This window comes from Callithrix jacchus, chromosome 8 (genome assembly GCF_049354715.1).
Source record: "Callithrix jacchus isolate 240 chromosome 8, calJac240_pri, whole genome shotgun sequence".
NCBI lineage: Eukaryota > Metazoa > Chordata > Mammalia > Primates > Cebidae > Callithrix > Callithrix jacchus.
Window position 1 is genome coordinate 85,552,643 of NC_133509.1, and position 288,358 is coordinate 85,841,000.

General features: G+C 39.4%; 3 protein-coding genes and 1 non-coding gene across 21 annotated transcripts; 3 read left to right on the forward strand and 1 right to left on the reverse strand.

Annotated features, from left to right (window-relative positions):
- Positions 1–2,062: 2,062 nt before the first annotated feature.
- On the reverse strand, positions 2,063–127,339 carry TRIM9 (tripartite motif containing 9). 15 transcript variants are annotated; one of them, XM_078334905.1, is made up of 13 exons: positions 126,327–127,339; positions 57,308–57,403; positions 54,899–55,021; positions 37,279–37,389; positions 35,720–35,873; positions 27,646–27,791; positions 25,020–25,158; positions 13,095–13,283; positions 10,495–10,536; positions 10,053–10,076; positions 8,963–9,212; positions 6,517–6,679; positions 2,063–4,130 (listed from the first exon to the last, which is right to left on the reverse strand). In XM_078334905.1, the coding sequence occupies exons 1-13, from the start codon at positions 127,146–127,148 to the stop codon at positions 4,068–4,070; spliced, it is 2,322 nt and encodes a 773-aa protein (XP_078191031.1). In that variant the 5' UTR covers positions 127,149–127,339; the 3' UTR covers positions 2,063–4,067. The 15 variants fall into 15 exon arrangements, with proteins under 15 accessions (XP_078191031.1, XP_035116389.1, XP_035116391.1 ...); XM_035260498.3 differs by having other exon boundaries at positions 8,909–9,212; XM_035260500.3 differs by having other exon boundaries at positions 27,646–27,803.
- LOC144577408 (uncharacterized) lies at positions 122,980–230,524 on the forward strand. 4 transcript variants are annotated; one of them, XR_013521210.1, is made up of 4 exons: positions 122,980–125,864; positions 136,327–136,432; positions 226,977–227,145; positions 230,392–230,524. XR_013521210.1 is itself a non-coding variant. In XM_078334912.1 (4 exons), exons 1-3 carry the CDS (start codon positions 125,596–125,598, stop codon positions 161,919–161,921), a joined length of 417 nt encoding a protein of 138 aa, XP_078191038.1. In that variant the 5' UTR covers positions 122,980–125,595; the 3' UTR covers positions 161,922–161,946; positions 169,483–169,628. The 4 variants fall into 4 exon arrangements, 3 of the variants coding, with proteins under 3 accessions (XP_078191038.1, XP_078191037.1, XP_078191039.1); XM_078334912.1 differs by lacking the exons at positions 226,977–227,145; positions 230,392–230,524 and adding exons at positions 161,880–161,946; positions 169,483–169,628; XM_078334911.1 differs by lacking the exons at positions 226,977–227,145; positions 230,392–230,524 and adding exons at positions 161,880–161,946; positions 167,822–167,992.
- A 41,810-nt stretch (positions 230,525–272,334) lies between these two features.
- Positions 272,335–287,495, forward strand: TMX1 (thioredoxin related transmembrane protein 1). Its single transcript, XM_002753899.7, has 8 exons — positions 272,335–272,580; positions 276,069–276,184; positions 277,502–277,547; positions 279,254–279,382; positions 281,158–281,203; positions 281,299–281,400; positions 281,524–281,590; positions 285,808–287,495. The coding sequence occupies exons 1-8, from the start codon at positions 272,429–272,431 to the stop codon at positions 285,981–285,983; spliced, it is 834 nt and encodes a 277-aa protein (XP_002753945.3). The 5' UTR covers positions 272,335–272,428; the 3' UTR covers positions 285,984–287,495.
- Positions 276,305–276,442, forward strand: LOC118145329 (small nucleolar RNA SNORA70). Its single transcript, XR_004730451.1, has one exon. It is a non-coding gene; the product is annotated as a small nucleolar RNA SNORA70 (small nucleolar RNA).
- Positions 287,496–288,358: the final 863 nt, after the last annotated feature.

Consider the following 288,358-nt stretch of genomic DNA (forward strand, 5'->3'; position numbering starts at 1 on the left):
GCCTGATGGAGCCAGTAGGGGCTGGGGACAGGCGAGAGCCCTGTTCCGCACCGAGTGGACTGGGCGAAAACCCCACGATCCTAGGCGCAGCTGCAGCAGCCCGACTGTAACTCTGGACTTGCGCATCCCTGCACTCTCGGGGGTCCGGGAAGCTCCCCTGCCCCTGCAGGCTCAGAAGCGCCTGCTCCTGCTCCCTGGCCTCTCCCTGCTCCTGGTGCCCACTCCAGAATGGAGCAAAGTTGTGGCTGAACCTGGATGCTGTCAGAACCCCCCCACCCCCCAACCTGGTGTGTGTGTGCTCGGACAGTGTTGTCACAACAGCCTTCTTCCACCTTGGCCTCCTCTGGACTTTGGGTATTAATGAGCACAGGAGGGAGGCCGAGGTGGAGCTTAAGACAGCTCAGTGCAGGCCTGCAGGCACCCCTCAGCACAAACATCCTGGGTACTGTGGAAGGCATGTTGATGGCGGCAGGAGGCAGACATGCTCCTGGATGGGAATGGGCAGGTCGCTGGTGAAACTCACCTTTCAAGACGGGTACAGCCTGAAGCCTGGGGGCCAGGCTGCTGGTTCTGGGGGGAGTCCACGGCCCAGAGTGAGAACTGATGGTGCTTTTTCCAGGCTTGACTGTGGCTGCCCATGGACCAATCAGTATACCTTCCTCACTTCTGAGCCCATGAAAACCCTGGACTCAGCCAGTCTCAGATAGATGTCAACACTACCAGCTGCAGAAAGGAGTTACCCACTCTAGGTCTCTTCTCTGCTGGGTTCTGCACAGACATCAAGATGAGCTGCCCTTGGAGGGTGCTACCCACTTTAGGTCTTCTGTCACTCAATGAACCTCCTCTCCACCTTGCTCACCCTCCAATGGTCCATGTATCTCATTCTTCCTGGACGCAGGACAACAACTTGGGACCTGCTGAATGGCAGGACTGATAGAGTTGTAACAGAAACAGGGCTGAAACCCTCAGCCACCACTTTCAGCTTGCCATGTTGCAGGTAATGAGAAGGAGAGAACAGCTGTGGCCCTTCTGGGAGCTTATTCCTATGGGTTCATGGAGCCGGGGCTGTGACATCCTCTTTGGGGCTCTGCGGTTCCTGGTATCTCCAAGCTTCTGGGTGCCACCACATCCCCTTCAGCTAGATGCATGTGCCTGTAGTGGAAGCTGTGTGCAGTACATTTGGTCCAGCCGCAGGCTCTTAAGAGCCAACACCTGTGCTGGTGCCTGGAGCTGCCTGCTGTGCCGCAGCAGCCAGCATGCCTGGCTGTGTGCAGTGGCCAGACACAGTGCTCATTTGCCCACACACCCCTTCTTACTTCGTGCCTGGCTCACCCTTGACAGGTGTGGGATCCAGGCCTGTAGTGTGAGCCAATGCAGCCTGCCAGACCAAGTGGGCGAAACGAGCCCAGTGGGCGCCAGCAGTACTCAGGCGGAAGGCACTACTAGCCCAGAGGTTTTTGGCTAGAGAAGTGACACCCCAAGGATCCCATGACACGAAGAGGAATGTGCAGAAACTGGAATGAACAGAGAGCATCAGCGGCTACCAACTGTGTACTATTCCATTCTGTGAGGTTATAACTCAGGCCATATATTTTTAGGTAATGTTTTTCCTTTAATCAAGAAAGAAAGAATTCTTGTTAGTGGCTAATGACAATGCTAGGTAGATGAATAATGTTGTAATTATTTAAAAACAGTGGTATTGTTTCGCCATTCAAAGAAATGTTAAAGGAGCTAGGTTTGAAATGTCAGTGACACTCCGTTTTGCAGTAGTATAAAACTGCAAGCCAAATTTGTGGGCTTTTAAAAATAAAGTTTGTTAAAGTAAATCCCCAGTGCTTGAAGGCAGACCCCAAAGCATAGCCACAGAACATTTCACATCAGGTTCAATTTCAGATGAGCAGAACCAAAAGGCAATGCCACATGCCCAAGGAAATGGAAGAAAGAACACATGCCCTCCAGAGCTGTGGGGGCCTTTCCAGTGACACTGTGCTGAAGAAACAGTGCTCTGACAAAGGTCAACTGTCATCCCAAATAGAAAAAACTAAGAAATTCTAAAGAGACATTTTGTTCTCTCATAAAAATCATTTATTGGCACACCAGAAATGACCATTTTTTCTAGTATAGTAGTTGTACGCATCTATAATTGCAATTCAGTGTAAACTACATGTTACAGGTCACTGGAAATCTAATTAGTAGGATGAATTTAATAAAGAACAAGAGGAACTATGAGTCTACTGCGGCCCAGCCATCGAGTCTCACTGGAGAGTAAATCAAATATCAAACTAGTGTTGCCCTGCAACAGTTCTTCTGTAGCCAAGAAAAACCAAGACGCACATAAACAGGATAGCACCCATTCCATAAGTTAGATACATGAGACTAGAAAAAGATAGTAATCGATGGAAAGAATCTGAATAAAGTAAGCACAGAAGTAAATAATCAGCTATGTACATATATTACTTTTTGCCAAAACTTTGTTAGCTTTCCCATCCTAGCTCTTCCCTTCTATTTGTTATTCTTGTTTTTTCATGGTGAATTGCTTGGCTCACTGAAAAATATTTAGACAACTAACCAGAACTTCTTTCTGGGTCCTACTTTTCCTAAAACTTCGTGCCAAACTAACGAATTTCGAGGGTAGCTTATGTAAGTCTATCTCTATATAGAAGTAAGATGCATTATTATTCTGCTATCAGTCATAGTAATGACCAGATAATCCCATGTTTTTCCAAACATTATTTGGATTACTCCAGAAAATTAGGCTGTGAATGGCAGCAGAGTGGATCGATTTTTCATTCATAACAGGCACAGATAGTCTATTATGGAGACAAGCATGGTTATCCTGAGAATGCGAATGCTGTGGACTGCAACTCGAGATCCCCATTACTGAGAATGGGTTCTTTCCCTCTGGTCACTCTTGTTTTGTTTTTTACTATCAATTTTTAAGGCATGGTATCATAGCAGCATTAGCAAATAAGAATGCTGACATCATTTCTACCAAGAAGGGCTCTGCGATGAGTGGCAGCAGGTACCATAATTAAATAGCGCAGCTAAAAAGGCATTGAGTTGGTACATTTCTGGTGCTATGGCCAGAATGTGTGGATTTTAGCATCATTCTAGGAAGCCTGAAAGATCTTGCCCATGAGCCTCTTTGACCTTTGCCTATTTCCTTTCTAGTACATATGACAATTTTAGTTATTTTATTTTTGCTTTTTCTCCTGCTGGAATATAAGCTCTGAAGGGCAGAGACTATGCCTGTCTGTTCACCACTGTGTCCCCACAGTGTCTAGAACAGTGCCTGGTCGACAGTAGCTTCTCAATTAAAAGCTTGTATTAAATAAATGAACCAAATCATTAAGTCCCCTGGTTTGCCTATGTCTTAGAGACTTACCAATTTTATACAATGGCCAGAGTTGCTGGCCTATCCTAATTATACGGCCATCCTAATGCTCCTACCCTGATGTGAACCTGTGTAGCGGATATTTTTGTGCTTCAATGAGTAGTAAACCTTCTCAGTGATAGGTTCACCCTCCCAAAGCTTAGCTCTGCAGAACTAATGCTACAGGAGAGGTAACAGGGCAAGAACATTCTAGGAGGTAAGCTGTATGCTAAAAATTTAGCTCATTCTTCCCTACCTCCCCCTATAACCTCATTGTTTGACAGAAAGCTTAAGAAAGAAAGTTAGCAGGAGAATTTTCTTTTGGCAGTGCCAGTCCAGTAAGTCACCAATAACCTGATCAGAAAAGAAAGAAAATATAATTCACCTACATAAAAAAATTAAGTTAAATAAAAGCAAAATCTGGGTGTGGGAACCAAGTGACATGGTGGGCTGTCTAGGTCCTTTGTTGGTTAGAACTGTTGGACATGGAAGCGGAAACAGGCATGACCGCAGAGGAGAGGTTGGAAGGGAAAAGGGCAGAGCTGTAGGTGTGAAGACTGCAGAGGACCAGCTTTTCTCTCCTCCTTCTCCCACTTCTGCCAACTCTGCACCGCACCACGGCTGGCTGAGCTCCTTGCTGTGGCTCTCGCAGGCGGAGGTAAGAACGGGCAGCTGGCACCTCCACGGCACATTCTTAGGCTATGGATGCTCTGCTGGAGTAGAAGTCAGGGACTGCGAGGCCGGTGTGCAGCGTGACCTGGGGAATGAGACTGTGAGTCCTGAGAGGCACTGTGCATACCCTATCCCTTTACACAGTGTACCTGGGTGTATCCCTAGCTCAAAAAGTGTTCTGTTTGCTTCTCTTTAAACATCTAGGCTAGTAAGCATTAAGGGGTATTTAAGAAGAATCCTGCCTATGGTGAGAGCCTGCTCACCACAGTGGGCTCTCAAATCCTGGTGACATTTGATTATACGGTTCTCAGTCACCTGCCTCTTTTAAAGGATTCTGGGAAGACTGTGTTCCTTACAACTGAAGACACAGGCCTTGGTTTTCAGGTAGTGGCACCTGCTGGCCACACCAGTGACCACTGCCAAATCCACAGGTAGAGGACAAATTTGCAGAGACAGACCATCCCTTATTACCTGTCCACTAGTTATTCCAATTAGGGCAAACATTTCTTTCTGGGATTGCAAAGATGATTGATGTGTGTGAAAAAAACATGGAATTATACTATTTCACCAATTATTTTGAATTCCTAAATACTATTTCATCAATTTCTGTGTATCCCCAAACCTCAACGGGTAGCTATGGATAAGCCCAGAACAGTTTCATCCAGTTCTTGTCCCTGTCTTCTCCACCCTAGGAGTCTTTATCGATAGATAATCAGAAGGTGTTGGAAACCCCTGAAGAGCATCTAATAAAATAACCTTTGAAAGGGAAATGGCTAAAAATGTGAAACACCTTGAATGAGGTTTTTCTGAGACTTGCTTCTAGGGTAATTATCATTTTCTTTCTTCCAGTGTAGAGGCTGAACTCTGAAAGATTAGATTCCAGCCTTCCAGGAAACCCTACATCCTTGCCAGGAAAGAGAAGGTCAGGGGCCACTAGTTTGCAATCAATGTTACTGCACATACTGAAAGACAATAATTAATTTTTATAAATAGTTTCAAAGACTGGTTCTGGATAGGGCAAAAATAATCTGTAGTATTGTGACTCTCAAGCCCTAACTTAAGATAACCATAGGCCGGGCACAGTGGCTCACACCTGTAATCCCAGCACTTTGGGAAGCTAAGGCAGGTGAATCATGAGGTCAGGAGTTCCAGACCAGCCTGGCCAAGATGATGAAACCCTGTCTCTACTAAAAAATACAAAAATTAGCTGAGCATGGTTGCACATGCCTGTAATCCCAGCTACTTGGGAGGCTGAGGCAGAGAATTGCTTGACTCCAGGAGGCAGAGTTGCAGTGAGCTGAGATCGCATTCCAGCCTGGGCAACAGAGTGAGACTCTGTCTCAAAAAAAAAAAACAAAAAAAACCATTTGTGGAATGAGGCTTATAGTTGCTAATGAGAGGCTCAGCTCAGGAGGGAAGTGAAACCCTAAGTCCTGACAGCGGCTGGCAGGGCACAGCTCTTCCCCCATGGCTCTGGTCTTCCTGACAGGCCCCAGCCCACCAGCCTTTCCACCCGTCCTTGCCCATGCAAGGCCCCTCATGCCTTAGAAACTGTGCACAGGCTGTTCCCTCTGTCTGGAAGGCTCCACACAACTCCCTCCCTCACTCCTTTAAGTCTCAGCTCTCCCGTAACTGCAGTAAGCCCTACCTACACTGACCATCCTATTCAAGACTGCAGCTGCCCTCCCCAACCCCAGCACCCATGGACTTCTCTCCATTGCGCCCTTTACCCTCCCATTGGTCTTTTCTCCATTGCACTCATCACCTTCTGACACACCAGCTAATTAACATTGTAATTATGGTCAGTATTTATTGTCTGTCTCCTATCACAAAGATGTAAGTTCTATGAAGGCAAGATTTTTATCTGTTTTTTTTTTTTCTTTTAACTGATGTATCCCAAACACTTACGACTGGGCCTGGCACACTAAAGGCATTCTATAGATATTTGCTGAATAAATAAATGAGAAGAAGCTGTTGTTTTATTCTATAATAAATTATAATTAACTAACTTATAGGCAGGGACTATGCTTTCTACCCTTAGGACCTAACAGAGCCAAACAAGAGTGCAGGGAAAATGATTAGATTTTCTGGTAAAGATACTAACGCTTCAGTCTTAAACCCTCACCTCTTCTCAGGAACTCCTAGAGCTTTAAGTCATTGCATTTGTTTTCATACCAGTTGGTCAAAGGCTTTCATTTCTACTTAGAGATGAAACTAGAGCTAGAGGGATGATCATCAGACAACCATGAAGAGAATTCTAGTTTCCAACATGCTGTTAATAGACTGTGTCCAAGTATAAAGAAGGTGCTTATGCTTGGCATGGAATAGTAGCAGCTGTCAACGTTGATCCCTTTCTCTCCTCCTTTCCTCCATTTCTTGGTCTGGGCCTTACGCTGTCAGCTTCCCTCTCTCCAGTTAGATTGAACGGCCTGCCAGCAATAGCTGTTCAACCTCTGGGGTAGGATGCTTACCTGCACGTTCCTGTTCAGGCTGACCGCAGGGAAGAACAGGCCCTCCACATTATCAAATGCTATAGGACCTTGCTGTTCATCGTTGATAAAAAATGTCAAGTTTTTTCTATTTAAGTCGAGGAGGACCCCAATTGTGGCCCCTTTTGTGATCCCTCCCTCAGTTCTGTAGGAAGAGAAAGAAAAAATTAGGGTTTACTTGCTTGTGGTCACTCTAGAAGCTCCCCCCAATTGTGTGGTTAAACCAGTGTCTTGTAACCTGTTTATATAAATCATCACTACCCCAAAACCCTTTCCCTAATCATCCCTTGTACATAAAATTTTTACCATAGATATACTGTATACCTGTTGTTACTATGTGTATATCTGTGTTTTATACATAAAAAGAATATGATTTTTTGCTCCCTCCCCACTGCCATCAATGTTTATTTCCTGGAGGAATATATCAGCCCTTGTGAGTTGCTCTGCTGTTGTTGAGAACGAACTCATTCTTTAGGGTCTCTACCACTGAGACACAGCAGTGGAAAGCAAAACAAAAGACTAGGAGGAATTTGCCTTTGGGCTATCAGAGCTCTGACTCTAGGAATGTTGCACACTTTGTATAAATGGTGTGAATTAAATATCATTAAATACAAAGTGACTTAATTTGAGTCAAAATAAAGAAGCACTTTGTTGCAACTAAAACACATGCATGAGAAATTGGATTTGGAGCCTATGTTATCCGTTAAATAGAAAAACTCATTCCAGAAGGATGGTAATTCTTTGGCTTGTTGCATTTGAATTAAGATCTTAGAGGCTCTCTGTAAAATGACAGCACTGAAGAAGAGCTTTCTTCCCTGTACAGTGAAATAATTATACTCTGAGATGTAGGGATTTTCAGGAACCTGCATACAAATGCCATTTTATAAAGAATTGTGTCTTAGGTTTCAATTGATGGTTTCACAAAATGCCATTAAACATGGATGATCAGATTTGTCTTTCCCATCTTTTTGAGATCTAGCAATACTGAATTTCATCCTCATCTCAGCAGAGCAAAAGAATTTGTGTCATTCATTTCCTCTTGCATGCAGGATACAGACTGTACATATTCATTAGAAGACAGGTTTACAAATGGCCTCTTGTTAATTCACAGGGTTAACAACTCAAGCACAAGTGACATGCAGTTTGCATGCAAGCAGACGTGTTCAGCATTAGGAATGTGTTTCTCTGTGTAGTGTGATGATTATGTCATTATTCACTCCTGCACTTCAAAATAAAGATGCTAAAAGGGAAAAAGTAAGTGTGGCATTTGGGTGACAGCATTGGGAATCTAGTGACAGAGAGCTCCCCAAAATGCTAATCAGTGAAGATAACCACTTATCTACATCCTGTAGGATTTGCTATCATGGTGAAATGGTGTGTGTGTTCACTTCAAGTGATAGCGAGTAATACACACTTGAATGCTATAGAAACTACACAAGGGGAAAGGAGGCTTTAGGAGGCAACAGGCTGGATAAGGGTCAGTGATGAGCATACAGAAAAAGATAAAACAGTGGAGTCCAATTATGCTGCCACGGCCTGACTTGCTTTCTCTTTGATCTGATGGAACACTACCGTATTTTCCTTTTCAGAGACACTAATGAGAATGTATCCTGGGGAAATCTTGGAGCGTAAGGTGGACCAGGGTCCACAGTAGACATTTCTCTGCCTAGGAAATTTGTGAAAAATATATTTGAAGAACACAATCAAATGAAAAAGGAAATCCATTACAGCATGTGTTCAATTATAATTATCTATATTTGGTGGTAGAAGAAAGCCTCAAGGAGATTGCTGTATTTCCTTTCCTTAGCAAACTGGGTGCTCTGAATTACAGTGGTAATAAGAGCGTTCTCTTTAAGTAAAAAGCCATCCAAATTGGCATTCATAAGCTTTAGTTTAATGAATTGTAATAAGAACAATGGCTTCTATTTTCAGGTACTTCCAATGTAAGGCATTTTCATATATCTCATTTAATCTTCAGAACATTCTCACATGGAAAAAATTTATTACACTAATTTGATGGATTTGGAAACTGAGGTTCAAAAAAACGAAGTAATTTGTGTTTTTTTGATCAGTTGTAGGTCCGGGTGTTTCAGCATCTTAGATTGTTATTTATAATGGATATCATTGGGATTCTGACTTTCCTGCTGTGGGTGTAATACAGCAATGAAGGGAGCAGGAAAGCATTCAAGTCTCTATCATACAAAAAGTAAACCACCAGCGTCGACTCAGCTGAGGCTCACAGAGTGTCTGTGCCACTTAATGTAGACCACCTGACTTCCTTACTATGGTCTAGGTAATAGGTTTTTGAAATAGGGCTCTCACTCCTGATCAGCAGCCAACGTGAAGAAGGCTTGGTTTGGGGGCTGCAGGGTACCTGTTGGTGTGCGAGTTGTTGTGCATGAACCAGCTCCGGTTATTGTCCACATACATTGCCCAAGCTTTGTCGTCCTTTCCTAACATCACATCCTTCATCACGTCCATGCGAGCCACGCCAAAGGCAGGATCAGGGTGGTTGTCATAGCGATCTACCGTTAGCTCCCAGTAGTGGACTCCCTTGGAGAAGCCAGTCTTCCCTAGCACCACCCGGTCGTCATAGCTACTGCAGGTCACTGTCAGGTTGTCATTGGAGAGGATGATGTCTGAGTGCGCCGAGCCAGGATCGAAAGCAAACCAGGCCACTGGGAACAACAGAAGGGAATCAGGTTATTAAGACAGACCCAACAAGCTCAGCACCATAACATACTCCTGGGCGGGTGAGGAGCGTTGTGTAGCGTTTTCATGCTGCCATGCAGGAAGGAGGCGTCCAGGACCAAGGCAGACAGGGGCATGTCCTGGGAGTTGGTACTCTCTGCACCAGAAGCAGACGGAGGACACACGACCGATTCAGCAGGGGTTACCTGGCTCAGACTGCACTCCCAACCAGGTGATCCGGGAGTGAAGTGGCATCGATTTTGGAAGGTGCAAGTCCCTTCACCTGGTGACTGGCTGAACAGTGCACCAGAGACATAAAGGGAGAGGGGATGCGCTAAGATGCCTGTGTAACCCCTTAGGCGGGGAGGCTAGGAGCTAGAGTCCTAGATGGAGGAGGGATAAAACACATGGAGTGAAATCAGGAAATATCCCTTTGGCAGAAGTGCTAACATCTAGTCGCTTTGAAGTTTTCCTCAGCTCTAGTGAAAGCTCACAAGCTGCGAAGCTATAAGCAACATAAACGAATTTTCATGAGTGATTGTGACTTGGATGTTGGACAGGTTGCTGTCTGCATAACTTAAGAAAAACACAGTTTGCATGCTACTCCTGAAACTAACACGTCAGAAATTTTGCTGGAGCAGTAGGTATTTTGGACAGTAGGTGCAGATAGAATGATGTGTTTGTACACATTGTTACGCCCCAAGTTCTAAATGCCACCTATAAATATCACACTCAAAAGATGTAATTGCTGATTTATTGAACCTGTGAGACACCTCACATGCACTTTGGTCTTTGCTATTAGGTAAGAGAATAAGGTTATTCCATACCTGCCAAGAGCTTTTTAATGTCAACTGTTGTCATTCCAAGTGAAAGGCATGGGGGAGAGAGATAGGAAGCAAAATTGACATGGATAAGAAAACGTGTCTCTCTTTGATAGACTAGTCCCCAAAAGGACTCAATTTAAAATGCCACATATACTAAACAGGAGCTCTCTGACCTGTACCTTTACCCACATTTAGTGCTCATAAAGAGTGCTTTGCATTGATGTATAAGAAAACTGGGGGGAAAGTAAGCTTTAAGGCATAACACTGAAAACTACAGGCATCTTTTCCATTTTTTTAAGAGTTTGAGAAACTGCTATAATAGGGTTAGAATGACAATTAGACAATTTTATTGACATAAGACAAGCTGCTGCCATTTATTTTGTGAAAAAAATTGAGCACATCAATCACGTAAGTAAAAGATAACAATTACAATAAGTATACTTGCCTAATTGAGAGTAAGGTGCAGATTGTGTCTCAAAATTGCATCCTATAAAGAGATACTACACATCAACACTATGAAACAATCAGGTTGATAAAAATTACTTGTATATACACTTAAAAAGCACCAGCTGAATACTGATACCAGAGGCCTGATCCATGAAAAAACAAAGCCCTTTTTATATTAGTTTACTTTGCTGGGTGAAAAACTGCCTTTCTGCTCTTTGAAAATGAAAAGTACGTCCTTTTACCATTAATAAATCATCTCCCAATTGATCCTAAACTCTGTAGCTGAATTTTTCATCTTCCGAGCTCAATCTTTTCCTCTAAAGTTTCTACAGAAAGAAGGCGAGCTCCTGTAAAAATGAGGAAAATGTACTTAATTGAAATGGAGAAGTCACTGGATTTTGATAAAACTCTGCTCTATCTCACTATTCTATGCACTTCGGAGTCTGGTTTTGCCAAAAGGTCTTCATTGTGACTTGAGCCCAAATTAAATAATACATCTCTAACTAAATGTGTAATGTAATGCATCTGATAATTATTAATAATAACATGGCGAATGTGTTAAAATCGCCTCCTCTCCTTCTTAGGAGAGATCCTCCTCACCTGAGGGAGGAGGAGGGCTGGTAGGAGTGGGTGTGGTCTCAGAGATATACTGGAATCGCCTGTGAAACTTTTTCAACTGTTTGCATTCCCTAAGATTTGGATACCTATACCTCATGAGAAACTACACTGGAGTGGAGGAAGACTGTCTAGTCTTAAAATGTTCAAAGGTGCGTGACCTACAATTTCCAGTGGTGTCAGGGACTGATCTAGAAAATGTGGGTTTGATGAGCACTGGGGGATAAAGAAAGGATCATTTAATTTGTTTTCTATTTAGTAAGGCCTTTATATGCTAATTCCTAAAACATTTGGAGGATAATGTGCGGACTTAAAAGATTTCACAAGAATTAAAGCAATTTACTATAAACAAGGACTAATGACTGAGTTAAAAACAAAATATAAAAATTATGATCTTACTTTTGGTTAGTTTGTTTTACGCTGGGATGAATTCGCATGCAAAAGAATCATTTTCTCCCAGTTCATGGCTGATTTTTATGTTTAGTTTCTATCAATTATCACTTTAATTCCTATTCATGTGTTAGAGCATAGTGAGTATGGGACACCCAGAGTTTTAAAACTGACTCTCATATTCAGCTTTGGAAATAAGTTTGTAGAATCTGAACAGGGCTTTAAAGACTTTTCAATGAATCATGCCTTGTGCAACTCTTTTGCAAAACAAATATTCTGAAATCTTTTTACACTACTTCAAATACATCATCATACATTTAAGATTCAACAATACAACTAGAGTAATGCTCTTAAGTACACCCATCAAATATCCCAAAACTCACATTTCATTTTTATTCTTGAGACAATATACATTACAAAGACTGTAACAATATTTCAGTACATTAGACACAAGGGAAAAGAGTTTCATAACAAAGCATGTTGGGAAGCCATAGTGCACAGAAAAACAATAAGAAACATAAAAGCACAAAGAAAAATGTCATTTTAAAGAGAGCTTGAAGTCCCTGCATCCTTTTTGCACTGTCATGCTGTGGCCTTCTTCATTCCAGAATGTGGGATGAGCAAAAAGAACAAAATAAAAAGCAAAAGAAACCTTTGGAAATGTGAAATGTGCATCATGTGTATCCACGATTACAATATAGTCCTGAAGAGATCAAATAGGTCTGCATCTTAGATATTTTAAGATTCTATTTGCTAGGCAGTGTTCACTACAAAGGAACACAAGTCTAGCTTCGCTGAAATCAGCTGTAGGCTCTGTCACAACCGGCTTGGCTGTGGGAAACTTTGAGGAGGGCAGACTTTGATTACTCAGATCTTTGGTCACTAGGCATTAGCAGCTGAAGGTTTCGAATTCAGCTAGCAGTGGTCCCACCCCGTTGCTAGGAGAACACTCAGCCATGAGCCCCACTGGCCTAGCAGTGAGAACAGGCTTTTGCAGAAAACGCTTTCACTTTCTGCTTTCTGGATCGCCCGCTTTGTAGAATGCTTTCTGCTATTGGTGTGTTTTTACTTTTATTTTACTTTGTCAATAAAATGTTGGTGTGTTTTTACTTTTGTTTTACTTTGTCAATAAAGATCTCTTGAGTCTATGTTTAATCAGACCACTCCAGGCTGGATGCACTGATCCAGTCTCCCAGACACAGCTGGTTTCCTGGATACAGAAGGGCTGCAAACCTCCACATTGCTGCCACGGCCTCCACTCAGCCAGAGCCTGTGCCGTGCTGTGCCACTGCATGTGATGACAGAGCGGGTTATCCATGGTGGTCCAGCTTGTGCAAAAAGAATAACTTCACTCATCACTTTCTGATGCTGTTATACAAAGACCATAGCTCCATGGTTGCTCCTTACACCACACAAACAAGAACACCACAAAGCTCCACCATCCAGATGCTCCTCATACCGGAAGCAGGCCACAGACACAGAGACTAGCTTGTCCCCATCACCACGCACATGAATGGCAAGAACAAAACACGGTTTCAGAGATGCCTTCAAGGCACAGAGATCAAGGGGAAAGGTCTGAGGAGCTCAGCTCACCCGGTGCATTGAGAGACTGTAAAGAGGAATGCAAGCTCAGCTGGTGGGGTGAGGATCGGAAATCAAAGTAGGATCTCCCGGGGAAGCTGGGTTGTAGATTAAGGGTGGAGGAGAAAGGACTCATTCTACGGAGCGGCAATCTTTCCGAAGGCACTGGAAAAGGGAGGGTCTGTTCTTCTGAATCTGTGTCTAAATGTAAGATCAATGCAAACTAGAGATCAGAAATCTGCTATCTCCCCGTGCACAGTTCCCCAAGACCTGCCTTAACGATGCATTCATACAAAGCATCATCTTTCCCACAGGGTGCCACACTCAGGCATTTACAAAACCAATGTGCCTGGGGGTGGGGAGGGAATTTTCGGCAGATCGGGACCCAAGACCAGAGGACAGCTCCAACATCATAGGTAACTGTTTTCATTCCCTCCCACCCAGCTCCCCCCAATTTTCAGTGGTAGAAAATTGGAAGGTTTCCTAAAATAGGAAATCTTTTAATTAAAAGGTTTTCTTTTACCCCTTCAGTTGTCCTTGGAGTTACTACCTATTCAACAATTCAGCCTCTTAAACGGTTTCTATTTAGGAGTTGGTGACTTTTAACAAACTGTTTCCTGTTCCATATTTTCCCCTAACATATATTTTTCTATTAGGTGGATGAGATGATTTCCTACGCTAGCACACTCCAGACTCTATCTTTGATTAGGAGAGGAAATGTGGGGTGGGCTAAGGAAGACAGAGCTGGACAAGGAAACAGGGAAGGAGCCTTACCTTTGTTTCTGAATTATGATCAGACTCTAGGGATGTCACTTGACCATCTTTGGTTCTCTAATGATAAACAGACTGTGGGCATTGGTGAGGTGCATTTGTGGCAAAATGCCTGTTTCTGTTCAGATAGTCAGGTTTGGCATGAAGATCATTATTATATCAGAGCAAAGACTTAACCATTGTTTGATCTGGTATTAGAAGAGCATTAGTCAGTTTCTCTAAATTACTAAAATTGCTCCTTTCTATTTTGTGAAACGCTAGCAGGTTCTATGCATGGTGTGGTCTAGTCAGAAGTGGATCTTTCACCAATTGAAACCTTCTTCACATTCAGTCTAACAGCAATAATTTAGGAAATACAGATGGTAGGAAGGTAATATTCCATGTCCAAAATCACAAAGAAACTTTCTTCTCATTGAAAAAATAATTTTGTTTTTATGACCAGAGGGTATTTCTGTGAATGCTTTTCTGGTTTGAATCAGTTAGCAGCAATTCTTTGCTGGACATAATGCTTTTCCTATCAAAATGCTACTCTGCATGTTTAAGCAATGCGTGTGTATAGAACATGACCCTGTGTGAAGAGCTCAGGACAAGGGCACTGGCAAGTTTGAATTTAATACCTCCAAGAGTCAGCCTCTGAACTTACAATATTAAAGTTAGCTTTTTAGGCTTTAGACTTATCTGTGGGGGGATGACTTTTAAAAAATAAAAGTATAAATCGGATCTCAGAGAAAAGGAATTGCTATTTATGGAGTTAAGACTTTGTGTTCCCACTAACAATACATTTAAGTTTTCTTTTATCTTTTCTTCGTATGGTTTGAATGACTTAATATCATGTATTATCATTTCTTTCTTCAGATATGATAAATCAAAAATTATTTGTTACAATCATCTTAAGGGGAAATTACCAGAGCACCACAAACTGACATGAGTTTCTTTTAAGGAGAGAAGGCATTTACAACCATATTTATGTCAGTAAAAGATCTTATTTATTTATTATGTATTATTTATTATTTTTTGAGACAGAGTCTCACTCTGTTGCCCAGGCTGGTATACAATGGCATAATCTCAGCTCACTGCAAACTCTGCTTCCTGGATCAAGTGATTCTTCAGTCTCAGCCTCCAGAGTAGCTGGGAATACAGGCGTGAGCCATCATGCCCAGCGAATTTTTCTAATTTTTGTAGAAATGGGGTTTTGCCATGTTGTCCAGGCTGGTCTTGAACTCCTGAGCTCAAAGCGATCTGCCTGCCTTGACCTCCCAAAGTGCTGAGATTACAGGCGTGAGCCATCGCACCTGGCCTAAAAGCTTTTTTAATTAACAAGAATTTGCCTGGAAATGTATTTTTCACTAGGTTTGACAATCATTCATTATATTGAAAATATTTGTTGCTTTAAAATTTAATGAAAAGGACATATATAATAAGATGAATTTCAGAATGTACTGAATTCCCAAGTAGTTATCTGAAAACCAGTGAAGAGATATGTACTTAACGCAGACCTTGGGGAGCGTATCCAATCCCATCGTAAATTGTACTCACCTTTTCTGTTTTCAGCACCAAGAACTTAGAGTAGGTGATGGGGACTGAGGGTAGCTATGGTTATTCATGGGATTAGTAACTTGACACTAAGATGTATCCTTCCTATCCTTCCATGTGGATCCACTGTTTACTGATGACCCAATTTTCCTTGACTCCTCTCACTCTTGAACTTAGGTAAGTTTATTTAACATCCATATTGCATAACCATTTCATTTTTGTTTTTGAGTTTTTTCCCCATCTATGACCTCCCATTCCCTACCAGATGGGCTTTTACCATATTTTCCCTAAGTAGCTCTTAACAACAACAACAAGAAAAAAATCCTACCTGCAATGAGAACTTTACAAATGAATTACAAGAGCGAAACACTTGCTAACTGATCCCATCTTGACTAAACAAGCAATTCTCCCTTTATACCCTTCCCCATAGGCGTGTAGTGCACATGCTTGGTCAGTTGCCTCTAAGTCATCTATGCCACGTCACATTATACCTTGGATTTCAGGAGTCTTAGAAGGAAGACACTTAATATCATCAGAGGAGCTGCCAACAAGCTTCCCCTTGAAGTCCCCTGGGATGAGGAAACTCATTGCTTCCAGCCAGCTCCCTCTAGTTGGCAGTTATTTCTTATATTGGTCTAGACATACCTCTTTGGGGGCTCCACTCTCCAACTGTAGCGTTACTATCTGGGGCCACATGGAACAGATCACTAGTTCTTCAAGTATTTGAGGCCAGTCACCAATCCTCTTTAAATCTTCCCTTTTCTGGGCTAAATAGAGTCAATGTCCAACCATTTCACTATGTATGGGTTTCAAATCCTTTACTCTCCTGGTCATGCCCTCTGGACATGTTCAAAGGCATGAATCAAAGACAATATGACAACATTGAGAAGAGTATTGCCACTCCCTGGTTTAGCCAAATGACACTTAACTCACATTGAATGTGCACACACCTACTTAAGTGTGTGTATCCTGCGTTATGCCCATGGGATGCAGGAAGAATGCACACACCACTTCCTCATCTCTCCTTCAAAATGCAACTATCATAATACAGAGAAGACTTCTCAGCCATTCATATTCTATTAGTAAAGGCAAACAGGAATGAGGTTGTCATTTTTTTCACAATGCATGATACAAAGCTAGGTTTCAGGTCACAGCTAATATGCAGGATAATTATTATTAATTTTTAATATTATAGATCACTAGAGAAAGGTAAGGAGCTCCTGAAGAGACTTTTAACATTACATCATGTTTCATCACATGCAGTGAATCCTGTGTGGTTTCAGGCTTTGCTGAGTGAAAGCATTGTAGCAGGAAAAAGCAATGGAAAACAGTAGGTCAGTGGCTGAATGTGGTGACTCTAGGCATAACTATAACTCTAGGATGGGACTGTGTTCAGAACAAATATGTGTCAAGATATGCTTTCCATCAACTCTGTCAATGACCATCATTTTCCTCTTGCTCTTTCTTGGACTTCTTTCCCTTTCCAGGGTTAGATTGGCTGGAGTTAGAATCTAGATAAGGACAGAGACCTTTGCTTAAAAAAAGCAATCATGAATCAATGAAGCAAAGATTGGCTGGGGACTACTTGTAATATTGAGAATATCTAGGTGGTATCCTCCTGTTTGGCCACCATATACTTCTTTTACTTCTTTATTTCTTTTTTAGAGACAGGGTCTCACTTGGTCACCCAGGCTAGAGTGTAGTGGTGTTGATCATAGCTCACTGCAGCCTTGAACTCCTGGGATCAAGGGATTTTCCTCCCTTAGCTTCCTGAGTAGCTGGAACTATAGGGGCATGCCACTGCACCTGGCCAATTTTAAAATTTTTTATAAAGACAGAGTCTTTTTATGTTGCCCAGGCTGGTCTCAAACAACAGGCCTCAAGCAGTCCTTCCACTTCAGCCTTCCTAAAGTGTTGAGATTACAGGCATGAGCCATGGCACCCAGCCCATATATTTATTTTATTTGTTAGTAGCTAACACTATTGAACACTTATCATGTGACAGACCTTGTAGTAGAATTGAGCAGTTGGGAGACATAAAGTTGGCAGGAGACTCAATCATAAAAAAATAATAATTTAGAGAAAATCGGTGTCATATATTACTGATTGGTTTTTGGACTTCTGGGGGTAGAATTTCTTGACTAACTCCAAGTACAGAATACTAAAGGTTTTTGCAGATGTTGTAGAATTTGAAAAGGTAGTCTTGGGGTATTATTTTTGGAATCTAAAGAGGGAAAGCAAACAGACTGTGGTTGTTTATGACAGCGTATACTAATCCAGCATCCTCTGTGTCCTGGTAGAAGTCTGGGTTGTCCTCCTGTCTGGTATTGAACAACTTCATACCTTAAGCAGCCCTTGAGCCCAGGTCCAATAAGATGGTTGTATTTTGGAGCACGGTAAGGCAAGACATGTCACTAAGAATTGCACAGTGTTAGGATGAGTTTCAACTCAATTATAATCCAGCTGTAAAATAATTTGCTTTTGTTGGGAAGACTTTAAAAGAGACAAATGAAGGAAGAATGAGGCTGTTTTTGTATATGGTCTTATAAGCAGCCAAAGTCACAATTATGTCCAACTGGTACATAATTTATAATAAAAGGTGGTATTTTAAGCTTTCTTAAGTGTGGTATTAATTTTAATTGAGAAGTGAGAAACAAATATGTTTTGAAAACCTTCTTTTAGAGAATGAAAGAGCCTTTGACACCACAATGACAGCTGCATACTTCATCACCAAGTTCTCCACTCCAATTTAGAATATGATGGTATTATTTGTAAGGAGCTATCATCAGAAGAACTGAACAATTTTATATTTCAATTAGATACAGAGGATTCCAAAGGACTAAACTACTTTCCAGAGTGTCAGTTGCAAAAACAGGGTTCTGAACCAAAAACAGGGTTCTGAATCCAATTCGGTCCTATGAAAAAATGCAAGAAATTCCCTGGGATATCATGCGTGTTGTCCAAATTAAAAAGAACAAAGTATCTATCTTTTCTGGGCTCTGAACCTATCATCATGCCTCTCACCTTGGATTTTGTAAAATTTACCCAAATATGGTCAGGTATGATTACCTACCTTGAGAACTTTGTCCTGGAAATGCATACTCTTTTAACTATTTTTGGAGAGGCCCAGAGGCCCTGGGTCAGGAAAAGCAGAGATAGAAAAACCATCTTTCAGTGGACCATAAACATTTCCTTTTATGGGCCTTTGTCAATCATTTTCTGTTAGTGTTGAATTTTCAGTATCATAAGCAGAACTTTAAGACTCATTATGACCCTTGGAGGAGGCAGGAAGTATCTAATGGTGCTTCACAGCATTTTCTGAAACATCTTTCAACACTAATTTGAGAGAGAGATGCCACAAAGGTACTAATTATAAAGACTCAGAGGCCCTCAGCTCTACCTCCGTGGTTTTAGAGATGAGAAAACTGAAGTCCAGAAAGGCTAAGGGACACATCCAAGTTACACTACTGCTGTGGAGGGATACAACAGAAACTCAGGTAGGATCAATTCCCGGTGTTTAAAATTTTGGGGTGACAAGACTATTGCTGCTCCTTTGTGACCCAGAAATATACAAAAGGTAAAGTTTATGCCACTGCCCCCAGGGCACATTCCAATGGTCTAAGTGGGGACCAACGTTTATGTAGAGGATCTAATAAACCTCCACTGTGTTAAGGATAAATCTTTTCTTTTCTAAATAGAGTGGTTAGTTTATGTAGTGGTTAGGGATTGGAAAGGCACACACATCACTGTCCCCCTTGAGAATTTTGGCTACAGGGATTAGATGAGCTGAGGTATTCCCTGTAGTTGTTCTTTGGACAGGTTCTTTGTCCCTCACAAGGTTACAGGATTTCTGGAGGTCTCAGTACAATAGGGTGCAGTACTTATGTTGGACCAAAATCACTATTAAATATGGGCAAAGAAGCTGGGCATGGTGGCTCATGTTTGTAATCCCAGGACTATGGGAGGCTAAGGCAGGAGGATCACTTGGGACCAGGAGTTTGAGACCAGGCTGGGCAACATAGTGAGACTTTGTCTCTATGGAAAAAAAAAGCCAGGTGTGGTGGCATGCCTATAAAGCCAGTTACTTGGGAGGCGGAGGCGGGAGGATCACTTGAGCCCAGGAGGTAGAAGTTACAATGAGCTATGATCGTGACACTGCATTCCAACTGGGTGACAGAGTGAGACCCTGTCTCTGGAAAGATAAATGAATGAATGAATGAATGAATGAACAAATAAATAAATAATTGCAAAAAGATTCTGGACAGATGCATCTGAGGCCAATCTGCAGTCAGACAAATGGAGGCATAAGTCTATATTCTGCCTGCACCATTAAATCTTTTCTGGGTGGTTTCCTTCGATGCACAGAAGATGGAGCCACCACACTGAAAGGGGCAGTGTGATGCTGAGAGTCTAATTAGGGAGAAAGACATTTTAATCTTTATGAGTAACAATGTCTAGGCCCACTTTTTAGAAAGCAATTTCTAAAATGTAGTTTCAAGAATCCAAACCTATTTGTCATTAGATAAAACAATCCTGAAAAATGCTGGGTAGGTGGCTTGAGAGCCAGCTCTCTTTTCTCTAACCATTGCTGACTACCTTCTCCTCACTTTTCCTCCCAGTTGGGATAGGGAGGGCTGGAAAGCTTCTATGAATAAATGGCTCTGTGATGTCAGCCCAAGCAGGGCTCTGAGTGGCAGACCTCATATGGTAGTAACTTTCAAAGGCCTCAGAGATGTAGCTCTGATATTCCCTTTTCTTCCTAGGCAAATCTGGACACTGCCAGCCAAGAGCATCCACTGGTACTAGTGGGGGAAGGACCTCTCTAGGTGAGCTGCTTACCTGGGATGGGAGGGAGCTGGCGGAAATTTCTGCAAAGGCATGAAAATAGGCATAGGATCTGATAAAGAGCATGGATATTATACGGGAAATGATGACCACTCCCACATCTTAAAGCAGGAATGCTATTCTTTTCAATAAAACAACTTTTTTTTTTTTTTTGATACAGAATTTCACTCTTGTGACCCAGGCTGGAGTGTGATGACATGTTCTTGGCTCACTGCAACCTCTGCCTCCTAGGGTCAAGCAAGTCTCCTGCCTCAGCCCCCTGAGTAGCTGGGATTACAGGTGCACACAACCACACCTGGCTAATTTTGTATTTTTAGTAGAGACCGGGTTTCTCCATGTTGGTCAGGCTGGTCTCAAACTCCTGACCTCAGGTGATTCACCTTAACATAACTGCAAGTAGTAAAGTGCTGTTTCTGGCTGGGATTTCTGGATGGGCACATGAGGCAGCTACAGAGCGCTGCTTCATTTTGACAAGATGTTTTCAGATATCTTGAAGACTGACTTTGGATAGTTTTCTCTCTCTTTCTTTCCATTTGGTTGAGTGCAAATAGCACTTTTCTAATGTTAGCACCATAGCAGACTGTGCTGGGCATTAGAGGTTTAAAGTCCTTGATTTGACATATTATACTTAACCTCTCAGCAGCTCAGTTTCCCATAAGTAGAGAAAGATGACAATAATAATACCTTCCTCATATACAGTACTCAGAAAAATGGGCCATCTAAAAATGTCCACATCCAAATCCACAGAACCTGTGATTATGTTATTATCCATGGCAAAAGGGACATTGCAGAGGTGATTAAATTAAGCATCTTGAGATGGGGGATTATACTGGATTATCCAGGTGGGCACAAGTGTCCTTACCAAAGGCAGGTAAGGGCTGGACATGGTGGCTCATGCCTGTCATCCCATTACTTTGGGAGGCCAAGGCAGGAGGATCGCTTGAGCCCAGGAGTTTGAGACCAACTTGGGCAACGCAGCAAAACCCTACCTCTAAAAATTTTTTTAGAAATCAGTTGGGCATGGTGGCACATATCTGTAGTCCTAGCTATTCAGAAGGCTGAGGTGGGAGGATCCCTTGAGCCCAGGAGTAGGAGGCTGCAGTGAGCTATGATTGTGCCACTGCACTGCAGTTTGGGTGACAGAGTGTGACTTTGTCTCAAAAATAAAGGAGGGTAGAAAGGCCAGGAAGAGATTGGAAGATGCTACATGTCTGGCTTTGTAGCCACAAAGTTTATCTAAATAGATAAATAGACTAAATAGATAGACTTTGTTCTAGAAAGTCAGATGTGTAACCCCTACCTAAACAGACTTTGTAGGCAGAGTCTATTTAGATAGGAAGAGGGAAAGAAGAGAAAAATAAACTAAAAATTTCCTATTCTGTTCCCAAACTTGTACGATTTTTTTTTTAAATAGGAGTATAGCCTGTCTCACCCATGGCATGAACCTTAGAACTCTGTATTAAGATGGCTTTGTTATATAATGTTTCCAACAGATACTCATTTGCAGATGGTTTCAAAGACCGTCACAGCCATGATGGTTATTAGATGAATTAATTTAAAGATATGCATGGCCAAGTTTTGGGGCTCGGGGGCCTTATTTTAAAATTTCATTAAAATTCTTAATTGCTTACAGTTATATTTCATCTTAAGTCAGTGTAATTTGGTTTAGATGTGCAACTGGCATTTTTTCCATAGATGTCTTTGATACATCTCCAGGGACTTAGCTTTCAGAGAACTAACCAAATTTGAACTCATATAATAATGCATTCTCCTTTCCTTCTCTCTCTCTCTCTCTCTTTCTCTTTTTTTAAGATGGGGTTTCACTATGTTGCCAAGGTGGGATTCAAACTCCTGGGCTCACAGTATCCTCCTGCTTCAACCTCCCAAGTAGCTGGGTTAGGGGCATGAGCTACAGCCCCTGGCTCCTTTCCTTTTCTCTTAATAGCACATTCTTCAATTTTCATTGTTTTCCTGATTCTCCTATAAACATTTTAACTTCCTGCTAATCCGTTTTCCCTTTTTTCAGTGTTTATCACAATGTGTAAGAATGGAACTATTTATATGTTTATTTCTCTAAGGTTTGTCTCTTTTTCTAGCTTGTAAACTCCAGGACAGCAGGGATAATGTCTGTTCAACACTCTATACCCACAGCCTGGCACAGAGTAGTCACCTATCAAGCACTGCCCAAGAAATAGATAAATTTTCTTTCGAAGAAAAAAACCAATCAGAATTCATAATAATGTAGACATTTGATCTCCCCTGCATAATGTTACCTTTAGATCAGCAGAAGGTTTTGTGAAAGCTCACGGAGTACAGAGTATAAATGATGAGCACTTTAAACCGCAGGCTAAATGCATGTGATTACAAGTGAGACTCGTTATTGCATATGACATTTTACCTTTCTGTGATACAGAATTTTTGTTTTGAAGTTTGAAAAGGGGTTAACTCTTGCTAAGAAAAATGTGAAAGATATTGTTATACTAGAAAGCCAGAATGCACCACCCTACCACCCCCAATACCAGCAAAGGAAAAAAAAACACTAAAGCAAACCTTTCTGGAAACTGTAGGAAATAAGATTAATAAAATAGAAGTTCAGTAAATGTACCAAAACTCTGTTAATAGCATTTTTATCATTGATCTCTAAAAAACAAACAAAAAGAGAGATAATTATTTAATCCTATAGGATTTCTCTATTACAGATCAATCAAATCTTTTTTTTTAAATAAGCTATTCGCTATATATTTTTTTGCTTTCTAAATCCTGTCTCACTGAATGAATTAGAATAAGGGAGAAACAAATAGAACAAACCAAAGTTATGGAGAAAGTATGTGTGTGAACTTTATTTCATCATGAGAAAATTACTTCTGTGCAGTAACAGAGAATACTGATATCTACATGGTGATAGGTTTTTCTTTGTATTCAGATACATACCTTATATTTGTACACAATATATAAAATTCATGGAGGAAATTAATTTCTACAGTACAGTTTCTTTGTTGGAAGAGAACGTGTTCCGTTTGTTTCATCTAGAAAATGACCCCCAGTTCTGTGATTGTGGTACCAAGGATCGCAGTTCCAATCCTGTAATTTATTAAATTAGACACCATAATCTTATGAACATTAAAAGAAACTGAGGCGCTACATCCTCCTGCAGGATGAAATGAGAGACGTAAGTGCTCAGGCTGTTATGCTAATAACTGAATTTTAGCAGAATAGTATGATTCCCATGATGTATTATGAATAGAAATAGTTTTCCCGCAGATCTGGTAACACATATTAGCAACATTGCTGCAAATTTCTCTCTGCTCTGCAGGCATGCACTTCACTCTTCAATCAAACCACCTTGTACACACATGGGAAATGAGGTCATCACCAGCAAGGGCCTTCTGCATTGCATCTAGGAAAGACTCTTGGAGGCCTCTAGCAGTTATAATAGTATTCTGAGAAAAAAGGCAACTGCTCTCAAACTGATAGGTCATCCCAGAGAAAAGTTGCTAAAATGATAATTCTGGGGGAAACTCCAGCTACCACATCACTGTACTCCAAATGGGAACAGGTCATGGGCATTTTCCCTTAGCATATCCTTCTCTTGGAATAGCATCACTCAGAGACTGACAACTCCTCCCCAAAGCACTGTTTTAATGGCTAGGGACCATTCATCCTTGCTGTGGGATTCAAAATTGTGCTTGTTTTTAACCATGTGAAGCATTTTAGGGTGACTAGCACATGCTGAGGTTTGTGGAAAGTGGGGAAAAATATACCATCATAGTTCTTTTAACTAATGTCTTGAACAAAATCGACATAATTAATTCTGCAGAGGGAAGTTACAGAGCATCCTGGTGAGGTGGGGGGTGACTTCTCCAATTAAATGACACCCCAAGGTGTCACAATGCTTTGGCACCAGCCACAAATACCTCTTTGTACGTTTAATTTCATGTGTCTTGCTTGCTCTTAAAATGAAAATGTGAAAAGCCTCAGAGGTTATATCTGGCCATCAAATTCAAGCCTCTCATCTGAGACACATTACTTGTCTTTGATGACCAAAATATTTAAAGTATAGCTAAGAAGAAAACGTTCTCTAGAGATGAACCTATACGGTAGCCTTAGGCAGCCTAGCCAAGACTGGAGGGACTGACAAAGGTGAAAATAGTGGGTAATGTGAAGTTGCTGGTCTCTTCCTGTTTGGTGCCCACAGGAAGTCTCAATCCTGGTGCTGACCGCTTCATCTTTGGGTATGAAACGGAGGCGGTCTGAGTGGGTAAGCCGGGAGTGGCCAACAGGCCCTCTCTGAACAGCGCTAGCGCCCCACACTCATTTGAAACACATTCAGTCATACAAATCTGCAGCTGGAAAGAACCTAGCCCCACCCTCAGAACAAGCAAGTACTACAGAGCAATCTAGAATCACCTGGGCAAAACTGGCACATGATGTGTATCGGTGGAGAATGGGAGCCTGCTCTAGAGCCTAGATACATTTGTCTTACACACCAGGGGCACAGTCAGGCCTTCATTTCTCAGATTCTTCAACTGCAGCTTATTTAGAGTGTTATCAAAGGAAGCCGCCGGCCCGAGCCATTTGAATTGCCGATGTGGAATCTTTGGTTTGATCACATCCACATACCATAGGCTCTCTAAAGGCAGGAGAGGAACAGCGGCTCTGTGTAGAATGCAGAGCAAGTCATGGAAACACTTCAGGAATGTGGGCAGTGGTGGGGTTACCTCCGGGCTTGCCAGCCACTTTAGATGCCACGCAGTTCTCGCTCTGAGGGATACTGCTGAAGGGCCTTACCCTCGGACGTTTGGAGGACCAGGGTCTTGCTGTATGGGCTGACTCCTGTTTTGTTGAAGGCCTTGACACGAGCGTTGTATGTGCTGTTGAAGTGAAGGCCATCCACGGTGCACATTGTCTCCTTCCCCACATACACCTCCTGAGAGTCAGCAAACAACAGGAATGCACTTAGCATGTACCCTTGTGAGGGGTGAGGCAGGCAGTGCCACTCAATGGCTAGGATCAAGAGTCCTGGGCTCATTCTGATCTAGAATTGAATCCTGCCAGATATTGGGCCATTTAATTTACCTTTTTAGCTTCAGTTTCCTAATCTGTAAAATGGGATAATAATATCCACCATATGTGGTTGGTGTGAGGATTACTTAATGTCGTATAAGCAGATTAGCATTATGCCTTGTGTTCAGCATGGGCCAGGCAGCCTAATGAATGGTAGTTATTAGCAGCAAGGGCTTAAAAAAATAAAACTGAGTGTTTATAGTTAATAGATTACACCTATTAACTTGGCATTGATACAGTATATGACCCCTACTAAGTTCCTTATCCATCAATATGGTTTGTAAAAAACATGTTTGAAACCATGACAACAGGAAGGTAGTCTCTATCCTGTGTTTAGAACTCCACCGAAAACTTCAGGAACTGTCACAAAGATTACATGCGAAGCCACAGGGGGATAGGCTTTCATTGCTGTACAGAGGGAAGGGGGAGGAAACAGGGAAAGGAGGAAGAATGACATTTCAAAGGCTTAAAATAAATCCTAGCATAATGCATCTTTAGCTTAGGTTAGGCATTTGCCACCCTCTTCAGCTGTACACATGGCAAAATTATGCTGATGTAATGAATAAAAATAATTTGCATTCAAAGCATAGCCTTAAAATGATAACTCTCTGGTAGGATACCAAGAAGATTGGGGTCTTGGATTGCCCATCAGTTTCTTACTCCTGCTGGAATAACAAAAATTGGAATCTTATGCCCTCTCATTCAGTGCTTCTCAAACTTTACATGCGTCTGAATCACCCGAGGATCTTGTGAAATTGCAGTTGCTGATCCAGCAGGTATCTGGGGTGGAGTCTGGGATTTTGCATTTTTAACAAGTTCCCAGGTGAAGCCAGTGCTGCTGGGGGAGGACTGCACTTTGAGTAGAAGAAAAAGTCAAGACAAAATAAGAGAATTAATTTATCTAAAGAATTCAGAAAAACAGGAGAGTTTCTTTCCCAGGAGAAAAATAAGACAATAAACGGAAAAGAAAGGCCCCGAAAATGACACAGGAACTGAAGAGACAAAGTCAGGAATGAGAAACTGACAAATAGGATTTTACACACACACACACACACACACACACACACACACACACACACACACACAGCAAAATACATGAAATGGAACCTGAGGCTCTTATCTCGGAAAGAAAGAAATGAGATTTTATCATGCCAATAAATCAACATATATGTAAATAAGGCTTTTCTATCAAAAGAGAGAACCTTTGTTCTTAGGGAGAATTGTAGAAGACACAGTCCCCGCTCTCAGGTACTTAAACCTAGTCGGGGATCAAAAACACATTCGGGAAAAGGGGGCCTTAAGAGTCTTTGCTCTTGAAAGCTAGTGGCCCAGGTTTGGCCATTGATGGCCAGAAAAAAGCTTCATTTTCACGGGCCCGAAATTTTTTTAGACAGTGGTCTCCTCTTCATCAGTGAAGGAACTGGCCTCAGTCCCCTGAAGGGCTACTCCCTTGGGAAGCTCCAAGCATCAGAACTCCCAGGCAAAATGAGGATGGAAAGTAGGGTATCAGGGAGAGGATGGCTGAGAATGAAGTTCTGTATAAGAGAGAAACAGACACATGCTAACAGGCAGTGGCATATGGGAAGTACCACGGCCATGTCTTACCAAGAGGCCATCCTGTCCTACCTTCAGGGGGCAGCATGCACTTCTCAATGGGGTTAGGGCTTCCTTGCCTTGGGGAGGTAACAATCTTCTGGCACCAGTTCTATCTGGTGAAAGGCCCAGAAAAAAATCATAGAACTGCGGAAACCTTTGCTAGAAAGACTTCTTAGACTAGGGCAGCTATAACAGGAGATCATTTCCATTAACAGGAATGCCAATCAAAGACATCAGAAGCTGTGGATTGCAGAAAAAAATCTTGGACAATGGTTAATTATATTATTAACAATAGGCAATGATGGTAATAATAATAGCTAATAATGCATGCTGGCCATGTTCTAGGCAGCATGCTAAAAATTTTGTATGGATTATCTAATGGACTCTTAGCAACAAGGCATGAGATTCACACCATTGTTATCATCCCTCTCATTAGTAAATGAGGACCTGAAGACTCAAAGGGGTGATAATTAGGCACTGTCCACACAGCTAAGGTAGAGACTAACTTGAATGCAGACAGTCTGACTCTAGTACAGCATGTACTGTCTCTTAAGAAAAGTAGGGCAGTTTCAGAGACTGCTCCATCCACCTTCATGGTACAGGGAAAAGGCAGGTTTCTGTGAAGGGCAGGCAGGCCTTGCCAGGATGGCCTGTCGTCAGGAGAGAAGGGAAGCCAGCCCTAAGACTCCTTGGCAGGACCTTTGAGAGAGTCACTGGTTTGGGTTAAGAAGTAAGTAGTGGGCTCTCTACTGACCCGGAACTGACCACCGTTGCCATCATCCAGCTCCAGAATGTATCCATCGGCGGGCACCGTGGACAGAGGTGGCTGTTTCCAGGACAACGTAGCGCTGTTGTTGTGGGTACAACATTCCTCCAGCTGTAGGATAGGGGTTGCTGGGACTGGAGAGGAAGCTAAACAGAAATTAGTGTAACTCTGGCTTCTGTTAAGCTGCAGATATTCCAGTACCTTAGAATGACAAACATCCCCCTGATAAACACGTGGTTAGAAGTAGCTAGCCCGGGGTGCACAGGAGAACTGAACAGGATCCTTCACAGAGTCCCCGGGAATCAGACTGGCTCCTGAACTGCTGTGAGGCCTTTTTCTAAGCATCCTGTGGCCCTTCCCACCTTCGCTGTTGCTGTTGGAGGAGAGACAGGCATATTCACAGAATTGCTCTGTTTTCACCCCCTTGAGCACTGAAGACATCATCCTTAAAGGAAATGTTTTACATGGTTCCAAGTGAGATCAAACTTCTGAGGTACCTGAAATCATTTTCTCAAGGTAGCTATACCTCAAAAACAGCACTAGGTCAAGCCTACTCATTTTCGGGTTTACAACACCCAACTGTGAGCCTGGGAATCATGAGGGACGTGGCCTGGGGGCCTGAAGCATGACAAGGAGGCCCAAGATGTCTTTGCAGCCACGTGAGAGTATGTCATGCTGTTACGAGTCACAACACCCCCTTGCACATTTTATACTGTGACTCTTTTCTAGTACTTAAAACTGCAAATTAGTTCAGCCCTCAGACATATTAGTTATATCAGTGCTACTGAATATTAGTAATAATATTATTTAGTTACTGAATAATTAGTTACTGAAAAATCCCAGTTCTTCATATGTCAACTCAATATATGTAGCTGGGAAACATGTTTTAGTTACTGAGTAATCCCAGAAATATTAATTACTGAATAATCCAGTTCTTCATATTTAAACTCAATATAAGTAGCTTGGAACCATGATTTTAACAACTGTTTAAAAGATTTTTTCAGCACCAAAACATTGATTTGTTATTACTATTACTTTAGCACTTTAATAACAGGAAAGAACAGCTTGGACCACATCCAGGGCATTGATTTAATTCAGTGCCCAAATTGTTCATCATGGAAAACCTGGTATGCTGTACCAAAATTGGACTCTGTGTCTTGTGCACTGAATTAAATCAATGCCTTGTCAGTCATCCCAACCAAAACAGTGTTTAATTTTGCAGCAGTTTAGAAAACAGGTTCTATGGTGGATAACCTAGAAAACAAAAGCAGTGACTGTAATATAAGAAATGAGAAGGTGAGGCTGGGCAACTGTCTTATACTTAAGAAAAAACTGTGAGATATTATAATAAAGTCATGTCTGAGCTACTCAATCGAACATAGCTAAATCAAAATTAGTGTCTGTTAAAATTGGAGGCAATCGGTTTAGGAGAATAAATCGTGTTTTAAGTTTCAATGGCACAGGGTTTAGATGAAATCTTATCAAAGAGCTATGGCTACTGTAGTGTCAGAAGCCCAAGAAATCCAGATTTGGAGGAAAGGAAATAAATTCATTGTCTTGCTCAGTAAATAAACTACAGGACTGGTTGGAAAAGAAGGACACAGAACACAACTCCTTCTAATGAGAATATCTAGACATAAATAAGCATTACTCAGGAGGTATAACTGGAGGATTAACTTTAGGTCATATAACTACTCGGGACTTATCTTTTAATTTAAAATTTGTTTTCTTTATTAAAATACATTTTAAACATATTTACTGTGGAAGAAAAATACAGCAGGTTTAGACAAACCATTCTTTAAAGGGCTTGTAGAGACATGAATGATTCCCCCTGGGGGATATTTATTCTTAACTGTCCTTATTAGTTAGCACCTACCATGAAACAATTCCTTAGACTCTTATATTTCATTAGCTCCATATTAGTCTTTCTTTTTCCCTTTGTCCATGTTTCAGGCAAGTCTATATTTCATCAATTACAAAAATCAAAGAATACTATCACAGATGGTTTCAACTTAAATCATGCAAATGCTTACAATGCCTCTGATAAGAAACTCAAATGTACCTGTGTAGACATAGGGATAATTAAAAGAGTAACTGAAATACAGGATGTCACGGGTAATTAAAACATCAGAACTTAATTTATAAGTCCTTGGTGGATACAGTTTTAAAGACCAAAAGGATTTAAAAAAAAACGTCTAGATTCTCAATAATCTTCAGATCTTGATATTGTCCCCGATTTAGACAAATTAGCAAATGGACAAAAAAGCAAAGGGAGTGGAGAGGAAAAAAAACACAGAACTAACCCAGAGATACTTGCATCTGCCTAAATCTATTCCTCCGTGTGCTGAGAATTCGTTTTCCTTATTTATCCCCAGTGATGTATACAAAAGGCATATATGACAAAATTACAGCCTCATTAGCAGAGACTCAGGCTGACATTCTAGAAAAAGAGATTTTATGGGCGTGTTATGTTATCCTATTTAACTTCATTAGGCACAAAATACATGGCTTACTAGAAATGCAAAGTATTTTCCAATTGATGTATCTTTTATCGTTTGGAAAAGGATAGCATTAGAGTTCCTGGACTGAAATCTAAGGAAGGGCATTGTATTTCATTGAAACTCCTGTTACTGGGCTGTCATAGCTAACTGGATCTTTACCCTTTCGTGATTATTCTGGGGCAGCTTTTGTTTTTTCCTTAAGAACGAATTTTTCCTGACCTGATCAGGGTTTTAGCATTTATGTTTCTTTTAGTCTATAAAATCAACTTTTAGGCTAAAAATTCTCCTCTTAAAATACAAGGGGGCAGTTATTCTTACTGACTTCCTTAAAGAGGTCTGGCGGAGCTGTGGCTCAAAATTAAAATTTTTAGTAGCAGCTTCTTATACCAATGTTTTCAAATGTCTTCCCTTTTTAAGGCCACTCAATTTCAAATTTGATCTCACATTTTCTTTGTTTGTTTAATTTTTTTCTCTAATCTTTCAGATTGTGAACACTCACAATCCTCTAGAATTCCTCTGTGAAAGTGCACAGGTGGGTGGCAGGGACAAGTGAGAAGAGAAGCTGGGCTCCCAACCTCAAAAGGGAACACTAATCATAAGCAATGCTTTCAAGCACTTTACTGAATGCCAGGCAGTGTGGTGAGAGGTTTACAGATATTCACTCATTTAATTTTTATGACAATCTTATAGAGAGGGTATTGTTATTATCTTTATTTTGCAGCTGAGGAAATGGAAATAGTTTCCATTGTAAGGTTTTACAGCTCGTAAGTGGCAGGACTGGCATCTGATGCCAAGCAGCCTAGCTCCAGGGCTGTGTGCTTAGCATGGCATCACACTACCCCTCTCCAGTCTGGTGTTTAGCAACAGTGTACTGGAGTAAAGTCTCCATGTCTAATTCCCCAAGTTTCTGTTTCCTACAATGTGAACAATAAAGATTCCCCAAATGAAGATTTCATCTTCACAACTATGGTCGTCAGGAAGGCAATTTTACTGCATTATCTTCTCTGAAGGTTCATTTGTTGGCTGTCATTCCCCTTCACGGTGGCTGAACAATACAAATGGCATCTGAGGAAAGTTTAGGCTTCAGCAGAACTACAAGCTGTTTCTGGAAAGCTATTACCGGTACACTATTGAAGATAACCCTGAATGCATGTTTTGAGTCCATGCATTTCAGGCTAACTATCAGCATGAACAGATTACATGCAAGTGTGTGTGCTCATTCTATCCTGGCTAACCCTCTGGCAGCTTTCCCCCTATGATTTATAGGAGATTCTATTCAGATCACACTGTCCTTGCCCATGACCTTGGTGCATACACAGGGCTCTTACATTTAACTTGAGTCAATAAAAATAAATACACCCTTAGGTGAGTAGAGGCACTTAAAGGGATTAACAGCGAATGGTCTAAGAGCTAAAAAGGCTTGGTGGACTATTAGGTCATTGTTTTGTCCTGGTTCAGAATGAACAAACTGGCATTTCATTTCAGTACCATCTTGGGATTCTCTGTGTACTTAGACAATTCTGGGTTAATATTTATTGGTGGATGAAGTAGGTATCTGAAATCTCTGCTCAACCAAACAGTAAAGCCCTTGGCTGACTATGAAAAGATTTAAAATTTCCTTCCTGTGACCTGGAAAATAGCTGATTATACAACCTTAGAATTAAGTGGAAAATGTTTTTTAATTACTCTCTAATAAAAATAGAAGACAAAGCTTAATATGTTGTTTTCTATAAAAGAAAGGTCTGAAAGATCAAATGCCACTCCCTGTACTCTGGAAAGACAGAGATGATTTTCTAATCAAAATACAACCAGAAAACGTGCCATTACAATTTAGGGATATTTGAAAAAAGGTACCAGCTTTCTCCAAATAGATCTCTATTGCTTGAGGGTGGTGTAGAATCAGAACAGGCCAGTTAAATCCTTAGCTAATACGAGAATAAAACTTTAGATAGCGCATTCTCACTGAGTAGTAGCTATTCTGAGTGTAAATATGCAAAAGCCAAATGCAGACCTACTTCCTTTGGTATCAGCGACAACAACGCCATCTATGATGAGCTTTTGAAACCAGAGATGTTTGATAAAATTCTGAGTCAAGAAGTAAACCAATATATTAGTTATCATTTTGAGTCAGAACTTGAAATGCATACTTTAAATATATTTGGAAATATTTTAACTTCCTCCTGTAACTAACTTAGCACAATTAGAAAATATATGTTGAGGCTGGACACAGTGGCTCAGGCCTGTAATCCCAGCACTTTGGGAGGCTGAGGTGGGCAGATCATGAATTTGAGACCAGCCTTGACCAACATGGTGAAACCCCCATCTCTAATAAAAATACAAAAATTAGCCAGGTTTGATGGCGCACACCTGTAATTCCAGCTACTCAGGAGGCAGGAGAATCGTTTAAACTGGGAAGGCAGAGGTTGCAGTGAGCCGAGATTGTACCACTGCATGCATTCCAGCCTGGTGACAGAGCGAGACTCTGTCTCAAAAAAAAAGAAAGGAGGAAGGAAGGAAGAGAGGGAAAAAGGAAGGGAGGGTGGGAGGCAGGGAGGGAAGGAAGGAAGGAAGGAAGGAAGGAAGGAAGGAAGGAAGGAAGGAAGGAAGGAAGGGAAAAAAAGAAAATATATATTGAATTACATGCATGTATTGTTAGTTTCACAATGGATGGATTACTTTAGCACCACTCCAAATGCTACTTCTTTTTTTGAGGTGCAGTTTTTTGACATATTTTTTACTGACAAGTTGTTAAAGTGCAGTTTATTAAACTGACTAAGAATATCTTTAAAAAATGAAAAGATTAACACTACCACAGGAAAAGTTGTATATATATTAATAGATATTACAGAGGCCAATAGAAGTCAGCTACAGCCAGTCAAGTTCTATTGTGTCAGGACCTTTGGCTTTTTCTTTCCATCACAAGCATCTGACAGATGAAAATTATTCAGATTCTAAAGAAGACTGGGCTCTCACTGAATTAATTAAACTCAATGAGCACAAAGCAAAGCATATAAATTAGTCAGGCAGAGTGATAATAATCAGAAGTAAATTAGATTAGACAAAGTGTTAAAAAGAAAATGAAAATGAAATCCAGTATTATACCAAATGGCCTGTTAGGTTAACTTCATGAATAGTTGTTCTGGTTTTGTGTGGTTTCAGATGGATTTATGCTGGGAGACATTCTGTTTTGGTCCTGAGAATACTTGGTATTCTCTGCTGTATGTGCAGACTTGAACAGACTGGACAAACAGCCTTGTCCCTCTTACTTTTGTGTGCAGTCCTAAGTGGCTAAGTGACAGTGCTTTAGAAATGTGGTCTGTGATGCAGAGAGCATGAACTCGCAGTTCCCATACCCAGTGAAGGGCCTGTTCACTTCAGCTCAGTCTTCACCATCCTGCCAACTGGCCTGGACTCCACTATGGGCAGATGGACATGACTCAGAAGGCCAATGAATTGGGGAGGAGAGGGTTCTCACAGCTGATTAAAGCATTTCAAAGCCCTGAGGCTTTTACCCTCTAACTGCCCCCTCCTCCTGCTCCCTCACCAAGGCTAATTGGGTTAGCTTATTTTTTCCTCTTCCACCAAAAGCCTTTCTTTGCTCTTTTGTGACATATTTTTTCCTCCAAGCTACTTGTGACATACCTTTCAGTGATTTTTATGTCATTGAAAGAACTGGGAACAGAGAGAGGCTGATCCAGGGGGATTTATCTGGGGCTCTATATTTTGTTTAGGAGGGGTTTATTTTATAGGCTACCACATTGGTATTAAAAATATTTTTTTAAAGAAAGAATTGCTACAACAAAAATGTAGATTTGTTAATAATAAGAGATGAATTCACTTATCCATTTAAGAAGCCTCTCAGTGTGGCACTAGCTTTATAGCACCAACTAGAAGTCGGAGTTGGTTCTCTAGCCACGTTCCCTGACTTTGAATCCTGACCTTGCCACTCAATAGCTGTGTGAGCTCAGGAAAGTAACCCAGTCTTCGTGTGCCTCAGTTTCTTCAGTTGTTTACTAGGGTTACAAGAATAAAATGAGTTACATGTATAACACTTGGGAGAATGTTTGGTTTGTTAGCACTCAATAAATGCTAAATATGTTTCTTACTGTAACAAAGCATGCTTATTTCCAATCTATACACAACTTAAAATTTATGAAGCCTTCTTCCCAAAGGAACACATATTAAACCAAAAAAAAAAAAAAAAAAAGGAGAGAGAGAAAGTTGAAAATAAAAGAGAGCAAAAATCCATTAAAAAGTTGAGAGATGTACTGGTACCAAGTACTGGAATGCATGTAACTGCATGATGTGGACCCTAAGTAGACAGCCCTAAAGCTTGCTGGTTTATATAATTCTCTTTGATAAAAGGATGCAGGTAGCTTTTTCTTAAGAAACAAAACTTTTAAAGCACTGAATGCTAAGAGTCATTTACTATGTGGATGCTTAAATTAGGAGCTGCAAAGAACAAATCAATTTCAATCTAAAAAAATATGCAAATGACAAAATTATAGGGATACAGAAAAGATTAGGGGTTTCCAGAGATTAGAGGTGGTGGAGGGGAGGGTATGACTTTAAAAGGGTGGCAGAAGGGAGATCTTTGTAGTGATTAAACAATTCTGTATCCCGATGCAGTGCTGATTATATGAATTCGCACATAGGATAAGATGGCATAGAATCATATACACACACTGCTCAGTGTCAGCTTCTTGGTTTTGGTATATTATAGCTACAAGATGTAACCATCAAGGAAAGCTGGGTAAAGGGTGGAAAAAATTCTTACTATTTTCCTAACTTCTTGTGTATTTCAAAACAAAAAGTTAAAAAGAAATATTCTTCAAATGGGTATTACTTACACTGCCATAAAAATGTTGTTATGTTGTTGCATGGTTGGCTTGAGTTGTATTTTTCTTTGAAAGAGTCATTTTCCTTAAAATATTTTCAGTCCCTACCCAAAATCTCAGAGAGACCTTGCCATATCCCTTAATCACATAATCCAATTTTAAAGTTTATATCAAATGTCCATTTTCCTTCCAGGCTTGCATTTTCCTGCCAGTATTGGCAGGCCAACTGTGATCCTCTCAAATTCCCACTGAAACTGTGATCCTCTCAAATTCCCACTGAAACTGTGATCCTCTCAAATTCCCACCGATCCATGCTCATCCATTTGCTCACTATCTCTACCCATGTGGAAGCAGTCATTTCAATTCTGGACTCCCCTGATTTATATCAATATTTCTGGATTACTTTCTATGCCAAGATTTCATTTATGTATTGTAATGATCTTTTGCTCTCTCTGCCTTCCTCTTTTCAGGTCAGCTGTTCTCTGGTCCTTAGCACTTGAAGTCTCTAAGACTCTCAAAGAGGCAAGCATTGAGTTGATCTGAACTTATCCAGCTTGCTGAAAGGTATAGGTCACACATTTATAAGGGGACATTTTCATTACATGATAAGTTAGGAGCCACTCCAGATTATCGTCACATTAGCCAAAGGGGTACTGATCCTGTTTCAAGCACCAGCATCCACTCAGGATGTTGCTCTCTGACTCGGAAGATGCAAGGACATACCTTTCACCTGCACAAAGTCGAGCTGGTGGATGGATTGCAGCAGAGGGCTGTTGTCCAGACTCAAGTCAAAGTCCGTGGTCATCCTTGGAGTGAGTGTGCCTTTACCCCACTGATCCTCAGTGAGGTGCACTCTCCTTATGAGGGCGTCAGAAATCTAATCAGATCAAAAAGACAACAGCCTAAGAAATACACCACCACACTCGAAACACAGAACTGCTCCTTGGCTGTCCAGGAGCATTACTCCCAAACTGCCTTGGGACTCATACCCTGACTGCCTCAGTGCAGTTGGTGAGGAAGAACCCACTGAGACTAGGGTGACCCATGATTTCAAGCAAATCTGAACACTTTTGTGAGTTAGGGGGCACTATAAATAATTAGCAGGTGAGCCGGGTGTGGTGGCTCACGCCTGTAATCCCAGCACTTTGGGAGGCTGAGGCAGGTGGATCACGAGGTCAAGAGATTGAGACCATCCTGGTCACCATGGTGAAACCCCACCTCTACTAAAAATACAAAAAATTAGCTGGGCATGGTGGCGCGCGCCTGTAATCCCAGCTACTCAGGAGGCTGAGGCAGGAGAATTGCTTGAACCCAGGAGGCAGAGGTTGCAGTGAGCCGAGATCATGCCATTGCACTCCAGCCTGGGCAACAAGAGCAAAACTCCATCTAAAAAAAAAAATTAGCAGGTGTTAACTGATCTAAAAGACAAATATGAATATATGATCATGCTATTTATGACAAATTTACTAAATGTCAACAACTTTAAAGGGCGATATGTTGGAAACTAGTTCATTTCTATTAGGATCAATAGCTCAACCCTTCTAATTTAAAGTGTGGGCATCCTATCAAAACTTGGAAATGAGTTTCATAACATAGTTTAGTGAGGGTGCATATGGAATTTCTCACATTTTAAGCACATCATCTTCATGTGATTATCATTGTATTCTTTGAGAGAAAGCTCTTTCATTTTTTGTATTCAATCTCCCTCTGTCACTTGTGACTAGTTTAGTAGAATGTGACTTGGAAGAAATCTACGTGTTCCTCAACAAAAGATTCCTTATCATTGGGATCAAAACTTAAGTAAAATCCAGCTTATACAGCATCTCACTAAAACAATTGACACTCAAGAATGAGAAATCTCTGTATTTGAGAAATCACTGACTTTCTGGCCAGTAGGAGGTGTCAAGAAGGTAAACATCTTACGCACTTAGACATTTAGACATCTGACAACTGTCCAAGAGACATTAATAAATGACTGAATTCTTGGGCAAGGCAATAACTCCACTTTGAAAGAACTTACAGACAATTATGTTTTCATGATTAAACACAAGAATAAAAAGAAGCAAAACAAACAAAAAAAGTCCATGCATCTCCTGACTACTCCAGGAAGTAGTCAGTGGAGTTTACTTAGCAGGCGCTCCCACGTACACTGCAGTATGAAGGTAGGTTCTGTTATCGAGGGATCCAGGCCCAGCCAGGGCTGTTGGAAATCTGACTTAAGCATCCTAGACTATGTCCTATGGGACATTTAGAATCTGAAGAAGAAACTAGTTAACTCTTACCTGCAAAAAGCCACTAGGATCATTTTCCTTAATCACCTCCAAGCAGTACTCCATGAGACCTGTGGTCTGGCGCAATTTCACTGTGCAGTGAGAGATCTGATCTCGAACCACCTAGGATTAAAAAGAGAACAGGATGGTCCAAAATGGCAGAGGGTAGAAGAGAAGCAAATTGGACCATTGGAAAGCTTCTTCAAACCAGAATCCATTCCATCCTGGAATGGAACTAAATTTATGAGACTATTTTGTAGCAATGTCTGCTGTGGATAAGGGCTCTGGAAGACAGATGGGATAAGATTCACAGAGGAAACTGGCAACAACAGGACCCATCAGAAGGGAAGGCAGATCGATTTTGGAACCCTAGATCTGGTGACTTTGGAGCATCAAGGAATACCTTCCAAAGCTCCTCCTTGTCCTGCTCTTTTCTGTGAAGCTGACTCTGCTGTGCGAAGTTTTCTGGGTGTCTGTAGAGGAGCTGTAGCTCCCCAAGGTTTGGCTGCAGCTGTGCTTCTAACACTGTCTACCTTCAGCACCCTCAACCTTAAAGAGCAGATACCACCATCTGAACCCAGTTCCTGTCCTTTCCTGCCCCTCCCCACAGCCCCATGGTCAATTGTTCTGTATCTTTTTCCTTGTGTGGGTGATGGGGGACCTGGAGGGCCAAGGTGGAGCTTGGGAGAGACAATGAGCTAATGACAAGCTGGAGAAAGAAGACAGATACAGAATTAAGTTTTAAGAATAACCCAGCGAAGCCACTGCCTCATTTGGAGAACAGTTGTAAAGACTGCTCATTTGCCAAGCTGTGAGTCTGCTTTAACCTACATAGGCATCTCTTTGAGCAAGTGGTTTCTGTCTCCAAGAAGCTGTCTGTGTTTAGTGATGAATACATGACATTCCTTGAAAAGTTTTTTCTTCAGAGGTATTTATCATGTGTCCTCTGCTCAGTAACCCAAATCTTGAATGCCCATATATTTCCAAAGATGGGGTCCTGCCATATTGCCCAAGCTGGTCTTGAATTGCTGGGCTCAAGCAATCCTCCTGCCTCAGTTTCCAAGTAGCTGGGACTACATTGCACCTGTCTTTGAATGGTTTTTGAAGGGTCAAATTGAAGAAGGGTTTTCCAGGAACCATAATTACTCACATCCTCAATATTTATACTACTTTGCAAAAGCCTAAAAAATATCTAGTATTTTGGATTTTATGGATAATAACCAAAAGAGATTCTAATAATTATTTTAAAATGCTCCTTGTTCCTTCTTTTCATTTTTGGTTATAAATTTATTTTCCATTAAAATTATTTCATCCACTTTCTAAAACAAGCAGGAGATAGATGAAAAAAGCAAATACTCTTATCATTCTAATGTAAATTTTTAAAGTATTTTGACATTTCTTTTTGGTTTTTCTCTAGAACCAGGCCTATTTATTGTTGCAGTCATTGTGTATGGCAATTTTACCTTCCCTTTCCCTCAACTTAATACTGTAACACAGGCATTTTTCATGTTGCCACCATCAATGGTTACAAAAATATCCTATTGAATGGGTAATCTTAATTTGTTTAATCATTCCTGTTCTCTTATTATTGGACATTTAATTTCTATCTAATATTTTGACAACTCATTCATTCATTATTTCTGATTTTTTGCTCCTAATGTTTTATTGTGGCAAAATATACGCAACATGACATTTTCCATTTTAACCATCTTTAAGTGTATAATTCCATGGCATTAAGTACTTTCACATTATTGCGCAACTATCACTACCATCCATCTCCAGAACATTTTCATCTTCCCAAATTGACTCCGAACCCATTAAACGTCTCCATTTCCCCTTCCTCCCAGCCCCTGGCAACCACCATTCTACTTTCTTTTTCTATGAATTTCACTATGCTAAGAACCTCTTACATAAGTGGAATCATATAACATTTGTCCTTTTGTGATCAGCTTATTTCACTTAGCGTAATGCCTCTGAGATTCAACCATGTTGTAGCGTGTGTCAAAATTTTCATCTTAAGAGCAAATAATACTCTGACCTATTTTGTTTATCCACTCATCCACTGATGAATATTTTCAACTACAATGAATAAAACTATTATAAACACGAGAGTACAAATATCTATGTAAGTCTCTGCTTTCACTTCTTTGAGGTACTACACCCTGAGGTGGAATTGCTGGATCATGTGGTAATTCTACATTTAATTTTTTCAGGAATCACCATACTGTTTTCCATGGCAGCTGTACCATTTTACATTCCCACAGCAATGCACAAGGGTTCCAATTTCTCCACATCCTCACCCACACTTATTACTTTCTCATTTTTAAAAATATAGCCATTGTGAAGGTATAAAGTGGTGTCTCGTTGTGTTTTGATTTGCATTTCCCTAATGGCTGGTGATGCTGAGCATATTTTCATATATTTATTGGCCATTTGTGTAGCCTCACTGGTAATCAGGTCTTTGCCTATTTTTAAAACGGGTTTGTTGTTGTTGTTGAGTTGTAGGAGTTCTTTATATATTCTGGATATCAATCTCTTATCAGATATATGATTTTCAAATATTTCACACTGTTGTGTGGGTTGCCTTTTCACTCCTTGTGTCCTTTGAGACATAAATATTTTAACTTATTGATATTTTCTTTTGTTTCCTTTGCTTTTGGTGTCATATCTGCGAAATCATTGACAAACTCAATATCCCAAAGCTTTTCCCCTGTGTTTTCTACTAAGATTTTGCAGTTTTAGGTTTTATATTTAGATATTTGATCTATTACAAGGTAATTTTTGGATATGAAGTTGGGTAAGTGTCTAACTTTATTTTTTTTTTTGCATGTGGATATCCAGTTTTCCCCACACCATTTATTAAAAATACTGCCTTTTCCCCATTGGATAGTCTTGGCAGCCTTGTGGAAAATCATCTGAGCATGTAAAAGTTTATTTTTGGATTCTATTCTGTTACAGTGGTCTTCATGCCAGTATCCACTATTTTGATGACTGCAGCTTTGTAATAAGTTTTGAAGGTAGCAAATATAAGAACTTCAACTTTGTCCTTCTTTTTCAAGATTGTTTTGGCTATTTAGGTCGCCCAATTTTCTGACAGATGATTTGTTATTGCTTTTTAAATTTTAATAATAATTAAGTAAAATAAAATGTAGGATTAAAAATCTCTTTGTTGTCATTGGTGAAAGGAAACAGCTCTGATGGAAAGATTACTTGTGTGAATTTTGGGAGCAATGAATTAAGTTCGCAGGTTGATTTATTTTCTTCTCACATCCAGTACGCCTGACAACCACCATCACCATATGTTCGTCTGGGCTCAATGAGTGCAAATTATTTTATTTTTTATTCAGAAAATAACGGGAAGGTTAGGCTTCTGTCTCTTGGGGAGAAAAAACCCCACATGTGAAACATCTAAAAATTAAAGAGTGGTGGCCTACAGCTAATATGCTATTCCCCTTTGTGGTATGAGGCTGAACTAACTTGTTATCAGGATGACATTTTTTATATTTTGGTAGCCAGTGTATTGGTGCTGCTAGGTAGCAGACACCTCCACAGTCATCATTTCATTATCTAAATGACACTTGCCCTTTGACTATGGGTACTGGAAGTCTGAATAGCAAGGACAGATAGAATCTGAGCACTATAACCCAGAGTCCGTCTGCTTTTGATATAAAATAGACTGAATGATTGTATTTCCTTTCCAGAGGATTCAGTTCAATGATGCATTAATGTACTGAAATAAATACATTACTCAGTCCTCATAAAATTCCATGTTTGCTTCTATAAATTTCCTTATCAAGCATGGTTTACTGGGTGCTGAAGGAGCTGTCTGAGTGTGGGGCTCTCTGCTGACTGTAAAGAAGCTTAATTGTTGCACTGCCAAATTACCAGGGAGTTTCAGCAGGGGTTTGCTGTTGGCTCCTGTATTCTATGAGTCAGGCTTCTTGGAAGGACTCAGTATTCCTGAGTTCCTGGCCCTCACTGTTGATACAGTTGATTTCAGTCCACCTTTTTACATTTTAATCAATCATTCACAATGATCACAACAGCCTGTGATAAAATCACTGCTTAAAATTAAACTACAGGGTTCCCAGAGAAGCATTTTTGGTGCCCTGTAATTAACTTATATTTTCTGAATTAATTTAGCAAGATTTCCCACATTATAGAAATCAGCCAGATTATCTTGAATCAGATCTTTAAAGAGCATAAATACTTTCACTCTACTTGTCTTTATCAACTCTTACTTGCTACTTTCTTCAACCTGTGTTACTCATACCACATTTTGTGGTGATTTATTTCTACATTGAGTTTTTCATGGAAAATGATTCCCAGAAGCCAGGCCACCTCACTGTTGTCTTTGAATGACACATTTCTGTGCTTTGGCTCTGATGTGCCAGAGGACCCTGTGGCATCACGTTTGCAGTGGGCTGGATTCAAGAGGTCCTCTTCTCAGGGAGAGTGCAAGTTGCAGAATGACACAAATAGAGCCTGAGAGACAGTCTTCCTGCTTTCATCTGCACTGAAGCCTAAACCACCTCCCACCAGACAGTGAATTAATCCGTAGTCCACAGTTTCAGAGAAGGCTTTTTAAGTTTTATCAGCAGAGCCACCATCTGTTCTGGATGGCAAGTGCCTATCGATCATTGGAACAGTTTTATTTTGTTAAGTGGAAGATTTATAAAAGTCATTTATTGGGTCAGGATATAACACTGACACCTATTTGTTAAAAGAGAGTCTGAAGGACTGTTGTGTCCCTTTGAATTCTCAGACACTGTCAGTAGCACAGAGCAACCCAGGAGAGAGTACACAATACACAGGTAAAATTTTGTCCTGCTTGTCCACAATTACATTCCCATCACTAACAGGCCAATCTCCTTTCTCCAGTCAGTTCTAGTGATACAACCAGCAGCAAGATTTGAGGCTCATTAAAGGGAATTTCATTCCTAATACAACCATGACCTTGACACCTTCCCCCACCTTCACTTACCTCTACATTTTACATGTGGTTCTTTCAAAATTTTTCTTTACGCTTTTTAAATAAATGCCTTTTTCTTTCTTTCTTTCTTTTTCTCTCTTTCTTTTTTTTCTTTTTTTCTTTTTCCTCTCTCTCTCTCTCTCCCTTTCTTTCTTTTTGGACAGGGTCTCTGTCACCCAGGCTGGAGTGACGTGGCACACTCACAATTCACTGCAGCCTCAACCTCCTGGGCTCAAGTGATCCTTCCACCTCAGTCTCCTTGGTAGCTGGGACTACAGGCACATGCCACCACACCTGGTGAATTTGTATATTTTTGGTAGAGATGGGGCTTCTCCAGGTCATCCAGACTGCTCTTGGGCTCAAGTGATTCTCCTGCCTCGGCCCCCCAGAGTGTTGGGATTACAGGTGTGAGCCACCATACCTTGCCAATGTCTTTTCCTATAGTTCTCTCATTATAGATTTTGACAAGATATCACTAATGAACTACCGCCTAAGTGAACACTAACTTTCTTTCTCTACTATTTCAAAAAGTTCTTTCTTAAATATAAGCTACGTCTTTCCATTATAGTTTAAAACAATTTCCCCTAAGCATAAGGTCATCCTTTAATCCTTTTTGTTTAAGGTCCAGTGCAGTTATCTCCTCAGTATCTGTGGGGGATTGATTCCATGATTCCCTGCAGAAGCCAAAATCTGCAGATGCTCAAGCCCCTGATATAAAATGGCACACTATTGGCATATAGCCTATGCATATTCTCCTATATCCTTTAAATCATCTCTAGATTATTTGTAATACTTAATTACAATATAAAAGGTATTATAGTATATTGTTTAGGGCAGGGGTGCCTAACCCCTGGGCCGTGGAGTAGCACTGGTCTGTGGCCTGATAGGAACTGGGCTGCACAGCAGGAGGTGAGGGGTGGGCCACCTCCTTTCAGATCAGCAGTGGCATGGGAGCAGGAACCCTATTGTGAACTGTGCAGGCAAGGGATCTAGGTTATGAGCTCCTTATGAGAATCTAATACCTGATGATCTGAGGTGCAACAGTTTCATTCTGAAACCATCCCCCACCCTGCCCCACCACCCCCTGCAGCTCTCTCTAATAATGATATTAACATTATATTATTAATAACACAATAACATTATATTATCAATACAATATTAATTATATTATTTTTAATAACACAACATAAATTATTCTTATTAACATAATAACATTAATGAAACTATACCATTTTATGTCAGGGACTTGCACATCTGCGGATTTTGGTATCCACAGGGAATCGTGGAATCAATCCCCCACAGATACTGAGGAGACAACTGTACTCCATGGAAGACAACTCCATGGAAGAAACTGGTCCCTGGTGCTGAAAAGGGACCAGTTAGGGTTGGGGACTGCTGGTTTAAGGAATAATAAGAAGATAGTCTGTACGTGTTCCAGGAGAGACTTTGTTTTCAAATATTTTCAATCCATTGTTGGTTGTATTCATGGATGCAAAACCCATGGATATGGAGGACTGATTGTACTTTTCAGATGCAAGCTTGAGGAATTTGTTCTCCATGGGTCCTTTAAATCAGGAGGGGGTTTCTATGTGTCCTGCCATGTCCTAAAGCATGATGACCAACTGATGCTTTGAATTAACTGTGTGAATTAAAGGTGAAGTGCTTTGGCTGTTAGATCTTTCTGGTATTAAAGAAATCTCCTGTTTTTTCCAAGAGTAAAATGTTATCTACCATATCATTGTCACATTCACTAAAACTTAGAGCATTTAACTTAAAGAGCATTTTAAATTCTCAAATGCCACCATTCTCCTCCATAGTTTAAGGCAAATATTTTCCCTATTCTCTTGATACCACCCTCTGTACTAATGTTATTAATTTACCCATACTGGCAACTAATCATTTCAAAGGAAAGTCTGACGCTTTGAGTTTTTAATCAAGAGAAGGATCATTTAAACATATTAAATAAGCCACACACCTGTTTTTAGGATGTCTTGAGATTTTTAACAGTAAAGCTGTGAAATTTCTATTCTACAAGTGTGAATATCACCAATGCCTTATCAATAAACATTGAGTGGAATATGCAAAGCATGCTCTTAGTGTATAGAATACTGTATCCTTGTATAGAGAAGTAAATGAAAGAAGATATTCAAGACATTGAGAGAGAGAGAAGCATATTGGGCAGCCCCAACCATACAGGAAAACATTGACCACTGAAGGTGGCTGCAGTAAGAGTGAAGCAGTATGTTGTTTCATAGGATGTGAAGTGTAGTAAGAAACAGTGGATTATTCCATCCTCCTCAAAGTATGAGTGAGGTGCCTTTTGGACGTGAGAAGTGTTACCCATATCTGGGCTGAGGCAAAAAGTATGAAGGAAGTTCTGAGACTGACTTTCGTTGACCTTGCCAAAGTGAGTAGGGGGCCGTTCAGTGGTGTATCCCCTAACCTAGTCCTCCAGCTGTGTATGGCGCTTCCTGGTAATTCCATGGGTGGCCTGGGCACCTTATCCCATACAGACACTCTTGGGATTTTTGCTCCTACATGGTGGGAAGCAGAGGACTGCAAAATATGCCAAATGAAACTCTGAAAGGAACTCATCATTAATCATGGGCTTGTAATCAATCAGAATTGTGGTTAAATGATTAGAATTGATTTCTACAGACTTCTGCTGAGGGCAACTGAACACTTCAAGTTGTTCTAGAGTGCCTAATTTTTCCAAATGTCTTCATTGTAATGGAATAACTGAGTCCTTTGCTGTTAGTTTTACAGGGATTGAGGTGGTTCTTGGCTTAAATTAGTTGTTTGTTCTTCCTAGTAATGGCTGTAGCCAGTCAAATAATATATCATTATTTTTAATTTTTTTGTGAGCTGGTATTGCCTGCCTGCCTGCCTTCCTGCCTTCCTGCCTTCCTTCCTTCCTTCCTTCCTCCCCTTCCTTCCCTCCCTCCCTCCCTTCCTTTTTTCTTTCCTTCTTTCTTCCCTTTTTCCCTTCCTCCCTCTCTCCCACTTTCTTTCTTTCCTCTCTCTCATCTGAATCAAAGGATTATTTTCCTGTAATAAAACGATGGCAAAATAGCGGCAATATGCAGTTCATATGCCAATAATATCCACAATTTAAATTTGTGTTCTTAATTACATGTGATATAATTAATTTTTGGCAAACATAATGGGATTATAACACACAATACATGTTAAATAATAACAAATATAATGATGAAAATTACTATAATTATTCTAACAAAACTCAAATGTTACACTAGGTCTCAAAATCAAGCATTCTACAGATAACTACAACTGGCACACAGAAGCCCTCAGTAAATATTAATGTGAAGACTGTGTAACATGGTAAGCTTCATCACCAGCCCTTAGCATCCTTGCTGAGTAATTATGTGGGTATGTTAAATTTACCCACCATACATGGAAACTGAAAACTAGACTTTCTCTCCAGAATCATTTGGAATAACTGTAACATTTTTTTCTTTCAGAGGATCTTAGAGTTCAAAGGTAACCAAGAAAATACATATCACCTCTTGCTATTCAATGTGTGAATTTATTCTAAAATATTAGAGAGAGCATATTTAAGACAATTTCAGAGTTATTTCAAATTGTGAATGTTACATAAACAAAAATAACTTTCAGATATTCTTTGGGCTTATCAAGAGAAAGTGGCATATGTAAAGTTTCTGAAGAAAGCACAGATCTCAGTAATGGCACAATTTAGTTTAAGTGTCATCACAATTTCCTGGTGAGAAGCACAGATAGTGAGGAAATTTCAGGCTGTCTTCAGCTAAAGCAGACCTGGGAAGGATGTTAACACAATGGACAGATCAAGACAAAACACCTGGGGGTCCAGTGTGCTCTGCTGATTGTTGGAATATTGCCCAAGTAGTTCCAAATATGAGTTAGTCACATTTTACTTGGAAGCTCAAAAACACTTCTTCCCTCAGTAGCTATCTGACATTCGCTTTAGTTCACTACATTCTGAAAATAGATATTTGGCTCCCAGCATTTTTTCAAACCACAGAGTAGTATTAACTATAATTTACATTTCAAACAGTTTTCCTCAAACATGACCACATCTGCATATGTCTCGAAAGCTTTTTTTAGCTTTTAAAAATAGCTCACCCGGCCAGGCGTGGTGGCTCACGCCTGTAATCACAGCACTTTGGGAGGCTAAGGCGGGCGGATCAGAGGTTGGGAGTTCAAGACCAGCCTGACCAACATGGAGAAACCCTGTTTCTACTAAAAAAATACAAAATTAGCCAGGTGTGGTGGCACATGCCTGTAATCCCAGCTACTCAGGAGGCTCAGGCAGGAGAATCACTTTAACCCGGGAGGCGGAGGTTGCAGTGAGCCGAGATTGCACCATTACACTCCAGCCTGGGCAACAATAGCAAAACTCCAACTCAAAAAAAAAAAAAAAAAAAGCTCACCAAACTTTGTGAACTGTTTTATACAATGATCAATTATGAACTCATGCCACTAACAAATTTCACAGGTTCATGAATAATAACACCAGTGTATGGACTAATTGTACACTATGAACTCTGGTATCATAGAAAACAAGCCCCTGGAAACTCTTCTTCAGTGTGTTAAATGAAACATATTTCCAGTCGTTCTCTCTCAATGATCTCAACAATAATAGTAATATACACTGACGATCATGCTAAGTGCTTTGCAATGCCCTATGAGGTACCACTTTTAGCCTTATTTTACACACGGATGAAATAAACTTTTGAGCAGCACACTTGCCTAAGGTGAGAAACCTAGTAAGTGAGAAAGTATGTCCTCTCACCCCAGCCTCTGTTACTCAGAACGTGGGCTCTTTACCACTCAATTCCATCTTACCTCAGAACCAGAACTATTAAATCTGTTCAGGCAATCAGTGCTTTCAGAGATGGACATGAAGGATTATAGACTGTGTAAATACACACTCACTTTCCAGCATCCCTAGTTTTTTGGATGGCTCAAGGAGCCAGAGTTGCCAGAAAAATACACATACAACTCCTCTCTTTGTCAGTAAAAAGCAGGGCCTCATACAACTCAGCCAAAGGGAAGCGGAAGAACATAAGATTATCCCTGCAGGACAGTGAGTGATGGGTTAGCCAACAAAGATAGAAAGAAGCACTGTGCTTGGCAAGTGATGTCTATAAAAGGCCAGTCTTTTCTCACAAATCTGAGTAGCAGTGAAAGTGACAAGAAAGGGAAAAGGCAGGGGGAGAGAAGGAGAGTGAGTGAGCCGTGGAGGCCTGTATCAATGGTCATGATGGTGTGAGTGGCACTGGTGGCTGTTTTTGGAAGCAATGACAGATATAATCATCTGAAAACAGCAGAGAAACAAATCACTTGAGACAGAAGACAGAACAGCTCCGCTGCTGTGGTGGACAGCCAGCCACCTGTCTCTGGTTTCTGCAGTCCTTTAAGGTCTGGGCAGGAAACTCCAGGCTGGGCAGGGTGGAATGAGGGCAGGCAGCTGCCTCTGCTCAGCAGCCCCCAAATGCATCCGCATGCCCCGCTGGGGCAGCCCAGCCAGCACAGATGGACCCTCAGAGGAGGGACGAGGACACAGTCATGCGATGTGGCATCCCAGCAATGTGTGAAAGCCATTCCTGAACAATGACATCTGCAGCCACAGCACAGTCCTTAACTGATTTTCACGCAATCCTGTTCTGCAGAGGCAGCATAAAGCAGGAGAGCAAGGGGGCTTCTCATGCCTTCTGGCATTCTTTGATGGGAATAAATGATGCATTTGCAATTGTCAAAAATGTCTCTCTTCCCTCCAGATTGCTGTCTTTATGTCTCTCCCATATAGAAAACCTGGAGTTGGCTGCATGCAGTAGCTCACATCTGTAATCCCAGCACTTTCGGAGGCCAACGTGGGCAGATCATGAGGTCAGGAGATCAAGACCATCTTGGCCAACATGGTGAAACCCTGTCTCTGTTAATATACAAAAAATCAGCTGAGTGTGGTGGCACACACCTGTAGTTCTAGCTACTCGGGAGGCTGAGGCAGGGGAATCACTTGAACCCAGGTGGCAGAGGTTGTAGTGAGCCGAGATTGTGCCACTGTACTCCAGCCTGGGCAATATAGCAAGACTCCATCTCAAAAAATAGAAAAGAAAAAAAAAAGAAGAAAATCTGGAGTTGCCCTACCATTACCATGTGACTATTGCAAACTGTTCACCATATTCTGTTTTAAAATGCCAGGATAGTATTTGCAATGTTTCAAAAAAGATATTTCCATTAAGGAAAAAAAAATTTTGAGGAGATGATCCAAGATGGCCAAATAGGAACAGCTCTAGAGTGCAGTTCCCAGTGAGAATGCAGAGGGTGAGTGATCACCGCCATTTCCAAACGAGTTTTTACTGCTCACAGAACAGGAGATTCCTGGGCAGAAAAGTGCCATAAGCCTCCAGCAAGGCTGTTTCAGCTGGTGCAGTGGGTCTCTGCACAAAAACTCACACAAATCTGGGTAGCCGTTTCAACTGGTGCTTGGAATGCCTGGAAGACAGAGTCACCCATTCAACTGAAAAAAAGGGGGCTGAAACAAGGAGCCAGGTGATCTGGCTTGGCAGGTCCCACCCCAACAAAGACCAGCAATTTGAAATGCTCTGTATTGAGAGTTTCACAGCAAGCACAGCTGGACCCAGGATGGTCTAGCTCTGTGGGGGGAAGGATGTCAGCCATTACTGAGGCAGTCCACCACTACTGAGGCAGTCTGCCATTACCGAGTCAGCCCACAACTATGGAGGCATTCCACCATTACTGAGGTAGCCCACCACTACGGAGGCAATCTGCCATTACTGAAGCAGTCCACCATTACCGAGGCAGTCCACCATTACTTGAGGCAGACTGCCATTACCGAGGCAGTTCTAACTATACCTCTATAAACAAAATGGCAAGGAAGTTCACACAGCAGCTGGGCAGAGCCCATGGCAGCTCAGCAATGCCTCTGCTGGCAGACTGTGACTAGGCTACCTCCTTGCTGGCAGGGCAGCTCTGAAAAGAGGCAGCAGCACATCAAGAACTTATAAATAAAGCCCTACCTTCCCAGGACAGAGCACCTGTGAAAAAAAGGCAATTACGAGTTCCACTGCAGCAAACTAAATGTGCCAGCCCAGCAGCTCTGAACAGAACAATGGAGCTCACAGCTCAGCACTTGAGCTCCTATAAGGGACAGACTGTCTCCTCAAGAAGGTACCTGACCCCTGTATATCCAAAGAGACACCTCAAAAAGGAGAGTTCAGGCTGACATTTTGTGCGTATCCTTCTGGGACAAAGATAACAGAAGAAGAAACTGGCAGCAACCCTTACTGTTCTGCAGCTGCCACAGGTGATCCCCAGGCAAGCAGGGTCTGGAGTGGACCTCCAGCAGTCCTACAGCTGAGGGGTCTGACTGTTAGAAGGAAAACTAAAAAACAGAAAGAAATAACTTCATCATCAACAAAAAGGATGTCCACTCAGAGACCCCATCCAAAAGTCACCAACTACAAAGACAACAGGTAGATAAATCCACAAAGATGAGAAGAAACCAGCACAAAAATGATGAAAACACCCAAAACCAGAACACCTCTCCTCTTCCAAGGGATCACAACTCCTTACCAGCAAGGGAACAAGGCTGGATGGAGAATGAGTCTGATGAATTGACAGAAACAGGCTTCAGAAAGTGGGTAATAACAAACTTCTCTGAACTAAAAGAACATGTTCTAACCCAATGTAAAGAAGCTAAGAACCTTGAAAAAAGGTTTGACAAGATGCTAATGAGAATTAACAGCTTAGAGACAAATATAAATGAATTGAGAGTTGAAAAACACAACATGAGAACTTTATGAAGCATACACTAGTTTCAACAGCCAATAGCCAAATGGACCAAGCAGAAGAAAGGATATCAGAGATTGAAGATTAACTCAATGAAATAAAATGAGAAGGCAAGATTAGAGAAAAAAGGAGTTAAAAGAAATGAACAAAGCCTCCAAGAAATAGGGATTATGTGAAAAGACCTAATCTACGTTGATTGGTGTGCCTGAATGTGACAGAGAGTATGAATCCAAGCTGGAAAATACTCTTCCGGATATTATCCAGGAGAACCTCCCCAACCTAGCAAGGCAGGCCAATATTCAAGTCCAGGAAATACAGAGAACACCACAAAGATATTCTGCAAGAAGAGTAACCCCAAGGCACATAATCCTCAGATTCACCAGGGTTTAAATGAAGGAAAAAATGGTAAGGGCAGCCAGAGAGAAAGGTCGAGTCACTCACAAAGGGAAGCCCATCAGACTCACAGTGGATCTCTCAGCAGAAAGCCAGAAGAAAGTGGGGACCAATATTCGACATCATTAAGAAAAGAACTTTAAACCTAGAATTTCATATCCAGCCAAACTAAGCTTCATAAGTGAAGGAGAAATAAAATCCTTTATGAACAAGCAATTGCTGAGAGACTTTATCGCCACCAGGCCTGCCTTACAAGAGCTCACGAAAGAAGCACTAAACATAGAAAGGAACAACCAGTACCAGCCACTCCAAAAACTACCAAATGGTAAAGAATGTTGACACAAGGAAGAAACTGCCTCAACTAATGGGCAAAAAAACCAGCTAGCATCAAAATGGCAGGATAAAATTCATACATTATAATATTAACCTTAAATGTAAATGGGCTAAATGCCCCAATCAAGACATAGACTGGCAGATTGGATAAAAAGTCAAACATTGGGTGCTGTATTCAGGAAACCCATTTCATGTGCAAGGATACACACAGGCTCAAAATAAAGGAATGGAGGAAGATTTACCAAGCAAATGGAGAGCAAAAAAAAAAAAAAAAAAAAGCAAGAGTTGCAATCCTAGTCTCTGATAAAGACAAAGAAGAGCATTACATAATGGCAAAAGGATCAATGCAACGAGAAGAGCTAACGATCCTAAATACATATGCACCCAATACAGGAGCACCAAGATATATAAAGCAAGTTCTTAATGACCTACAAAGAGACTTAAGACTCCCACAAAATAATAATGGGAGACTTTAACATTCCACTGTCAATATTAGACAGATCAATGACACAGAAAATTCACAAAGATATCCAGGACTTTAACTCAGATCTGGACCAAGCAAATCTAATACACATTTACAGAACTCTCCACCCCAAACCCACAGAATATACATTCTTCTCAGCACCACAACACACCTACTCTAAAATTGACCACATAATTGGAAGTAAATCACTCCTCACCAAATGCAAAACAACTGAAATCATAACAGTCTCTCAGACCATAGTGCAATCAAATTAGAACTCAGAATTCAGAAACTAACTCAGAACTGCACAACTTCATGGAAACTGAACAACTGGCTCTTGAATGTTGACTGGATAAACAGTGAAATGAAGGCAGAAATAAAGATCTTCTTCGAAACCAACAAGAACAAAGACACAACAAACTAGAATCTCTAGGACACGTTTAAAGCAGTGTCCAGAGGGAAGTTTATAGCAGTAAATGCCCACATGAGAAGCAAGGAAAGATCTAAAATTGACACCCTATCATCAAAATGGAAAGAGCTAGAGGAACAAGATAAAAAAAACTCAAAAGCTAGCAGAAGACAAATAACTAAGATCAGAGCAGAACTGAAGGAGATAGAGACACAAAAAAACCTTCAAAAAATCAATAAATCCAGGAGCTGGTTTTTTGAAAAGATCAACAAAATATACCACTAGCCAGATTAATAAAAAACAAAAGAGAATAATCAAATAGATGCAATAAAAAACAATAAAGGGGATATCACCACAGATTCCCACAGAAATACAAACTACCATCAGAGATTACTACAAACAACTCTATGCACACAAACCAGTAAACATGAAAGAAATGGATAGATACCTGGACACTTGCACCCTCCCAAGCCTAAACCAGGAAGAAGTCAAAACACTGAATAGACCAATAACAAGGGCTGAATTTGAGGCAGCAATTAATAAGCCTACCAACCAAGAAAAGCCCAGGTCCAGATGGGTTCACAGCTGAATTCTACCAGACATACAAAGAGGAACTGGTACCACTCCATCTGAAACTATTCCAAATAATCCAAAAAGAGAGAATCCTTCCCAAATCATTTTATGAGACCAACATCATCCTGATACCAAAACTGGGCAGAGACTCAACAAGAAAAGAAAACTTCGGGCCAACACTCATGATGAACATAGATGCAAAAATCTTCAATAAAATACTGGCAAACTAATTGTGACAGCACATCAAAAAGCTTATCCACCATGATCAAGTAGGCTTCATCCTGGGGATGCAAGGCTGGTTCAAGATATGCAAGTCTATAAACGTAATTCACCACATAAACAGAACCAAAAACAAAAACCACATGATTATCTCAATAGATGCAGAGAAGGCCTTTGACAAAATTCAACAGCCCTTTATGCTAAAAACTCTCAATAAACTAGGTATCAATGGAACGTATCTCAAAATAATAAAAGCTATTTATGACAAACCAACAGCCAATATCATACTGAATGGGCAAAAACTGGAAGCATTCCCTTTGAAATCTGGCACTAGACAAGGATGTCCTCTCTCACCACTCCTATTCAATACAGTATTGGAAGTTCTAGCCAGAGCGATCAGGCAAGCAAAAGAAATAAAGTGTATTCAATTAGGAAAGGAGGAGGTCAAATTGTCTCTATTTGCAGACAACATGATTGTCTGCAGCCCATCGTCTCAGCCCAAAGTCTCCTGAAACTGATAAGCAACTTCAGCAAAGTCTTAGGATACAAAATCAATGTGCAGAAATCACAAGCATTCCTATACACCAATAACAGACTTAAAGAGAGCCAAATCAAGAATGAACTGCCATTCACAATTGCTATAAAGAGAATAAAATACCTAGGAATACAACTAACAAAGGATGTAAAGAACCTCTTCAAGGAGAACTACAAACCACTGCTCAACAAAATAAGAGAGGACAAACAGATGGAGAAACATTCCATGTTCATGGTTAGGAATAATCAATATTGTGAAAATGGCCATACTGTCCAAAGTAATTTATAGATTCATTGCTATCCCCATCAAGCTACCAATGACCTTCTTCACAGAACTGGAAAAAACCACCTTAAACTTCATAGGGAACCAAAAGAAAGACCACGTATGTGCTAATCACCCTCTCCTTCCCTGACAGCTTTGCCGAATCCTGTAGGCAGGAATGTAAGTGGTCATTAACACACACTTCCTCCAATTTGGACTACTCAGTTGCCAGCTCTTGAGGTACTCCATGACCATTTTAGCTGCAAGTAATCTTTCCCTGTCACAACTTCTATGACATTGGGCACCGCTCTCCTGGAAGCCCACTCTCTATCTGTGTTGGAGTCAGCTGTGGGTATAGCTTATCTCTTCCATTGAACTGTAAACTCCACAAGGGCAGGACTCCTTCTGAGCCACCTTTTATGTCCCTCTCTCCTCTTGTCCTTTGCCCAGCACCATGAGAATATGGTCAGACCTCATTTCTCCCTTCATCTTAATCCCATGCCAACACTGCACACCACCTACCCACTACCTGCCACTCTGAGGCCTGATGGCCGCATGTGTGAGCCCTAGCTAAGTGTGTACTGCTGGACCCCTTCTGGTTTGCTCTGCCCATCCACTCATCCTTCCTCTCACATTTTGTTGCCCTGCACCAATGGGGTGATAGGTGGAATAGCAGATGTCTCCTGGAGGGCCAGTCCTGCCAATAGGGTCCCATTATTATAGCCAATTGATTCTACTGTGTCATGACAAACTTCTGTACAGTTTCCCACTGTAAAGTTCAGTTGAGGAGTTAAGACAAACCATGTTTGTTTTCTAGAAAGCACAAATTCTATTTCTCAATTCAAAAACACATTTTTGCCTCTTTATGGCCATCCTATGTAAAATTTCAACCCCCATCCCCAGTACTCACTATCCTCTTTTCCTACTGTTAACATTTTTCTTAACACTTTTTACTAATATGCTCCAAATTTTCTTATTTATTGCTATGGTTTAAATATCTCCTCTAAAATCCATGTTGAAATTTAATTGCCATTATAAAAGTATTAAGAGGTAGAGCCTTTAAGGAGTGATTAGGATGAATGCTATTATCTTGGGAGTGGGTTAATTATCATGGGAGTGGGCTCCCAATAAAAGGTGGAAGTTTGGGCCTATCCTCTCTGTTTCTGATGCTCGCTATCCTTCTGCCTTCTGCCACGGGATGATGCAACATGAAGGCCCACCAGAAGCCAACAGCATGCTTTTGGACTTTCTAGCCTCTAGAACTATGAGCTAAAGACAATTCTATTGTTTATAATCACCCAGTCTCTGGTATTCTGTTATATCAACATAAAATGGAGGAAGACACTTATCTTGCTTATTATTTATCCCTCTTGATAGAATATAAGTCCCATGAAGGCAATAATTTTGATTTATTATTCCTGTGTCCATAGCAGTTCCTGGCCCAGAAAAGTCACTCAACAAACATAATTTAGGTAAATGAAGGAGTACATAGTGAATGGAGGGATGTGTATGCTCCTTTCTGGTCAGACCACTGGCTGCCCAAGGCTGTGGACATCCTCTCTTCCTGTCCAGGGGAAGGAATTCTCCCAGCCTGTCCATCATGCCCCCCAGAAGCCTGGCTTGTTGGCTTTCTGTTTTTTCCCATGATGCAGCACTCACCTTCAGCTTGTGCTCATGCTCCTTGTTGACACGGGCCAGCAGCTGGGCTTTTCTTCTGTTGAGGGCATCGATGAGGGCATCACACTGGGCCACCAGACAGGCTTCAAACTCCACACTGTTCTCCTGTGTAATAGAGCACATTTCTCAACTGCAAGGTGCTGGGTGCCTTAGGCTGCCAGAGAAAACAGAGCTCCCCCATCCTCCTGAAGGGAATGAAAAGGAACTCTGCCCACAATGCACATTTGGTAATTTAAAAAAAAAACTGGATAAACTTTATTCTACAGTGGTCATGTTCCACCTTAAATTTAGATTGAAAAGGATAAATATTTATTGCTTAAATTTATCAAAAGGAAATCATTTCCACAATTTGAATTAAATTAAATAAAACAAAGCTTTAGCTTATAGAGTTGGGCATGAATGCTTTTGAGGGCCATATACGTCTAGCTATATATGGTGGAAGCTGGCGTTCAAAAAGCCAATGAGGAGTGAGCAGGGCATTGCCGAGGCACAAGAAATCATTAAAATCAAAGGAATGAAGAAGAAAGAAAATGGCACTGGTCTTCAGTATTAACAACAATCCAATGAGAACAGAAGTTTATAAGATACAACAGTAATGGGCAAAAGTATTTGCCTCTTTCATTAAGAAGAGCAAATAGTAGGTGGTTAAAAACAATCAATGTATGTAATAGCGATCACCCTGGCATAAAAGTCAGACATGACCCAACACCTTGCAGCAGAAAGGCAGCTACATACTAAATGAATTATAACTTTCCCATGATGTTTAAATTAAATGCTGGATATAACATTTTTATTTTATTTAAATCTATACATGCCATAAACATTTCTTTTAAGCAATTCTTTCAATGAGTTATATGCATTTATTAAGGATAATCGTTTCAATGAGTTACATATACAATTTTGATTCCTAAGCCATAATCTGAAAAAAAGTAATGCACAGTGAATGAAAGCTAAATACTCACATAGTACTTACAAAGCACTACCCAGTTTATAGTAAACTATAAAGCTTTGGGGGCTGGCAAGGAAGAAATAATTTAACCCAACAAATTTTAATTTATTACTAAAGCCATAAAGAACTGTGTTTCTTTATATAATAATCAACTGATAGGCATTTAATAACTGTTTTCATATGCAAGGTCTTCATATAAGGAATGCATTAATAATTGCTTGAGCAATGCTAAATTTTGGATTTCAAGGCAATTGCTTTTGGGCTCTCAGAGAAGGCCCTTGGAAAACATCATTTAAGAGCTTTCTATGCCACATGCAGGGTAATATTGGAGTGTGGGGTGAGGGGAGACCTTCTCCTTGTAAGCTCGGTCATTGATTTAGAGCACAAAGAAAGCTTTGCTCTGATGAAGAGGCCCGGGCAGAGGCAAGCCTGGGGCTGCACATTTTATGCCAGTAGAGTAAAGAAAGAACTGATTGATAAACTAATTGCTTTGGAAAACAGAAGGAAGTATACAAAACTGCTAGGTTGTTAGGGAATCAAAAGTTTAACATGGGCCTGTGTGCCAAAAAAAGGCAAAGAAATCAGTGTGTAATTCTTTGAAAGGCTGGCTTCCATTTAATAATCCATACCTGCCTTGACATGGCGAAATATGAACTTAGTCAATTTACTGGAGGCCAGCAAAAAACAAGCTAAGGTTATTTCTGTGAGGCAAACTTCAAAACATAAGAGGGTCATTATTTTGGTGTCTCATATAGTTTATGGTTTTTCCCCTTCAGCTCTAGTGGAGAATTTATGAGCTCTTAAATGCTGCTTGAATTGCTTGCTGGTCATTGTGTCTAGATAAAGCAATCTGAAATTACAGTTGCCAGGGGATCACGGTGGAAAAATATTTAAATGTCTAAGTGGAGGAGAAGCATTATTGTGGGTCAGGGAGGAAGAAAAGAAGAACGAAAGGAAGGAAGAAAAAAAGAAAGAAGGAAGAAGGGAGGAATACAAAAGAAAAAAATGAAAGGCAGGAAGGAAATAAAGGAAGGATGAAAAAAAGAGAAAACTATGACCTGTTACCATTAAATAATACAATTATTACAAGGTGTTTTGAGAACCTACAGGGTCTTACAAACTCAGCAATAAGAACCCTGAATTTACAGAGAAATAGGCCTCTTTCTGCATATTTAGTAGTAGAGAATTAGGACCTCAGTGTGGAAGCCAGGAACCAGTTGGAAAATCAGGCTGTGTTTCTGGCTTGTTGGCAAAAAGAAACTACCTTAAGAAGGGGTATGTTTGAAGTTGATCTCTATGTGTGTTTGAATGTAAAGAACAACAACAACAACAAAAAGGAATTTTCCCATAACACATAAAAATAAAAGGAGAAAAAAACTCTCCTGCCGCACAATTATATATCAGCCCATGGGGTTTCCTTGTGTCCCAGGTAATGCCCATACCTGGATCTGCTGGACCATGTTGCGGAGCTGTACCAGAAACTCCTTGGCTTCCTTAGCCCTGTCTGACAGTCCGTTCAGCGCCTGGGAGAGCTGGCTCTGCAAAGACAAAGAAGGAAACCATGGAGCTATAATCACAGGATGCAGCAACAAGGCCACAGAGGTGTTTTCAGTGAGATTCAAAACTGGAAAATCATCAAGCTCCCCAGATTCCTCTCATCTGAGGTTGAACCTCTTTGCTGGCCTTTGTATGGGTAGATTCCAGTGTCCAGACTCCCTGGGCCCCTGAGTAGCTTCTCCTTGGAAGTAGTGAACACCTCTGGCCACAGCAGTCAAAGGCCCTTGCCAGCTGATATCAACCGAGAATTTCTTCATCTCCTTCATTGATTAATTAAGCAATCATTTATTGAATAACTATTATTTGCTAAGGACTAAAAAAGCAAAACAAAACAGTGAGTCAGATGATCTAATTCTTTTTTTTTTTTTTTGAGACGGAGTTTCGCTCTTGCTACCCAGGCTGGAGTGCCATGGCACGATCTCGGCTCACCGCAACCTCCGCCTCCTGGGTTCAGGCAATTCTCCTGCCTCAGCCTCCTGAGTAGCTGGGATTACAGACACGCACCACCATGCCCAGCTAATTTTTTGTATCTTTAGTAGAGACGGGGTTTCACTATGTTGACCAGGATGGTCTCGATATCTTGACCTCGTGATCCACCCGCCGCGGCCTCCCAAGATCTAATTCTTATCATGTTGCTTAGCACAAAGGGCTGTTGGTCTGGGATTGGGGCAGAAAGAATAGAGTGTCAAGAATAGGATGTAGGAAGGAGTAGGTACTGGTGTGGTCCTCTGCGGCCACTTAAATATCACAAATTCAAAGGGCAGGACAACATTCCACTCCCGCCTCATCCATGCCCTCTTCCTTCTCCCAAGTACAGCCCTGCTGCCCTAGCACATTTGTGTCCCCTCCACACTAGCCTCGTACACCAGGGCTTGCTCTCTCTCTTCCCACACCACCCCATCCATAAGAGGGCACAATTTTGCTGGGTTGGCAAGGTGTCCTGATAGGTACTTGCTCTTTTAGCCTCCTCATCTGCTGGAGTGGCATGGTACATAATCCTGTTGGATGAGACCTAAGTGGAAGTCTGCTGGGGACTGGAGGGGTCTGACAAAGCTTTTGCTTTTCTGCTGATATGGAAACATTTGGTTGATGCAGCCTCTCCCCTTTGGTTCCTGACTTTAGGATGGATGCAATGTCTTCTGTCTCACATGAGGAGAAGGCCAATAGGGTATGGGTGGAGGGATGGGAGGGGAAGAAGCTAGGTTCTGACGGCATCTTTGAGCAGCTGAGCCAGCACCTGAAGCCTTCACCACTAGCTTTCTTGTTATGCAGGAAAAATTAACTCCTATTTAAGTCACTGTTCTGGAGTTTTCTATTGCTAGTAGGAATTTATATCAAGTATCACTGTACTTGATATAAATTCCTTCTTCTAGCAGTCTGGGTATATCCTTCAGTACCTCAGGTACAGAGACAGACTCCCTTTCCTGCACTGTCTTCCCTGCAAACTAAAGCCTATTCTCCTTGCCAGCACAATGTTTCCTCTACCCTTTCCTTTCTGTAAAAGGACAGAACCTTAAAATTATATCTCTTGGTGCTGTGAATGCTTTTCTCTTATATTTGTCTTTTAAATACAAAGTTGGACATGGACTCTCTAAAAATATGTACACCAAATGCTTGATGGAGGCAATGTGGGATGGTAGAAAGAATATAGGCTTTGAAAGTGTGCAAATTCTCACTCTATCACTTACTAACTGTGGCCTTGAGAAAGTCACCTCTGTCTGAATTACTCCAATGGAAAAGGTGGGAAGAATAATAGTACTTTGTAGTTGGGTTATGGTGATGGTTGAATGCATTAATCAATGTGAAAGCTCCTGCTAGTTAAGGGAATGACTCTGAATTCAGAAAAGCCGCCAGTTACTGGCTGTTCACTCCTTTATACATAGTTTTACCTCATTCATAAAATGAGAAGGATACTTTTCTTGGGTTTTGTGGGTATTGCATGAAATATGATATCTAAAGCCTAGAACCCTACTACCTTACTGGTGCACAGTGCATAATGTGTGATTAATAAATGCTTGTTAACTTTTTTTTTCTGAGACAGAGTCTTACTCTGCCGCCCAGGCTGAAGTGCAATGGTATGATCTTGGCTCACTGCAATGTCCGCCTCCTGGGTTCAAGCGATACTCCTGCCTCAGCCACTCAAGTAGCTGAGATTACAGGAATGCACCACCACACTAAGCGAATTTTTGTATTTTTAGTAGAGATGGGGTTTTGCCATGTTGGCCAGGCTGGTCTTGAACTCCTGACCTCAGGTGATCTGCCCACCTCGGCCTCACAAAGTGCTGGGATTACAGGTGTGAGTCACTGCTCCCGACCAGCTGTTAACTCTCATTTGCTTTCTTCATTCTTGCTCACACAAACACCTGCTGACTGGAGGGATTCACAGGACAGTTTCCTGGAATGGGATCTATGGGAGAACATTCTGATCACCTGTACTTTGCTCTATGTATTGAGGCTTCAGGAGGCAAAACCAACGTAATTGAGTTAGATAAAGCACAAAGTGAGCCTACAGTTGCAAAATTCTTTATGATTGGGTCTCAGCCACAACATTATTTGGGGTAAAAATTTCTCCTCAATAACCGTTAATATTTCCAGGAGCCCAAAGGATAAAGGAGGGAAAAAGGGCCTCATTTAGAAGAGCAGGCAATAACATGAGTGACATACTTTTAAGAAGATATTTGATTTTTTTCATTGCTACTTTAGAATTCATATCTTTTTTTTCTGAATGAGCAAAAGTGTGCTGGACTATCATAGTTTTCTTCCTCTTTTTATTATAACCTATGCTTAGTAACCACATTTAGATGTTTCAGTACAGAAGCCAAACTGATTTGGTTACACAGAAGTGAAGCTGCCTGGTTTCTTGTATTCCAACCTTGCAATTAATTGTGTCTGTATAAGTCAGACTTGACACCCATAAAGATTTTTTGACCAGGTGCTGCTGTATACTTAGAAATACAATTATTCATTAGTAGACAAAGAGTTCTGGCCCCATCTATTCCCAGGATTTTATATGACAAAGCAATAAGTGAACTGGAAAAATTAATTTATTTTCAATTTCCTCTTTGCATTTATGCTCAGTCCCAAGCATGCCTTCTATCTGGCTGAGGATTGTTTTGGTATTTGATAAACAATTACATTGTAAGATAAAGATCTAGAAATCATTCTCTTAAGCTTTGTCCACTTGTAGAAATTGAGCAGGAGACAATGAAAAATCCTGGAAAAACTATCACTAGAAAGAGCTCTTACTGTAAGGATTTATATGCACACTGATTTTACAGGATGGTATTTTGATCACATTTATAAGCTCCATCTGGTGTAGAATAACATTATTATTGACTGATTTTGTTTCCCAGATGCATTTAAATTCCTGCTCTGTGCTAACAGAGGTGTTCTGTATTCAGGACTACAGAGCAGTCCTGGAAATTCATGAGTGGAACACCGAAGATGCAAATATGTAGTGTGTGTTTTCATCATGGCATCTTTGGCTGTACAAGGAGTCATTCAAGGGAGAAAGGTACAGTTCTAAAGCTGTTTTTAAAACCTGAAACTGACATTCAGGTTTCTTGGATATTTGTTTTCTAGGTTACTGAAAAGGTGTCAGAATCTGAAGGTGAATGAGAGGAGAAAAATTATGCCGCTGAAGCTCTGATCTCCGGTTAAGTTGTTCTCGGTTGGGAGCATGCTGACAGTCGCAGAGGTCTCCCACAAAGATGACAAGTTGTTCAAGCCTGAAGGAAAGAAACAAAGAACTCTGCCTCCTCCTTCCCTCCTAGCGTGGCTTTCATTTTCAGCTTCCCCCTGACCCTGCTCCCCTTGCCTCCCCAGGAGGGAGAGATCAGGCGCTTACCCTGGGAGGGACTGTGGAGGATGTTTCAGGACCTAATTCTCACGCTCAGCAAACAGGCAACGCCTCACTTGCCCAAGCTGCTGAGGGTGCCCAGGAAGAAGACAGTGTCTTCTTTTCATTTCCTGCTGTAAACATTCTTCACGTGGCCTCTTTCCCTCAATTCACCACGAATATTGGAGAGAGATAAACTGGGACAAATGTAAAGAAGCTTTCTGGCTGTCTGGGATCTGAAGTTACAGGCACAGGATGGGTCAAAAGGGTCACTCGAAGAGTTTGTACAAAACAGATGAGTCGGCAAACAAGCACCAGCAGCCTGACAGCCCAGAAAACGACCCAGCTGCCTCTTGGGGTACGGGCCACTGTCTGGTGCTGTATCAAAGTGCATGCCATTCAGGCACCGCAACATTGCTGCACCCAGGAGCCCAAGCCCACACCGGCTCCTTCCCAGATGCAAAGGTAAACATAACCCTCAGGAAAAAAGTGACCATTGAGGCAGTGGGACTTTGAGGGAAGGCTGCCCAGGACAGTAACAGTTTTTCTAATGAAATATTAATCTCTGAGTCACATTAGTCAGTGATTACTCATTGCTGGTTACTCAGTACATTACTGACATTGTACAATTAAAAAGTGTAAGTAAGAAATTATAATAATTATAATACATTACTCATTTCTTATGAGCCAGGAACTCTCATGGATGCTTTCAGTGCAATCCCAATCACCTCTCTGCCATTTTGCAGAGGTGCCGATAGGATACCCCTGTGGGAAGGTTTCACCACTCACGTATGGAACAGCCACAACATAAACCCTCATCTGATGGCAAACTCATGCCCTTTGCTCCAGCTTCCCAAAGAAGGAGAATCTTCTCTCACCCTCACAGGCTGAAAAATTGTTTAATTAACTGTTTAATCCACGGTGAGAGCATTTAAAACCAGAGAAGGTGAGTGGATGACTATGATTGACTATGAGGGTCTGATTATACTTTGCAGCCAGATAATATGTAAATTACAGCATGACTAGTTAACCTATGAAATGTGCAACTTTTTCCTGCATGAAGTTTTTTGGTGAATTTGAAAAAGTCCCCTAAGAGAGGAGTATCATGGAGGAGGGGAAGAAGCTATGGATTCAGGCCCACTGCCAACTTTATCAACTACTGGCCTAAGATCTTGGGCAGTGATTGGATGAAATGGGAATGAAGTAAAGGAAGGAGACCCCACAGAGTGACTGGTACTTGGGGAACCATCAAGCTGAGCTGCCCAAGGGGCCTGATTCCCCTTCTAGGAAAAATGTCTATTCCTCCTGCCTGCGCCTTTCCTGTCTGCAAGAATGGATCTCTTCAAGAATGGTTTCTCTGGTGCTGGAAGATCCTGGATATACCCCAAGCCCAGTTCACTATAGTCAGATGGTCAGGAATCCTCTAATACCAGCTGGTCTGGAGATGCCAACTTATCTCTAAGCCTAGCAAATAGCTGGGGCAGTGAACAGGCTGTGATCTGCAAAAGAGTTGCTGGGCCTGGGAATGGAAGCACACAGTATAGAGACAAGTGGTGTGTGTGTGCATGCGTGTGTGTATGAATGTGCATATGCATGTGAGTGTGTGAAGGTCTGTGTATGTGGGTAAGAATGTGAGTTTAAGAGTGTATATGTGTGTAAGAATGTGTATGTGTATGTATGTAATTGTATGTTAGATATGTCATCAGCGGAGTATGGTGAGGCTCTTGGCTTTGGGCAAGGCTGGTATCAGAGGAATCTTATGGGTAGGGATTTGGTCCATTAAACTGCTGTTTATTGTTAATTAGTTATAAGAAAGATTCAAGGCTGGGTGTGGTGGCTCACACTTGCAATCCCAGCACATTGGGCGTCGAGGCAAGCAGATCACTTGAGGCCAGGAGTTTGAGACCAGCCTGGCCAACATGGTGAAACTCCATCTCTACTAAAAATACAAAAAAAGTAGCCAGGTGTGGTGGTGAGCACCTGTAATCCTAGCTACTAAGGAGGCTGAGGCAGGAGAATCCCTTGAGCCCAGGAGGCAGGCGTTGTGGTAAGCTGAAACTGCACCATTGCACTATAGTCTGTTCAACTTGAGTGAAACTCCTTCAGAGAGAGAGAGAGAGAGAGAGAGAGAGAGAGAGAGAGAGAGAGAGAGAGAGAGAGAGAGAGAGAGAGAGAAAGAGAGAGAAAGGAAGGGTGGGAGAGAAGGAAGGGAAAGGAAGGAAAGGAAAGGAAAGGAAAGGGAAGGGGAGGGGAGGGAGGGGAGGGAAGAGGAGGGGAGGGAAGGGGAGGGAAGGGAAGGGAGGGAAGGGAAGGAAAAGAAAGGGAAGGGGAGGGAAGGGAAGGAAAAGAAAGGGAAGGGGAGGGAAGGGAAGGAAAAGAAAGGGAAGGGAAGGGGAGGGAAGGGAAGGAAGAAAGATTGATTCTATCCTAGCCAGGGTCATTTGAGCCCTCTTCTCACCTAGGCCTCAACCTTGGCCTATAAAGACTTGAACAAACACTAACATACTTTCTAACAGCTCCAGGCTGAATTCCTAAGATGACTGCAGCCTCCCTAAAAGTACTTGTCTGGGGAAAATTCAAGGCTGCCAAAAGAATTTGCTGTTTGTTCCACTGAACACCTGAAGAAAGGGATTCTATCTGCCGGTCTCTGTGAGAGGGTAGGGGTCTAACTTCGATAAGCACAAGTTAGCAAACCCAGATGGGTTTCATATAGACCAATTTTCTCCTTCCTGATTTTTGGAATTTTTTCACTTCTGCAACTCTGAGGCCCTGCTCTCCCCCTTTCCCATTCCCTCATTCTCCCTGTAAAGTGCCTAGTCACTTCTGTTCAAATAGAAGCTGAGTTCAGTTCATGTACTCTTTTCCCTGTTGCAATAGTATATGATTAAAATCTGCCCTTTTTATGGATTAAAATCTGTCCTTACCACTTTAATTAGTAACCAGGTAGTTAGTGACAGTTGCTAGTTCTGCCTCTGACCCAGGGAGAGCAGGGCAATCTCTGGGTAATGAGCTGACCCTTCAGCAGGCAAAGTTGACCTTGAAGGGTAAGTCAGGAAGCACATCACTAAGCGTGCAAGTTCCTCTGCCTAATCCAGCACATCTCTCATATACTAAACAAATCTCACCATTTTTATTGTGAACCTGACTCTGTGAGCTGTGTGGAGGACAGAAAGGAGGAGGACTCTGCTTTTATTCTAACACGTTGAGTAAAATCCCCTTTCCCATTCTTCGTTGTTAGATTTGCATGCACAAGCACACAAATATTCACACCAAAAGCTAATGCACAGTGACATTTACCTCCTTTTAAATAACAATTTAAGTCTAAACATGCTGTTTCATTCCTTGAACCATAAAAAATGTATAAGACATGCCATTATTTCATCAGATAGCAGCAATTGAACCTGACAGAGCAATGGGGACCAACATGGCATTGGAGTTAAGAGGACAGACTTTAAAGTCAGATGGACTTGAGTTTCAATGGTGGCATTTTACTAGTTGTGTTATCATGGATCCATTACCTAACTGTGGTGAATACCGTGGTGCTCTACCCAGAATCTTCTCTCAAAGACTATGTGTCCTTCTCCCAGTTGCAGGGAATATTAGCTGCTGATAGATTACACTAGGAATTGCTCTTGGCCGCAGGGAACTAACTGCTTTACTGAAAGGTATGTCCCCTTCTGGAGATGTCCCATGGCCAGTGAATGGCTGGGGTCCCCTTGCCTCAATTTTGGGGCAACCCTGAAGAACCATCCCTTATCTAGAACTTCCAGTAGGATTCGTTGAGGCCACTGCAGGTTAGCTTCAGCCTCAATTCAAATCTGACTTCCTCACTTCCAGATGGATCTACCAAGAGCACTTAACAACTAACCATCCCTCAGAGTCTGTGTCCAGGGAGCCCAATCAAAATACTAGCCTTCAGTTTCCTCATCTGCAACATGGGGATAATAAGAGTACCTGCATCACAGGACTACCATGAGGATTAGATGAAATCACGTGTATAAAGTTCTACACAGTGCCTGGCATATTGTTAAAATTCAATAAGCAGTACAGGTTGAGTATCCCTGTTCTGAAAATCCAAAATCTGAAACATTTCAATGAACATTTCCTTTGAGTGTCTTGTCAGCACTCAAAAAGTTTTGAATGTTGGAGCACTTCAGATTTCAGATTTTTGGATTAATGATGCTCCACTGCTAATATAATGTAAAGATTCCAGAATCTGCAAAACTCAAAATCTGAAACACTTCTGGTCCTAATCATTTTAGGTAAGAGATACTCAACCAATGTTATTTTTCTCGTAAGAATAATGTTAAAATATACATACATAAATCACTAAAACACTTTTGTCATGCTACATCTTGACTTAGAGTTGGTCAATTATAATTATTCAAGCGGTGGAGTAGATTGTAGTATTGTTCAGAACAATTTGCTCTAGCCCCATTTCTGTCACATGACTGGCAGTACCTCCTGCAGGTGGCGGATGTGTTCCTACCCCCTTGTCATCCTTGGCTATATAACTTGCTCTTTAGCCTAAAGAGGCTCCGTGATTTTCTGCTAGCTCTTTTTTTGCTCTTCCTCTTTGTCACAAGAATAAGTGGTGTGCTGATGAACCAGCTCTCAAAAAAACAAAAACCAAAACAAATTTTTATTTGTAAAAATCACCTATTTATTTTAGAATATTATAGATCAAGCAGACAAATAATAAGCAAGAATACAGGTTATCTGAATAATCCAATTAACAAGTTCAGTTGTATTTATAAGAATGTATTCTGAAGGTTTATATTATGCATAGTCTCTTTATATTATGTATAGAAGAGAATATATCCATTGGATGTTTACCAAAAGCTATCATATACATGTATCTGTCCACAAATAACTATAAATGCTGAAGAATAGAGATTCTGTGAACCAGATGCTCTGGCCATAATCTATTAAAACCGGTAATCCATGACTTGTTACTTCCTCTTTAATAGGCCACCTGAATTTTCCGAATTGTTTTCCAGTTTTTGGCTTCTAGGGCTTTCTTTGTGGTAAAGCCCATCCTGATTACAAACAGTCATCAACAATGGGAAAAAAAACAAATTCGCTTAACACATACTTAAATAGCACTGGATGTGCCAGGACCACTTCTAAGTGCTTCACAAATAAACCCAAAGAGAATTTAGGCCTTAACTAGGAAAAGAGCAGTGAGAAGCTTTTGAAAAAGTGTCCCTTCTCCCCCACATACTGGTAATTTTAAGAAGTAAATTTTAAAAAATGAGATTCTATTCTTTGCTTATCAGATTACAAAAACAAAATACAAATGAGAGTATTTAGAGTGACATACAGGAAAGAAGTACTCTCGCCACCTTCAGCAGGAGTGTGCATTGGATTAACCATTCAGAGGGGCATTTTGGGAGTATGATTTTTTTAAATCCTCTAAATTTGAAAGTTTAATGTAGTTTCACCTCGGGAAACAGGAATAATCAAGAATGTGTTCAATTGTTTGCTACATGAATTTCACTTCAGCTCTTTGCAACAAGATGGAAACAAAGTAAATATTCTAAAATAGGAGATTAATTAAATATATTATAGAGACCAGAGACCTATACAGTGACTTACACTACAGTTTAGCAGGCCATCCCGACACACAGTAAGCGTTATCTGAGTATTATGCAGCTATTGAAAGGGGGTAGTAATGTATTTCGTCATATGGGAAAATATTTATAACACATTAAGTGATAAGCACAGATTTCAAGATAGCAATAGATATATGACATGACTCAAATTTTGTTGCCATACTTTATATGGAGACATGCATTATCTCCATATAAATGTATAAGATGTTTCAAAGGATACACATTAAGGGTTTATTATCAAGGCTATTCATAGTATATTTCTAGTGAAATTGAGGGCTTTTTTTCTTCTTTTAAAAGTTCTTTTGATTTTCTGATTTTTCTGAAATAAGAATGTTCTGCTTTTGAAATAGAGAATAAAAAGTCATTTCTTAAATTCACTGTAAAGATCTAAGTGAAAACAGAGGGGTGAATAAGAAGTCTATCCTTCCTTAGAACTAATATTTGAGTTTCTGAAAGAGCACAGTCATATCATTTTTATATGAAAAATATTTATCGATTTTTCACTTATTATTATTATTATTATTGAGACAGTCTAGCTCTGTTGCCTAGCCTGGAGTGCAGTGGCACAATCTTGGCTCACTGCAACCTCTACCTCCTGGGTTCAAGTGATTCTCCTGTCTGAACCTCCTGAGTAGCTGGAATTTCAGGTGCCTGCCACCACGCCCAGCTAATTTTTGTATTTTTAGTAGAGAGGGGTTTCACTGTGTTGCCCAAGCTGGTCTCGAATGCCTGACCTTGTGATCCACCTGCCTCACCTCCAAAAGTGCTAGGATTACAAGCATGATCTACCGCACATGGCCTGATTTTTTCACTTTAATATATACATTTCGAATAGCACATTTTACATTATTTAGTGAAAAACATTATTTGTAGAACTGAAAATTTCTATCTAGAGAACTGAAAATAATTGGATCTCAAAACTGTTTTGCTTATCTTAAAACCATTCCCTGGTAGTTTCAGATAAAGGAGAATGCTTTACCACCTGGAAGAACATGGTGACCCAGTGTGGATGTGAAGGCAGCCAGAGAGAAGTGTAGGGAAAACAGCTTTCTGGCAAAAGGACTCACAGACTGCTGGTTAGGGATCTTTGGAAAGAAGAGGGTAGCATGTGCAAAAAAGGGGATTTATTCTGTAGTCCAACTCTGGAATGTAAAATTCAATATTTACACAAAGGCTTGGCCCAAGGAAGGCATATTTTTGATCCTCAATTGTAAATACGTGGTAACTGCCTGACAATGCACATAATGGTTTAGAATACCCACAAAAAGGCATGCTCTCTGACAGAGCCTTGGGCAGAGTGGTAGTGACTTCACAGCCTGTATCTTTGCCACTGTATTAAAGTTTCATGCCTTCAATCACAATTGCTTCAGGAATTCTATTGCCTCCAGCACTAAGTAAAAGTCACAGAGACTTGGGAAATCAATTTCCCCCCAAGAAACTATGAATATTGTGTGAGGCAACAGTTTCTTTTTGTCATGCCCTAAGGCAAAAAGTGGCTCTTCCATCTCATTGCAGAAAAAACCTACCATGTTGATGAGCCACCCCTCAGCACAAAAGAGCCAACATCTCTTCCCAACTCCATGTTAGCATATGCTATGTTGGTAGCATAAAATCAACTATATATTTATACCATAGAAATTGGTGAATGCTACAAATAAATTTTTTTTTTTTTTTGAGAGCTGGTTTAACAGCACACCACTGTGTAATACTTCAAGCTTGTTTGACCTGCCTTATTTTGTTATTGCTCGTTTTGTTTTGTTTTAGGCTTTTAGCAGCTTGAAGCTATGGATTTTAGTTTCTGTCTCTAGTGATAAGTAGAAAAGAGGGATGGGGAAAGGCTTTACAGGCTCAACCAGAAACAGACACTAAGAACACATGCCTGTATTCCCTCTCTTGGACACCCTAAATCATCTCTAGATTACTTATAATACCTATTACAATGTAAGTTCTATGTAAATAATTGTTATACTATACTATTTATGGAATAATGTCAGGGAAAAAAGTCTTAACATAGTCAGTACAGGCTCAATTATTTTTTTTCTCAAGTACGTTTGATCCAGTGTTAGATGAATCCACTATGGAGAACCAATGCATACAGAAGGCTGACTGCATATCCTCTCTCTCATTCTCTGGTACGACTTTGCCCATTTTTTAATTTTTAAACTAGATCTTTTTTTTTAACTTAATCTGACAGTTTTCCCCCTTATCACAGAGAAATCTGGGTTATCTACATTTACTGTGTTAACTGATATAGTTGGCTTTATTTCATCCACATTGTATATATTCCTAGTAGTAATAAACCATTTTTTTCTTTTTTACCTTTTATAGATTTATCACATTTCTTTTAATAGCTTAATCCCAAATCACTGGTTAATTTGGATATTTTGCTACGCTTCTCCATTCAAACTGTTATCGATCTTTCATCCCATGTAAACCAAGATTTGTCCATGATTAAGTCAAAATTAAGTAACTGATCCCCCATCACCTCACTATATTCCTCAAAAATGCTTTCCTTACTATTTACTATCTCTTGGAAATTAGGAAACAACATTCTCAATAACTCTGAGATCAAATAGGAAATTAAATTTATAAATTATCTAGATGTGAGTACAGAGAGCCACTTTATAAAAACATATTGCGGCGGTGGCTCAAGCCTGTAATCCCAGCACTTTGGGAGGCCGAGGCGGGTGGATCACGAGGTCAACAGATCGAGACTATCTTGGTCAACATGGTGAAACCCCGTCTCTACTAAAATTACAAAAAATTAGCTGGGCACGGTGGTGCGTGCTCGGGAGGCTGAGGCAGGAGAATTGCCTGAACCCAGGAGGCGGAGATTGCGGTGAGTAGAGATCGCGCCATTGCACTCCAGCCTGGGTAGCAAGAGCGAAACTCCATCTCAAAAAAAAAAAAAATTGCATTTTAATATGATTGTGTAGGTTAGCTAGGAAACCCAAGCACTCTTTGTAACATGCTTTCCACTAGGAATACTATTCTTAGATGGAACTTGGAAAAACAGGAAAAATTATTTCCCTTTTCATTACCCTCATGAACCAGACCCCTGATTAAAAAAAAAATTCCCAACCTCTCATACATTTTCAAAGCTAACTCACAATGGTGATCAGATCAGAAAAGAAAGAGGGGGCTTTTTTTGCACATATGTGCGAACATCCAGGATGGCTCTAGTGGACTGTTCTTAAGTTCTGAACATCCAACAATTTTAGGGTGTCTTTATTCCAGTTTAAGTTAAAAATTTCATTTGAAAATTACTAATTGATAATGAAATTTATAACTTAATACTGGAATAAAGACACAGAGTCTCTTTGGATCTTAAAAATTTTTTTTTTCAGTAACATGAAAGCAATTCTTGTATCTAAGATTAAAGTCACAAGTTGCTTTTAAACTTTCCTGGAAGATAAATACAACCAGCGGCGTTATCATCTATTCCTTAGCTTACAGGATGCCTGGGGAGGGTAAAAGCCATACTTATTACATGCACACCACTAAGCAGCATTAGTACATGTCCACTTCAAGGGAGCACCTGTGGCTCAGCATCATCACTGAGAGTCAGGCTCAGCCAGTGGAATCAGGATGACCGGGTTCAATCACCTGCATGTGAATTTTGTTTCTTGATGCCATAGGCAAAATAGTGGTCCTCTAAAACGTCCATGCCCAAATCCCCGGAACTGGTGATTTTGCAGATGTGATCAAAGTTATAGACCTTGAGATGGAGAGATGATCCCAGATTATCTAGGTGGCCAATTTAATCACATGAGTCCTTAAAAGCAGAGGAGCTTTCCTGACTTTAATCACATTTCCAAGGGAGATGTGATGACAGAAGAATCAGAGAGCAATTGCTGGTTATGAAGATGGAGGAAGGAAATGGATTTTCCTTTAGAGCATCTGGAAAGGAACTCAACCCTGTTTGTTGGACTTCTAACTTACAGGAGTATAAGGCAAAAAAAAAAAAATGTACATTGTTTTAAGTAGCTAAGTTTTTGGTACTGTTTCATGGCAGCAATAGAAACCTAACACACCTGAGTAGGCAGTCGGTTAAGAGCTGGAGGGTTACCACCTTTGGTAGTGGTCGGATTGCTTCACCTTGTATTTTGAAAACCTGTTTACAATATGCATCTCCTGCTCTCCTTTTGAGTTGGAAAGAGGAAAAGCCTTAGAGGAAAGGCAAAATGGCCACAAAGAATAAAAGGAATCTGGCCCACTGCAACAATGTGAACACATTTCAAGTTTGAGTTGACGAACAAGAATGGGCTATTCAGCTCTTCTCATCCACTTGTTAAGTACGTAAAGCATCTGACCACCTGATAAACTAGAAATTCTGTGAGACTGAGCTGGTTCAACACCTCCTCCTGCCAATCACCAAGAATGAAGTTTCTCCATCAGTCTAGAATCAACTACTAAGTTTCAATAACGGCTTAAAAGTAGGGACAGAGAGGAGATTTTAGGTTTCTTCAGAGCAAGAGGCTATTGTTCAGTTCGGAAGCCTAAAGTGATGTATGTTTTGGATACTAAAGTGGTCCATTCCAGCTTAACTGTTATCATCATCAGCTAATGTCTTCCCTGAAATATATAAGCTTATTTAAACTTTTACTTTACCTTAGAAAATGATACAATTTTCTCAAAGGTATGGAGTCATTAGAAATGACTGGGAAATGTTAATCACGAGATCTGAATTTAGAAGGCCTTAAGAAGGCCTTTAAAACACCGGTGCAAAGATTAGCATGGCTTCTTTAAAAACAAAGGGGCACAAGTGAGAGACCACTACCCAGTAGTGGACTGACAATTTGGAGTGCTGATGAGGCCGTGGAGCATCTAGAGCCTCATACACTGTTAGTAAGAGCAATAAAATGTTAAAACCAATTGGGAAAACTGGCTCTTCCTAATAAAGATTAAACATATCCCAACTTTATATGATAACATATGTCCACAAAAGACTTGCATACAATGTTCGTAATAGCTTTATTTATAACAGCCCTAAGCTGGAAATGGCTCAGATGTCTACCAACAGTAACATGCATAAATAAACCATGTGTATTCATGCAATGGAATACTGCTCAGCAGCAAAAAAGCGCAAGCTAATGAAACATGCAAAACGTGAATGTTTTTTAAAACACTATGTTGAGCAAAAGAAACCACATGGACAAATAGCACATGCTGTATTTATATGAAGTTCAAGAACAGTTCTATGACCTTTGGAGGAAAGTGGTGACCTTTGGAGGCAGGCAGGTTGACTGAAAAGTGTCATGAGAGGATCCTCTGAGGTATGGAATAGTCTGTTTCTTGATTTGAGTGGTAGTTACGTGGACAAAATTTTTTAAAGTTTATGAAACTGTAAACCCCAGACTGGTGTATTTTATTATAAATTATATTTTAAATACTTTTAAAGCTATAAGAGGATATACTACATAAGAGGATAAATACTCCTCATATATTCTCTTTAGTAAGACCTCAACTGTGTAGGAAAAGATAAATATTGCTCAGATGGTCTTATGTTTTCAACTGGACCTCTGAATTTAAATAGATATCCATGAAATCCTCAAGCCATTTATAATTGACCAATAGAAAGAGTTGACTGAATTTTCTTTACTATTTGATACTGGGACCCCTCACTCAGAGGCTGTTGCTGGATTTGCTGAAGACTACCATCTCTCATGCCCTTCCTCTGGTTACGTTGTTGGCTTTCCTTCTGTTGCCTATACTTGGCAGCACCTGACATCTAGTCCCATGGTAACTTCTCACTCTGGTCTCTGTGCCCTCCCACAATGACATAATTTTATTTATGCCTACTTTACGAAGTGGCAATTCCTCAGAGGTAGTAGGAGTGATTGGAGCCATGGAGTGAGGGATTGGACATGTACCACCTCTGCTCATACTTTCACCCACCCTGAGAAGTGTCCTGCTTTTTAGAAAGGTTCAAAAGCCATAAGGCTTGTAGTACACGTCTCCCCTTGCTAGTCAACTCATGATGCCATAAGTTTGTAAGAATTTGTGCATAGATGTTCTTGGTTTCTTTACTTTGATTATGAGTTTAAGAAGCATGTGCTCTTTTCATATTAATGATGAACCACAGATGCCTTCTCTGATAGTACTAACATTACACTTACAATGCCTGAATTTAAATTCTCCTTAACTCTTACACTTACTACTACCACTCTCAATTATTCTGAAAACAAAATACAGTCTTATTCTAATAATTGGCCATTTTCACCGGCAAAAGAGAAACTCTCTGAGATACCTTAAATAGCTTCTATAATAGATTTAGGTTTTTTCATACCTAGTGTGGAAAGGCTTATTAGGATTCAGTATTTATAGGTTGATTTCCATCTACAATAAAATTAGTAGCGACTGTCAATATTATTCAGAAAAATGAATTGAAGCCACATTTGATTTCTTTTCACCCTTTCCCTCAGCATCTTTGTCAATCCATTTCCATGCAGTGAATTGCAGCTCCAGCCTAGTGAAAATAGGAATGGTTTCCATGACAACAGTTTTCCCTCTGCTAGTTAGAATCTAAGATTTAACTCCCATGAAAATAAATCTCACCATGGGAATTAGTAGATTTTGTAAACGACAAAATTACTGTGCAATCATTTCCAAAGAAAAGGCTGTGATAAGGTTGCACAAGCAAGGGCGGGTTACACAAGGTGACTGCTGAAGCTGCCGCTAACATCACACACCCAGAACAAAGTGCAGGGAAATGCCTGCTTTGAGCTGCAGCCCACTCTGCTCCTCGCCCAAGTGTGAGCCCACAGCCTGATCCTCTTATGAATGTCAATGATGTTTCAAGCCCAGGTGGAGGGAATAGGTTTTAAACCATCTCATAGCAAATGACAAGGATTAACCTCCAACTGTCTTTCTTCTGATTTCCAGCAGCATTAGTTCCTTGAAAAAATGAGATTCCCAGAGCAGTTCTTAAGGCAGCCAGTATGGCATGAATTTAATTTCTCATTATCTATTTCTCTGTTAAGATTAGGTGCTGCTATTGTACAATAGTACTCTTTTCTCTTTCCTATTATTTCTCCTTCTTAGAAATGTCTTATTTTATTACTTAAAAATACATAGAACTATTTTCTGTTTAAAAAATTGTAAAGCCTAATATGATGTTAAGTGTTTCAAATAATGTTTAGTAAACATGTTTTCCCAATAACATTTACATAAAGAATAATGCCTACTTCTAAGATAAAATTGCTATCAGTCTAGTGATATAAAATTAATAAACTGAATTCTATGTAAGCTTGTATTCCCGAATCTATTAAGCCAGAGTTTTCGTCTGAACAATGTGGCTTACTGCTGGAGCATGAAGCTCTGTCCAAGTGAGGTGGTGTCCTCAGCGCAGGGCTGAGAACAGGATGAGTGTACAGTTTTGAATAAAGATGTGAATATTCAAGACCATGATGCAGGCCCTCTGCAAAATGCAAACTTGATAGCTAAATCAACTCTCTCACTCCAGCATGATGATGCATTATGCTAAGTGAGCTGGTTTTTCAAAGCCATTGCAAGTACATGACAGAAATCCTGCAAGACCCAGCCTGCCATTGTCCCTACCCAGAGAAGACAGCTATGGACAAGTCTGGTAATGCCTGCATCTCCATGCTGTGGACTCCCCTTGTTCCCTCAGTCTGTCCTCTGGTGCTAGTCTCCTCTTCCTTCCTCCTCTCAGAGCTTAGGAAGGATCCGAAACCTGTCACTTAAGAATGATTGTCCAAATACCCCATTCTCCTTCCAGTGAAATTCATTCACATTAAAATTTTAGCCAAACCAAAGATTTCCCTTTTAAATCTTTTATTTCTAGTTGTAAAGTGAAAGATTTTGTCTGTAGTTAAAGAAGTAATTTTCATTAATGTTGAGAAGAGTGGGAACAGTTTTGGTCAGGAAAGGGGACCTTAAAATGGCATTAATTTTACCCTGCTGGTTACAAAGATGAACCCAATATTATCTTTTTAGGATGAAGTCTTTCTTTTCCCATCCTTTACACTGAACATCTTCCTCCTTGGGGGAAGAAAGTCCCTCTGAGGTCACTGCAGGCTTGCTTAGTCCTATTTGCTGGTGGGGATAGAGGAATTGGTGTCCCTTCTTCATAAGCTTTGCCCAGGACCCCAAGACTAACCTATTCTGTTACAGACCTGCCGCCTGGTAGTTCCTCTTATTCCAGATCCATTCTCAACCTTCTCTGGGTAAACAACTTCCTCTGCCTCCTTTAACCTTTGCTGTGCTCTATTCCAGGAATATAGGTACATAAATATATACATATACATACATGTCTCAATGAATCTATTTTTGGCATAAAATGTTATCCAAGCTGGTGGCTAATAATGTTAACAGTATAACCTGCTTACAAGAGGTCCTCAAATATGGCTAGGCATGGTGGCTCACGCTGTAATCCCAGCACTTTGGGAGGCTGAGGCAGGTGGATCACAAGGTCAGGAGTTTGAGAACAGCCTGGCTAATATGGTGAAACTCCGTTTCTACTAAAAATACAAAAATTAGCTGGGCATGGTGGCACATGCCTATAGTTCCAGCTACTCAGGAAGCTGAGACAGGAGAATTGCTTGAACCTGGGAGGCCGAGGTTGCAGTGAGCAGAGATGGCACCACTGACTCCAGCCTGGGCAACAGAGGGAGACTCCCATGTCAAAAAAAAAAAAAAAAAAGAGGTCTTCAAATGTATACATTATATATCTTATAGTGTCCCTTCCTCTGAATTTCTAAGAACATTGTTACTGGAGTACTTTGGTTTTGTGACATCTATCTTCCCAAAGATCTTATACTTAGAATATCACCGTTTACTCATTTCTATTATATATTTTGAATGATAGAACTCAGATATGCTAATGACTGATTAACTGGAGTTAAGTATAAAAAGAGGAGAGGAAGAAGGAAAAATGGGGAAGAAAAGAAAACCCAGAGTGTATAGAATCTATGGCCTCGTGAGCAGAGGGCAGATGAGACATGGAGCTGGAGAGAGGAGTTTCCAAAGAGGGCAGGCAGGGAATAGTGGGAACAATGGAGGGAAGAGAAAGGTCAAGAGATACACAGAAAATGGAGAATAAGTTGGAATCAAATATTAGGCCAGCTGGGGTAGTGCTGAAATACCCCGTTGGCCCTATAAACACACTTGAGCAGTTCTATCTACAGCCTATCTGTGGCCCAGAAAGCGAATTAGTGTGTCCTTAACTAGCGCCAACTCTGACAGAGAGGGATGCTGCAGGAGTTTATATGCAATTTGGACAGGAAATGAAACATTAGGATTCATGATCTGGAGAACTTTTATCCCTTTCTATGAGCTATGCACAGAGACAACAGAGCTATGCAGCTCACTAATTATATGAATATTTTTTAGTTCTCTAGAAGCAGAACGAAACTGAGAAGAGGTGGTAGCTCTGTGTCAATGTAGGAATTTTCCAGAATTTCCTTTCTGAAGGCATAGACCACTGTTCTAACTTTGGTCCTGTTTGGTTTAACATTTTTATTTCAATGCAGTATAGAAAGCTTAAAGCTCAAGAGGCCAAATATATGTGCATATATTTACATTATTATTATTACATTAAATCTGATCTTACTGAATCAATGCCTATATTTAAGTTAAATGACATATTTAGGATACAAAGAGATTCTGATAGATTAGAGCAATCGTCTAAATTGAACCAGGTTCCATGTTCTGTCCTTGATGAAATTTATTTTTAAAAAAATTTTTAAATTTGTTTTCAATGTTTTTAAAGATTAAAAAACTTTTAATCTTTAAAAAAATTTGCACACATACTAGATTGTAACATGTGATTTTACAGAAACACATAAGAAGATTTAGTGATTTCAGACAGCAGATTCAACAGGGGTCCACAGAGTGATAGAGATGCAGAAAAAAAATTGGGTTGCACTGATGAAGTAGATATCCTTTGGAAGGGTCAACAATTCAAATAGTTTCAGAGGCTACCAACTGCCTTCTAAATATCCAGGAAGAAAGCCTTCTCTTCTTCCATCCTAACCCATCCCTGTATTATTCTAAGCAGCAATGTACCTGGCTAAAAATAATTTCTGAACCTCCCCTACAGCTAGGATTAGCCACTGAGACGTCGCTGATGTTTTCGAGAGGGGTTTATGAGAAAGTTCTTTAAAGGGAACTGACTCAGATAGGTGGTATCAGTGCCATTTTTCCCTCCCCCTGGCCTCCCCCTTTGTTCTTTCTTCCATCTGGCCTTAACAGCTGGAACTCAAACAGCCATTTTGAACCATGAGGCAACTTAGAGAGTGGAAACTTCAGGCCAGGGATGGTAGAGAAGAAAGAAGGAATCTAAGTCCCTGATGACAGTGCAGCCACCATAAACTGGCTGCCTTTCTTTTTATTTATATATGTGAGTGAAGAATAAATCATGACTTTAAGCCAACCTTGTTTTGTTATGTGGCTAAACCTAATCTAACTTGTACAAGAGGCCAGTAAAAAAAATGAGTGAGATGGGCTAGATAAATAACTGCCACTCCCAGCACCCCCTACCATCTCCACTAAGTGAGAGTTTCTGTTGGCAGTAATTTTTGTTTTGTTTTTTCCTTTAAGAAAGAACAATCCAGGCTATCTTATAGCTGTAGTATACCTTAGGGTTGGTGAGGATGGTGTTGAACCAGATAATTTATTTGTCTAAGAGGGCATCTGCTTCTCAACTTCTGTTGATTGTCATGTGGAAATATGGAAAAAATTGTAAATACTGCATAGTCTGGCATTGTTGGGAGCTGTTCAAGACTCATCTGTGGGCTTTCTTCAGCCTGCAGGCCACCAGCAGCTCAGCTGATGAGGTGGCTTCTGTGATGAGAAATCAGAGACTCCTTCCCCTGTGAGCATCATGTCTGGTTCTGGAGATTCTGCTCTGAGAGGAACTGAGAGATACTGGACAGAATGAGATATCAGGGTCATCTCTAAATATCTGAAGAACACAAAATTTATTTTGTGTGTCCCTGGGAGGGTGACACTCAGACACAAAAATCAATCTTTCTTATGACAAGACAGATTTCATTTTAATATAAAATAGAACTTTCACCTTTTAGAGCTCTAGGATGGGCTGCCTGAAGAGGGGCTGAGTCACCTGACCCTGGAGGTTAGGGACAGGATGTCAAGTTTCATTTGGAGTATTGCAGAGGGCATTTAAGACCTTGCTGGTATGGGTTACCTGGAAGATCCCTTCCAACTAGATGTCCTATGATTTAAGGAAGAATGCAGCATAAATCCACACTGGTAAAGAGGAAATGTGAGCTTATTGTCATTATCTTGGCATTGTTTGCTTTATCTCTAATACTTTCATTAAAAGTGAAAGGGCAGATCTAGTAATCTGGATGTTTTTCAGAAAAAGGAAAGTGAATGGCCCAGATCAGACCCTTCTATGAGCTTGATTATAACAAATAGGCCCATTATCTGTAATAAATAACTGTTTTTTCATTCACCTTTCTTTGGTCATTAAAGGCAGACCCCAATTCAAGCGCAAAGAAGTAACTGTATGCACAAGGAGACACGTTCATGGATTGTTTGTAATGGTGAAGAAAATCCTAGAATCAACTTCAATTCCATCAATAGAAAAAAAAGATTAATTAATTGGAGAATACCCACACAGCCATTACAACAAATGAACCAGTGCAATACACATTGACATAATGTATAATACTTGAAAACATAATGTTCACTGGGGGAAAAAAAGCAAATTGCAATATGATAGAGAGATAAAAATGCAGGCTTTGGAATGACTGCATTTTAGAAATGGAGGACAGTTTGGTAGTAGCCAGGGATTAGGGATGGGGACGGGGTGATGGGGGTGGGGTTGACCCAGGTTGGGTGGGCTAGAGAGAAGTAGGTATGGTTACAATAGGACAATGCAAGGGATACTTGTGGGGTTGGGCCTAGTTATTATCTTGATTGTGTGATGGCTACACAAACTTACATAGGTGATAGAACTGTTTTGAACTCTTTCTCAATGCAAATGGGTACAAGGAAAATTGGAAAATGGGAATAAAATCAGTATACTTTACCACTGCTGGTGTCCGGCGATATTGTCATACTATATTATGGTTTTGCAAGATGCTACCACTGGGAGAAACTGGGAAAAGTGTTGAAGGCATTTCTGTATGTTAATTCTTACAATGACATATGAATCTACAGTCATCTGAATTCAAAAAGAAAGAAAGAAACACCACTTCAAGTGTGAAAAGATGGGAAATATTCCTGGTCTTCTGTTTTATAACACAGAATTTTAAACATTTCATTCTCACAGAAAAACAAGGTGAATTTCATTAATAAAATGACTTTAAAACCCAAGAATAAAGAATGTAGACTTTGGAACCAGACTCCTGAATACACGGGAAAGCCAGAATTTAGTTTCATGGGAAACCTTGGGCAAATTAAATGCTCTGTACCTTTGTATCTTTCTTAGTAAAGTAAAATAACAATAGGACCCACATCATGGAGTTGTGAGGATTAACTGGATCAATATGTGTACAATGTTTTCAACAGTGCACATCTTAAATGCCAGTGGCACATCTTAAATGCCAGGAAAACTGTTGGCTCTTATATGAACATTATAAAGTTTGAAACCGTGATACTAGAATATGGAAACATGTATGTATAGTAAGACTGTAAAGAAATGCATAGGAGTGAGTGATAAATATACACCCAACATAGAGTCACCTTTGAGGATGGGGAGGGAGACACAGGGAGTGTCATTTATCACATAGTGTGTTGTTTCTCAAGTCCTGTGGTGGTATCTGCCTCTGCTTAAGCTGGGGTTGACACCTGTGTTCACCCTGCAGGTCCTATGTGGCTTTAAATCTTTGGGTCTTTTCACATTCAGTCCCTTTTTCCTAGAATTCCCTTTCACTGTCTTCCCAGCAACTTCAATGTCGTATTTCAAGCCCTACCTCAAGCATCACTTCCTCTGAAACTCTGTTCTTGACCTGCCCCACCCCAGGTAAGACAGTTGGTCATCACTCTGACAGCATCTTTATCTACCTGGGCCAAGGCATTCCTCCCTCCATGGCTATTTCCCACTGGAGCTCCTTGAGGACAAGGAGAGGTGTGTGGACCCATAGGTGATTTTTGAGGCGCGAACACAGAGCTTAGAAAACCATTTGGACTGATTTGTTCCCAGAGGTATTATAAAGTTAGAAACCAAGAGAGGACTCTCTACATCAAGTTATTTGACTTATCTCTGATGTAAATGTTCATGATGCACCTAACACTTGCAAGGCAGTGGTCCAGACTCTGCCGTACAAAGATGAGTAGGATAAGGGCACATACTCAAGGGAGGTATGGCCTAGTACAGGAAGGAAATGCATATAACAATCTGTATGAGGTAAAAAAAAAAGGTACCAACTCAATGCTCTGGGCAACACATCTTAGAAAATAAGAACAAAGCTTTCAGTTGGAGGAATACACAGCTTTTTAACACAAATTTATGCTTCATTCACATTAAAAGAACAATCCATTTTTAGTGTATATATTGCAGATAGTTTATCTTTTTAGAAATCTCCTTAGCAGTGAGCCAAGATCATGGCACTGCACTCCAGCCTGGGTGATACTATGAGACCCTGTCTCAAAAAAAAAAAAAAAATCCCCTTACCAAATCAGTTAAGTGCATAGTAAATGCCCTTATTTAGGTACCTAAAAGCAATGTTTTTGTCTCATGAATAGCTTGCTCCAAGGCGCCATTTCTTAAATTTTACTCACACAAGACTGTTCTTAATGTTTGAAAAATGAATATGGTGCTACTCCAAGTTAATCCCCTCCCTGTCTGAAAATGCAGAAGTTTTCAGGGTTAAACGGTTTCCTAGAAGCTTAGGGAAAACTCACTGCATAGGCAATCTCTGCCTTGTGACTGCCTATCTGTACAGGCTTTAGAGGCTGTGCTGATACCACACAGCTCTGTTCCTGAGACCGGTCCTGACAGCTCTCAGCTTACAGACTTACAGGAGTCACACTCATTGTGATCATCTAGGAGAAGTCAGCGATTATGGTATCAGAATGTGGAGTAAGTGTTGCTTTATGCTTTCTTCTTGATGGAGCAGTTAAGAAAGTTCATGCATTTGTTTGTCTGCCTGTCTAGTCATCAAATCCTGAGTGTGTCCTAGTGAGTCATTGGTTAGTTACTAAGGATATAAAGGCCAATACACCCCAGACTCTGCCCTCAAGAAGCTGGAGATCCAGGAGAGGGGACAGGGAAATAAACAAGTGTTACTGTACTTTGACAGGTGTGTGTCTAGGGTGCCATGTAATCAATGAAAGGAAGCACCTGGTTCTACATTGGGTGAAGTGGTTTAAGAAAGGCCTGAGAGAGGAAGCCTCAGAGTTGTAGCATTTCTGGAAGAGGAAATCCAGCAAACAGAGGCATGGAAGTGTAAGATGGCCCAGGCTGTTGGGCACTGTGAGCCATGCAGCACAGCTGGAGCAAGGCCATAAGGACACATGGCTCCACAGGTGTTTGAATGCTAACTTTTTTAATTTTTAATTTTTTAGAGATAGGTTCTTGCTCTATCACCCAGGATAGGGTGCACTGATTTGATGATAGCTCACCATACCCTCGAACTCCTGGTCTAAAGGAATCTTCCCATCTCAGCCTCTTGAGTAGCTAGGAGTACAGACAGGTGCCATCACGCCTATTTGAAACAATTTTTTTGAAATAGGGTCTCACTATGTTGCCCAGGCTGGTCTCAGATTCCTGGCCTCAAGTGATCCTCTCACCTCAGCCTCCCAAGCAGTTGGAATTATAGGTGAACCTGTAGTTATAGGTCCACCCTGCCCACCTCTAACATTCTTAAGACAGCAAACATAGGCATTCTGGTTAGTTTTATTCTGCTGGCTTTCAGAAAAAGTAGGTCTGAACTATTATCTCATTAGCAATACAATTTATCTTGAATCCAGTAATGTGAAAGGCAAGCCTACCTTTAAAATTTATGATAGAGCCATATTACTCCTGAATTTTCAATCTTTTGATAATATCATCACTAAGATAGCCCTCCACTATTTTACAAGCCTTAAAAGATTTTTTAGTTTGGCATGAATAATCAACAAACTCCAAAGCAAATGGCTAGGTTAAATTCTGAATCCGCAGATGAAAACATCCCATCTTGACCTTATCATTTGCATGAACATAGTTTAGTATAAGGACCATTATGGGCATTTCTTGTTCTTTTTGAGATAGAGTCTTGCTCTGTCACCCAGGTTGGAGTGCAGAAGCACAATCCTGGCTCACTGCAGCCTCTATCTCCCAGGTTTAAGTAATTCTCCTGCCTCAACCTCCCAAGTAGCTGGGACTATAGGCATGAGCCACCACATCTGGCTAATTTTTTTTTTTTTTTTGGTATTTTTAGAAGAGATGGGGTTTCACCATGCTGACCAGGCTGGTCTTACTTTGTTTTCCAGATTGAAAAGATTACACCAAGTCTCACTGTGATGTGCAGCACTATGAATGCCTCTTAGCAGTCAGAGTCTGTGCATGCAGTGGAGTCTTGCCCTTCCCAATCCTTTCAGGCACATCTAATACAGGGCTGCCACAACTGCTCAGCACAACTCGGGAATGGCCTTCAGAAAGAGTTATCATCTATTTGTCTGTTCATTCATTCATTCAACAATCATATGTATGTGTAAGTGTAATGATATATAAAATAAATACACATTTATATTATTAATAATAATCTAGGCAGAGGGAATGGCTCTGGTATGTGTAAAAGGTGACAAAACTGTGTGGCTGGAGGGGTTGGGTGCATTAACAGTGGAAGGAAAGGAGTTCAGAGTGACAAGCTAAATCACATAGGGATTTGCAGACAAGAAATTTTAGAAGTAAATGATGCAGAGCCATGAGACAGTCTTTAATGGGGGATTGATAAGATCTGATTTACTACTTACATATAAAGAGTTATTACATGACCATATGGTCATAGGAAATCTTCTGACAAACGACTGTATTTTCCAAAGATGGCCATACCTATGTATTTATCCCTTTCTAAACATGCCTGATATGGTCTGGCTGTTTCCTCACCCAAATCTCATCTTGAATTGTAGCTCTCGACAATTCCCATGTCTTGTGGGAGGGACCTGGTGGGAAATAATTGAATCATGGGGGCAGTTTTTCCCATACTGTCTTGTGGTAGTGAGTAATCCCATGAGGTCTGATGGTTTTATAAGGAGAAACCTGTTTCACTTGGTTCTCATTCTCTCTTTGCCTGTCACCATGTAAGACATGCCTTTTGCCTTCCACCGTGATTGTGAGGCCTCCCCAGCCATGTGGAACTGTGAGTTCATTAAACCCCTTTTTCTTTATCAATTACCTAGTCTTGTGTATGTCTTTATCAGCAGCATGAGAACCCACTAATACAATGTCTTTAACAATGTGACCCTCCAACAGGAGAGGGTCTACATTCCTTCTTGTTGAAACTGGACAGGGGCATGGGACTGTCCCAACAAAAAGAGTATGACAGATATGATCTTATGTGCCTTCTGAAGCCAGGTCATAACAAGAATACAGCTTCTGGCTGACTTCTTCTCCCTCACTGTCTGTTTTTCCCTCCATCCCCTTCTCCACCCCTTTCCCTCTCCGTTTCTTTTCCTTGGAAGATTATTTCTCCTTGGATGCTCCACACTGGGATCTCAACCAGCACCAACCACCTAGCTAGCTATGTGAGTGAGCCACCTTAGAGAGGGATTCTCCAATCAACTCAAGCCTTCAGATAACCATAGTGGCAACAGATACCTGAATGCAATGTCAGTCTATGGCCACACCACCCTGAATGCGCCAGATCTCGTCTGAATGCAACGTCATGGGAAACTCTGAACAGAACACCAAGCCATGCCAAGCTCTGCTGGTTCCTGAGCACAGAAACTGTCAGAGATAATGAGTTGCCTTTAGTTATTAAGCGTCTGAGATCTAGATTTCAGGAAGGCTTTGTAGTTCAAGGTTAGGATCTTAGATTTAACTCCAAGCATGATGAAAAGTTATTGGAGAGTTTTAGTAAGGAATTCATATGTTCTAGTTCACCAGTTACAAAAAAAATTATCATACCCAGATAACTATAGGAAAACTTCATTGCTCCTGAAAATTCCATATACCTTTTGTCTCTACTCAAGTTTCTTTATCTCATCTCTTCCTTCTTTGCTCTCTTTTCAGTCTGTGTCTTTTGAGCTCTCTTCTTCTCCCCATTCTCTCACTGTTCCCTTCCTTTCTTGCACTTATTCTTCATTCCCTCTCTCTTTGGCCTGCCCAAGGACCCTCAGAGGACCTGTGATTCTCTTAGCCAAAACTACCACTTCGGAGAAAGGGTTGAAGAGGAATTTGGGCCAGGTTGGGTGAGGGCAGGCAGTCTTACCTGGTAGGCCTTTGCTATAGGTTAAAGACAGGAGATTTTTACACAAAGCACTCAGGAAGAGATACATTTCATGTAATTTGTTATTGCAGGTGTAATTAGCAGATGAGTATAATGCAATTAGCTATTAATAAATCACCCCAAACTGAGACTGATAGTGAGCTATACTATTGGATTGGATACTCCCAAAAAAAGATGGAATAGGCCAGGCACAGTGGCTCACGCCTATAATCCCAGCACTTTGGGAGGCTGAGGTGGGTGGATCACTTGAGGTCAGGAGTTTGGGGCCAGCCTGGCCAACATAGCGAAAACCCATTTATACTAAAAATACAAAAATTGTCAGGCATGGTGGTGTGTGCCTGTCATTCTAGCTACGTAGGAGGCTGAGGCAAGGGAATCACTTGAATCCAGGAGATGGAGGTTGCAGTGAGCCAAGTTCATGCTACTGCACTCCAGCCTGAGTGACAGAGATCCTGTCTCAAAAAAGAAAAGAAAAGAGAGGGAAGGGAAGGGAATGGAAGGGAAGGGAAGGGAAGGGAAGGGAAGGGAAGGGAAGGGAAGGGAAGGGAAGGGAAGGGATAGTCAAACCATCCAGACTTAGGGTCTTTTATATGACAGGCACAATGATCCAGCTACTGAATTCCATTAATATCATTATCTGGCTTGACATTAAATTAATTCTCTCAATGTATATTTTTCAAAAATCATTAATATGGGGAAAAAAGACCTATTAATAAATGTTATAAAGCAAACCACCAACTCTGTATCACTTGAGGGGACCCCTTAAAAATAACAAAAGAGTCAAAGTCTGTGAACATCATAAATTATTTTAGTAATAGTTCTTCAAAACATCTTTTCACCTCCTATTGTATGTCTGCAGGAATTCCTCTTCTCCTGGGAATTAAATTTGATCATCAACAATCGCAGTCCTTGGAGTTATTTATTTTTGGCTGTTGTTGCTACTAGCAACATTTATTTCATGTTTAATCCCTATGGATTTGATGTCAAGTGGGAAGGAGACAGTGATCCTGATTGTCTGAAGCAGCACAGTCTGTCTGACATTTCATCTCCTCAGTGATATGAGGCCCTGATTTAAAGCAGGAATTCTGATGCAGACAGAGGTGGCCAAGATTCTATAACATTCACTTTAGCTGCTGTCACTATGCATGCAGACCTCATTACTTACACAGGTTCCTCATTAGTCCCCCGTTTTTGACTCCAGATACAGATGTCATTGCCCATAAAACACTAGTTGTTGAGAGTTAGAGTTCAGTAGGTCTCCTCACTTTACTGGTGTAGTATACAAGCCCCATACCTCATTGATGGCACTGATGGAGAAAACTTGCCATTAGGCCAAGTGTGGTGGCTCACATCTGTAATACCAACATTTTGGGAGCCTATGGTGGGCAGATCACTTGAGTCCAGGAGTTTGAGATCAGCCTGGGCAACATGGCAAAACTCTATCTCTATAAAAACATAAAAGGAAAATAGACATGTGTCATGGGAGCCTATAGACCCCACTACTCTGGGGGGCTGAGGTGGGAAGATCATCTGAGCCCAGGAGGTGGACGTTACAGTGAGCTGAGACTGTGCCACTGCATTGCAGCCTGGGCAACAGAGCAAGAATCTGTCTCAAAAAAAAAAAAAAAAAAAAGAAAAAGAAAACTTGTCATTTTATTATCTGTAGAGTAAAAAAAAAGAAAAACTCAAAAATGATCTTTAAAAATGTCTTATACAGAGCACATATTTCATATTTATGAAATGTTTTATTAATGATAATAAAATGAGTTTTATTTTAGGACCTCTCACAGTATTAACAAATCTTAAGAGTCCTAAGATGAATCAGTGAGCACTCATGATAGATGGTTCAACTCAAATGCAGAAAAGTTCATTTAACACTCAGTTCATATCAGTTTGTAGTTCACACTCTGAGAATGTCTCAGACACACAAGCTCAACTATAAAACTGATCAGAACAGGTATTCTTATGGATGGGAAGAATGACAAATCATTGCTCAAAAGTACAGACGAATTGACTATTAAATGAAAGGAAATATATTATGGGAAAAAGTGAATCTACAATGGTTTTGCTGTCTTAAAATCACTAATAAAGTGTATTATCAGTTTAATCAGCTACAATCTCTAAAGACAGATGAGAGGCCAACATGAATTTTTAAAACTGATTGTCTTAAAACTTAGTAACTGAAGTCCAGTGGCTATCAGAGAATTCATCTTTCTCTAGAAATCATTTTGACATCATTAAAAAGTTAAAAAAATATTTTAGAGACAAGATCTCATCAGTCATGCCTGGAGCTCCTGGGCTCAAACAATCTTCCCACCTCAAGTCTCCCCAGGAGCTCAGACTGTAGGTGTATACCACCATGCCCAGCCACTGACATTGCTTGAGAGCGTGATTTATGACTTATACAGAAGAGAAAGAATTGGATCTCATTTATACTCATTTTGTTGTTCTTGTCCAGGCTGGAGTATAGTGGCTCCGTCTTGGCTCACTGCAATCTCTGCCTCTTGGGCTCAAGCCATACTCCCACCTCAGCCTCCTGAGCTGCTGGGACTACAGGCTTGCACCATCATGCCCAGCTATATTTTTTATTTTTTCGTTAGAGATGGGGTGTCATTATGTTGCCCAGGCTATTCTTAAACTCCTGGGCTCAAGCAGTCCTCCTCCCAAAGTGCTGAGATTACAGGCATGAGCCAGTGTGCCTGGTCTATATTCATTTTTATATTCATTTGGTTTATTACTTTGAAGTTATGATATTATTTCATTAAATCTTTAGCCATGAATTGTAAGACACATCATTATTTTATATTCCAATAAGAAATAAAAGCATGGCCAATTGAACCAGGAAATAATGTTTTCTTATCACACTGATTACAAGATACATCCTGATTGCAAAGATTATAAAATGTGTGTGGTAGGTAAAACAATGAAACCTCAAGCTTCATGTCCACACCCTAATCCCTGGAACCCATAAATAGTTTACATGGCAAAAGAGAATTAGGGCTGCAAGTGGAATTAAGGTTGCTAACCAGTAAACAGGGAGACTATCCTGTATTATAATCACAATGTAATCACAAAGGCTGTTAAAAGTGGTAGAGAGAGGCAGAAGAGAGTCAGGAGCAGATGCGACTATGGATGAATGGCCAGAAAGAAACAAGTTTGCTGGCTTTGAAGATGAAGGAAGAGGCTATGAGCCAAGGAATGTGGGTGCCTTCTAGAAGGTGGAAAAAGCAGGAAAATGGATTCTCTCCTACAGCATTCAGCTTTACTGACACCTCAATTTTAGACCAGCAAGACCCATGTCAGACTTCTAGCCTACAGAATTTAAAACAGAATAAATTTGTGTTTGTTCAAGCTACTATTTCTGTGATTTGTTATGACAGGGATAAGGAAACTCATACAATGTACATTTTAGAACCCATGAATACAATGTAACTTGCACAAATTTGAAGTTACAGTATTTATGTTTTACTAGATATATAAATTCATGAGCTTTATTAAGCTATTACTCATATAAATATTTTAGACAATCTTGAAAAGTGTAATAATGAAATCCTCTGCCATAGAAGACAACCTTTGTTACAATGTATAAATTCAGATAAGTATGTCCCAAAACTAACCTAACTACTTAACACTCTGCTCATGTCTCTGCTGTTTAGTTTACTTTTATTTATTACAGATGTACAAAAGCAAACTCTACAATGGTATGAAAATTATGCATATGTACTAATAATCTCTGATAAGAAATTAGAATATTCTAAAACTTTTAGAGCCTCTGTAACCAGACCAGAAATTAGTGTTTAATCAGCAATTCTTTATCCTGCAAGAGAATGAAAAATATTAACTGGTATTTGTTTTTCAAATTAAAAAAATAAATTCATTGTGTTAGCTTTGGGTCCAACCTACTAGACTATAAGTCTATACAAACATATAGTTTGCAACTATACTACTAAATACACAGGTGAATTTCCAAAAACAAAATAAAAGCAGCGAATTCATCATGAAATAATCCCCAGTGGCGATATGCTATACTCTAGATCCCAGATCTCATAATCTCAAATATAAAACCTGACATTCAACAAATGAGTCCAACATTTTTCCAGGCAGTTTGGAAATGTCACTTCACATGTGCACCATGAGCTATCCATCAGCGGGTACGCACTCTGAATGCAAAATGTATGACCCAGGCAGTTGGTTTGAATCAACGGCTCAGCAAATCAACTAAGAAAACTATTCTTTTGCTATCCTTGGTCCATTATCCTTGCTCCCAGTTTCATAATTCCAGGATCATAATTGCAACTGGCCCAAGATCTTGATTTTTCTGTCTAACAGTTTTTCTTCTAATATCTTTGTTTTTTCTATCATTGCCATCTTGTCACACAAATACAATTTGCTGGAACCTTTCCCTTATCTTCCCTCAAATCAAAGGTCACTGTTTCCAGCTTCTGGAATCATGAGGCAGATATTTATTAAGGCAAAACAGAGATTTCAGGCAATATCTTGTACCTGTTAATATTCATCTGATTTGGTCTAGTTTCTGCCCATCAGAAAAAAGAATGAATAAGTGAACCCATCTCCCATTCATTAATGAAATCATACTGGAGCCTTCTTTTTTGAAGTATTCATTGGGATAGCCAGCATAGGGCCTCAGCCATATTATATCTGCATAGCCACAGATGCTGTGTTCTCAGCTCTCCAATTCTTATTTTCCTCACCCTAAAGCCCCACAATCCTTTGGTAGACATTGATGCTGACTACTTTAATGAGAAGCAGATTGTCTGAGTGGCTATTGAAGCAAATGACTGAGCTAACAAATTGTTCTATCACTGCTATTAGCCTATTATGAGTGCTGCTGTTTTTACAGAATTAACATGTTGCTTTTGTCTTCTAAAATAATCCAAAGTAATTTACAGATATTTCCTTAAGTTTCTTCAAGAAGGTTATAATGGAAGTAATATCATGTCCTCTTGTATATGAAGGGATTTGTTTTCTGGAAGCCACCATAATTAGTATTATTAAAACTTGAGTTTCCTATCTTTTATAGTATATTGTATCTGCTAAAATAAAAGATACCAAATTCAAAATACTTTTTTGTCATTCAACAATTTTCTTAAATTTTTAATTTTTAAAGTCTGCTTGCCAACTACGATCCATTCAAAATATGAAACACGTGGGCAAAAATATTCCTGTATATTATAAATTTCAGAAGGTATGAAAACCATATTTTATTTTTTTCTCTATTTTTGTTGTAAAAATAAAAATCATGGCCATTTAATCTGAATGTATTCATCTTTCTCTAGTTATGTAGCCTATTGACTAGAAAGTAGGTCAAGCTTATAAAATCCCTATATTTTCATTTGTGAGACGAAAACATTCATATAAGAAATAGGAGGAAGTGGAAAAGATGTCTACAGAGCCAAGTCTATACAGAAGTTTATCCACTAAAAGATCAACTAAAGATAATTTATTGGAAGGACAGACTTTTTTGCTCTTATTCCAAGCCAGTTTACTCTGATTTTAAATTAAATTCTAACAAACCTGATTATTTAGTTTCTAAGTCTTCAACTGATTGAAAGTAGTGTTTCTATAAACAGATTACAGAAAGAGCAACAACTGACAGCCTACCAGTAAAGAGACTGAAAATCAAATGAAAAATTAAAAAGTCCCATGGTAATGTAGCAGCCTAAGCCAGTGCTAGTCAATCTCCCACAGTAGTCCTGAGAGCGTCCCTCCATTACAGGATGGCACAATCATGGAACTCAGAGCCAAAACCCAAGTTCATTCCAGATATGACCACTTATTATCTAAACGTCCTTGAGCTAGTTACTACTCAAGTGATGTGAGCCTCACATCTACAGAATGGAAAGAGGTATTTCTGCCTTGCCTACCCTAACAACATTCTTGGTTGGGAAACCTAAATGAGATCTAGTAGATATTAGCTAGGTTATTGACTCAGATACTTGTGAACTGTCTTCACCCAGAACAAAGACTGCATTCCTTAGTTCCTCTTCACCTGGGTGTGGCCCTGAAACTGACTTGTGGGCATTGAGATGTGGAGTGGGGACTGGCACGCACATCCTCCAGGCCATACCCTCCCGTCACCTGTTCCCACTGTGGTGGCAAGAAGGCCACTGGGGTGGTGTGGTGGTGAGCCACCCTGGGCCAGAGGATGGCCCCAAGACCACAGCTGCCTAGACCTCCAAGGATGGCTTCAACAGAACAGACATACTCAGCTGTCTTTTATGTGAAAGAAATAAATTTCTGTTATGTTTAAGCCCCTTCAATTCAGCTGCATATGGTGTGACTCACTCTATCACACTAATTCAAAATGACAAATGCTCTGCAGATTATGGATGGGATTTGTTATGAGCTTTTGGAAGAATAAGAAAAATATTGCTGATTCTTAAACTTAATGAGTTATATTCTTAGCTCTTCGCATACAAGCAATAATTCTCATGTAATGTTTTGCATTTGTCTTCAGAGACTATAGAAGGAAATAAGGGTTGTAAAATCTTGGACTGACTACACAGTTTCCCTAAGTTCTCTAGGGAAATTTAGAATTTGTTTGTAAAGGAAGAGCTAATGAAAGGGAGGCTTTTTTTTTTTCAAGTATTTTCATTTTTATTACTGAAAAAGTTTCATGTTTATTTAGCCACTCATCGGCACCCCAATATCGGCATGACCTTCCCTGCTTTGCCAACCTCCACAATGGTCCTGGGCTATCAGCTCTTTCCTCCAGGGAGGGAAACAGTGAAACACAGATCAGAAAACAGAGGAAGGGCAGAGATTTTTCATTCCCCCTAAACAGCACTTCGATAACTGTCCCTCATGTTACTATGGTTACCACAGGACTTCTGAATTAGTTTCTACAGAAACAGCAAATGTGGAAACAGATAGGCTAGCATTTACCCAGGTGCCTTCATTAATAATAGGAGATGCAGGCCATCTGTTAAAATATACAGATAATTGGGTAGTCTTTTCTTTCAACATTTACGTTTTTTTTTTCTATTTGTTCACTTATTTTCAAATTGGAAGCATAGCATTGGAAGCACAATGAAAAGAATGGAAAAAAAAACAAACAAACACCTGCTCTATTCTACTAGGAATATCTAACCATCAGTGAGACTTCATTAGAACATTGGCTACTACCAAGGCCCTAAAACCAGGTTCCAAATAATGTATTAAGTGGAAAATATGAGGGAAACTGTTTTTTTTTAAAAAAGTGTTTCATCCTAATTTTAAGGTTTTTATAGGTCATTCATTCCAAAAGTAGATCCCACCAAACCGGGAATCACAGATGAATCACCTCCTGCCTGGAATACTTCAGAATTTATAAAGGGCTTTCTAGCTTTCTGTTGTTTCCTTCCACAAATTGTAGTTGGTTTCTAGGATAATATTTCAGAAACAGCATTTTCATCATATTATTTATCTGGTGAGACTAAATATTCTTATTTTGTATTTGGCCAATTCTCACCACCTTAGCCTAGCTGTCAAAGTCTTACATCAGCCTATTTTCCTATGACCATTTAGCTAACCCTTTATTCCCTCAGTATTCCTTATGGCAGCACCCTAACATTCTCTGTGTATATATAATTTTCTTACGTTTATACAACCACACAATATGTATTTTTTGTCAGCTGCTGTCACTCCACATAATGTTTTTGAGATTCATTCTTTATTAACTCTCTTATATTCATTCTCTTACAAGAAGCAGATTCATTCTGATAAGATCACATATACCATGACAGCATTTGTATTGCTTAGTAGTATCCATTATGTGGACATTGTACACTTTGCTTATCCATGCTCCTATTCATAGACATTTGGGTTGTTTCTTGTGTTGGGCTATTATGAATATGACTCCTATAAACATTCTTCTACGAGTCTTTTGTGAGCGTATGTTTTCATTTCTTTGGATAAATTCCTAACAGTAGGCTGGGCGCGGTGGCTCAAGCCTGTAATCCCAGCACTTTGGGAGGCTGAGGCGGGTGGATCACGAGGTCAAGAGATCAAGACTATCCTGGTCAACATAGTGAAACCCCGTCTCTACTAAAAATACAAAAAATTAGCTGGGCATGGTGGCTCGTGCTTGTAATCCCAGCTACTCAGGAGGCTGAGGCGGGAGAATTGCTTGAACCCAGGAGGCGGAGGTTGTGGTGAGCCGAAATCGCGCCATTGCACTCCAGCCTGGGTAACAAGAGCGAAACTCCATCTCAAAACAAAAAATCCTAACAGTAGTATTGATTCATAGTATATAGATACATTTAACTTTATGAGAAATTGTCAGTTTTCCAAAAATCATTTTATTCTCGCACCAGCAATGGTAGAAAATTCTAGTTACTTCACATCCTTTCTAACATTTGCTATTGTTAAATCTTTTTCATTTTAATAAGCTATATAAAATGGCATCTTGTTATGGCTCTAATTCACATTTACTTGATAAGTAATGATGTTGAGTACCTGTTCATGTGCTTGATGTCATTTCTACATTTTTGTGAAGCTCAGGGGTTTTGTAATTTAAAAAACTGGATTGTTGACTTTTTATTATAAGAATATACATACTGAATTTAAGTCCTTTGATACATGTACAGTTTTTTTCCTAGTCTGTATCTTGATGCTTTTTGAGCTGTAATTTCTTTATATATTTTTTGTGGTTAACACTTTTTGTGTCTTGTAAGAAATTTTTGCTCATTCCAAACTGAAAATATAACCTCCTATATTTTCTTCTAGAAGCTTAATGGTTGTAACTTATACTTTTAGACCTATGATCCAATAAAAATTAATGTTTGTACATAAATTGGTATAGAAGTTGAGGTTCTTTTTTTGTTATGTTATTTATTTATTTTTGCATACACAATCCAGTTGTTTTAGTGACATTTATCCTATTCAGCATTCTGAAAGTTTTTTGAATCTGTGGGTTGAAGTAACTCTTCAACTTTGGAAAATTCTCAGGCATCATCTCTTCAAATATTTCTTCTGTCTCACACCCCCTCCCCCATTATTATGGGACTCCAGTGATATGTATGTTAGGCCATATATTATCCCACACATTTCACACCCTCTATTCTGTTTGTCTTCACTTTTTTTTCCTCTTAGTGGTTCAGATTATTTCTGAAGTGCTTTAGATTATTTCTTCTTCAAGTTCACTGATTCTTTCTACTACTATATCCAGTCTGTTACTAAGCACAATACATAAATTCTTTATTTATGATATTATGCTTTTCATTTATAGTATTTACATTGGTTATTTTTATGGTTTCCCTCTCTCTGCTGAAATCACTCATTTATGCACGCTATCCAACTTTTCTACTAAGTCCTTTAATATGCTTACTACATTTATTTTGAAATCCCTGTCTGATAATACCAACATCTAGGCCATCTTTGGGCATGCTATGTAGACTGCTTCTGTTTTGATGAGGTGGTCATATTTTTATGTCTCACAACTTTTTATTGTATACCAGAAATTGCACTGTAAAGAACAATAAAAGTGCTAGTTTGACTCATGGTGGAGAAGCCCTTATTGAAATAACCCTCATATAGCTATCAATTATAAACCCCTATATATTCAAATATATAGGCATTGGAGGGCAACTCGAATCAGGCATAAATGGAAGAAATTACACGTAGATCTATGTTTATAGGGAATTTTTTTTGGTGGGGGGGGAAGGGCAGATATCAAGGATGGCCAGGAAAACCTGAAGATTTATCGGCCAGTGATAAAGGAAGGCAGAATTTTAGCACCAAGAAAGGCTAGAAATTGAGAGAAGAATCCTTGAAATCGTATCTAAACTCCACCTGAAATGCTTGGCTAATCCCGGAACTGTGGATGCATGAAAGAGACTCCAAGGAGCTCAGAAGAAAGAAACAGCTGTTAACACTGTTAATAGTAAAATAAATAGGCAGAGTTACCTGCATCTGCCCAATGAAGAGAAGTTAGAGTTTGAGTCCTATCAGTATGGAGTACTTTATAAATATCTTGGAATTTCCAAAATTCACCTTTACAAAATAGAACACTAAACCACCACATGAGATATGTGGAGAAATAGAAGATGAAATCCATAGTTGAAAAGAAAAAAGGAAGAAAAATCAAGCAACAGAAACACCCTGAGATGAGCCAGATGTTGGAATTAGCAAGGAAAGACTTCAAAATCGCTGTGATAAAGATACTCAATGACTTAAAAAAATTATGATCATGTATGAATAGATGGGGAATTTCAATGAAGAAATAAAACCCATAAAAAAGCATCAAATAGAGATACTGGAACAGAAAAGTACATCTATAATAAACATCAGTTTAATGGGTTTAACAATATACTGGATTATGTGGAATAAAAGATTCTGAAGGCATCAGCAATAATTATTCAATCTGAAGGAAAGAGAAAAAAAGTTTAAAAATACACAGATTTAGTTGCCTGCAAGAAATAATTAATCAGCCTAAGATATATTTAATTAGAGTAGAACAAGGAAAGGAAAGAATCATGTAGAAAAAAATATTTGAAGAGATAGTAGTAAAAATGCTCCCAAATTTGGTTAAAAAATTATAAATCCAAAAAGTTCAGTGAACTCCAAGCAGAATAAAACTTTCCAAAGACAGCAGAACTACACATACTCCTAGGCAAATGACAGTCAAGAACCTAAAAACCAAAGATAAAGATGTCATAAAATTAGTCACAAAAGACACATATACAGGGGAGTGACACTATAAGTAACAGATGACTTCTCACTAAAAACAAAGAAGGAAAGATAGTAATGGAATTAAAATTTTTAAATAATAAAAAGAAAAATAAAACTCAGAATTTTACATCCAAAGAAAATATCCTTCAAAAATTAAGGGAAAAGAAAGACATTTCTAGATAAACAGAAGCGAAGACAATTTGTTTCCAGGAGATGTATGTTACAGGAAATGTTAACAGGAATATTTCTAGGGTCAAGCAAACTGAAACAAGATTGCAATTGAAAACCACAGAAAGGAATAAAGACCATCTGATATGGGCATATATGTGTAAGTGTCTGTGTGTGTGTGTGTGTGTGTGTGTGTGTAATATATAAAAGACTGTATGTTTTCCCTCCTTTATTTATTTTAAAGGCATATTATTATTAAAGGCAAAAATTGTAGCACTATATTATGGAACTTATATGCAGATTTAATATATATGACAATAACAATACAAAGTTAAAGGTGCAAGAAAGAACTGAATGGTTGCGAGGTTCTGATATTTGATGGGAATGTTAGCTGTAGGCAGACTGTGATCAATTAAGAACATATAATAGACTACGTATATTGCCTATGATCAATTAAGAGCATATAATCTCTAGAGCAGCTGCTAAAAATTGTAACTTAAAACTCAATAGAAAAATTATAATTAAGTATAAAAAATACCTGATGAACCCAAACAACAAAATGAGAGGACACAGAAGTAAACCATCACAAACAAGCAATAAGCAGGTGGAATAAATGGAAAAATGGTAGATTTAAATCCAACCATATCAATAATTATATTAAATTCAAAAGGCTAACTTCTGCAATTAAAAGTTAAAGACTACCAGACTAAATAAATGTAATACCTATAAAAAGACTATAATAAATATATTATTTATCTATATCTATAAAAATATAATATCTATAAATATAATTATCTATAAAAAGTGTATTTCAAATATAAATAATCAAAAGTTAAAAGGATGAAAAAGGAAAGGACATAATAAATACTAGAAATCAATGAAATTGAGAACAACAGAGAAATATTTCAAAGTCTGTAGTTGGTTCTCTGAAAAATACTAATCAAGGAATGAAAAGAAAATACACAAATTACAACAAGAATGGAAGAGAGGATATCACACCAAAAAATCCTATAGATATTAAAAGGATAATAAAATATTATTAATAGCTTTGTTACAATGAAAGCAACAAGAGCCTAGATTTTAAAAAGGCCACATTCTTGCAATATAATGAACCAAATGGAGACAAGATGCAATATAAGATCTGAATATCCCACAGCTATTAAAATATTGAAATCATTATAAAAAGGTTTCTCATAAATAAAGTTTAAGGCACAGATGATATTACTGGTGAACTCTGACTGGCCCCTCACTTTGGGCTACTGCAGCAGGCTTTATAATCCAGCCAGCTGGCTTTACAGTTCTTTGAAATCTACGGTATTAAGAAGTTAAGAAATTCTTCTCAATAATATTAACAATATAAAAAGCAGCTGAACATTTTGTGGACTAGTCCTCACAGCTTTGTGTTATAGTATGATCCATACATTAGGGATTATGTATATGAATGCCTATGTGTATATGTGCATGTGGGCACAGGCATGTTGCTTCATTCAATATGTGTGAAATGTTCTAGGAAAATGAAATCAGCCTCTTTAAGAAGTTCACTTTGAAACCGTTGAATGTCAACAAAGGTGAAAAAACTGGTGTTGAGTACATTTTACTGGCTGCTTGGTAATTGCAGTTGCTCTTTAGAGAGAAGGCTTTGGTAAAACCGATAGTCCAGAAAACCTTCCTTGATGGATAATGGATGCTTAACAGAGTGTATGGGGCAGTCACAGTGTGTCATCTCCCAGCCAAAATCTAGCTACATGGAACACAAAGTCAAGGTTCATTTCTGAAAAGGGACAGGGAAAAATAAAGACTGGGCTAAGTGGGAGTAGTAAGGACACACATTTTTGCCCTCTTAAACAAGTGTAGACAGTCTAACTGCTGAATTGAGATGAAGGTTAGATTTAAGCCGATGAGCGCTTTTAACACCAAAGCTGCTGTAGAGACCTGGAGGTGGGATTCACCTCATGAGCATCAGATTTTAAGACAGCATTCAAATAAGCTACATTGTCTTGGCAGGGAAAACAGTTTGACTAAATAGCAATCATTTCACATTAACTTGGCTCCTTTAAGGTGCTATGCCTATGCCTTTCAGAGTAACACATAGAGCCCACTTGAAGGGGGTGCTCTGACATTTACAAGTGAGTTCACACAACTGAAACAATCCAAAGAGTTTGTTAAAGTGAAGGGCAAAGAAATTTGAATCTTTCCTGATTTTCCTGAGCCGTTATCCCCAGCATCTAATACAAGGTCTGTGCCATTAACTTCTCTATCATGTACTGGTTCTTTTCATTGGCATGCAAGCAGGCCTGGGCATCTCTTTCCTCTAAAAGGAAGGAAAGAAGAAAGGAAGGAAGGAAGGGAGGGAGGGAGGGAGGGAGGGAGGGGAAGAGGGGGGAAGGAGGGAGGGAGACAAATTTTCCTTTTCACCACATCTACTCTAGTTACTCCTCAACCAATTCCCATCAGACTTTTCATCCCTGTTGCTTTACTGAACCACTCTTGGAAAGGTTCTCATTCATCTCCATCTTGGCAAACCCAAAGGTCAGTGCTTTATCTTTGTCTCATAGGACCTCTCAGCAGTCCTCGACACAGAACATTCTGCTCTTCTTAAAACTCCTTCACTAGGTTCTGGAACACCACATTCCAGATTTTCCATCCTGTGTCCCTGGCTGTCACTTCTCAGTATCTTTGCTGGTTTCTCACTTGGCTCAACCTTTACACTCTTTCCAACATGCTCTTATCCCATAGCTTCATATGTATATAAACTGTTAAAAGACCAAATTGCAAATCTAGTTTAAAGATCTTAACTGGCTTTTAGTCACGATTCTGGAATTGAACAGCTCTCCAAACCAGAGCACATTGAAAGCCCTCCAGTCTGCTGCGTGGTCAGACAGCATTTACGGACAGAAAATGGAAACGAGGTGCAGAAAACGGAAGTGAGGTATTGTGACAGCTCGACTGGTTGCAGCTCTGCATTTGCCTTATTTGAACAGTCTGAACAGGTGGCCACCTCCAATTGACTGAAGCTCAGCTGCTGTGATTGGCTGAGACTTAGCTATTTGTTACAAAAGTATACTCTTAAATTAGGCTTTCAGTTAGTTTACATACTAAATTAGGCTGCAGTTCCTTACATAAGGACTCATGTATGGAGGCGTCCTCAGGCCAAATTTAGTTTAACAGGACTGATGACTTCCAAATTTATCACTCACATGTGACTTTTTCCTTGAGCTGCAGACCAGGGCATTAGATTTTGTACTCCCCATCTTCACCTGTATGTCTACGAGCACCTCAAATTTAACTTGGACAAATAAATAAATGCTTCAGTGGAAAAAAAAAATTACTATTTTCCCCCTCACCCTGTTAAATCAGTTCCTTCCCCAATATTCTTCTTCTTAATACATAGTGCTATTATTTAGCTCATTTCTGAGGCCCCTTCCTAGTAGTTATCCTTGATTTCTCTCTTATACTGTAAGTGTCTTCCAAATGTAAGAGTTTCTTACCATCTCCACTTCTAAAATCCTAGTCCTAGCCATCATCACCTCTCTTGGACCACTGCAACACCTCCTAACTTCTACAGTCTGTCCTTGCCCTGGCAGCCAGAGTACTCTTTTAAAAATGCAAATCAGATTACATCATTCTCCTGCTTAAGACACTCCCATGGCCTCCTACTGCAATTAAAATAACATTCAAACCCTTTGCCAGGACACACGTAATTAGACTCCCATCCACCTCTCTGGCCTTATCTCTTATCATCTCTCCTACCTCCCACTTTACCATAACCCAGTGAGGGACTCCAGCTACACATGCCTAAGGATCTTTGCATGTGCTATTTCATCTGTTTGGCTGCCCCTTCTCATCACCATTTAGGTCTCAGTTCAGTGTTCCTTCTCAGAGAGGCTTCCCCTGACCACTTGAGACAAAGCCACTTCCTTACCACCTCCTTCCAACTACTCTCCGTTCCATTCTACCGTTTACTTTTCCTCACAGCACCAGCCCTTACCTGAGAATCTACCGTTTATTTTATTTTGTGTTATGTCCATTTCTTCCAACAGAATTAAGCCCCATGACAGCAGAGAAAGTCTTACGTATTGTTGAATGCCAAATTCCTAAAAAATTACTGACACATGGCAGGCATTCAATTCACACTTGCTGAACACATGAATTAAAGTTTTCAAACTTTAATGTGCATCAGAATCACCTAGAGGGCTTGTTAAAACACAGGTTGCTGGATCCTAAACCCAGAATTTCTGATTCATAGGTCTGGAGTGGCTCCCAAGACTTTGCATTTTTAATAAGTTCCCAGGAGATGGTCTGCTGACCACATCTTGAGAACCACTGAATAAGTATTTACTGATTGCCAAGTATCTTAGCACTATGCCAGGACCATAGGGATGAAAAAGAAGTAAACACCTGTGTCTGGCCCCCAATAAGCTCACACTCAAGGGAGAAAAATAAGTAGTATATATATATATGGTGTGCACCAAAAAACAAAAACAAAAAAACCCAAATCAATATATGTGAAGTCTCAAGAGGGCAGCACAGATAAGATCTGTAAGCTCTCACAAGGGGAAGGTACAATAAGAATAAATATCACATGATATTTAAGAGCTGCCTGCATGTCTGCAATGTGCCAAGTACTTTATGTGGAAAACATCATTTAATTTTCACCACGACTTTGTACATATTATTTTTATCCCCATTTTACAGATAACAAAAACGTTACTAAGAAAGGTTAAGGAACTTCTTAGGAATTTTAACATCTGTGTGCGTATCTTGGAGCCTAAGCTCTCGGCCAGACCCTGTTTTACCACCATGAGTGGGTTAGGAGTTGAGAAGAACAAAGATGGAAAGTTGGGTAGAATGGGAAGAGGAGATGTGACGAGGCCAGTTCATGTTGCAGAACCACGGTTTAAACCAGACACTCGGCATTCTAGAGCACCTGTTTTGTTCTACTGCCATGCTGGCTCTTCTGATAAGCTCCTGCATAAACTGTTGGATGCTTAGCAATGATTTGTTAAATGAAGCATTAACATTTTTGAAAGAGGATTGGAATGGTTTTTAAAAAGTGTCTGGAAATATCATTTGGCAGTGATGGTCTGATAGAATATGGAAGAGGGTGATGTGTGTGGGGTACCAATTAGGAGATTATTTCTATAGTCTAGGTGAGAAGACATAGGGGACTATGGTAAGGATTTTATTTTATTGTTTTATTTTTTGAGACAGAATCTTGCTCTGTTGCCCAGGCTGGAGTATGGTGGCATGATCTCACCTTACCATAACCTCCACCTCCTGAGTTAAAGAGATTCTCCTGCCTCAGCCTCCTGAGCAGCTGGAATTACAGGCATGCACCACCATGCCTGGCAAACTTTTGCATTTTTAGTAGAGACTGGCCAGGCTGGTCTTGAATTCCTGACCTCGTAATACACCCACCTTGGCCTGCCAAAGTGTTGAGATTACAGGTGTGAGCCACTGTGCCCGGCCTTATGGTAATCCTATATGGGACTACAGGTGTGAGCCACTGTGCCTGGCCTTTTAATAAGAATAAAGAAAGAACTGAATGTGAGAACTGATGGGCTCTAGAAATGGAGTCTATCTGAGAGAGTTGGGCCTTCTTCCAAGTACATGGATATTTCCCTTTCTCAGATTGCTTCCATTTCCAGAGCCCATGCAGCAGTCTCCAGCAATCTTGGGAACAGAGAAAGATGAGTCATAAGGTGCTGCTACGTGGTTCATCTGTGTTAATCTAGATCAGTGGTTCCAATTGGAGGTGATTTTCCTCCTAGAGGACATTGGCAATGTCTGGAGGCATTTTTAGTTGTCACAACTCAGAGGTAAGTGGTGTGGTAGAGGGATGGATACACAGGTATCTAGAGGCCAGGGATACAGTTCAACATCCTGCAATGCATAGTGTGGCCCCCTAGAATGAAGAATTGTCCATCCCCAAATGTCAGCAGTGCTGAGACTGAGAAACCCTACTCTAGGCTGCACTGAGAAACTGTAACCCGAGGCCCTCAGGACAAGCCAGGCATAGTGAAGACATGTATTTGGTTTGTTTCATGGTTTTGTTGGTGTTTTAAATTTAAAGCAACACTCAGAATCAGGAGAGGTCATATCAAAATGATCCAAATGCTGGAAGATCTGCCAACCCTGTGCCCATATTTCGCCAGGGCTACACTGAACTATAACTGACCCCATATTCGCTGGTTTGCCAGTCTATGCCATTTGCTGTCCAATTACTGAGAGCAAGCTTCAGCTGCCATTTATCTTTGTTCTTCTCTTTCTCAACATGGAAAAATACAGTCAATCTCTATTATTTGTGTATTCTATATTTGCAATTTGAAAACTTGCTAAAATTTATTTGTAGTTTCCAAATCAATACTCATAGTGCTTTCATGGTCATTCACAGAATGGCAAAAAGTTATCCAATGTGTAGATTCACAGCTGAGGTTGATCAAGGTGATGCTCCTTGTTTCAGCTCTCATACAATAAACAATTGTACTTTCAATGGTATATTTGGTGTCATGTTTTTGCATTTTGTTGGTGTGTTTGCTGTTTAAGTGGCCCCAAACACAGTCCTTAAATGCTCTCTAGCATTCCTAACTACAAGAAGGTTGCGATGTGCCTTGTGTGGAAAATATATGCATTAGATAAGCATCTTTCAAGCGTGAGTTATAGTGCTGATGGCTGTGAGTTCAATGGTAATGAACAATATATTTAAAAAAGGTATCTTTAAACAGAAACACACGTAAAGCAAGTTTATGCATCAATTGGTTGACAAAAATTTTGTGACCAGAGGCTCACAGGATCCTAATCCTCTGTTATCCCTAGAAGCAACAGTATTCATTAATTCAGGGTTATTGGTGACTTAATAGAACATAACTACAGGTTGAGTATTCATGATCTGAAATGCTTGGGACTGACTGGAAGTGTTTCAGATTTCCTTTTTTTTTTTTTGGATTTTGGAATATTTGCATTATACTGGTTCAGCATCTCTAATCCAAAAATCTGAACTCTGAAATGCTTCAGTGACATGAAGTCTGAGTGTCACGTTGATGCTCAAAAAGTTCCAGATTTTGGAGCATTTTGGATTAAGAATACTCAGCCTGCACTGGGAATAACAGGGATTGACTGCATGTCTTTTACAGCAGTGGCACAGTGTATTTGTTTCTGAAGGTAAAAACCATTCCTGTTATTCCTGTGGACCAAATACGCAAACCTTGCTTGTATCATCTGCCCCTGTAGGTATTTGACTTACATTCCTAGACTTTTTCTTTCTTTCTTTCTTTTTTTGGTGGAGATGGGAAGCATCCAGAACCAGAATAGAAAATGATGAGTCAGAGATTCAGAGACCAGGGACTACCATATAAGATAATGTAAATTATCCTGGAAAAAGGAATACATTTACATTTTGGGGCTTTGGTGGACTGATGCAGAAGACAGAATAAGAATTCTGTCACCTAAGAAAGAGGAGGTAGCCAGGCATGGTGGCTTACACCTGTAATCCTAGCACTTTGGGAGGCTGGGGCGGTTGAATCACCTGAGGTTAGGGATTTGAGACCATCCTGGACAACATGGCAAAACCCTGTCTCTACTAAAAATACAAAAATTAGCCAGGTATGGTGGTGGGCACCTATAATCACCTACTAAGGAGAATGAAGCAGAAGAATCACTTGAATCCACGGGGGCAGAGGTTGCAGTGAGCAAGATCGCACCAGTTCACTCCAGCCTGGGAGACAAGAGTGAAACACCATCTCAAAAAAAAAAAGGTGGAGGCAAATCAACTTCATTTGAAATGCTCAGTCTGATAGATAGGTACCAGTTGCTTAGTGTGCTGTGATAAAAGCTGCACCTGGGTACATTGGCTTGCACCTGTAATCTCACCACTTTGGGAGGCCAAGGTGGTAGGATCGCTTGAGCTCAGGAGTTCAGGACCAGCCTCAGCAACATGGCAAGACTTTGTCTTTACTAAAAAAAAAAAAAAAAATTAGCTAGGTCTGCCTATAGTCCTAGCTACTCAGGAGGCTGAGGTGGAAGGATTGCTTGAGAGCGGGAGGTCAAGGCTGTGATGAGCTGTGGTCACACCACTGCACTCGAGCCTTGGTGACAGAGTGGGCCCTGTCTCAATACATACATACATACATACATAATTTTTGAAAACAAATTCTGAGCTGTATTTGGGTCACGCCTGGAGTCAGTGGGAAAAGTGCCATCACTGACAGTGCTGTTTGCCATGGGCCCAGAAAAGAGGAATGGTGAGGTGCCATACATTTGACAACCCTGGACTTAGCAGCATGAGGGAGCAGCATGAAGGGGTGGCACGAGGGAAGCAGAAGGCAGGGAAGGGAAACTTTCCTTTCTTCCCAGTGTTCTCCGGGCTGCCCATGCTGCGTGCAGCAAAAAGGCACACGTGGCAGGACTGGGCCACCTGGGCTTTAGGGAAATCTGCCAGAGGCTTCAGGAGGTTCCAGGAACAGCCTCAGTTCTTTCTGGAACATTCCAGGAAATTTATTTCTTCTTTTTTTTCCATAGGGAGAATTAACTCTCTCTCCTGAAACAGTAGTCTTAATACTTTATCTTATTATTTTATTACATTAGAAAAAAAATATTGAAGGAAGGGAAAGCAATTATGCTCCTATGAAAATCCAGCCGTCCAATGAGAATTCCTAAACCTCTGAAAAGTGAACTATCCTGTAAAGTAGTCTATTTTCTTGCATAGAATCTGTTATGGATTAACAGAGTGTACCCAGATATCTAAATATAAATTTTTAAAATAAGATAACTCACACAATACATAGGAGGAATTCAATTTTTAGTGGATAAGGTTTTTAAAAAAGAGATTTGCCAGTAAGAAGGTTTTTCTATTGAGAAAATGGAAAGAAAAAAGAATAATCACTCCTGGAAACTTTCTAAAATTCATTTTTAATATGAAATCACAAAAAAACAACAAAAAACAAAAAAGATATATTACAGAAATTTTTAGTGAAGAAATCATGAATGTACATTTCAATGAGTTTCCGAGATGAGATCCAAGATGGCTGATCGCTAACAGCTCGGGATTGTAGCTTCCAGTGAAAGTGCAGAGAACAAGAGAACGCCACACTTTCAGACGAATTTTCGTCGCTCACGGACCAGAAGATTCCCAGTGGAGGGGCCCTATGGGTCGTCAGCGCGACTCTTGTGGCTGGTGCAGCGATTTTGCTGGTGCCTTGGCACGGCAGCTTTTCGGTGCAGAGTAAATGGGAGGAGATTCCGGGGCAGAAGAGCACCATCAGTCTTATCACTGCTGTTTTGGCCGGAGCAGTGGGTTGCTCGGATTCCAGCGCTGGGAATCAATAAACTGGGCGTCCACTCAGAAACCCAACTAGAAAGGCGGTAATCATAAAGACGACAGATGGATAAATTTATAACAAAGGGAAGAAACCAGCCTAAAAAGGCTGAGAATACCCAAAATCAGAACCCCTCTCCCTCTACAAGGGATTACAGTTCCTCATCAGCAAAGGAACAAGCCCTGATGGAAAAGGACTGTGTGCCATTAACAGAGGTAGGCTTCAGAGGTGGATGATAAGAAACTTCTGGGAGTTAAAAGAACTTGTTCTAACCCAATGTAAAGAAACTAAGAACTTTGAAAAAAGGTTTGACGAAATGCTAACAAGAATAGACAATATAGAGAGGAATATAAATGAACTAACAGAGTTGAAAAACAACACGAAAACTTAGCAAAATATGCACAAGTTTGAATAGCCGAATTGATCAAGCAGAAGAAAGGATATCAGAGGTTGAAGACCTACTTAATGAAATAAAACGAGAAGACAAGAATAGAGAAAAAAGGATAAAAAGGAATGAGCAAAGTCTCCAAGAAATATGGGACTATGTGAAAAGACCTAATTTACGTTTGATAGGTGTACCTGAATATGACGAAGAGAATGAATCCGAGCTGGAAAATACTCTTCAGGATATTATTCAGGAAAACTTTCCGAATCTAGCAAAGCAGGACAATATTCAACCCCAGGTAATAGGGAGAACACAACAAAATTATTCCTCAGGAAGAGCAACCCCAAGGCACATAAGATTAGTTAGATTCACCAGGGTTGAAATGAAGGAGAAAATACTAAGGGCAGCCAGAGAGAAAGGTCAGGTTATCCACAAAGGGAAGCTTATCAGACTTACAGCAGATCTCTCAGCAGACACCCTACAAGCCAGAAGAGAGTGGGGGCCGATATTCAACATCCTTAAAGAACAGAACTTTCAGCCCAGAATTTCATATCCTGCCAAACTAAGCTTCACAATTGGAGGAAAAATAAAATCTTTATGAACAAGCAAGAACTCAGAGATTTTATTACCACCAGGCCAGCTTTACAAGAGCTTCTGAAAGAAGCATTATACATAGAAAGGAAAAACCAGTATTAGCTTTTCTAAAAATGTACCAAAAAGTAAAGAGCATCAACATAAAGAAGAATTTACATCAATGAATGGATAAAATAGCTAGTTAACATCAAATGGCAGTAACCCTAAATTTAAGTTGACTAAATCCCCAATCAAAAGATACAGCCAAAACCTAAAGATATGCTACATCCAGACCCATTTCGCATCCAAAGATACACAAAGACTTAAAACAAAGGGACGAAGAAAGATTTATCAACCAAATGAAGAGCAAAAATAAATAAATAAATAAAAAGTAGGAGTTGCAATTCTCACATCTGATAAAATGGATTTCAAAGCAACAAAGATATAGTGGTAAAAGGATCAATGCAACAATAAGAGCTAACGATCCTAACACCCAGATGCATAAGACTCATAAAGAGATTTAGACTCAATGAGACAGAAAATTAATAAGGATATCCAGGACTTGAACTCAGATCCAGAACAAGTAAACTCAATAAATATTTATAGAGATCTCCTTTTAAATACACAAAATATACATTCTCCACCTTAAATATACAAAATCTTTATTGGCCATTATTAATACCCATTTTTTAGAATAAAGCTACATTCCCATTCTCTCTCCCTCTTTTTCTTCCTCTTCTTCACTCCTTTTTTTTTCTTTCTTTCAAAAAAAAAAAAAAATTTCCCGGTCACTCTCCTTGGGTCATGTGCCTACCTATAAGCTAATCACTGTGGTACAGGACAGGCTAGTCTGGCCGGTTTGCATCACATGGTGACTCAAGGGGTAGGGGCTGAGGTGGGGCAAGGTGACACAATAATTAACAAAACTTTCAGAACTATAGATTGGCACAGAGGTAGTACCCTAAGAAAAGTGATGCTATATAAAAGAGTATGTTCAATGCAAGCCCAATGCTGACTTAGATCTTTTTTGGGGAACATTTATTGAATTCTATCTTAAATTATAGTTACTTCTGACTTCATTTATCTCACTTGCCAGATTGAAAGCTTTTGCAAAAAACAAAAAAAAGAAAAAAGAAATCACAATTAGTTTCTTGAGGTTATTGAGTTTCAATTGCTTTTTTTTTTTTTACTTAGAAACTATTTGAATAGCTCTTACTTTCATTTAAGAAAGAAATGTTCTCTTTTGAAAATCTATTTGCATTTGTACTGTTTGCACTTAACAACCTCTCTCCCTAAATTACTTTATAATATTTCTAAGTGAAGCTCTGAAATATGCACAAAATCTGATAATGATTTGATAGACAGCAGTGTACGGTGTAGGAGATGATTTGTACTGAGAGAAAAATTATAAGAGAAAGCAGAAGTGATAAACTGTTCCGATTAGTACCTCTGGCTCTCAAGACAAAACCACAAGGAAAAGGCAGCGTATTTCAGAATTAAGGTTGTGGTTGTCGTTGTTTTGTATTTGTGGATAAAGAAGAAATATAAAAAGACAGTGAGTTTAAAATGGCAGGCAACTCAATGGAAAAAGTGGGTAAAAGACTTTGCAGACACCACACAAAAGATGATATTCAAATGACCAGAAAATATAAGCACATGCTTAATGCCATTAGTTATTATAACATTGTGATACCACTGCACGCCCCTCAGGATAGTTAAAATGACAAGACAAAATAGCAAGTGCTGGTGAGAATGAGGAGTACTGCTGGGAGAGATGAACCATGGCGCCACCATTATGTGGTAACTGTTTTGCAGGATATACTAACACAGAGCATTTGTGTACCCAAGCACCCAGTGATTGCCCTCCTAGGGATACACCCAACAGAAATGCTTACATTTATGCACCAATATACAGGTGCTATAATCTTTATAGCTGCACTACTCTTAGTAGCTCAAACCTGGAAACTATCAAAAGGCTCACCAATGACAGGAAGGATAAACTGTGAAACATTCATAAAAATGGAATACTATACAACAGTCAGAATGATCTAAAGCTACATGCAACAATATGAGTGGATCCAAAAAACACATAGTTGAGCAAGAGAAGCCATGCATAAGAGTGCATACTATATGATAACATTTATATGAAATAGAAACACAGGCAAAGTTAACCCTGTTGCTAGAAGGTTATCCTTGGCAGGGGTGTGTTGGAGGCGCTCTGGACTGGAAGGGAGCATGCAGGGGTCTTCTGGAAGCTGATGATATTCTGATATTCTATTTTTCTGATTTATTGCTAACTACACAGGTGTGATCAGTTTGTGGAAACTCAATGAAATGTACATTCATGATTTCTTCACTAAAAATTTCTGTAATATATCTTTTTTGTTGTTTTTGTGCAGCTGCAGGATTACATCATTTTAGAAATAATTTTAGAAAACTTGCAATTTGGCAGTTCCTCCCATCGGATATAAAGCCAAAGAACTGACAACAAGCAGTGGCTTCTGGGGCGGGCTTGTACTGACTTCCAAACTTCAAGGTCAGCAACCTCAGGCAGGCAGCCTTAAGACAGCCATGGAAAATGCTATAAATCAGAGCTTTTTATCTGCCAGCACACCACTGAATATCAACAGAGACAACAACGAAACAACCACCACTAAATAACAGTAATGACCACAGCAACAAAACCAAACATCTTCATTAAAAAATCTAATAGCCAGGTCCTGTGGCTCACGCCTGATCCCAGCACTTTGGGAGGCTAAGGCAGGGTGATTACTTGAGCCCAGGAGTTCAAGACCAGCCTAGGCAACATAGCAAGACCCCATCTCTACCAAAAAAAAAAAAAAAAAAAAAAAAAGGAATAGAAAAAAATTCAAATCCAAATAATAACAATGAAAATAACAGTATATAAATAATGATATGTAAAAAAAATCTAACAATCACTTGAAATGGAAAAACTTGGCATCTCAAATGAATAATACTTTCCTCTCCCAAGTTTAGCACCAAACTGGCTCTGGCCCTGAGATAAGGAATTCAGGCTAGGCTTACATCCCAACTCAGTCCTCAAAATCCCTGTCTTTCGGAATGAGAAGGCACAAGCATATTTACTCAAATTTGCCCATTTTGTTTTCACCTTTCATCTCTCTCAATCAAATCTTACTTCTCATTTTAGGAAGTAAATAGACCAAAACGACCTTTTAATTACTCCTTGACCCTTCCACCCCACCCTGCCCTTTTCTTTCCCAGCAAGGAAATGACAATGAGTGTGGCCTGTAGATGAGGGTTATTACAGGGAGCTGTTCAACTGTGGGCTGTTCGACCCAGGATGGGGAGGCAGAGCTCAAAGCTGGTCAGTGTGTACGCTCCTCTCTCCACTTAGCTGTCATGCCGCCCTGTGATTTTCTGCCTCCCTCTTACAAGGACCCAACAGGGCTGTGGAGCCCCCAGGGCACTTCCAAGGCCCAGGTAAAATAAGGGGAATGAAAGATGCTGCAGCTACATGGTTCATCTCCTTTTGATCTCACAATGTTGAAGCCCCAGCTGAGAAGCTTGAAACAAGACGGAATTTAAAGTGTCTCTTCACAAAGGCACAAGTAACAGGCAGCAGACATTTTTATCCAAAGAGACTCTTGTCAGGAACTGAGTCAGAGAAACATCAGTAAGTCTAGATCCCAATTAAATTTGCCGCTAACTGGGACCTTAGCTCTCAAATGTAATCCTGGATTCTTATTTTATAGACAAGAAACTGGAGGTGTAGAGGAGTTAAGTGGGTCACCCCAGGAGGTAGGCACAGGATCCAAATGGGCTTCACACTCTGCATCTCCAAGTTTGTCTACCCATTTAGCCACTGCTATTCTAGGTTCCTCGATGGAGCCCTACCCCCATTCCTACTGCACATTAATGTTTCTGAAATTGGGATGCACCTTACAATTATTACATGTAATTCTTTTTCTTGTTTATTGTTTTTTTTCTTAAAACCGTGTTTTAAATCCTGTTAGTAACTTGTCTGTGTACTGGACTCTAGGCAATGTGGATTTGCAACATGTAATTACATGTGAGAAATATATAACAAAGATTTTTTTTAAAATAAAAAATATCTCAGCCCAGCAAGGTGGCTCACGCCTGTAATCCCAGCACTTTGGAAGGCTGAGGTGGGTGGATCACGAGGTCAAGAGATCAAGACCATCCTGGCTAACATGATGAAACCCTTTCTCTACTAAAAATACAGAAAAATTTGCTGGGTGTGGTAGAACATGCCTGTAGTCCCAGCTACTCGGGAGGCTGAGGCAGGAGAATTGCTTGAACTGAGGAAGTGGAGATTACAGTGAGCCGAGATCAGTATCCTGAACTTGAATCAACAACAGTAAAGGCCTCACTCAGCCTATGTCAGGCCTTGAGGTAGTTACAGTGAGAATGGAGCACTGAATACAGATCTAAATTCTTTAACATGGCTGGGAAGATAAAAGAACAGTAGGACAGGAAGGAATGCAGTAGGTATACTGTGCCACTGATAAATATGATTTAATCCCTGAAAAAAATATAAAATTAATTTTCAAATCCAATATTTATACAAATTTTACAGCAATCTTTTCATATATACTAATTAAATAATTTCTCTAAAAACACTCTAGGATTCACAATAGCCATGATGTGGAAACAACCTAAGTGTCCATCAACAGACAAAGAAAATATGACATGTATACATAAATATATACATATATACACAATGGAATGTCCTGCCACTTGCCACAACATGGTTTAAGCTAAGTGAATGAGGAAATTATGCTATGTGAAGTAAGCCAGATACAGAAAAAAATTTATTGTATGATCTCCCTTATGTGGAATCTAAAAAAACAAAAAGTCTAATATATACAGATAGAGAATAAAAGAGTGGTTACCATGTGGGAGAGAAAATGGAGGAGATGTAGGTCAAATAATTCAAAGGAGTAGATATGCAGGATAAACAGGCCTAGAGATTGAATGTACAACATTAGGGCTATAGTTAATACTGTATTGTACTAGGGATTTTTGTCAAATAAGTAGATTTTTAGCTGCTCTTGTAACACACAAAAAAGTAACTATGTGAGATGATAGACATGTTAGTCTGTTTTACTCTAGTAACCATTTTTCTATCTGTATCCCATAACATCATGTTGTAAACCTCAACTGTGCACAATACAATTTATTTTAAAGTAAAACAATATAAAAATGCTCTTGTTTAATTTTTGATGGCTATTTAACAACAATCTTTTGTACATATAGTTTCAGAAAACTTAATAATAGACAAAATCCAAAAGCCATCATAACATGCAAATTAAATAATGTGAATGGAAAATTGATGACTTTGTTCTCATAAAAGGGAATAGAAGACTTTAAAGAGTGAAACTATGAAAATAATTGAACTATTTGGCTCTACTCAGAAGAGAATAATTGGCCAATCTTTGACTAGCCTCCAAATTGAATAATAATCTCTGATCTATGAATTCACTCCTTCCCTGTTTTACAGATGGAATTTATAAATTATTCTTTATTTCCTGCCCTCAGTGTAAGCAGAACTTCCAGGTTCTACTAAGTATCTGTCCTATTTCATTTCCGTGGTGGCTGTATGTCAATGGATTCTATGTTTACATATAGTTTAATCATTTTATGGCATGTTTCAAAAGAAAAGAATTATGTGAGTACATTTTTTATATAGCCCAGATGTATACATTGTAATCTTATTTTAACATTACAGGTTATTGGCCAAGTGCGTTACAATAATTTGTTGTTAGGATCAGTGCCAGCCATAAAGCTGCTAAATATGAGGTATAATTCAAGGAGCTGTCAGCACTGGGCTCTTCACTGGGAATGACGCCAGGGCTGGGAAAGTCAATGTCAGGCTGGAGGTAAAGGATGCACATTCCAGGTGGGCTAGGCAGAGAGACTTCCTCAGTTTGTGGTCAACGATCTAGAGCTAGATGAAAAGACTGTACACAATGGTCAGAACAAGCCATACAGATGACCAGGAGGGTAGGCACACAGCTTAGATCCAAAGCTGTGATTGCAGACAGGAAGGCAGAAACCGGAAGATACACAGGAGACTGTGGAGGTGGAAGGAAGGAGTGGAGAGTGCTAGTGGTAAGATGCCAAAAAAGCTAGCATGTAGTGCAAACGAATGAGGAGAGGAACATTTTGCCTCATCCCAGAAACTTCTTTTGTGCTTTCTTCTAGGGCAGGAGCCAACCAGACAGCCAATCCAAGGAGATGGTCATACTGCTATCTGTTTTCTGTGTGAGAGGCATAGCAAAACCTAACATCAAAAAATATTTTTTCTTTTCTAGACTCGTGGAAATTCCTACCAATAGACTGATCTTTGGGGCAAAGGTAATATCTGTTGAAAGCCAATGTTAAAAAAAGAATATATTACTTATAATGAGGGAACATTAATTTAATAGTATAGATATATATAATTTCCCCTTAGAAAGAGAAAATAAAGTTAATATAAACTGTGATAGTTATAATATGGGATATAGAAAAAAATGTGATTATGGGTGTCTGAGAGCATGAAGAGTCCCTAAAAGGGAGAACAGGGGTTTCAATTGAGCTTCACTGAACACACACACACACACACACACACACACACAGAGAGAGAGAGAAACAACTAAAAAATCTGTTTTCAGATGTTAAGAATTCTCAATCTAAATAATAAAAGAAAACAAAGGTGTTTTGGCAATATGCACTGTATCACTTGGGTGATTTAATGTTCTGGGATTTTTCTAACTTTGAAGACGGTTGAGCAAATGATCTTCAAGATCCAGTGTCTCAATGCTATCCATTTATACCTCTCAAATGTAGGGGAAGAACCCACCTTTTTGACACCCGAAAGTGACTTTTTAAAATATCGCCATGGTAACCCTTAGTAACACGAGCCACAGACCACAAGAACCTTGTAATATTATACTGAGATGGACTCCATTTCCAAAGCCAGGGAAGTGGAAGTTGGGTAAGGATGAGGGGGAACAGCTGCTATATCCAGGGACCCTGATAAAGAAATGATTTCCTCCTCCTGTTTTTGGACTTTTCCATGTTTCCTGGTTTTCAAAGCCAATCCAGATGGACTTTATCCAGGTTCTATCTCAGAATTGGCTTATTTTGAGATATCATGCAAAGAATTTGCAGTAGGTCCTGATAGGTCAGTCTTGATAAGATTTCTTCCCATGCAGGTCTGTGTCTGCTTCTTTCCTCCTGTGAGTGTCTCAGAATTGAGAGGCTTATATCTATGTCACTTCCATTTTAAAAGTGAATAAGTATCCTGCATAAAGAACTATTACAACTCAGCAATAAAAGATAGACAACCCCATTAAATGAGACAAAAGACTTTAAACAGACATTTCTCTTTAAAAAGAGATAAAATAGCCAATAAACACAGCAAAAGATTCTCAACATCACTAGTCATTAGGGAAATGCAAATCAAAGCTATAAGACTTCACCTCACATCCACTAGGACGGCTATAATAAAAAGGACAGACAATTACAAGTGTCGGTGAGGATGTGGAGAAAGTGGAATGCTCATACACTGCTGGTGGGAATGTAAGATGGTAGAGCTTCTTGGGAAAACAGTTGGACAGTTCCTGAAAATTTTAAATATGGAGTTAGCATATGACTCGACAATTCCACTCCTAGGTAGGTACTTCAGTGACCAATTCTCTGACACCAGTAGGCATTCTGCAAGTCAATCCTATTTGACACAAACTACCAGAGTTATACTCCACAGGTCTAAAGGATCAGTCCCACAAGACTGGCCTCACTTGAGATTCCAGTTGCCAAGTCTGGGTCCCCAGGCTACCTGAACTGCTTTCTGACTTGATTACAAACTTGGGAGATCCCCTTCTCAGGTTTGATAATTCACTGGAATGACTCACAGAACTCAGAAGAACACTACTTATATTTACTGGTTTATTATAGAGGATACAACTCAGAAATGGCCAAATGGCAGAGATGCATAAAGTAAGGTACTGGGGAAAGGGTGGCACTTCCATACCCTCTCTGTGTGCCACCTTCCCAGTACCGCCACCTGTTTTCTAACCTGGAAGTTTTCCAAATCTTGCTGCTCAAGAGTTTTTATAGAACTCAATCTCCAGCCACTCTCCTCTCCCTGGGGGTCAGAGGTCAGTGGGTGGCACTGCAAGTTCCCACCCCTAGAACTCACATTTGGTCTTTCCAGTGACCAAAAGATTCTCAACATCAGTAGTCATTAGGGAAATGCAAGGGCTTACATTTGGACTTTCTGGTGACCTGCCCCATCCTGAAGCTACCTGGGGCCCACCCTGAGTCACCTCTGGTTAAAAGATACTTCTAACTCAGGAAATCCCAAGGGTTTTAGGAGCTCTGAGCCAGGAACCAAGGACAAAGACCAGATATAATTTTTACTATATCATGATACTCAAGGTAACTGAAAACATGTCCACATAAAAACTTGTACATGAATGTTCATAGCAGCATTATTCATAACAGCCAAAGAGTGGAAGTAGCCCAAATGTCCATCAACTAATGAATGGATAAACAAAATGTGGTACATTCAATACAACAGGATATTATTATTGGATAATTAGTCATCAAAAAGAATGATGTGCTGATGTATTCTACAAGGTGAATGAACTTTAAAAACATTATGCAAAGTAAAAGAAGCCAGATGTAAAAGGCCACATATATTATGATTCCATTTATATGAAATATCCTGATTACACAAATCCACAGAGACAGAAAATACACTAGTGGTTTTCAGGAGTTGGGGATAGGGTTGAGTCGTGACTTAATAGTTGGGGTTTCTTTTTGGGGTGATAAAAATATTCTGGAATTGGCCAGGCGCGGTGGCTCACACCTGTAATCCCAGCACTTTGGGAGGCCGAGGCGGGTGGATCACGAGGTCATGAGATCGAGACCATCCCAGTCAAAATGGTGAAACCCCGTCTCTACTAAAGATACAAAAAAATTAGCTGGGCATGGTGGCACGTGCCTGTAATCCCAGCTACTTGGGAGGCTGAGGCAGGAGAATTGCCTGAACCCAGGAGGCGGAGGTTCCAGTGAGCCGAGATCACGCCATGGCACTCCAGCCTGGGTAACAAGAGTGAAACTCCATCTCAAAAAAAAAAAATTCTGGAATTATATTGTGTGCTGGTTGTACAACTCTGTGAATGAATCTAACAAAAACTATTGGATTACACACCTTATAAAGGTAAATTTTATGGTACGTGAGTTATATCTCAAAAAAAAGTGATTTGCTGTCCCCATATAAGAGCAAGCAACCTCAACTTTGTCAGAGGGAGTGTGACCAAAGCTCTGCGTAGGATCTCATCTGCGCAGTAATAGTGGGTATAGTGGGGTAAGGCCAGAATATGGAGTCTGGCTCTTTAAGGGGAAAGCTTGGTCCTGGCACTTGTTAACTGTGACTTTGGGTTTCTTAATTTCTTAGTCTCAGTTCCCTCATCTGTAAAATGAGAATAGTAATGGTTCTTGCCTCATAGAGGTGTGGGAGTTCCCTCAGTTAATGCACAGAAATTACTTAGATCAGTGTCTAGACCACTGTGTACTTAGAATATAACAGATACCTACATCTTGCTTCCTTCTTCGATAGACTAGAACTTTTTTTTAAAATTAATTAATTAATTAATTTAGGACAGGGTCTCACTTTGTCACCCAGGCTGCAGTATATTGGTGTGATCATGGCTCACTGTAATCTCAAACTCCTAGCCTCAAGTGATCCTTCTGCCTCAGGTGGATCCTAAGTAGCTGGGACTACAGTCATGCACCACCTCGCCCAGCCAATTAAAAAAAAATTTTTTTAGAGACCAGGTCTCAATATGTTGCCCCTTCTTCCTTGGCCTCCCAAAGCACTGTGATTACAGGCACTAGCCACCACACCCAGCCGAGATCCTTAGTTTTCAAATACTTTGCAGCAACAATTATTGCACATCTGTGGAGTTAAGATACTTGCATTCTTTGGTTCCTATTCAAAAAGTTAGAAAAGGAAATCTTTGAGTTACAAAACGGAAGATAATAAATTCAGATCTGGGCATCCTGAACGTGAGGGAGTTGAGATACATGTCCAACTTGAGATGCCAGTGACTTTAGGGTTCAATGCAAAATGTCTGATTAATGACTATGACCTTAAAAACAAAAAAATGTGAACTTTTGACATTTTGAGATACATTTTAACCAAAATACTATTTAGTGTGGTACAATGGACTTGAGAGTTAAACAGGGCCTAGGTTGACGCCCTGCCTTTGTCAAACTATATGATTCTAGGCCATCAATCAACCCCTCGAAAATAATAGTAGCAATCTCAAAATGTTATGTTAATATCACATCAAACAATGAATGATAAGTAAACAAGAATTGAGGATAGTCTAAATGCTAGAAGAGTTCATTTTCTTTTTAGCTTGATAGTATTCAAAAATATATGTGAAATACTTATGTACTGATTTGACAATTAATACCAACAGTTTTAGTAAGAGTCTTTATATCTAAATAGCAAGAGCTCACTATCAATTCAAAATTTTCCACACTTTAAAAAAATATGTAGTGACCAGAGCAACCAGAAATCCATGTCGCCATTTTTGAACCCTTGCTTATTGAGCTTGGTGAAGCCAGCCTGGAAATTCAGTGTTCACCCAAGTTTCTATATTCCACATTTCCTGATCCTATTCAATACTGAATAATGTTTTAGTTTCATCAATGATAGATTCAATTCCATAATGACACAAGGTAGTGTGTAAACATCATTCAGCTTCATACTGCATTGATTGTGTGCTGAAAGCTGTTTATCATATTTCCTAAGTCTTGGCTAGATGACTGATGGTCAATAAAATCAATAATAATTGCTTGTTAAAAGCACCATAGATTTACCTGTGCCATCTTAGACTTATTAGATTGGATGAAAGTCCAGTTTTACATTTGACTGTATGTGACTAATATTCTTGGGATAACATTATTCCAAGATAATGGGACAGCATAAGTGACACCATTTTATTAGCTTTACAAAATGATATGCCTTCATGATCACATTAATATCAGCAGTACTAGGTAATGGACTATGCATATCTTTAGTAAAATCAGCTGTTGGTTATTTGCACTAATGAAAAAAACTAAAGTACAGTCAATCAAAAGAGGTAGATTATGTCATAGAATCATTTGGAAGAGTTGGGCTTACAGTTGAGCCTGTATATATTTTACCAACCAAGATTGTGCTCCCTACAAAATCACAAAGCCTGTTATGAAGACCTGCTCTACAAAGAAAACGTTTAATTCCCCATATTGCCATTTACTCCTCTCTGCAACCCACTTTGTTCAGAGTTAATAATGCCTTAGACTGATGGTGCAGGTCAGAACGGTGTTATTCTCTCAGGCTGTCCTGGAGCATGGGAATGAGTAATGAATATTTGGTGTCAACAGTTACTTTTTAAAGTGCAGGCTGCAGGCAAAGTAAAAGTGAGAGGAGATGAGCAAAAACCTCAATAAAGCCGAACTGATGCTGTCCAGCTAGAAAGTCAGTGTCACAGGAATAAATCAGTGGTGGATGAGAATTAACCATCTATGTGTACTCCTGACAGAAGGAGGCTATTCCCACACCAAAGAACAATGTTTAGTATTCTATTTCCAAAGCCAACTCTTTCAAAGGAAGTTTCTTCTTTGATCAGAACTGTTAGCATTAAACACGCAGTTCTGCTTCTGTGCAAGGCTTATGAAAAACAACTTTACTTGGCAGTGTTTAAATCCATTCTTAAACAACATCCTCTTCTAGTTCACATATTCCTTTTTATACTTATGGTGAAAGGTGGGTCAGGTTTCTATTCTGAACTGGAATACACGTATTTTCTTTTAACCACATAGGCAAAAGGTACAAGAAAAAATGGAAAATAAACAGATACCTGCTTATAGATTTAACCATATTTTTTGTTTTCAAAAATTGACTTACAAATGTTTAGATCTGTAGAAATAAAGACACTTAAAATGCCTATGGACTTTTATTTTTAAAATCTATTACTTTATGGTTTTTTGGTGTATAAATTTTGAGATGCATTATTTTGTTAGAAGAGGGACGATGACTCCATGGCCAAGCTGGTAGAATCTTACTGCCTATTTGTTACTTAGTTCCGACAGAGAGGCAGGATGACCCCTACAAGGTAATCAGGCCTGTACCTCCAATGATCTGGTCTGTGGAATATTCAACATACTTGTCACCTTTTTCCTCCTGCACCATATTTTCTTCTCTAAATGTATTCTGGCACAAGGAAACTTAGAAGAAAAATGACTCAATTTCTCAGTAATTTTCATACATGAGAACTAAAGGAGTCCAGCTATTTGTTATGTCATTGACATAACAGTTTGTAAGTTCAAAAAGCCGTGCTTTTATAGGTCATATACTTCCTGGGCTTATCAGAAAGTAGAACAGAACAGCAGCTAAAGATGTGAGCTGTAGAGTCAGACAGCCAGAATTCAAACCCTGGCCCTGCCAATTACGACTGATATGACCTCAAAATCTTTCTATATCCCAGTTTTCTCACAGGAAGATGTGTGGATTATGAGGATTAAACGAGAAAATGCTGTAAAAATGTCAGAGCAGTGTCTGGCATGTAGTAAGTGCCCAGTACATTTTATCAAAAAGTATAAAATACAGGTTTTCAAATTTAATGATTACTGTCAGGCTAATTTGAGAAATTTAAAATACTGGGTTATATTGCTAGTTATTAATCTTCCTCTACTGATTATTTTCTTCATTGAACCAACTTTTATCTAACTTCTACTAAGTACAGAAAGAGTAAAAGAAGATAGATAAGAAGGCCAGGTGCAGTGGCTCATGCCTGTAATCCCAGCACTTTGGGAGGCCAAGGCAGGTGGATGACCTGAGGTCTAGAGTTCCAGACCAGCCTGGCTAAACATGGTGAAACCCTGTCTCTAAAAAAAATTACTTGGGCGTGGTGGCACATGCCTGCAATCCCAGCTACTTAGGAAGCTGAGGCAGGAGAACTGCTTGAACCCGGGGGGTGGAGATTTTGGTCAGCTGAGATCATGGCATTGCATTCCAGCCTGGGCAACAAAAGTGAAACTCCATCTCAAAAAAAAAAAAAAAGAAAAGAAAAGAAGATGGGTAAGAAACAATCTATGGCACTGAGTTAATAGGGTTCAGTGGAAGATTTCTCACAGAAACAATTATAATACAGTGGGAGGATGCTCAGGGTTAGAACACAGATATGGATGCTATGGAGGAGGGTGAGGTGAACAGGTGATAGGAGGGCTGGGAAGAGAGTCTGGGAACAAACTGTGAAAAGGAAGGGGATTGAGATGACCATATCTGTTTTAGACAATCAGGTATAAGCAGGAATTGAAATCACAGAGTGGATGAATTTCTTGAGACAGGCGTGTTGAGGAGGGGGGAAAAATAAATATTTATTCATGACTAGAAACTCAAAAAAAGTTTTCTTGCTTTTTCAGCTTAAAATGAATCAGCCAAAATGAAGAAAATTCCTTCTCTGCAGCTCTGTAATAAAAGAGTGTCTGCAATTAAACCCATCTGGGTTTGCAGGGAGGTTGCTGCTGGTGCAGGTGTAACTCTGGTGAGTAGGGCAGCAGCATCAGGTTCCTGGTTGGCAAGCTGGTCTTGTCCATGGCTGTGGAGGCTGGCTCATCTCAACTGGGTGTGGCCAGGTTAGTTGGTCTGGTGATCAGAAGGTCTGGTCTAAGAAACTAGGGGAGGGCAAGCCCAGTGGACAGGAAGGGAGGGGCTCTGCAGAGAAGATCAGAGGGTGTCAAGGAGAAAGTAGCTAGGCAGGCAGACAGGATTGTGACTAGATCCGTGGCTAACATGCTGCACTTTAAACCCTGATAGTTTAAAAAGAAGGCAAAACCAGGTAACAAAAGTGAACTGATGTCATGATGATTTCCCTGACAACAGATGTAGTTAAAAAAAGAAAACCTGCTGTTAAATATATTTTGCTTGGGTTTTCTTGGGTAATCTCACTTGGAGATAGGTCTCAGTTTAGGATAGGGGCCCAGTTTAGGGTTGTGAGAACACCCCAGGGGAGTGTTTTTGGCTTTGAGATGTCCTGTGAATTAGATATGCCGCTTGACAAAACCTAGATGGTCTCTGATAGTGTAGGGATAGGTACACTGTGGTGGCCATTTTATAGAAACTCTTGTTCTAAGATTAAAAATTGACCCCAAATGTCAACATAAAAATATTAGCAAAACTTGGAATGTATTAGACAAGGTACTACTTATTTTACCTTCAGAAGTTGTGCTGTGTTGTCCCCAGAGCAACGTTAAAGTTTTAAGCTTTTAATATTGTCTTTTTCTGCCTATTAAAAGTATCTTTAAAACAATCTATTTTTATTTACCAAAGATTAATGAAAAACTCAATTAGATCAGTCATTTGGTATCAAATAAATGAAACCTAAAAGTAGTTAAAAGTAGATTGAAGTGGGTTTTTTTAAATATTACATTAATATTTCTCATGCCTAAAATCGTTTGTTGAGTTATTTACAATAGAAAGGGGTGAACATCTTCCAGTCCATACATATAAATATTACAAAACTTGTGTTATTTTTACCTCTTTTAATTTTAATGTTTAAAAAATAAAATGAATTTAACATTTGCTTTGAGAATTAACAAGATCTAAGGATAGGTTTGCTGTAGACATTTATCCACAGGCTGGAGTTTTAGGTTATTCTAATCTACACAGACAAGAAATTAATAACAATCACCTCCTTATTAACTTATTTATTAATAACTGCCTGAACTAGAGTACTTCAAACTTGTGTGCCACTCTAAAAGAGTTTCCAAAGTTAGACAAATTTGGAAAATGCTACATTGAATCAAGTGGCTTTGTAGGCTGCAGGATGTAACTATATAGGTGTATTGATACAACGTACAATGTGAACTACCAGCAGCCTGTTCAGAATGGAGAGTCTCAAATTTATTTAACTAAAGAAAATTTGTGGGAGCATAGTTTGAGAAATGATGACCTAGAGTATAGGTAAAACAAAAAGAATTGTGGAGTGCTCATACATAGCCTTCAGAGGTTTTTTTTGCCTTTCAAAATAAACACATCTATTATTGGCAGAAGTTTGATTTCAGAACCTTCTTATCTGGACGAATGTTCTTAAAAGTGTCATCACTACATACATTGAGTAATTTTGACTTGGTTAAAAAAAAATTCTCTTAGCCCTCTTTGTGAACAACTTCACAATAAAAATAGCTGAAGAAAACAGCCAAAAGGCTAATAAAAGCTACCCAGTGGTTGATGGGTAGATAGATAGCATTGAATATGATATGATTTCTGCTTCACTGAATCCAAAACTGCCCCTCCATTTGTATTTATGGTATCAGAATGCAGCTTCCTAAGCATAATATTCTAAAGACAATATCTAGGATGAATAAAAATTAGAATCTTCAAATAAAGTGTTTACATGTGTTAATTCATACACTTTTATAAGTCAGGACTTCTCAGTTGCAAGTAGCAGAAAACCAACACAAACATGATAAAGTGAAAAAAAAAAAGACCCTCAGTGGATACTGACATGAATAAGTAAAAAATTAGATGCTGTTATAATTCACTGAGAGTTGTCACTGGAGCATAGTCCAACCTGATTGATACAGAGAGTGATCTTAGTTTCCAGCTTTCTAGTTCCATTCTCCTTGTGAGCTGATTTTATTTCACTTCCCATGAAATCCCCTGAGATAACCTAAATGGGTTTCTGATCCTTGCAATCAATAATCCTTGACAAAATTGATAAACAAATGAATTTATTTATAACTATTTGGTTCTTAAACATTTATCATGTAATAGGTTCTATCCTTCTGTATGCCAAAGTTAAGTTGTATGCATACTTTGAAAAGTCCATCAACTTGTTTAGGTGAGGGAAGTGCCATTTATTATACTAATGGTAAGGACAAGTGTTCCCTGTACATTATTCTCATACAAGAACAGATGGCTGTGATAATTGCCTCTTACTTTATGCAAACTGTGATTTGACCTGAAACTCCATTTAATAGCATCTTTTCATGGCATATACAGGAGAAACAATTTCTGCTACTTTAAACAATATCTTTATTGGAGTATCTGAAAAAAAACTGAGCCTTATGAGTTATTTTAGCTTTCTTACAGAAAACCAAAATACTTTGGTTTAATATATAAATCTTTGTGTAGTATTCTTATTTCTTGAGCTTCATTCAACTGAATATTCTCTCTGGACCCATGAGGAAGAGGCTTACTCTTTTACACCACCTTTCAGAGCAGCTTTGGACTGTACCCTATGCTCTGAAAGGATCCAGAAAAGGACCACAAGTTGGAGGATGAGATTTTTATGCAGTAATTGTTAACTGGTGAGACACTGACTTCTGTTTTGCATGGATAGTTTATGGTTGTGTTGAACTGAAATTGGTCAATTATAATCATTTAAATTACTTTATCAAAATCCTTTCATAAATATAGTTTTAACTTCCTTACATCTTTGTAGGTGGGAAGTACAGACAGATGATGAGACTTGCAAAAACTTCCGGCAAATAAGTGGCAGTATCGATTCTAGAACCTGAATCCCCCGTTATCTAGTTCTTTCCATTATGCCTGGGTACAGAGAGGAATAACTGTCTTCTCTGTAACAGTCTCCTTAACATCTGCAAAAATGTTTACATGGCACACTGAATGTTCTAATTGTACTAGAAGTAAATCAAAGGAAATGTAAAACCATGAACATATGCTGCCTGTTATGTCTACCACAGGAATATATAGACTATACTGTGTTTACTGCTGACATATAGTTAACAGAATATCATTATTAGTGGCATTATATAATACATTTTGCTACCTAAACATTTAATGAGATGCCCCCATAAAGCTAAGCAGATATTTTTTCTGGGATATTTTGGAAATGAAGGCATATTAACAGACAGTTTATTTTAAAATATTGTTTAAATTGCAAATTTTCACATAAAAACAAAGGTAAGAGAAATCTTGTCTCATTTGAGACAAGATTAAGAATGAATAGTGATTAGAAAAGAAAGGAAAAGAAAATCTTTGCTCAGTAGCATGAACACAAAAGAATCATTACAAATGTATTACTGATTCAGTGACTTCTTTTTTTATTTTGAGATAGAGTCTCGCTCTGTCACCCAGACTGCAGTGCAGTGGTGAAATCTTGGCTCACTTCAACCTCTGCCTCCCAGGTTCAAGTGATTCTCCTGCCTCAGCTACCCAAGTAGCTGGGATTACAGGCATATGCCACCACGCCCAGCTAATTTTTGTATTTTCAGTAGAGATGGGGTCTCAACATGTAGGCGAGGCTGGTCTTAAACTCCTGGCATCAAGAGAGCTGCCCGCCTCAGCCTCCCAAAGTGCCGGGATTACAGGCATGATCCACTGTGCCCAGCCCTGATTCGGTGACTATTGAAACACCAGGAATTCAAGGATAACATCAGGATTTAGGAATGAGAACTGCTTAAAATCACAAAGTAATAATAGTGGTTTCAATTGCCCATTTTAAAGTGTCTGCAAAATCACTTTTTTTTTTTTTGAGACGGAGTTTCGCTCTTGTTACCCAGGCTGGAGTGCAATGGTGCGATCTCGGCTCACCATGACCTCTGCTTCCTGGGTTCAGGCAATTCTCCTGCCTCAGCCTCCTGAGTAGCTGGGATTACAGGCATGAGCCACCATGCCCAGCTAATTTTTTGTTTTTTGTTTTTTAGTAGAGACGGGGTTTCACCATGGTGACCAGGATGGTCTCAATTTCTTGACCTTGTGATCCACCCGCCTCTGCCTCCCAAAGTGCTGGGATTACAGGCCTGAGCCACCGCGCCTGGCTGCAAAATCACTTTTTGGTGTTATAATTCTTTTAACAAGTTGAATAAAGGAATATGGCAAGTACTGATACTAAATAAAAACTGCTACCAGATATTTGACTTATAAGACCAGTATTTATTATTATTTTTAATGCATTATTATTTTTCATGGATTTCTGAGGGCCACAAATATCTGAAACATATTTTAATCTGGCCAGTTGAAAACTATTTTATTTTGAGACAGAGTTTTGTCTGTCACCCAGTGATATTTTTAATGCCACTTAAAAAACAACCCAGCCATTTTATATCTTGAATGTAGAAGATGATGATTTAAGGTATCTTGAATGTGATGTGTGATGATTTATTATATCTTGAATGTGTAAGATGTGGGAAATACTTACCTGCAGGACTTACTTTATCAGTAGAAATGACTAATATGGTAGACTACGAATGAAAACTTTTCAGGTCTAGTAATAATCTGTGTTGATACTTTGGAAACCTAGTTATTATGATTATTTGCTGTCCTATTTTTGCAGGGCTCAGAAATTCTGGCCCATGAGCTTTTGTGGAGATAGAAGTACCATTAACTAAAACATAAACTACATGAGGAAACTGACTGCTAACACATTAACTTCCTTATTAATTCAATAAGGTGGGGGAGTAATGTTTGTTGTTCATCTAACAGATGACAAGTGAATGTTAAAATCTGTCATCCTTCTGTCTTATGTTTTTCTTGGCAGTTTAGTAATCCTTATATTGACTGAACAAAAATTATGCCTACTTACTGCTTTGGAAAAAATGTGCAAAAGATCAGAGAATAAAATAGTCCTCCAGCCTACTTATGTCTATCTCAAAGGTTTTAACACTCTTTTATTTTGGCAGATAGACATCTAAATTTCAACCCAGTCAGCACCAGTGTCTGTCCACTCATAATTTCTAATGCCAATAAAACAAATGGTTTAACATTTCAAATTGACAAGGGGCTTGACAGAGATTTAAAGGTTTCTTTTGGTCTTAATGGATCAAGGAAAGGCTCTCCATCATAAAAAAAGTAATGTTGTGGTTTAACCATCCTAATTGGCTGTGACTCTAAGTTCTTTTTCCAGACAATGATTAATTTTTTAGTCAAGGATACATTGTAGGGCAATTCAACATAGACTATATAGTTAGCAGTTTAAAAGTGAAATCTAAATATGAATAAAAAACTGGCTGTGAACTAAAGCTTTGAAAACTTTTAAGACTAAATGTCAATTTCAAAAATTTAAATTCAACTGTTCTGAAAACAGTGGTGTGTGCCCAGTTAGGCTTAAATTTGTGCTAAATGAAATCTCCATCAGTACTAATATGATTTAATAGGTTATATGTGAGAATAGAATGACTGTAAACATGGATCACATTCAACTGGGATAAAGAGTTGAGAAAACTTTCACTGATTGCTGAAAATTATGACTTTTTTTCTTGCTATAAATAAAATATCAATGTTCCAGCCTTAACTCCGGGGTTGGCCACTTGCAAAAGCTACCCTTTCTAATCTCCAAGGAATGCTGGGAGACTCTGAGTGAGACCACAGCTGAGGCCTGAACACCATCTTCACTGCTCTATCTCATCCTTGGGTATGCAACTCAGTGATGTAAAGAAAAGCTCCTTCCAGTCATCTTGAATCCCTACCCTGCCCTCCACAGCCCCAACTAAATGAATCATTTAAAAAGTGAAAATCAAATTCATGCACATCTCCTTAAGAGTGGTTCCCTTCCTTCTAAGCAGTGTGGGCATATTATAAGGATCTTCTTTTTCATGAGGCTCATTTCATTTATGTCTGTGTGTGTGTACAGAGAACAACAGATAAATACAAAAATAACATGATAATTAAAATATATAGCATGCTACACAGGGATAAATACTACTGAGGAAAATAAAGCTGAGAAGGAACTAGAGGGTGTCTTGGTGGGTGGCACTGCAAAGGCGATAACTGAGCAAAGAGCTGAAGGATGCAGCTAAGTGAACCATTCAGATCTCAGGTAACTGGGGAAGAGAGCTTCAGGCTGAGTGAACACCTAATGCAAAGGACCTGGAGTGGGGAGGTGCCTGATGTCACATGAGGAACAGCAAGAAGCAGTGTAGCTGGAGCAGAGGGAGTAAGTGGAAGGCAATGAGGTCGAGGGGGCCAAAATGGAAGAGGTCATGTAGGTCCTCATAGACCATTCCAAGGACGGGCTGAGAAGCGTGGAGGGTTTTGAGCAGAGGAGGGGCAGGACCTAACATGTTGCTAAAGCCTCTTTGTGTCCAGCCATGGTGGAAACATCATCAAAAGAGACCAGAAAGATAAATCTGGTAACAGGTGTCCCAAAGTTTGCACATATAACTACTGAAAGAGAAAGGGGTTGAATCCTGGAGAAGTGGGTGTGTGGGTAGTTGGGAGGAGGAGGTTTCCCTAGGAGATGCACCTGCCTGGCTTCCAGGCCGCGACTGTGCAAACTCCGGTCCTGTCACTCCAGTCCCAGGTCCCAACTCCGGAAGGGTACGGCCCCAAGCCTGCACCTCCCTTTGCCATGGCAACCGCTGGCTGCCCCTCCCTTCTGCCTTTTGAGCACGTGGCACCAGGACCCCGCGTTCTCTCCAGCTCGAAAGCCAGGTCTGGCCCAGAGCCGGGCTCATCAGTATTCCGCCCGCGGCGCCCGCCCCCCTACCCTTCACCGTGCCTCACCAGGTACGTCTAACCAGTAGCTACAGACTCCTGCCGTCCGCGCGATCCTAGACCCTCCCTGGGGCTTCGCAGCCTGCCCTGCCCTCGAGTGTGTCTAACGGCCCTGGGCACTGGCGCTGATCTGCCCAGCTACGCAGCGCTTTCCCAAACACTGGCCACGGCCACTGGCTGCAGAACCACCGAGGAGAGGGGGCGCCCTGCGTCCCACTCGCAGGCAGCGCGCCCCGAGAGACCCGTTCTAAGACATCCATGCAATAACTCTCTAGGGGGGATTCAACTCCCCCGTGCGCTGGTTAAGATTCCCCCATGCCTCCTGCAATGCACCAGACCGGGGAGGTAAACATCTGAGGCACCTGCATTGCGCCCCCGCTGGGATGCGCTGTGCGGAAGAGACGGGGACCGTCTGCTGCAAAACCGGATGATCGGAGGCGCAGGGAGTTAGGACTGGGTTTTCTTAGGACTCACCTTATGTAGTTTCCACATGGCACCCAGAGCCTTGACTTCGTGGCTGGAGTGTTTGCCCTCCTCCAAGCATTGGTAGCACACAGGCATCTTGCACTGCACGCAGTACATGCTGTGGTTCTCCAGCTCGTGGTCTGTGCAGGTGGAGACCTTGCGCGGGCTCAGCCGCCGGCTCACACGGCCCTGGGCCGGGGGCACCAGGCGATGCTTGGCTAGGGGCCCCCGGGGCGGATGGCAGCGCAGGCGGCACGGATCGCAGTAGAAGACGTCGCACTGTTCGCACATGACGGTGGCCTCCTTGGGTGCCTTCTCGCAGAGCTGGCACTTGAGGGCCGCGGCTTTGCTCTGCTGGTAGCGGTCAATTACCCCTTCCAGTACGCGATTCTTGGGGAAGCCGCGGAGCCCCCGGTCATCCAGGATGAGGCTGCGGTGACACTGGGGACAGGTGATACAGGAGTTGCGGGGCACCGGGGCCAGGGCCGGTGACAGGTGGGTGGCCGGTGGCGGCATAGCCGGGGGAAACACGCGGACGCCGTTAGGGGACTTCTGGCACGGGGTAGTGGGGGCGCTGGCGAAACCCCCGTAGGAGCCATAGCCGCTGTCCGCCTCGCTGTACAGGCTCATCTTGTCCAGGTCCAGATAGTCATAGTCGGAAACCCCGGAGCCCGAGGCCCGACGGCTCTGGGGGGACTCAGACTCCGGGGTCTGCACCAGGATGTTGCGGGCGCACGCTTGACACAAATTGTGAGAGCAGGGCAGGATGATGGGTTCCCGATAGAAGGAGCCGCACACGGGGCATTTCAACTCCTCTTCCATCTCCTCCATGGGGTCGGGTCTGGGAGGAGGCAGCGGCGGCTGCAGAGGGTGCCTGAGCTGGCGAGGTGGCCGAGGGGCCCGTCTTGTCCAGCACCCTGGCCAGCGGCGGCGGCGGCGCCTTCTCGGGTAGTGCTGGCGTGGACACCCGGAGAAGCGCTAGCTCTGTGAGCCGCAGCCGCTGAGCCGCCGCGCCGCGCGCCAGCCCAGACCGCCCCCTCCTGCCCTACTAGTCCCGCCCTGGCCCAGGAGCCGCGGCCCATTGGGCAGCGGGCAAGAGATAGAAGCTCTCATTGGCCACCGGACCCGTCCGTCTCCTCGTCTCCGCAGGCCACAGGGGGTTCGGTGGAGTCTGAGGATAGGGGTGTCTTCGCTCGCGGCTGCATGATCTCTGGAGGGGGCCGGCGTGCGGAGGGTAGGGGACGGGGAAGGAGGAATTAGGCGGGATGACTCATCCTCGCCCCGCTTCCTTCCGACCTCCGGTGCAGTCTCCCAGGAGCCGGGGGCGTGAGAAACCCCTCCCCGCAGCGAGTGGGCTGGCGGAGGGGGCTGGGGCTTGTCGCCAGTGTTAGCGTTTGGCTCTGAGCTCCGCGCCCACCTACCGCGGGCGAGCGCTGCGCACCTCCGAAGACGCCCCTTCTCTTCCGCTACTGGCAGCCTTCGCAGGGGCCTCACTCGGGCCTAGGCTTCTGCACAGCAGTGGGGCTTTTCTCCCTCCCCGTGAAGCCGCTGACGCCAAGCCCTGGCGCTCCTCTATCGCGGGAGTCTGACGGCGCTGGCGCGAGCCCGGACAACACTCTTGACTTGTTTCACCCTGCGTCCCTTGTTTCCTAAAGAGCATGTATAAAGTCAATTTCCGGGTGTCGCCATGAGATTCCACCGGGTAACCCATGGAAAGGCTCAGCATTAGTCAGAATCTATGACCCCTTCGTTTCATGCTTTAAATTATAGCTCGGCCCAAAGGCCTCAGTGCCATGGTGTGAACGTGCTTCTTCCCACGGATCCCTCTTTCTCCTCCCAGCCTCCCAAAGCACCTGGCTGAGCTTTCACGAGGCCCGCCGGGCCTTTGGTTCGGTTGAGGCAAGAATAGTTTGTCTGTTTCTGAGTGCCCTGTAGTTTAGTAAAGCTCTGTAAATGAATCACTATGTGAATGCGGAGTCTGAATGTTTGACTCCAAACACCATTATTCAACCCCACGTGCCCTGAGCATCTGCCACAGCTTACAGCATGGTGTGCCTTCCTGTTTCTTCCAACGAGGGGCGTGGTGAGGCTGTGGTCGTAGTGTTAGTCCCTGTAAAAGGAAAGAGGGAGGAAGGAAAGACAGGAAAGAGGGAGAGAGGGAGGGAGGAAGGAAGGGGGGAAGCAAAGAAGGGAAGAAGGGAGGGAGGAAGAAGGAAAGGAAAATCTTTTAGTCAAGTGACATTCTGAGGTAGTAACATTTGAAATAGTACATAGCTGGCTTTTGCTGAGTGATTCATGAAATAAAGGACAAAAACTCTTTGCAGATTCTAGAAATCTTCCCATTTCCTCCTTCCAGGCAGGAGATAACTTGATTATATATGCAGCTATGTTAATAACTTAAAACTACTTTATTGTCCAGAAAAAAATGGACATTTTATAACCCTGCCTTTGTAGAAATTGTCCAGTAAACTAGGTTATCTTTTCAATACCTTCAGTTGCAATGAGAACAGTAGTTGATCATTGTGTGGGGGAATAAAGTTCCCATTGTTATTTAAAGCCATTTTAATCATAAATGCGATGTGATTTTTTAAAGCTGGCTTTTAACTAGTTGAGACCAGAGCATTCAAAGATATATGTACTCTGTTACAGGCATAGATAAAATTTCTTCAGGTGTGGTTGGGACATTAGCTGCACTTGCAGGGTATGCTTAATTTGTAGGTTCCAGGAGAAATTACTTATAATTAATTTAATATAGTATAATTTAATTTAATTGTATTGAAAGTTAATTATTGAGAAAATATTAGAAAGGAGGGTCCTTTTCTGGTTTTTGTGTGCATTTGACCACAAGTCACAATACCCTGGACAGACAAGGTGAGCAGCTATTACACTTTGTATGAGTTTGAACTCTGCTTATCGTCGTATATCCTCTAAGAGATCTTCTAATTAGCAGAAAGTTTATGATTAGTTCAGAGTAAAGGATAATCTGAGAGGATGTCTCATGGTGTAATGCAGTGCTGGGTTCACAAAAAGAACAACACAGATTTATAATATAGTCAATATAGAAAGATTTGGTCTATTATGAAGTCGTTTGAGATGATTTCATTGTTAGATCTGTTTGGTTAGGAATCAGCCAAATCAGTCAATCCTAGGAGAGCTCTTAAAATGACTGTCATTTGTTGAGAGTTCACCCTGTTCCAAACAGGGGGTTTATTTATTTGTATGTATTACTTGGTTAAATTCCTACAATTACAAGAAGAGGTAGGCACAAATATTCCCATTTTACAGTTGAGTAAACTGAGGATAAGCAAAGACACTTAAGAACTCAAGGTCAAATATGGTGAAGCTGGGACTGAAATCCAGGCACATATAAATTTGTTCCTTTGTTCATTCATTCATTCATTCATTCAACAAGTGCTAAGTTCTACTCTCTTCAAGCTCTGCATGTGGAAAGTACCCAAAATGTTCTTTGTTAACTTCTATGATATTCTGCTTATCTTCCCTGAAAGTTTACTTTTTTTCCCTTTTTTGGGGGGATGGGGGAGGGACTAGAGTCTTGCTTTGTTGCCCAGGCTGAAGTACAGTAGCAGAATCTTGCTTACTGCAACCTCTGCTTCCCAGATTTAAGCGTTTCTTATGCCTCAGCCCCCCAAGTAGCTGGGACTACAGGCATGCACCACCATTCCTAGGTAATTTTTTTTTTCTTTTTTTAAGTAGAGAAAGGGTTTTACAATGTTGGCCAGGCTGGTCTCAAACTCCTGAACTCAAGTCATCCGCCTGCTTCAGCCTCCTGAAGTGCTGGGATTACAGGCATAAGTCACCATGCCTAGCCAAAAGTTTACTGTTTTTCTTGAATTCATTTCTTTCTTTCTTTTTTTTTTTGAGACGGGGTTTCAGAATTCATTTCTTTAAAATATTTTTGAAAGCCTTTGAAGATTTCCCTTCACGTTGAACTATTTGGCCATAATATACTTTATAGCCCCCCAATGACATATTTAAAGGGGAATAAAAATTGAAATGTAATTGATAATATTATAGAAATATTATACCATTGGGGGAATATCTTCTGTCTTCCAGCTGGTGATCAGTCCATGCCCTGAAGCACAAGGATTGATAGCCCTGTAATTTCATCATTCCTGGGATGACTGCAGATGTTCTCTTTTGTGTAAAGTGCCTAATTGTCCTCTGAAACTTACTATTCACCCAAATTATGTTCTTTAGCAATGAGAGGAATTAAATTTAAAATGCAATAACAGCCTTGCATTTTTTGAAAAAGATAAATGTTTTTCTTTTTTTGATAAATGTTTTTCAATGAAGAATTGAGTTGCTTTCCTATTTGCTTTTGACTATAATGCTTGATTATTAACAAAACAGTCTCTGTGAGTCTAAAGAATGAACACAGAGAAGAAAGGTTTTTCTTTCCACATTCTCTCCTACAGCAGTCTGTCCTTAGTTGGAGGGGGCAAAAATCAGTGAGAGGAGCTGATCTTAGGCTCTAACATTTTAAGATTATCTGATCTGTATATAAAAATATTTTATTAAGATATTTGAATAAGGGTCTGCTGCATGTGATTTATGAAGTCCCTCATTTGAAAAGTGATAGATGTGATGTTTCTATTTTCAATAGAAATTCTGAAGAAACTTCTTTTTATGGAATAATTCACCCCATTTAGTCCACTAATATTCAATTTTATACTTGTAATATTTTGTACTATCCTTTAATAACATACATTTATTTATTGTTGATATCCTTGGGCAATTTTAATTACATGATTATTATAGTGAATTATGAGCTTTTTCCCATTTACTACTACTGGAAGATGGCCATATTCACATGCTGTAGTATTTATGATTGTAAGTAATATATTACCTATACTTTGGGAAGGGTAGACTGGAGAATCAGAGAAAATGAAAGATTTAGTGAATACTATATGGAGGTAAGAGAGTTGGAGGATAAATCCGGAAGAACTAACTTGTGAATAATAGGAATCTCAGAATGAGGAAATAATACAGGTGAAAGAAAAACCATAGTTGGAAAACATTTCCATGAACCAAAAAAAGATATAAAATTACAGATCGAAAGGATTTTAGAATTATAGATGACACTAATGAAAAAACACCCAGTCATACACAGGCACAATTCTTAACTCAGAAAAAAAAAAGATCATTTCACAATCTCCCAGACAGAAAGAACAACTTAATTGTAAAGAAAAAAGAATCAGATTGGCATTGAACTTCTGCTACCTTACAAGTGAAATTATGTGAAACAAATTCTACAGCCTACTAAAAGTAGAAGTCACCCTGTTGTAGTCCATTTTTGCTGCTATAACAGAACACCACAGACCAGATAATTTATAAGAAACAGAAATATATTGGCTTATGGATCTGGAGGCTGGGAAGGCCCAGATCAAGACACTGGCATCTGGTGAGTGCCTTCTTGTTGCACCATCCCATGGTAGAAGGGCAGAGAGAGGGCAAAATAGAGAGCAAGACGGGGGCTGAACTTGTCCTTTTATATGGAAGCCACTCTGGCAATAAGAATGATAATGGCATTAATTCCCATTGATAATGGCATTAATCCATCCATGAGGGTGGTGCCCTCCCCTCCCCACCCCCCAACCCCAGTGACCCAAACACTTCTTAAAGGTTCCAATTCCTAACACCTTCTCATTGGGGATCAAGTTTCCAACACATGACCTTTGAGGGACACAGTCAAACCATAGCACAGCCTATTGCCTGCCAAAAGATCATTTGCTTGTCGGGTCAAAGAAGAATATTTGCAAGAATTTAAAGAATAGAGCACTTACACATTCCATCTGTGAAAAACAATTGAGAAGAATTTTAAACTAAATTACAAATAAATCTTAACAGACTCCCCAGAATGGATTAGGAGCGATCGAGGACCTGAAAGCATCCTAAGGACCTGATACTGGGGAGAAAGAAGAAATGAGAAAGGAAAGGTGGGAAATAGAATGTCTCAGTTGGAGGGATTACTTGGTATCTGTTTTTCTCACATAATATTAAAACAACATCTATATTATGAGGCCTGGAAAAGGAGTATAACTATCAATGGAAAGCGAAATAGAACTTGCAAATTAACACACATAGAGAAAATATTCTGTGAAACTCTATAAGAGCAATTTTTAAAACCTAAATGAAAGGAATACTTTCTGGAAATATATATTAATTGAATTAATTCCTCAAAATAGAAAGATTGAATAGACCAACCTCCATAAAAGGGATTAGAAAGATAATTTCAGATATATCATTAAAAGGGAGAGGATGGTTGCACTGATCCGTTCTAGTTAAACTTTTTAACACAAGCAATTTTAACGCTATTGAAATAATTGAAATGAAAGAAAAATATGGACTATTTCCCAGTCTGCTTTATGAAGCCATCAAAACTTTAATAACAAAACATGATTATATAGTTAATAGAGAATACAATAAACAAAAATCTGTGGTCCAAAACCTAAGTGTTAGATGTAAAACTACTAAATAGCATGTCAGCAAATAGATTTCAGATTTATATAAAAAGATTAATAAACTATGACCAAGTAGGGTTTTTCCTAGTACTGCAAATATAGTTGAGTATCAGGAAAACTGTCCACACATTTTATTACATGAAAAATTAAAGAGGAAGAATTCCCTCTTTTGGCCTATGGGAGTAATATTCCTTCCATCAATGACTAAAAACCAGGAATAACTATAGGGAACAACCATTATCAGACACTGGCAGAAAATATAGGACTTTAATTCCTGAGAGAAGGCAACCAAGAGATGAGCCCTACCTTCATCCAAGATTTCTGCCAGTTGACAGTTTCCAGACTTTGGAACACAGAAGAGGAACCCAAACAAAGCTCCCCAGTCTCTCCGAGTTAAAGAGACAGAGAATTGTGAGAAGGCCATGAGAGCTAGAATTTGCAGAGAGGGAAAAGATAAACAGAGAGTTCTAGGTGTCTGTGTGGGAGTTTGCTTGGATTTTTGACTGAACACAAAATGTGCATGTAGAGGGTGAACCTTCAGCAGGTTGGACAACTGCCAAGGAAAGAGCATTTACTGGAATTGTAATACAAACAATTGTAAGAGCACACACAGAACCAGGAATAATTCATATTCCCTTCAGCCAGAATGAAGAGAACTCGTTGAATATACAAAAATCAACTGTATCTTTATAAACTAACCATGCACAGTTAGCAGTTGATATTAAACTGTACCATTTACAATAAGAAAATCAACTCCACAAAATATGTGCAAGATCAAGGCACTGAAAACTATAAAACATTCCAGAGAGAAATTAAAGATGACCTCAATAAGTGAAAAGATATACTATATTAAAAAAATGAAAAGATATATAAAAACAGAAAGATAAACACCCGAGCCCCTGTGGGGTCCGCAACCCAGCAGTGTGAACCTTCTCCAAAGGGGACCCTGAGGTAGGGGCCCGCAGCATTCCCAGACTGCAGAGTCCCACATGTGCCCTGGAGACAGCTGTAGCAAATGAGCTGCCCTCCCCCATCATGACAGCTTGGGTCTCAAGGGTGGCCAGGGGCAGATTTAGCTGTCACAGTTCTGCCAGTCCATGGCAGCTCCACATTGGAAACAAAACAGATGGAGGTGAAAGTGGACGTAAGAGGGGCTGTAGCTTACCCCTTCTTTTTCTCGTGGGATGGAGGCTGGTAGCGGGGGGAGCGGCCAGCCCTCCTCCTTGCCTCTCACCCACACAGGCCCCTACCTCTTCTTCAGTAAGCAAAAAAAAAAATGCTATATTCAGTAAATTGAAATATATACTTAGACTGAATATGGCTAAAATAGTAATTTCCTCTAAATTGATCTATGTGATTCAATGTGCTTCCAGTAGAAACTTCAGAAGGTTTTTTTGGTGGAAATTGATAAGGTGATTCTAAAATTTACATTAATATGCAAAGAAGCTAGAACAGCTAAAACTACTTTGAAAAAAAGATAGTACCTGAAACAGTCATACTAGCTGATTTTAAAACTTACTATGAAGCTGTAATAATTAAAGTATTGTGTTAATGATTTAAGGATTGACATATAGATCAGCGGGAAAGAATAGAATCCAGAAGTAGACTCACACATCTATAATAAATGAATTGTATATAAATACTCTAAATAGGCTGTATGAAAATATCTATTAAAGTAAAAAAATACCCACTTTCAACTCACCAATTCCATTGCTAGAAAACTACATTATAAAAAGCATCAACATGTGAGAATACTTGTAGAAAGATGTTTATATTGTCCCCAAACTAGAAAAAAAAAAAAACTTCCACTGATAGTATCATGGTTGAATAAATTATATTGCATCCATGAAATGTGATAAGTCCATTAACATAATGAATTCATTAGCATTTGATTTAGAGAGATTTCCATCATATATCGTTATTGGGAATATAAGATATATAGGAGGGTATATAAGATAATTTCACTTTTGGCAAGCTGACAGTGCCCCTCCTTAAAGCACCTCTATGTGCATATATTTACATATAATTATACGAAGATGTAGAAACTTCTTAAAGCATGCTCACCAGGTTGTAAACCATGGTTACCTGGAAAAATCAGGGGATTAATTATAGGTGGAGATGGAAGGGGTAGAGTATAAGCCATTAAAAAGGTACCAATTTTACTTCCCCAGCATATGGGTTATATTACTTATGTAAACTAAGTTTATAAGTGGCTATGTGCTCCTCTTTCTCTCTCTCTCTCTCTCTCTCTCTCTCTCTCTCTCTCACACACACACACACACACACGCACGCACGTATTTTAAAAGAAAAATGCCTAGATTTATAGATACTGACATAGATGATTATTATCCTATTAAATGAAAAAGACCAAGTTGTAGGCTAATGTGTGTATTATGATTCACTTTTGTTAAGAAGCCACCAACCAACCCATGCACCCCTAGATACAAATATATTAACTTAAATTTACACATATGAACAAGGAGAAGGAGGGTGTCACAATACTATGTTGTAAGCACTGCTATGGAGTTGGGGTTAGGGAAGCAGCAAAAAGGGAGATGATTTTATCTTTATACATCATTGTACTGGGTTATTTTACTTTTTATAACAAGTATATGTGATAAATGTGTTGTAAGTGAAAAACATCTAATACATAATTTTTAATAGATTTTCAAATTAATTTCTGGACGACTGTAAACAGTTCTACTTTGGGATTCCCATTCTTCTATCTAATCTTCATGGTTACATACTAGAATTCTGAAGCCACTCTTATGTTTCTAATCTTATATTTTGGAATTCTACTTTATATATGCTATTATAGTGTTAATCTGATTCATATCATTTGCTCTGTCCTTCTTAGAAATCATAGCTACTTTCTTCTTAAGCCTCCCACTACAGTCCCAATGCCATTGTTCCCTCTATTGTTCTCTGGATCTGTCTTCCCGGTCAGTTTCTCTATATTCTGTAAGTTTTTAAATATTTTTCCCTGCCTTTAAGATGAAGATAGTTTGCCAGAAAAATACATTTGTTGGTAGAATCTCTTTTCTTTAGGTGGTTAGTAAATGTTGTCCCAGGATCTTCTATAATGTTTAAGTCTTAAAGTGAGAAGTCATTCACACCACAATTTCTTTTAAATTTAATGGTTACTGCTTTGGGTAATGCTGAAGGACACCGAGTATAGGAATTCTACTCTTAGGATTCTGAAATTGGGAAATTGAAAGACCAAGTTACTTGGAGAGCTAGGCAAAAAGGTAATGACCTACTAGAGGCCAAATTAGCCAAGGTGGTTATATGGAAGCTAAAGTTCCAAGGTGTGGTAGAATTAGTAGTGTTTACTAATATCTCAGTGTCTTTTCCTTCCTGGACATGTGAGAGACTATACATCTTCACTCTTTGTTATTAGAAGACCTTGTGACCAGTTCTGGCCAAAAAATGTGTGCTGAAATGATAACTGTTACTTTTAAACCCAAGCAGAAAATAGCTCCTGCATAATGTTATGGAGAATGTATTGAGATTTTGTTTAACCACAGATCAAAACTGCCTGGACAGCTGAATCTCCACATGGAAAGCAGTTATCAGAATCATTGGGTCACTGCCTGGAGAACAACAAAGGAGAAATTAACTCTGGTTGTGAAGGTATGAGGGATCAGTAGTACCGTAACATAGCATAGCCTAATGTGACTAACACGGTAGTAAAGACATCAGGACTAAGTTCTGATTTTTTATCTTGCCCAAATTCCTATTTAAGGAGTCTGGGAAATCATGCCCTACTAACCATAATTCTCATCAGATGGGTTTTATTTAACTCTGTATACCGTGACTTACTTTCCAATCTGACTCTGGTATAACAAGGAAGAAAATAAAATGTTTTACCCCAAAATATATTTCCTTAACATACCTTCAAATTGCCCTGTAAAGTCTCTTGTGGGAAAAATCCATATTCTATAGAGAATCCCTTTTCCCCTTTGTTTTCCTTCCTTCCTTTCCAGATCCAGGAGATAATCAACTAATAATCTAATAAATGACTTACATCCAAAAATACAGACGGGACTCTTAAAACTAAAAAAATTAGAAAAATGAACCCCAACTCAATAAAAAAGGGCAAAAGATCTTAATGGAAATGTCACCAAAAATAATATATAAATGTGTAAAAATAATATATTTTCATATGCTTAGCAATATGTCATTAAGAAATTGCAAATTAAAACAACAGTGTGGTACCACTACACACCTATTAGAATGGTTAAAAATCCCAAATTGTCCATGTCTAGCTGGTCTAGCAATTATGCTCCTTGAAGTTTATTCAAATGAGTTGAAAACTTACATCCATACAAAAAGCTGCACATTAATTGTTCTTGTCTGTTTTGGGCTGCTGTAATCAAATACCAGAAACTGGGTAGCGTATGAACAAGCAAAAATCATTTCTCACAGTTCTTGAAGCTGGGAAGTCAAAGTCCAAGATCAGGGTGCCAGCAGATTTGGTGACTGGTGAAAGTCTCCTTTCTGGTTCACAGCATGTTTTAGCTGTGTTCTCACGTGGTAGAAGGGGCAAGCAAACTCTCTGGGGTCTCTTTTGTAAGGGCACTAATCCTATTCTTGAGGGCTTCTTCATTACCTACTCATCTCCCAAACACTTCACCTCCTAATGCCATCACCTTGGAGGTTAGGATTTCAACATATCAGTGGGCGGCGGGGGGAGAGAGAAACATTTAGACCATAGCATAAATGTTTATAGCAGTTTTATTTATAGTTTCCAAACCTAGATATTGCTCATTCCATAAATGGATAAACATATTGCGGTACATTCATACAATAAAACATTATTTATTGATGAAAAGAACTAGCAAGCCACAAGAAGATACAAAGGAATCTTAAATACATATTAAGTAAACACAGCCAGTCTAAAAAGGCTACATACTATACATACTCTATGATTACAACTACATGACACTTTGGTTACAAATCTACTTGCAGTAGAGAAATATAGTGGTTCAGAGGACAGGTTTTGTGATCAGGCAAACCTGGGATGCAGTCTTAGCTTTTCCTTTTTTTTTGAGACGGAGTTTAGCTCTTGTTGTCTAGGCTGGAGTGCAGTGACACAATCTCGGCTCACTGCAACATCCGCCTCCTGAGGTTAAGCGATTCTCCTGCTTCAGCCTCCTGAGTAGCTGGGATTATAGGCGCCCGCCAGCACACCTGGCTAATTTTTTGTATTTTTAATAGAGATGGGGTTTCGCCATGTTGGGCAGACTGGTCTCCAACTCCTGATATTAGGTGATCCGCCCACCTCGGCCTCCCAAAGTCCTGGGATTACACGTGTGAGCCACCATACCCAGCCCTAGCTTTTCCTTTTATGAGTTGTGTGAGGCACTAGGTAACTTGCCTTGCTTCTGTAAGCCTCAATTAATCCTTCTATAAGATGGGGATAAACATATGGTTTCAGTTTCTTGGATTTGTTAGGAAAAGCTGGGATTAATGCATATAAAGTCTTGTTAATATTGTAAATCTTGTTTCAAAATTCCAATTCTTAGTTTCGTTAATTTTTGTATTATTTTTCTAGTCTATATTGCTTATATGTGTTATAATATTTATTATTTCTTTCCTTCTGCTAACTTTGGGTTTAGTCTGCTCTAAATCCATTATAGTTCTTTGAGGTGTAATGTTAGGTTTTTGATTTGAGATCTTTTTTCTTTTTTAACGTAGGATTTTTCTGCTACTAATTTTCCTCTTAGTACAGCTTTGTTGAATCCAGTAAGTTTAGGCATGTTGTATTTTTAGTTTCATTTGTCTAAAATTATTTTCTAATTTTCTTTGAGATTTATTCTTTGACTCATTTGTTGTTTGAGTGTGTTGTTTAATTTCAAGCTATTTGTGAAACTTTCAGTTTTCCTTACACTATTATTTCTAGTTTAATGAAACTAGATATAGTGGTTGGAAAAGATACTTGGTATGATTTCAGTCTTCGAAAATTTAAGATTTGTTTTGTGATTTAACATGTGGTTTCCCCGGGAAATGTTCTGTATGTGCTTAAAAAGAATGAGTATGCTGCTGCTGTGTGCATAGTTCTGTATATCTGTTAGGTCTATTTGGTCTATAATGTTAAATTCACTATTTTCTAACTGATATTATTTCTGGGTATCCTAGTCGTCATTGATAGAGGAGTTATTGAAGTCCCCTGCTATTATTATTTTGCTATTTGTCCCTTCAGGACTGCCAGTGTTTACATTATGTATTTTGGTGCTGTAATGCTGTGTAAAGTGACCTTTTTACCCTTATAAAAATATTTGTCTATTGTGAGTTTGTTAATAAATATTGTGAATAACTATTTCTTTGTCTATTGTGAATTTTTGACTTAAAATCTATTTTGTGTCATGTAAGTATAGCCAACCTGCTTTTTTTGGTTTATGACTTGCATTGAATATATTTTTCCTTCTGTTCACTCTGTGTGTCTTTAAGTCCAAAATGGGTTTTGTATAGGCAATGTATAGTTGAGTCTTGATTTATATTCATTTGGCCACTGTTTTGATTGAGTTTTGTACATTTACATTTCAAGTAGTTATTGATAGGGAAGAACATACTATTGCCATTTTGTTAATACTTTTCTGAGTTGTAATTCTTTTCTCCTTTTGCTTTCTTGCTATTTTCTTTTTTTGTTTTATTGATTGTTTTGTAGTGATGTATTTTATTTCTCTTTTTCTTTTGTGTATTTTTTATAGGTATTTTCTTTGTGGTTACTATAGGCTTACATAAAACATCTTATACTTATAAAATATTCTTTTCTTTCTTTTTACTCTTCTGATTCAGTAATTTCAAATAACCTGTCTTTATGCTGATAATTTCTTCTGCTGGAGCCTGCTGTTGGACTGGTGTAGTGATTTTTTTCAACTTTGTTACTGTACTCTTCAACTCTAAAATTTCTGTTTCATTCATTTTTTTCTCTCTCTGCTGCGGTATAAATCAGCAAAAATTTATACCTCTTTGTTGATATTTTCATTTTGTTCATACATTGTTTACCTGATTTCATTCAATTGCCCATGTATTTAAGCTCACTGACCTTCTTTAATGTGGCTATTTTGAATTCTTTATCACATAATTTATAGATCTTTATTTTCCTATGGTCAGTTTCTGGAGGTTAATTTAGTTACTTTATTTGGGGCATGTTTCCCTGTTTATTCATATGCTTATGGTTTTTTTTTTTTTTTTTTTTTTTTTTTTTTTTTTTTTAGATAGAGTCTTGCTCTATCACCCAGGCTAGAGTGCTGTGGCGTGATTTTGGCTCACTGCACCTTCTGCCTCCCTGGTTCAAGCAATTCTCCTGCCTCAGCCTCCCGAGTAGCAGTGATTACAGGCACCTGCCAATACATCTGGCTAATTTTTGTATTTTTAGTAAAGACGGGGTTTCACCATATTGGCCAGGCTGGTCTCAAACTCCTGACCTCAAGTGCCCACCTCACCTCCCGAAGTGCTAGGATTACAAGCATGAGCCACTGTGCCTGGCTGCTTGTGTTTTGTTTTGTTTTTTCCCTGAGACTTGGGAATTTAAAAAAACAAGCCACTTTTCTGTATCTTTATTGAGTAGCTTTATTGAGTACCTTCAAGAGAAGGGGAAGATCTTCATCAGTCAGCCTGCATCAGAATTATGAGGGCCTCTCAAACTTTTTCTGGAGATGCGTCTTCTCTAGCCTTGTGCATGTAATTTCCCAGTTAGAGGTCTGTGAATTTCTTTTTCAGGAGCTTGTAATCTCTTGCCGTCTCTGGTGCCTGTCTGCTGTACTGAAGGTTGTTGGTGCTGCAACAAGTTGCTAAACTCTTCTTTGCTTTCTGTAGCTTCCAGGCATCCAAAGTATGCCATTTCTTTCACCACTCAGAGCCAGGTGAGACAGAAACCAGTCCCTCAGGCAGCCCCCACACCCTCTGCAAGCTGGAACATTAGATGCACATTGCACCCTACTCTTTCAAGCCAATAATTGAGCATCATCTCCTGATAGCTGTGCTGGCTTCTGACTGTGGTGCTGCAGATCTCTCATCCTTCAGTAAGGAAGCCATGAGTTCTTTTTTATTCTTGGAGCTCCTAGGTACCCAGAGTATGCAGGTTTCATCAGGACTGTTAGGCAAGAAAGAAACCAGTCCCTTGATCAGCTTCTGAAAAGCTGGAACATTATATGCATGTTCCACTCCCATATTCTCTTTCTCTCCTGAGGAGAAACCACAAATTGGGCATTTTCTCCCAGCTGTGCTGGGCTAAGTGAAATTGGGTGAGGGGCAATTGCAGGTAGGAAGCAATGGCTTGCCTTCATTTCAACGCAGCTGTTCTCAGCTTTGTGCTCACCTGGGGTATTGTCACTTCTTAACTAGTTCCTGGAGTTCCTGTAAAGACATTTTGGTCTGTACATTATGACTGGAGTGTCCTACTCCACTATCTTGCTGATAGCACTCTTCCATTTTTAAATAGAACTCAGTTTGTTTTATTTCTAGCATGTATAATATAATTTTCCCTTTTAAACTTTAAAAACATTTCTGGACATCACAGGATATATAACAAGAGTGCCTGTGTTCATTCAGGACTGTATAATATACAGAAAATATTCCTATTCATTATCTAACCTGTTGCAGTGTGGAGGTAATCAAGGCAGGCATCTTAGTTTTACAGGTGCAAGAATCTCATGACTTCTCTAAGGTTGCATAGTAATAAGCAGAGCCAGGTCCAAGCCAGGAGTTTTGAGGTGTAGTCCGGTTCTCTTACCATTACATTGAGCTAGCAGAAAAGCGAGAATAAAAATTATTATTTTTTAATGTTAAAAAATGTTCATGAGAGAAAGAATAAGGCAAAATAATTTGTACATATATTGGACTTGAATATAAAGATCTCTTTTTTTTTTTTTTTGAGATGGAGGTCTTGCTCTGTCACCTAGGCTGGAGTGCAGTGGCACAATCACAGCTCACTGCAGCCTCAACCTCCTAGGCTCAAGGGATCCCACCTCAGTCTCCCACTTAGCTGAGACTAAAGGAATGTGACACCAGGTCTGGGTAATTCTTTGTAACAGGAATTATGCACATTTTATGCTTCTAAAACTAGATTTCTCATAATTATATAAGCTGTATAATCTTGTGCAAGTCCTATACCTTTTGGGGCTAAAATTTCCAAGTCTTAAGAGTACCTAGATGGTTCCTCAGGTCCCTTGAAGCTTTTCCAATCTCTGACTTTAGTATACACATTACATTTCTGGGAATAAGGAGGAAGAGGAAGAGGAGAAGGAGGAAAATGAAGGAATGAAGAGGGAGGAGGAGGAGGAGAAGGAAGAAGAAGAGAAAGTAGTCTCCAAAGAAAAAATGTTCAGATCATTTTTCCTTCAGCCTGATGAGAATGAGGATGGGCTCTGGGGTCCACTTAGTGCTTGAAACATCTTGTGTATGTACTTGCATAGATGAACAGTCAGATTCACTTGCTAAGTGACATCTAAATAAGGTAAAATAGAGCTCAAGTTCATTCAGGAGAGGAAAATTGCTAAAATATGGCTATAGTATTACTAACCATTTTATTATTACTTTCTGTTCTTTGATATAAATTTTTATTCAATGTGTCAAGCAGTGAATATCTATTTATAGTTAAAAATGAAACCCAAGTTTGATGTAATAAAATATTAGCTTGATAATGCAAACAGATTTAAAAAATTAAAATAATTTTGGTATGGTACCTAATTTTTCACTAACACATATGCATTGTATCTCATGTGGTCCTCACTATCCTGGCAGTCAGTGACATTAAAGAAATGGAGGCTGTGACAAGTTACATAGTGTGTCCAGGGCCATGCAGACAACAGTGGAGTGGAACTCAGGTTCTTCATAGACACAGCCAAATAAAATTTGTAAGAGAATTTTTGTTGTCATAGTTTATAGAAGTAGCATTCTACTACATAACATTTTCTCAGCTTCAACAGTATTTATAGGGTAGTTATATAGTAAAATGAAATGCCAAATTTTATGAAATGGCTAATATTTACTGCTCCATAATTCTCTTCCATGATGCTATTAATGAACATTATACTAGAATGCCTTAATGTAAATTTTTGGTTAGTTTCATTTCATTGCTAGTTTTGGAACTCCTAGCTTTTAAAATTTTACTAACCTTCTAATTTTACTTCTGATGAGAACCTAAATGAGAATGATCATTTTTATTTCCCCAAATCCATAATTTAAATCTGAGTTGCTGACAACCATCTCTTAATTTGCTGTGGAATTGTTTTATACCACCTTGCAAATTTGACTGTACATTTGGTTTTTCACTGTGACCTTCAATTCTCCTTGAATAATTCCTTGCACGGTATAGGTGATAAATCATTATTTATGGGTCAAACTAACATCCTCTTTTATATTCCTACAGATTCAAATTAACTGCAACATGGGGCTTTTATGCAAGTTTCTTTGTGGTTTTGAAAATAGCTGGTTTTCTAAAAGAGCAGTTCAAAACACCCAAGTAAAGATAATTATGGGTTTACTTTTTTTAAATAACACAATTCAATTAAAAAATACTTACTGCTCACTTTTTGATTATGAGATACATAAGGAAGCCATTCTCGTCCTTTCAGAATTGCTTTATTAGAGAGTATAAGACAAGCCATTTATGATCAGAGTATAAGACCATGAGTGCCAGGAAAGGGGTCCGGAGCATGGCAGGGGTCGGAAGAGAGAAAGCAGCACATGTGGAGGAGGTTTGGAAGTCTTCGCGGGGAGGATTCAAAAGAAGGAGCAGGGGGGAAAGGGAAAAATGCTAAGTAGGGTATGCAGTAAGCAGAGAAACTACAGCTTGGGGCTTTTGACCATGTAATATAGTAAAGGGGCATCAGCCCTGAGTTATTATTTGGGTCATATATCACGAGAGTATAGGGATGGTAGAAGTAGCTGGACTTCATGTCTATGAGGTTTAGCATCCTCTGACAGACTTGGAGTAACTCCTTGCTAACTACTGAAAATATGATATTCTTCAAGATCTAAAGAGGGAAAAGGGGCTGGATGCAGCGGCTCACATATGTACTTCCAGCACTTTGGGAGGCCAACACAGGAGGATTACCTGAGGCCAAGAGTTCAAGATCAGCCTGGAAAACATAGGGAGACTCCATCTCTACAAAGAGTAATAATATCCAGGTATGGTGGCACAGGCTTGTGGTCCTAGCTACTTGGGAGGCTGAGGCAAGAGGAGCATCTGAGCTCAGGAGGTTGGGGCTACAATGAACTGTGATTGCACCACTGCACTCCAGCCTGGGTGACAGAGCAAGATCCTGTCTCAAACAAAATCCAACAAAAACTAACCACAAAAAAACATGAAAACCACAACAAAAATAAACAGGAAAAATGATCTTTAACAGTATGCTTTTTAATGACTAAAATAATACACATTCGTTGTTTAAAAAGACAATTTAGAATCAGGAACTGAAGTATTTTCACTTTTTTGGTACTATTCTCTTTTGGTGAAGAAGGCAGCTGAGGTGGGACCAGATAGCATCTATTTAGGTTACTCAAATATTGCAGTCATCTTTGATTGTGATCCTCCATTCCAGTTGCCACGTGTAGTGAACCAAGAATGAATACTGAGATCTGGTAGATATGGATGTAAATCCACTTACTAGCTACATGAACATGGGTATAAATTTCCTGAGGATTTTGTTTCATTTGCTGCTATATTCCCAGTAACTAGAACAGTGCCTGGAACTTAACAAGTGCTTCATAAATATTTGTTGAGTGAATTAATGGTGCTTTATGAACCTTAGTTTTATTATTAACAAGGTAGGAAATATCCCCAATTCAAAGATTTATATTGAGGAATTGAACAAGAAAATTATTGGGGAAAGCATCCAACACAGTTCATTTCACACACCAGGTTTCTAAAGACATGACTTTCTTTCCATCCTCAGATGAATATTACACTTAACTATATATTTCAGTAATCAACTGCTTTTTAAAATGATTATTCTGTTAGTCTGGGTTATTTATAAAGAAAAGGAGTTTACTTTGGCTCATTGTTCTGCAGGCTGTACAGGAAGCATGGCGCTAGCATCTGCTCCTGGTGAGGGCCTCAGGATGCTTCCAGTCATGGCAGAAGGTGAAGGCGGAGCAGGCACATCACATGGTGACAGTGGGAGCAACAGAGGGACAAGGAGGAGCAAGAGAGAGAGGATGGGGAGCCAGGCTCCTTGACCAACCAGCTCTTGCAAGAACTAACAGGGTGAGACAGAACTCATTACCATGGGGAGGGCACCAAGCCATTTGTGAGGGATCTACTCCCATCACCCAAACACCCCCCACCAGGCTCTACCTACAGCATTGGGGATCATATTTCAACATGAGATTTGGGGGAGACAAATATCCAAACCATAACAACTACATACTGGCTTTAAAAAAAATGTGCTTTAGTATCTACAGATCTAAGAACATGACATATTTACAATATGGCGTGGGAAAACAAACTGGTATTGGCTTTGGTGCTTTTTGCTAGCTCAGCTGAAGCCTGCCCTGTGTGAAATGGAGACAGGGCACAGAATGAATGGTGGGATGATGCAGTGACACACTCCTCGGTGTTTCTCTGGGAACACTAATGGGTTCACCTGTTTTCAGTGACTTGACCAACAAATTCAGTTTACAAAGTGAAAACAGAAGAGTTTAACAGGACCTTGTCCATAGATATAGCTCAAGTTAGAAATCTAAGTCACATAAAGGCTAGCTTCCTTTATTCAACAATAGGTAAATATCCCATACTGATAAATCCATAGAATTTCATAAAAATTCAATCCAGCCAGAATGATTGCTCATGCCTATAATCCCAGTGCTTTGAGAAGGCTGAGAAGGGAGAATCACTTGAGGCCAGGAATTTGAGACCAGTCTGGGCAACATAGGTTAGAGGTTTTCTCTACAAAAAAAAAAAAAAAAAAAGGAAGAAAAGTAAGAAAGAGAAAGAAAGAAAGAAGGAAACAAAAGAAAGAATGAAAGGAAAGAAAGAAAGAAAGGAATTAGCTGGGCATGGTGGCATATACCTGTAGTCCTACCTACTTGGGAAGCTAAGACAGGACAATCACTTGAGCCAAGGAATTTGAGGTTGCAGTAAGCTATGATCATGCTACTACACTCCAGCCTAAGTGACAAAGTGATGCCCTGTCTCTATATTTAAAAAATTCAATCCAATAAAACGTGTGCCAAGAACTATACTAGATGCTAGGGATGCAAAGTTGAATAAGAAATTGCGTTTCTTATTTCATTTCAGAAATTTCATTCTGTTTTTAGATTCAAAATAGGATTTGCAAGTGACAAAGAAGATAGTGCACTGCCTTGTGCAGGTCACTTGGCTTTGAGTATAGCTTAGATATGACATGCAAAGTGGTTACTCTTAGAGTTAAAACTAAATAAGCCTTTAAGTACTAGAGGCTGGTTCAACCTCAAAAAAATCAAATCTTGGCCAAAAAACTATTTGACCCAGCAATCCCATTACTGGGTATATATCCAAAGGATTATAAATTATTCTACTATTAAGATACATGCACACATATGTTTTATGTTTATTGCAGCACTATTTACAATAGCAAAGACTTGGAACCAACCCAAATACCCATCAATGATAGACTGGATAAGCAAAGTGTGGCACATATACACCATGGAATACTATGAGATTGACAGGGGGAACATCCATTCCTTTTAGCAGTAAGTCCACATCAGTCAGAGCTTTTAGACAGTCAAGATAGATAGTTGATGGTACCTTTCCTAAAGTCTGGTGTTACAGTTTTACAGTACTTTTCAAAGACAGTACAGACTAGAGCTAAACTTTGTTTAAAATTTTCTTCTACTTATAAGAGCAGACGAAGACCCAATACACTGTGGAACAGAACACTGAACATCTCAACTAGAAATTTGTGCATTGTAGTTAACAATGACCAGACACAGTTTTCCACCAAATAGGTGAGAATTTCTTCAGCCAGGTGATTTTCACTAAACAAAAGAAAGCTGATTTATTGATATTACCACTGCTAAGGACAAAAAAATACCTTTCCTTTTTAAATGACACTTACCCCTATGCAAGTTTCCCCATCAGCTGCAGCAGGGACTGGGGAAGCCTCACATCATGAGTATCTGTGATTTGTCAGTGACTGCACATCTCTGACAGTGTAGACCTGAGTCACATTTTGTTATCTTCTTTGTCTCTTGGTATGCTAATAAGTGTCTATCTACTAAATGCTTATGGGAAACAATGCTGCTTTTTATTTCATTTTTAATCTCTGCTTTTATTCTTTTGTTTATAATTCTTGGAGAATTATGTGATTAAGCTAATCATAAATGTATGGTCTAGTATGTTCTTTTGTATATACCATGTATAGATCTGCTTGTGAGAGCATATGAAGATTTTATCAGGTTCTGCAAGTGACATCAGAGAACATTAATGGAAGCTAGCACGCCAGTAGTATTAATCCAAATTCTTATTTGGACCACTAGAAAAAAAAAAAATGAGAGGATAAAACATTGTCAGCTTTTGTCAGTACAGAGTAAAATAATAACACACTGATTGTTTGATAAAATTGATTGACAAATTACAATGTGATGAAAGGAGAGACAGTCAGTATAGTTAAGTCAGTGATGCTGGGAATCACTGAATCAATGACTGTGGGTGTACGCTTGCAAACCAAGTTTACCTGTGAATAGCTAAGGAGGCTAGGGAGTGAAGTCATCTGAACAGTCAGGAAAGCCTCTTGGAGACTGAAGGATGTAATACAAAGGAACCAAGTGTGGTCCTGTCTTCCACTCCCATGATTTACCATGAGATGTGAATGTCAAGAGGCTCAGCTGAATGAAATGAATTGATTTGTCATTAGTTATGAAAATTGGAAAACCAATACCAACATCCTTGCTGGGTTCAGAGATTTTGTGAGCAAAAATATATATGCAACCAAGGTTTAGTTATATCACTTATAAAAACCACAAATCAGCTTTTACTCTCTCCTGCTGGACAATGGGGTGGTGTCAAGCTTACAGGAGCTAAGGGAACATGTTGTGGTGGTCATTCCTGTTCAGATGGAGATGTTGAGAAATGGTTTTCTGCAAGTCTCATGTAAATAACCATTTACTACAGGGAATTTCACTTCAAAGGCAATTTTCTTATTTATCTTATTTTTGAATACATCATTAATTACAAAATAAGTCTAGAAAAATTAAACCTTTGTCTAACTTTCTTTTGTTAGACTGTAAGGCTAATGATGTACTTTTTTAAAAGAGAGATGGTCTTGCTCTGTAGCCCGGGCTGGTATGGTATGCATCATGACTATAGGCACATGCCACCACATCCAGCTAATTTTGCTGATTTTTGTAAAAATGGGATAGCTATGTTGCCCAGGCTGGTCTTTAATACCTGAAACCAAGCAATCCTCCTGCCTCAGCATCCCAAACTGCTGGGATTAGAGGTATGAGCCACCGTGCCTGGCCTAATGATATACCCTTAATAGCTATGCTCCAGAAACTCCCAGAGGCCTGATAGGAGAATAGAAGCGTTTTTCCCTCCTCTAAGCCTCTGTGCTCAAGATTCCTTGATCTGTGGCACAATGCTAGCAGCTGCATTACAAAGGATATAGGCAAGGGGGAGTTCATAGTGGGCTCTGGGTACCAGAGAGAATGGAGGAGAGGGCCTGACAAGAGGAAAAACATGGGCAGAATAGAATGTACAGCCACAGAATGGGTAACGTTATAGACTCAAGATTAATGAATGGAGCCATCTCTTGCCAGAGTTGGGAGAGACAAAGAGACAACTCATTGTTGCTGGGAAGGAATGGCCAAGCATAGGCTGTCTATGCACATCAGCACTGTGACTCAGAAGGAAAGCTATATCCACTTTTATATTTTGATGTTGTATGCCTGGCTGGTTCAACCTCAGGTTTTTTTAAATTGCATTTCAGGTTTTGGGGTACATGTGCAGAACATGCAAGGTAGGTGCATAGGTACACACATGGCAGTGTGATTTGCTGCCTTCCTCCCCTTCACCCACATCTGGCATTTCTCCCCATGCTATCCCTCCCCAACTCCCCCCCTTCCCACTGTCCCTCCCCTATTCCCCCCAATAGACCCCAGTGTGTAGTGCTCCCCTCCCTGTGTCCATGTGTTCTCATTGTTCATCACCTGCCTATGAGTGGGAACATGCAGTATTTCATTTTCTGTTCTTGTGTCAGTTTGCTGAGAATGACGTTCTCCAGATTCATCCATGTCCCCACAAAGGACACGAACTCATCATTTTTGATTGCTGCATAGTATTCCATGGTGTATATGTGTCACATTTTCCCAGTCCAAGTCTATCATCAATGGGCATTTGGGTTGGTTCCAGGTCTTTGCTCTTGTAAACAGTGCTGCAATGAACATTTGTGTGCATGTGTCCTTATAGTAGAATGATTTATAGTCCTTTGGATATATATCCAGTAATGGGATTGCTGGGTCAAATGGAATTTCTATTTCTAGGTCCTTGAGGAATCGCCACACTGTCTTCCACAATGGTTGAACTAATTTACACTCCCACCAACAGTGTAAAAGTGTTCCTATTTCTCCACATCCTCTCCAGCATCTGCTGTCTCCAGATTTTTAAATGATCGCCATTCTAACTGGCGTAAGATGGTATCTCAATGTAGTTTTGATTTGCATTTCTCTGATGACCAGTGATGATGAGCAGTTTTTCATATGTTTGTTGGCCTCATATATGTCTTCTTTTGTAAAGTGTCTGTTCATATCTTTTGCCCATTTTTGAATGGGCTTGTTTGTTTTTTCTTGTAAATCTGTTTGAGTTCTTTGTAAATTCTGGATATCAGCCCTTTGTCAGATGGGTAAACTGCAAAAATTTTTTCCCATTCTGTTGGTTGCCGATTCACTCTAATGACTGTTTCTTTTGCTGTGCAGAAGCTGTGGAGTTTGATTAGGTCCCATTTGTCTATTTTGGCTTTTGTTGCCAATGCTTTTGGTGTTTTGGTCATGAAGTCCTTGCCTACTCCTATGTCCTGAATGGTTTTGCCTAGATTTTCTTCTAGGGGTTTTATGGTGCCAGGTCTTATGTTTAAGTCTGTAATCTATCTGGAATTAATTTTAGTGTAAGGTGTCAGGAAGGGGTCCAGTTTCTGCTTTCTGCACATGGCTAGCCAGTTTTCCCAACACCATTTATTAAACAAGGAATCCTTTCCCCATTGCTTGTTTTTGTCAGGTTTATCAAAGATTGTATGTTTGTAGATATGTTGCGTTGCCTCTGATGCCTCTGTTCTGTTCCATTGGTCTATATCTCTGTTTTGGTACCAGTACCATGCTGTTTTGATTACTGTAGCCTTGTAGTATAGTGTGAAGTCTGGTAGTGTGATGCCTCCTGCTGTGTTCCTTTTGCTTAGAATTGACTTGGCTATGTGGGCTCTCTTTTGGTTCCATATGAAGTTTAAAGTGGTTTTTTCCAGTTCTGTGAAGAAGGTCATTGGTAGCTTGATGGGGATACCATTGAACCTGTATATTACTTTGGGCAGTATGGCCATTTTCATGATATTGATTATTCCTAACCGTGAACATGGAATGTTTCTCCATCTGTTTGTGTCCTCTCTTATTTTGTTGAGCAGTGGTTTGTAGTTCTCCTTGAAGAGGTCCTTTATGTTCCTTGTTAGTTATATTCCTAGGTATTTTATTCTCTTTGTAGCAATTGTGAATGGCAGTTGGTTCTTGATTTGGTTCTCTTTAAGTCTGTTATTGGTGTATAGAAATGCTTGTGACTTTTGCACATTGATTTTGTATCCTCAGACTTTGCTGAAGTTGCTTATCAGTTTCAGGCACTTTTGGGCTGAGATGATAGAGTCTTCAAGATATACTATCATGTCATCTGAAAATAGAGACAATTTGGCTTCCTCCTTTCCTATTTGAATAACCTTTATTTCTTTTTCTTGCCTGATTGCTCTGGCTAGAACTTCCAGTACTATATTGAATAGGAGTGGTGAGAGAGGGCATCCTTGTCTAGTGCCAGATTTCAAAGGGAATGCTTCCAGTTTTTGCCCATTCAGTATGATATTGGCTGTTGGTTTGTCATAAATAGCTTTTATTGTTTTGAGATATGTTCCATCAATACCGAGTTTATTGAGGGTTTTTAGCATAAAGGGCTGTTGAATTTTGTCAAAGGCCTTCTCTGCTTCAATTGAGATAATCATGTGGTTTTTTGTTTTTGGTTCTGTTTATGTGGTGAATTACGTTTATAGACGTGCATATGTTGAACCAGCCTTGCATCCCCGGGATGAATCCTACTTGATCATGATGGATAAGCTTTTTGATGTGCTGTTGCAATTGACTTGCCAGTATTTTATTGAAGATTTTTGTGTCTATGTTCATCATGGATATTGGCCTGAAGTTTTCTTTTCTTGTTGAGTCTCTGCTGGGTTTTGTTATCAGGATGATGTTGGTTTCATAAAATGATTTGGGAAGGATTCCCTATTTTTGGATTATTTGGAATTGTTTCAGTAGGAATGGTACCAGTTCCTCTTTGTGTGTCTGGTAGAATTCGGCTGTGAACCCATCTGGACCTGGGCTTTTTTTGTGAGGTAGGCTCTTAATTGCTGCCTCGACTTCAGACCTTGTTATTAGTCTAGTCATAGTTTTGACTTCCTCATGGTTTAGGCTTAGGAGGAAACGAGTGTCCAGGAATTTAACCATTTCTTCTAGGTTTACTAGTTTATGTGCATAGAGTTGTTTGTAATATTCTCTGATGATAGTTTGAATTTCTGTGGAATCTGTGGTGATTTCCCCTTTATCGTTTTTTATTGCATCTATTTGGTTATTCTGTCTTTTCTTTTTTATTAATCTGGCTGGTGGTCTATTTTGTTGATCTTTTCAAAAAACCAGGTCCTGGATTTATTGATTTTTTGAAGGGTTTTTCTTGTCTCTATCTCCTTCAGTTCAGCTCTGATCTTAGTTATTTCTTGTCTTCTGCTAGGTTTTGAGTTTTTTTGATCTTGCTCCTCTAGCTCTTTCAATTTTGACGATAGGGTGTCAATTTTGGAACTCTCCACTCTTCTCATGTGGGCACTTATTGCTATATATTTTCCTCTAGAGACTGCTTTAAATGTGTCCCGGAGATTCTGGTATGTTGTGTCTTCATTCCCGTTGGTTTTGAAGAACTTCTTTATTTCTGCCTTCATTTCATTGTTTATCCAGTCAACATTCAAGAGCCAGTTGTTCAGTTTCCATGAAGCTGTGTGGTTCTGGGTTGATTTCTGAATTCTGAGTTCTAACTTGATTGCACTATGGTCTGAGAGACTGTTTGTTATGATTTCAGTTCTTTTGGATTTGCTGAGGAGTGATTTACTTCCAATTATGTGGTCAATTTTAGAGTAGGTGTGATGTGGTGCCGAGAAGAATGTACATTCTGTGGATTTGGGGTGGAGAGAACTGTAAATGTCTATCAGGTTTGCTTGTTGCAGGTCTGAGTTCAAGCCCTGGATATCCTTGTTGATTATCTGTCTGGTTGATCTGTCTAACATTGACAGTGGAGTGTTAAAGTCTCCCATTATTATTGTGTGGGAGTCTAAGTCTCTTCGTAAGTCATTAAGAACTTGCCTTATATATCTGGGTGCTCCTGTATTGGGTCCATATATATTTAGGATCATTAGCTCTTTTTGTTGTATCAATCCTTTTACCATTATGTAATGTCCTTCTTTGCCTCTTTTGATCTTTGTTGTTTTAAAGTCTATTTTATCAGAGATGAGAATTGCAACTCCTGCTTTTTTTTTTGCTCTCCATTTGCTTGATAAATCTTCCTCCATCCCTTTATTTTGAGCCTTTGTGTGTCCTTGCTTGTGAGTTGGGTTTCCTGGATACAGCACAACGATGGGTTTTGGCTTTTAATCCAATTTGCCAGTCTGTGTCTTTTGATTGGTGCATTTAGCCCATTTACATTTAGGGTTAATATTGTTATGTGTGAATTTGATACTGCCATTTTGATGCTAGCTGACTGTTTTGCCCATTAGTTGATGAAGATTCTTCTTTTTGTTGATGCTCTTTAGCATTTGGTATGTTTTTGGAATGGCTAGTACTGGTTGTTCCTTTCTGTGCCTCTTTCAGGAGCTCTTGTAAAGCAGGCCTGGTGGTGACAAAATCTCTGAGTACTTGCTTGTTCACAAAGGATTTTATTTTTCCTTCACTTATGAAGCTTAGTTTGGCTGAATATGAAATTTTGGGTTGAAAGTTCTTTTCTTTAAGGATGTTGAATATTGGCCCCCACTCTCTTCTCGCTTGTAAGGTTTCTGCCAAGAGGTCTGCTGTGAATCTGGTGGGCTTCCCTTTGTGGGTGACCTGACCTTTCTCTCTGGCTCCCCTTAGCATTTTCTCCTTCATTTCAACCCTGTTGAATCTGATGATTATGTGCCTTAGGGTTGCTCTTCTTGCAGAATATTTTTGTGGTGTTCTCTGTATTTCCTGGACTTGAGCATTGGCCTGGATTGCTAGGTTGGGGAAATTTTCCTGGATAATATCCTGAAGAGTATTTTCCAGCTTGGATTCATTCTCTTCATCACATTCAGGTAAAGCTATCAAATGTAGATTAGGTCTCTTCATTTAGTCCCACATTTCTCGGAGACTTTGTTCATTCCTTTTTGCACTTTTTTCTCTTATCTTGCTTTCTCGTTTATTTCATTAAGTTGACCTTCGACCTCTGATATCCTTTCTTCTGCTTGGTCAATTCAGCTGTTGAGACTTGTGCATGCTTTGCGAAGTTCTCGTGTTGTGTTTTTCAGTTCCATCAATTCACTCATATTCCTCTCTAAGTTGTCCATTCTTGTTATCATTTCCTCAAATCTTTATTCAAGGCTCTTAGTTTCTTTGCATTGAGTTAGAACATGTTCTTTTAGCTCAGAGAAGTTTCTCATTACTCACCTTCTGAAGTCTGATTCTGTCATTTCATCACAATCATTCTCCAACCAGCTTTGTTCCCTTGCTGGTGAGGAGTTGTGGACCCTTGTAGGAGGCAAGGTGTTCTGGTTTCGGGTGTTTTCCTCCATTTTGCGCTGGTTTCTTCCCATCTTTTTGGATTTATCCACCTGTCGTCTGAGTAGTTGCTGATTTTCCAATTGGGTCTCTGAGTGGACATCTGGATTGTTGATGATGAAGTATTTCTGTTTCTTAGTTTTCCTTCTAACAGTCTGGCCCCTCTGCTGTAGGACTGCTGAGGTCCACTCCAGGCCCTGCTTGCCTTGGGTACACCTGTAGCAGCTGCAGAACAGTAGGGGTTGCTACCAGTTTCTTCTTCTGCTATCTTTGTTCCAGAATGATGCCCGCCAAATGCCAGTCTGATCAGTCCTTTGTGAGGTGACTCTTTGGATATACAGGGGTCAGAGAGCTGCTTGAGGAGACAGTCTGTACTTGATAGGAGCTCAAGTGCTGAGCTGTGAGCTCCGTTGTTCATTCAGAGCTGCTAGGCAGGTACGTTTAAGTCTGCTGCAGCAGAACTCATAAAACCCCTTTTTTTCCTCAGATGCTCTCTCCCAGGGAGTTAGGGCTTTATTTATGAGTATCCCTTGCAATGTCCTGCCCAGCAAGGAGGCAGTCTAGTCACTGCCTGCCTGCTGAGGCTATACGGAGCTGCTCTGGGGTCCGCCCTGCTGCCGTGGGCTCTGCCCTGCTGCCATGTGTAATTCCCTGCAGTCCTGTTTATATGGGTGTGGTTAGAACTGCAGTGGCGATGGTGGCCCGCCTCTGTAATGGCGGACTCTCTCAGTTTTGGCAGGTTGCCTGGGCAATGGCAGGCTGCATCAGCAATGGCAAAGTACCTCCGTAGGAGTGGAGTGCCTTGGTAATGGCAGATGCACCTCTCCCACCGAGCTGCACCATCCTGGGTTCAGCTGTGCTTGCTGTGAAACTCTCAACCCTGAGCGTTTCCAATTGCAGTTTTTTTTATGTTTGTTTGTTTTTGTGGGGGGTGGGACCTGCCAAGCCTGATGACCTGGCTCCCTGCCAGAGCCCTTTTTTTTTTTAAGTTGAACGGTTGACTCTCTCCCAGGTGTTCCAGTTGCGTGCTGAAAGGGTGCCGGGATCTGTGTGATGTCCCATGTGGCACCCACTGCACCGGCTGAAACAACATTGCTGCTCGGGAATCTCCTGGCTTGGTTTTATGTTTAAGTCCTGTTTAATCAGATGAATGTGCTAATCTGCCTTCCCAGATCTTCAATTGCTGGTTTAACAGGGCAACCAAACCAGTGTATTTTGTACAGAGTGCCGCTGAGCTGCAGCGCCGGCCGAAACAACTGCGCTGGCCAAAACAGCCATGCTGGTGACCCATGGGGCTCCTACACCTGGGAATCTCCTGGTCTGTGGGTAATAAAGATCCATCTGGAAATGCAGCGTCCACTCATCCTCTGCGCTTTCACTGGGAGCTGCAATCGTGAGTTGTTCTTATAGCGCCATCTTCTCTTCTTCTCAACCTCAGCTTTATGTCCATTTGTTAATAAAACCATGAGAAAAGTCTTAAAGCATGCAGTGGATGTTAGTGTACTCACTTCTAAAATTCTAGAGTCCAGGGACCAAAGATGCTCTGTTCCTGCTTCCTGGGGGGGCGGGGAATAAGGGAACACGACATATTTATAATGATTGTGTGCAATGCCTGGTGGGTTGTTAGCTTTCAGTAATCCGTTTCATAATGTTTGTGTAAAACCGTGGGATGGGAGAAATAGTGTAAGTTTTAGTGATGTATTTCCTTCCCATGTGGAAAGTTTTGGTTGCTAGGGAAATTATTTGTTAGCAAAAGTAATTTAAATGTCAAAATTCAAAGTGTTTATTTGAAATTTAATGTACCTGACTTGAAGCCATAATTGTTAGACACCTTTTCTCCAAGTTAAGACATTTACCTGAGAACCTATGTTTAACAGCTTTTCCTAGAAAATTAATTAGAAACAAACTACTTCCTTATTAGTATTAATTGTTTAATAAGCTATTTTTAAACTATAATCATTCATATTTCAATAAGTTTAACATTTATTTGTTGGTGCAGGCATTTTCTCACAGATTAGACTCTTCTCTGCCTTTTTTATTGTATGATGGGCTTTGCTTCTTTCTGTTCTTTCACTATTCTTGTGTACATTTTGGATATCAAGACAATACCTGTAGTTTCTGATAGCACCTGTATAGGAACTAAGGGCCCCTTAGCAGTAAAAAGCCATCAACATATTGTAATTTGTTAAAAAATATCTTTTAGTTTCTACTGTGTGAAGATAAGTGATGGTGCAGAAGTACTGGTTTCATTCAATTTTATCCAGTAAAAATTCTAATATAATATTAATAGCAGTAGTAATGATGGGACGTTATGAAGTGCTAAGTGCCGGGTACCATGCTGGCGCTGTGCTAACCAATAACTTGTATTGTCTCATTTAATCTTTACAGCCACCTCACTAGGTAGACCTTATTGTTTCCATTTATAGTTCAGTAAACTCAAGTTCAGATAGTTAACTCCCTGAGATTTCACAGTTACTAAATGAAAGAGTTGAGATTCTAAGGTTAAGTTTAACTACTTGTTTTAGTTGGCTGAGGCTGCCATAACAAAGTACTGAAAACTGGTTCTTAAACAATAGAAACTTATTTCCTTGCAGTCCTAGAAACAAGAAGTTCAAGATGAAAGTATCAGCAGGGTGGGTTTCCTCTGAGGCCTCTCTCCTTGGCTTGTGCATGGCCATCTTCTCCCTGTGTCTTCACATGAGCTTTCTTTTGTGCCTGCATGTGTCCTGATCTGCTCTTCTTATGATGACACCACTCATTTTGGATCAGGACCCACCCTAGTGAACTCATTTAACTTTAATGACCTCTTTAAAGACTTTATTGCCAAACACAGTCACATTCTGCAGTACAGAGGGTTACAGCTTCACCATATGAATTTGGGGCAAACACAGTTCAACCCATAAAAGTCCTTAAACCATGAAGTATATTTATTACCAGCAAGAGGGACTATCAAGTCAGCTAGACATTTCCCCTCTGGTATAAATTAGTTTTTCCCCAACTAATTTCCTGCAGGAAGATTTTGATGGTGAAACGGATGGAGAAGGTTGGGGTCTTTGGGTCCTTTAAGTAATGAAGAAAAGCCACCAAAAGTGGGAACAAGGAAGGAAACTAGAAGGACAGCATCTCCTAATTTGTTGTTTTGGGTAGAACCAAACTTCTGGAAGTAAATTAAACACAGCATCATTTTCTAATTTTGCTTCTATATTTCATCTTTATAGCTTCTCATTTTTGTTCTGAAAGCATCATTGCTCTCCAACCAAGCCAGCAGGCTCCTCAGCTCTTGGAAAAGTTCCTGAACAAATCCTATTGTCACTTCTCAAAGTGACCTAAAAAATAAAAGAAAGTAATAATCTGCTAGATTCTTTATCATTTTAAAATGTTATTAAAAATTACAGACCTCTGTTAATACAGATTGGAATCCAGAAATTGTTATCAGGTATCTGGAATGTTTAATAAGAATTCACAGGAAGGCAATCAACATCAGGGATGGTTTTTCCTGGTGAACTCTCAATTTCCAGCATAGCTGTTTCATCTAAAGGAGTAGATCAGAAAGTAAGCCAGAGCACTACTCACATCCTGCCTTCCAAGAGTTCTTATTTCTATAATCTCTTGGGAGCCAAAGCTAATGAAGAAAACAGGGCCTTCCTTCTACCCTAATCTATCAAGAGCCAGATTCTCCCATTACTTTTTCTCTTCCTATGCCAATGAGTTTGTCCATGGGCATAATGCTGAATCTGCCACCACTTGTCTAGAGGCAAAATTAACTAGTACTTTTGGACACTCAGCTCAATGTTAAATATCCTGCTTGACAGCCTGTTAAGTGCCTTCTGAGTCAGGAAGGGCTAATACATTTCAGTTTGCACACCAACTCCAAATGATTGATGGGTAGTGACTGTCTGGACAAGGGCAGCATTGAGAAGGTTGTGAGGTCATTTTTTAAAAAAAGAAAAGAATGGCATTATCAATTAGTGAGGTCTACCCTGGGAGAGGGACTAGTGGCACAAATATAAATGATCTTTCGTCAGTAATAAATTCAAAGCTACAATTTATAGTGAGCTTACTCTGTGCCAGGTGCTGGGCTAAGGCTGGTACATGCATTATTTCAGCAAATGTTCACAACTCTCCAGGATAAGTGTTATATATCTCCATTGCAGGGATAAAAAAAACTTATAAGGATAAAGAAACTTGGGCACAGTGGGTTTAAATAACCAGCCCAAGGTCATCCATCTAGTAAGATTCAGAGCAAGGCAGTCATGACATAGATTCTTGGAGAAAATGCACTGAATATGTGGATTAGGATTTGAGCTGAGACTGCCGCAGGCAAAGTTGCAGTGCTGGTATCACTGTGAGACTGCAGGGTATCACCAAGGACCCAGGAGGAGCACTTCCTTAGGTGTGCCCTCATTATAGCCTTCCTATCTTGAAGTTGGCCAGATTGTCTTCTCATAATTGAGTCCACAAATACTTAGTGAGCATCTACACTGTGCCAAGTATCTGGGAATGCAGCGAGCACAATAGGGTTCCCTGTCCTTCAGGAGCTTATGCTCAAGTTGAGAGAGGCAGACAATAACACACATAAATAAGATCACTTCAAGCCTTGATAAATGCTGCAGAGTTGCTTAAAGAGGGTTACTGGATGGGACCATGTGGGAAGAACTACTTTAGCCAGGGATGAAGATCTCTCTGAGAAAGGGATCTGAAAGGTGAGAAGGAGGCAGTGTGGGAAAATATGGAACAGATAGAAAGAGGAGCAAATGCAAAGACCCTGACACATTAGGACCTTGTCACGTTTGCAGGGAAAGAGTGGGTTATTGGTCATTCTCTCATTGTTATGTGAAGACTAAAAAGCATGGCCATGCTTCAGTGACTCTGAATTTCAGTTCCCCGTCACAAACTACTTGGTGGGGAAAATAAAAGAAAGTGATCTTCCTTCTGTTTTTTTTTTCTCTCTTCCGCCCTCTAAATGTCTATGTCAGTAAGTCAGTAAGCAGTTACACACATGCCCAAACCTTCAGCATTTGAGGAATTTGCTTAGAGAAGAATATGAACTTACAGTATGTCTTATAGAGAATGTCTATTGATAATATATATAATAGTCACACATCAAACAAACTAGTATTAGGGAGAATCCCTTCATTAACATAATCTAGAGAGTTTATTTTGAATAAACAAATAATACTTGAACAATCTAGAGAGTTTATTTATTTTGAATAGGCTAGAAAACTCAAGAAAAAGAAAAATCATTTTCATGAGTTTGGATACAATTGTCATATATTTCCTGCAGAGTGGACTCTCCTTGTTGTAATCACATGATCCTTTGGGACAGCTGTTGTGGAGAGGACACCTCAGAATAAAGGGTATTATGCCATGACACTTTTTTTCTTGGAGCTTTTTTTGACATTGATTTGAGATTGATTTACATTAGTTTATGTAATATTTTAAATAAAAATGTATACGCATTTCATGGTCATTACAGTATAAATAGGACAACTATCAGCTAAAAGCCTGAATTAACCTCTGCAAAGTTGCCCAACAAGGCTTCCTCCTGAGACAAAATCTCTGGCATTGCTGTCTCACCTATCGATAATTATTTAATAAACATTTATCAAGCCCCCCAACTGTGTACTCAGAAAGTGTCAAATTCTATGAGGGGTAAATCAAAAGCAGAGAAACTATTGTTTCTACCCTTGAGAAACTTGTATTTTGTTGGGGATAAATATTTGAAAGAGCTGAGGAACAAAGCTAGAGTGATTCAGAAAAAATAATAGGTAACTGAATTGCATAGAGCACTGCAGATCATCTTCCTATGCCTTTCTTTGTTTCACTCACACATTGATCTTCTGAGATAGTTATTGATATTATCCCCATTTCTCAGACGAAGAAACTGAAGTTTAGTGACGTAAAATACACACGACAACTAGTAAAGGTCAGGAGCAGGCACTGTAGTAATTAAGAGCAAGGACTCTGGGGTCAGACAGAGTTAGTTTTACAAACTTGGGCAAGTTTTTTACCCTGTCTCAGCCTCAGTTTCCGCATGTGAAAGGATAATAATGATATTCACTTTCTCTGGCTGTTATATTGAATGAGAAATCTATTGAAGATGCCTAGCCTAGGGCTGGGACCACAGCATCCACTCAGTGAATGCAGCCCTTGTTCTGAGGAAGTAATGGAGCCAAGATTGGATTCCAGCATCTCTGCTGTCCAAATACAAGCCCCTGTGTGTCATGTGGACCTTAGCACTCTCTGCTTAGGTTAAAAATGTAGCTCAACCACTTACAAGCATGACCATGAGCAAGTTCCTGATGGCTCTATGTCTCTGTTTTCTCATTTGTGAGATGGGGATGATACAGTGGCTACCTCATAGGCTATGTAAAGGTACAGTGATTTACTACATATAGAGCACTTAGAACAGTGCTTGGCCACATTAACCTCCCTGAGGAACTTTACCATCAAGGATGAAAGATGCAGGTGGGGTGTGTTTAGGAGGGTTTCTTCCAGGCAAAGTTTGTCACTTATACCCTGAGAGAACAAATGCCAGCAGGAACTGAATCGGCACACCCTACGGATCACCCTCACACAGTTGGGGGAGGCATCGTGGCTAGATTTGAAAACCTACCTCCACCGCCTCTCTTGCACCTGTCAAAACTGCAGAGGCTGCTCAGCAACACATGAGAAATCCAATTTGCAATAAAATCATTTTTTCCAAACACATCTGTCTACACTTGAAGGCGGCAAAACACATTTGAGAATTCGCAATCCCACATAGAGGACATGAACTTGTCAACTTGTTCTGTCAACAGGCTTGATGTCTGAGCATTGTTGTCATCACAGAATGGCTTGTTATCTGCCAAGCTTGATTGTTTCCCTCTCAAGTGGGAACTGAAAAGTTCTCTAACAGGAGAAGAAAGCTTTATCAAGCCCCGGATATAATGCAAAGCCATAGCCCTTGACTTTGTAAAGTGGAAGGTTTAGTCTCTGTGTGCTCTTAGCTACGTATTGCTCTATGACCCTAGGAACCTTCCCCTTTTCCCTCTTCCACTCCCCTTCACTTTTTATTCCCTTTCTCCCCTTCTATAAAATGGCATCTCTAATGGGGGCAGGAACAGGTCAGCTTTGTTTGCCGCTCTGTAAAGTTTCATTAATTTAAGTTACCATTTAGAGTTCATTTATTGGGTGCTTACTCCATACATGACCTTGTTAGTCCTCAAGCCCCTGGAGGATTTGAACATAGGTTTGCTTGATGACAAAGCCAGGAATTTAAAGCATGATGCTTCCTCTGAGTATGTGCAAGGAGTTTGACTTTCTTGCCTGTGAGTCAAGGGAACTTTGGATTTTGCCATAGGGGACTGTATTTTAATTGTATTACTTACATTTTTGACAACTAAAAAGGGTCAAACAAAAAAGTTGTAGATTAAATTTAAAAGATGAGGAAATAATCCAGCTCCAGAAATTAAATTAGTTGAATCTTGCTGAATTTATAAGTGTCATTCCAAAAGATTTCATTAAAATCCAACTGGGAAAGAAGACATGAACAGATCACTGGCTTTGGATTCCATGTGGGACCAAATTCTGATTTCATATATGGCCTTAAGCAAGTAATTTACTATCTTTAAGAGAGGGCAAACCTGGTGGCTCACGTCTTTAATTCTAGCATTTTGAGAAGCCGAGACAAGAGGATGGCTGGAGCCCAGGAGTTCAGGCCAGCCTGGACAACATAATGAGACCCTATCTCTTAAACACACACACACACACACTCACACACACACTCTCTCTCTCTCACACACACATACATCCCTCTCTCTCACAAAGCCTCTTGATTTTCTTGACTATAAAACAGGAATGATAATACCTCAATTATAGAGTGGTCAGCTAACATATATAAAGCACTTAGTTCATGGTTAGTACTTAGTCTATATTTCCCTCTCTTTAAGTTTTTCCTCTCTTTAGCAGATATGGAAGGAGGACATTTTCAGCAACTTAAAGAACTACAGCATAAATGCTGTTTTATTATAAAAGAAACAACAGTCTTGCCACGTCCTCCCCAGACAAGTTTTTTTAAAAAAATTCTTTTTAGGGGACGACTCAAGAAGGCGCTGTGAGAACAACCCAGGATTGAGGCTCTCGCTGGATACGTGGAGTAGGTGAGTCAGGGACGCATTTCCAGACGGACCTTTGTTGCCCACAGAACGGGGAAATTCCCAGATATAAAACAAACGTGGGACGCCAGCCAGAGATCTTGACTGGTGTAGCCAGCAGCTGGTGCGGCTGCGGCCCACGCCGGAGCGCAGAGGCGCTCCACAGAGGTCCGCACAAAAGCGCACTGTTCCGGGTGCCCTGCTGAACTGGCAACCTGAGATCTGAGAGGGCTGAACTTGAGACTGAACGGGACTTGAACAGTGAGCCAGCCCAGGACAAAGCGTTAGGGGTAGCGCAGTGTGACAAACAAAAAGGGATTCCAAACGCTCGCTGTTAGGAGGTTACCTTAAGGCGCAGCTCCGTGTGGGAGGGGCGTCTGCCATTACCGAGGCAATCAGCCCCTACTGAGGTACACGCCCATTGCTGACGCCGACTGCCGTTGCCGAGGCAACCCGGTACAACAGAGAGACTCCGCCGCAGGTCGGAGCCCGCGGCTGCAGGGCGGAGACCACAGAAACAGGGTAAACCTCACACCAGCAGGGTGGAGCCTCGGCAGGACAAGACTGCCTCCTAGCTGGGCAGGACAACCCCGCAGACACTCAAAAATAAAGCACCAACCCCTTCAGAAAGAGCAGCTGAGAAAAAAAGGGCTTTTTTTTTAGTTCTTTTGCAGCAGAACTAAACATAGCAGCCTAACAGCCCTTAATGAACATCAGAGCTCACAGCTCAGCACTTGAGCTCCTATAAAGTACAGACTGTCTCCTCAAGCAGCTCCCTGACCCCTCTATATCCAAAAGACTGACATTTGGCAGGCATCATTCTGGGACAAAGATAGCAGAAAAAGAAACTGGTAGCATCCCTACTGTTCTGCAGCTGATATAGGTGTACCCCAGACAAGCAGGGCCTGGAGTGGACCTCTGCAGTCGTACAGCAAAGGGGCTAGACTGGTAGAAGAAAAACCAAGTAACAGAAATACTTCATCATCAACAATCTGGGGGTCCACCCAGAGACCCAATCGAAAAGTCAGCAACTACACAGATGACAGGTGGATAAATCCACAAAGATGGGAAGAAACCAGCGCAAAAAGGAGGAAAACACCCGAAACCAGAACACCTCGCCTCCTAGAAAGGACCAAAACTCCTCACCAGCAAGGGAACAAAGCTGGATGGAGAATGACTGTGACGAAATGACGGAATTAGACTTCAGAAGGTGGATAGTGAGAAACTTTTGTGAGCTAAAAGAACATGTTTCAAATCAATGCAAAGAAACTAAGAACCTTGAAAAAAGATTCTAGGAAATGATAACAAGAATGGATAACTTAGGAATATGAATGAATTAAAGGAGATGAAAAACACAATACAAGAACTTCGCAAACCATGCACAAGTTTCAATAGCTGAATTGACCAAGCAGAAGAAAGAATTTCAGAAGTCGAAGATCAACTCAATGAAATAAAACAAGAAACCAAGATCAGAGAAAAAAGCGCAAAAAGGAATGAACAAAGTCTCCAAGAAATGTGGGACTATGTGAAGAGACCTAACCTACGTTTGATAGGTGTACCAGAATGTGACGAAGAGAATGAATCCAAGTTGGAAAATACTCTTCAGGACATTATCCAGGAAAATTTCCCCCACCTAGCAAGACATGCCAACACTCAATTGCAGGAAATACAGAGAACACCACAAAGATATTCCGCAAGAAGAGCAACCCCAAGGCACATAATTGTCAGATTCAACAAGGTTGAAATAAAGGAGAAAATACTAAGGGCAGCCAGAGAGAAAGGTCGGGTCACCCACAAAGGAAAGCCCATCAGACTCACAGCAGATCTCTCAGCAGAAACTCTGCAAGCCAGAAGAGAGTGGGGGCCAATATTCAACATCCTTAAAGAAAAGAACTTTCAACCCAGAATTTCATATCCAGCCAAACTGAACTTCAGAAGTGAAGGAAAAATAAAATCCTTTGTGAACAAGCAAGTACTCAGAGATTTTGTCACCACCAGGCCTGCTTTACAAGAGCTCCTGAAAGAGGTACTACACATAGAAAGGAACAACCAGTACCAGCCATTCCAAAATCACACTAATTGCTAAAGAGCATCAACATAATGAAGAATCTACAACAACTAACAGGCAAAACAGCCAGCTAGCATCAAAATGGCAGTATCAAATTCACACATAACAATACTAACCCCAAATGTAAATGGACTAAATGCACCAATCAAAAGACACAGACTGGCAAATTGGATAAAAATCCAAAACCCATCAGTGTGCTGTATCCAGGAAACCCATCTCGCATGCAAGGATACACAAAGGCTCAAAATAAAGGGATGGAGGAAGATTTACCAAGCAAATGGAGAGCAAAAAAAAGCAGGAGTTGCAATTCTCATCTCTGATAAAATAGACTTTAAAGCAACAAAGATCAAAAGAGACAAAGAAGGCCATTACATAATGGTAAAAGGATCGATACAACAAGAAGAGCTAACGATCCTAAACATATATGGACCCAACACAGGAGCACCCAGATACATAAGGCAAGTTCTTAATGACTTACAAAAGGACTTAGACTCCCACACAATTATAGTGGGAGACTTTAACACTCCACTGTCAATATTAGACAGATCAACCAGACAGAAAATCAACAAGGATATTCAGGGCTTGAACTCAGACCTGGAGCAAGCAAACCTGATAGACATTTACAGAACTCTCCACCCCAAATCCACAGAATATACATTCTTCTCAGCACCACATCACACCTACTCTAAAATTGACCACATAATTGGAAGGAAAGCACTGCTCAGCAAATGCAAAACAACTGAAATCATAACAAACAGCCTCTCAGACCATAGTGCAATCAAGTTAGAACTCAGAATTCAGAAACCAACCCAGAACCGCACAGCTTCATGGAAACTGAACAACTGGCTCTTGAATGTTGACTGGATAAACAACGAAATGAAGGCAGAAATAAAGAAGTTCTTCGAAACCAACGAGAACGAAGACACAACATGCCAGAATCTCTGGGACACATTTAAAGCAGTCTCTAGAGGAAAGTATATAGCAATAAGTGCCCATATGAGAAGAATGGAGAGATCCAAAATTGACACCCTATCGTCAAAATTGAAAGAGTTAGAGGACCAAGATCAAAAAAACTCAAAACCCAGCAGAAGACAAGAAATAACTAAGATCAGAGCTGAACTGAAGGAGATTGAGACACGAAAACCCCTCCAAAAAATCAATAAATCCAAGAGCTGGTTTTTTGAAAAGATCAACAAAATAGACAGACCACTAGCTAGATTGATTAAAAAGAAAAGAGAGAACAACCAAATAGATGCAATAAAAAATGATAAAGGGGAAATCACCACAGATTCCACAGAAATTCAAACCATCATCAGAGAATATTACAAACAACTCTATGCACATAAGCTAGCAAACCTGGAAGAAATGGATAAATTCCTGGATTCCTGTGTCCTCCCAAGCCTAAACCAGGAGGAAGCTGAAACTATGAATAGACCAATAACAAGGGCAGAAGTCGAGGCAGCAATTAAGAGCCTACCACACAAAAAAAGCCCAGGTCCAGACAGGTTCACAGCCGAATTCTACCAGACACACAAAGAGGAGCTGGTACCATTCCTTCGGAAACTATTCCAAATAATCCAAAAAGAAGAAATCCTTCCCAAATCATTCTATGAGACCAATATCATCCTGATACCAAAACCCGGCAGAGACCCAACAAGAAAAGAAAACTTCAGGCCAATATCCATGATGAACATAGATGCAAAAATCTTCAATAAAATATTGGCAAGCCGATTGCAACAGCAAATCAAGAAACTTATCCATCATGATCAAGTAGGATTCATCCTGGGGATGCAAGGCTGGTTCAACGTACGCAAGTCTATAAATGTAATTCACCACATAAACAGAACCAAAAACAAAAACCACATGATTATCTCAATTGACGCAGAGAAGGCATTTGACAAAATTCAACAGCCCTTTATGCTAAAAGCCCTCAATAAACTCGGTATTGATGGAACATATCTCAAAGTAATAAAAGCTATTTATGACAAACCAACAGCCAATATCATACTGAATGGGCAAAAACTGGAAGCATTCCCTTTGAAATCCGGCACTAGACAAGGATGCCCTCTTTCACCACTCCTATTCAATATAGTACTGGAAGTTCTAGCCATAGCAATTAGGCAAGAAAAAGAAATAAAGGGTATTCAAATAGAAAAGGAGGAAGCCAAATTGTCTCTATTTGCAGACGACATGATAGTATACCTAGAAGACCCCATCGCCTCAGCCAAAAACTCCTGAAACTGTTAAGCAACTTCAGCAAAGTCTCAGGATATAAAATCAATGTGCAAAAATCACAAGCCTTCCTCTACACCAATAACAGACTTAAAGAAAGCCAAATCAAGAACGAACTGCCATTCGCAATTGCTACAAAAAGAATAAAATACCTTGGAATACAACTCACAAGGAACGTAAGGGACCTCTTCAAGGAAAACTACAAACCACTGCTCAACGAAGTCAGAGAGGACACAAACAGATGGAGAAACATTCCATGTTCATGGTTAGGAAGAATTAATATAATGAAAATGGCTATACTGCCCAAACTAATTTACAGAATCAATGCTATACCCATCAAGCTACCATCGACTTCCTTCACAGAACTGGAGAAATCCACCATGAACTTCATATGGAACCAAAAGAGAGCCCACATAGCCAAGTCAATTCTAAGCAAAAAGAACACAGCGGGGGGCATCACACTACCGGATTTCAAACTATACTACAAGGCTACAGTAATCAAAACAGCATGGTACTGGTACCAAAACAGAGATATAGACCAATGGAACAGAACAGAGGCAACAGAGGCAACACAACATATCTACAACCACACAATCTTTGATAAACCTGTCAAAAACAAGCAATGTGGAAAGGATTCCCTGTTCAACAAATGGTGTTAGGAAAACTGGCTAGCCATGTGCAGAAAGCAGAAACTGGACCCCTTCCTGACACCTTACACTAAAATTAACTCCAGATGGATTAAAGACTTAAACATAAGACCCAGCACAATAAAAACCCTAGAAGGAAATCTAGGCAAAACTATCCAGGACATAGGAGTAGGCAAGGACTTCATGAACAAAACACCAAAAGCATTGGTAACAAAAGCCAAAATACACAAATGGGACCTAATGAAACTCCACAGTTTCTGCAAGGCAAAAGAAACAGTCATTAGAGTGAATCGGCAACCAACAGAATGGGAAAAAATTTTTGCAGTTTACCCATCTGACAAAGGGCTGATATCCAGAATTTACAAAGAACTCAAACAGATTTAGAGGAAAAAAACAAACAAGCCCATTCAAAAGTGGGCAAAGGATATGAACAGACACTTTACGAAAGAAGACATATATGAGGCCAACAATCATATGAAAAAATGCTCATCGTCACTGGTCATCAGAGAGATGCAAATCAAAACCACATTGAGATACCATCTCACGCCAGTTAGAATGGCGATCATTAAAAAATCTGGAGACAACAGATGCTGGAGAGGATGTGGAGAAAAAGGAACACTTTTACACTGTTGGTGGGAGTGTAAATTAGTTCAACCACTGTGGAAGTCAGTGTGGCGATTCCTCAAGGCCTTAGAAATAGAAATTCCATTTGACCCAGCAATCCCATTACTGGGTATATATCCAAAAGGCTATAAGTTCTTCTACTATAAGGACACATGTACACGAATGTTCATTGCAGCACTGTTTACAATAACAAAGACTTGGAATCAACCCAAATGCCCATTGATGATAGACTGGATTGGAAAAATGTGGCACATATACACCATGGAATATTATGCAGCAATCAGAAATGATGAGTTTGTGTCATTTGTAGGGACATGGATGAATCTGGAGAACATCATCCTCAGCAAACTGACACAAGAACAGAAAACGAAACACCGCATATTCTCACTCATAGGTGGGTGATGAAAAATGAGAATGCATGGACACAGAGAGAAGAGTACTAAACACTGGGGTCTATTGGGGGGAAATGGGGAGGGCCAGTGGGAGGGGGAGGAGGGGAGGGATAGCCTGGGGAGAAATGCCAAATGTGGGGGAAGGGGAGAAAGAAAGGAAAACACACTGCCATGTGTGTACCTATGCAACTGTCTTGCATGTTCTGCACATGTACCCCCAAACCTAAAATGCAATAAAAAAAAATTCTTTTTAAATTGAGACAAAGGAGACTAGGGAGGATATATATATATAAAATACATATATATATATATATGTATTTAATAGGGACATTGTACCATTAAGAAATGTGATTTTTGGCTGTCATGACAGCCTTTTTCAATTTTGGGGGAAAACATTGCCAAATAAGAAAAAATTGAGTGAAATGAATAGGATTTTCAACTTCTTAGGAACCTCCTTTGACACACAGTATAATTGCCAGAGGAAGTGAGTATATGTTTTGAATACTGGTAGTGACCTTGGTAGAACCAGGTTGGACCTAAAGAAAGCAATTTGAGTTTTGGTCATTTTACTCCAAAGGATTCTAGTTTCCTGTTCAACTGATGGTGCTCAGTGCTAAGGTGAACTATTTATCTTAGCAAATAAATGATCCGGATGCAGGCATTTTTTGTTGCTTTGTTAAAAATAAAGAGGCCAGGCCAGGCACAGTAGCTCACACCTGTAATCCCAGCACCTTGGGAGGCTGAGGTGGGCAGATCAGCTGAGGTCAGGAGTTCAAGTGAGACCAGCCTGACCAATATGACGAAACTCCATCTCTACTAAAAACAGAAAACTTAGCTAGGCGTGGCGGTGTGCGCCTGCAATCCCAGCTACTTTGGAGGCTGAGACAGGAGAATCACTTGAACCCAGGAGGCGGAGGTTGCTGTGAGCCAAGATCACGTCATTGCACTCCAGCCTGGGCAACAAGAGTGAAACACCGTCTGAAAAAGAAAAACAAACAAACAACAACAAGAACAAAAAAAATCAGGCCATACTCACAAACCATTTATTGGTATCCTAAATACTATAAAGTTACTTGGGAATGTTGCTTTTCCGTAGACTGGCTTTGGAAGTAGTTATTCTGAAAACTACTCTCGAAAAGTTGTTTAATTATAGGCAGACGTATAAGTGAAATCGCAATTAATTTTCTGGTGGAAACAGAACCAAACATTAAGACAAAGAAACATTTAATGAACACTCAAGAACTATTTTTCTTTCTTTAAAGTTATCGTTTAGCACTTCTACTTGGCAACTTCTGCCTTGTCAATTTTAGTAGTAACATATGGAGAAATTATCAAGTTCCATTCATTAGGTAAATATGATTTATCCTTTGGTTTTTAACCAAATGGCTTGGTATTTCTCACAAAGGGAGATGTTTTGCTTGTCTTAAATGACTAATAGTCCAATTTGTTTTACATTATCAAAAAAAAAAAAAGGAGAGAAACTGACTTAAGATAATAGACTGGATTGGAAAAATGTGGCACATATACACCATGGAATATTATGCAGCAATCAGAAATGATGAGTTTGTGTCGTTTGTAGGGACATGGATGAATCTGGAGAACATCATCCTCAGCAAACTGACACAAGAACAGAAAATGAAACACCGCATATTCTCACTTATAGGCGGGTGATGAAAAATGAGAATACATGGACACAGAAAGGGGAGTACTAAACACTGGGGTCTATTGGGGGGAAAAGGGGAGGGCCAGTGGGAGGGGGCGGTGGGGAGGGATAGCCTGGGGAGAAATGCCAAATGTGGGTGAAGGGGAGAAGGAAAGCAAAGCACACTGCCATGTGTGTACCTACGCAACTGTCTTGCATGCTCTGCTCATGTACCCCAAAACCTAAAATCCAATAAAAAATTTAAAAAAAAAATAATAAATAAATAAATAAATAAAATGATTCAAAGAGGAGATAGAAAAAAAAAAAGAACTTGTTTGGAAAGAATTATTGAAAATGATGTGGCTTGACTTAGAAACACCAAAAAAATTCCAACCATTAAATTAAGTCATCTCATAAAACATGTAACATTTGAATCCTTTATTCTTCAAAAGAATACATATATGTATGTATATATACAGTAAGCCCTTTGTATCCATGGGCTCAGCATCCATAAACTCAACCAACCACATTTTTTGGGGGGAAAAAATTGACACAAAGTTTGAAAGGGTAAAACTTTAATTTACCATGCACTGAGTACTACACTGAATCCAAGCAAGTGAGGTGATGTGTAGGCATTGTAGTAGGCATTATAAGTAATCTAGAGATTATTTAAAATATATAGGATGGTGTGTAATAGGTCACATGTAAATAATATGCCACTTTCTATAAGGGACTTGAGCATCCTCAGATTTTGATATTTACAGGAGTACTGGAACCAGTCTACTATGGATAATGAGGAATGACTCTGTGTGTGTGTGTGTGTGTGTGTGTGTGTATTTGATTCACTGTTGCAAATAATCAGATAGATTAAAGAAGACTAGAAGAAACAACTAAATTCTTTTTTAAAAAATATAGGTTTATATATGATATAATAATTAAACCACCATTAAGACAGTAGAATATCCTAAACTTAACAGCAGATTGTATTTTGAAAATATTTTAAAAGATAGATAGTGAATGTCATTTTTTAAGTACAAGTAGCTTGGAAACAAATACATTTTTTTAAAAGCTAAATTGGAAGTTGTATCAGTTAGTTATTGCTGTGTAGCAAACAACTCCAAACTATAGTAGCTTAAAACAACAACCATTTATTCTTTCCCATAAATCTACATATCAGTTGGGTGGTCCTACTGATCTTCACTGGGTTTGGCTGGGCAGAGTTTTGATCTTAGCTAGGGCTTACTCACAGACTTGACAATTAGCTTGAAGCTTGCTGAGCTTTTAATGGCTTCAGCTAGGATGACTGAACTCCACTCAAAATATCTTGTTTTCCAGCAGGATTGCATAGGCACACGTGTGTGTGTGTGTGTGTGTGTGTGTGTGGTGTGTGAGTGTGCATGTATGTGAAATTTGCTGCTTTCCTCTTGGCCAAAACAAGCTACACAGCCAAGCCCAGATTCAAACTGGGTAGAAACTACAAAGTTTCAAGGCAAAGTTACAAGGCCAATAATACAATCGATCTATACCACTGCAGCATAAAGTGAGTGAAAATTGACATGGTGGGGAATACTTTAGCATCTACTAAAGAAATCATCATAAAGATATAGAATGTCCTGAGAAGGCTTTCCAAAGGAATAAAATGAAGGGAAGACCATTTCAGGTGGGAGAAAGATATATTATGGGAAAAAGTCATTTTACTGGAGGTATAATCACTTATTTAACCAATTCCCAATTGATGTAGATTGTTCTAAATTTTCTCCATTACAATCAGTGCTGATCTATGCATCTAGCTATCTAGCTTGCATATAGGATATATGATACATTCATATACACACACACAGATATATCACACACACAATATGCCAATATAAATTCTTAGAAATGGAATTGCTAATTCAAGTAGCTCATACATTTTTATAGATGCCATCTAAGCAGACCATACAAATTTATACTTCTACCAACAGTGTATGAGACTTGTTTTTCTTATATTTATACTGGATTTTATCAAACTTTTAAAACTTTTCCAGTCTAATAGGTAAGTAGTACTTGAGATTTTTATAAATATCTCTTCAGTTATAAAGGATTAAACTATATTATTTTCAGCCAGGCATGGTGGATCATGCCTGTAATCCCAGCATTTGGGGAGGCTGAAGCAGGCAGATCACTTGAGCTCAGGAGTTGGAGACCAGCCTGGGCAACATGGCAAAATCCCATCTCTATAAAAAATACAAAAATTAGCCAGGAATCATGGCATGTGATACTAGGAAGGCTGAGGTGAGAGGATGGCTTGAGCCCAGGAAGTGGACATTGCAGTTAGCCGAGATGGGGCTATTGCACCCCAGCCTAGGCAGCAGAGCCATACCCTGACTCTAAATAAATAAATAAATGAAATAAAAATAAACTATAATATTTGCACATATAAAGGACATTGATTTCTTATGAATTGTCAGCTCATCTCTTTACTCATCCTTTAAAAATTTAAGCCTGATTTCTACAGTTATTTTGACTTTTATTTTATTTTTTTATCTATTTTTTATTTCAATAGGTTTTCAGGGAACAGGTGGTGTTTGGTTATAGGAATAAGTTCTTTAGTGGTGATTTCTGAGATTTTGGTGCACCCATCACGCAAGCAGTGTGCAGTGTACCCAACGTGTAGTCTTTTATCCTTCACCCACCTCCCACCTTTTCCCCCAAATCTCCCAAATCCATTGTATCATTCTTATGACTTTGCATCCTCATAGCTTAGCTCCCAATTATGAGTGAGAACATACGATGTTTTGTTTTCCATTCCTGAGTTACTTCACTTAGAATAATAGTCTCCAATTCCACCAGGTTGCTGCAAATGCCATTGTTTCATTCCTTTTTATGGCTGAGTAGTGTTTCATGATACATATAGACCACATTTTCTTTATTCACTCATTGATTGGTGGGCATTTGGGCTGGTTCCACATTTTGCAACTGCAAAGTGTGCTGCTAGAAACATGCATGCGCAAGTATCTTCTTTGTATAATGACTTTTTCTCCCTTTGGGTAGATATCTAGTAGTGAGATTGCTGGATCAAATGGTAGATCTACTTTTAGTTCTTCAAGGAACCTCCACACAGTTTTCCATATTGGTTGTACTAGTTTTACATTCCCACCAACAGTGTAAAAGTGTTCCCTTTTCATGGCAACCACACCAACATCTATTATTTTTTTATTTTTATTTTTATTATGGCCATTCTTGCAGAATGAGGTGGTATCACATTGTGGTTTTAATTTCCCTGATCATTAGTGATGTTAAGCATTTTTCCATATGTTTGTTGGCCATTTGTATATCTTCTTTTGAGAACTGTCAATTCATGTCTGTAGCCCACTTTTTGATGGCATTGAGTTCTTTGTAGATTCCAGATATTAGTCCTTTATTGGATATATAGATCATGAAGATTTTCTCCCATTCTGTGGGGTGTCTGTTTACTCTGCTGATTATTTCTTTTGTGATGCAGAAGCTTTTTAGTTTAACTAAGTCCCATCTATTTATCTTTGATTTCATTGCAGTTGCTCTTGGGTTTTTGGTCATGAAACCCTTGCCTAAGTCACTGTCTAGAAGGGTTTTTCTGGAGTTATCTTCTAGAATTTTTATGGTTTCAGGTCTTAGGTTTAAGTCCTTGATCCATCTTGAGTTGATTTTTGCATATGGTGAGAGATGAGGATCCAGTTTCATTCTCCTACATATGGCTTAACAATGATCACAGCACCATTTGTTGAATAGGGTGTCCTCTCCTACTTTATTTTTTTGTTATCTTTGTGGAAGATCAGTTGGCTGTAAATATTTGGGTTTACTTCTGGATTCTCTATTCTCCTCCACTGGTCTATGTGCCTATTTTTATACCACTATGTTGTTTTGGTGACTATGACCTTATAGTACAGTTTGAAGTCAAATAATATGATGCCTCCAGATTTGCTCTTTTGCTTAGTCTTGCTTTGGCTATGCAGCTCTTTTTGGTTCCATATGAATTTCAGGACTTTTTTTCTAGTTCTGTGAAGAATGATGGTGGTATTTTGATGGGAATTGCATTGAATTTGTAGATTGCTTTTGGCAGTATGGTCATTTTCACAATACTGATTCTACCCATCCATGAGCATGGAATGTGTTTCCATTTGTTTGTGTAATCTATTATTTCTTTCAGGAGTGTTTCATAGTTTTCCTTGTAGAGGCCTTTCACCTCCTTGGTTAGGTATAATCCTAAGTATTTTATTATATTTTTACAGCTATTGTAAAAGGGGTTGAGTTCTTGATTTGACTCTCAGCTTAGTCGCTATTGGTGTGTTGCAGGGCTACTGATTTGTGTACACTAATTTTGTATCCTGAAACTTTGCTGAATTCATTTACCAGCTCTAGGAGCTTTCTGGATGAGTCTTTAGGGTTTTCTAGGTATATAATCATAAAATTAGCAAACAGTGACAGTTTGACTTTCTCTTTACCAGTTTGGATGCCCTCTATTTCTTTCTATTTTCTGATTGCTCTGGCTAGGACTTCCAGTACTATGTTGAATAAAAGTGGTGTAAGTGGGCATCCTTGTCTTGTTCCAGTTTTCAGGGGTACGCTTCTCTGTTCAGTATAATGTTGGCTGCAGGTTTGTCATAGATGGTTTTTATTACCTTAAATTTTGTCCCTTCTATGCCAATTTTGCTGAGGGTTTTAATCATAAAGAGATGCTGGATTTTGTTGAATGCTTTTTCTGCATCTGTTGAGATGATCATGTAATTTTTGTTTTTAATTATGTTTATATGCTGTGTCATATTTATTTATTTAGAGACTGCGTTTCACTCTTGTTGCCCAGGCTGGAGTGTAATGGCACGATGTCAGCTAACTGCAACCTCTGCCTTCTGGGATCCAGCGATTCTCCTTCCTCGACCTCCCGAGTACTTGGGATTACAGGCATGTGCCATCACACCTGGCTAATTTTGTATTTTTAGTAGAGATGGGGTTTCTCCCATGTTGGGCAGACTGGTCTCAAACTCCTGACCTGAGGTGATCCACCCACCTTAGCCTCCCAAAGTGTTAGGATTACAGGTGTGAGCCATTACAAACATGAGTCACTGTGCCTGGTGGGTGTATCAAATTCATAGACTTGCAGATGTTAAGCCATCCTGGCATCCCTGATATAAAACCCACTTGATCACGATGGATTATTTTTTTGATATGCTGTTGGCATTAAAAGGGGAAACTTGGGCCTGGCATGGTGGCTCATGCCTGTAATCCAGCACTTTGGGAGGCCAAGGCAGGCAGATCGCTTGAGGTCAGGAGTTTGAGATGAGCCTGGCCAACATGGTGAAACCCCATCTCTACTAAAAACACAAAAATTAGCCGGGTGTGATGGCGGGCACCTGTAATCCCAAATACTTGGGAGGCAGAGGCAGGAGAATCAGGAGGCAGAGGTTGCAGTGAGCTGAGATTGTGCTACTTCTCTCCAGCCTGAGCAATAAAGCAAGACTCCATCTTAAAAAAGGGGGAGTTGGGCAGGGCCAAGATGACACACTAGAAGCCACGGGGTTGGGAAGCTTCAAAAAAAAACCATAAGTGGCCAGGCGCGGTGGTTCAAGCCTGTAATCCAGCACTTTGGGAGGCAGAGGCGGGTGGATCACGAGGTCAAGAGATCGAGACCATCCTGGTCAACATGGTGAAACCCTGTCTCTACTAAAAATATAAAAAATTAGCTGGGCATGGTGGTGCGTGCCTGTAATCTCAGCTACTCAGGAGGCTGAGGCAGGAGAATTGCCTGAACCCAGGAGGCAGAGGTGGCGGTGAGCCGAGATCGCACCATTGCACTCCAGCCTGGGTAACAAGAGTGAAACTCCGTCTCAAAAAAAAAAAAAAAAAAAAACCGTAAGTGTGTAGACCCTTCACTGGCAACCAAGGTATCCAGGTTCTTTCATCAAAATTAACTAGAAGGCTGGCATGACCCACAGAGAGAAGGAAGAGCAGTGTGATGCAGCAGCCCACCTGAGAGCCACACAGGGAAGGGGAACCGTCTCCCCTCAGCCAAGGGAAGTGGTGAATGAGCATGCTATCCAGCCAGAGAAACTGCTTTTTCCACGGAACTGTGCAACCCATGGATTGGATCCCACTCATGAACGTACACTACTGGTGCCTGACACCCCAACCCTGGAACATGCACAGATTCTCACAGCCTCTCAGGGGGAATCTGCTTGAGCCCACCAAACTCTCAGGGGGTGGCCAGTGGCCAGTGATGAACAGCATGGGCTATGGCTGCCTGCTGAGCTCCTTGGGGGAGGGACAGCAGCCAGCAATAGGACTAGCAACTGTCTAACACTCGGAGCTCCCCGGGTTGGGGAAGGGCAGAACCTATTTCTTTAACTCCAGGCTGTGCTCTTCCCTTGCTGGAGCCAGGGAGGCTGGACACCTTGGTCCCAAGACTTGTCCCCATAGCCCAACACACCAGCTATGACAGCCTGTGGCCAGAGTGCATCATCAGGCCTAACCCTGACCCATCCTTCCTCAGGGGGCGGGGCTTCCCTGCAAGATCTCCAATAGCTCCAGCCACAGGCTCAGGGACAGAATTCAGATCTCCCTGGGCCTGAGCCTCTAGGGGAAGAAGCCACCACAGTCTCTGGGGACTAGCAGACTTAGCCACTTCTCCTGGTAGTTCCGAGAAATCTGGGCAGCCCAGACAAGTGGGTTTCCCCCAGTGAAATATACCCTCTCCATCAAGGGACAAAGCGCTTTGTTAAATGGGTCCTGCTCCCCATGCCACCCAACTGGGTGAGACCCTCCAACAGGGCTTGTCAGACAACCTATACAAGAGGGATCCTAATGGCATCAGGTTGGTGTCCTTCAAGATCAGAGGTCCCAGAACAAGGAGCAGGTACCCAACTTTGCTGCTCTGCAGCCTCCTTGAATGACATGTCCAGGCACAGAGCAAATCAGATGAATAGGGCCTGAAGTGAACCCCTAGCAAACGTCAGCAGCCCTACAGAAGAGGGACCTGACTGTTGAAACAAAAACAAGCAGAAAGCAATAACAACAGCATCAATGACAACAATAACTAAAAGGCCCCCCCCCCAGGTAAACCCATCTAAGGGTTAGCAGCCTCAAAGACCGAAACTAGACAAACGCAAAAAGATGAGAAAGAATCAACGAAAAAATGCTGAAAATCCAAAAGGCCAGAATGTCTCTTCTCCTCTAACTGATTGCAGTGTCTCTCCATCTAGGACACAGAACTGGACGGAGGATCAGATGGACAAATTGACAGAAGTAGGCTTCAGAAGATGAACAGAAAAAACTATGATGAGCTAAAGAAGTATGTTCTAACCCAATGCAAAGAAGCTAAGAACCTTGATAAAAGATTAGAGGAATTGCTAACTAGAATAACCAGTTTAGAGAGGAGTGTAAATGACCTGATGGAACTGAAAAACACAGCACAGGAACTTCATGAAGCATACACAAGTATCAACAGCTGAATCAACCAAGTGGAAGAAAGGATATCAGAGTCTGAAGACCACCTTTCTGAAATGCAGTTACCATGCAGACCGAATAGAGAACAAAAAATGAAAAGAGATGAACAAAACCTCCGAGAAATGTGGGACTACCTAAAAAGACCAAACCTACGATTGATTGGAGTACCAGAAAGAGACGGGGAGGATGCAAACAAGCTAGAAAACACACTTCAGGATATTATCCAGGAGAATTTCTCCAACCTAGCAAAACATCAACATCCCCCACCGGGCCTGACACCCCAACCCTGGAACGCAAGCAATGGGGAAAGGATCTCCTATTCAGTAAATAGTGCTGGGAAAACTGGCTAGCCATGTGCAGAAAACGGAAACTTACCCTGTGTTTACTTTATACAAAATTTACTCAAGATGGATTCAAGGCTTAAATGTAAATCCCAAAACTGTAAAGACCCTAGAAGAAAACCTAGGCAATACCATTCAGGACATAGGCACGGGCAACAACTTCATGACAAAAACACCAAAAGCAATTGCAACAAAAGCCAAAATAGACAAATGGGATCTAAGTAAACTAAAGAGCTTCTCCACAGCAAAAGAAACTGTCATTGGAGTGAACAGGCAACTTACAGAATGAGAGAAAATTTTTGCAATCTACCCATCTGACAAAAGTCTGATATCCAGAATTTATAAGGAACTTAAACATACTTACAAGAAAAAAACACAGCCCCATCAAAAAGTGGGCAAAGGATATGAAGACACTTGTCAAAAAAAGACATTTATGCAGTCAATGAACATATGAATAAAAACTCAACATTACTGATCTTCAGAGAAATGCAAATCAAAACCACAGTGAGATACCATCTCATGCTAGTCAGAATGGTGATTATTAAAAAGTCAGGAAACAATAGATGCTGGAGAGGATGTGGAGAAATAGGAACGCTTTTACACTGTTGGTGGGAATGTAAATTAGTTCAACCATTGTGGAAGACAGTATGGCAATTCCTCAAGGACCTAGAACCAGAAATTCCATTTGACCCAGCAATCCCATTAGTGGGTATATATCCAAAGATGATAAATCATTCAACTATAAAGACACATGCACATGTATGTTTATTGCAGCACTATTTACAATAGCAAAGACATGGAACCAACCCAAATGCCCATCAATGATAGACTGGGTAAAGAAAATGTGGTACATATACACCATGGAATACTATGCAGCCATAAAAATGAATGAGATCATGTCCTTTGCAGGGACATGGATGAAGCTGGAAGCCATCATTCTCAGCAACTAACAGAGGAACAGAAAACCAAACACCACATGTTCTCACTCATAAGTGGGAGATGAACATTGAGAACACAGGGACACAGGGGAACAACACACACCATGGCATACTGAGGGGCAGGGGTTGAGGGGAGTGAACTTAGAGGACAAGTCAATAGATGCAGCATACCGCTATGGCAGATGTATACCTAGGTAACAAACCTGCATGTTCTGCACATGTATCTTGTTTATTTGTTTTTTTAGAAGAAATGAATTTTTTAAAAGGGGTTGCTGGAGGACTTGGCAGGAATGTAAAATATCATGCAGCCACAGTGGAGGAAAGTTGGCTCCTCAAAAAGTTAAGTAGAATTACTACATGCCCTAATAATTCTATTCCTGGATATATACACAGAAGTGAAAGTAGGTACTCAAATAGATACTTGGACACCAATGTTCACAGCAGCCTTATCCACATTCACCAAAAGATTGAAACAATTCAAATGTCCATCAACAGATGAATAAACAAAATGTGATATATCCATATAGTGGAATATTATTCAGCTTTAGAAAAGTCTAAGGTTCTAACACATACTACAACATGGATGAACCTTGAACCAATAGGAGATACACACACACACACACACACACACACACACACACACACGGACATTTATTGGAGGAAATGGCACACATGATTATGGAGGTTAAATCCCATGATCTGCCATCTGCAAGCTGGAGACTGAATAAAATCAATGGTGTAATTCAGCCTGAATCCAAATGCCTGAGAACCAGGGGAGCTGACCAGGGGAGCAGTCCTAGGGCAGAAGAAGTTAGATGCCCCAGCTCAAGCAGTGAGGTAGGAAAAAAAGGGTGAATTCTCCCTTCTTCTACCTTTTGTTTTGTTCAGGTCTTCAATGGATTGGATGATGCCCACTCACATTGAGGAAGGCAATCTACTTTGCTGAGTCCAACAATAGACTGAATTCAATGTTAACCTCAGTCAGACCTTTGCAACACATCCAGAAACAATGTTTAATCTGGGTAACCTGTGGCCTGCTCAAGTTGACACATAAATCAAGGAATGACACATCACAGGAATCAAGAGAAAAAGAAATATCATCTTGTGGCTTTTTCTAAAACAAATTCAGAGTCAAAGAAGGAATATTCCCTTGTGGCATCTGGATTAACTCAGTATTTCCAAGTAGTACAATAATGATTGAATCTGTTTTGTGATTAGATCAACTACCCTGCATTTAGAGGCTGGTAAAGGTTACAGTACAACCAGCAATTTCAGCCAACTGAGCTAAACATACATCAGTGACGGCTTATGCCTGCATTTCCTGCACACGAAAAGAAAGAAAGGGTCCAAGCCTTCTTTGTTATAGACTAACTTCAAGACCTGGGTCTGAGAACTCGTCTAACTTGCCTCTCCAGAATTTCACCAGATAATGCAAACTGATGGAGGGAGTCAGAAAACAGACTGAATCTGTCTTCATTCAGCATGTGTTAGACACAGACAGCATATGGTTGCATTATAAACTCTTGAGACAGACCTGCTTCTGGAAACCTTTCATTGCCCTATTGCTGTTGCCATGGCAACTGCTAGGCCTTTTGATTCTGTCTTGGTCCTTCCTGCAGCACTTGACCACTGGGGTGTGACTTCTGTTGAGCACCCTAAGAAAGCCCAATCGCAGTTGCAAAGACTGCATTGCAGTTTGTGAATGTCATAGGGGAATTGTATCCTCTTTTTACTGCTCAAAGCAAAGTTACTATTTTGGGTCTGAACTCTCTCTCTGTGGGTGCTGCTCAGAGGATCTGGGTTGTTCCCTTTGGGCTGGGTGATTATGTAACCTGGAGGTGTGATGGGAACTGCTTCTCTTCCATTGTGTGACTCCTACAGTGGAAAAGTAATTACAGTCATGGTGGTGAGTAAGTAGGGGGCAAAGCAAAGAACTGAATGATGTGCAACTACTTGCTGCTCTGGCGTCATATGACAGTCTTGTTTTCAGGGGGAGGCTCTCAAGCAATGGTGTCTTACAACGCTTCAGGATAGAAGCAACCACCAACACTGAAGAATATCAGGCAACAATATAGAAAATTGTGCTTTCAATTTCCAATTGTATTAACCTAATTGTCTAGGTTAGTGGATTAAAGAGTCAAGCTAACAAATGAATTTAAGAATGTTTTTTAGACTTTATTTTAATATAAAACATTTTTAGATCATTGAATTATGTGAGTCTGACAATTTTCCATGCTGGAGAACATGCTGTTCACTGGTACTTCTTTATAAACAGAGATAATTTGTGAGAAATTAGAAATAAATCCTTATGTTTAAAATGACTCTTTTCCTCATATTTTAATTATTTGCATAATTAAAATTCATAGAACTACATAAAAGGCATTGGTCTGTGGCTGGTCAGATCTCAATGTAGTAAGAGCAAATTAGTTTTCTGCATATTAAAGGCTTAGGAATTTGTAATTCATGGCCATTATCACTTTGCTGACCTTCATATTTTTGCATTGCTTATCACAGTATATTAACAAATATTCATTAAATCCCTGTGAGCAAAATCCAGTAAAAGATTGATATCATCATTGTCTTATCCATTTTGTCAGAGGAGAGAAATGAAGATGGATTGAGTTTATTCTTTCCCTCCTAGAGGAATTTGGCTAGAATAATAATTCACTTGGCTAAAACTGGCTGGAAAACATGGGAGAAAGAAGAAAAAGCTCCTGGAAGAGAAGAATAAAGCATATATATTTTTAAATTTTAGTTATATTCCAACATGCTAAAGCTTTGAAGGCAAGGCTCTTGGCTTCATCTTGACTTTAGATCACGTTCTTCCTCTGGTGACTATGTAAATGAATTCACAATATTTAACACATCTCAATGCACGTGCCCTTTCTGTTTTCTTTGCACCACGTTGTATATCTGCTTGTTTGTGTTCTCTCAGCCTTTCTGAAGCATTTGCCTCAAATGCCATAACACCAATGAGTCCTTTAATCAGAACGGAAGGGGAGGGGGTGGGTGGCGTGCAGTGGCACAGACATCCTGGCCTCAGGGAATGCTCAGCAAGGACTTCTCAGAGTCCCTGTTTCCAGCCCAGAGGTCACCTCACCTACCACATAATGGACCTTCCATCATGTGGTCCCTGGGAACAAAGGCTAATGCCCTTCAAAGCGGTAGCCATCATTTACCAATTAATTCATCAAACCCTCTAAAGTCACCATGGTTCTCCCTGGTTGGCCTTCTTTGAATTCAAGTTTTTGTTGTTGCTGTTGTTCAGCAAGCCTTTATTAAAGAATTTTTATTATAGTCTGTGTTTGAGTAGAATATCTCTGTTTTGAAACTGAAGTTCAATTTCACACTTTTCTTAAAACATATATTGACACAGAAAAGATATGTATAGATGCATGAGCATATGTAGCAGGAAGAGCATTTGCTATTCTGAGGCTTGACAGAGAAATTAAGGAAGTACAAGGAAAAGAGAATGGAGAGAGGTCTCTTTAGAAAGAGCAGAGAGAAAGAAATCAGACCTGTAAAAGATGGCTGATGACTTCTGAAACAGTGATGCCTGAGATATATATACATATATAATCATTCACATGGTTCAAAAATTAAGAATTGGAATCTTCCTCCCACTCCTGTCTCCAATTCATCCATGCCATCTCCCTAGTTTTCCATACCATATCAACAAATGTTATTATTTTCTCAGGAAGGTTTCCAGAGTTTCTCTGTGCATATACAAATATGAGTAAATCTATTTGTGTATTTGTTCATTCAACCAATTACCAATGTTCCAGGAACAAAACAAAGCATCCTGACCCCAGAAGATTACATTCTAGCTGGAGGAGACAGATGATATTCAACGAATGTAATAAATTTGAAAATATTATTTTCCATTAGATCAGTGGGGCTCAGGAAGAAAAAAACAGAAAACATAAGAAAACAGAATCAGGATGAGATGGGTTGCTGTTTTCAAGATGGTGGTCAAAGGAGGCCTCACTGAGAAGGTAATACGTGAGCAATGACTTCAGTTGGGAAATGACCATGGGGTGGGGAAACTTTTTTTAGGGGAGATGGAGTCTCACTCTGTTGCCCAGGCTGGGGTCCAGTGGTACCATCTTGGCTCACAGCAGCCTCCACCTCCCCGGTTCAAGCAATTCTCGTGCCTTGGCCTCTCCGAGTAGCTTAGACTATAGGCACTTGTCACCATGCCCAGCTAATTTTTTGTATTTTAGTAGAGATAGGGTTTCACCATGTTGGCCAGGCTGGTGTAGAACTCCTGGCCTCAAGTAATCTGCCCACCTTGGCCTCCCAAAGTGCTGGGATTATAGGTGTGAGCCACCGTGCCCAGCCAGGATGGGGAAAGTTTAACTCCACTCATAATAAGGAAAATGGTTTTTACCTGTGTTTCCTATGGGCACAGTGGTATTGATGAAAAAAGCCAAACTCTGTAAAATATTTAAGGAGATTTATTCTTAGCCAAATATGAGTGACATGACCTGAGGCACAGTCTCAAGAGGTCCGGAGAGAAGGTTGGGTTACAGCTTGGTTTTATATGTTTTAGGGAGACAAAAGACATCAACCAACACATGTGAGGTATATATTGGTTCCGTCTGGAAAGGCAGAACAACTCAAAGGGAGGAGGTGCAGGAGGTGGTGCTTATAGGTCAGGAGAGCATTCAAAGATGTTCTGATTGGCAATTGGTTGAAACACTTAATATTACCTAAAGACCTGGAATCAATAGAAAGGAGTGCCTGGATTAAGAAAAGGGGTTATGGAAACCAAGGTTTTTATTATGTAGATGAAGTCTCATAGGTGGCTGCCCTTAAAAATAACAGACAGCAAATGTGTCCTAGTTAGACGTTTAAAAGGTGGTAGACTCTCAATTAACCTCTTCAAGACTGGGAGGGGCTAGAAGGGAAAAGATCTAGTTACCTTATTAGAGATTCTTTACAGATGCAAATTTTCCCCTACAAAAGATGGCTTTGCAGGGTCATTTCAAAATATGGCAGAGAAGCATATTTTGGGGTAATATATTTTTATTTCCTTCTGTATCTGCAATGTGATATTAAAGTCAGGTTGGAACTTGGTATCTTATTGCTACAAAGAGTCTGCTTTGTCAGTGTTAAGATCTCTGTTTTTAAGGTTAATGCTGGTCAGTTGTGCCTGAATTCCAAAAGGAGGAGACCCTCTTCTTTCTCATCATGCCATAAACTAGTTTTTCAGGTTTCGTTAGGTCCCTTGGTTAAGAGGATGGGGTCCATTCACAGTCAGTTCGTTGGGGGGCTCAGAATTTTATTTTTGGATTATAGTGGCATTATAAATTACACTGGGTGACCGCCACACAGAAATAGATACACATACTCTCCTCCATCAGTCCTCCTCAGGAAAACAACCTCTCTTTGTTAGCATCTCATCAATGTCAGCAGGGGGGACTCACATACATATGTCTTTAAATGTATAATTTTTATCCTCTGGGAAGAAACCAGAAGAAGCGGCTGTAGTTCTACTCTGGTGACATTTGTGAAGTAATAGCAAAGCAGCATCTAGAAGGGGCAGCTCATTCCTTTGCTTCCAGCAGCAGTGGACAGTGAGGGAAGTCACGCTAACTCCTCTCATTTGTTGGGCGCTTAATATCTACCAGGCACATTGCTAAGGATATGATCTTATTTGACCCTACAGCAACAACCCTGTATTGTTGTGGGATAAGCATTTTTATTCTATTTTGACAGATAATAATTTATTTATGTTATAGGTAAAATGTTAGACTCAGGTTATGAAAACTGGCTACGGTCACACAGATCCCAAGTATCCAGTTCTGAAGCCCATGGTTCTGGAGTGGGATGGACTCATTGCTGTCCTTGCCTTTCAAAACAAATACCAGTCAGGGGGGTGTCATCTGCCTTCTGCTGTTCATGACTGGAACAACTTGGTAGTGGCTTTGAGCAGTGCAGGTAAATATGTATGCTATCTCCCAGCAGGCCATTCTGTGGTTTCTTACAGAATCCATGATACTTGGCATTCAGCTTGATTTTTTCCCCTTCTGTAATAAAATACCATATCAAGCCCACTCCTGTCAAATGTCCTCACTGGTTTCACATCTTTAAGTCTTGCTAAGGAAGTCTCAAAATTAATCACAGGATTCTCATGTGAAACTCAAAGTCATTGTTTTGTCACTTTTTGTTATAAAATAGTTCAGTGTCTCTTATCACTTAAAAGTTAATGGTAACTCAGTACAGTTCCAACAATATAGCTTTCAGAGCACTATTTTTCAGCTGGCTTGTTGCTGACAGAGTTTACAGAGAAAGGAATAAGTTTTTAGTTGAGCTTACCTATTTTAGGACAAAAGGGAGTAGATCTTACTCCCTTTTAGGAGAGTAAGAGATTAAAATGATATCTCTAGCCAGGTGTTATGGCATGTGCCTATAATCCCAGCTACTTAGGCAGCCGAGGTGGGAGGACTGCTTGAGTACAAGAGTTCAAGGCTGCAGTGAGCCATAATCACATCACTGTACTCCAGCCTGGGACACAGAGTGAGAGACCCTATCTCAAAAAACAAAATATCTATATATCTGATATTCTCATCTCAGTCTGAATTCTAAGTACTCACTTAAAGTAAAAAGTATGTCACTCTTTTGGGATAAAACCCATTCCTATGCCAATGCCAGAGTGAGCGTGAGTGGCTGGAGCTGGATTGTCAGTTCTATAATTAAAACATCAATTTTTGGTCCTTCAAAAATGTGGTCCTATTTCTATTCTTCTATTATTCTCTTTGATTCTCAGAAAGCAAAAGTGAAAATAAACTTAACGTTTGTACTCCTGATGAAGAATTGACCCAAACACTTCTATCCATTGTTGAAGATGAAATGTGCCTTTTGTATTTTAGTTATTGAAATGTCAGCCTTGGAAGTATTCCATTTTGTAGAAATTAATGGTCTCAGAAGTTGCTCAGTTAGGATCCTTTTATTTGTGACTGATTTATTAATCGACTACAAATGTGATTTTAAAGACATACTTTTGAGATCTATTAATTTGTTATTTGTCAATATACTTCATGTTTACTTTTCATTTTAAGATGCTTTAACCATAAGTTATGCTGACATAGAAATGATAGAGGAGAGACAGGGCTAGAAAATAAATTTATGACATTCTGATGTGTTTTTTTTAAATTAATTGGAAGCAGTATTCAGAAATATTCTCTAATTAGCTGTCAGCTTCCAGCCTGCATTCCTTAGCAATCTTCAAATCGACATCCAAAGATACTTCTTTATAAAAGAAAAACACAAATCATAAGTATAGATCTACCTGGTACTTTCTGGAAATGCGCACACACACACACACCCCTACGTATAAGCTGCCAAATGGTTCTATTCTGGAATACAGGAAACAAAACAGCACAAATCACTTATGCTCATTGCAGAAAAAAAGTCTGTTTTACTATCATCATCATCATCATCATCATCATCATTGATCTGAGTTTAGAAAAACTTTGCTTTCCATTGGCTTTAGGTGTACCTTTTGCCACATGTCCATAGTAGATGCTTAAAAAGCATTTTTTTTAATGAACGAATGAATGAGATGTCTCTGTTTATCACTGCACTGGGGCATGATCTTAAGATCTTGAACATTTCTGAGCTATTACATGAATCAGCACTGCAATACTCGTGCTAAAGAGAATCTTTCAGAGTTCATCTTCTCCTAAGTTGTTTTCTGCATGAATTGTCCTAAAGTTCTCCCAGACACACTGGGACTCCCAAATGTCTGTGATGTAAGGCCTCTGCAATGTGTGAATGTGTAGGAAGTGTTTTTAAGATTTTCTTTCCCAATCAACTGGCTTTTTGGCAGATGACACACTTAAGGTGCAATATGTAGGTGGACATTTTCTAAATTATAAAATAAAGGAGGCTAGTGGGTGACTGCAGAGGCAATGACATTAATAAAGTGGAGAAGACAAGAATTAGATAATTAGAAAAGGTGAATTTTTTTTTTTAACAATTTATGAAGAGCCATGAAATGCTAAACTAACAGAATTAAGCAACCAAAAACATATACCAGCCCTCTGCAGGAAAGGGTGACTACAAAGACAAAAACAATTTTATTTTTTTGAGATGCTCTGTCACCCAGACTGGAGTGCAATGGTGCAGTCTTAGATCACTTCAACCTGTGCCTCCTGGGTTCAAGCAATTCTTTTGCCTTGGCCTCTGACTAGCTGAGATTACAGGTGTGCACCACCACACCCAGCTAATTTTTTGTATCTTTAGTAGGGACAGAGTTTCACTATGTTGGCCAGGCTGGTCTCAAATTCCTGACCTCAGGTGATCCGGCCGCCTCAGCCTCTCAAAGTGCTGGGATTAAAGGTGTGAGCCACTATGCCAGGCCAATAATTTTTGAACTGAAATTTTTATATGCTCTTTTACCAACGTAATCTCTCATTTTCTGATTTTTCCACACACACACGCGCGCGCGCGCACACACACACACACCCCTACATATAAAAGTATAATGTCGTAAAGCAAATGTGATTTATAAAAAAAAAAGTCAGGTCAGGCACTGTGGCTCGCATCTGTAATCCCAGCAGTCGTGATGGTGGGCATCTGTAATCCCAGCTACTCAGGAAGCTGAGGCAGGAGACTTGCTTGAACCCAGGAGGCGGAGGTTGCAGTGAGCTGAGATCGTGCCACGGCATTCCAGCCTGGGTGACAGAGTGAGACTTTGTCTCAGAAAAAAAGTCAGTGCAAAATACCTTCTGAATACAGAAATACAGATTAGGAAAGTTCCATTTGTAGAGGATTTCATATGGTGACATTCAGCAGTTCAGTCCCAAGTCATTTTATCAGGGAGCATAATCACTGAATTTAGCAGCAACTAAATTTCTGTTTTGACTCTCAGCCTTAAAGACCAAGGCTTGGTTTTCTGCCCACACCAAGAACAAATCCATCTCTTGAAGGCTGACTTACTAGAGACTGATAAGTAAAATCAAACTGCCAGTTTGTTTGTACAGTTCCATGGCACATAAAACTGTTATATTGGCAAGAATGCTCACATCAACATGACTAGCACAGTCTCTCCCTGTAGCAGACCAGGAAAAGAATTCAGGCCAGCCCTAGAAGGCTGTATGATGAGCATGGACTCAGGATACAGGAAGTGAGAGCAGCTGAGTAGCTGAAGGTATCAGGCCTGAGGTGGCCAACAGACGCTCCCAAGAGCCAAGTAGGTAGGAGAAGTAGGTGAAGGTACCCTGTGAGAGCTATGGACAGGCAGAGAGCAGTCTGCAAGGGACAACTCTTATTAATTCTGATTGTTGCTACATGGGAATAAGTTTTTTCAAGTATAGTAATAAGTAGGGAATCTTATATAAAACATTTTCCAGTGTGGCAAGGTGTGATGGCTCATACCTTTAATCCCAGCACTTTGGGAGGCCGAGGCAGGCAGATCATTTGAGACCAGGAGTTCGAGACCAGCCTGGCCAACACGGTGAAACCCCCGTCTTGACCTAAAAAAAAAAAGCAATTAGCTGGGTGTAGTGGCGTGTGCCTTTAATTCCAGCTACTCGGGAGGCTGAGGCAGGAGAATTGCTTGAAACTGGAGGCAGAGGTTGCAGTGAGCCAAGACTGCACCACTGCATTCCACCCTGGGTGACAGAGTGAGCCTCCATCTCAAAACAAAACAAAACAAAACAAAACAAAACAAAACAAAACAAACAAAACATATCCAGTGTGAAAGAAAATAAAGCAATTAGGGCTACAGCTTTCTAAAGTGGAGGCAGGAGGTTGTACAATTGTTTCACAAAGGTCTAGCCACAAAATGCTCTAATCGACTTAAACAACCGAAGTCAGTATCCACCAGCCTTCAACATCGATCAGCTGGGAGTGCCTGCATTAACTAACCAATCAGAACTGGTTTGCAATTTAGGATTTCTGCCCAACCAATGAATTGCCTGTGAAAACAACTTTTTGTGAAAATCTCCTATAGAAAACCTCTCCTGCACTTGCCTTACAAGACACTACTGCTCTCCAAAACATAGTCTTTAGACTCACAGAGGCAATAAAAATTAAAAAAGAAAGAAAATGTCTTTGAGGCTCAGATTTCTTCCTCCAACTCTCATTCCCTGACTTCTTCCTTTATATACTGGACTAGTTGAACTTCTTTCTCCTTTTCTGACACTGAAGCTTCTCTTGATTCCCCTGTTTAGGTTAAACTTATTCAAATTCATTCTTTCAATCTCCATCCACATAATGAGGCCAATCACAAATATTTCTTATATACCATGGACAAAAGCCAAACTTAGGGCTCCGGCTAAAGAGTTCTCCAAGGTTACTGAGGACCCTCATACATTTGCTGAAGAATTTCAAATTATTATCCATACTTATGAACCTCATTTCTCTGACCTTTATCAGTTAATACTTTTGCTTGTTGAAGAAAGTCAGGCACAGCATTGAATAGCAAAAGCAGGCTGGAACAATCCTCTAACGGACCTCCAAGGCAGTATGCCTCTTGATAAGGAAAAAGGCCATGAAAGAGCCAAAACTTGACACCGAGCCATAGTTTTAAGTATTCCCTAAACCGATAGATTGTAACAAGAGTCAGGCCTGCACCCAAAAGGAAGGTGAGGCAGTGCATGACTATTACAACTATTCTTGAAATAGTTTTCAAGAAAAACTGAATACTCCCCGTGGATGCTGAGTCTACCAAACTGACTTTTAATTCTATGTTCATAAATGGCTTAGATGAAGACCTTGCAATTCTAGTTAAACAGGGTTGGCTTAATTGGAAACAATACCCACTTCTGATTTAGTTAACCTGGACAATCAATTATCCCAAATAATTTATAAGATCAATAATGTGAGGCAAATAAAATAATGATGCTACAGCTTTAATAACATTCTACTGTCATAATAAAATAAAGCAGTCTAACACCAGAAAATAAAATTTTAAAGGGGTCTGTCACTGTTACAAAAAGCCTGGACACTGGAAAATATATATATATATATATATATACATACACAATTAAAACCTGTTGAACAACCCCTTGATAAGCTGGCTTCTATGTCCCTTACGGACTGAGGGTACTCCCAGGAAACAAGGTGATCTTTCAGATCTTGCCTCTTTATCATTTGGCTGAAACTTTCCACATGATTGGAAAGAAGGTTCTCACTGTCCTTTTTGACACTGAGCAACCTTCGCTGTGTTTACCTCCATCAGCCTCAAGCAGCCCCTTCCTCAAGTACTGAGTACTGAAAAAATTCAAATGGTGGGAGTTTCTTTTCTTTCCTTCCTTCCTTCCTTCCTTCCTTCCTTCCTTCCTTCCTTCCTCCCTCCCTCCCTCCCTCCCTCCCTCCCTCCCTCCCTCTCTCTCTCTCTCTTTCTTTCTTTCTTTCTTCTTTTTTTTTTTCATGGAGTCTCACTCTGTCACCAGGCTGGAGTGCAGTGGTATGATCTCAGCTCACTGCAACCTCTACCTCCTGGATTCAAGCAATTCTCTAGCCTCAGCCTCCTGAGTAGCTGGGACTACAGGTGTGTGCCACCAAACCTGGCTGGTTTTTTATATTTTAGTGGAGATGGGATTTTACCATGTTGGCCAGGATGGTCTCCATCTCCTGACCTTGTGATCCACCCACCTCGGCTTCCCAAAGTGCTGGGATTACAGGCGTGAGCCACCACGCCCGGCTAATGGTGGGAGTTTCTAATGACCATTAACAGTTTACAAATCTTTACCCTTGCTTTTTCAATGGGATCCTCTCTGGGACAGTCATTATTTTACACTAGTTCCCTCAGCCACAGTTCACTTACTTGAAAGGGACTTAGTAAGTTTCATGCTGCCATTTTCTTTTCCCAAAAGGGAAAAATAACTTTTGAAATCCACTCAACCCCCTATTTATTTATTTATTTATTTATTTATTTGAGACGGAGTTTCGCTCTTGTTACCCAGGCTGGAGTGCAATGGCGCGTCTAGGCTCACCCCAACCTCCGCCTCCTGGGTTCAGGCAATTCTCCTGTCTCAGCCTCCCGAGTAGCTGGGATTGCAGGCGCACACCACCACGCCTAGCTAAGTTTTTTGTATTTTTAGTAGAGACGGGGTTTCACCATGTTGACCAGGATGGTCTCGACCTGTTTACCTCGTGATCCGCCCACCTCAGCCTCCCAAGGTGCTGGGATTACAGGCGTGAGCCAGCGCGCACGGCCCTTTATTTATTTTATTTAATTTATTTAGAGACAAAGTCTCACTCTGTTGTCCAGGCTGGAGTGCGGTGGCGTGATCATTGCTCACTGCAGCCTCAAACTCCTGGGCTCAAACAATCCTCCCACCTCAGCCTCTCAAGTAGCTGGGACAACAGGCATGCACTACCACACCTGTCTAATTTTTTAATTTTTGTAGAGATGGGGGCTTGCTCTGTTGCCCAGGCTGGTCGTGAATTCCTGGCCCCAAGTGATCCTCCTGTCTTGGCTTCCCAAAATGCTAGGATTACAGGCATGAGCCACTGTGCCTTGGACTAACCCCTGCTTTTACTAACAACAGTAAGAATTCTTCAACATCTTGGGGAATTTTTGCCCTTAACTTAAATAACAAAGATACTGAGTCTTTCAAAAGAGGTTCCTGAGGAACTTTGGGCTAAATTTTTAACAAACATTGAATAAATCCATATGGCTCCCCCATTAAAGATTCAAATGGACCCAAAAAAGTCCCCAACTAACCAGACAATACTCACTAAGCCTTGAAGCTCTTGCAAGAATTAAACCAATTATAAAAGAAAATAAGGCCAATAATTTTATAATGCCTTGTACTAGTCCTGTAATACTTCTATCCTTCCTGTAAAGAAACCTCATAGACGAGGATGAAGATTTGTACAAAACCTAAGAGCCATTCATAACAATCTCACTCCTTGACAGCATGTTGTTCCAAATCTGCATACCCTCCTGGCTTGACTTGCATCCCCACAGATGGTAAATTATTTTCACAGTGATCAACCTTTGCAGGGCTTTTGTAGTGCTTTTCACCATGTTGGCCAGGCTGGTCTCAAACTCCTGACCTCAGGTGATCCTCCCGCCTCGGCCTCCCAAAGTGCTGGGATTACAGTCGTGAGCCACCGTGCCCAGCCCCATAGTGTTTTTTTTTCTTTATCATTCCCATATGTGCTGGCCATAATTCTCAAAGACACAATCACAAATGCCATAGCCTGATTGTTGAAATTCTGAAAGATCAAAATCCCTAAAGTTTAAAATCCTGAATGTATATGATCCTGCACAAAAGATTAAAATCTTGAATGTTGAAATCTTGAAAAGCCGAATTCTGGTGAAGATATTAGTCCTTTTTTGGTTGTACTCATTATGTTAATTATGTCATATTAGATGGAACTATTACCTTGTTATTTTCTTTATTTGGAAATTAGGTATGGTTTAAGGGATACATATGGGTGCCAAGTTGACAAGGGGTGGACTTGTGGACTTAATTTTAAGTGTCAAGTTGACTGGATTAAGGAATACCTAGAAACCTGGTAAAGCATTGTTTTGGGTGTGTCTGTGAGGGTGTTTCCACCATAGAAGTGTAGGAGTGTGAGTGGACTAGGTGGGGAAAATCTGTCCCCAGTGTTGATGGGCACCATCCAACTGACTGGGGCCTCAGAGAGAACAAATACAGAAGGTGAATTGGTCTTCTCTCTGTCTCTCTCTCTTTCTCTCCTCTGAAAGCTAGGACAGACTTTTTTCTGCTGCCTTGGACATCAGAATTCCAGGTTCCAGGATTTACACTGGCAGCCCCTTAGGTCTTGAGGCTTTTGGCACTGGACTGAGAGTTAACACCATCAGCTTCCCTGGTTCTGAGGCCTTTTGGACTTGGACTGAGCCACACTAATGGTATTCCAGGGTCTCCAGCTTTCGGATAGCCTGTCGTGGGACTTTTCAGCTACTATAATTGCATGAGCCAATTCTCCTAATAAATCTTCTTTCATATGTCTGTATATACATATCCTATTGGTTCTGTCTTTCTGGAGAACCCTAATACAGATTGGATGTTGGGGAAACAAATGTCACTCCTTCTTACTCTGCATGCAAGAGATCTTCAAAATTGTTTCCTTGCAAAAGAGCTATGATAAGTTTAGTGTATGACTCTACTTAATGGTGAAAGATAAAGTTTAAAAGCTAATTATTATTGGTGCTACAAAATCAGAAAGCTCTTTAGTTGTAATAGCCAAGCAATTATCAGACTTTCAAATTTGTACAACCACTCTCCAAATACAAGTGCAGCAAGTGCTTTGAAGATCATAGGAGACATACAAACACGGGGAAACTTACAAGAAATTTCCCGTCAAGTTATTTAAGCATTTGCAACTTCTGACCCTTCACATATAGTGCCAATTTATTAGGCTATGTATTTCATCTTCACATCATTTTTAATACTGGAGATATAAATGGTGTAAAAAGATTTGTTTTATTCAATTTTGCAAATCTGACTCCATAAAAGTGCACTATCATAATGTTGTGCATGTATATAAAAATGTTGAAACTTCCTCAATAAATGAAGAGATGTCACTTTTGTACACATGCATTAGGTTAAATTTCTTGATCTTGACTATCTGGACAACTGCATATGCAATCTTAGTTCTTGATTGATCTCGGCAAAAAACTTAGGTTGTCTCATCACAATATTTCAGATGACTACATTATAAAACTGAGTGCACACAGTTACCAAACATAGTGATAAGCATTTATACATTTTGCCTGTTGATCTATTTTTAATAAATATGGTTCATCTGCTCATAACTATTATACCCTTGCAATTGTTAGTGTACCTGTTCATGCTTGCAAAATATGTATATTGTTATATGGTTGCTACTTTATTGTGTGAACTAGCCTATGAAGTGTTCTGTCATGTTTTTATGTTTCTCAAATAAACCTCCTTTTGGATGCCTCATTCTCCATGATGTGCTTATTTCACATTACATGCCTGTATCAAAACATCTTATGTACCCCATAAATATATACACCTATTAGGTACCCACAAAAATACAAAGTTAAAAACATTAAAATAAAATCTAATTTTAAAAGTACATAAATGTATTTTTCAGTTAAAATTTATTTCTTCCAGAATTATGTTTTTGAGATTTTGATCTTTTAATATTTCAACATTCAGGGTTATGACATTTGAGACTGTCTTTTGGGATTATGACTCAAACCCTTCCTTTTATTTGCCTTCTTGTGTGAAGGACAACAATATACCTGGACAATAATGCCTTAAGAATATACTGAGAGCCTCTCATTTTTCACAGAGACTGAAGGCAATTTAACAGACACGTCTTTCCCTCAAGGTCTGACTCTCTTGCAGTTTGTTGATGATGTTGCTTCCCTTCTAAAGAGGTTTATGAACAGATACTGTTCATTCCTTAGCCTTCTAGCAGACAAAAGACATAAAGTTTCCAGAGAAAAAACTTCAGGCTCATGTTAAATATTTAGGATTTTTAAGATCAAAGATATTCTCTTGGATATCAAGAACTTCTCTCAGATCCTTGCAGAATTAAGGGCGTTTTAAACTTTCCTCAATCTCCGACTAATAGACAATTATGAGAGTTTTGGAGCCTGTCCAGGTACTGTTGAAACTGCATGCTTAATTTTTTCTTGATAGGTCAGACCTTATACGCCCTTCTAAAATTTGACAAACTAGATCTCCTAAACTGTGAAGAGAATGCTTTTATAGCATTCTATCAATTAACATAAATCCTAAGTCCTCCTGCCTAGGGTGCCTCAATTACCAGCTCCTATTCTCTCTTTTTGTGCAGAAAGACACCAATCTAAATAACAGACAGACTCTTTAAGAGAAAATGATATTCATTTGAGAATGGGCTGTGCAGCGAAAATACAAGCTACAGTAAACTATAGCCTAGGTCAAGGGGAAGTTTTCAAAGGCAAAATGAGTACAGTTATATTAATTGTTTCGAAACAACAGTCCTTGGCTACAAGGATCAGTAACAAGAGTGGCATTAATCCAAGGCTGGACAGGCAGTTACATGGTAGATATCCTCACAGAAGTAATTTACTATGTGTGAAATTGCACATACAAAGAGATGAGATTTGGAGGGAACAAAACAAAATTGTAGTTTTTGTAGTCTTTTATGATAGTTCTTACCAAGCATTCATGCATGCAAACCCTTCGCGGCCTTCCCTGACTTCATTTGTCCGGGTTCTAACACAAGTTACTCTATTTTGATTGTGATAACTTTTACATTTCCCCTTTAGATCAAGATCTTTTACCAAAAGCATCATTGATCAATCATTCTGTAGCTAGAGATTTTCATTATCCCTTGGTGCTGGGATACATCAGTTCCAGTTTGTTGGTCTGGTCCCACACTGGAGGGAGTGACTGGTAACATGGAGTCAGTGTCAAAACCCTTTTAGCCACATTTGAGCAACAAAGTAGGTCTGGAGGGAGTGGCTTTCAGGTTCAGTCTACCTAGAGTCCTTTGTTAAGTTCAATTTTGTCAGTTCTGTAGACACTGGCTATCATCTCAAATTGCTGGTCAAACTTTATTCTGTTAGGAGCTGTACTTCTGCAGAAATTTAACAAGTAACAGTGTTATAGTTTGGATGTTTTGTCTCCTCCAAATCTCATGTTTTGAAACATAATCCCCAATGTTGGAGATGGGGCATGATGGCAGGTATTTGAAACATGGGGACGGATCCCTCATGAATGGCTTGGTGCCGTCCTCACAGTACTGAGTCTTACTCTATGAGTTCACATGATTTCTCCTCACAGTACTGAGTGAGTCTTACTCTATGAGTTCACACGATTTCTGGTTGTTTAAAAGAGCCTGGAACGTCCTCCTCACTCTCTTGTTTGCTCTCTCAGCATGTGACATGCTGGCTCTCCTTCACCTTCTACCATGATTATAAACTTCCTGAGGCCCTCACTAGAAGCAGATGCTGAAGTCATGCTTGTACAGCCTACAAAACTGAACCAATAAAACTCTTTTCTTTATAAATTACTCAGCCTCTGGTATTCCTTTATAGCAATGCAAATGGACTAACGAAAACAGATTTTCTTAAAAAAGAAAATGTAAAGTAAAATTACTAGTAATATGAAAATCTCAGTTTGCATAGTGGTTTTTAGCCATGAACCTCAGTTTAAAGGCAATCAAATGAATAAATCAAATAACCATGGGTAAGTAGGTGAGACCTGTTGTAATTATGTGACCTGTTTTCTTATTTTGTGTATGTGGGTCACAACTTCTCCGGAGGAATTTATCCAGGTACAGCATGTAATATCAGCAGTATCATAGACATAGTCTCACGAAACAAACAGACAATATAGAACAATTTTATCATCCAATATCCCATGACTGGGTTGAATTAAAGCAGAGAGTGAGCAACAGTCGTATTAGGGATATTGCCAAAGTTACAACTAGGTGGACTAAAGATCTCTTAGGTCAAGGTTTGTCAAATGTCCAGCAGAAACAACTGAATGAAAAATTTCAATTACATCATTTTCCTGCCAAGTGGAAAAAGTCCTACCTTTCACCATTAAGAGGGATAAAAGTCTCATTATAATATGGTGTCTTGTTCCGGTGTCTTGGGAAAAGCTGTTTATGGCATAAAGCTGTTAACTTCCTGTTCTGATTTGCATGTCTCTGGTTATGGCAATGGATCCCTAGTTATGGCATCGAGTAGTTTGGACTTTCTATGTGGCCCATATATCAGATGAGATTCGTTTCTTAAAAATTATCTAGTCTAAGCTTCTAGGATTCCAGGAACAGAGAACATTTACATTTTTAGTGATATTATGAAAGAAAGTTGGATTGGAGGAACCCAGAAGAATTCAGGAGTCAGTCTAACCTACAGGTAGATAATGAAAAAAGCAATACAGAGGGCTACAATCTAATAATGGGTGTACTATAGCTTTTTGTGGAAACACATAACTTTTCTCTCCACAGACTTTTCGATTTCTAACAAAGATAATAAGAGTGAGGAAAATTTGTTTGTAAAATAAGTTTTTAGTCTCACCAATTTTGGTCTAATTATTTATACAAGTGTAGCAGGACTAGTAATTCATTACATAAGAATTTTAGATTTAAAAATGACTTCATATTTTACCTCCTGTTTGAGGTTACTGAGTCTGTTAGAAAGTGATAATTTTTACTCTCTCACTTTAAGGGTGAGAACCCTTGAAGCCAGGCATTCTATGTAAATTCTCACATATGACATTCCAGTGAAAATCTTGGTAATATAAGCAATGTTTCCAATGACAGGGAGGAGACTTTTGTTGAAATTGCACAGACAGTTATATTACCATAAAAATAAGAATACTCATGAATAGTTTCCAAACTTTGGAGGAATCAAGCAGGAGAAGTAAATGCTTATACTTTTGTTAATATGAATATGCTTCACCAAATTACTATAAACTGTAGATAGCTTAAGACAAAAAAGTTTTCTTAAGTCTGAAAAACAGTAAAGAAACACCAATGTCTCAAATAAAAGTCATAAAACATTATCAGTTATTCAATCTCATGTAATTTTTGTTTCACTTGATCCTGACTAGCAGCTTTATAAATTCGTCAGTTTCTTTGTCAGAGTTCTGGAAATTTGTTTTAGTCCACTAATCTTAAAGTTACTAGAAACCTATATTTAAGAATATTTGTTAGAGCCTTTTCCATGAATCTGATTGAAAGTGCTTTTAGAGAAAAATCAAAACTGTGAATGACAGAGACTTAGAATAGCCATGGTTAAAAATTTGATAAAAGTGTATTATAATCAGCAATTGATATGGAAATTTGGTTATTTCTGTGTTATACAACATTTTAACATAACAGTGGAAATTGTGATGATAACATTAGATTTCTCTGAATCTATGTAATTTTTGAAATAATATACCTATAACACTGAAAAAAGCTATAGCATCATTGATCATTTGACAAGGTTTTCAATATAATTCAATATCCCAAATAAGCCTGATTTAGTGCAATATCTCACTTTTTTTTTTTTTTGAGACAGAGTCTTCCTCTGTCACCCAGGCTAGAGTGTAGTGGTGCAATCTTGGCTCACAGCAACCTCTGCCTCCTGGGTTCAAGTGATTCTTCTGCCTCAGCCTTCCAAGTAGCTGGGACTATTGGCATATGTCACCAAGCCGGGCTAATTTTTATATTTTTAGTAGAGACAGGGTTTCACCATTTTGGCCAGGCTGGTGTCTAACTCCTGGCATCAAGTGATCTGTCCACTTTGGCCTCCCAAAGTGCTGGGATTACAGGCATGCGGGAGCCACTATGCCTGGCACAATATTTCACTTTTACGAGTCTTTTAAGAAGTTCTGGGGCCTCTGGAACATCCCAAAGTTAGTTCAAGGTCAAAAAAGACTTAATTTAAAACTTGATCCCAAGGATATTTGGGAAGCCTAACAAAGATATCAAAAAGTGCAAAACGAAAGCTCAAAAAAGTTCCCAAGGATCAAGGATCCTTGGGAAGCCCAACAAAGATATCAAAAAGTTCAAAACACTTGACCAAAATAGAAACACGGGTCACTGTGAAATAATAGTCATTTATTTAACCAGAGTGGTAATCAAAGACTTCAAAAGTGATACAGAAAGTTGCATAGATGTAAAAACAAAAGAAAACCCCTTAACCCTTTCAAAACTCAGTTTTCCTAAGTAATCACAAAACTAATAAAGACAACGTGAACACTTGATAAAATGTAAAATTCTTACCAGTTACCAAAAAGGTAAAGAAAGCCACCTGCAATGTGATGATTTCTCCTAACGGATAGCCCATGTAGCTAACCTGGAAGTTGAACCTGATGAGAAAGTACTTTAATCAAACACAGAAAGAGTATGTGTTCAAGGCTATAAGTGTATTCCATATTATAGAGGAATGTAAACAAGAAAACTAGCACCTTGATCAGGAAAATACATAGCTTTTAGTAAAAGCATGGAAAACTTACTGGTTACATGGAACAATCTGGACACATCAGGAAAAGCCAAGAGTATAGAATCAAGTTATACTGGAGGAAAACATTGCTCTAAATTGTAATAGTTCAGATGATTGAAAATGTAAAGAAACCGATTTCAGAATTAAAACCTCTTGTAAATTTTACTAAAAACAGATCAATTCTTCAAGAAAATCTTCTTGTAACATAGAGGACCAAATTTTAGTTTTATATCACTATTTATTTATTTATTTATTTATTTTGAGATAAGTTCTTGTTCTGTTGCCTAGGCTGGAGTGCAGTGGCATGATCTTGACTCACTGCAGTTTCCACCTCCCAGGACTGAGGCGAAAGTGATTCTTTCACCTCAGCCTCTCAAATATCTGTGACTACAGGCTCATGCCACCACACTGAGCTAATTTTTTAATGTTTTTGTAAAGATGGGGTCTCACAATCTTGTCCAGGTTGGTCTTGAACTCCTGGACTCAAGCGATTCTCCTGCCTCAGGCTCCCAAAGTGCTGGGATTATTGGTGTATAATTTCCACCCAGCCTCAAAGATCAATCTTTAGAAAGAAATATGTAATTCCCTTCTAATTATAGCTAACTTGATCATGCATAAAACTTGTTTCATAAATTCATGCTTCACAGCCCTTTCGTGGCTTACTCATTCTACAACCTAGTTAGGCCTTCTGCCTTGTCCTATACTTTCTCTTTCTTAAATAAGCAGTCATTTTACTTTAGGAGAAAAAAATTACTTTCTTTTTCCTCTTATCATTTTGAAAACTATTCTCTTTTTAACCTTTTCTTATAAAAAATGCATGTTCATACTTATAACTTTCTTTGCAATGCCTTTTCCTACTTACTGGTTCTTTTCTATATTCTCTTTTCTTCTTGCTATAGCTTGAATGTTTGTCTCTTCCAAAACTCATGTTAAAACATAATCCCCTACGTGTTAGTATTGAGAGGTGGGGCCGTTAAGAGGTGATTGAGTCATGAGGGCTCTTCATCCATTCATGGATTCATGGGTTATCATGGGTGTGGACTGGTGGCTTTATAGGAGAGAACTGAGATAGCATGCTCAGCTCCCTCACCATGTGGTATCCAGCACTGCTGTGGGACTTTCCAGAGGGTCCCCACCAGCAAGAAGATACTGACCAATGTGACCCCTTGACTTCGGGCTTCTGGGTTTCCTAACTGTAAGGAATAAATTCATTTTCTTTATTATTATCCAGACAGTTCAAAATTGCTTACTTCCTAAGTTTTTTGCTAGAAATTAAGGTAACTAAAAATTAAGATTTCTAATTAATGTATATAATTGTGTGTACAAAGTATGCCCCCAAAATAAGATATGTTTCTGGTAAGAAAAATTATCAGATAGGCATAAAGATGTGTTCTGTACTGGGAAGAATCATTTTCTCTAAATTCAGACATTATTTAAGTTTCTTTCAAAAAGTATATTTAGAAAGTATCTTAGTATCATTTTCTGTTGCTTATAACAGAATACCTGAAACTGGATAATAATAAAGAAAATTACATTTAATAGCTAAGGGGTTCCTCCCTGCATGAGAGTTATCTAAATCTATGCAAGAGATAGATAGAGTCATGGGCTCTCTTCTTACTATCTATGCTCCTCATGATGTAGCAGCATTACTCAACTCTCATCATACTTAACATCTTTCTGCAAGCAGACTCACTACTTATGAGATCTTGCTCTGGACTTCTCCTTATATTATTCTGTCTTACTGCAATAATAGTAATCCAGCAACCCGCCTTCCCCTACCTGATGATGAGACACCCTATGACTATCTAAATCTAACTGACCAGCTACTAAACCTAGAGTTGAATTACAAGAAACCCTTATACCAAATGTAAAACTTTCATGATTTGAATAGATCATTTATGACAGACAATGAAGAAAACTATCTTGCTGAATATGCTATTATCACCTTTTTCTGAAGTAGTTGAAGTTGCCCCACTGCAAATGACTGCAAAACTTTATGCTTTGACCAGGGCTTGTATTCTGGTGAGAAATGAAACTGCGGATATTTACTATGATAGCCAATATGACTTTGTGGTTGTTCATGATTTTAATATGCTTTGAAAACAAGATTTTTAACCTCCAAAGGAAACAAAATTTAAAATGAAACTTTTTTATCAATAATTTATTAGATTCAATTCAACTTCCCTCTTTCTTGGCCATTATCAAAATTTCTGGCCACTCAAAATTGGATTGTGATAAAGCTAAAATGAAAAATTTTATTGAACTCATAATGGTTGCATTTTTTTTTTTGCCCAGCATGAAACTTATGTGGTATGGTCTCAATAATAAAGTGGTATTACCAGAATCAATGAAAAAAAATCCCCACTCAAAATGGTACATTAGATGATTCATTGGGCAACTGATAAACTTAGAAGTTTTATAACATAGTATTGGTGGGGAAATATTTTAATGAATGCCCAAAGGGCACAGCTGTCTGGTATTATTTGTCCAAAATTCAACCAAGGAAAGACAAGTCAGACAGTTCCAGGTCATTTTGGCATGCCTAATGAACTCTTTGAGGTTTGGCAAATAGATTTCATCCAGTCACCCCTCTCTCTAAATTCTAAGATTCTAAATATGTTTTTGTTATGATTTGTATGTCTTCCTATTGGGTAGAAGCATTCCCTTGCCAATGTGCCACTGCCTCAGCCATTTCAAGACTATTAGAAAAGATTATTCCTCCATGGGGCATATCTTCAGAATTACATAGTGACTGAGGTGCTTATTTCACTGGCCGTGTCATAAAACAACTCTGTGAATTCTGGTCCATATTACAACCCTTTTGTTGTACCTACCATTTCCAATCTTCAGAAATGGTTGAAGGAACAAATAGCATTATCAAACTTTGGCTGGTAAAATTTATGAAAGTACTGAAGTTGTCTTGGCCAGTGGTATTTCCTCTGGTCCTACTAAATCTAAGGTCTGCACCTTTTGGAAAACATAAGTTGTCACCTTTTAAAATTCTCACGGCACAGCTGATGCATTTAGCTCAGTCAGCTTTTAATGTTACATTGATTAAAGGAGGCATTCTCCAATATTATAAGGGAATAATATTTAAAGCTTATAGACATAAGCCATGCCCTGGTAGAACAATATTTCCATAGCAAACTCCCAGGAGACAAAAGCACCAGACATCATAACCTTCAGCTTGGTGATTTGTCTATTAAAAAGAGGTATTTTAAAATAATTTCCTTCAGCCTTGATGGAAAGATCCCTATCAGGCACTCCTTACCAATTCCTGCTCTGTCAAACTGAAAGGCACTGACTTTTAGATTCATGTTCCTCATTGAAAGAAAGCTCCTACCCACGGCTGGAATTTGAAACAATTGGAGATTTGAAGCTAAAACGGACCCAATGTGAAGCAGATGACAGCTCAAGTTGACTGCTCACCCAAGACACCTGCCTGTGTATTATTAAGGTCCGTGAAATATTTGGCCTCTCATTTGTTGCTGTCTTTATATTCTTGGTTTTTACCTTTTAGTCCCTTGCACAACAGAGTTACACTGAATTATATCTTGGCTGAGCAAGGAGGTATTTAGATTGTAGCCAATATCTTGTTACACCTGGATAAATACAACAAAGTAAAAACTAAGGTGGAAAAATTTGCACACATGTTAATTAATTAGCTAGACTACCCATCATTAAAGTGTTTGGCTTTTTTATCTCTTAAGATGACTACCTTCTAAAGTTAGAAGGGGATAAATTTCAGTCCTCAAGTTTTGTTACTCACTATTGCGGTTATTGTAATATTTAACTTACTTATGTTACTCCTTACTCAGGTTTGCTTAGAAATAAAAGTTTGTTAAACAAAGTAATGTTGTTTAGAAACTCAACATGGTCAATTCAAGACAGTAATTCAGAAAAGACAGCCAATCTGACAACTTTTGGGGTTACCTAAGAAATCTTGAGAGTTCTCTTCTCAAAATCTCCTTGTTACTCAAATGTGGCCCATTGTAGCCTTACACTCCCTTAGAATGTGAGTCTCCCCCAGGGAAAGACATGATTCCTGGGATAGGTTATCCCAGTGACAAAGAACAAAATTAAACTTGCCAACTGATCTGCAATGTTTTCTGTAGAAACATCTCGATCAAAAGGAGGAAATGGGAAATAAAATGAAATAACTAAGGCTAAGGCTTTCTAAAGTGCAGCTGGCAGATAGTGAGAGGATTGCACTCATACTTACTAAAGGTCAAACCACAAGATGTTCCGATAGACTCAGATTAACAGTGGCCTTCAACGTCTCTCAGTTGGGAGGACACTAGCTAACCAGTCAAAACAGATTTGGAATTTAGTATTTCTGTGCCTCTGAAAACAACTTTTAGTGAAAATTCCCTATTAAAAAATGTCTCCTCTTCTTGCTTTATGAGACATTGTTCATGGCTGCTCTGAGTCAGTGAACCTGAACTACAATGCTTTGTTTCCCAAATAAATGCTACTTCCTTTGACTTCTGTGCCAATATTCTTAGCTAACACCAGTTAATTTATTAAAAAGAAAACCTACAGGAGTCAGATAAATCCAGCTATGAACTAGGTTAGGTGTACAGTGCTCCAGTTTGTAACTTTTGCCTTGAGTTTCTATAGCTTATGTCTCTGGCTCACAAGAAAAAAAAAGTTCTTGCTATGATACTGTGAGGCTCCCTGTCCCCTAAAAAATGTTTAAATGTACACAGCCAACACTTCCTTAGTGACACCCATCTTCCTGTGTTTCTGTGTTTTTATGATGGACCAACTTTGCTCCCTCTTACACATTCTCACATACTTTGGATGAAAACATTCTTTAGGTATTATATTTATGCTTTTATAGTCCATGTTGCTGACCCAACAGCTGTTCTATCTCTAAATAGCATTCTCAGCTCTGATTGTTATCTGTTGATTACATGGTTTAACTCTTATTTCTCTTGCTTTTAAGTTCCAGGGGGACAAATCACTGTACCTTCATGAACTGATAATACCGCCTGGTAAAATGTAAGCCTTTTTGTCAAAATCATAATTTATTTTCAGTTCTGCCCCTTTGACCTGGAATAAACTATTTTTCCCACATTTTGATAAAAACAATAATCTCCCAGTTGGCCTGTTTAAAATAGAACCTATTAAATGGGCCATCTGTATGATATCTGTATTACAGTTTTGAAAAAATAATGTTTGAGAACTGTTTAGGATAAAATAAACTGCAGAAATGATTCTTAATGCTTTTTTATCTAATCACAGCTGGTTCATTAGATATGTTATTTTTAAAATCAGCAGTCACAGAAACATTTTCTTCTCAATTTGCCACACCAGTAGGCATATGGTGCTGATGCTAGCATGAAATTGAGGCAGTAATGCCTTGAAAAAAACCACACAACATTATGTTTTACTTTGGATACTAACTTGAGATTGAGCAGCTGTTGAATAAGTGAAGGGGGGGCATTTTAGAGATAAATTTTACTGTCTGGACTTTAAACTCTGCATAATGAAATGGAAGGTTTTGTCCTATAAAGTACACCTATCAGGGCATCAGGTCTGAATGGCACACTCACTGCAACCAGTGTAGCCTGTGCTTCATAACTCCAAAGAGAAGCCAGCTTTCCAAAGAGAAATCAGAGCATGTTTTATTTTGCCAATCTGATCTTAAAGAAGCACTGAGATATTTGGTATTCAGGAATATTATATCTGGCACCTGGCCCTGAAGTTTCGGTTTACTTAAACAAATGTATGGTATATTAGATATATTATAATTCATTATACATGTAAATGGCCTTTACATATATTTTTAAGTCCAAGATAATAATAAACAAAATATTGCCTTTCCTTCAGAAGCCCTTCCCATGTGCACCTATCCAAATGATTACTTTCTTTCTCCAATGACCTTTATAGTAATTGCTGCTTTAAAAATAGTCTTACCATCCAATTGTGCATCCCTGAATATTATGGTTTTAGTCTTGCTCATTTAAAAAAAAGTGTTTTTTAAGTTTTAATTTGAGCATCCACTTCTTTTCCTCATATTTTATCTGGGTGCTTGGACCTATAGAGTTTCTCACAGTCTGGATTTTGCTGATTGCTGATTGCACAACTCAGGATGCGATTCTGTCCCTCTGTCCTCTGCTGTTTCCTGAAGGAATCGGTGAATTGGTATCCTGTAACATTGTGACGGTGATCAGTTTTTCTGTAGATATATCATATGAGCTCATATATTTAAGTATATTTGATTAGTTCCAACCCAATTAGTTCCATCAAAATTACTATTACCATCGTTGAGTTCCAGCTGTACCATCTTTGGGCAATGAGAGCTTAAGTTGGCTCCCGAGCCTTTTTGATGTAACTCTAGTAGTCTTTGCTAACTTCTTTGGTACTTGATACACAATATATTCCAGGCTCATCTCATCACTTTCTGAGACAGATCTGGAATCCACCTTTTCTTCCAGAAGCACTGGTTTCCTTTAGTGACAAACAGTATTTTAAGACCACAATTTGGGTGCTAGAGATGCCCTTCCTACTAGGTTGATCATTGTTTCTAGGCCTTCTCTGTCTCTACTTGCCTCTCTGTCTCTTTGTATTTATTTATATTCATATATGAATATAACCTCTATATGTTACATATAATATGGAAAAAATATATTTCTTATTCGTTTTAAACATAACTTGCAAGCATCATGACACTATCCCAAATGACATTCTTACTTAAATTTCACACCATTATCATTTACAAGAAATTTAACATCATCTGATAATATAACCATCTATATTTAAAGATCAATATTTAAATCTCTACTATCCCCAAAATGGCCTTTACATGTATTTTTAAAATCCAAGATTAAATCCAGGCTTATGCATTACATTTGACTGTTACACTCTTCTATTTCTCTTAGAATAGTATCCAACCCTCCCCACTACACACCTTTTATCTTCTCTGACACTGACATTTTGAGGAGCATGAGCTGTTGTCTTGCCTAAGGTGCCACAATTTTGGATTGGCCCTTATGATTAGATTCAAATTAAACATTTTGACAAGAATACTACATAGGTGATATTGCATATTTCCCCTTGTGGTATATGAGGAGAAGCCATAGAATGTCAATTTGTTCTTTTATTAGTGAGAAACAGTTTGATCCCTTGATTAAGGTGTGTCTGTCTGATACAGTCATTGTAAACCTCTCTTTTTTCTTCTTTCATTAAAAAAGAATCTATGTGATGATAATTTGAGATAATGTAACTACCTTATTCTTCAAACTTTCACCCAATGGTTTTAGCATCTTTTTTCTAATCCTTACTTAAATCAATTATTCTATAAAGGCTGTAAAATGATTTTCTAATTAAATCATTTTTTCTATCTTAATTAGCTTTCATTTTTATGTAAAGAAGATTATTTTCCTCTTTTCCCTTTTTCTATCTGAATATCACTGCGGGTATCACAGATTTTAAAATTTATTGTATTACTCAAAGTGGTAGCACTTTCAAGCTGGCTTCTTCAAAGAAATATTTTGGGTACTTTAGCTTTCTTGTCACAATCAGAAGGGCATTTTATAAAATCTATGGAAATGGGTACTGTAAGGTCACTCATGATATTCCAGTTTCCAGGACAGTGACCAGCATCCTGTCCCTTTTGTTGAAATGAACTAAAATTGCATGTGCCTGAACCATGTCCCTTTTTGATGGAAGTCTGGCCAGCAAAGAGCATTGCAAGTGGTTGTCTAATAACAGAGAGGATAGTACAGTGATTCTCAAATAAGGCACAGCTTGGTCCAAATGCTGCTTCCATCTTATTACTAACTTTAAGGACACAGGAAATGATACAACTTCTCTGAGTCTCAGTTTACTAATTGGTTAAAAAAAAAAAGGCATGTGATAGGAGTAATTCTGAGGTTTACAGATCACCCAGTTCATTGTAGGCATTCAATAAATGATAGCAAACAGAGCAGCCAGAGTTTGAAAAGACATAATTTCTTATAAACCTAATTTGTACTCCCGGTTTTTGTTTTGTTTTTTGTTTTAATCTTCTCTGCAAGGAGAAAAGACTCACTAGGAGAGAAGCCTGCTCTGGGGTGCTTCAGAATATAAACTTGAGTGAAATCCATCTTGTTTTATCCCATCAGTGACTGAAAGAAGGGGTTCTGATTTGTGAGTGGGATATTTTTCATTACACAAGAAAATACTTGTCTTCTCTCTGGGTTTTTCTCTTTTTATTATGGTAAAATATATGTCACATAAAATTTTCCATTTTAACCATTTAGAAAGACATAGCTCAGTGACATTAAGTCCATTCACATTGTTGTGGAACTATCACCACCATATATCTCCAGAATTTTTTCACATTCCCCAACTAACACTCTGTACCCATTAAATCAAAACTCCTGATTCCCACCTCTCACAAGCCCCCTGCAACCATCATCTCCTTTCTATCTCTGTGAATTGACTACTCTAGGTAACTCATATAATATCCATCATAAAGGATTTGTCTTTTTGTGACTGGCTTATTACATTTAGCATGGCTTTAAGGTTCATACATATCATAGCATGCATTGGAATTTCTTTTTTATTGTGGTAAAAAAACATAAATTTTACCATCATAAACATTTTTTGGTGTACATTTCAGTAGTGTTAAGCGTACTTACATTGTTGGGAAACAGATGTCTAGAAGTTTTCCATTTTGCAAAACTGAGACTCAATATCTACTGAACAACTCCCATTTTCCTTCTTTGTTCAGCCCAATGACCACCATTCTACTTTCTGTTCTTATTAACTTGACAACTTTAGATACTTCCTATAAGTGGGATCACACAGTCTGTCATTTGTGACTTATTTCATTCAGCAAGCTTTATCTATGTCATAGCATGTGACAAGATGTCCTGCCTTTTGAAGGATGAATAATTCTCCATTGTTTGCACATACTACATTTTGTTTATCTATTCATCTCTTGATAGGCATTTAGGTTGCTTCTATTTATTATTATTATTATATTTTAAGTTCTGGAGTACATTTGCAGAACATGTAGGTTTGCTACATAGATACACACGTGCCATGACGGTTTGCTGCATCCATCACCCTATCACCTACATTAGGTATTTCTCCTAATGCTATCCCTCCCCTATACGCCAACCCTCTGCTATCCCTCCCTAGAACCCCTCCCCACCACTGGCCCTGGTGTGTATGTTCTCCTCTGTGTGTCCATGTGTTCTCATTGTTCAACACCCACTTATGAGTGAGAACATGCAGTGTTTGGTTTTCTGTTCTTGTGTCAGTTTGCTGAGAATGGTGGTTTCCAGCTTTATCCATGTCCCTGCAAAGGACATGAATCCATCCTTTTTTATGGCTGCGTAGTGTTCCATGATATATATATGCCACATTTTTTTTTCTTTCTTTTTTTTTTTTGGAGGGAAGGAGGGAGGAAGGCAGGAAAGGAGGGAAGGAGGAAGGGAGGGAGGAAGGAAGGGATGAAGGAAGGAAGGGAGGAAGGGGGGAGGGAGGGAGGGAGGGAGGGAAGGGAAGGAAGGAATTCAAGCAATGAGAGAGACATTGCCGACCTGGATCTAGAGGTTTACAAGTTGATTTCTTTTTTTGAGAGAAGGAAAGAAAAAAAATGAGTAAAGGAGAGAAAGAAAGAGGAAGAGAGAGAGGGAGGGTGAATGGAAATATTGCTTTATTCTGAAAAAAAAAATGGGTATTAATAATGGCCCATCAATGTTTCATTTAAACCTATGAGTAGGTGTGATGTGGTATTGACAAGAATGTATATTTTATGTATTTGAAGTGGAGAGCTCTATAAATATTTATTAAGTTTACTTGTTCTGGATCTGAGTTCGAGTCCTTGATATCCTTATTAATTTTCTGTCTCATTGAATCTAAGTCTCTATGTATCTGGGTGTTAGGATCGTTAGCTCTTCTTGTTGCATTGATCCTTTTACCACTATATCTTTGTTGCTTTAAAATCTATTTTATCCACTATGAGAATTGCAACTCCTGCTTTTTATTTATTTATTTATTTATTTATTTATTTATTTATTTATTTTTGCTCTCCATTTGGTTGGTAAATCTTTCTCCATCCCTTTGTTTTGAGTCTTTGTGTATCCTTGCATGTGAAACAGGTCTGGATGTAACATGCTGTTGGGTTTTGGCTGTGTCTTTTGATTGGGGGATTTAGTTGATTTAAATTTAGGGTTACTGCCATTTGATGTTAACTGGCTGTTTGATCCATTCGTTGAAGTAAATTCTTCTTTATGTTGGTGCTCTTTACTTTTTGGTATATTTTTAGAAAGGCTAATACTGGTTGTTTCTTTCTGTGTGTAATGCCTCTTTCAGAAGCTCTTTTAAAGCAGGCCTGGTGGTAATAAAATCTCTGAGTTCTTGCTTGTTCATAAAAGATTTTATTTTTCCTTCAGTTGTGAAGCTTAGTTTGGCTGGATATGAAATTCTGGGCTGAAGGTTCTGTTCTTTGAGGATGTTGAATATTGGCCCCCACTCTCTTCTGGCTTGTAGAGTTTCTGCTGAGAGATCTGCTGTAAGTCTGATAGGCTTGCCTTTGTGGGTAACCTGACCTTTCTCTCTGGCTGCCCTTAGTATTTTCTCCTTCGTTTCAACCCTGGTGAATCTAACGATTATGTGCCTTGGGGTTGCTCTTCTTGAGGAATATCTTTGTGGTGTTCTCTGTATTACCTGGGGTTGAATATTGACCTGCTTTGCTAGTTCAGGAAAATTTTCCTGAATAATATCCTGAAGAGTATTTTCCAGCTTGGATTCATTCTCTCTGTCGCATTCAGGTACACCTATCAAACGTAAATTTGGTATTTTCACATAGTCCCACATTTCTTGGAGACTTTGCTCATTCCTTTTTATCCTTTTATCTCTAATCTTCTCTTCTTGTTTTCTTTCATTAAGTTGGACTTTGACCTCTGTTATCCTTTCTTCTGCTTGAACAATTCGAGTGTTTAAACCTGTGCATACTTCTCAGAGTTCCTGTATTGTATTCTTCAGTTCCATTAATTCACTTATATTCCTCTCTAAGTTGTCTATTCTCAATAGGATTTCGTCAAACCTTTTTTCAAAGTTCCTAGTTTCTTTACATTGGGCTACAACATGTTCTTTTAACTCACAGAAGTTTCTTATTATCCATTCCTTGAAGAGTGATTCTGTCATTGGGATGCGCTCGTTCTCCGTCAAGCCTTGTTCCATTGTTGATGTGGAACTGTGATCATCTTTAGAGGGAGAGGCATTCTGATTTTGAGTATTCTCAGCCTTTTTATGCTGGTTTCTTCCCATCATTGTAAATTCATCCTCCTGTCGTCTTTGAAATTACCAGCTTTCAGATTAGGCCTCTTGATTGAACGTCCAAGTTGTTAGTTCCCAGGGCCAGAATGGCAGCGTTAAGACTGACGGTGATTTTCTGCCCAGGATTCTCCTGTCTGGCTTCCTTCTTGTGTCCGTAATGGGCGACTCTGCCTTCCCCGGGCTCCAAACCTCGGTCAGAAGGGGAACCAGTCTCATTTACTCTGCGCCAAGAGCTGCCGCGCCAGCCACAAGAGTCGCACTGGCAACTCGTGTGGTTCCTCCACTGGAGATCTTCTGCTCCGTGAGTGACCAGAATTTGTCTGAAAGTGTGGTGTCCTCTAGTTCTCTGCGCTTTGACTGAGAGCTGCAATCCCGAGCTGTTATCGATCGGCCATCTTGGATCATTCCCCACATTTTTTTTTAATTCCGTCTATCATTGATGGGCATTTGGGATGGTTCCAGGTCTTTTCTTTTGTGAACAGTGCCGCAATAAACATACATGTGCATGGGTCTTTATAATAGAATGATTTATCATCATTTGGGTATATATCCAATAATGGGATTGCTGGGTCAAATGGTATTTCTAGTTCTAGATCCTTGAGGAATCACCACACTGTCTTCCACAATAGTTAAACTAATTTACACTCCCACCAACAGTGTAAAAGTGTTCCTATTTCTCTATATCCTCTCCAACATCCATTGTCTCCTGACTTTTTAATGATCGCCATTCTAACTGGTGTGAGATGGTATCTCAATGTGGTTTTGATTTGCATTTCTCTAATAACCAGTGATGATGAGCTTTTTTTTCATATGTTTGTTGGCTGCATAAATGTTTTCTTTTGAGAAGTGTCTGTTCATATCTTTCACTTACTTTTTGATGCAGTTGTTTGTTTGTTTTCTTGTAAATTTGTTTAAGTTCTTTTAGATTCTGGATATTAGCCCTTTGTCAGGTGGGTAGATAGCAAAAATTTTTTCCCATTCTGTTGGTTGCCAGTTCACTCTAATGATGGTTTCTTTTGCTGTGTATCCTGAGACTTTGCTGAAGTTGCTTATCAGCTTAAGGAGATTTTAGAAATATTAGATCAATGGGACAGAAAATTAACAAGAACATCCAGGACTTAAACTCATATCTGAACCAAATGGACCTAATAGACATCCATAGAACTCTCACCCCAAATCCACAAAAGATACATTCTTCTCAGAATCCTATTGCACTTACTCTAAAATTAACCACATAATTGGAAGTAAAATACTCCTCAGCAAATACAAAAGAACAAAAATCATAACAGTCTCTCAGATCACAATGCAATCAAATTAGAACTCAGGATTAAGAAACTCACTCAAATCTGCACAACTACATGGAAACTGAACACCTGCTCCTGAATGACTACTAGATAAATAATGAAATGAAGGCAGAAATAAAGCTGTTCTTTGAAACCAAGAGAATGAAGATACAATGTACCAGAATCTCTGGGACACATTGAAAGCAGTGTGGAGAGGGAAATTTATAGCACTAAATGCCCACAAGAGAAATGAGGAAAGATCTAAAATTGATACCCTAACGTCATGATTAAAAGAACTAGAGGAGTAAGATCAAACACATTCAAAAGCCAGCCGAAGACAAGAAATAACTAAGATCAGAGCAGAACTGAAGGAGTTAGCGACACAAAAAAACCCTTCAAAAAATCAACAAATCCAGGAACTGGTTTTTTGAAAAGATCAACAAAATAGATAGACCGCTAGGCAGACTAATAAAGAAAAAAAGAGAGAAGAATCAAATAGATGCAATAAAAAATGATAAAGGGGATATCACCACCAATCCTACAGAAATACAAACTGGAATCGTAGAATACTATAAACACCTCTATGCAAATAAATCAGTAAATCTAGAAGAAATGGATAAATTCCTGGACACTTACACCCTCTCAAGACTAAACCAGGAAGAAGTTGAATACTTGAATAGACCAACAACAAGGTCTGAAATTTAGGCAGCAATTAATAGCCTACCAACCAAAAAATAGTCCAGGACCAGATGGGTTCACAGCCGAATTCTACCAGAGGTACAAAGAGGAGCTGGTACCATTCCTTCTGAAATTATTCTAAACAATAGAAAAAGAGGGAATTTTCCCTAACTCATTTTATGTGACCAACATCATCCTGATACAAAAACCTGGCAGAGACACAACTAATAAAGAAAATTTCAAGCCAATATCCATGATGAACATTGATGCAAAAATTCTCACTAAAATACTGGCAAACCAAATCCAACAGCACATCAAAAAGCTTATCCATTATGATCAAGTTGGCTTCATCCCTGGGATGCAAGGATGGTTCAACATATGCAAATCTATAAATGTAGTCCATCACATAAACAGAACCAAGACAAAAACCACATGATTATCTCAATAGATGCAGAGAAGGCCTTTGACAAAATTCAGCAGCCCTTTATGCTAAAAACTCTCAATAACCTAGGTATCGATGGAATGTATCTCAAAATAATAAGAGCTTTTTATGACAAAACCACAGCCAATGTCATACTGAATGGGCAAAAACTGGAAGCATTCCCTTTGAAAACTGGCATTAGACAAGGATGTCCTCTCTCACCACTCCTATTCAACATGGTATTGGAAATTCTGGCCAGGGCAATCAGGCAAGAAAAATAAATAAAGGGCATTCCATTAAAAAAAGAAGAAGTCAAATTTTCTCTATTTGCAGGCAATATGATTGTATAGTTAGAAGACCACATTGACTCAGCATTTAGATTGCTTCTAACTATTGTGAATAGTGCTGTTATGAATATGGATGTACAAATATCTCTTTGAGAACCTGCTTTCAATTCTTTAGGATATATACCCAGAATTTGGATTACTGGAATATTTCCTTCCTTTTTAAGGCTAAATAATATTCCATTATATGTATATATCATATTTTGTTTACCCATTCATTCATCAATGAACATTTGTGTTACTTCTACCCCTTGCCTGCTGTGAATAATGCTGCTGCCATGAATATGGGTATACAAATATGTTTCTGGATTCTTTTTTGATGAGTGCATGTGGCTCCCTGTTCATTCAATTCATCATATCCATATTGGCCTATCCTAACACTCATCCTATCCTAACACATAGTTGATATCAGTTAGAAGCTATTTCTTTTCAAGTTCCACGTAAAGCAAATATTCTTGATTGAGTTCTAATTAGATAGCTCCCTTAGAAAGGTTTCTATTGCTGCTTTTTGACAACTTTCTGCTGCTACCACCTGAGGTATGCTGGGAGCAAGAGAACAAGGCCTTCTTTATTGTGAAAAAGACCCTAGATTCACAGCTGTTTGATGCTGGGAATGCTTTACTCCTCTGCAAAGAGGCTCCCAAACACAGTACCACAAGCCCTATATTCCCCCAAGTTGGGAGAAGCATTCTTCCCCCTCTTGCTAAAGATGGGTAGCCCTCTTTGCCAACAGATGACACGAAGACCTGAGATGTAAGATGATGCTTCTCCTTTTCCAGATTGACCCCCACCTACTATCATTACCACTGGATTAACAATTAGAATAATCTCTCAGCACAACCCAAGCATTCCCTGCCACAGGAAAAGCCAGGTTTCTTCTGAAAACACTGCAGGATCTTACCGATATGTACTGGCAGGAACCTGAGAATATATGTGGGACTGGATTTTGACAGAGTTGGACAAAGTAAGGTGGAATTTAAAGTTATATAGAGGGGCATTTATTGACCTGGGAGCACCCTCCCATGACTCAGGATTTAACTCCCTGGCAGGACAATTAATAGAATGCTGGCCGGGTTCTTTGGTGCTTGGACATGATGACAATTTATAATAAAGGAGATGAAGTATGGAGAGAAGAGTAAAAGGGCACATCAGAATTGGTTTATTACATGATATCAGAGAATTTAACAAATACCTATGTCCAAGAAGTTCCAGGAGACAGTCCGTTTACTAAGACAACAGTAAGGCACCAGTGAGTGAGGCACTGGTATCACTGAATAGTCAATGGTGGCTGTTCCTTGTAGGCTTAAGGACCATGCCCCTTTAGCCCATCTGATTTCAGCACAGACTCAGCATTTTTGCTTTATGACATTCTTCAATATTCACCCATTCTTCATAGATAAAATCTGGAAGCGTGGGGAGTTTAATGTCTCAGGGAACTGTGATGGTTAATATTATATCTCAATTTGACTGGGCTAAGGAATGCCCAGATAGCTGGATAAACATTATTTCCAAATGTGTCTGTGATAGTATTTCTAGAAAAAAAAATAGCATTTGAACCAGTGGACTGAGTAAAGTGATCAACCCTCTCCAATGTAGGTGGGTATCATCAACCCACTGAAAGCCCAGTTAGAACAAAAAGGCAGAGGAAGGGTGAATTCTCTCTGTCTATCCCTGAGCTGAGGCATATTCTCCTGTCCTTGGACACTGGAGTGCCTGTTTGTCAAGCTTTCAGACTTCAATTACATGACACTATCAGCTTTCTGGATTCTCTGGCTTACAGACAGCAGATCATGGGACTTCTCAGCCTCTATAATTGTGTGAGCCAATTCCCATAGTAAATCTCCTTTTATATGCATATGTGTGTGTGCATATACTTATATATAATACATATGTGCATATACATATTACATATATATTATGCATATGTATATATATTCAATATTTTATATATATATATATAAAATGTTTAAATTTGATCCCTAATGTTGGAGGTAGGACCTGGTGTGAGGTATTTGGGTCATGTGGGTGGATCGTTCATATATAGCTTGGGGCTGTCCTCATGATAATGAATGAGTTCTCTCTCTATTAGTTCCCAAGAGAACTGATTGTTAAAGAGCCTGGCAACTCTTTTCCTCTTTTGCTCCCTTTCTCACCAAGTGACACTTGCTACCTCTTCACTTTCCACCATGACTGGAAGATTCCTGAGTCTCTCCCCTGAAGCAGTTGTTGGTAGCATGCTACTTACGCAGCCTGCAGAACCATGAGCCAAATAAACCTCTTTTCTTGTAAATTACCCAGACTCAGATATTCCTTTATAGCAAGACAAAGGGACTAAGAAAACACACACACACACACACACACACACACACACACACACACACATAATTTTTCCCCCTCTGTTGGTTCTGTTTCTCTGGAGAACCCTGACTGATACAGGGGCTAACTTTAGTCTTCAATGAATGAGTAACAGAAGTTAGCAAATAAACTCTCCAGTTTCTCTGTTCTTCAGTGGAACATTCTGAGGCACATTCTCCACAGTTCCTTTAGGGGTCTGTGTGGGACTGAGTCCCTGATGTCCATAGCAGGTACAAGTCACCCCACATTGGCCTTTCTCCTGTTCTGTCTCACACTCTTAGCCATCTCACTCCTGTTTCCTGGGATCTCCTCCCAATTTAACTAACACACCCCAGTACTTGCCTAGGTTTTGCTATCAGGAGAGCTCAAACCTTATAAGGCTCTTCTGGACTAGAATTCAAGTTACTAAAATTCATGTATGGATAGCATGGTATGCAAATACTTGTTAGTCTATAAAGATATGCTCATTCAGAAAACATATTGTAGCCTGGTATTAGCTGATTTATATTAATATTTTCAAAACTCAACAACCCACTCCCTTTACTTCAAATCCATTTAGAGGAGAAGCTGAATTTTCCCTATATTTACCCAAAGTTTTGATGGAGTACTCGATGGCAAAGCCAGGTAAAGTTTACAATATTTGTGAGCAAATAGCCAGATCTACAGTATTCCATAAGGAGTGATTGTTATTAAAAGCAATAAGGGGGACCTAATTAGAGATCTAGTGCAACTGGCAGTAATTGTATTTTTTCATGTAAGTGTCTTAGCTTACCTAAGTGCTTAGCCTTAATTCTCCACACTAACTCCCATGAAATGTTTGTACTGTCCTTTGCTAAGGCCCACCTTTCCAAAGTTATTGTCATGCTTATTCTGTAGCTCATTTTTCATTCTGTGAAACATCAGCTGGCTCTGTTTCCCCCTTTATCAGGGAGAAATTTTCATATATTTAGGTCCCAGATTTTGAAATGTTCTTTCTATGGCAAAGTCTAAGGCTTGCTACTTCTTTTGAGAAGCTTCCAAATCCCATTTTCTTCACAGCCCTTTTCTCTGAGGCGCATGATATTGCACCAGCTGCAGCCTCTTTAAATTCGGAATTCCTCAGAGATCTTCTTTCCCAACATCCCATGACGGGCAGCCCTTGGCAGGCACTGAGGTTCAGACTGGTTCCTCGGATGCCTCTTTGTCCTTTACACCTCCCCTCAAAGCACTGTGGCTCTTCAGTTGGAAATTCCTTAACATCAAAAATAATGGCTTTGTAATTCAATTCCTGGCACAAGGACATGCATGGAGAAACACTTAATAGAGTCGTTTTACGATGATCGAGCCAGATGTAAATGCAGGGAACACAGTTATGTAGCTTTGAGTTAATATTAGAAGGCTCAGTGAGCAGGTTCACATGGCTGTAATATAACTGCTATACTTCATAGCACTTAGGAGCCAAAGTTAATTTAAAAACACACAAACAATAAGTTATATGAGGTGGAGAGTCACAGAACCAACCACATTCCAATATAATGTTGAATGTTCTTTGGTGCATAAAGCATAGTAATATCCTAGATCTATTACCAGTGGTATTCCTGGTGTCTATGTAGCCCTAAGGGCATATAAAAATGATGGCATTGGATAGGAGACAGGTCCACTAAGCAAATCCAAGAATATTAAACATGGACAGGATGAGAGGGATTACCTGATTCAGCCCCCTGATTGTGCACTTGTGGACACTGTCATAAACAGGTTTGCTTAAGGCACACAGGTAGTTAGTGGAATAGTGAGTCTTCTGACTCCTAAGTCTGTGTCTTTCTAACAACATGCTGTGTAGATGTGGGTAGTGAGCCTGTTGATTCTTCCCCAAACTGCAGACTTATTAGGAAGCCTGGAAGCACTTCTAATCTAAGGACCTATATAAATAAAAAAATTATAAAATGTAAAGTTTTATATATAAGAATATTCAGGCCAGTCATGGTGGCTCACACCTGTAATCTCAGCACTTTGGGAGGCCAAAGTGAGTAGATCACTTGAGGTCAGGAGTTCAAGACTAGCCTGGCCAACATGGTGAAACCTTATCTATACTAAAAATACAAAATATTAGCCAGGCTTGAAGGTACACACTTGTCACCCCAGCTACTCAAGAGGCTGCTGAGGCAGGAGGATTGCTTGAATCCAGGAGGCGGGGGTTTGCAGTTGCCCAAGATGGCACCATTGTACTCCAGCCTGGGTGACAGAGCAAGACTCCAACTCAAAAAAAAAAAAAAAAAAAAGTATTCATTATGGGCTGTTTATAATAGCTAGAAATTATCTAAATGTACATAATAAAGGAAGAGTTAAGTAAATAATGGTATAATTATACAATAGAATAGTGTACAATCATATAAAGTACTCTACTAAAAAATCTTAATGCCATAGGAAAAGCAGAATACCAAATTTGCATATGTAGTATTACCTTAACTGTGTAAATATATACATATGTATACACACACACACGAGAAAACAGAAGCATACTAAAATGGTAACTGAAACTAGGTGGTGATTTTTATTTTTAAAATAACATCCACACAGTTACCATATGATTTTCCTGCAGAAAAAAGAAGCAAGTAGATAACCTAAAATATACTAGTAAGAGTAACCAAAGGTTATAAATTTTTACATGTAAGACAGTTTTCAATGACTCTCTATCAATCTTTGAATGGAGGAGATGCATTATCAGGACAAGCAGACTCAATCATAGCAATGTGCTACCTTGAATTTTTGACATGTCAAGTACAAAGGATATAACATCAGAAAACATCAACTGGTTTTGCATTTAATTTGTGTCTCTGACTAGAAAGCTATTAAACTTTCAAATTTTTCTTTCTTTTTTTTTGCCAATCTGTTTGAGCTTATATGGTTGCTCAGGTTAGCCTTGAACTCATGACCTCGCCTTTGCAAGCACCACTACCTCCGGCCGGAGCCACTTTGGACCCCTCTTTTTTCTTTTTTCTTTTTTTACTTTATGACCAACATTTTTCCTGTGACTTAAAATTTATTCAAAAACTAAAGGTTATCTTGATTTTGTTTCGTGTGCTGCTATAAGAATCATGGTCATTGTGTTAATTTGAGTCTTTTGAGATGCAGGAAGTAATGCAGGTGAACAATAAATTTAGAAAGACCAGGAGTAGGCAGAAAGTGCCTTCATACAGAAACAAAAGTTTGACCCCTGTGGCAGCAAGGCCATTGGGCAGTTCTTAAGCCAAAGTACCCACTGGAAGACAGACTTAGTCCATTTCTGCTGCTAGAACAGAACATCTGAGATTGGGTAATTTATTAAAAAAAGGAAATTTATTTCCTCATGGTTCTGGAGGATGGGAAGTCCAGGATTAAGGCATCAGCACCTGGTGCCTAGTAAGGACCTTCTTGCTGTGTCCTCATACTGAAGAAGAGCAAAAGAGAGCAAGCCCACACCACAAGCCCTTTTTATATGGCCCTAATCCAATCACAAGGGAAGAGCCCCTTATAACCTAATCATCTTTCAGGGGCCCTATCTTCCAATATCATCATATTGGTGATTAGGTTTCAACATTAATTTTGGAGGAGGCAGCATATTCATATCATATCAAGAACACTTGTGTCTCACAGGAATGGAATTGTATTTGTGTCTTCATTGCGCTCAGTCATTGGCTCAGGGGAGCCATGGGAATTGTGGCGTTGGTACAAATAATGGTGGTACATTCATTAGGATCACAATCCATTATGCCCATTATATTAGGATACATAAGTGGCGTAAGTTCTGGGTTACCATACTCATATGATGTACATTACAAGAAGACAGACAGATGGGTAGTTCCATAAGCCTTTGAAACACAGAATGAGTGACCTTGACATTTTCTTCAAGTTCATTGCCATATGCTGCTGTGCCAAGAGGCAATGCCTAGAATAACTTAGAATGAAGCATATTTGAATTTGTAGGCTGATAATGCATATCATTTTAAAATCACCTCACAGTTATAGAAGTAGTTATTATGTGCATGTTTTTCTCTCTAGATGAACTTTGGCTGGGGACAGGCAACTCATCTACTCTAATGTACTTTTGTTTTTGCTAATTCCCTATTTCAGATAAATGTAATGAAGATAATAATATATTGTAAATGGGATATCAATTCAGAACATTGCACAGTATTTCCTTTGAAAGTGTTGGCTCAACAGAAGCTATAATTACTGGAAAGGAAAAAATGTAAAGCTGTCATACAAACTGAAGTGTTTCTACTATTTCTCTGAGGAACTTAATCAATTCAGCCAAAGCAATCAATAAAACCAGTTGTTTATTGTTATACATTCCAAATCATTCAATGACTAGGTTTCTTCAGATTTAATTGACTAGATGTTGAACTGCTGGGATAACATAAACCAACATGCCCAAATGGCTCTTGAGGTTGCAAGATATCAGAACATTCAGAGCTAATATTAATGAGTAAAACCCCATCTTCTCCCAATTATTTTATGCTGGAAACAAAAGCACTGTTGAATATTTAAATGGTAAAAACAACCAAGGAACCTGGATAATGTCATATATTCTTACTGATTTTTTAAAACTTTCTTGCTCTGAGTGGTGACTGTATTTTTAAATTTTGCCTCTGGGATCCTCTTCATTAGGGTATCTTTGTGTTTCTGGGACAGCACAGGCCCTGCATGCCCTGCTTGTGGTATAAGTGCACAACTACTTCTTGATTTGATTTGTGTTACTCTAGAAAGACAAATGAAGAACCAGACTATTTCAGTATGTGATTCATTCTCAAGTGTGGTTCCTGGACCCAGCAGCAGCAGCATGCTCCCAGGAATGTGTTGGAAATGCAAATCCACAAGTCTACCTCAGACCTACTGAAACTGGCACTCTAGGGACAAGGCCAGCAATGTAAGTTCTAACAATCCACCCAGGTGACTCTGATGCATGCTAGGAGGAAGTCTGGCTGACACCGCTCCTCATCGTGTATTCTTCAGAAGGGTATTCTGTGGCATATTAACATGAGTCGCACAATGAAGGGGATCCTCATTTGAAGAAGTTTGGGAAATTCTGAAATCAAAAAGTTAAATAGAGCAAATAGATGACACTCCTCCACAGTTTCCCTATAGGTTACCATATACAGGCACCTGCTTCAGGCCCCACAAATAGGATATCCTTTCTCCCAAGAGCCTAGTTCTCCATCCTTCTCAGCCATTCAGAGAGAGAAAGAAATCTCCTTCTCTCAGTACAAAGTCCCCCCTTTTTTCCACTCTAACACCACTGATGGAGAAAATTCAGTATGGTTTGATGCCCCATTCCCTCTACTGCAATGCAATCTTGGTAAGTAATAGGCAACATGTTAACCAAAGTCTGAGTTATTCAGTCTTAAATAATTAACCCTTTGGGACAATATTCAATTTAGTCCACATATATATTTGGAGAAAAGACACTTCATCAAGGACAAAGTCTTGCTAAAAACATAGCAAATTCCTATTACTACACCGAATAAAAACATCTTGGTCTGAATCATCTATATTTGTATTATTTCAGTGGTTCAGGGCTTTCCCCAAATTAATGTGGAGTCATTTGCTTTACATCTATCTTCAGAGTAAAACCTAACAAGGACTTGCCTACAGAATAGATTTTAGTTTCCACTTTGGCACAGAGAAATAGGTGATGAACCCCAGGGTCGCAGTTTTTCACTTTCAGTAACTTGCACCGCAAACTCTACTTCTAGCAACAGGAAGAAACCACATGCAACTTAAATTATACTGGTTTTCCACTGACACATGGGATACTAAGTAAGACTTAAATGAGAGAGTTCAAATTACTTCTTCACATAAGAAGAAATTTTTAATATACTCCAATGCTGTAAATTTTAACTTAATAATGAAAAGTGAAGAATTTAAAATAAAAAGTTCATTGTTGGTTCAATATTTTACATCAGAGAGTAGGAGGACGAGCATGCACTAAAGATTATTCCAACCTCTATAGCAACAACACTGCATTTTTTGTTTGCCTTTTCTTGTGTCAAGCTATATTCCCACACAACCAACTACAAACCTCTAATGGCCATGTAGAGAGGAAGTTTTCCAAAAACTCAGACCCTAATGAAAGCTGATAAAATTTGGGTGAGACAAAACTTAAGAGAATAACTCAAGAATGACTTCAGACTTAAAACCTCTTAAATGAACATGCCAAATTATGCCAAGCTGCTTGTGCCCAATTGTAATGAGAACAATTCAGTTCTGCAGGAGAAAGGGCATTAATTTAAGAGTTGTTGGCATGGCAAACAATAGATGACGTCTCATCCCTTTATATCCTATAAGTGCGTGTCATCCCAGCCTTTCCTCTAGTTCCTCTGACTCAAATTCATGTATTGTTAAAAAACGTACTAAAATCCACTGAATCAGAGCACTGCAGACAATAAAAATAGAGGCAGTTTTGACGCCAAGCCAAATAATTTTGGCATTTATTCCCAATGTTCATGTAAACAAACTGTCAGGCACCCTTAGGTACGAATGGAAATTATTCATAAAGGAAAATGATGACTGAGGTTCTGAGAACAGTTTCCACTGCAGGGAATTAATTCACTGACACATGTTGTCTGTGGAGAGTTGTTCCTTCATTTAGTGTCACATCACATTAGCAAACATTTCATTTCATGTTGTCCACCACTAAACACAAAACTCTATGTAAACCACCATAATTAAAACCCAAGTCTTTCAAAGAAAAAACATTAAGGTTCTCCAATGGTCTGTTTTTTGCTTTTGCCATAAAAAAGGAGAGAAAGAGACAGGTTACTAACCTGAAAGTTGGGAGATCAGACCTTAGAAAATGGCCATCAATAAGGCAGTAACAACATTTTTTTTTTTTTTTTCTGAGATGGAGTCTTGCTCTGTCACCAGGCTGGAGGGCAGGGGTGTCATTTCAGCTCACTGCCTCCTGGGCTCAAGTAATTCTCTTGCCTCAGCCTCCTGAACAGCTGGGACTACAGGTGTGTGCCAACACACCCAGCTAATTTTTGTATTTTTAGTAGAGATAGGGTTTCACCATGTTGGCCAGGATGGGCTCTATCTCTTGACCTCATGATCTGCCTGCCTTGGCCTCCCAAAGTGCTGGGATCACAGGAGTGAGCCACCGCGCCCGGCCTAGTCACATCTCTTAAATAAGGGATGTGACAGAGAGATAAAAGAATTACAAATGGAACTGGATTTTAAATGTGCTAATATATGTTAATGGTTTTGATTGGATGAGGGGTCATAGATTCTGATTAATTCTTATAGAAAATCAGAAAATCAAAGTTTTAGTTATAGCAGAGATTGCTAGATACCTGGAACTATCTATTCTCCCCATTCTACAGTCATATGATTTGTAACTGGGTGCATGGCCTTCAAATTTGTCTACACATTCCAGGCTCCCTAATAAGCCAAGTGTGGCCTATGACCAGCTTCTAGCTGCAGGGATGCATACAGAAATGATGTGTGCATATTCCAGGCTGTGCCCCTAAAGAGAAGGAGCATGTTCTCCACTTCTCCTTCCTCCTTTTCGCTGACTGAAATGTGGATGAAGATGTAGATACAGGTGAGGGCATTTCCTTAGTGACCAGTACCAGGAAGAAAGGATCCTGCATCCCAGGACCATTGTGTTGCCATAGAAGCCCTGACCACTCACAGGTAATTTTTAAAAAACCTATCTTTATAAAGTCATAGTATTGGATTATCTGTTATAGAAGCTGAATGTGTATTTTCATAAATATAAGATATGTTTGTTAAAAATGAAGGATATAAGTCTTCTAGTCCTATACAGCAATGGTTGGTAAATTATAGCCATAGGTCAAATCTGGCCCAATGCTTGCTTTTGTAAGCAAAGTTTTATTGAAGCACAACCTATGTTCATTCACTTATGTGTTGGCTGTTTTCTCACTATACTATCAGAGTATGTGAGAGTGACAGTGTATGACTGACACTGTAAGAGTATGACAGTGACTGTATGACCGACAAACTCTAAAATCTTTATTAACTGGCCCATGATAGAAAAGACATCGCTGCTATAGAGAGAAAGAAAAAGAAAAAATGGTTCATCCAGGGAAAGCAAAGAGAAACCATAGCAAATAGGAAATAATAAAAATGGGGAATTTAAAATAAAAAGTCAAGAATAAGACTAAATATATTGTTAATTAAAATAAATGTGAGTGGACTAACTACCCCCATCAATACCTTAACACTCTTCAGGTAAGACAATGAGTCAAGCCTGGAATTGTCAGGAAATCTGTCACATTTAGGTAAAGAATAAGCACTTCAGAGGGGCAACAACAGAAGGGATTTTGTATGAGTAGAATTTTCACAGAAAAGGAGGAAATTCACTTTCAAGAAATTCTGTGTGCAAAATTTTAGGTAACTGTTAGTAAGCTGACTAAGAGAATCAAATCATTTCTGCCAAAAAATGAGAGACTGAGAAAAGCCAGAATTGCTCCTTGAATGATCCTAGGGACTCTTCGTGAAGTATTCTCAGGGAAAGGGGAATATAGGAGACACAGAAGTGACATAAAAGTCAATTCTTGCTGGATATGCTGCCTGTAATCCCAATGCTCTGAGAGATTGAGGCAGGAGGGTCCCTTGAGCCCAGGAGTTTGAGACCATCCTGGACAATATATTAAGACTCTGTCTCTACTAACTAACCAACTAACTGAATTAATTAATTAATAAGTCAAATCTACTGTTCTTGTGTTCCTGGGTTGTTTTGTGTTGCTATAAAGAAATACCTTGCCAAGTGTGTTGACTCAGGCCCAGGAGTTCAAGACCAGCCTGGGCAACATAGTGAGACTCTGCCTCTAGAAAAAAATTAAAAAAAAAAAAAAAGAAGTACCAGAGACTGGATAATTGATAAAGAAAAGAGGTTTAATTGCCTAATTCATAAAGAAAAGAGGCTTAGTTGGCTCACAGTTCTGCAGGCTGTACAGGAAACATAGCACAGGCATCTGCTGGGCTTCTGGTGAGGCCTCAGGAAGCTTTCAATCATGGTAGAATGCAAAGCAGGACCCAGCATCTCACATGTGGAGAAGAGGAGAAAGAGAGTTGGGGGGAGGTGCCACACACCTTAAATGACAGGATCTCATGAGAACCCTCTCACTATCCTGAGGACATCATTAAGCCATAACAAATCCATCTTTATGACCTAAACACCTCCCACCAGGCCCCACCACCAACACTGGGGATTACAATTCAACATGAGATTTGATGGGGACATATATGTAAACTATGTTTTCTACCAAAGAACATAGGCCAAGTTTAATTGAATGAGATCAAGTGCTTGGAAACCACCTAATTAGTATATGGTATCTACTGTACTCTTATATTTGTTAAATAAGAATTAACTGTATCACCAAGTAGCTTATGAAATTCTTACCACTGGAGAAATACAGAGAAGGGTCCATGATTCCAGTTATGGATATATGAGAAACACTTATTCCTTTGGGGTTACCCAAGGACAGAAACAGTGAAGAGATCTTTAGTCTTTGGGTTTCTCTGGGCATATTCTGTTTCTGTACAGCCTGAGGGGGCCTCCTTTCTTTCTATTACACATGCCAGTCTTGGTCATACTTTTTTTGGGGGGCATTTGGTGGTCTGTCTCTCATTTCCAGCACCTGTTATGATGTCACACACCTCAGCCTCAACCACTTTTCCAGAAAAGACTATACAAATCCTCTAATTATCTACATAGCCTACTAAAGAAAGGCTGATATGAACTGAGCAAGTGCTGGGCAGGCACAATGAGGGGATGGAGATGCAGATATGATACCTTGACTCTCTTCTCATATCCCCATGGAATTAGAAATATTTCTTTTCACTTCTACAATTGTGAATAGAGTATCAATCTTTTAAAATTATTATTATTAAAAAAAATTTTTTAGAGGCAGGGTCTCACTCTGTGGCACAATCATAGCTCATTATAACATCAAACTCCTAGGCTCAGGTGATCCTCCCACCTCAGCCTCCCACCTAGAACTGTAGATACATGCACCATGCCTGGATAATTTTTAAATACTTTTTTTGTAGAAACAGGGTCTCACCATGTTGCCTAGGCTGATCTCAAACTCCTGATCTCAAGTGGTTCCCCCACTTTGGCCTCCCAAAGCTCTGGGATTACAGGCGAGAGCAGCCTCTCCCAACCAAGTAACAATCTTTAAATCTAGAACTAGGGTTAATCCAGAGCTAGATTTTTTTTTTCTGGGATGTTATAGAGTAACTGGTCTTATTAACAGTTCATTAAATAAGTATTTCCTGTCACCTGTATGTAAGGTATTATTTTAGGTACTGTGGATTCTAGGATGTATAGTATGTGTCCTCTGCCTTTGATAAATTTACATCTAATAAAGATTTTAAAAAAATTCAAGAATAAACTACCCTCTTTTCTACCCTTACCACTTTCCCCTAATGCACTAATAAAGACAAATACTACGCAAAATGGTATACCAACTATTAGTCATCAAATTTAGTTATACAGCTATTATAATACTTATATTGCAGTGGACCCTACAGACTATGGGTTCATTTCTGCTCCTAAAATCAACTGCCTTTGAAAACAAAAGGATAGAAAATCAAGGTCTATATTAGTCCATTCCCACACTGCTAAAAAGAACTATCTGAGACTGGGCAATTTATAAAGAAGAGAGTTTTAATTGACTTAAAACAGTTCTGCATGGCCAGGGAGGTTTTAAGAAACTTACAATCATGGCAGAAGGCAAAGGGGAAGCAAAGCACATCTTGCATGGTGGCAGAAGAGAATGCGAGGAGGGGAACTGCCAAATGCTTTTAAACCACCAGATCTTGGGAGAACTCACTCATTATCACAAGAACAGCATGGGGGAAACCGCCGCCATGATGCAGTCAACTTCCACCAGGTATCTCCCTCGACACATGGGGATTACAATTCAAGATGAGATTTGGGTGGGGACATAGAGCCAAACCACATCAAGGTTTTTTGCTGATAAAGGCTAAATTCATTTTGCTGATATGTATTACCAAAATTTAAGGGTAAAGAGAAAATTTAGGCTTAGTTTTTTAAAAATTCAATTTTTTGATGTGTCTCTTAAAATTAGTATTTAATTTGTGCTTTTTTTGGAAACAGGTCTAATATTTTCTGCCACCCAACACATACTGCCTGAGTAATACTCTAATGAAAAACTGCAACATTGCAGTATGGGAGTGACTTGAATTCAGTTTTTACATATGTGTTTCTGGACTACTAATGGCTTTCTGAAACCAAACCAAAACAAAAACACTCTATTTTTAAACTTCCAATGAAAGAAAGGATGATTAAGAAGTTTGGGAACAAATTTTCTTGTTGTAGAGAGGCAATTTTGAGACCATAGTTTTCATTTACCACTTTCAGAGACATTTTACCACCATAAACGTGTTTTGTGCATAAGAGCATCACATGAAAGTCACTGGAGTTGTAGTTGTCCCTTTGCTGGTAACTGCAAATCTGGTCATCAAAGAGTTGCATGTTCTAGGACTGGCCTTAGGCAAAATTACCAAGTAGGTGTAGTTTGTCTTTGACACCTCTCACTTCCTATTTCCAGGCTTCCTTCTACTCCTTTTGTAGTTATCCTTCTCCCTTCTTTAAACAATCAGTTCCTCATGCTCAATTCTCAGTCTCACTCCCACTACATTTTATGATATAATGCAGGGGTCCCCAACCCCTGGGCCATGGACTGGTATTGGTCCATGGCCTTTTAGGAACTGGGCCCCACAGCAAGAGGTAGTGGTGGGCAAGCAAGCAAGGCTTTATTTGTATTTACAGCCCTTCCCCATCACTCACATTACTGCCTGAGCTCCACCACCTGTCAAATCATCAGTGGCATAAGATTCTCATAGGAGTGCAAACGCTATTGTGAACTGTATGTGAGGGATGTGAGGGATCTAGGTTGGACGCTCCTTATGAGAATCTAATGCCTAATGATCCATCAATGTCTCCCATAACCCCCAGATGGGACCATCTAGTTGCAGGAAACAAGCTCAGGGCTCCCACTGATTCTATGTTACGGTGAGTTGTATATGTCATCATATATTACAATGTAATAATAATACAAATAAAATGCACAATAAACGGAATGTACCTGAATCATCCTGAAACCGTCTCCCTCTCCACAGTCCATGGATACATAATCTTCCATGAAACTGGTCCCTGGTGCCAAAAAGATTGGGGACCACTGCTGTGATGGTTAGTGTATGTATCAGCTTGACTGGTCTAAGGAATGTCCAGTTAAAATTATTTCTTGGTGTGCTTGCAAGAGTTTTTGGAAAAGATTAGCATTTGAATCAGTAGACTGAGTAAAGAAAATGCCCCCGCCAATGAGAGTGGGCATCATCTAACCTGCTGAGGGCCCAAAGAACAAAAAAGCAGAGGAAGGGTAAATTACTCCTCTCTTCTTGAGCTGACACATTCATCTTCTCCTACCTACAGATGTCAGAGGATCTACCGTTTTCAGACTCCAGGACTTACATTAGCACCCCATACCATAATCCCAGCCCAGGTTCTTAGGGCTTAGACTTGGACTGAATTACATCACCAGCATTCCTACTTTTGCTGCTTGCAAATGGATCATGTGACACATCTTGGCCTCCATAATTATGTAAGTCAACTCCCATAATCAATTATCTGTCTATCTGTTTATCTATCTATCTATCTATCTATCTACCTACTTACCTACATCTACCTATCTACTTACCTACCTATCTACCTATATATCCATGCACATAGACATATATGTCAACCTATACTGTCAACCTATGAGGTTTGTATTACAGGTTGTAATGGTTTTTTTCCACAAGACATCATTTCAGAAACAAAAATAGCATTTAGACCAATAAAAATTAGGTTTGAATATTTATATCAGAATTGTTGATATTTGTGTATATATATATATATGTGTGTGTGTGTGTGTGTGTGTGTGTGTGTGTATCCTATTGGCTCTGTTTCTCTAACGAACCTATAATACAGACCTCATTAGCAACCTATCAAAATCTAGCTTTTTATACCACATTCCCTTAGAGCCTTTTTTCCTCCAAAACATTCCTGGAGCTAATCTGCTTAAGCAGATTGAGTTAATGTATTTTGACTGTTAAATATCTTAATGAATTACACTAGTGGCTTCACTGTGTGTTATTTTGAGGTTCTAACTTCAGATTTCTCAAAAGTTAATAAAATAACTGGCCATGTGAAGAATAATTTTCATCTTTTCCTAACTGTTGAAAAAAAGTTTATTCTTTTGTTACCCACATTCAATAATCTCTTAAGAATTTAGTACTAGAAAAATATCTCTTTCCTAGAACTGGCCTTAGGCAAAATCACCAAGTAGGTATAGTAGGCATACTATACATATTAAAAGAAAAGACAAACTGATGTCTTTTAAAAGGTGATAATAGTATAATAAATTCTAACAATTTTATTTGGCCAGCTTCAGGAAACTTAGAGCTCACTTAATGTTTAAGCACAGTAATAATATTAGTCTGGGTTCAGGGCATATTTAACTCTTTCTCTGGTCTCTATGCTAATGGTCTAAGGGCAAAGATCTTTTTAAATATGAGCTACCTCATGTTTTCTTAGAAGCAAAGAAAAATAAATATAGATTTGATTCTAAAATATTATTCCTTGCAGAAGCACATTCACAATTTCCTAAAATCATATGGAAACAAATGATATTATCCCAAAGCAGTGGTTACAATGATAAGTGAGACATGACAAGGCCTTGGGGGGATTATTTTCATAGTCTGTTGGTGTCTGCCAAATCACATTCTTAGGGAGTTGTTTTTATAGGCCCACATTTAGGACTGGCCCAGGAAGACAATCCTTGTGTTGGCTGTGCTAGGGAGAGGGAGTTTGGTGAGCTCCTCCCGGGAGCTGGGATAGTAGCTTGAAAGAGCTATTCAAGAGAAGATGAGAAGCATGTCGGTTTGTAATCTGGTCTAGCCTAGAAGGTTATGCGGGAAGACCCCATGAAGGGAGCGGGTGAGAGGGAACTTATCAACAAATTCTTCTGATATAAATATTCAAACCTAGTTTTCAATGGTCTAAATGCTATTTTTGTTTCTGAAATGATGTCCTGTGGAAAAAAAAATCAGGGCAACTAGGGCACGCCTGTGCACACCTGGGATTTTATAAGAGTTCGAGTTTTCAACCATCCACCCCCCAACCTAATTCCCATCTAGTTCCCTCTTAACTTACAAGAACACCTTCATTTAAAGAGAACCTTCACTGTGGATCTCCTTTACATGATGTAAAATGGCCTCTTTTAGAATTTAATTCTGCACAGCTGGACAAACAAGGGGGGCGATGCAGGTTGCTACAGAAACTGCTGTTGGTGCTGGGATTCTTTATACTTTGCTCCTAAAAATAAGATGTGAAATGTACCGAGGGTGTGATTAGCGCAGCACAGAAGGGAATTTCTAAAAGGAGAGCCAAGCCTCCCGCCCCCACAGGAACGGGGGTGTTCTTCATAGCTGGAGGACAGGACATAAATCTGGGAGCAGATGCTCAACACGGTTCCTCCCTCAAGGGTGCAGGGAAAGACAAGTGGGAAAAGTGGCTTTTAAAGAGGAAAACCATCTTCCATTAAGCAAAATTCATATAAATTCCAAGGTTGAGATGTCCTGAAATTACCCAGGAAGGAAATAGAACTGTTCTCCTAGCCTACCAAAAAGTCATAGAAATTTGGCAAAGATACTAGATCAGATTATTGTAGTCCAGTGTCCAGCCCAGCACAGGATGCTGTCACATCCCATCTTGGCCAGTTGGTTGCCTGGTCAGTTGGACATATTCAATGACCTTCACTTTTTTGGGGAACATGTGACAACTAGAATGTCTCTCTAAATATTATTGGAGTCTGCCTTTCTGCAACTTCCACTTATTTGCCCTTGTTTACCTTCTGGGGCAACCAAGAAAAGTCGATTATTACATTACTTTGTTTGTTTTCTTTTTTCTTCTTTTGAGACACTCTCACCCTGCCATCCAGGCTGGAATGCTGTGATCTCACCTCCCAGGTTCAAGCGATTCTCCTGTCTTCTCGGCTTCCCAAGTAGCTGGGATCACAGGTATGGCCACCATGCCTGGCTAATTTTTGTATTTTTAGTAGAGATGGGGTTTCACCAAGTTGGCCTGGCTGGTCTTGAATTCCTGACATCAGGTCATCTGCCTGCTTTGGCCTCCCAAAGTGCTGCGATTACAGGCATGAGTCACTGCACCCAGCCTCTGTTTATTGTTTTTACCTTTATCCTTCTTCAAGGTAGATGTCACATTTTTTTTTTTTTTTTACTTAATATAATTCTTCACTTAATACCAAAATGGACCAATTGGCCTAGGGTGTCCACTCACAGTTCGGGGAGCCTGACCAAGCTGACAAATCAGTTTCATAGATCTCTGCCTTCAGTGCAAAAGGAAACGCCATTAAAGCTTTATCTTTTCATGGTTACACACAAAAAATTCTTATGTGTCTCCCAAGCATGGCCACCTTTGTGATTCAACATCTACTACGTGCCAGGTACTGTACTAAAAGCATACATTATTTTATTTGATCTGGTTACATGAGTTTACCTTTGTCATCCCCAGAATTTTATAGAGGAAGTTCAGTTCAGTCAGAATGGCAGCATTCTCATGGGTGTGTCCACCAAGTACAGTGGCAAGGGCATAGACTTACTAAATCAGTGATCTTGGATAAGTTACACAGTCTCTTTGAACTTCAGGTTTCTCATTTCTAAAAACTGGTATAATAAACTGTCATGAGTTATTAGAAGTAAAAAACTTATGTGCTTAAAATGTCAAATGTATAGTGGATACTCAGTAAACTCTAGTTCTCTTCTTCCCTTCCCTTGCAATCCTATAGATCTCCCACTATTGTTGTATAGCAGAGCAGTCAATCAAATGTCACCTCAGAGCCATCTGCAATCAAGCCTGGAAAAACTACCTGTACAGGTATTAAGAGTCAATCTGAGCAAATAAACCATTAATTGAATAAACGCCTTTGTAAACAGAATATAATGAGGTGATATCGGCTGATAACATGAAAGAACTTACTTCCCCAAGGAAGTGATACCTAGATCTCATTAACAATTAAAATGAAAGAAAAAAATAGAGATATACATACCATCAGGGAAAAGGTTGAGACAGACTTGTGCTAAGTCTGGAATTCCCTGCTGTGACTACCACATCCTACCCCTCTATCCTTCTCAGTCTTCAGTGCCCCTCACCTGCTCTTTATATCCCTGGAGGATATAAAGCCCTTTTGTTCTTTTGCCCTCATTCCTTCCTGTGCAGATGGATCACATCGATAGTCTTCCAGTGAGACTCAAACCCCTTTTCTCATGGTCATCTCCCTCCCTAGTCCCCAACTCGGGATAAACAATACCACCACCACCCACTTCCCTACTCCCCTGATAGTTCACCTCAGTGTTGATAATAATTAAGGAAGCTTGGGAAGGAAAGGATACCTCTTGACTTTCAAGGAAGCTGAATAAACGTAAGTTCTTGGGGATAAGTTTGGTTAGGACCTCAGTATTTTTATATAATTGTGAAACTTTTATAAAATAGTGTATATGTATAAATAGCAAAGAAACTTGGGGCATCTATGTAGCACCAACTTAGGTGGGTCACCAGGTTGTGCAATGAGGTGATGCATGAGTGTGCTTGATTGGGGGTACCTCCAACACCTCTGGTGCCTGGGAGGTGAGAAAGAGTCCTGGCTTCTGCCACGAGAAGGCCAGGAATCAAAAAATAGATAATTCCTCACATAGGAAGGGATTCCAAGGTGTAGGGCAGCCAAAAATATGTTAACTACCCCATAGGGACTTGAATAAAGTGTCTTTTTCCTGCTAACATTCCTAAATTCCCTCCTCTTGACTAAGAAGTGGAGTGCCTGAATACCGTAGCTACTAAGAAATTTTTAGAGTTCAAAGAAACCCTCAGAACTTTCCAATTCTAGAGCAGTTTTTATGCAGTGATTTAGTAGGACACAGGCAAAGGTAACCTAGCCCATTTAGCTGCTATAAGAAGTAATTAGCAACTTCAATTACACCAGAGTCCTTAAATGGACTTCAGGCTCTTCCATGTCTGCCTCACTTCAATTTTTTCCAAAGTAGTTTTGTTTTTCTTCTTGTTTTTCCTTAAAGGCCTAGTGATAACTATCTATTAATAGTAAAGTTTCACTTTTCTTATCAGTTGGTATTTTACTAATTCACAAATTCATCTAAAAAATACATAAGTGGGCCAGATGTGGTAGCTCACGCCTGTAATCCCAGAACTTTGGGAGGCCGAGGCAAGTGGATCACTTGAGGTCAGGAATTTGAGACCAGCCTGCCCAACATGGTGAAACCCTGTCTCTACTACTAATATAAAAATTAGCCAGGCATGGTGGCGGGTGCCTGTAATCCCAGCTACTCAGGAGGCTGAGGCAGGAGAACCACCTGAACCTGGGAGGTGGAGGCTGCAGTGAGCCGAGATTGTGCCACTGCACTCCAGCCTGGCGACAGAGTGAGACTCTGTCTCAGGGAAAAAAAAAAAAAAATACATGTATATATATATATATACACATACACACACACACACACACTCCAGCGTGGGCAATACAGTGAGACTCTGTCTCAGGAAAAAAAAAAAAAATATATATATATATATATATATATTTGGGTCTGTGTGTGTGTGTGTGTGTGTGTGTATGTGTGCTATGAATGAAAGAACCCTAAATTAGGGTATTATCTATAAAAGCTCATTGGGAAAAAATAAGTGAAATTGTTATAATGCACAATAAAATATTACCAAAGTATAATACAATGAGATTTATTACAAATTGCATTCTAATAATATACTACATTAGTCAGAAATTTTTAGATACAGCAAACTTCCAGAAATCTGACTGAGTTTCTTTGGGTTCCCCAGTGGCAGATGATTCAAGTGCAGCTAGTTTATTTGGGAGGTAAAAGGAGCACTGATAAGAGAGTGAGGAAATGAGACCAAGAAGGGTTAGGTAGCCAATACAGGGTGTGTTATTATGCCAGCTATTGAGGTGGGAGACTGAGCTCAATCCCACTGTCACTGGTGGACCTTTGGGACCCAGCTTAGATCCCACTCCTCAGAACTGTTCCAGCTAAAGAATGAAGAAAGACTTGAGGGCTACTCCCAGGGGGTGTTAATTTTCAGGCCTGCTGACTTCACAAAGTGGGTTCTAGCAGCAAGAGTCCTTGCCCTTGGATAAAGAAAAGAAGATACTGCTGATTGGAAATCACGCTAGAGTAAACTGGTGAAGGTGAGCAATCATGGTTTCCTAACTTTCCTCCTGACTCAAGCCTCCTAACACTTGACCTACATAAGATTTGACCTAGTAGTTAGTCTCTTTATCTGCTAACAGAAATATTTGGATCAGATGATTTCTAAAGTTTCTGTGGTTGTCTTTCCTCATTTGCTTGAACTCCCTGGCTGGAGTTACATGCTTATTTATTGTTACCATTAGAATACAAATGAGATGTCTAATGCTTCTGCTGTGTAGGGAAACTAAGTTCTAGGATATATTTGTGATTATGTGGTATCAAAATATCTGATTTCTTTGTAAGATCTTTTGGGGTGTTATTACTCTACTCTGGTACATTTTACTGCAATAGTTTCCTAAAGCCACAAATAAGAAAAGATGTTTGTTACCAATTTACAGAGGCTTATTTCAGAGAAGATGAATACAGGAAATATTGCAGAAGCTTTTTTCCTTAACAACAAAAAAAAAAATCGTCAGGGCCTATGGCTTGAATATGAACTGCAGATATAAGTGCTTGTCCAGCTACTCTTTCTTTGAAGATAGGATGTTAAGTTTACTAGAGTCTTCTTCTGATAAGCATATGATCATGGTTCTTGAGATTGGAGATATTTTGGCTTTGGAGCTGGAGCTGGTATAGCCACATGGTTTCCTTTTGATGGGCTTTGGTTCCATTCTCCTCCTGCTGAGCTGGTGACAATGGCTGTGTCCCCTCCTATGTGGCTGTATCTTCCCCTTCTACTCTTGGCTTCTTTCTCTCTTCCTCTGTCCTCTTCCTTTCTTGCTCTTTTCTCTACCTTGTATTTTCTCCTCTCTTTTGTCTTCTTCGTTTCTCCCTCTTTCTCTCCCTCTTTTTCTCCTAGGGTTGGGACACTTCCCCACTCTGTTTCTCTCATCTTTTATTAGTTAATTTTGGTCCTGATAAAATTAGGAAGAACCCCCAGCTCAGTGTCAGTTGTTTTTATCTGGGTTACATTCTCTTTTCTCGGTAAAGTGGTTGGGACTGTTTCATAGCTTTAGAAAAATAAGCAGCTGAGATATGTTTGGCTTCTCTTCTTACCTATGGTTGCCATCTATAGCAGATAAAAATACAAGACACCCTACTAAATTGTAATCTCATCTAAGCAAAAATTTATTCTAGCAAAAATATATCCCAGATATTACATGGGACATACTTACACTAAAAAATTCTTTAATTAAGAGTGCAATTATTAAGTTATAGAATAGAAATTAAAAAGCTAGCTTCTCGGCCTTTTGGCTAAGATCAAGTGTAGAAATTAAAAAGCTACTACTAAAGGCAGTTCTCATCCAGCATATACAGCCTTTGATTAGCTTCTGTGTGATTTATTAAGCTGAATATTTTGATATGTACTCAAGGAGTTCTGCGTGGTGTTTGTTATAATGAAGAGAATTGAATGTCTCATATATTGGCACACAACGATAATTCTGTATTTCTCTATTTTTCATTACATCTTTATCCCTTGGGCTTAAATTTAGAGACATAATAATTAATGGTGTGGTAATTCTCAAATTCTGCCCTCCCAGTTATTCTTTCCTCTTGGCCTGTCACTCTTGTGAATGATTCTAGAGACAGCAATATGTGAAAGAAAAGAAATAACAAATGAAAAAGAAGGTAATAATACAATCTCATTACCTGTGACAATGTCCCCCTGTTGAGCTGTAGTGAAGATGGCTTGGACCATGTGGTTTAGGCTCAGGGACTGTGTAAGGCTCCTACTTCCCTCTGAGTGCTGCCAAAATATGAATACAGTGAAGAAGACGTCCATGTAGGACAGCAGACCTGACATGAGGTATCAGAACCTTAGCAGCATGAGGAGATCATATCCACTTGGAAGGAAGAACCGGGGTGGGATATTATAGAACAAGTAGAATGAGGCAGATATCCACAAAAGATAGGGGATAACAGCAGCAATGTGAAATGTTACATACAGGGAAACTGATCAAATAAATAAATACATTAAGGATAATGGGGTCAGGTGCAGTGGCTCATGTCTGTAATCCCAGTACTTTGGGATGCCGAGGTGGGCAGATCACTTGAGGTCAAGAGTTTGAGACCAGCCTGGCAAACATGGTGAAACCGTCCCTACTAAAAATACAAAAATTCGCCAGCCCTAGTGGCACACACCTGTAATTCCAGCTACTCAGGAGGTTGAAGCAGGAGAATCGCTTGAACCCAGGAGGTAGAGGCTGCAGTGAACCAAGGTTTTGCCACTGCACTACACTCTAGCCTTGGCGACAAAGCAAGAGAACTTGTCTCAAAAACAAAACAAAACAAAACAAAAACCCAGATAAAAAGGATAATGGAAGACAGTTTCTCACTGTTGGAGAAGGGAGTTATAAATATGAAAAGGAAAAAAACTTGAATGAGCACAATGGTGCTCATGGTGTTGGACTGGAATCAAAGATATTGGTGTGAACTCATGACTTTCAATAAATATAGATGAATATAGAAATATACACGAAAATGAGAATATACAGATACCCTAACTCAGTCTATTGAGAGGACATGGTAACAACAATGTTCTGGGAAGGAGGTATATGAATGGATCTATTAGAGTAGGAACAAAGTGTGAGCTCTTTGTCCACCAGACAGCAGCCACTATAGAAGAAGCATTAATCACCAAGTGGATAGGATGACTTGGCCTATAGATGTCAGCCACCTGTTGTCACCAGCCACCCCAGTGCTTACCCAACTTGCTCAAGAACAGAGTAATCATAAGCAGAGATGGACTACATCTGGGTCCAATAGCCAATAAAGCCCTTTCTGTCATTGCAGAGAAACCAAAACTGACCCCCCGACATGGTACTGTCCCTTGAGGATGGACACCAAGCACCTGACAGCAAGGTGATTCCATCAGACGCCCCCTACTCGAAAAAAGTCCATGATTTATCCTGACCAGGATTGATGGGTAATTCAGATATGGGTTTGCCTTTCCTACCTACAGTGTCTCTGTAAGCACCACTAACTGACGGCTCACCAATTGTCTAGTATCTTTATATAGGATCCTAACAAATACCACCTTGGAATACACAAACACTTTATGGAAAAGAAGATGTGGGAATGGGTGCCTGAACATAAAATCCATTGGTCCTACTACATGCCTCATCATACAGAAGATGCCAGCTTGATAGAGCTCTGGAAAGGACAATTAAAGGTACAGCTAATGTGCCAGGTAGTAGGTAGAAACCTTGTAAGAAAGGGTACTATACTTCAGGATGTACAGACAGCTTCAGTAGCCAGTTTATGGTATTGTGTCTCAAACAAGTAGACTAGCTGGGCCGAGATACCAAGGGGTAGAAGTAGGAGTGGCACTTCGCTCCATCATTACCAATGATCCACTTGGGGATTTGTGCTTCCTATTCTTACAACTTTGGGGCCTAGAAATCCTGGTCTTCATCAAGAGAACATTTCCAACCGGGGTGCATCAAGACACCCACTACACTTATTGCTGTGGCTGCCACCTGGTCATTTAAGGCTCCATGTGCCAGTAGACTAGCAGGTACACAAAGGAATACCCATACTGCCAGATGTAGTTGACTCTGGTTATTATGGGGAGGTAAGCCTGAAGAAAAATGGGAATGTGAAGAATATGGTGATCTAGTGAGGCATCCCATGGTTCTCCCATGCCTGGTTTCAACTGCAAATGGGCAAGGGCAACTGGTAAGGCACAGTAAGCTGGGGCCCAACCCCTCAGTGATGTGGATCTGGGTCATCCCCTATACCCTGCAAACAAGCCAACTAAGTACTAGCCAAGGATGAGGAGAATCTAGAAAGTGAAGGATGGTGATAATGAGTATTAATTATAGCTTGGAACCAACTGCCACAGCAGAAATCTACTTTCTTCTCTGACCTTCCTCTTAGAAGCTTCCTCAGATATTGTGACTAACTAGTATCCTGGAGAAGTTGTATCTAGATGGGGTGAGTTTAATGTGGATCTGCGCACTGCACAGTACAGATTCTCGTAGATGCTGCTTGAGTTCCACCCAGATGACCTACTTGACCTATGCACACATCTTCCACCTCCCAGTCCCAGGCCTAGGATGTTTGGGAGATTTTATTCTCTTCTCCCAAGGGTGGACAATGATGGTCTGTCACAGGCAAGACAGTTCTGCACTGTGATTTATACTCTAGAACATCCCTCCCAACACACACACACACACACACACACACACACACACACACAGGATCAGGCCAAGGCTAGACTTTATGTGAGACCACACTCAGGCTCAGTTCCTTCCCCTTCCCTATTCTGCTTCTCTCATCCCTTACGATTTTTTTTCCTGAAGAATATTCACTAATAACACATGCCCCAAACCCTCTTACCGGATCCTAGCCTAAGGCTATGCCATTGCTATCACTCTGGGAGGCAAAAACAATTTTCAAGTTTACTTAAACCAACTGGAAGACTAATTCAAAAATGGGTAGATTTCAGAAGAGATGAAAATACTATAGTACATTCCGGGGAAATTAAAAAAATCCTCCAAATAGAAATTTGTGATACTGAAGTAGTAACTAAGAGTAAACATGGAGAAAAAAGACCCAGCTACAGTTGATTTCATAAACCCAACATTAATTAGCAATGAGGATGCTATTAAAAGCAGAAGTACTCTGAAGAAATTTAACATCTGAACAGCCAAGAATGAGTCTTTCATTATTTTCTAAATTGGTCAACTCTTAGTATAGTAGTATATCCTATTTGATAAAAAAGAGTGTGAAGAAACTACACCACGTGGGGTACAGCAATACAATTGATTAAAGTGCAAACAGTAGGTTCTATGTGCGGAATATCTTTGAGAGGAAAAGAATTTTATCATTGACATTGTTAGGAATTGCTGGTGAATGTTGATAACAAAAAGTAGACTGTTTTACAGTCAATTATATGATTGTCTTAAAATTCTCTATAGACAATACAACTTCCTTTTGCCTGTGCCCATGGAGACTGCTCCCCACTCTTTGTTCTTGGTATAATAAAATAATGATTTTCTCACATGACAAAAGACTGGGGAAAAGTAACAAGAATTTTAGAACATTGCTGTGCAAGGCAGGGTCTATGGACCGGAACTGGTCTGTGACAAGGTAAGTACAGAAATCAAGAGTAAGCTCTTAGATACTTTTTATAGCAATTTACTTTTCTGATATCTTCTAATAATTCATTTCCACTATATTTTATAAAAACTCCTGGGCTGTGACAGAAAATTTTAAGAGACTGTCCTTCACTACGGACATTTTGAGAAAAGTTAGTTTGTAAGTGTTCTGTTGGTATGCTCTGGAGTATCTTCATTAAATAAGTTTATGACTCCTCATGAATCTATGAATCTAAAAACACACCAAATGGCTAGGCTTGGGAAAAGAATGGACTAGATGCCACCAAAGCTGAATATTAGAACATAGCATCATTACATTAGGACAATTTTAAACATCTGATTCTATGCTGAGACAAACTTCTCTTAGTTTAAAGCAAGTTAATATTGAGGAGATAAAGATGTGAATTTCCTTTCCTGAAGGTAACAGACTGAAAACAGATAATTCCTTGTGAATGGTGCTCACCTTGAATTCTTTCATAGGGCAGAATATGGGCAATTGGAAAGATGCCATGAATAAAATTAATAATATATGGATGACTGTGTGCCAAAAAGAATAGGAGGGATTCACTGTTTGATCCCAGAGCAGTGATAACTGGGCTAAGACAGTATATAATGGGAGACATTTCTGACTGAAATAATTAGGGGAAGAATGAAAACGTCAGTCTCTTAGTGACAAGAATTTCTTCTTACTCCAATTTTAGTTAAGATTCCCCCCTCGGTTCTTCTGTCATTTGAAATTCTCTTAAAGTAGTCTGGCATTTCCTTTCCAAAATGCCACCAGTCATGATTCAGGTAGCAATTTAGCTTTACAATCCTAGCTTTCTTTATGTTAGAACACAGAGTCGAAAGAAGGAATATTTATCTCACAGGGGTTTTAAATCTGTGACTTAAAAAATTCTACTATAGATATTACAGAGTATAATTATTAGTTATCTTCACTTCATGTTCATCTATTCACTTCATGCTTCATGGCATAAAATAGGAAGTAATCTTTTGGCAAATGAATGGAGTAAATGAATAGAAAATAGACTGGAATAGGCCGGGCGCGGTGGCTCACGCCTGTAATCCCAGCACTTTGGGAGACCGAGGCAGGTGGATCACAAGGTCAAGAGATCGAGACTATCCTGGTCAACATAGTGAAACCCCGTCTCTACTAAAATACAAAAAATTAGCTGGGCATGGTGACAGGTGCCTGTAATCCCAGCTACTCAGGAGGCTGAGGCAGGAGAATTGCCTGAACCCAGGAGGCGGAGGTTGCGGTGAGCCGAGATCGTGCCATTGCACTCCAGCCTGGTAACAAGAGCGAAACTCCGTCTCCAAAAAAAAAAAGAAAAAAAAAAAAAGAAAAAAAGAAAATAGACTGTAATAAATTTAAGTCAGAGGAATGCAAGATATTCTTGCTTATGGGGGAAAAGGTTTTTTTTTTTCTTTCAAATCTATTATGTTTGAAAAACAATCTAAAAAAATCCATTGTTCAATTCATCCCAGCAGTCAATGAAGCTAAATATGTAGATCTATCAGCATCCAAATGCTTTATTTTTACAAAGTTTCTATAAAACACAGGTATGTTTTGCTGGTTTTTAAAAACACAGATGAGAGATATTTCTAGATTCCTATAGGCTCTATAGAAAACATTTTTGATCCAATAAACCATGAACCCATCATCCAATCTAGAGTTCTGCCTATATTCAAATGGCTACTGCCAACCAACGAATATACTATCGTATTTTTACTAAATGTACCAAAAATCTTTTATATTAAATATCTTTCTCAGGACCCTGTTCAACATCAAGTTCCGGTAAATAATCATGCCTTTTTGAAATTCTTTATGTGTCCTTTGAATTTTTCCTGTAATCACTTAGCCTCTCTTTTCTTTTTTTTGTTTTGAGACGTAGTTTTGCTCTTGTTACCCAGGCTGGAGTGCAATGGCACGATCTCAGCTCAGGGCAACCTCCGCCTCCTGGGTTCAGGCAATTCTCCTGCCTCAGCCTCCTGAGTAGCTGGGATTACAGGCACGCGTCACCATGCCCAGCTAATTTTTTGTATTTTTAGTAGAGATAGGGTTTCACCATGCTGACCAGGATAGTCTCGATCTCTTGACCTCATGATCCACCCACCTTGGCCTCCCAAAGTGCTGGAATTACAGGCTTGACCCTCTCTTTCTAATGGCTTTATAGAGTATAGTTTCTTTCAAGAATACTTTGATAAAGTTGGACAATGTATGACACTCACATTCACAACTACTTGGTAGTTTTCTGATTGAACTTGAAACTTGCTGGATTTTTATTTTCTTTTTTCAACTTTTTAGATTTAGGGAGTACATGAGCAGGTTCGTTAACAAGGGTATACTGTGTGATGCTGAGATTTGGGGTATGATTGAACCCATTACCCAGGCAGTGACCACAGTACCCAATAGGTATTTTTCAACCCTTGCCTTCGTCCCTCCCTACTCTAGTAGTTCCCAGGGTCTACTGCTCCTGTCTTTATATCCATGTGTACCCAATGCTTAGCTCCCACTTATAAGTGAGAATATGTGGTATTTGGTTTTCTGTTCCTGTTAGTTAACTTAGGATAATGGCCTCCAGCTGCATTCATGTTGCTGCAAAGGACATTGAATTTATTTTTTGTAGCTGTATAGTATTTCATAGTGTATATATACCACACTTTTTCTGTATCCAATCCACCATTGATGACCTAGGTTGGTTCCATGCTTTACTGTTGTGAATAGTGCTGCAATGCACATATAGGTACATGTGTCCTTTTGGTAGAAAAATTTATTTTCTTTTGGATAGTCAGTAATAAAATTCTGGGTTGAATGGTAGTTCTAAGTTCTTTGAGAAATCTCCAAACTGCTTTCCACAGTGAATGAGCTAATTTACCTTCCTACCAACAGTGTATAAGAACTCAGTTTGAGATCTTTCTGACTTCCTGATGTAGGTGTTCAGCACTATGAACTTTCCTCTTAACACTGCATTTCTTACATCCCAGAGCTTAGGTATGTTGTGTCTCTGTTTTTTGCTTGTTTGTTTGTTTTTAGAGACAGAGTGTTACTCTGTTGCCCAAGCTGGAGTGCAATGGCATGAACTTTGCTCACTGCAACTCTAGCTCCCGGGTTGAAGTGATTCTCCCGCCTCAGACTCCCGAGTAGCTGGGACCACAGGTGTATGCCACCATGCCCAGCTAATTTTTGTGTTTTTAGCAGGTACGGTGTTTCACCATGTTGGCCAGACTGGTCTTGAACAGCTGACCTCAAGTGATTTGTCTGCCTCAGCCTCCCAAAGTGCTGGGATTATAGGCATGAGCCATGGTGCTGGGCTGTGGCTCTGTTTTTACTCATTTCAAAGAATTTTCTAATATCTGCTTTAATTTCATTGTGTTCCCAAAAGTTATTCGGGAGCAAGTTGTTTAATTTCCATGTGATTGTGTGGTAATGAGAGATCTTCCTGGTATTGACTTCTATTTTTATTCCACTGTGGTCTGATAGTATGCTTGGTAGGATTTTGATGCTTTTGAATCTCATTGAGCTTCCTTCCCATCCAGCTTCTGAATTCTATGTTTGTCACTCAGACATTTCAACTGGGTTAGGATCCATCACTGGGGAGCTAGTGTAATCCTTTGGAGGTAAGGAAACACTGAATATTTTAGTTGCTGGAGTTCTTGCACTGATTCCTTCTCATCTGAGGGTTGGTGTTTCTTTATCTTTTGAAGTTGCTATCATTTGGATGGGGCTTTTTGTTTTATTTTTTTTTTCTTCACTTGAGGGTTTGACTGTGATGTGCGCTATGTATAGTCAATTGGCTTCATTTCTAGGGGGTTTCAAAGGGCCAAAGCTCTGTATGCGTTCCTTAGTTGTGGCTAATTTCCTACACTGGGTTTTGCAGGAGATGTGTGCTGAAGAAATTCTTCTTCAATGATGTAATTCAGGCTGTGATCAAAGAGATGGCACGTAAGAGGGATGGCTGGCAGACAGGCAGCTTTTACTCAGCCATGAGCTTCTTTTATATTTCAGTGCCTTCACTTCATTCAGTACCTCCCCTAGTAATGCTCTGGGGAGAGGGAGACAACAGGAGGTAACACGAGATAACCTCTTCACCAAGTCCCTTTCCGGGCCTTGGCCAAGTATCTTCCAATCATTGGTGTGGCCTGAGCCAAAGGTTAGGTCACCAGAAGGTCTGCAACTCCCTGGAAACCTGCTCCTCTGTGCCTGGCAGAGTCATAGCAGGTTGTGGGGTATATCTGTGGGTGGTCTGGTGATGCAGTGGGTCAAGAGTGGAGGATCTCTGGGCAGGGTGGTGGTACTAGGGTGTGCAGCTGGTGTGGTGCCCATGGCTCAGGGGTTTTTTGCCAAGCAACAGCTATGGGGCTCTCCCAGTTCACACTGCCCTGAGCAGGTCTCCCTCCTGCATCGGCCCCAGGAACAAGCCCACTCAGCTAGTCTTCTGTGCCTAGATCACTGGACTGTTCCAGATGTGACAGACTATGGGGCTCCCTTGAACAAAAGCTGTGACTGGTCAACAGGCTACACCCTCCCAGACTGGTCTTGCAAAGGGAAGGATGCCCAGCTCTGAGGCTGGCTCATGAACCCATGCCTCACTCTTCTCAGTATTCTGAGAGTGGGGGCTCTTCCCCCACTTGAACTCAGACCACAGATTTCAGCTTGATAACCCTGGGCAGTGTGCTGAACCCTGCAGGGTTGGGCCCCGGCCCACAGCTTTGTCTCCTGGACCCTGGGGGTTGAGCACCAGTTGTGCTAGGAGTGCCAAAATACTCCCAGGCCACTGGCAAAACACTCAGGTGGAGAAGTGGAGTCTGTGCTATGTGTGCCTGCTTACAAGGGATTGGCCAGCAGACAAGGGAGCAGGCAGATCAGATGTGCCTTGGTCCCATGGGAAAGGCAATCCTGCTCTTGCCCAGCCCAGCAGTCAGCAGGTAGAGCCACTCAGAGCAAGATGGAGATCCCTGGGGGGATGTACCTGTGGCTGTTTTGCTATAGCTACCCCACATTTGAAACCTCTGGGCTCTGTGTATGTTGGAGTTCTGCCTCTGCCTACTCTCCAGGCAGTCCCCTTGCCAATTCAAATGTCTATGGGGGACATTGGATCTCTTGGAGCTAAAATCCCAGAGTTCCATAGTGGGAGTGTGATGCCCCAGAGGTCCTTGAGTAACCCCTTCCTTAGAACCTGTTCAGGTCTGGGAGCTGGTCCTGGCATTTGGCAATTCCGTGCAGGTCCCAGTTTCTTCTCTTTTCAAGCTTGGTGTCTGCATTGGCTCTCTATGAACTTTCAGTGTTTTCTCTCAAAATATCTGTTCAACGTGTGATGGTTTACTCCATATTTTGTTTTCTGTTGGTGGAAGAGGGGTTTCCTGACTGCATCTGGTCAGCCATCTTATCCCTTTCCTGGAGATTAGCCTGGACTTTTCTTACTCCTCCATATACCACAGGAGGCAATGTAGGACTCTCCTGACTGAAGCAAAGCAGAATCTACAGGGAAACAGAAGGAAATAAAGAAGGTAGAGGAGTCTCCTGGGAGTTTGTTCCCTATGGAAGGTTTTAGATCTCCAGGGTTTCCTATTTGTAATCCAATTCCCCACCGTGGAAAATAACTGCTGGCTGTTTTTATGCATTATTTCCAGAGGGAACATTAGCCTTAACAATAAATACCATATAATTTCAGAAGAAAAACCAAATAAAAATGGCAAGTGGGTGAATGTAGAACTTACCAACTCACACATTAAATATCCCTCATGAGGTGAAGGGTGAAAGAGCTCAAAGGCTTTTCAAAGCTAAATTTCAAATGGCTGGTAGACCTCCACAGGCCTTGTGAGGCAGAGGGCAAAATGGGGAAGAAACGACTGTATATTGCTTTTAATAGAAAATGGAACCATTTCTATTAGGAAATTTTGGAAAACCTTAATGTCAAAAATATAAAATTTTATGTTTTACAAATATAAAATATAAAAAAATAAATTATTTTTTATAAAAATCTCAAACAGAAAGACATGCCAATGGAAAATTAAGTTTAATCTGTATAAATTTCTTTTGTTATTTGAGATACATTAATGATTGAGCCAGTTCATGCATTTATCACATTTGAAGTCTAAATCTCTTTTTCCATAATGAGAAAGAAATACTCATTTTTCTTGGCTAAACCACTGTAAATAGAGTGTACTTTTAAAAAAAATAAGAAATTCTGGACTCTGAGACATAGTAAGCATACTGTTGGTCAGCTGTTAGCTGTGCGCATTCTTTGGTTTCAATAGTGCTCGAGCTCAGCAGCCCTCTCTCAGTAAAAGTGGGGGAAAACATGACCTTTTTAAGTCATGTTAGGAACAGTGTGCCCCTCTTCCTTGAATGAATATATCCCAGCAACCAGAAGGCATGCCAGAGGGCAGGGAGAACAGAGCCCACCTGCTGCTCTGGTCTGGAAGGAGCCACGCCACAGGCAGGTCAGGAGTAGGGGCAGATCTTGTGAAGAGTAGTCTGGTTCCATCCCCGACCAGAACTAATTCCTCATTACTCTCGACTGCTTTTAATGTCATGTAAACATATGCTGTGCCAGAGGCCACATGGCGGCTAGCTGTGGCAGGCAAGAAGGCTGTGGCAAGAGGAGGCAAGGGAAGTGATGAAGGATCACATCTCTACCCTGCCCAGGAAATGTGCCACCAGGGACCTTGTTTTACATAGAAAAAAAAAACAACAACAACAACTGTTTTTCCTACTCTCACACTTGTTACACAATATACTTTCAATACTTCACTTCTAAAACCAGATGTGTGGCTTTTTGCCCGCTAACCAAGAACTGGTCCAATGGATACCACCTAGATGTATAATTCATTCTGACACTAGCTACCTGGCGTTACAGTCAGATCCCACAGGTTAAGGGCTCAGTCCCACAGGACTGTCCCCACTTCAGATGACAATCATAAGTCTGTGTCCCTGGAACTTCTGACCAGCTGGCTCTAAATTAGTGTTCTCATGACCTGTTTCTTGGGTTCAATTAATTTGCTAGAGCAGCTCACAGAACTCAGGGAAACCATTTACTGGCTTATTATCTAGGACATTACAAAGGCTACAAATGAACAGCCAGATGAAAGCAATGCATAAAGCGGGTATGAAGGAAGAGGCATGGAGTTTCCATGCTTGCTTTGGATGTGCTATTCTCTAGGCACCTCCACCTGTTCAGCAACCAGGAAGCTCTCTCATCACTATAGTTCAGGGATTTTTATGAAGGCTTCATCATGTAGGCATTCACTCAATCTCCAGCCCTCTTCCTTCTCTGAAGGATGGGAAGTGGGACAGAGAGAGTGCCAAACTTCTAATCATGGCTTGGTTTCTCTGGGGACGCCACCCATCCAGGAGACCACAAAAAGTCACTTTGTTAGAACAAAAGACACCCCTATCACCTAGAAAATTCCAAGGGATTAGGAGCTTTGTGTCAGAAACTAGGGACAAAGACCAAATATTTGAGTAAAAGATGCACCTACTACCACTATTGCTCAGGAAATTACAAGGTTTTAGAGCTCTGTGCCAGGAACTGGGGGCAGTGACCAAATATATACTTTTCTTATTATTTCGTAGCCCTACTCATAAAAATGATGACGGGCTCAGCATTTCCTATGTTCATTATCTGATGCAATATTAGATACGCCCATCTCTTTTGATAGCTCAGAAGTTACAACTAGTAGATAGCACCTCATAACACCTAGAACCCAGCTTCTTGAGTAATTAATACTACCATATACTTAAAGATGAATCTAGATACCTCAAGTTTTCTAAACTTGAAGGTTCTAGGTGGCTAAGAGACCTCCTTTTGGTGAATAATTTTTTCTTTGAGATTTTTATTATTGTTAAATACACTGAACATACAAAGACAAAATTGCTTCAAATTCAGGTCAGGTTACTGTCATACAATTTATCTATGTCGGAAAAGTTATTATTCCCAACTTACCAGAATCTCAAAAGGTCCGATCCCAGCTCTTATGCCCCTTTTGAGAGGAAAGCCCCAGACTATGACTTTAGTTTTGAGATGGAAGTTGCAAGAAATGTTATCTATGTTAGAAAAATTTAAAAGCTGCAACTTACTTGGTTATGGTCATTTGAGTACAAAGAGCCTGAGATAAGTATGAACCCTAAGTTTCCTTACCAATTCATCTCACACTTATGTTTCAATTTATATTGGTCTAGATTTTCTTTCCTGAGTTTTAATATTCACTGTTTATAGCTATTTCATTGATTACTTCTCATTTGTTTCCCAGAAGGCATGTTTTCTTCAAAAGTACCTCATAAATCACTTTTGCCCGTTCTCCCATTTAGGCAGGGTATGTTCTTTTTTAAGGATAGAGATATGGTGGCACAATTTGTTCTCAAATCAAAATGACATAAAATTGTCTGTAAGCTACTGCTCAAATTTCTATTTTTACATCTCTCCTTGCTTTATAAAAGATACCTCCTCTGAACACAACTCAGATTTCTGTTTTTGGTAAGATGTATGCAATATCTTCAGGTTTTTTTTTAGAACTATTTTTAGTTTATCTAATTTTAATAATCCCTGCATGTCATCGGGGGAACCAGAATTTCTGTTGAATCATGTGCCATAACAAAGGAGTGACTAACAAATTCTTAAAATGTTATTTTACTTCTTATGAATGATAATTATCTTGAATGTTGATTATCATCATAGGCTATTGCTCAAGAAGAAGCCCAACTTATCTGCTGACAGATCGTGGCATTTTATGAAGAGGAACAGGTCTTTAGCTTAGGGGTTGGCATTTTATTTACTAGGGGAGTCACTAATGTGACCAATATCCCTCATGTAGGCTTTTTGTAGATGAGGCCCCCCCTGGGACACGTCTGTAAGAACTCCCCTTCCCTCTGGTTCCGGTGCCGGAAGGGCTCTTCCCATGGGATGTGACTGCTCCCTCCCTTCTTCTCCTTTCCCTCCTCTTCCTCTATCCCAACTGCTGCCTGAAGGTGTGGAATGATTCCGTCTTGATGCTCAGACTGACCAAACTAGAGCCAGGAAGCATTTGAACAGATTGATAAAATATCCTTCCCAACTTGCCAGAACTCCCAAGGGTCTAATTCCAGCTCTTGTGCCCTTTTTAGAGAAAAGACCCAGACTATGACTGGAGTTTTGAGATGAAAATTGCACTAAATGTTCACAAATCAACAATGCTATCAACAATGCATCTGGTCTCTATAACTATTAGTCCATTTCAATTCATCTGTTTAATTCCTATGAGAACCGGAGAAGTCTGACAAGGGAAAACACAGAAAATGGTACAGTTTTCATACAAGACTTCCTTCATGGAGAAGAGATTTCACCAAGAGCTGTTAATTTATTACAGATCCAGTTGTTTCTGCTACTCAGTTTATATTTCCCAGCCTATTACCAGTGTCTAGAGAGTATGTTCCTTTTGAAAAGGAAAGATAATCCAAGTAAACATTTCCCCCTGGTACTTGTAAAGTGTTTCCTTCAGTTTCTGTCAGCTGTGTTTTAAGATGGAGAGCACTACTAGTAATTTGGAGCTTGTCTCAAAGATGTAAGACTAGTAGACAGATCACTCAGATAACATAAAACAGTTCAAAAAAGTAGATAATGGCTGTCTGCACCTACTCCCCTAAAAAATATGAATAAGAACTTCCAGAAGACAGAAACATATTCAAGGGAAGTCAAGACAAAGTAATGCATTTTGGATATATACTACCTTCATGAAGTAGAATTTAATTCTGGTAATACTATAAAAATTTTCAGGTTAGAATGGAAGAATCTTTTACTAAAGGGATAGTCTTATCTTTGGGAGATGTGCTTTTGGGTAAAATATTATTTGTTTGCACTATATTTCATGGAGGGGACATCTGACATTTTGAAATATTAGCATTGGATCTTCATAGCATAAAAGAGACACAACAGGTTGTCTAGTGAATGGAAATCATAAACTCCCAAATATGACACACTCTAAGTCTCATTTTGACACACTTTAAGTCTCACAAAAGTGTAACAGGTTACAGATTTACCTTTAAAATTTCAGCTTCATATCATACTGGGACACTATTTCCTATAACTATGGTGTTAACATATTTCATGTAATGTATTAGTCAGTGACACCCTGAAGTGTCAGGCAGCCAGCTGCACCCAGCAGGTTCTCACCACCTAGCAGATGGCCCAGCATTCAAACACACTACAACACCTGTTCTTCAGGAGACTCCTGGCCCAGGCCTTTTCCTTAAACTCAAAGAACTTTTTTTTCAACTATGAGTGTAAATTATTATATTACACAGGAACAGAGTTTATATTTCAGATATCTGTTGGTGGTTGGGAAGGCAGAGATGAAAAGAAATATTATTGAGCCCACAGTAGCAAATAAATGGAAGTAAATGTAGGTGTAATGAGAGAAAGGGAAGGAAGGAGACTGAAAGATTTGTGGCCTGTAAACAATGAAACGAGGGGGCAGGACCAACACTGCTGCCCTCTGCTCACTGCACCATCTGTTTTGCAGCTGCGACAATATCAGAGGCTGCATAGACAATTAATTTACTGCTGCAGAGGGCCACTTATGAGCCAGGTGTTGAACCACCTTTAACCTAAAAAGCAAACCCAGTTGTCCTAGAGGATGGATTAACGCCAATCCATAGCCTACTGAAGATGATTTGGGCAGCAAAATCTTGAGATTAAATGTTTAATTTTTTTTAATTTAAGGGACTAGATCATTAAAAGTTTTATTTTTGAATTTCATTTCTTTATCTATAATTATCTGATGATACAAGTTTTCATATTTAGATAAGTTAGTTCCAGTAGCATAAATAAAATAGCTGGTTATAAATTCCTGAACTCTTTTGATAATAAAGAGCACTAGGAAGGTCAATGAGGATTGTGGCAAAAGTCATATGCATAAAAATCCGATGGGTAGTTCTCTTTAAATTTTAGAATCTATTAAGGACTCTGTTTACTAAAAGTATAATTATAGGTAAATGAACTGTAGCAAATTGATATTTTTATCTACTTAACAGAAACTCAAAATCCATGTATTACTGTTACTTTGAATTAGGGCAAAATAGTAACCTAGTGTTTTTTTAAAAATGCAACCAAGGCATGATAAAACTAAATCTCAAAGTTCTTCATTAAAAGGCAAATTAATAAAAACTGAATTAGGTCACAGGAAAGAGGGATTTCTTATTGTAAAATGAGCCAAAGCAGGTCACTGAATTGAGAAACAGGATGAATATCTGATTCTGAAAACCAGAGCCAGTTTGGTAACAATTACTACATTACTATATAGGAAAGCTCTTGACTAGGCATATAAAATGGAAGAAGGGCCAAGATGAAGAGTTTCCAGGACTGGGGGCAAATGAACACCTTAGTAAGTCCTTATATTTGCATACTTCTTCACTGAATAGTCGACTGCTATTTACAGCTGTTTGAAGTTACTAAATCTAATATGTTCACTAGAACATTTTCTAAAACCTTTTTAGTGATCTTGGGGGTGGTCTTGGAAGGGCAACATTGCTGGAAGAAAGCAGTTCCTAACTGAGGCTTTGACTTTCTAGAACCAAATGGGGCATATGAGAGACTCAGTGCACAGAAGGAAGACTCTGCATGTGTCCTGCACAGCCTCTTCAACACTCTTGCTGCCTGCCCTCAGGTGGATCTGCAGAGCAGGGACTATTTGAGGGCTACTGTGTGGCAGGCTCACTGTTCAGGCTGGAAATCCAGTGCTACATCAGATATACATAGTCTCAGATCAAGTCAGTAGACATTAAGATGAAAGAAAGGGAAACTAGAATAATTTCCAGTTATTCTCGTATTTCCCCACACCCACTGTTTTGGTTTGGGAACGGAGGAAGAGAAAGGAGAGGAAAAGAAATAGAACTGAAAGAGAAAGGGAGGAAAGAATACAGAATGAAAAACGAAATAAACACAACTCAGAAGTAATAATGGCTAATACATGTTGAGAACTTACTCAAAACTATGCTGTTTTGTTTATACATACACACATAAAACATATGTACATGTTAATATATAAGTATACATTATATATTACACATTTATATAACATAAATATATTTAACGTATTTTTAAGGATGATAAATACTAAAAACACTATGAACAGTAGTTTACTGGTAAACATTTAACAACCAGCTCTCTCTAAAAAAAAAAGCCTGATTTGTAGTGTTTGCCAATTTCCACCATTGCTAGTTTCAAGCTACCAACCTGATATCACTGAACATGGGAGCTGGGCCAAGATTCACAGCAGCCCAGTAAGTAGCTCATCATTATATGCTATTTGCACCACACAGATACATACAACAGATATAAGTAACCCCAACAAACACAGATAGCAGTAAAAATAGAGTCAAATAATTAGAAAATAAATTTTGAGTATTTATCGATTTTAATTTGATATAGTTTACTTAGTAAATTCTATAAATTGTTTTAAATTCCTGAAAATTTAACAATTGATTTTTGCATATAGTAATAAGCCCTCATACCACTGCCTACAAAGTAAGTACTATTATTATCCTCATTTTATATTAAAAGGAAACTGCGGAGCAGAGAAGTTTAGGAATTTGCCTAAGGTTCCATGATTTGTGAATGGCGGGGCTGGAATAACAAACTCAGGTTCCAAAGCTGTTCTGCTACTCTGATGGAGAAGTACCGACTTAAAACAGGTCCCAGTAACTGAATGCACCTCTGTTTACATCCTAATTACTAGCTGTGGCTACTCCGGTGGAGAGGGTAGCTTTATGGGGAGGTGAATGATTCTCTAGCCTGGATGAGTGGAATGCTGCTTAGAGATCTTACCAAGCTAAAAAGAACTCCTGTTTCCCTCCATGTGTCTCAGGAGGAGGCTGCATCTGAACTCAAGCTCAACCTGCAGAATCTTGTTGTATACACTTTGGGGAGAACAGCAGTGTAAGTTTACTCTTCTTCTTAAAGTTATCATAAGATGTCATTTCTGGCTAAGATGAGTGAATTGATCGAAACTTTTTAGTCATTGGGTTGAATCCATATTTTCTCCAGAACCCCCGCAGAGATTTCTGAGTGAGTCATAATTCTAAATGAGACAGACACAATATTTAGGGGAAAAAAATGTTATCATTCAAACAAAGAGTTATCTATAAGAGTTAACTGGTCATAACCATTACTAACACTACATTGACAAATAGCAAATTTCTGTCATGACTTTTAACAATTTTCATTTTATGCATATATTTTGAAATAATTATTATTATTTGAAAATTTAAACAGAATAATATATAGCCTATTCATCCTATAAATTAATTCATCCTATATGAATTAATTTTATGTTTATAACCTATAGTTTGGGGCTGCATAATTATGAAATTCAAGCAAGTAAAAAAATCCATATTCATTTTTGATGAAAAATGTAAATCATTTCAAAAGTCATTTAAAGCAACTAAATGTAGAAAAACATCAATTGCTTAGAAGCTAATTCATTTAGGTTATGAATTTATAAAGGTTGTGCTTCCTGTGGCCTCCATGGTAACAATAATAAAACAAGTTAACAGAATTAAATTTACATTCAGTTTCAAAGATTAAAACATCGATCGATACACTTGAATGTAATTTTTTTGAGACGAAGTTTCACTCTTGTTACCCAGGCTGGAGTGCAATGGCATGATCTCGGCTCCCCACAACCTCCGCCTCCCGGGTTCAGGCAATTCTCCTGCCTCAGCCTCCTGAGTAGCTGGGATTACAGGCACGCGCCACCATGCCCTGCTAATTTTTGTATTTTTAGTAGAGACAAGGTTTCACTATGTTGACCAGGATGGTCTCAATCTCTTGACCTCGTGATCCACCCGCCTCGGCCTCCCAAAGTGCTGGGATTACAGGCTTGAGCCACCGCGCCCGGCCTTGAATGTAATTTTTAATAACCAAGTAAATCAATTACCAAATTCAGTGCTAGGCACAAGCGTCCTTCACAAAAAAAAAATAAAAATAAAAAGTAATATTTTAATTTATTTCAAATATCACTGAACAATTTATTAATAGATCTGCTTAATGAACCTATACAACCTCATTAATTTTCTTGTTCAGTTTTTCCTGGAACCAATTCTACTAACGAATGCTGACCACAGTGATCACAAGTTCACTGCCTGCCAGAAGTGGGGTCTAGGCCATGCTAAAGGCAGCAGGAAATAGGAATCCGAGGAGAGCTTGAGGGGACAGTAGTAAAGCTCTTACTGGAGGATTTGGGAAGTAGCTTCAGCAGAGTCAGGTAAATCTGAACCCCTGTTTCAGCTACTACATAAATGTCCGTTTTCCATCTTTCATGCCTATACACAACTTCTGTCAGCCCCTAAGTCCCTCAGAGCAATGTAACATTTGAGACCTGTCAGTAAAAGACTTCAAGATAATCTACTCTAAAGGTTCAAAGTTTAGGAGTGGTAGCAGGGCACAGATGTGGCCTGAAAATCCTACAGCCCCAAACCCAAATAACTTCTCCGTAAGGAAGACGTCAGAGTTGCCTGGGAAACATCTTCCATAGGACAACTACCAAGGGCTAGGCAAGAACTGCTAGATGTTCAACAAAACCTTTTCCTTTACCTCCTGGCCACATAGCTAAAACACATTTAACTGCCTCCCTTGCACATAACTGAGTTACAGCCGACAGAATGAGGGCAGAACCACATCAGCCATTCCAGTTATGGAAATTCCATACAAACTTCTATGTGATTCTCCATATTTTCTTAGACCCCAATTGCCAGCTGGATGCAGAGGATCCAGCAACAAACTCTGATATCCTTAGCAGATGGGCTCTACTACACCATCTTAAAGGAAGGAGACAGGTTCTCTAACTGTCCACATTCCACAATGAAGGCTATTATCCAACCCAGAATATCATCATTAGACTTTGCATGAGAGCAAAAGGTAAACTTCTGTTGTATGACATTTTAAGATTTGACTGTCACAGCAGCTAGCCTTATTTATCCTAGTACAATGCAGAAGGGGAAGCAGTTGTATACAATATGAAATATTTTTAACTTTTAAGCCTTTGCTAAGGCTGCCCCCTTTTTGTTTAAACTATTTTCAACAGAATGAGCGTTCTTGGTACTGAAAAACAGCTGTTTTTACGAGTAAAACGAAAGACATTAAGGAGGTTCAGAGGAGAGAAAGGTACAAATATAAAATGTCTGATTCTTAATGATTTTATTGTATAATGATACACATATAAATCACGTAAAACCTAAGTATGTAGGCAGTAATCATTTCCTAAATAATAAATGGATAGAAGAGAATATGACCCAACAGTTAGAGAAAATAAATAGGCTAAATAATATTGTACAGGGTTACATTCTGCAGGCACAGCATTTTAAATTATAAAATTAGAAGAGATCTCTTTTAACAATTCTTCTGACAAGAAGCCTCTCAAACTTGCTATTGGCAAATATAATTTCTTTTTTAATAAGCAAAAAAAGAGTCAGTAAACAACATATGAAAAACCAATTCATCAGTAAACTGACAGTAAATAGCCTTAAACTGCTAATCCCTAACATGTACTTCTGTAGCTTAAGGAAATAACAATATTAAAAAGTTACTTATCAGTAAAATTTCCAATCAGTGTGATAGCAATTTCTAAAATTCCTAAGACACTGGATTATTGAATGTTTTATTTGTTTATTTCTGTTCTATAGTTCAAAAAAGTTCTTGGTTATATAAATTCACAACGTACTGGCACATCTAAAACATACAGCCACATTAAACATTTAAGTTTGACCAACATAAAGTTTGAATATGAAAAGGAAACCAAATAAAAGAGAATTATTTCTGAATTTTCATTTAATTCTATTATAATTTGAAGGTATTAATGAAAAGTTTAAAAACCACTAAATTATAATATGAATAAGTTTCACATTTAACAGCCAACAAACTACCAATATCCAATGAACTACTAATTTCAATTTGAATCTGTTTACTTCTCTATTTCAAAGAATGGTTTTAAAAATTTAAAAAGCTGATCTTTCACGTCTATAAATCCCAACACTTTGGGAGGCCAAGGTGGGCGGATCACAAGGTTAGGAGTTCAAGACCAGCCTGACCAACATGGTAAAACCCTGTCTCTACTAAAAATACAAAAATTACCCTGGCATGATGGCACATGCCTAGAATCCCAGCTACTCCAAGAGGGAGACTCCATCTCATGAAAAAAAAAAAAAAAAAAAAGCTGATGTTTTTTGAAAGCATCTTCTAAACTAGAAAGCATTATATGAATATAGTGTAAGAGATCATTCAGCCCTTTGGGAGGCTGAAGTGGGAAGACTGCTTGAGCTCAGGACTTCAGCCTGGGCAACATGGCAAAACCTGTCTCTACAAAATATATAAAAATTAGCCAGGCATAGTGGTGTGGTCCTGCAATCCCAGCTACTCAGGAGACTGAGGTATGAAAATCACTTGAACCCAAGAGGCAAAGGTTGCAGTGAGCGGTAATCATACCACTGCCTGGGTGATGGAGTCGCTGTCTCAAAAAAAAAAAAAAAAAAAAAAGGTATCATTCAATCTAGATGATTTGAGGACAATTTTATAACTTAACATGTAATAAAGATAAATGAAATGTAAACTTCCTCTTTTTACCCTACAGTCCTACCTTCACATCTGGGAACATGAAGATTTGGAGATGCTGTTTTGTTTATTCAAATAATATCTGTGTAGGTATGGTATATCACCAACTCACTTCTTCTCTGTTTCCCAAAAAAGGAAAAAAGAAAGGAACCACAGAATAAAAATACCAAGTAAATCTTTACCAATTAACGAAATGAGAATCAGCCATGTGATATTTCCTAAGAGTCACATAGTCCTGTGAAATTCTATATGTTCGCTGCCCTGTTTCACATGTATAAAACAGTCAGGCAAGGTGCAGTGGCTCATCTCTGTAATCCCAGTACTTTGGGGGGCCGAGGTGGGCAGATCACTTGAGGTCAAGAGATCAAGGCCATCTTGGCCAACATGGTGAAACCCCGTCTCTACTAAAAATACAAAAATAAGCTGGATGTGGTGGCATGTGCCTGTAGTCCCCAGCTACTCAGGAGGCTGAGGTGGGAGAATTGCTTGAAGCTGGAAGGTGGAGGTTGCAGTGAGCCAAGATTGCACCACTGCACTCCAACCTGGAGACAGAGCAAGACTCCATCTCTAAAACAACAACAACAACAAATTACAGTCACATATTGGCACAAAGCTTCTTAACATTACCAATTGTGTGTGTGTGTGTGTGTGCACGCGCACATGTCTATGTGATGAGTCTTGCTGTGTCATCCAGACTGGAATGCAGTGGCATGAGCTCAGATCACTGCAGCATCCGCCTCCTGGGTTCAAGTGATTCTCCCACCTCAGCCTCCCATTTAGCTGGGATTATAGGCGAACACCACCAGTATAATTAACCAGTATTATCTCTATAATCTCTCACTTTTTCCATTATATCATTAAGACAGTTATTAAGTATTATGTAGGAATTAAAGAAAAATGTTCTTTTGTTAACATGGATGGCTCTGTCAGCTTGAAGCTTTAGAATATGATGTACTTTCCTGAAGATGAGCACATTGGATTGGAAAAACTTATTTTTTAGCAGCTCTGTCATTGTATTTTATTTTATTTTTACATATGTACATTGACACCATCATAATGTTCTTGCCAATGACACTCTTGCAGGGATCTTAAAATTGTTGGCTATAGAAAGGTCAATAGGAAAAACCTGGCTTTCACTGATAATTATCTCTTAAAGGCATACAAACATAATGGAAACAAGGTTCTGACAGAATAAACATGATGATTAGAAAAAGAGATGAGAAGGTGGCCTATATAACTGTAAAGACCTTAATAAACTCTTTGTTTCATAAGGACTTTAAGGATTAAGCTCATTGATATTACATGACATTGAGAACATGACAATATGCCTGAAACCAATACATGTCTAAAATCAATTCCATCATAAAGTGGTTTAGATTTACAAAAAGAAAAAAAATTTTTTAAATGTTCCCAGCTCTGAGTCTGTGAAGTGAGGCTATTAATCACTCAGGCTCTGATATCCATCAGATTTGTTCTGAATCTAGCCTCTGCTCCTTATCAATGACCTAGGCACTACTTGACCTCTTCAAGACTCTGTTCCTTCCTCTGCATAATGAAGATTAATAGTGTCTGCCTCATCTGGCTGCAGTGAGGATTAAACAGCAATAATCTGTGAACACCTCTTAGTCATGTCTGGTACTTAACAAGCACTCAGTAAGATTTTGTGGTTTATCTATTATTCTTGTTGTTGTCGTCGGCATCATTATTACTACAATACAGCCAATAGATCAAATTTGCTGATGTCAGAGCCATGAGATACTAGTGCAAATGTATTTATGAAGTCTATAATGTGATTTTTAAATTTTTCTAAAACCTGTTTTCCACTGAATTATTTCAAAGTATTTTCTCATTGTAATCAAAAGAAGCAGGCTCTGCCACCTAGTGGCTCCTTAAGATCACTCGAGAAAAACCTAAAAAGACACCAGAACAAAACACAAAAAACAAAATTCGTATTTACTTTAAACAGAGAATCCATGCTGTAGATTTTAAAAAGAAGTGATACATGGAATAAAATTTATAAATTTAAAATAATGAAATCCTATTATTTTCTCCATTGTATTATACCATTCAAATTGCATTTGATTAATTCTTAATAGCACCTCTAAAGAGTGACTAGAAACCTTTATAGCTTTTAGTTCACAGTTAAGTGCCTTGGTTTCTTCAAGTGAGATGTGATATAATGATTTTATCCTTCATGCTTTTAAAATGCAAATAAAAATACTGATTTAAAAATATACAGAGAGGGTGCTCAAGGACCTTTTATTTGTTTCTTAACTTGGAGGGTAAGTACATGTTTATTTTATTGTTATTCTTTAAACTAAATATATATGTTTACATAAGAATGAATGAAATTTGCTGGACAAAAGCAGCAAGAAGGGTTGTCTTGACAGAGGGAACATTGGCTATAAAGACAGATGTATCAGCCAGGGTTCTTAGAAAATAGAACCAACAGGATACATGCATATATATGTATATACATACATATACATACATAAAAAGATAAACCTTACAAGAAATTGGCTTAGGTGATTATAGAGTCTGGCAGATCCCAAGATCTGCAGAGTGTGCCAGCAAGCTTGAGACCCAGGATAGCTGATAGTTCAGTTTCAGTCCAAGTTCTAAGGCCTGACAACCAGGAGAACTGATGCTGTAGCTCTAGTCAAAAGGCCTGCAGGCTTGAAACTCTACAAGAGTTGATGTTTCATTTCAAGTCTGAAGGCAGAAAAACATCCCATTTTCTAGTTGAAAGTTCATCAGACAGAAAGAATTGTTGCCTGCTCAGGGGAGGGTCAGCCTTTTTGTTTTATTCAGGCCTTCAATTGATTGGCTGAAGCTTATTCACATTAGAAAGGACAATCTGCTTTGCTCAATCTACTAATTTAAATGTTAATTTCACCCTAAAATACCCACAGAAGAACCCAGAATAATGTTTGAACAAATATATCTGGGCATCCCATGGCCCAATTTGACACATAAAATTAATCATCACAGCAGAGGATCTGTAATGGAAGGTTGTGGAACTTGCAAGAACTGTCATGTGTTTACGCTCAAAGATTCATGGGTTAGGGGAGTGGATAGAAGGTGTATTAGTCTGCTTCCTAACTGCTAATAAAGACATACCTGAGACTGGGTAATTTACAGAAGAAAGAGAGGTTTACCACACTCACAGTTCCACGTGGCTGGGAGAAGCAAGGAGAAGCAAGTCATATCTTACATGGATGGCAGGCAAGAGAAGAGAGCTCGTGCAGGGAAACTCCAATTTTTAAAACCATCAGATCTCATCAGACTTATTCACTATCATGAGAACAGCATGGGGAAGACTGACCCCTATGATTCAATTACCTCCTAACGGAATTCAAGATGAGATTTGGGTGGGGACACAGCCACATGAGAAGGGTAGGTGGGAGCCAGCTAGATTCTCAAAGATATTGAATGTTATGCATCTGGACTTTAAACTGTGGACTACTGGGAGCCACCATAGTTTTCTATGAGGAGGCCTGGATTCAGAGATGATTTATTTCTAAAGCACATGCTCATTCTGTTAAACCAGAAGGCCTATGTCATACTTCCTAATATAGTCACATTTAGGGCAATAAACAATATTCTCTTATTTTGATTGTTTTGAGAATTAGGGAACATATTTTGAGGAGTGAGCATTGTCTCTTAAAATATTTTTGTCTACCATTGTGCACAGTGTTCAAATGGTTGCTGAATGATTCAGTGCTGTCTACCAGCTCCTAGGAAGGGTGGGTGGAAGGTATTAAGCCTTCTCAGATGGAATTATACTTTCATCTAGTTGCTCATAATTGCATGAAGAAGCAATATTTGAAAAACTCTCCTAGATTTTTCTATGCTACCATATGTTAATAAATAATGTGTATTGAGTATGTGTTATAGATATTAACTCATGTTAGCCTCACAATAACCCAAGAGTGAAACACAGTAAGATTGCATAACTAGTCTAAGATCTCAGTCTATTAGTCGATGGAGGCGAGATTCAAAGCCAAGACATTTGACTTTAGAATTCCCACTCCCAAGCACTTCACTATGCAGTTCCACTGCACTAGACTGCCTCTCAGTGAATATTTGTTATATCGCATATGATTTAGTGGGGCTATAATCTCCTAGGACAACACTGGAGACACCAGCAATCTCCAATGCATGCTGCTGTGCTCTTGGGCCTCGAGCCAATGGCTGAGTGGGGGCTCAAATTCAGTCTGTGCTCTGCTAGCAGAATGCTGTGTGCTGGCCACTATTCCTACCAAATTAGGTGCCCTTGCCTCTGTCATGAGGAAAAGATGCCCTTTCTTAATTAATCTGAAGGTACCATACAGGGAAAGCAGCCCTGCATGAGGATCTGATTTGGCAGGGGAAGTAAGGGGCAAATGGAGGGGACAGGGAGAAATTAATAACCTTATAGGAGAACCCCAAAAATTGTAGAGTTAAAAAAACATGATCCTTGGCTTCAGAGGTTGACCTAGAATGATCCAGCGCATTGTTCAACCACTAAAAACTCAAGAGTCGAGTCTTATATAATTTAAAATGACCAGTATATAATATATGGTTTTCCCTGACAACGATTTGTCTTCCAAATTGAAAAAAGTTGGAAAGATTGTATTAATATTCAATTTGTCTGAAAACAGCAATAATCATAACTAGCATATAGGTAGGAGTTAATTTAGAAGATTCTCATATTCCTAAATTGGATTATATTGGCAAGCCTGAATTTGAAAAACTAAAAACAAAACATAAAATTGTAGCAAACCATGATTATTTATTAAGACCACCATTATTATTTAACTGTTGCAAATTTTCTGCCTTGGTACATTCCTTGAACATTGGCCGTTAGAGGTTTACATCTGTTAGATATCAAACGTTAATAAGAAAGTCAAATATGTAAACAGTTGTGGTCACAATGCTCACTTCAAAAAAAGGCTGAAATGACAATAACAGAATAATAAAGATTGCACAATCAAAGAAACAGTTGGGAACATGTAACTTATCAAGAACTGTTTCTAGCTAGGGCAAGGTTCTTCAAGGGGTGATGTCCACCCTATTCCAACCCCTGTCCTATCCATCACATGTCAGATTCCTAATTACAATTTTCATTTGAGGCAGGCATAATTGCAGAACCTATCTTTAAATGATTCTTTCAGTTTGTATTTTATGAATAAAGCGAAATGACTAACTGAAAATGATAGAACTCTCACTATGCAATGAGAACTTAAAGTCTATTAAAGTTTTAATTTGACTAACACAAACATACACATGCATGGCAGTTGATACTTTTAAAATCTCCCTTCTCCCCGTGTATTGCTTACATCTGATTTACATTATATTCTCTCAGAGGTTACTATGTTCTAACTCAATGAACTCTTCAGAAAGTATCACTCATTTGTCCTGAGGAAAGCCTGATTATTTGACTGGAAAAGACCAATTTTCAGGGAGGGCCATCTGAAAAAAACAAAGTCACTGATAGGAGATAAATCCTTCCCTTGCACTTCTCAGTTTCATTTCTTATCAGAGCATGCAGAACTATAGCTACATGCTTACAGCTTTTCTTTTAAAAGCATTACTACTTACTCTTAGTAAATGAGAAAAGTATCATAGACATATGAGATATTTGGTTAGTAAGGAAATGATGAGGATGATTTTGATGATGATAAGGTCAGAGAACATTTATTGAACTCTTGTGATGCTGTGGATCAAGCAGTGGGCTAATTTACATGCATAATTTAATTTTTAAACAAATATTTATGGAGCATCAACTGTAAGACTGGCACACTTCTAGGCACTAGAAATGACGAATGAGACAAAATCCTCATGGAACTGACATACTAGTGAAGGAGGGCAACAATAATCAAAATTAGCAAACAGTTACAGTTATCCCTCAGGGTACACAGGGGATTGGTTCCAGGACTCCCTCAATACCAAAATCCTCACGTACTCAAGTCTCGCAGTCAACCCTGTGGAATTTGGCCCTCCACGTATGCGGGTTTTGCACCTGGCGAATAGTATATTTGGTTGAAAAAAAATCCATGTATTTGTGGACACATGCAGTTCAAACCCATGTTGTTCAAGGGTCAACTATACATAATAAAATACCAGGTAGTAAGTGTTATGAATGTTGTTCAAGGGTCAACTGTATATAATAAAATACCAGGTAGTAATAAGTGTTATGAATTTAAAAAAATAATGAAAGGAGCAGTCAGAGAAAGTCTCTGAGGAGGTAAAACTTAGGTAGAAACCTGAATGAAATGGACAAATGACCCATGAAAATATATAGGGAAAACACATTCCAGGCAGAGAGGAGAGCAGGTGGAAAGGCTGAGCTGGAAGAGGCTTAGAAAGTTTGAAGAACAAGCCCAGGTCCAGATGGGTTCACTGTCAAATTCTACCAGATACAAAGAGGAGCTGGTACCATTCCTTCTAAAAGTATTTCAAATAATCCAAAAAGAGGGAATCCTTCTCAAATCATTTTATGAGACCAACATCATCCTGATACCAAAACCCAGCAGAGACTCAGCAAGAAAAGAAAACTTCAGGCCAATATCTGTGATGAACATAGATGCAAAAATCTTCAGTAAAATACTGGCAAACCGATTGCTACAGCACATCAAAAAGCTTATCCACCATGATCAAGTAGGCTTCATCCCAGGGACACAAGGCTGGTTCAACATACACAAGTCTATAAATATAATTCACCACATCAACAGAACCAAAGACAAAAACTACATGATTATCTCAATAGATGCAGAGAAGGCCTTTGACAAAATTCAACAGCCCTTTATGCTAAAAACCCTCAATAAACTTGGTATTGATGGAAAGTATCTCAAAATAATAAAAGCTATTTATGACAAACCAACAGCCAATATCATACTGAATGGGCAAAAACTGGAAGCATTCCCTTTGAAATCTGGCACTAGATAAGGATGCCCTCTCTCACCACTCTTATTCAATATAGTATTGGAAGTTCTAGCCAGAGCAATCAGGCAAGAAAAAGAAATAAAGGGTATTCAATTAGGAAAGGAGGAAGTCAAGTTTTCTCTATTTGCAGATAATACGATTGTATATTTAGAAGACCCCATCATCTCAACCCAAAATCTCCTGAAACCGATAAGCAATTTCAGCAAAGTCTCAGGATACAAAAATCAATGTGCAAAAATCACAAGCATTCCTATACACCAATAACAGACTTAAAGAGAACCAAATCAAGAACCAACTGCCATTCACAATTGCTACAAAGAGAATAAAATACCTAGCAATACAACTAATGAAGAACATAAAGGATCTCTTAAAGGAGAACTACAAACCACTGCTCAATGAAATAAGAGAGCACACAAACAGATGGAGAAACATTCGATGCTCATGGTTAGGAAGAATCAATATCGTGAAAATGGCCATACTGCCCAAAGTAATTCATAGATTCAACACTATCCCCATCAAGCTACTAATGACCTTCTTGACAGAACTGGAAAAAAACACCTTAAACTTCATATGGAACCAAAAGAGAGCCCACATAGCCAAGTCAATTCTTCGCAAAAAGAACAAAGCTGGAGGCATCATACTATGAGATTTCAAACTATACTACAAGGCTACAGTAATCAGAACAGCATGATACTGGTACCAAAACAGAGATATAGACCAAGGGAACAGAACAGAGGCCTCGAAGGCAACACCACACCTTGACAACCATCTGATCTTTGACAAACCTGACAAAAATGAACAATGGGGAAAGGATTCCCTGTTTAATAAATGGTGTTGGGAAAACTGGCTAGCTATGTGCAGAAAGCTGAAACAAGACCCCTTCCTGACACCATACAATAAAATTAACTCCAGATGGATTAAAGACTTAAACGTAAGACCTAACACCATAAAAACCCTAGAAGAAAATCTAGGCAAAACCATTCAGGACATAGGCATAGGCAAGGACTTCATGACCCAAACACCAAAAGCGTTGGCAACAAAAGCCAAAACAGACAAATGGAACCTAATCAAACTCCACAGCTCTGCACAGCAAAAGAAACAGCAATTAGAGTGAACCAGCAACCAACAGAATGGGAAAAAATTTTTGCTATCTACCCATCTGACAAAGGGCTGATATCCAGAATCTACAAAGAACTAAAACAGATTTACAAGAAAAAAACAAGGCCATTCAAAAGTGGGTGAAGGATATGAACAGACACTTCACAAAAAAAGACATACATGAGGCAAACAAACATATGAAAAAATGCTCATCATCACTGGTCATTAGAGAAATGCAAATTGAAACTACATTGAGATATCATCTCATGCCAGTTAGAATGGCAATCATTAAAAAATCTGGAGACAACAGATGCTGGAGAGGATGTGGAGAAATATGAACACCTTTACACTGTTGGTGGGAGTGTAAATTAGTTCAACCATTGTGGAAGATAGTGTGGCAATTCCTCAAGGACCTAGAAATAGAAATTCCATTTGACCCAGCAATCCCATTACTGGGTATATATCCAAAGGATTATAAATCATTCTACTATAAGGACACATGCACATGAATGTTCATTGCAGCACTGTTTACAATAGCAAAGACCTGGAACCAACCCAAATGCCCATCGATGATAGACTGGACAGCAAAAATGTGGCACATATACACCATGGAATACTATGCAGCCATCAAAAATGATGAGTTCGTGTCCTTTGTAGGGACATGGATTAACCTGGAAATCGTCATTCTCAGCAAACTGACACAAGAACAGAAAATCAAACACCGCATGTTCTCACTCATAGGTGGGTGTTGAGCAATGAGAACACATGAACACAGGGAGGGTAGCATCACACACTGGGGTCTGTCGGGGGTAAATAGTGGAGGGACAGCAGGGGGTGGCAAGTTGGGGACAGACACCATGGGGAGAAATGCCAGATACAGGTGATGGGGAGGCAGGCAGCAAATCACACTGCCATGTGTGTATCTGTGCAACAATCTTGCATGATCTTCACATGTACCCCAAAACCTAAAATGCAATTAAAAAAAAAAAGTTTGAAGAACAAGGAGGCCAGTGGATGGAGCAGAGAGAGAAAGGGAGACATTGAAAAGAAACAAGATCAGCATAGTAATTAATTGCTAGATCAGGTTCTACTAGATCTTAAATTTCTAAGTCTGTTGGGAAGCCACTGGAGAATTTTGAGCTGTGAAATAACATGATCTGTCAGAAAAAAAAAATCATTCTTTGTGTGCTAACTCATTTACTTCTTTAAGCAAACCTAGAAGGTAGATCCATCATTTCCATGTAACAGATGAGGAAACTGAGGATTGGAAAGAGTAAGGAGGTAGTGCAATCAAGATTGGAAAGCTGTTCCAACTGACTCTTGAGCCAGGTGCTTGACTACCAGACATAAGCTAGGATGACCATCAAAATGAAGCTACATCAAAATGTAGCCAGTTTCCATGTTGGCCTCCAGTGATTTTTGTCTCCTTGCATCATATGCTTGTGTGGTCTTCTCCCACAAGAAGAAGGTGTAATTGTTCAGACCAGTAGGGCTGATGGTGAGTGGCTTCTAAAGCTAGGCCATAAAAGACATTGCTACTTCTGCCTTGCTCTTTCAGATGGCTTGCTCTGGAGGAAGCCAATCATGAAGACCTCAAGCAACCCTGAGAGTGACCTATGAGGAAAGGTACCGAAGCCTCCCACAAACAGCTTGCACTGAATTGCTAGTAGTATGAGATCCACCTTGGAAGTGGATCCTCTAGCACCGGTAAAGCCTTCACATGACTGCATCCTGACTGACAGCTTGACAACAACCTCATGAAACACTCCAAGCCAGGACCACCAGGATTTAAGCCACTCCTAACTTATATACAGAAATTGTGAGAGATAATCTTTACTGTTGTTTTAAGTTACTAAATCTTGAGAGAATTTGAGACAGGAAGAGATAACTAATATATTAGGCTTTTGTAAAATCAGATGGTCCTTATACTATTGGGGTCCAAACCTTATGCACAATGGGAATACTAAAAACCTAACGCATATTGACTTGTTTCCTTTAATTTTTTTGAAATGATTAAATGGTCATTTTCTGTAATTACTGAATTTCTAAGACATAATTATGTATAAATTATGTATAACACATAATTATTTGTTATATCAGTATACATATATTAATTTTGATATTTATCTACTATAATTAATATATGTAACTATAAATTAATATGCAATCTTGTTCTTTATTAACTGCTAATACGCATGGGCAGGGAAACAATGCTATCCACGGCCAGATGTGTTCAGATAACCATCCCTGTCCTGGTCCGATTCAAGCATTTCTTTTCTTGGCTCTGCATCGTTTATCATCTGCTTCTATGCCTCGGGCCATCTTCATGGGAAGAGCTGCTACTTGCACCAGAGATTTTTAATGCTAAGCGCACATACTTCTTGTTCTCCTGAAACTGACCAGACTTCTTAATTTAATTCTGATGTCTATAGCTTCAGTTTTATCGTGCTTTTTTTTTGACAATTACAATAACATATATTAAACTAATTTTGAGCTCCAAATCCCTGTAACTAGTCACATAATTATAGCAGTGATTTAGTAACCTTTCAGATAGCCAAATGTTGTTTATATACTTTCAGTGTTTTAAATAACATCCCTTTCAACATCTAGATTTTTCTCTAGCTATATCTAAAAATTTTATGCATGAACAAGAACATAAAATATTTAATAAGCTTCTTTAAAGTTAAATTTTAAAGCCAATCTCATAAATTCAGAATAATTCTTACTTTTTGCCTTTCTGCATTTAGATGGGAGAGACTAGTCAATTGTTCTAATCTTGGCCTATGGAGCTGTGAGATCGTCTGAAGAGCTATGTCCTTTAGTGATGACACATGGTCTCATGCTTCTCTGGTTCTGTTTTGTTTCTAGTTTTAGTGATAGTCTTTCGTTGTCACTATGGAATATGAAAGGGTTTCTTTTGCAAGCTGATATACAATACAAAAGCATTTCCCCTTTCACTATGTCAGTGATACTGTTTACTACAATATCTATGAGATAATGTCTTTCCTCTTATTCATCTGTAATACTGAACATACATGAAGATCTTGTCACATACATGTTGGGAAAAAGTCTGACTTTTCAGTTCATTCCATATGATAAAGTACCTAGAGTAAGGTTCCAGAGTGTATGAACATTTTTTTTTTTGAGACAGGGTCTCACTCTGTCACCCAGATTGGAGTGCAGTGGCACAGTCTCGGCTCACTATAACTTCTGCCTCCCAGGCTCAAGTGATTCTCCTGCCTCAGCCTCCCAAGTAGCTGGGATTACAGCTGTGTAGCACTATCGCCCAGCTAATTTTTGTATTTTTAGTAGAGAAGGGGTTTCACTATGTTGGCCAGGATGGTCTTGAACCCCTGACCTCAAATGATTTGCCTGCCTCAGCCTCCCAAAGTGCTGGGATTACCAGCATGAGCCACTGTACCCAGCCTGTATGAACATATTTATGATTCTTAAAATATATTGCCAAATTATTTCCAAAAGTGCTGTTCTGATTTATCAGGCTAACAGCCATGTTTGATCACTGTGTTCCAAGTATTAGTTACTTCTAAATTTAAAAAACTTAAAAGGTAAAAGAAATCTTACTTTCCATTTGTGTTTATGTTATAAAGATAAAGAAAAATTTCATTACATTGACTTTATATGTGTATGTATATATGACTTAATATATGTGTATGTGTGTCTGGTGTGTGTGTGTGTGTGTGTGTGTGTATGTGTACACACAGAGACATTGATGTCTGTTGAGTCACGCACATAGAACTTCTATGTTTTTATATAATCTAGGTGTCTTTAACCCTTTGGGCCATAGATTTAATTGGCCTGCAAAATCTGGTAATACCAGTGATCTGCAGGTACTGAAGAAACAATGATAAACATGATAGACACAGTTCATAATCTGGAGTCACAATCCTCTGGGGGAGACATAAGTAAGTAGGCAAATACAATAGTGAAGTTAGAAGTTCAGAGGGTGTACCAGGGTAGACATCATACCCAAACTAATTAGCTTAGAAAAGACTTTCTGCAGAAAGGGATATACAGGTTGTGGGAGATCAGTCAGGATGGTTGGATAGATTGTAAAATTATAGAATATAGTCACAGACCTTTTTGGAAGTCCAAGAGGTTTGCATAGTTTCAGTAGAAGTTTCCGCTGAAGGCAGCCAAATCCCCTTCATCTTTAATTGATAAAGAAAAGCAAATAACTAGAGAATGTGTGGAAGTTCATGTGAATAACTTGTTTACTCATGTGGTCCTAAAACTAATCTTTGATCATTCACTACCCAGATAGCGTTCTTGAGGGGAGGGCGATTAGATTTATCACCTACAAATGGTGTTTGTTTTAGGCCTTGGAACCTGGCCTTTAATCATTATCCATAAGTGTGTTGATTCAGAGCCTCTGTTTTTAAATCTATACTGTATAAATGCCCTGAGTGCCAGCTGGTCAGGGCCATGGCTGCTATCTCTCTCAGGAGTGTCTGTCAGTGGCCACGGCACCTCTAGCCCACTCTTTCACTGTATTCTGTGTCTGAGTGAATGGATTAAATATGCAATCAATCAAAGGACAAACATTGTTAGACTACATAAAAAGAAATTTAAAAAATACCCTCAAGGTCTAGTTATGTGCTATCTACAGGAGACACACTTTTCAGACTTAAAAATACAAATGATCGAAAGTAAAAGGATGGAAAAAGATATATCATACAAATAGCAGCAATAAGAAAGCTGAAGTGGTTATGCTAATATCAGGCAGTATGACTATAAAGCAAATAAAAAATTCTAGATATGAAGAAGGAAATTTTATGATGAGAATGGTCAATCTATCGGGAATATATAACATTTATAAAGATATATGTCAGAGTCCCAAAATATATGAAACACAAACTTTCAGAATGAAGAGAAAAATAGACAATTCAGCAATATATGGAGAACTTCAATACACCACTTTCAATAATGGACAGAACAAGTAGGCAGAATATCAACAAGAAACTAGAAGACTTGAACAACACTACACACCAATTAGACCTTACAGACATCTATCTGTAGAACACCCATTAGTGGAAGAATGCAAATTCTTCTCAAGTGATGGAATATTCTCTGGGATAGACCAAATACTAGGCCATACATTTTGAATCTCAATAAATTTTAAAAAGATTGAAATCATACAAGGTATGTTCTCTGACCACAGTAGAATGAAATTAGAAATTAATAACAGAAATAAATTTTGAAATTTCACAAATATGTGAAAATGAAAAACATACTCCTAAATAACCAATGGACAAAAAAGGTATCAAAAGAGAAATTAGTACATGCTTTAAGATGAATGAAATGATAGACACAACATAACAAAAGTTATGGGATGTAGCTAAAGCAGTGTTGGGAAATTTAGAATTTAAACACATACAGTAAAAAAAGAAAGATTTGAAATAAATAATCATACTTTTCATCTTAAAACGATGAAGATAAAAAAGGGCAAACTAAACCCAAAGCATAAAGAAGAAAGGAAATAATCAAGCAGAGAATAGAAAAATGTTAGAGAAAGCCAATGAAACTAAAAGTTTGTGCTTTGGAAAGGTCAACAAAATTGACAAACCTTTAGCTATACTGACTTTGTTTTGTGTTGCTATAACAGAATACCTGAGGCTGGGTAATTTATAAACAAAATAGGTCACTGTTATTAGCTCTTGGTGTGATAGGCTGGGAAGTTCCATGGCATGGCCCTGGCTTTTGGTGTGGTCTTCTGTGCTGGGTCAAAACATGGCAAAGAAGGTCAAAAGGGAAGCAGACAAGTGCAAAGAGAGAAAACCTGAGGGGAATCTTGGCTTTATAACAACCCACTCTTAGGGGAACTAATCCATTCCCAGGAGAACTAATCCAGTTTCATCAGAGTGAGAACTCACTCTCTATAACAACACCACCAGGGCCAGCAATGAGGCTATCATCTTTATTTGTGAGGTTGAGCTGGAGGATCACTTGAGACCTGGAGTCTGAGGTTGCAGTGAGTCATGATTGCACCTCCTCTCTCCAGCCTAGGTGACAGAGAGAGACCCTATCTTTAAAAAAACAACAACAACAACAGAACAGCACTGAGCCATTCATGAGAGATCCATCCCCTTTATTCAAATACCTCCCATTAGGTCCGACCTCCGAACACCATCACGTGGGGGAATCAAATTTCAACATGAGTTTTGGTGGAGACAAACTCAAAACATATTCAAACCATAGATATGTTTGGACCAATAAATAAAGAAGACTCAAATTACTAAAACCAGCCATGAAAGAGGGGACATGAATATCAACCTTATAGATATAAAAAGAATTATTATTTTTATGCACAATGATAGGCCAACAAATTAGACAACTTAGATGAAATAGATGTATTCCTAGAAAGATGCAAACTACCACTACCAACTCAAGAAGAAACAGAAAATCATAGACTTATATTAAGAGTTTGAATTAGTAATTTAAAAACTACTGACAAAGAAAAGACCAGGCCCAGGTGACTTATCTGCTCGATTCTATCAGACATTTAAAGAAGAATGAATACAAATTCTTCACAAACACTTCCAAAAATAGACAAGGAGGGAACATTTCCCAACTTATTTAAGAGGCCAGTTATACTTGATAGCAAAACCAAAGACATTTTAAGAAAACTGCAGACCAATATCCCTTAGGAATATAGATGTAAAAATATGCAACAAAATACTAGCAAACTGAATGTGGCAATAAGTATACATCACGTCTAAGTGGGATTTATACTAAGAATGAAAAGTTGATTTCATGTCCCAAAAACAATCAATGTAACACACCATCAATAGAATAAAGGACAATGAAACCACATGGTCATTACAATAAATGCAGAAAAAGGATTTGTCAAAATTCAATACTTCTTCAAGATAAAAACAGACAACTTTCTAGGAACAGAAGGAAACTTCCTCACCTGTATAAAGTGTATCTATTTAGAATTCACATTAACATCATACATAGTGGTAGAAGACAATGCTTTTCCTCTAAGAACAGGAACAAGACAAGTATGTCTGGCCACTCTTGCTGTTTCTATCAACACTGCAATGGAGGTCTATGTCTTAGCTTGGGCTGCCATAATAAAATATCAAAGACTGGGTGGCTTAAACAGCAGACATTTATTTTGTCACAAATTTCAGGAAGTTCTCATTGTACTCAAGGCAAGAAAACCCTAGACTAGGGTGTTGGCTGTTGAGATGGAAATTGGTGGTCAGATTCAGGATATTATTTTTGGAAGTCGAGTTTACAAGATTTTCTCATAGGATACAGAAGGAGAAAGTGAAGAGAGAGAACAATAAAGAATCAACATGTTCAGCAAATGCAAAAGAATGGAAATCATAACAGTCTCTCTATAAAAAAAAAGAATCAACATGTACATTTTTGGCTAGAGCAACCTGGTGAACTTTGGGGCTCCTCAGTGGATGGAAGACCAGCAGAGGGAGAATCAAGAATTATCTTTTTGGCCATTTGATGTTTGAGCTTGTGAACCCCAAAAATCTGAGACACATCTCAGTCAATTTAGGAAGTTTATTTTGCCAAAATTAAGAACACATACCCATGACATAGCCTGAGGAGATGCTGAGGACATGTGCCCAAGGTGGTTGGAACACAGCTTGATTTTATATTATACATTTTAGGGCAACATGAGACATCAATCAGCATATATGTAAGATGAACATTGTTTTCGCCTGGAAAGGTGGGACAAGTCAAAGCAAAGGCAGGACAAACTTGAAGCAGGGAGGGGGCTTCCAGGTCAGAGGTAGGTAAGAGACAGATGGTGGCATTCTTTTGAGTTCCTAATTAGTCTTTCCAAAGGAGGCAGTCAGGTTTGCATCTGTATCAGGGAGCAGAGGGATGACTTTGAATAGAATGGAAGGCAGGTTTGCCCTATGCAGTTTGCAGCTTGACTTTTCCCTTTAGCTTAATTATTTTGGGGCCCCAAGATTTATTTTCTTTTCACCAGCTGTCTATTAGATATCCAAGAGATGTCAGCAAGGAGTTGAATACATGTGCGTGTAGCTCCCAGAAGGATCAGCTCCTGAATGACAGGCCTTCAATTACTGAAGGCGTTTAAAGCCAGGTTTAAGGCTAGGCGTGGTGGCTCACGCCTATAATCCCAGCACTTTGGGAGGACAAGGCGGTTGGATCACCTGAGGTCGGGAGTTGAGACCATCCTGACCAACATGGAGAAACCCCGCCCAACAAAATTAGCTGGGAGTGGTGGCGCAGGCCTGTAATCCCAGCTACTCAGGAGGCTGAGGCAGGAGAATCGCTTGAACCTGGGAGGCAGAAGTTGCAATAAGCCGATATCGTACCATTGCACTCTAGCCTGGGCAACAATAGCAAAGCTCCATCTCAAAAAAAGAAAGAAAGAAAAGCCAGGCTGAGGTTATTTGGAGAAATTTCAAGAGAAAGGCGAGGTTATTTGGAGGAATTTTTAGAGAAAGTTTATTTGAAGAGAAAGGCAGGGAATGGGAGTAGGGTGGACTGGGGGTGGAGGCAGTAAATCATCGTGGGGATGCCAATGTCCGGAAGTTAAGTAAAGGAGGATCAGCCAAGAAGTTTGAGAAGGATCAGCTAGTGTAGAGAAAAACAAGTGAGCTGCTTAGAAAGCAACACAGTAGTGTTTCAATGAGCTTGGTAGAACTAGGCTGGAAGTCACGCTAGATGAAGAAACAATTGGGTTTTATCTTGCAGGTCTCTGCTGTCCTTGAGAGGGGTATTCAGTGGAGGGGTGGGGAAGGGGACTAACTGATACTAATTAAGTTGAAAAGGTGAGGTGAGGTAATGGCAAGTATTTCCTTTTTTTTTTTTAAGACTGAGTATCACCCAGGCACCATCTCGGCTCAGTGCAATCTCTGCCTCCTGGGTTCAAGTGATTCTCCTGACTCAGCATCTAGAGTAGCTGGGCTTGCAGGCGGCCGCCACCACGCCCGGCTAATTTTTGTATTTTTAGTAGAAACGGGATTTCATTATGTTGGCCAAGCTGGTCACGAACTCCTGACGTCAAGTGATCCGCCCGCCTCGGCCTCCCAAAGTGCTGGGATTACAGGCGTGAGCCACTGGGCCTGACTAGTAACTATTTTCATTTGACTGATGGGACAGTGCACCTTTTGGTTGGCATTTGTAGTTAGAAATGTTTGAGAGAAAAAAACTCAAATATATGTTACAAGCCTATGTGTCCGGTTCCCTTTTGAAGTACTGACCTAGGACCTCTGTACCTACTGAATTTTTTTTAATTGAGTGATAACATACACCTGAAAGTGCATAAACTGCACTGTCTTAAAATGTACAGCTTGATTCTTTAAAAAAAAAAACATATACGTACGCCCGTGTAACTCCTGTTCATATACATCCAACATAACCATAAGGTTCCTCTGCACTTTCCCTGTCTATAATCTCTCACAAATAAACCAATATTCCGACTCCTATAAAAATCCAGTAGCTTTACTACATTGTCTCTGAAGGACATTTAATTGGAAAACTGCTTTAGCACATTATGAACTTACCAATTTGCTTGAGTAAGCAGACGCTAACTAACCATTTGGCGCCAAAATCCTGGGAGCGACTTTTAAGCCCTTCTTCCTCAAAACACCGCCCCACTTTCTACACCACGCCTCCTTTTGCTCTGTTCCTTCCCCGCAATATTGGGACACCCTAGGCGGCAGAAGATTCCGCTTTTCTGTCATGCGCACTGAGTAGACGTCTCCTTCCTTCTTTCCCGACTCCACCACTCACTGGAATCAGGCTCCCGACATGCGCATTGAGAGTCCTCTAGACGCGCACCTCGCAGCGCCGTAGTGCGCATACGCGGAGCGGCCCGTGAGGGCGGAAGTGGGAGCAGTGACGGGGAGGAGGGGCCGCCGCGCTTGCTGTGAGGTGGGCGAGCCGCGGACATGGCGCCCTCCGGGAGTCTTGCAGTTCCCCTCGCAGTCCTGGTGCTGTTGCTTTGGGGTCCTCCCTGGACCCACGGGCGGCGCAGCAACGTTCGCGTTATCACGGACGAGAACTGGAGAGAGCTGCTGGAAGGAGACTGGATGATAGAATTGTGAGTGCGGGGTGGCTGTCCCGGGCGGCCAGGGTCCTACGTCCGTGCCTGGACACACGACTTCATCCCACACGTTCCTCAGGCAGGTCCCACGCTCCCCAGGACTGTGCCTCCGAGTTGCGGAGCTAGCATCCCTGAGTTCTGCGGCTCCAGAAACTCATCTTGGGATCTGCCGCCGGCTTGGTCCCACCCCCTTGTCTCTTACCCGGGAATGTTAAGTTTCTTCTGGTGTGCACCCTTGTTTCGTTTCTGGGGCTGTGGTGAGCCTAAAGGGTTAGCGCCAATGCAAATTGTGACATTTTTCATAACTTTGAGGATGCGATTGGAGCCCGGGGAGGGAAGTGTCTTACCTAGTGTCCAAGTAGTTAATTTAGAGTGATTTTTCACAGACTTCCCTTGTTTTCACCACACTTTACGGAAGAGAATATTGAGCAAAATCTCTCCTCTCCTTTTGTCCTTAAAAGATGGTCTGTTTATGGTGTTGGAATTTGGGGCTTTTAAGCTTTTTTTTTTTTTTTAACGGGTAAGTTAGGTTTCCTTTTTATTGTAAGTGCTGAGTAAATTCAAGTTGGGTTATTTAAGTTTTCGTTTTCTCTTTTTCCGTCCTCTTTTGCTTTCTCTTTTTCATTCCTCATCTCATTTTTCCTTTTGGTGTCTTTGCACTGTAGAGAATACCCTGGATTGTGACTCCTAGGTCTTTGTAAATGGTATTACATTAAAAGATAAAATTAATGTATTAATGTGATTATTATCCACTGTCAAGAGCGCCAGATCATCATTTATTGCTTGAAATAAATCATGTATCTTGTGTGGCGATTTCAATTTAAGATTGCCCGTTCTGCAGCGGTGGGAAAGAAAGTAACTAAAGCCTTTGCTTTAGATACTAAGTGTTGGTGGTGGTATTATACATATTAGCAGTATTACTGGTAATAGTAAAAGCATGATTAATGAGTATTAACTGTGTACTGGACACCACTAAGCACTTTTACACGCATACCATATTTAATTCCCTACAAATTCTCTTTGACAGGTGTTTTTCACATTTTACAAATGAGTAAGAGGATACCTATATACGTTAGTTAACCTATGCAGATATTGCTATGCTGGATTTTTTTTGGCTCTTCACAGTAGGCATGCAATAATTGTTGTTAGAACACCATCTTCTTTAAAAAGGTTCAGCTGGAAATGACATACGCTACTCAGGAGTTTGAGGTATGGGGATGGCTTGAGCCCAGAGGTTCAAGACATCCTGGGCAACATAGAGAAATAAATAAGTTCATAGATAAAAATTAAAAGAAGACGGTTCAAGTGAGTGTTTTCTTGTGTGATGGATGCAACAAGGGTTGTCAAGTTAAGGAGGCCAGTGAAAGTGACATCCCTTAGGGAGAACTCAGAGGCTAAATCAGTAAATCCTGAGTTATTTTAAACACACACACACACACACACACACACACACACACACACCCCCCCGGCCTGGATCGGTGGCTCAGGCCTCTAATCCCAGCACTTTGGGAGGTCGAGTTGGGAGGATCACGAGGTCAGGAGATCGAGACAATCCTGGCTAACCAGGTGCAATCTTGTCTGTCCTAAACATTAGCAGGCATGGTGGCTCGCACCTGTAGTCCCAGCTACTCTGGATGCTGAGGCAGGAGGGTTTGCTTGAACCTGGGAGGCAGATGTTGCAGTGAACTGAGATCACACCACTGCCCTCCAGCCTGGGTGACAGAGCAAGACTCTGTTTCAGAAAAAAACAAAACAAAACAAAACACCCCACAAAACTTACAACATTTATATGGAGGGTAAGATAAAGGGAAATAGTCACAGTATGTATATAATCTGCAACTCTGAAATGAATTTTCAGGCACCATTGAAAGCTTCAGGGGAGAAGAACTATGACAAGTGACACTGTTTTTCAGTCATTGTCATGAGTAACTTGTTTTAGATCATGCCTGTAAAATAGTGTTACAGGGCAGTTTTTTAAGCGACAGAGATCCTGTGTTTATATGCAAAATACAGTCAAGTATTACTCAAGGATATTTTTAAACTCTTTATGATCAAACTATATAAATACAGCAATCAGAAGTAGTATTAAGGAGAACAAGACTAACAAAACATTGAGTATGAGGTAAATCCATGTTGGAGCATCTCTCTGAAATTATGCTATAGGGTAGTAGTTTCTCTTTTTCCTTAAATAGAGATTCTAAAGTTAAGTCTTTAGAAAGCAACAGACAGCCTGGGCAACATGGCAAAACCCAGTCTCTACAAAAAATACGAAAAATTAGCTGGGCAGGCATCTGTAGTCCCAGCTACTTGGGGGCCTGAGATGGGAGGATGTCTTGAGCCCAGGAGGTTGAGGCTGCAGGGAGCCCAGATCGCACCACTGGGCTCCCTCCAGCCTGGGTAACAAAGTGAGACCCTGTTTCAAAAAATAAAAAAGTAACTGAGCAACAAAACGAACCTGAAAAACAAGGAATTTAGTAGTTTTAGCAATAGTCTGCTCCTAATTACAAGTGAATTATCTTCAGTAAATCCATTTCTGGTCAGAAGTTTTGTCATGGAGATATTTTCATTGTAATACTATTTATTGTTAGGAGCTTGGCTTTTATAGTACCAGTTTGTCTTGTTCTACAATGTCTATTTTAGGAGTTTGGTTTTTGTAAAACAAGGGAAGAAAATGTGAAGTACAGAAACTGTATTTTTGTGTTTAACTGGTTTAGGCTTTATTCTTCCTGGTTTTGTTAAAAATAAACCGTTAGGTGAATTATAAGATAATATACGATAAAGTGGAAAAATAATGTCCCAGGGACATAATGAATGTCAGAGGAGTAATTTAAATACTAATATGCTTACGTTTGTAAATCCAAGGTCTTGGAAAAAGGATGACCTAGCTGGCCAAGAGTTTTGTTTGGCCTGCTTAGTATTTGCGTGTGGGTTATTTTTTGAGGTAACAGTCTTATATAAAAATGCAAATCTCCATCTTCTTTTAAATATTAATAGCCAGCTTTACTGTGCCAGCTTCCTTTATGGCAATCCTACTTGGTAGTGGTTGTCACCTTGAGATGGAATTTGTGCTTTTCTATTCGCCAAAGCCTAGGACACTTCTGTTTTTCCAACACTTTGCATTTGTGACTCTGCCATGTAAATTATTAAAATTGGTAAACTCTAACTTTGATCTTGAGCTTTCTTGTAGCCACATGTTAATAGAGAAATGCAAAGGCTTTTTAAAGAGCTGTTTTGCATGTGAAAAAGTCCTTGTGTCTTATTCTCAGAATTTCATTTGATTAGCATCACCAGTTCATCATTCTTCATTTCCGGGTTGTTAGATCTTCACTTGAAACTTTTTCATCTGCATAAAATTAACCACTTTGCTGCCATCAGTATTTTTATATAAAATACTCATTATAAATTATACATTAAAATTTTTTATCCCAAGATAAATGGTCATATTGAAGTGCTTAACTCTTTTTTTTTAAATCTGTATTTTTTAGTTATGCCCCGTGGTGCCCTGCTTGTCAAAATCTTCAACCAGAATGGGAAAGTTTTGCTGAATGGGGAGAAGATCTTGAAGTTAATGTTGCAAAAGTAGATGTCACAGAGCAGCCAGGTACTGTCAGTTTTTTGGTTAGTTTTGCTTCTTTGCTGTTTGGGTTATGTTTATCCTATTTTCTACATTACATGGTCTTCCGTAACTCTACCTTTTATTAGGTTTTGAAAACCTAACAGCCTGCAACTAGTTAACCTCCTGACTTGTCCACCTCCCTGATGGGGGCTTAGTGTGCAGTGTCTGCAAAATGGAGATTCCCTGGTTGTGTATACACATCGTTTCTTGAATGTGTTGCTTTAATGGTTCTTGAAGACATTACCCTCTCTTTATTCTTGCCCACATAACTGCCTCTGATGTGTTGTTCCTTGCATCCCAGGCCCCAGACTAATGTGTAAGATGCCTTTGAGAAGTTCTAGAACACTGTGGTTCAGGTGAACATTGGCCAAGCCATATTTGCATCCACACCAAACTTCAGAATAAGGAGCATGTGGTTGAGTGATTTTGTAGAGTCAAGGTCACATTCCTTGACAAAGGAAGATTCCCTGAATCTCTGAAATGGAGTTTTAAATTTAGAACCTATGATTTGAGGATGTGGGCTACTAAATACAAAGCCCTTGTATAGTTGTGAGGTCAGGTGTACTCCTGACTTGGTCCCTGAACCAGTGGCAGGTCCTGCCCTTAGGGAGTCTCCTTTCTCAGACCATCCTCATCTTACCATTGCTGCTAGTCACACTACCCTTGGGTTCTTGGCTGCCCCATCCCAAATGGTAATAATAAGTAATATTTATTGAGTGCTTGCCTATTATAGCATTCTTCCGAGTATCTTGTATTTGTTATTTAATCTTTATACAACCGCATGAAATATGTAATGTCCCCATTTTACAGATAAGAAAACTGAGGCCCAGACAGGTCAAGTCTCTGTTCTATCAGTGCTTGACACATGGCTAATAATAAATGTTAGCTGCTGCTGTTTTTGCCTGTCTTGTGAAAGAGTCATAGTATTTTCCATTTTTAGCAGCACCATAAACTGTCTGTTGAATGTCAAGTTGATTTTAGATCTAAGACCCTATTACCTTGTGCTTGCTCATGACTAATTACTAGTAGTCTTAGTGGCATAAATGATGAAGTGTTTTTATTTAAAAATGTATTTAGTACTCTAATTCTGCATACTTTTAAACTGAGATGATGTGCAGTATTGTGTTTTTTAAAGTTGCTCTAAGTACATAATTCATTTTTAAGTTATGTATTACAAAGCTCACCTATTAGGTATAATTTCATATTCTTTCCTATTAGTACCTATTTAAATAATTCAGAGTCAACTTCTAAGTAGTCAGTGATTGGCCCATGTAAAACCTTCTGTGTGTTCTTTATTTGTAGGATTGAGTGGACGGTTTATCATAACTGCCCTTCCTACTATTTATCAGTAAGTATTTGAAGATTCTCAGTTGTGGAGAAGTATGCATTATAGTGTAATCAGAAGTAGTAGGCCTCTGGCTTGGATCCTGTTTGAAGAGCCAAGGTAATCACATTATATTCAGCAGGCATTTTAGAGGGCTTATTTTGCTTAGTGTTATCCTAGGTGCCTTTAGGTAGTTGAGTGATATGTGAAACTGTCTCTGTTCTCAAAGATTTACCGTTGCTTTAGAAAGCGATGTTCTTGTGAAATGGTGTGATAAGTAATTATGAGTCCAAAGTAGTGGTGAATACTGTGGGAAATTGGATAAATGAGAAATCACTGTTAACTAGAGTAGTTCCTAGCGAATATGGGGTTTAAATGAAACCTTGGAAGTGGAATTTTAAGAGTACAGGGTAAGCATTTTGTTCTGAGGACAATCTTGTAAACAGTCATTAACAGGAACATGATATGTCCAAAAAGTAGCTAAGAAAGTGCTGTTGTACAGCCTTGGATAGCTTAGTGGGTGACAGCTGAGTATTAAATCAGAATGAGCAAGGTTATATAGTCTTCAGTGTCAGGTCTATTAGTTTGACTTTATCTTCTCAATTGGGGATATGAACTCTCAAGCCTGTGTGCCTGCTCTGTACCCTAACATCATGTAGCTGGTAGGTTAAATACCAGGAGTTACTGAAAATAAGTTGACAATTCTTGGTGTTTGTATCTTGCTTTTCTTTGCCCGCCCTTTTTTTTCATGTTTTTAAAATTCACCCCTACTCCCTTTACATCTGTTTGAATTTCTGTTCTCTGTCTCCATAAGTGCTTCTGTCCTGCCCTTCTCAGTCAGTCCTTTTCCCCATATGCCCTTTCAGTCTCTCCTTTCCTTTTCACTTCCTAGTGCCCCCTGATCTTATTGGAATTTGCTGCCCTTTTTATTTTAGTCAAAATTTTTTTACTGTGTCCTTTCTCCTATTTTCTGCCTGTTGAAATCCTACCTATGCTTCAAAGAATAGCTCCAATGACAGTTCACAAAAGCTTTGTGTTTTGGTGGGGGTGGAGGAGGGGGCTTCCTTGTGGTCTTTACCTCTGGGTGGATAAAGGGTCCCTTAACCCTACTTAATAGGTCCCTAATAGGGAGCTGTTCAGGTTTTGCACTTAAAGATGTGGGAACCAAGAGAACATGTATGACTCTGACAGAACTTTCTACATTGGGAACGGGAAGGAGGAGGTGGATCTAAGGAAGTCTGCAAAGCTGACTGTAAATAGTCACTGAAATGAGAGGAAGGGAAGCAGGGTGGCTGAGGTGATGCTATTATGGCCAAAAGTACTAGGAAAATACCTTAAAAATTTGTTATAGCTTAACAACGGCTAATAATTACTGTGTGCTAAGCACTACTCTAATAATTTTTATATACTTTTAATATGTGTATTACACATAAGGTTTAAAAGTACCTTTCTGAGATTTATCTACTTACCTATATTTCATGGTTTTATTATTTGGAAGAATAACAGTAGCAACATTTTAAGGCTTATGATTTTTAAAAAAATAACCTCATTTAATTAAATTAGGGGCTAATAGTCATGAGTAGGTAAATAGTATCATTTGCTATTAATACTCGTACATTGCTCATGCTTTTGAATGTTAGAATTGACTATAAAATGAGGTGAAAAAGTGTCAAAATAAATATTAAATTATTTCTCAGTGCTGGAAAATATTTAATTGTGATTCTCTTTAGTTGTAAAGATGGTGAATTTAGGCGCTATCAGGGTCCAAGGACTAAGAAGGACTTCATAAACTTTATAAGTGATAAAGAGTGGAAGAGTATTGAGCCTGTTTCATCATGGTTTGGTCCAGATTCTGTTCTGTAAGTATGAAGGCCTTGTCTCTTACCCATTTCATAATTAATTGGAACAGGTAATTATATTTTATCTAAATAAAATATTTATACTCAATTCGTTTCTTGAGCTCTTAAGGTATATCCACATTTATTACATGTTTGATCTTTTTAGTTTGACCTAAGTCAAACATATTTTCATGTTTTTTGAGTTAGAGAAGGCATTTTATAGAAGTCTTGTATACCTTTTCAGGAATATTTTCACTTGGTAGATTTGATCATTTGTATCATCAAAAGCAAAATGCCCCTAAGAGTATTCACAGCGTAATGGGTAAAGCTGTCACTCTTGTGTAATAATTGGAATGAGTAGGCCCAAACTTGTACTCATGCTACCTCCAGACTTCAGTTTTTTTTTTTTAATGTTCTGTCTCCATAGAGACTGTCAGAAACTGCTGATGCCAACTAAATTGCAAACTTCAACTCTTGATGTAAAGTAATTGAATTATGTTTGGTTGGTTATTCCACCTGTCCGATAACTTCTTATATGAATGGTGTATATAACAGTGACTGTAATAGCATGCCTAACTACTGAGCTTTATAGATATCTAGAGGGTAAACGAATTTCATCTTAGCAAGTGGCTATGGAGTGATAAGGATTGGAAATAGCAAGCATGCTTTCTGCTTTGCTGTTGGGATACGAGGCCTCACTGGTCGTTTGAGAGGCCACTGGGAATAGTGAGTTTTGCTGAAGTCATCAGGGACTGATCCTGTGTGGCCAAGCTGTCTCTTCCTGTCCTGTCACCACACTTACCCTTGGAGGATAAGGAGTTGGGACAGTAATCATGTAAGAGAGAAATGCTCTAGATTCTGGGAATGGGAGAAAGATCAGCCCTGTCAACACTCACCCGTTGAACTACCATGCCCAACCCAATTTTGGAACCTACTGTTCCTGAAATAAATTACTGCAGATTACAGTGAGGCTATATAGTGCTTTATATTTCAGTTCCTTGTTTCTCTTCTCACTTGGCTTTTAAACAACAGAAAATAACCTTTCTATGTTGAACTAAAAATATAACTGATTTTTGTTCTCTGAAATCTCATCTCATAAATGAATCTTGTCCTTCTCCAGTAGAAGAAAGTAGTTGCTTGTAAGTCTGTTTTCAGGCAGCTACAATTGGGAACTCACAGACTTTTCTTATTTCTGAAGCATGCCTTTTTAAAACTGCCCATCTGAATTACCTGGATTTAATTATGTAAAATACTAATTTTTACTTATATGATGACTTAGCATTTATTTCCTATGTTAAAACTTGTCAAACTAATGCTCTTGTAAATGTTAATTAATTTCAATAAAAAAGAGGAATAGTTCTTAAGTGGGAAGAATCAGCTTGACAACTGTTTCCAGTCCTTCCCTGAGCCTCCATTTGGTCATGCTTTGAAGGCTGTTAAGGGTGAATAAGAGTTTAGTTTTCCAACTGGTTTCATGGAACTTGTAACCCTTTACTCAGTGTGTGTTGGAGAAGTAATCAGATGAAAGACAAAATGTTACTGTTAAAACAGTAGGAGAAAAGGAAAAAATATTGTCAAGTGTTTTTATTTATAAGGATGTCACATGGTAGTAAAAATTTAGAAACTTAGTTTTCATGAACAAGCCTTATTACAGGCATGAAATTAGTGATGTATCACTAGTATTGATTAACAGCAATAAAATCTGTCATGTTGGGGAAATTACAGAGTAGAAAATAGGATATATAGACAAAGCTATGTATGTTATTCAGTTTTTTAATCATCTCTTTTATTTTTAGGATGAGTAGTATGTCAGCACTCTTTCAGCTATCTATGTGGATCAGGGTATGGACTAAAATATTTTTATCTTAAACATTTTTACTGCTGCCACTTTAACAAAAATGAACAAATTTTTAGTTTTTTTTTCCTTTTGATTTTAGACTTGCCATAACTACTTTATTGAAGACCTTGGATTGCCAGTGTGGGGATCATATACTATTTTTGCTTTAGTAACTCTGCTTTCTGGACTGTTACTAGGACTTGTAAGTGTTTCGTTTTTGGAGTGGTTGGAAGAAAGATATATTAAAATGTGATAATTTAAAATAGTTACATTAGCTGTGACATATATTCTACATTCAGATTTCTTATAATGTTTATTTTTACAGTGTATGATATTTGTGGCAGATTGCCTTTGTCCTTCAAAAAGGCGCAGACCACAGCCATACCCTTCAAGTGAGTATATTTTAAAGTGTTTATTTTTTATTCGCTATAGCCCTGTTCATTTCCGTAATCACAATCACACATTTCACAGGTTGCTCTTCCAGCTTAGAATTCTAATTGTGGGTTGTTGGTCTTTATCAGCTATGGCATAAGGGGAGGTAGAGGAGATGTATATCATGTAAGAATGTAGTCCAGTGGATTTTGGAACATTGTTATTTTCTTGACTCTTATATTATGGAGAATTCTAACATTGCATATAGCATGTGGCTATTTAACAATATTTATTCGGTATAAATTTATAAGTGGAATATATTCTACTCTGAAGTCATTCATTAGTATACTGGCCACCACATTTGAAGATTATTCTTTGAATGCCAGCCAATTGTAAGTTTTTTTTTGTGGTAGGATATTGGGAAAAGCAATCCCTATAGTTGATTTAGGATGTCATTGACACTGAACTGTACTACAGAACAATTTATTACAAGCATTTAACAATCTTGTAATTGTACCGTTAATGGAAGCCTTTATATTTACAGTTCTAAAGAATTTTTACGTATCTGTTACCCTGTTTGCTTTTCAGCAGCTCTGTAGTAGAGTGCATAGGTGATACTGCTCCCATTTTTTACTTGAAACTAAGGTTCACAGTCACACAGAAGTGACAAAGCTTAGTCTTCAACTAAATCAGACTTGTGGCCTGACATTCCTTCATTTATCATGTCTTTCTTAACTTAGGGCTTATTGAGATCAAAATTTCTGAAATGAAGTCTATGGAGATTACATTTATGGGGTAATTTGTCCTTTCATAACTGGTAGGTCATCGTTTCATTTCTTAGATAGTTGTATTGATACCAAAAAGGACATGCATAGAGGATGGAATAATTTTATCCAACAAGGGCCACTGACGTATAGAAAAAAACCATAAGCACAGATTGCTTGAATGACAAATATATTGTTAGGTTTAAGGTTTTTGAAGTGAAATTAATATAAAATGTTTACTCACCAACTTTTAAATTGTGAATAAAATGTAAGATTTAATTTAGTATATAAAAAGATACTACATAAAAATAGCTATACAGATGGTCCCTGACCTACAGTCATTCAACTTAAAATTAACTTTACGATGGTACCAAAGGAATATGCATTTACTAGAAACTGTACTTTAAATTTTAAATTTTGACCAATTCTGGGCTACTGGTATGCAGGAGTATATAGTACTTTTGTGATGCTGGGCAGATTAGGTGTATTAATATATTTCAACGTATGTAAAGGTAGGTTAGGTATATTAAATGCCTTTTTGACTTGAGATATTTTCAGAATGCTTTATCAGGGCATACCCCATCATAAATCAAGGAGCATCTCTATTATGTTTGGTTTTCTTATATTCTGTCTTCACCCTCACATAAATCATACAGCCGTCAGAAAATCTGTAGGGTGATCAGTGTGCAGCTGGCACTGGATCCCATAAATGTACCAAAGTACATACTAACTCATGTAATATGCAGGCTGAATCATTATTGCCACTGTCGTCCTCTAATCTCCCAAGAGTTTACTTTGGGAGTCTGAATAGATTGATTTCTTTGAGGATGTAGGTGATGGAGTCTGCATCGTCTTACCACTTAGAGCATACTTGAGAGTGAGCCTTGCCTGGAGAACTTGTTGAAACAGATTACTTATTCTGCACCCGGGTTTTGGACACAGAAGTTCTGTGTTGGGGCCAAGAGTTTCCGTTTCTAATAATCTGCAAGTGAAGTTGATGTTGCTGCTCTGAGGACCACTATTTGAGAACCCTCGTCTTAGAAAAAGTGGTTACCAATAGGAAAATCTATAGGCCCCTGTGTGTAAAATAACTTGTCTTTTGGTGTTGACCATACAAACTTTTTAAAAGAATACTGACTCTTCTAGAATCCTTTCTGTGCAATACATAACTGGTGTACAAAAATAGGTAAGTATTCTCAAACAAGAAAGATAAGACAGTGTAATAGGCACAATTTTAGAAACTTTAGAAGAGTTGAACCTAAGGAAATGACAGATAATACTCTACCTCTTTTAGGAAGTTATAAGGGAATTCATTCCTTGGAAATGAAATTTTTAAAATGACTAATTCATGTCAAGCTACTGAAGTTTTTCTGTTCTCTATTATGATACACAGTAAGAGTCACTAAAGAAGTCTTTACCTTTAAATATCTGTTAATTTGGAGGGATTGAAAGGCATAAAGAGTTTTTTTATTCAAAAAGAAAACAAACATGGTTTCTGAGCCAGAGGGATCTGACTGGGCATCCCAGCTCTACCACTTAATAGCAAAGCAGTATGACAGACATTTCTTACCCTCTGAGCATGTATCCTCCTTTGTGAGACAGAAATAATTTCACGTTGCTCCATTGAATCATTATGACACTTTGAAGATACGTATGTAATTTTCAATTTATCATGGTAACACATAATAAGCTTTCAGTAAGTAATCACTGTGCATATGATTATGTAATTTATTTTTTTTTAGTAATACAACTAATATTAATCCAGACTTAAAAGTGAGATTGCCATGCCCCTTCCGTAGTAGAACGCATGATTTGAGTTGTTTTCCAGTATGTGTGCTTGTCTTGATTTTGAGTTGCTAGGGTTGCTAAAGAAACCCAGTTCAATCTACTGTTAAGCACAATTGGAATTTATTGGTTTATGTAGCAAAGAAGTCTGAGATCAGGGTTGACTGGATCCTTAAGCCTCAAATGATGTTGTTAAGATGCTTTGTGTTTCTGACTTACTCAGTTTTCCATACCTTCCTTGTTCAATTCTCAATTGGGTGCTTTTTAGAAGTTTTTTTTTCCTGTTTTTTTCTCTGCCCACAAGGACATCTGGATCAGCTTAGTTCTTTCCAGTCACTAGAATAAAGTAGTTTTAGCAACTCATAGTCACAATCTAAGAATAAGAAGGAAATTCATTTTTTTCTACACCCACCTATTTTTTTGGAGAAATTCTGGTGCATTCCACTGTGTAAATGTCTCACTTCTTAGAAACCAGGGTTTCTCAACCTTGACACTATTGACGTTTTTGGCCAGATAACTTTTAGTTGTGATGGACTGTGTTTTATACACTGTTGAATGTTTAATAGCATCCTCCTACTTGCCAGTAGCATTGCCTTTCTCAGATGTGAAAAGCAAAAATATCTCTAGACATTGTTAAGTGTTCCTTGTGGAGAGAACCACTCATCCTTGTTAGAGAACCACTGCTGTAAACTAATATTCACCAGGACCACGTGGGGTGTGGCATAGGGAAGGGGCTATTAGCCCAATAGAAAGAGGGATGTCAGGCAGACCAAACAACAGACTGTTCACTAGTAGTAATTTTTTCCGATGGTTTGTTCTGTCTTATTAACCCAATCCTTCCTTGCAGGTCCCCCTTCCCTGACCCCATGATTCTGGATTGCCTAGGATTGGGGGCAGTCTGAGATCATTGAACAGAGTAAAGCTCTTTGACCCAGTTCTGTCTCCTGTGTCTCACCATGGTGTGCTCTAGGCTTAAGTTAACTAGCAGCTGGCCCTGTAAAACATAGAAAGGATGTGTATGTGTGTATAATACTTACTCATTGAAATGTGCACTTCAGATTTGTACATTTTATTGTAACTATAACATAGTAAAATAGCATATATGGGGGTTGGATAAGGGGAAGCGCATTTATAAGACCAGAAGAAGATATGGACAGAAATACAACCTTTAACTGTAAATGTGTAATTTCTGTTCCCCTGGGAACTGAAACAAAGATACTGTTGAAGTTTTAGTATACTTGTAGACCAGATGATTAATAGCAAATTAATATGAGGTAGTTTTTTTTTTAAGCCAGTCAAATTTAGCAGTGGAGGTTATCACAATTAGTGACAGTACAACATTAGTAAGTTCTGATAACTTACTACCAACCAGTTCTTTTTAATGCTATATATTTTCTTACAACTTCCATATTCATAACATTAATGCTGATTCATTAAATTCAGTTCAGTTTATAAATGGTTGGGTAATTAGAATGACTTTAATAACTAAGATGGCTCAAACCAATTTTTGTTTTTATAATATCGTGTTTTTTGGTCTTGTCTTGAATAACTTTTTCCTTTTGGGAAATCCAAACATGATAAATAATTGCCAAAGCAGTTTTTGGGCATATAAGTCATTGTATCTTGATTTTACTCTAAAGCAAATCTAATACATCAACAAAAATACATTTTTGGTCTTTGTCTTTAAGAAAAATTATCAGAATCTGTGAAACCTTTGAAAAAAGTGGAGGAAGAACAAGAGGCAGATGAAGAAGATGTTTCAGAAGAAGAAGCTGAACGTAAAGAAGGAACAAACAAAGATTTTCCACAGAATGCCATAAGGCAACGCTCTCTAGGTCCATCGTCGGCCACAGATAAATCCTAGTTGAATTTTATAGTTATCTTAATAATGATTTTGATAAAAACAGAAGATTAATCATTTCATTCGGTTTGAAGTGAACTGTGACTTGCTTGAATATTGCAGGGTTCAGTCTAGATTGCTTTTAAATTGAAGAGTCTACATTCAGAACATAAAAGCACTAGGTATTACAAGTTTTAAAAATGATTTAAGCACAGTATGGTGGTTTAAATAGTTCTCTAATTTTTGAAAAATCGTGCCAAGCAATAAGATTTATGTATATTTGTTTAATAATAACATGTTTCAAGTCTGAGTTTTGAAAATTTACATTTCCCAAGTATTGCATTATTAGGATATTCAAGATTATTGTAGAGAAAAATATTTCTCATTTGATATGATTTTTCTTGGTTTCACTGTGTGAAAAAAAGAAGATATTTCCCATAAATGGGAACTTTGCCCATTGTCTCAAGAAATGTGTATTTCAGTGATAATTACATGTTTTTTTTTTTTTTAGAGATATATTCCAAAATTTCCTTGTGGTTTTAGGTTATACAACTAGTAAAAACTACCTTACCTTAATTACAGTTTTCTACACATGGTAATACATGATATGCTACTGATTTAGGAAGTTTTTAAGTTCATGGTATTCTTTTGATTTTCTCTTGTATTTTTCTTATTTACTATGGGTTACATTTTTTATTTTTCAAATTGGATGATAATTTCCAGGAAATATTTTTTATGTTTTAGTAAACAGTATTTTTTTTGTTGTTTCAAACTGAAGTTTACTGAGAGATCCATCAAATTGAGCTGTCTGTTGATTATTTAAAATTTTGGCCACTCGTTTCAGATTTTACATTATTCTTGCTGAACTTCTACTTGAAATTGTTTTGGTTCTTTTTTTCTTTTTATTTTTGGATGTGAAGGTGAACATTCCTGATTTTTGTCTGATGTGGAAAAACCTTGGTATTTTACATTTTGAAAATTCACGGAAACTTAATATAAAACAAAGTTTGCATTCTACTCAGGAAAATGCATCTTCTTGTATATGTCTTAAATGTGTCTTTGTCCTTATATACAGAAAGTTCTTAATTGATTTTATAGTCTGTAATGCTTGATATTTTAAAATCGTAACATTTTAATATTTTTTAAAAGGCAGACTTCATATTCTCCTGTTCTTTCCCAACTGCTAATGTTGTGTGGAATTTCACAGGTAGAAATCAACAGGCTGGAACATTTAGTGTATTTTTACTCCTTAGATAGCTAGAATACATAGTTTTCACCTTACAAGAAGGGGGAAAATCATAAATACAATGAATCAACTGACCATTATGTAGTAGATAATTTCTCTAATGTCCTCTTCTTTCTAGGCTCTGTTGCTATGTAAATCCATTAGACTTGCGGTATCATAATATACAAGTTTTCTTTAAAGTCCTCTCCTTTAGAATATAAAATATTATACCATTGAGGAGTTTGGATGTGTAACTTGTGATGCCTTAGAAAAATATCCTAAGCACAAAATAAACTTTTCTAACCACTTCATTGAAGCTGAAGACTAGTATGATTTCTAGTTGCTTATTTGAAGGTATGCTTTATTACTTTGTATTTAACAATGTTCAGGTGAGTAGTTGTGTGTTCCTATATGTGTATTTGATATGCATAATTGAAAGACTGCCTTCTTTTTCTATTGAGCTGGTTAAGGACAGTAATGCTCATTAATCAAGCATTTTTTTTTCTTTTTGGTGTTCTAGTATATGTGACATTGGTAAATTTTATTAGAAAATATGTGACCAGAGGGATTCTATAGAATAAAATAAACAAAGCAAAACGAAACAAAAAACCACACAAAAAGACTCCTAATATTACAGAAAATTTAAAGTATGCTGAACAGATAGGGTCTTGAAATTTCAGGAAACATAATCTCAGAGTTCTTAAAGATTGTTACTATAGACATCTGAGTAATTTTCAGTTGGTAACAGGCTTATAGAAACTTTTTGGAATTATTTACAAATGGTTCAGGAAGAAGTAAAATATAAGTAATATCCTGGAGAATTCTGTGCCCTTCACCCACAATAATCATTTCAGCTCTACTATTAAAATATTGTAAAATCTGATCTTTAGAGGAAAATACAGTATTCTACCCTATATTGTATAGATACTTAATGATTATCAGAAAGACTGAAAAAAGTTTTAATGAATTCTGGCTACATCTAACAGCTACTGTTTACCAAGTTCCTACTGGAGCTTTGTTGTTTTTCTGTATTCATTTAATCCTAACGATGACTGCAAGACAGGTAAGCATTGCACATCTTTCAGGTGAGTCAGCTCAGAGGTTTGGTAGCGTTAGGTAAAATTTGAATCTAATTCTTTTTTAAATCTTTTTTTAAATTTTTATTATTTTTTTA

What these genes read in the sequence shown, in the direction of transcription:
- LOC144577408 (XM_078334912.1), top strand. Translation starts at nt 125,596, where the DNA reads ATGCACCTGCCTGGCTTCCAGGCCGCGACTGTGCAAACTCCGGTCCTG. An exon ending in CCTTCACCGTGCCTCACCAG is followed by an intron (nt 125,865 to 136,326) that starts GTACGTCTAACC and finishes GTTTAACCACAG; the next exon opens with ATCAAAACTGCCTGGACAGC. An exon ending in AATTAACTCTGGTTGTGAAG is followed by an intron (nt 136,433 to 161,879) that starts GTATGAGGGATC and finishes AATTCTTTTTAG; the next exon opens with GGGACGACTCAAGAAGGCGC.
- TRIM9 (XM_035260496.3), bottom strand. Translation starts at nt 127,148, where the DNA reads ATGGAGGAGATGGAAGAGGAGTTGAAATGCCCCGTGTGCGGCTCCTTC. An exon ending in CCATGTGGAAACTACATAAG is followed by an intron (nt 57,404 to 126,326) that starts GTGAGTCCTAAG and finishes TTGTCTTTGCAG; the next exon opens with AGCCAGCTCTCCCAGGCGCT. An exon ending in GGTCCTCCAAACGTCCGAGG is followed by an intron (nt 13,284 to 25,019) that starts GTAAGGCCCTTC and finishes TCTTACATTTAG; the next exon opens with ACACAGATTCAGAAGAACAG.
- TMX1 (XM_002753899.7), top strand. Translation starts at nt 272,429, where the DNA reads ATGGCGCCCTCCGGGAGTCTTGCAGTTCCCCTCGCAGTCCTGGTGCTG. An exon ending in TTTGGTCCAGATTCTGTTCT is followed by an intron (nt 279,383 to 281,157) that starts GTAAGTATGAAG and finishes TTTTATTTTTAG; the next exon opens with GATGAGTAGTATGTCAGCAC. An exon ending in ACCACAGCCATACCCTTCAA is followed by an intron (nt 281,591 to 285,807) that starts GTGAGTATATTT and finishes TTTGTCTTTAAG; the next exon opens with AAAAATTATCAGAATCTGTG.